Source organism: Lichenostomus cassidix, chromosome 19 (assembly GCF_008360975.1).
Source record: "Lichenostomus cassidix isolate B80296 chromosome 19, HeHo_3.0, whole genome shotgun sequence".
NCBI classification, from domain to species: Eukaryota; Metazoa; Chordata; class Aves; order Passeriformes; family Meliphagidae; genus Lichenostomus; species Lichenostomus cassidix.
This window is the reverse complement of record NC_139499.1, coordinates 6,216,555-6,459,822: the sequence shown is the minus strand read 5'-3', so window position 1 is coordinate 6,459,822 and position 243,268 is coordinate 6,216,555. Positions and strand designations below refer to the sequence as shown.

At 54.9% G+C, this 243,268-nt stretch overlaps 15 protein-coding genes, 2 long non-coding RNA genes and 2 other non-coding genes across 33 annotated transcripts; 11 read left to right on the top strand and 8 right to left on the bottom strand.

The window, feature by feature from the left end:
* Window positions 1-907: 907 nt before the first annotated feature.
* LOC146429127 (uncharacterized) lies at window positions 908-12,231 on the top strand. The gene is made up of 3 exons (XR_014855715.1): window positions 908-949; window positions 10,892-11,043; window positions 11,930-12,231. It is a non-coding gene; the product is annotated as an uncharacterized LOC146429127 (long non-coding RNA).
* On the bottom strand, window positions 6,466-18,656 carry SLC13A2 (solute carrier family 13 member 2). Its single transcript, XM_085078247.1, has 12 exons — window positions 18,519-18,656; window positions 15,394-15,522; window positions 14,948-15,084; window positions 13,672-13,892; window positions 12,596-12,776; window positions 12,293-12,415; window positions 11,117-11,335; window positions 10,921-11,018; window positions 10,259-10,380; window positions 8,977-9,138; window positions 7,982-8,119; window positions 6,466-7,266 (listed from the first exon to the last, which is right to left on the bottom strand). The coding sequence occupies exons 1-12, from the start codon at window positions 18,618-18,620 to the stop codon at window positions 7,135-7,137; spliced, it is 1,764 nt and encodes a 587-aa protein (XP_084934373.1). The 5' UTR covers window positions 18,621-18,656; the 3' UTR covers window positions 6,466-7,134.
* Window positions 18,657-21,193: 2,537 nt separating this feature from the next.
* Window positions 21,194-26,125, top strand: SLC46A1 (solute carrier family 46 member 1). The gene is made up of 5 exons (XM_085078248.1): window positions 21,194-21,523; window positions 21,865-22,717; window positions 23,051-23,134; window positions 24,077-24,233; window positions 24,770-26,125. Exons 1-5 carry the CDS (start codon window positions 21,281-21,283, stop codon window positions 24,843-24,845), a joined length of 1,413 nt encoding a protein of 470 aa, XP_084934374.1. The 5' UTR covers window positions 21,194-21,280; the 3' UTR covers window positions 24,846-26,125.
* An 842-nt stretch (window positions 26,126-26,967) lies between these two features.
* On the bottom strand, window positions 26,968-35,527 carry SARM1 (sterile alpha and TIR motif containing 1). Of its 3 annotated transcripts, XM_085078243.1 has the most exons (9): window positions 34,876-35,527; window positions 32,047-32,665; window positions 31,598-31,810; window positions 31,380-31,471; window positions 30,704-30,939; window positions 30,236-30,329; window positions 29,655-29,844; window positions 29,454-29,575; window positions 26,968-29,016 (listed from the first exon to the last, which is right to left on the bottom strand). In XM_085078243.1, exons 1-9 carry the CDS (start codon window positions 35,325-35,327, stop codon window positions 28,887-28,889), a joined length of 2,148 nt encoding a protein of 715 aa, XP_084934369.1. In that variant the 5' UTR covers window positions 35,328-35,527; the 3' UTR covers window positions 26,968-28,886. The 3 variants fall into 3 exon arrangements, with proteins under 3 accessions (XP_084934369.1, XP_084934368.1, XP_084934370.1); XM_085078242.1 differs by having other exon boundaries at window positions 31,380-31,810; XM_085078244.1 differs by lacking the exon at window positions 34,876-35,527 and adding an exon at window positions 34,285-34,854 and having other exon boundaries at window positions 31,380-31,810.
* A 1,038-nt stretch (window positions 35,528-36,565) lies between these two features.
* VTN (vitronectin) lies at window positions 36,566-41,868 on the top strand. Of its 2 annotated transcripts, XM_085078249.1 has the most exons (9): window positions 36,566-36,702; window positions 38,319-38,461; window positions 38,879-38,998; window positions 39,492-39,776; window positions 39,883-40,022; window positions 40,224-40,380; window positions 40,495-40,644; window positions 41,209-41,481; window positions 41,679-41,868. In XM_085078249.1, exons 2-9 carry the CDS (start codon window positions 38,335-38,337, stop codon window positions 41,795-41,797), a joined length of 1,371 nt encoding a protein of 456 aa, XP_084934375.1. In that variant the 5' UTR covers window positions 36,566-36,702; window positions 38,319-38,334; the 3' UTR covers window positions 41,798-41,868. The 2 variants fall into 2 exon arrangements, with proteins under 2 accessions (XP_084934375.1, XP_084934376.1); XM_085078250.1 differs by lacking the exon at window positions 36,566-36,702 and having other exon boundaries at window positions 38,300-38,461.
* Window positions 41,371-46,676, bottom strand: KIF12 (kinesin family member 12). 6 transcript variants are annotated; one of them, XM_085078239.1, is made up of 15 exons: window positions 46,143-46,671; window positions 45,766-45,831; window positions 45,559-45,637; window positions 45,363-45,484; window positions 45,136-45,211; window positions 44,882-45,016; window positions 44,661-44,796; window positions 44,327-44,418; window positions 43,763-44,098; window positions 43,548-43,652; window positions 42,834-43,460; window positions 42,662-42,745; window positions 42,438-42,574; window positions 42,217-42,353; window positions 41,371-42,078 (listed from the first exon to the last, which is right to left on the bottom strand). In XM_085078239.1, the coding sequence occupies exons 1-15, from the start codon at window positions 46,592-46,594 to the stop codon at window positions 42,014-42,016; spliced, it is 2,649 nt and encodes an 882-aa protein (XP_084934365.1). In that variant the 5' UTR covers window positions 46,595-46,671; the 3' UTR covers window positions 41,371-42,013. The 6 variants fall into 6 exon arrangements, 5 of the variants coding, with proteins under 5 accessions (XP_084934365.1, XP_084934366.1, XP_084934364.1 ...); XM_085078240.1 differs by having other exon boundaries at window positions 42,438-42,745; window positions 42,834-43,017; window positions 43,201-43,460; XM_085078238.1 differs by having other exon boundaries at window positions 42,438-42,745; window positions 43,763-43,881; window positions 43,966-44,098.
* Window positions 46,677-46,689: 13 nt separating this feature from the next.
* Window positions 46,690-47,752, top strand: SEBOX (SEBOX homeobox). Its single transcript, XM_085078257.1, has 2 exons — window positions 46,690-47,027; window positions 47,157-47,752. Exons 1-2 carry the CDS (start codon window positions 46,743-46,745, stop codon window positions 47,403-47,405), a joined length of 534 nt encoding a protein of 177 aa, XP_084934383.1. The 5' UTR covers window positions 46,690-46,742; the 3' UTR covers window positions 47,406-47,752.
* A 334-nt stretch (window positions 47,753-48,086) lies between these two features.
* Window positions 48,087-50,483, bottom strand: VMA12 (vacuolar ATPase assembly factor VMA12). 2 transcript variants are annotated; one of them, XM_085078256.1, is made up of 6 exons: window positions 50,248-50,473; window positions 50,102-50,175; window positions 49,935-50,024; window positions 48,998-49,034; window positions 48,568-48,680; window positions 48,087-48,483 (listed from the first exon to the last, which is right to left on the bottom strand). In XM_085078256.1, exons 1-6 carry the CDS (start codon window positions 50,417-50,419, stop codon window positions 48,388-48,390), a joined length of 582 nt encoding a protein of 193 aa, XP_084934382.1. In that variant the 5' UTR covers window positions 50,420-50,473; the 3' UTR covers window positions 48,087-48,387. The 2 variants fall into 2 exon arrangements, with proteins under 2 accessions (XP_084934382.1, XP_084934381.1); XM_085078255.1 differs by having other exon boundaries at window positions 48,087-48,680; window positions 50,248-50,483.
* Window positions 50,484-50,530: 47 nt separating this feature from the next.
* On the top strand, window positions 50,531-60,045 carry POLDIP2 (DNA polymerase delta interacting protein 2). The gene is made up of 11 exons (XM_085078251.1): window positions 50,531-50,739; window positions 51,230-51,311; window positions 51,881-51,978; window positions 52,766-52,862; window positions 53,334-53,409; window positions 53,990-54,097; window positions 54,335-54,471; window positions 55,407-55,433; window positions 55,616-55,741; window positions 56,144-56,223; window positions 57,712-60,045. The coding sequence occupies exons 1-11, from the start codon at window positions 50,561-50,563 to the stop codon at window positions 57,824-57,826; spliced, it is 1,125 nt and encodes a 374-aa protein (XP_084934377.1). The 5' UTR covers window positions 50,531-50,560; the 3' UTR covers window positions 57,827-60,045.
* Window positions 60,046-60,235: 190 nt separating this feature from the next.
* On the top strand, window positions 60,236-66,254 carry TSR1 (TSR1 ribosome maturation factor). Its single transcript, XM_085078241.1, has 15 exons — window positions 60,236-60,389; window positions 60,461-60,564; window positions 60,879-61,095; window positions 61,173-61,307; window positions 61,607-62,034; window positions 62,298-62,457; window positions 62,758-62,921; window positions 63,211-63,407; window positions 63,812-63,974; window positions 64,185-64,295; window positions 64,590-64,722; window positions 65,074-65,190; window positions 65,460-65,600; window positions 65,715-65,789; window positions 65,886-66,254. The coding sequence occupies exons 1-15, from the start codon at window positions 60,284-60,286 to the stop codon at window positions 66,062-66,064; spliced, it is 2,430 nt and encodes an 809-aa protein (XP_084934367.1). The 5' UTR covers window positions 60,236-60,283; the 3' UTR covers window positions 66,065-66,254.
* LOC146429118 (small nucleolar RNA SNORD91 family) lies at window positions 63,468-63,560 on the top strand. The gene has a single exon (XR_014855896.1). It is a non-coding gene; the product is annotated as a small nucleolar RNA SNORD91 family (small nucleolar RNA).
* Window positions 64,770-64,862, top strand: LOC146429117 (small nucleolar RNA SNORD91 family). The gene has a single exon (XR_014855895.1). It is a non-coding gene; the product is annotated as a small nucleolar RNA SNORD91 family (small nucleolar RNA).
* Window positions 66,255-66,581: 327 nt separating the features above from the next.
* Window positions 66,582-68,719, bottom strand: SRR (serine racemase). Of its 2 annotated transcripts, none has more exons than XM_085078252.1 (7): window positions 68,531-68,719; window positions 68,204-68,339; window positions 67,926-68,029; window positions 67,733-67,852; window positions 67,576-67,650; window positions 67,131-67,340; window positions 66,582-66,869 (listed from the first exon to the last, which is right to left on the bottom strand). In XM_085078252.1, exons 1-7 carry the CDS (start codon window positions 68,705-68,707, stop codon window positions 66,672-66,674), a joined length of 1,020 nt encoding a protein of 339 aa, XP_084934378.1. In that variant the 5' UTR covers window positions 68,708-68,719; the 3' UTR covers window positions 66,582-66,671. The 2 variants fall into 2 exon arrangements, with proteins under 2 accessions (XP_084934378.1, XP_084934379.1); XM_085078253.1 differs by having other exon boundaries at window positions 66,823-66,940.
* A 20-nt stretch (window positions 68,720-68,739) lies between these two features.
* Window positions 68,740-171,912, top strand: SMG6 (SMG6 nonsense mediated mRNA decay factor). Of its 5 annotated transcripts, none has more exons than XM_085078232.1 (19): window positions 68,740-68,891; window positions 69,792-71,535; window positions 73,394-73,586; window positions 74,281-74,391; window positions 75,090-75,196; window positions 75,765-75,843; window positions 76,561-76,671; window positions 77,193-77,405; window positions 92,206-92,267; window positions 95,980-96,125; window positions 119,814-119,930; window positions 120,422-120,590; window positions 128,727-128,928; window positions 156,656-156,832; window positions 159,518-159,664; window positions 166,306-166,459; window positions 169,657-169,868; window positions 170,040-170,121; window positions 171,645-171,912. In XM_085078232.1, exons 1-19 carry the CDS (start codon window positions 68,801-68,803, stop codon window positions 171,773-171,775), a joined length of 4,248 nt encoding a protein of 1,415 aa, XP_084934358.1. In that variant the 5' UTR covers window positions 68,740-68,800; the 3' UTR covers window positions 171,776-171,912. The 5 variants fall into 5 exon arrangements, 4 of the variants coding, with proteins under 4 accessions (XP_084934358.1, XP_084934357.1, XP_084934360.1 ...); XM_085078231.1 differs by having other exon boundaries at window positions 159,515-159,664; XM_085078233.1 differs by lacking the exon at window positions 68,740-68,891 and adding an exon at window positions 69,377-69,569 and having other exon boundaries at window positions 159,515-159,664.
* Window positions 171,913-173,977: 2,065 nt separating this feature from the next.
* On the bottom strand, window positions 173,978-178,508 carry HIC1 (HIC ZBTB transcriptional repressor 1). The gene is made up of 2 exons (XM_085078246.1): window positions 178,141-178,508; window positions 173,978-177,448 (listed from the first exon to the last, which is right to left on the bottom strand). Exons 1-2 carry the CDS (start codon window positions 178,190-178,192, stop codon window positions 175,503-175,505), a joined length of 1,998 nt encoding a protein of 665 aa, XP_084934372.1. The 5' UTR covers window positions 178,193-178,508; the 3' UTR covers window positions 173,978-175,502.
* Window positions 178,509-184,496: 5,988 nt separating this feature from the next.
* Window positions 184,497-187,497, top strand: LOC146429112 (uncharacterized). Its single transcript, XR_014855712.1, has 3 exons — window positions 184,497-184,656; window positions 185,566-185,615; window positions 187,434-187,497. It is a non-coding gene; the product is annotated as an uncharacterized LOC146429112 (long non-coding RNA).
* A 3,565-nt stretch (window positions 187,498-191,062) lies between these two features.
* OVCA2 (OVCA2 serine hydrolase domain containing) lies at window positions 191,063-191,800 on the bottom strand. The gene has a single exon (XM_085078227.1). It carries the CDS (start codon window positions 191,798-191,800, stop codon window positions 191,114-191,116), a length of 687 nt encoding a protein of 228 aa, XP_084934353.1. The 3' UTR covers window positions 191,063-191,113.
* A 363-nt stretch (window positions 191,801-192,163) lies between these two features.
* DPH1 (diphthamide biosynthesis 1) lies at window positions 192,164-210,033 on the bottom strand. The gene is made up of 12 exons (XM_085078226.1): window positions 209,893-210,033; window positions 209,023-209,175; window positions 206,672-206,735; window positions 199,093-199,214; window positions 197,180-197,334; window positions 196,482-196,603; window positions 195,273-195,341; window positions 194,406-194,562; window positions 193,434-193,534; window positions 193,112-193,190; window positions 192,679-192,810; window positions 192,164-192,303 (listed from the first exon to the last, which is right to left on the bottom strand). Exons 1-12 carry the CDS (start codon window positions 209,939-209,941, stop codon window positions 192,229-192,231), a joined length of 1,278 nt encoding a protein of 425 aa, XP_084934352.1. The 5' UTR covers window positions 209,942-210,033; the 3' UTR covers window positions 192,164-192,228.
* A 1,411-nt stretch (window positions 210,034-211,444) lies between these two features.
* Window positions 211,445-241,339, top strand: RTN4RL1 (reticulon 4 receptor like 1). Its single transcript, XM_085078225.1, has 2 exons — window positions 211,445-211,826; window positions 238,202-241,339. The coding sequence occupies exons 1-2, from the start codon at window positions 211,814-211,816 to the stop codon at window positions 239,563-239,565; spliced, it is 1,377 nt and encodes a 458-aa protein (XP_084934351.1). The 5' UTR covers window positions 211,445-211,813; the 3' UTR covers window positions 239,566-241,339.
* Window positions 241,340-243,268: the final 1,929 nt, after the last annotated feature.

The following is a 243,268-nucleotide window of genomic DNA, read 5'->3' as shown; positions in this document are numbered from 1 at the left end:
CTGGAGGCCAGGGAATGGTGGGGAATGGAGTCACAGCCAGCTGGGCAGCAGTGCTGCTCCCAAAGCTAAGGGCTGGGGCGAGTCCAGCTTCATATCTTCATCAATGGTCTGGGTGAGGTGAAGCCTCAGGAAGATTGGATCCCAGGAAAAATATTTGCACTGGAAGGGGCATCAGTGGTGGAGTCATCATCCCTGGGGGATTTAGCAGAGGTGGGGATGTGGCTTTTAGGGACATGGGTCAGTGGTGGCTTTGGCACTGCTGGGGTAACGGTTGGACTTGATGATCCTAAAGGTCTTTGCCAACCTAAACAATTTCATGATTTCCTGGTTGGTCCCACATAATCAGCACTGCAGTTGGAGTTACCTTGTTTTTGCTCACGTGGCTGCTGTCCTAACAAACAAGGAGCAACTTTTTTTGTCATTCTCGTTACACAAAGGAATTCATTCTGATGAAAAAAAAATTATCCTTTTCATATATACCCCTCTTCTCCATTTGCCCAGGAATATCAAACAATCATATTCAGTAAAACACACAAATTGTGATTCAGTACACACAAATTGTAATACAGTATTATTCAGTAATATTACTGATTCAGTAATATTCAGTAAGACACACAAATTTACTACAATTAATACAAATGGATTTTAGTGTATTGTACTTAAGTTTGAGGAGCTAAGGGGATGGGACACTCCTCATCTCTGTCCCCCACCTTGATGTTTTATTGTGACAACACAAGTCTCCTTAATGCCACATTTACATCCCATAAAAACATGACATAAACTGGCAGCACCAGAAAATTAGGTATGTTCTATAAGAAAAATGAATTGATACAAAAAATAAGTACAAGATTTAGTGTGTTTTGCCTTTCTGTGACTTGCAGGAGCTGCAGCTGAGCTGGGATGGGTTCAGGATTTGGCTGACTTGTGTCTGCACCCGCCAGGGCTCCAGGTAAGAGCGGATCCTGCTGGAGCAGGGAGCATGGGCATGTTTTGGAGTCATTCCCTGCAGGGGCTGTTCGGCAGGTACAGTAGGCCAACAGTGGCACTGAGTCAAAATAGTGGCTGCAAAGATATTACAGCCCTGGCTGCACCTGGTGCAGGGGAAAATAAAGATGTCAGTCCCCTCCCCTTTCCCCATCACTTGTCTCATATTTCTGAAGTACAGGTGTGTGGTTACTGTGTAAACAGAGCAAAGAGTTTTCTTCTAGGCTAATAAGCTGCATGTTTTGGTTTTTTGTTGTTTTTTTTTTTTTTTCCCTCCTTATAGTATCTCTGCCAAAATCCAGAAGCTTACAGTATGAACTCCTGCACTTCCACACCTCCTGTGCTCACTTGGGAGAGAGGCTGTGGTTTCTGGAGCCAGGATTCAGTCAGAACCTGCCCCTCTGGCAGCTCCACTTCGGTCTTTTCTGAATATATTTCAGAAATTTCTTTTGCCTTGTCCATGTAATCCACCACCAGTCAGAGCATCTTGAATTAACAGATAATGCCTGAGCATGAAATTGGTGTTTAACTACACCATTCACTGATCTGTTGTGATTATCCAGGTAGCTCTGGCTGTGGTCATTGGCTTTTGCCAATAATTAGGGGGGAAAACCTGCTCTGCCTTCATCCCCAAAGTCCTCAGAACTAATTCTGATGATGCTGGTCTCTGCCACAGAGCCTGGATGATAAAGACATAACTCAAAAGGAATGACAAAGATTATTTTGGATTATTTTCATCAAATCTTCTGCTATTCCTCTCAGTGCCAATTGCAGCTCTCAGTGCCGCACCACCACTCTCTGAGGTCTGAGGAGAAAAGCAACAGCACAGGTGTGAGGAAGATCCCATTGTACAACTGTGCTATCTGTGATGCAGACAAGTGATTTATGATTGCATGTTTCATGTGGCAGGAATGACATTGCCAGAGGTGAGAGCAAGGAGGAAAATTCAGACTCCCTTCGGGTGACAGACGAGTCGAAAATAAAGAGGATCCTTTTTCAGTTTTCTGGCAAGTCTCATCAGGAGAGTCCTAGAGCAAAAAAGGGAAATGTGGCTTTCCTTTTGCAGTCACCAAACTGCCCCAGACTATCAGTACTCACTGAGGTCCCCTTGAGAGATAACTGGGAAAACTGGTGCCATTCCAGCTCGTTGTGACAATTTATTCCCCCTTGCTCATCCCACACTGTGCAATCCCATATTGACATGGACATTATTTCCATGGGCACTTCTCCTTGTGCTTCATGGGAAGCAAGAAGAATCAGCAGAATTACTGAAATTGGGTGTCCTAGAACTTCCCACTCCCTCCCAAAGGATGGAAAGCCCTAGGTGCCAATGGGGCTGAAATCTGGGGAAGATTTCAAATTGCTCTGCTCCTCATGGACTGGGCAGGGATCAAGGGAAAAGAAGAAATTCCTGGAGTGCTGCTAGGTGGGCAGGACCTGAATGGTATAAATTGGAAGCCAAGTCAGTTTTTGATGCTAGTTAAACATTGACTCTAGTTAATATTTCAAGTGCAGTGGCAACCAAAAGCAGTTGTGATTAATTGTTATATCACAAATACCTCATAAAGGCATCCAACATGTGAGCCTTGAAGCAGTTGGATCTGGTCTGATTCATAACAATATAAAAGTGTTGAACCCTTGAATTAATCATTCTGTTCCTCCTCTATTTCCAAGTTAGTTTGTACCTTTTTGTTTTGGTCTTTTTGTTTGTTTGTTTTTCTTTTGGACAATTCTAACCCATTTTACTAATTTTTCAACTCTGCTGTCTTGTGTTGTTTTCGGAAAGTGTTCCCTTTTTCCATTTCTTAGCTGTTTAAAGGAGTTTTCCAAGGAAAATCAATGCCAGACTAGGGGCTTGGCCTGGATTTGGGGACCCTGGGCATGGCCTGGTGCAGTGTCTGCAGCCAGGAGTGACACGTGGGGAGGAAACCTGGATGGCACCTGGATGGTTTCAGTATGTTAATATGATTAAAGGATAAATAATACTAAATGTTTCCTTAATAGGAGAAAATACACAGCATTGACAGTAGTGATTAAGTTCTATTAAACAGTTGTTAGTTTGGACACCAGGTGATTAGTACATCCAAACCACTTCATTTCCAGACTTTGGCACCTTGGTCATTACTAACTCAAGCCATAAAGTTCAGTGAATCAAGTTGTAAATAGTTTTATTGGTCCCATGTTGGGGGAAAAAAAAAAAATTGAGGGTTGTGAAATTCCTGGATAATTTCAAGTTATGTGTTTCTTAAGTCCTCGTGTTTCTGCTTTCAGCTCTTTAGTTATTCATCATGGCAGAGGGTTTAAAACTCTGTTTCTGCCTTTGCAAACACTTCATCCAATGGGCTAATTGAGAGCAAGGAGTTGTATTCCTAGAATTAAATAATCCAAATGGAGAGAGGGTTGGAATTTTGCACTGAGATACACACACTGCTGCCAGTGTGCCATAGGTATCCCAGGGAGGGATTTTCTCCAAGGACATGAGTGGAATTGCTCTTACAGCTCCTGGAGAAAGGTCCAAAGTCACCTACATGCTGCTAATTATTATAAAACACACAACCTCATATTTCTGTTGGTTTGCCTTTGGCTTTCTGAAAATGATTTTCGCCTTTTTAAGAATTATTTTGCGTCCATTTGATAAGGTGTGCTTCCGAGCAGATTTTATTTTTTTATTTTCATTTTTAACACGAGCTTAGGAATTAAGTTGTAAGGCCTGCACCTACTTCAAGACGTCAGTGCCACACAACAAAGCACATTTTAATACCTCTTAAGTGACTGGGAGCAAATTTTTGGTTTCTCCAAACCGATTTGAGGATTAGAGAGATGTGCTGGCTTCACCCTGCTTGAGCTCCCAAATTGCCATGTGTCCTGTTAAGTCTGTTTATGATTCCAGTGACCCTTGCATCACTCCCATGCCACTTTACAAATTGCTGCTGAGGTGTTTATGGCGAAGTGCCTTTCCCAAATGTAAGCGATTTTTTTTTTTTTTTTTTTTTGCAGTGTGCCTGCCCAGAAACCAGCAGCTTTTATGGTGTGGCCACAGCAATGTGTGTGTTTAGCAGGGTAAATCCTCCCTGCTGCCTTTGGAGTGCATGTATGTGCTGGTGTGCTTGGCAAGGCAAGGCAGGACAGCTCCATAACTGCGGGGAGAATGGAGGAGGTGACTCCGAGTCACCCTTACTCACTGCCCTCCGCTGTGGGAAACCTGTAGTTTGTGGTTTTGCAGGGCACTTTTGAGGCCAAGGCAGGCAGAAAGGCAGAGGTGCCATCCTCATTCCCGAATTTATCCCTTAAAACCCCAATGGAAAGCAAATTCAGTGTCAGCTCCGAGGTGAGGAGCTGCACTGGGAATCACACCTGAGCACAGCAGGTGCTGAGCTGGCAGTTTCACGGCAGATTGTGAAATTTGATCACACAATGGGAAATAGAGCCACTCCTTGAGGGCAATATCTGGAAACATAATGGGGAACCACCCTTCAAAGGTGATCCGGGTAATAATGGGGCTTCGAAACACTTTCTACCTGCTTTGCTTAGAAAATTATGAAAATTTTTAATGGTGTTACTGGTTTTTGCACAAGCACACTATATTTAGACTGGTCCTGAGCTCAGACACACCCAAGGCAATAAACTGCCCAGTGCCACCATCACTGCAAGGTGGAAACTGGTAATGAAATTCTCAGTTCTCTTTGTGTCCTGGTGTTTGCTCTTCTCTTCTTTCTCTTCTTCTCTTCTCTTCTCTTCTCTTCTCTTCTCTTCTCTTCTCTTCTCTTCTCTTCTCTTCTCTTCTCTTCTCTTCTCTTCTCTTCTCTTCTCTTCTCTTCTCTTCTCTTCTCTTCTCTTCTCTTCTTCTCTTCTCTCCTCTCCTCTCCTCTCCTCTCCTCTCCTCTCCTCTCCTCTCCTCTCCTCTCCTCTCCTCTCCTCTCCTCTCCTCTCCTCTCCTCTCCTCTCCTCTCCTCTCCTCTCCTCTCCTCTCCTCTCCTCTCCTCTTTCCTACAGCTTTCCACCCTTATTTTTTCCTGCAATTTGGGCATTTTTACACCCTCTGAGTAGCTTCCACTGCAGATATCCCCTGGTAAATCTGGTTAATGAGCATGGAACACCCAGCATTAATGCATTGGCCCCATGACACTCTGTGCTACTTGATGTCTCCCTCCTTTCTTCTTCAGATTGGCATAAAGATTGCACCTGTGCTCCTGCAGGTACTTTATGCACACCACAGCCTCTGAATAATGTAGACTAATAGAAAAGACTTCAAAGAACCATAACACAGCTTTAAAAGGGCTGGAAGGAGAGGCCGACGGGAAATGTTATAAGAATTCCACCTTTCCTGCTTAGCTAAGCAGTAATTTAGGAGGACATGTAAAGTCTGTGCGAGGGTTTCAAAGAAAACAAAAAGAAAACAAAAAAGCAAACAAAAGCAGAGCACACTGCCCTGATGTTGGAGACAAAGGGAGGGAGGAGGGAGAGGCTCACAGCAAATCATCTGCTCCAGTTTGTCATTTTTAGGTCGTCAGACACGGGGTAATGAAAATATTTAGAGAGGTTTGGGTGTTGTTTGATAGAGGTAAACGTAAGGGGAAAGGAGAGTGGCTTAGCAGTGAGCTGAGCAAATTGTTATGTGATTGAAATCAGTTACCCAGGAGCTCATTAGCTACAGAGAATAAATACCTTTCTTTCTGGAACTGTGGGTATTCTGCTGGGTCTCTACCTCACATCAAGTTAAACACTCTCTGTCACTGAAGGGTTAATGCCAGGCTGCTCTTGTAATTTCCCAGAGCCAGGGGAACCATCAGTGCAGAGGGATCAATGACCAGCAGGCTCCAGAATTATCTGGATATTTGGAACTGGGGAGAAACTGCTGCAAGTCAGTGAATTCTGACGTTTTACAAGTCAAAATTACACTGCACGCTGTCCTTGTCTCCTAATAATTAGTGTGGAGAAAGCAAGAAGAAATATTTTGAAGAGCAGGTACTGTTTTAGAGTGAAATTCCCTCATTTTCACTCCTGTGGAACCAGTATGGACATCACACCAGAGTGGGATTTCACACGTGCAAAATTTAGGCAGAACAAAGATTCCAGTGCAAACTTCAGCATTTATTGAGCAACTGCTCTGTCTGATCCCAACCTCATTTATGGCACTGAGAGATAGTTTTGGCAAAGAGCCTTTGGATATTCCGCTGTCAGTTTGGTCAGGAGGAATTTATCTGCTGCTGGAAGTCAGCTCCAGCAGAATAGGGAATAGATATGTAACAGGATTACTTAACAGGCTTTTTAAAAGGAAAATCTTGGGTTGGACATTCCAAGGAAATTGGACTCAATAATAATAACAACATAATTACTACTTTAAAGATAAGAGAAAATCAGCTATGCTGATTTCTCTGATTATTTAAAGGTATAGTAAGTGAGCACACAGACAAGCAGTTGATAAATGGAAGACAGAGGCAGTGGTATAGAATAAAAATAAAAATTTCCAGAACACAGGGCTATGTTAAAAAAAGATCTTTAATTCAATCATACATGTTTTAGGACACAGGGATTCCCTCCTTCTCAAGGAGGCTGTAATTTGACATAAATAACAATGGGGCAGATGTTCTAGGAAAAAAATAATCTTTTACATTCCTGACAAGGGGACTGCAAATAAATATATTTTAAGGTAGCAGGATGGGCTGACAGTGATTTTTCTGTAATCACACAGCACACACCTTGCTGTCAGTGCCCACAAAGTCTATAAAATCATGTACACCTCCAGCACACACACATCTACAGGCGAAGAGTTGTGGCGACACAGGTCTGTGCACAAAATCAGGAACTCAGAGTCTCTTCTCCTTCCTTTTGTGTGTTCACACACCTCTCCTTGTCCTTGCTGCAGATTTCAGACTCACTGGAAAAGCACTAGGGGAAAAAACACCCCTGCAGAGGCAGAAAGTCGAGAGGTGGGAAGGCTGGAAAGCCAAAAGTCACCTCATTCTCCTGCTGGGGTGGCAAAACAGCCAACAGAACAACAGAGCAATTTCACTGCTGTCATCAACGGGGTGATTTGGCTTGTCCTTTCCCAGAGAACAGGCTTTTCTCCAAGCCTCTGCCTCTGTGGTGATGGTCCTGCTGTCACTGCAGCTCCAACAGGAGCAGTCCTGGCTCTGTCACCTCCCCACGTTAGGGACAGGAGCCTGTCCTGTTTGCCCACGATGGGAATGTTTGCAGCTGGAACAAGGAGGAAGCCCAGGTGTTGATGGCCAGAGTGATGGTCAGGACGCCCAGAATGTTGAGAACAAAGCCAGCTTTGGCCTAGAATTATAAAAGGGAAGGGTTGTTAGCAGCCATGAGCAATTTTGTCCTTTGTTGTTGGTCAGGATTGTTTGGCTTGATTTGCTCTTTAGACTTTTTTTGCACCTCCACCAAATTATATTTAAGCTGGTTTTCTTCATAAATATAATTCATATAAAGGGGATGACTTCCACTGGATAAAACTCAAACCTAGAAGTCCTGAAATCCTTTTAATCCACTTCTCCTCTGACCAAGTATTTCTCTCTAAAGTTACTTTGGGTTTCTTCTTGGATCAATTATAAGTTAGGAAAGTTATCAAGAGACATGGCATTGTTCTCCTTGCTTCTCTACTGATTTCTTGGGGTGTCAGGGCACCCAGTGAGATGTGCCAGGCTGTTCCCTGTCCCTGCAGAAGGACTGTCTAGGTGACAGGGCTCTTTGACACTCTTAGATTCTACATTTGGGCTCTTAAAGCAATTTAGACACTGACAACTCTTATTATAAAATCTTCAAGAGGCCCTGGCTGTTCTTTAAAGCTCCATAGCACCTTTATGAGATTCTCAGAGTGTGCTAGAGACAGTGTGACCCTTTATGAATGCCCACATGTCTTCTCTCCATTTCACACAAGCAGGGCACGCTGACTTTTCTAACACTCTGCCAAGAAGAACCAGCATTAGAAAAAGGAAAGATCAAACCTAGAGGTGAAAATTCTGGAAAGAAGATGTTTTTTCCTCACCATATCAATAACCCTGAGTTGTCCATAGGAGAACACAATGGCATTGGGAGGAGTTGCCACGGGGAGCATGAATGCCAGTGATGCAGAGAGGGTGCAGGGCAGCATGACATAGAGTGGGTTGAGGCAAATTGCTTCAGCCTGTGCATGAAAAGAGAGCAGAGATGATGGTTTTGACACTCAGAAATGCACAGAAACCTTTTGGCAGAAAACTGAATCCTCCTCCTTCCCCAAACACTGCAGCCCCTCATGGTTTGGTGCTGCTTTAGACACTTCCAGTGTCTTTATGCAGCAAATGCAAGAATTGATTTTGTGGTCAGCGCTTCGTGTTTCTGATGCTGCTGTATAAATGCATAAATAATGGTTATATTCTGCCTAAAGCCTGGCTTCAGACTGGTTAGGAGCAAAATTAAATGATCAGGGGAGGCAGGTGAAGCTCTGAAGGTGAGTGGTTTGGTTTAGGGGTTGGCTGGAGTCTGCAGCCTACTAAAAAAAATTTTTACAGCAGCTTAGTCCGGTTTCTATCTAAAGCCAGCTTTTCAATTTGCAGAACTCCATCTTCCCCAGCAACAGGAGCATCCACTGGAAATGCAAAAGTCTGAATTAGGTCATGCTATCACCTTCAGAGCCTTCAGGAAGGCCAGAGATGGGGGTGAAATACAGCAAAGGAATGTTGCAGGGGAGCAAACGCTGCTGCTGGTGCTGTCTCTGTGCAGAACAAATTGGAAAAAACAAGTACAGCTGGCAGTGACCTCATGGTTAGGCCAGAAGGCAAAGTCTAATATGCCAATGGATTTAATCCCTTTGCTTTTCACCAGCAGTGATTTCAGAAAGGTTGAACTAAGCACACTGTGTATTTATATATGCACACACATACTTATATTTTTGTATAAGTCTGGATACAGGAACCAGCTCTTGGCTTTGCCAGCCAGTTGGTTTTGCCAAGTGAGGAGCTGAAAACCGTCCTGAAAAGAGTATTTGGAAGTGGTGGGACTCACCATTGAAGCCAGGATGGGGAGGAAGAGGGTGGTGGTGGCCACGTTGCTGGTGCACTCGGTGAAGGTGGCAACGAGGAGGCACAGCAGCAGGGCAATGGCTGGGTGAGGGATGGTCTGCAGAGGGGTCAGTTTGCTACCCAGCCATGCAGACAGACCAGATTCCTGCAAAAAAAATGTCTATCAGGTTGGAGAGGAAAGAGCCACATCACTGCCCTGCTGCAGTTCTCATGGCAGTTCAGCCCTCCCTTCTCAGAGCAAACCTGCTGTCTGCAGAAAAACGGGATTGCTCAGTGGGTTAAATAAAAATAAACATGATTTCCCTTCCAAGGAATTGGAAAGAAGGAGAAACTGCATTTATAGTGCATTGCTGATAGCAAATAATTATTTCTCTGTTCTGTTCATTAGCTGTACATGATCAATGTTTGAGGAGCTTTTTTTTTTTTTTAATGTAAGCAAAGATATTTGAATTAATTTCCTAAAATTTTTTTAATATATATCTTGGCAGATGTTCTGGTGATTTAATGGCATTTCATCACATTGTCTGACATCTTGATAACTATCTGAAGGTTTTCACACCCTTCATCCTTGTCAGTCACTGGGAAATGGCAGCATCTCCCCTGACATTCTGGGCTTTTGATTATTTATTCTAGAATAAATTAATGCGATTTCTTAAATACATCCTTTTCCAAACATGTACTTTTGCATTTTAATTTTGATCTCTGATTTCTCAACTAGTATTTCCAGGGACTTCAAGCCTTTTAGAATTTCTTTATTGTCTACAGATTCAATAAATGTATTGTCTGTTCCATCACTTGAATCATTATTGAAAAAATAATGTGTAGCACTGGACTCCTGGCAGATCCCTGCAGATATTTTAACCTTCTCCTGTGGTTTCCCTGGCAAGCTCTGCATTTCTCTTCCAACAGTTTAATTTCAATCCTATTTCCATAACTCCTTGGTCTGAAATACTTTGGAGACCCCTCCTAGGTACATTATCTCCTCATGCTGGTCACATCAATTTTATTTTATTTTAATGTGTTGGGGTCGTTTTTTAATCTGCCACTTTTCTAGAAAAGCAGTTAATTGTGCTGCTCTGATTGGCAGGGGAAAATAAGGATTTCTTCTGATCCCAGAACTCCAAGGATGCTCCCACTGCCAGCAGCTGGGGAAAAGGAGCATTTGATGCTCCCATTGTGCCCTCTTGTGTCCTGGGCCAGCATGAAGAGCAGGCAAATAAACCACCCAGGCAGACAGCAATCCCAGGTGAGCCCAGGAATGTTACCTCACTGCCCTTGGCTAAGGCAAAGCCACCTCCCAGCAGGAACACGATGTTCCACGGCATCTTCTGGTGAACGACTTTCCAGTCCAGGAGGGGTGGAGGTGCCCGGAACTTTGCCCTGCCCTCTGGAACCCAAAGGAAATTTGGTAAAGCCACGTCACACCCTCCAGAGGAAGGAGAACTTCTGGGTGGGAGGTGAGTTTAGTCTGAATATCAGGAATTCCTTCTGTCAGCAGCATCAGGCAGGCTCTGGAGTTATCCCCCCGAGCAAATGCTGGGAGCATCAGCAGCAAAGGGGTTGAAACTTGACTTGCAACAGCTCTAATGAATGATTTCTCCATGCTCCAAGGAGCACAGGAGGAGGTTAGGGTGAGTTAAAGGTGTGGCAGCAGCTCGGTGTGTTTCTGTTAAGTCATGGATTCCCTGCTGAAGATTCCAACCTTGGAATTCCTTTCACGTCCCATGCAGAACACTGATGGGATAAGAGCTCCCTGCTTAGTGAAATGATGAGAAACACAGAATTTTATGGAATGTGTGCCTAACCTGCAGCTATGCAGGAAGAACAGTTTGAAGCCTTATTTAACATTTGAAATTTCCTTCGTAAACCTACAATTTCCCACTTATCCATCCTGACAGCTGATTTTTGATGGTTCAGTAATTCTCACCTGTTTGCTCTTTGTCTCTGTGTTGGTTGGAAGTGTCAGAAGGGAGGATGAAGAGCAAAACTGAAATGAAGATGGCAACTGTAGCATCAGTGACGTAGCTGCAATAAACCAGTCAGATATTTAGTGAGTATTTCATTTAGGTAAAATCCAGTAAAATTTCATTTTTATTCCAAGGGAGAAGGAGAAATGGCAGCACCTTTTATCTTTGTTGAAAAGAACTGTTGCCCAGCCTGGGATGAACCCAGGTTCTCTTGTAAACCACAGCAGCACCAGGAGGATGAAGAGGATCAGAACTTCTATTTCTGCAAATTTCATTTTGCCCAGTTTCTTGCTCTCTTCCTTGATGATGGCAAAGGCCTGTTTCTCCTTAGCCTTGGCAGCAGGGCTGGCAGCACAACCAAAATTCTTCTTAAAACTGGAAGAAAATGGATGAGAAATACCAGGGGAATTTACCAGATACCCTCAGAGTTAAGAATCCAAATTTCATACTTAATCATAATGTCTTTATATGTATTTATATCTGAATATTGAAATGAAATATAATCAGCAGCCATGGCGAGTAGTTACTGCATGCCTTAACGAGATGATCAGAAAAAAGCTTCCTGCCCCTAAAAGCTCATGATTTAAATATAAAGAAGTGAGTTTTCTGTGCACACGAGGAAAAAAAATTATAAAATTACAGAATGATTTGGGTTGGAAGTGACCTTAAATTCCATTTCATTCCAACACCTTCCACTAGACCAGGACAGTGTTAATGTGATTGGCAAGGCTCTTTGACCACTAGGAAGTAAAGAGTTGCCAAGCTTTTTAAAACAACAGAAAATGAGAGTTTTAAAGGTGGGATTTGAAGAGGAAATTACCATTACAGGTGTTACAGCACTCTTTCCATGTAAAATAAGGGAAATTTGGGTAATACAAACATGATAGTATGAGTATTAAGCAGGCAGGCAATGGAGGCTAGTTGTGTGGGGTGATCTGCACCAGAACTAACCCAGAACTAATCCTCTAGGTCTGAAGCAACTCTGGTCACAAAGTCATTTACCAGCTCTCTGCAGAAATCAATTTCCTGCTTCGAAGCACAGCAACCTCTTAGGGCATGACAGCAATGCTGCAGAACAGGCCATGAGCACTTAGAGCTTCCTATTTTCACCTACAGAGCTATTCAGCTGGGATTTCATCAGATTCCTTGAGGAAAAACTCACAGGATTTTAACAGACCCTGAGTGTGCTGCTCTGGTCTGTGTTGTGTGTCAGGACTTTGTCACCTGCTGTGTGATTTTCCTCATCAGTAAAGAAAAAGATCCCTTTTATTCAAGGAATCCCTTTTATTCAATCAATCCCTGATCACAGCTGGACTGCAGAGGGATACTCACTTGAAGCCCAAGTACAGGATCTGCAGCCAAATCCACGACAAAATCAGCAGCACCACCATGGTGGGGAAGGCGAAGGAGAACCAGGAGGCAAAGTTGATGATGCCACCATTGCCAGGAAAGAGCCTGGGAAATGCAGGTGGCTGTTAGCACCCAAAATTCCACATTCTCTTCCATCCTTCCTTAATGAACCAGAAAAGAGAAGGCTCTGTGGGGCTCATTAAGGAAGAGAAGCTCACTTGCCAGGAAAGGAACCAAATGGACATTTTCCTTTCCAGCTTCTTCCCCACATCCAGCCAGACTTACTCATCGACTTGTCCTTGCAGCACCAGGTTTGGTGTTGTCCCAGTCAGAGTGGCAATCCCTCCAATACTGGCTGAGTAACAAATGCAGAGGGACATCCCCTTGGAGAACTTCTGGTGTGTCTTCTCAATCTGTTCCTCGTTTCTCTTTCTCTCTTCCTCAACTGTCAGGATGTGTGAGTTACCTAGATCCCAAGGAATAAAAACCATGCAGGAGCTGTATTGGACAGGAAAAGACTTGTGCCTGCATAATTCAGTGTTTCAAGGCTAGGACACGATGGATTAAAAGCTGAAGGAGCCAAAATTCCTCGTTTTAAGCTTGGCATTGTTAATTCTTTGCTCTTCTACCTGTTTTCACTGGTAGCCTTGACACAGAGCAGTTTTTCAGAGGAGAATTGGAATGTGTGCTAAAGTTTGAACCAACTGCTGACACTTCCTGGTGAACGAGGGTGATGCCTGAACTGAACATGGAGGGGAGTAAGAGAGGCAGAATTTAGGGAATTGTAACAGAGCTGGGGGAGCTGAGCAGAAGGGAATTCATTCTGCACCAGCACCTGTCTGCTGGCACTGAGATTTCTGTTCAGAAACACTCAAATCACCTCAAAGATGGGGAGAGGGCAAGACAGCTGGTAAAGAGATATTGCTGCTTGATTGTGTACCTTTGGATTAGAAAGATCATTTTTAATCCCTAACCTGCCATCTGGAAATAGGCCAGAAATTTCCCTTTGGGAATCCCCTGTTATCTGATAAGTTACACAGTAGATAACAACTGAACTAACATAAATAAGCAGGGAAAGAGCAAGCCTGATGTAAAGGCATCCCCTAGTGGAGAATTTATATTTTTTTGTTGGTTTATTGATTAGATTGTGTTTTTGCATTTTTGATTTAACTTCAGCCAAGTCAGTAGATCATTGTGGTTTTGTCTGGCTTGTGGAAAAGCCTCATCAGTGCTGCATGATGCACTCAGGATGCTTTAGGGGCAATTTTCTTTTGGGATTTACTAGGAACTCTTACAACCGAAGAAAGCACCAGATCATCCTCCATCACCCTTGAAGAGAAAACCACCCACAACCCACTCACCTTTTTCCTCTGGCTCTTTGAAGCTGTCAGGTGGCTTTTCCTGCAGCTCAAAGGCTTTGTTGGTGTGTTCAGACACTTGTTCAGCAGTGCTGGACTCGAGTTCTGACCTGTGCAGCTGCTCCAGCACTGCCTGGGCTATGGGGACCATCATGGCAGTGGTGGCTGTGTTGCTGATCCACATGGACAGGAAGGCAGTCACAACCATGAATCCCATCAGGAGGCTGGAATGAGGAGGTTTGGAAAAGCTGGATCAAAATGCAGCACTGCAGTGCTCTTTATTTTTATTACAAACGGTGGGTTTGGAAAATTCAGCCATTCAGTTTGGAAAATCAGCAATTCCCACCCAGCACTTCCTCCCACCCTGGTCTGCTTTGTGGCTAAGATTTAACATTAATTTTTCTTTTTCAACCAATTTTTTACATTCTTAGGCTAGGAAGATGGAAGCTGGTAGCTTCCAGCAAGCAGTTTATCCAGTCAGATCCTGCTTATTCCACATTCTCCTGAGGAAGACATATCTCAATAACACTTGTTAATGCATTATAATATATTTTGAAGAGGAATTACAAGCTGAATTTGATCCCAAATGGCAACCAGTTTAAGCCATAAGGAAGATGATATCTTTTTTTTTCCCCCTCTTGTTATTTTATCCCACCTCTATTATTTAAGATTCTCCTCTCACTCATCTAAAATTCTAATCCTCGTTTCAGTATTACTCTGTTATTTGTCTCAAAATTATTCTTTGGATGAGATGTAGATTATACATCAGATGAAAAGGGGTTTATCTTGTATGCATTTTTATTCTATTGCTTTGTAATTTCCCTCGGTGTTCCCTCTTCTTATGGGCTGAGACAGATTAAACAGGGTGATGTAGCCTAAAGTTCTAGTCTGGAAAACATTTGTTGTTTTCAAAACAAGCACCCCCATATTTTCCCTCCTCTCTGCAATCAGCAGAGTGTCCATGTTTTTCTGTGTTCCAGCTGTGTTTTTTCCTGATTCCAAAGCTGTGCTCCTTGCCCAGCCTGGCAGCACCCTTGTCTTTCCAGCCCTGACTGTCTTGTTCATATTTTTCCACCTAAAGCCCTTTGGAATTCCCAAAAAAATATGCACCAGGTCTGTAACACCTCAAAGGATCCCCATTTGCAAGGCTTGCTCAGGCATTAACTCGCTTTGGCTGTAGGAAACCATTTGCAGGGAATGAACTGCAGATTCCCAAAGGAGATGGGAACTGCTGCCATCAAATCCTTCATCCCACAGCATTCCCCCCACAGTTACTCACAGGGCTGGTCTGACCCCAGTGATGAGCAGGACCCTCAGAGCCACTCGCTTGTGCAGGTTCCAGCTCTCGATGGCAATGGCCATCAGCAGGCCCCCAATAAACAGCATGTTGGTGTCCTTTAAATATTCCCTGCAGACCTGCAAGGTGGGACAGGAGACAGGGAATAATCACACCATTTTCTGAGGGAGGTAGCTCCAAAGGCATGAGCAGGGAGTGTGGGTTGTGTCTGAATGGGGAATTGGCTCTGATTTCAGATTAGCAGCTCCACCCAGAGCTCACTCTGGGCTTGGGCAAATTCTAATCCATGGAGGAAACAGAGAATAATAAAAATAATAATATTATTAATAATATAAATATAATGATGATGAGGAGGATGACAATTATAATTCTGGGGAACAGTCCCAGGATATGAGAAGCTGATCCATACACAGAGCAAGATCTCTTACTGTTGTTGAATCCATGATATTCATCAGTGGGAAGAGCAGGACAGGCAGGAGAGCTGTGACAGCCAAAGGCAAGGCTTCTGTGCACCAATAAAGTGCCATCACTATGATCACATAGCCACATTCTGCCTCCTGCCAGGGGAAGGAAGGGGACATGCAATTAGAACAGGCTGAACATCGAACCTGGGCTCCTCCACGAGCCAAGGACTCTTAATTGCATTCATTGCCTGATAAAGGGATTAGAGAAAAGGTTGTTTCCTGTGCTCCTCTCCCATCTATCCTCTGACCTATGCAGATCCTAATCAAATGACAAATCTGGTCAGGACTGGGAGGGAAGGATGGGACTTCCAGCAGGGGTAAAAATAGTACCTTAGGAAAGGAAACCAATGGATGACCTTGGACTTTTCATGATAAGGGATTGACAATTACTGGCACAGGCTTGTTGATTGTGCTGATGGTGCTATATTCTGTATTTATGTCCATGATTTGTAGAATTAATTATTGATCCAGTCAGGCTTCTCCACCTGTTCCCACACAGGATTCAGGTCATGGGCCAGGTGAGCCCCAGCTCATTTCAACAGCCTGGACTCCTTGTACTGTAAATACTTTTATAACTTTTCAACGGATTTTTAACTTAGTAGAAACTTTGGAAGGCTCACTGGCAGACTGGTCACAGATCATTTCAGCTCCCACTGACTTTGTCTTGTTTGAGGGAAAATCCTCTATTTCACATCACTCTTTTTCTGAAAAAAACATTGACTCAGTTCTGCTTTGGACAACCACTCCAAATTTTATGTAAAAGTGATTAAGTCAGTCCCTATACACTGAAAAGATTCAAAATCACTCGTCACAACAGTGGCATTGGTTGGGCTGAGGAAGAAAGCAAGAAAAAGCATTATTGGAGGTTTTGGTGTCTTCCTTATCTTGGAACTTGTGCAATAATGGGCAACAGCAAATCCAAGGGAGGAAAAACACGCTTGTGTGGTCTTGGATAAAGGATGTCCACTGAAATACACTGGATAGTATGAATGAAATTGCAGTGATGCTCATTGAGATTGGATTACAGAGGATTAAACTGAGGAGCTGGAATAATGGGGGGCAGGATTGAATTTGGGATGCTTTGGAACCTGCTCAGGAGTTCTGATCGTGGTGAGGAGGTTACAGAGCTGGTGAGGGGAAGGGTGAGCAGGGAGCTGAGCTGTCTGGAGGAAAGAAGGAAACAGCAATCTGGGTGTGAGTTACACAAGCAGCCAGGCTGGAGAGGTAAATCTGAAAGAGATTCCCGTGGATATGAAAATAAGCCTTTTTGAGCCTTGTTTTTGAGGGAGAGCAGTATGAACCTTAATTATCCATTCCACCGCTCACTGAGAGCAATTTGCCATTTTGATGGTCCTTTTTCTCCATTTTTCTTATGAAAAGACACAGATGGGTGCCTTTTGAGACACCCCAGCAGGGCTTTGGGATGGCACAGTGCCATTGTCTTCATCCTGCTGTCAGCATAAGCTGGAAAAAGGCTTTACCCAAAATCAGCCACCCTGCAAGGACATTCATCTGCCTTTAAGCAAGATTTTTAGCATTGTTTGCTCTCAATTATAATAGCTCAGTGTCCAGCGCTATGTCATTATAGGGCAGGTTAATAGATGAACAGAATAGAAAAAATGTGAAATTCCATCCTGTAGCTGCTGGCTCACACCAGTGAGTGCAGAGGCACCAGCTTTTCCTGCTCTGCAGTGCCCCAGTGCACAGTTTTAACCCCAAAAAACCATTCTGACAGATCGCGAAGGGAAAAATCTGGGACATTTTCGATTTTTGTCTCGTTGCTGAATGCACAGAAACCAGAGAGAGTAATTTTCAAAGGGGAACTGAACCAAGACTGCCTGATCATTCCACAGGTAACTCCAAGGACTCACTGTATGTAACAATGCCTCCAGCAAGTGAGCTTGAACTCGTGGCCTCAGGACAAAAAAAAAAAACAAATAATCTCTCTCTGTCTCCTTAGAACTTTCCTGATCCAGATCTCTTTTCACTTCAGTAACTCCTTTGCCTATGGAAAGGTATCTAGGAAAAAAAAGGTACTTTTTTCTTTTTTCTTTTTTTTCTTCCTAGCAAGCTTTTAAGTAATAATTTAAACTATTTTATTTACACAGTGAGGGAATGGGAGGCCACACCTGACCAGTTGGCACATCACAGCTTCAGCTTGTGCTCTCAATCCAAACTCTGACAGCACTCAGAAACAGAGTGTGAGGAACACAGAGCCTTGGGAAGAATTAGGGAAGTGGAGAATGGAGAAGGAGTCTTTAAACTGGGAGTCAGCAGGGTCAGGAGGAAGAGTTAGGACTTGGTGTCCAAAGAGAAGTGACAGGAGGGGCAGTTTGGGACGAGTTTGTCATGGTGCTGGGGCTGGAATAAGAGGCCAGAGATTAGATCTTTCTGCATGAAGGGGTTGGGAGTGCAAGAAACAGTGAAGAAGCAGCAGAAGGCCTGGCAGTCTGTCAGCTCACAGCTCTCCCTTGAAATGATGAATTCCCCACAAATATCTGCTACAGCTCCTTGGAGTCAGTTTTTCCCGATGGAAACCTGAGCCAGGTGTCTTCCAGAAGTGGTGTTTTAAATTTAAAATCCTTGTTTGGGAAGATTCTTATAGAAATTGGTGGAAACAAGACTGAAATGCATATTGTTTTCCCTCATGTATCAGAACGTCTTGTCCATCTAAAAATGCCTCTTCTAAGTGGCAGTGACAGCAAGGAACAAAATAAAAGAAGATGTGGACTGGACACTGTTAGGAAATGAAAAGAGGGGTAAAATTAAGCCTTAAATTGTAATTTAAGTTTACACCTATAATCTTCAGCATAGAAAGTCCTTTGCTATATCAGCCAGATGCAAAGCAGGAGTCACAAAACCTCATATCACTGAGTGTTCTTCTAGAAGATGCAATCATAGATGTTTCTGCTCGTCCATCTATACCTCATTGCTTTCATACTGCCCCAATATGCTCAGGAAAAAAGAGATCTCCAAGCAGCAGATGCAGAAAAAAATCTGAGAAAAAAATCTCTTCACCCTGTCCCTTGACAAGAGCAGCTCTGAGCCGTGGGGGTTTAGCTTTTAAATGGAATTTGAAAAGCTCTTACCTTGGTGGGCAGAACCAGAGGCAGAGGGAGGAACACGAGGGGCACCAAGATGATGATGAGGTATTTCCTGCAGGCCAGGAGAGCCTGGCAGGAGACAGCCATGGTGCTGGAGCTAGCCCAGTGCTGAAGGGAATCTGCTGCTTGGAGCCTATATAAACACCAGGGAATATTAACCATTGACCTCAGGAGGTTGGGTGTTGTTTTTGGAGCTGTAATCGGAGAAAGAAGGAAGAGAACAAAGAAGGGAGGAGACAGCAGAAGAGTGCTAGACCAGGAACTTTCTCCAGACAATCTTTCACAGAGGTGATAAATCCATTAGAAAATTAACCCCTTGTGGAGCAAGTGGGTTTTTGAAAGCATCCTGAAATGACCTACACTTAAAAAAACCCCAATATTAATTATTTGGTCTTTATTAATGCCCTCTTTGAATAGGTGCTATTATTCCTCCCATAAAAAAAGAGGAACTGCTCCATCCAAAAGGGGTTGAAAGTTTTTTAAAAAATATGTGGAAACACTGAAAACCACATCTACACACATAGGGATTAGGAACATTGATGCAAAGTGTTCTAAATATCATATTTATAATGTTATAAACATCATTGTGTTCACTGAAAAATTTGAAAAATTGCAAAATCCACTGGGCAGAGCTGCTGTCAGCTGGTGCCACATCAAGTCCCTGCACAGAAAGGGACTGACAGATCTTAGTGGGATTGGGAAAAATTTGGGAAAGACTTGACTACGAGGCATCACTCTGCACACTTTGGGCTATTTTTTCCCCACATTTTGGATCTTGCAGGTTTATAGGCACAGCTCTGGGAACTTGCAGGATGTATTGGGAGGGAAAAAAAGTGAAGAAGTAAAGGGGCTACAGGGAAATTCTTGACCCAGTTGTGGGAAAATTCCAAAATACAAGCTGTGAATCACTTGATTCTACAAATATGCAGGAATAGCAATAAACATTTTAAGTCCAAAGGGTATTTCTTGTTAATGCCACGTTGATGGCTTTATTTATCAGATCATGCAAGTACATCCCTCAGCTAAAGATGATAACATCTCCATTTTATTGGTATAAAAATCATCCTGGTGCTCTTTATAGCTTTCTCAAGGAGAGGAAGGGAAGCAAAGCCATTTAGGTCATCTGATGGCAGTTCCACAAAAAAAGCTTCTGCTATTTCTGCCTCTCATCCCTGTTCTGCCAGGGCTTGTTTCCCTTCAAGAATGTGCTAATGATGGAAAATCAGCAGGGCTTCAGCTGCCAGATTTGAAAGCTGGACTTGGGGTATTTTGCTGACAACAAACAGCACCACGTTACTTGGGGCCAACCCTGAGCTTCAGCATTTCACCCTTGGTACAAGAAGAATGAGAAAAAAGTTTTCAAATGAATTCTATTCCACCACATCTTGCACCATTGAATGTTTAATTAATGTCTGGCAAGGTGTAGTGACAAAATCAGCCAACAGCAAGGTCATTTTTCTGCTTTTTACTCTTATGCCCTGAGGTTGCAATGGATATCTGAAAGAACACATCGTTTTTGCATCTCTGCAACACAAACCTCCAGCTGCAGCCTTGACTAGGGAGTGCAAATAAAATCACGGAATTATCTCAGCTAAAGAATTGTGCCTGTTCTTCAGAAGTAGCATGTCCACAGAGATGGTTTCCACTGTCATGTGAGTCACAATACTTTCCAAGATGCTCAAAAAGAGCTCTCTCAGTGTGTTACTGTGAAAAAAAAATGGTTTATGTCTTGTCCAGGCTTTGCCTGTGGCCCAGGAACACTCCCTCAGTGGTGCCAGGGGAGCAGTGCCAATGTACATTAGCTTGGAACGACTGCAGTTTACATAAACGGGTTAATCTAACACTCTGAATTGTGTGCTTTGCATTTAAAGGACAACTTGGTCTTTGCTTACTGATCTGCTCTTCGAGGCAGACCCAAACCTCACAGGGAACCAAACAGCACAGCCAAAACCTCCTTTAGTGACTGAGTTTGTAAGTTATTTTGTCCTTTATAAAAAGAAGTATTTTCTAATGTGCTGTGAATTAATAGCAGTGATCGTATGCTGCTAAATACAATATTTTGCTAATCCTATTGCCGTTAAAATGTTGATTTTTGTTTTGCTTGGTTTGTTGAGCCTGGAGAAGACCAAAGGGAACTTTCATCACATTCTGCAGCTTCCTCATGAGGGGCATTGGAGAGGCAGAGGCTGTTCTCTGCTGCCTGGTGATCACTGACAGGAGCTGAGGGAATGGCATGAAACCATGTCAGGAGTGTTTAGGCTGGATGTTGGGAAAGGGTTCTTCACCCAGAGGGTGTCTGGGCAATGGCACAGGCTGCCCAGGCAAGTGGTGGAGTCCCCATCATCCCTGGAGGGATTTAAGTGTGTGGATGTGGCACTTGGGGACATGGTTTAGTGGTGGCTTTGGTCCTGCTGGGTTAACGTTGGAGTCGGTGATCTCAGAGAGCTTTTCTCACCTCGACAATGACATGGTTTTGTGAAACACCATCGCCAGAGGGCTGCACCTCTAGCACCTCCGGCACCTCTAGCACCACTAGCTGCAGCGCTAGCGCCGAGGGCTCTCGGGAACGTCCGCGGTTCTCCCGGGAGCCGCGGGGAGCGGAACCGGTCCCGTTCCGGGCGGAGCCATGTCAGTCCCATCCCGTTCCGGGCGGAGCGGAGCCGAGCCGTTCCCGTTCCCGGCCGAGCCGTGTCAGTCCATTCCGGGCTGAGCACAGACAGTCCCTCTCCGCTCCGCTCCGCCCCTCCATGGCCGCCATGGCCGCTCCGCCGCCCGCCGAGCCCCCGGTGTCCCCCGGCCGCCGCCGCCTGTCGCTGCCCGCCGTGGAGCCGCTGCTGTTCCTGGCCACCGTGTCCCTGGGGCTGCAGGGTCCCCTCGCCACGCAGTACCTGTGGGACCGGCTGGGAGCCGATCACGGCTACAACGACCGCAACAGCACCGACTCGTCCGGCTGCGGGGACAGCAACGCGACCGCCGACCCGCTGCGGCAGGTGCGGGGGAACGGGGGGAAACGGGGAGAGAGGCGAGAGGAGATGGATGGGGACCCTGCGGGGAGAGGGGAGCCCGGGAGAGTGGGGAGCTCCAGGGGAACAGGAGGTGTGATGGGAGAGGGAAGCCCTGGGGGAGCAGGGAGGAGCAGGGAGAGACGCGTCCCGGGGGAGTGGGGAGCCCCAAGGGGGACAGGGAGGAGCAGGGAGCCCCTGGGAGCAGAGAGTTCAGAGGGAGCGTGAAGCCTCAAAAGGGAACAGGGAGCCCGGAGGGGATGGAGACCATGATGGGAGTGCGGCTCTGGCTGCTGTTGGAGCTCCTCAGCTGCCTGTTTCCCTTGCAGGAGGTGGAAGCCCTGGTGTCTCACTGGAACCTCTACATCAACCTGGGCGGTTTCTTCGTCAGCCTGTTCTCCGTGACTCTCTTCGGCCCGTGGAGCGACAGCGTGGGCCGGCGCCCCGCGCTCATCCTGCCGGCCGCCGGCATGGCCCTGCAGACAGCCATCTACCTGCTGGTCATGTACCTGGAGCTGCACGTCGCCTTCTTCCTCCTGGGACGCATCCTCAGCGGCCTCACCGGCGACTACAACCTCATCCTGGCCAGCTGCTTCTCCTACGTGGCCGACACCAGCGAGCGGCGAGCGCGGACGTTCCGCGTGGCCATCCTCGAGGCCTGCCTGGGCACCGCGGGCATGGTGGCCAGCATTGGCGGTGGCCAGTGGCGCAAGGCTCAGGGCTACATCAACCCCTTCTGGCTGGCCTTCGCTGCCAGCCTCGCTGCCACCCTCTACGCCGCTTTCTTCCTGCGGGAGTCGGTGAAGCAGAAGAAAGCGGCCAAGCTGTTCACGCTCAGCCACTACAAGGCTGTGTACAGGCTGTACACGAGGCCAGAACAGCCCAGCTCGAGGTGGAAGCTGGCTCTGTACTCCCTGGCTTTCTTTCTGATTGTCACAGTGCATTTTGGAGCCAAGGACATCTATGTTTTGTACGAGCTCGGCTTCCCTCTCTGCTGGGCTTCCGATCTCATCGGGTACGGCTCTGCCGCCAGCTACCTGGCTTACCTGAGCAGCCTGGCTGGGCTGAGGCTGCTGCAGCTCTGCTTTGAGGACACCTGGGTGGCAGAGATGGGGTTGATCTCCAATATTGCTGGGCTGGTGGTGATGTCCCTCGCGACCACAGCACCGCTGATGTTTACAGGTGATGCTGGAGTGTTAAATTGATGCTTTTCAGGATTTTAGTGTATTGATGCTGTAGTGTGCTGTAAGGGGAGTTCAGGCATGTGAGGAAGTTCTGCCTTGTGCAACAAAACAACTGTGGCAGTGTTGGCCAAAGACTGAAGTTGAAAGTACATCCTGGAATATTAGGCTTCCCAGAGCTACAGACACAGACTAAAGTGTATTATGAAATCCAGGACGGTGAATTGGGAATATAGCAGGGAAGTACTGCCTGCAGATGCAGATTTCTGGGACTGACTTGGGAGACTTTATTTTTCAGCTGAGCTTTCCCTAATGAATTTTATCTTGCTCACAGGTTATGGGATTCTGTTCCTTTCCATGGCAGCCACTCCAGTCATCAGATCCAAGCTCTCCAAGCTGGTCAGTGAGTCAGAACAGGGTAAGGAATTAGCCAGTTTGCTTAAGCCAGGTCCTGAAGCATTGTCTTCTTGGAGCATTGAAACCAAACTCTGGGGAGGTTAGGAGTTCCCTGGCTCCTCTGGGCCTCCAGTGCCCCTGCATTCACCCTCAGGCTCAGCTTAACATTTTATTTTTTTTCAGAATAATTGTCATTCTTTGGTTTAGACTTGCTGCATTTCCAAGACGAGAACAAGAGGAGAAAAGCAGAAATAGTTAATTCATCAATCCATTAATCTCCTAATAGTTTACAATGAGCAAGGGTTAAAATGGATTATATAACAAGGAGAAAAAAGTCATTCTCCTGGCCATAACTTTTCTCTGTAGATCAGTAACAGTAGGAAGAACCAGGTGTTGTTGGAGGGTTGTATCATTGACCATGGTGAAAGATCATGGATAACCCATAGGAGGAGAATATTTACCTTTTGTCCAGTCATGTGTTCGGAGGGCTCACACTTGCTGTGAAACACAGCACAGGAATGTGTCTGAGGCAGGCAGAGGGAGGAGGGAATCCAGGTGGATTGAAAGGTGATTTTGCACAACTTAGTTTCTTATTTTAGAACGGCGATTGTGCATACGGCGCATTTATGGTGCTAAATCTTCTGCTGTACTTAATATTTAACAAGTGATAAGGGGTGCTTGGCAATGAACAGATCTATAGAGCCCTGGCCTGAAACATTTACAATCCAGCTGATAGATAATACCCCTGGGCAGCTCCTGGTGCAAGCCCTGCAGGTTGGTGAGGTGGTTCTGGTCACAAGTTGGACCTGCCACTGGCCACACTTAATCCTCACTCACCTTTCTGCTGGGAAGTGCAAACCCTTGGAAAGATTGGCAGAAAGCGCTGAGGGTGATGTGTTCCAGCTGTTTACAGGCAATAACCACCTGCCTATCTCACCATTAACCTCTTATCTCTCTTTTCCAGGTGCTCTCTTCGCTTCTGTTGCCTGCGTGGAAGGGCTGTGCTCCCTCGTGTCTACAGGAGTGTTCAACTCCCTCTACCCTGCCACCCTGCACTTCATGAGGGGATTCCCATTTCTCTTCGGGGCTATAATCCTCCTTATTCCAGCAGCTATCCTTGGGTAATACACTTCACATTTCTAAATTTTGCCATGCGATGTCATACGGAAAATACTATTTATTCTTAGTGTAGAAACTGGCAGTTTTTAAGGCATATTTTCAGTTATGGTTATGAGAGGAGGTTTGGTGCCCCACTAAGCAGAGGTGCAGGTGATTTCTCCTGGAATCTGAATCCTGAGGATTCAACCTGAAGCCTGAGTGATGTAGCTGCCAATACTCAAAATGCTTCAAAGCCTCACTCCACCCTCAATGGAATCCAAAATCTGGAATTGAATTTGAAAGCTTCTCATGGAAGAGATGTAGCTCTCTCAGCAGTCTCTCTTCCTGTAACTTCTTTAGTTATTAAAGCAGAAGTTTTGTTGTGACAGAAAACAAATCCCCTGGCAGGTTCTGGGAGAAGGAATGTGTTGGGATTTGCAGAAGTGCACCAGCTCCTGGCAGGAGCATTTTGTTTTGTTCCTCTGGATCTTTAAGACTCACTCAATTCAGCAAGATCCCTGTGTGCCTTTGCAAGCTGAAACTGTTTGTTCTTTCCTAGGGGGATACAAATCTGGGATTCCAAACATGACTACAATCACTTCCAAGATGCTTCCCTGTCCCCTACAAAAGACTGAATTTAACAACAAGGAATTGGCCAGCACGGCAGTGTCCACCTGAAGACTGCACTTTATTCTTCCCTCAAGGGACAGATCAATGTGACAGGGACACCCTGCTTGTCCTTCGTAACTTTTAAATGCCAAACAGTTGGAAATTGCAGTTGGAAATCACAGGAGGAACTTGATTTGGTGCTGTGAATGCCTCCTCAGTATTATGTTGGCTCATCTGTCAGAGAAAACCCAAGAGACCCAAAAGCCAATCAAGCTGCTGTTGGCCTTTTGCAAGGCTAGTTTAGGGTCTGGTGGGGCCAGAAGGTTCTGCCATGCTTTTAGTGGGGAGAGAGGACTGAGTTCTGGTTTAATTGCCGAGCATTTTCCCCTCTGAGTACTGCAGTGGGCAGTAGATGAACAATGTCCTGCTGGGGGGGAAGATCTGTGCTCCAGATCATCACATTGCCAGTAAAAACCCTACAAATGTGACATGCCAGACAACAAAAATCCTTATGGAGGATTAGTTTAGCACAGGAGTGCTACTGCTGTCCTTACTGACTGAACCAGCTTCAGTTTTGAAAGCCAGAGATGTCCTAGGGAGACACCTAAAAATTAGTAAAAATACTATTTTTTTTAGTAAAAATACTAACATTCCTAAAAATACTAATTCATTAAGTATTTGTAGGAATGCCAGGGACATGTCCTGCCTGTCTGCAGCTCAGCCCATGATCTCAGAGGTGTTTTTTGAGAATTAACATCATCTGAGAGTACTGCAGTGCCAGTAGAATTAATCCTGGGTTGGGAGGGACCCTTGAAGCCACTCCTGTAGGTGCCTTAATTGACAAACCTGATGAACTTAAGGCTGAAATGGTCAGAATTGTTCCCCCCTTACACTGCAAAACTGAGCCTCATTTTGATAGCTGTGCCCCAGTCCTGTGAAATCACTGCTGTGCTTATCCAGAGCCCTTCCTCAGCAAGCTGATGTGGGAAACAGGACTAATGTCATGAAGATTAATGGTTTTTTTTTTCATTGTATGTGTCATAATTTTGTGTTAATGACCTCAGTCCTGCTGCCTGGTTTGGGATCTGCTGATTCCAGCAAGCAAACCCCACGTTCATGGTGCTAATAATTGTTCTTTCCAATGTTTTACCTGTGTTGCTGCAATCCTTTTTTTTTTTTCAACGTGCCATAAACCAGCAATTCTGTGTACGCTGCACTGCACATGCAGTTCAGGTACATGCAGTAATGACTTTACTGTTATTTTCAGAATGAATAAAACCTCCATGCTCTTTTATGGTTCATAAAACTCTAGATTTCTTGTGCAGCTGTTGATATCATTTGTCCTTGACTCGTTTGGGGCTCCTCTCCAATATTTTTATTCTCTTTGAAGAACTGAAGACTCTGCAGTAAAGGAGGAGCAGCAGGAATTTTCCTGCCTGGTGGAGAATGAGTGTGTGAATCTGAAAAATCAGGGAAAATGCAGGTTTGGGACTTGCAAGCAGCCAAAACTTGCTTTTCCTGACCACCAGAGCAAAGCTTGTGGGAGAGCTTTGTCTGAAACCCGTGCAGTAAAAGTGAAATTCTTGTGCCCAGCTTTGTCCCTGTCCATTGGGAGTTTGGGGTAAAAGCAGGAGAACTGGGGAGTAGAAAAGCAGAAGGGGGAGAAGAAGTGAGGCTTTCAGAACTTGGTGTTATGCCACTTGCTCCAAGCAGTTATGCCAGGGAACATAGGAATTACAGGTCTGATTGCTGGGCTAAGCCTGGAATTTGTCTCCCTGAGGAACAGGGCATGCTGTGAATGTTGCAGGAGATGTTTGTGGCTGAACTGATTGTGAAGTAAAGTCTTCTCTTCAGTGCTGTGCAGTGAGGTGAAACCTGGCTCTGCTTCTGTGCCAGAGGAGAGATTCAATGGCAGCAATTATGCCTTATTAAAAAAATTAAAGTTTTTCCAGGCTGCCCTCCAAGGGTTGCAACACAGCTGGTGACAGCAGGCAGAGTCCCTGGGGATGCAGGACGTCAGTCCATGCAAAGGTGAGTGGGAAACAGGGAGATCCCACAGGGAATGGTGCTTGGGAATGTCAGTCCTGGCAAGGAAAAACAAGTTTGAAAAGCCTGCAGGGAGAGAAGCATGTGATACAGACAAAGAGGTGGGGATTTAGAGTAAAAACCAGATTTATTAATAATGCCTGATAGAATAACTCCAAACACTTCTGACATGGCAGAGCAAAGGAATGAGGGAGGGTGAGGGCAGAGGAGTTCATTTCCCTGGGACTGCTCCAGCTGGGTTTGGGATGTTTTGCCAGGAGCAGGGCAAGTTCATTAGGGTGAAGATAATGATGGGGAAACAGGAGGAGTCACAGTCTGGGTATCTGGAACAGGAGATGGGATCTTGTTTCAGGTGAGACACCTGAGCTGTAGAGAACAAGTAAATAAATCTCCACACTGAATGCTGGGTGAGGAGGTTAATTGCTACAGAGCTCCTGGGAAACAAGACACAATAATCTTAATTATTGCAGGGAGAAAAATCCTTAGGACTGTTTGTGTGGGGCTCCTTCAGTGGCCATGGAGGCTTCAACATTCAGTTACTGAAGGCTTTTCCCTGAAGCAGCTCACAAGAGGCTTTTATCCTTTGGCAGATTCACCTTTGGGCTCATCTGTTGGCTTCTTCTTGTTTAATCTGGAGATTAGATGGATTCTAATTCTGATGAGCACTGGGCAGATATGGCTATTAACCTTCCACTGGAGAGCAAAGATGCCATTAACTGTGAGCTGATAAGAATGATCCATAAAGCACCAGAATTAACTTACCTTTTTTATTTTTTTTTCTGAAATGTTCGTGGATCTAAGCCAAAAGAAAAAACTGTTTGTGTTCCTGGCAGTTAAAGCAGGGCTTCAGGGAGAGCCAGGAGGAGGACAAGGTGGCTGAGATGATGATGTTATCTCCTGAAAGGGTTGAGATTTTCTTGAGCAGGGATAGGAAGAGGAGCTTGCTGTTTCTGCAAGGTGATTCTCCAGCAGCCTGGAGTGTGGAATTCAGGGATTTTCAGGGTCAGGATGCCCATGGTTCCTCACCAGCAGTGAGGACTGACAGTCCTGCTCTCAGCTGGAGCATCCTTTGCCAGCCCCTTGCATCAAGTTTACTTTTTCTTGATATTTTAAGGTGAGGAGCTGCACAAAGCCCTGCTGGGTGTTGAGAAGAGGTCGATCCAGGATAAAATACAGCCACAGTGGGTAATAACTCCACAAGCACAGCAATTAGCATCTTCCCTGCATGGATCTGTTTTCCAGGGTCACAATCCAGCCTCAACGCCCTGGAAGCATAGACCTGACACAGTGGTGAAGCTGAGACATCAGGTGGAGGGAAGGAGGGTGTTTTAAAAGCACTTTTTGCAGAGATCCTGTGGAAACTCCACGTGGTCTAAGCCCAAACTTAGAGTTAAGAGCACACGGTGGTTTTGCAGCACTGGGAGGTGGAAGTCCCTCCAGGAGGGAACGAGCTCTTGTGATAAAGGGACATTGGTGGGAAAGATAGCACAGTTCAGAAGGCTTCTGGGGGTTATCTTTCCCAAACACCAGGATTTTGTTAGGGCTTAGCTTTTATTTGCCCTTTCCTGCTCTTGGTTTCTGACCACAAGGATATTCCTGCAGACACATTCCTCTCAGTTGCTATTCTCTCCCACATGTCCTCTTGCAATGGATTCTCACCAGTTCCCCAATTTTCAGTTTTTGGGAGATCTTTCCTCTTTGGATGAGTTTCTGGGGGAAGCTGCAGCTGTTTTTGAGGTCTGGATGGTGCCAGTCTCCCTCACACCCCATGCATGTCCTGCCACCCCACAGGAGGATGTGGAAGACAAAAAATCCATCCCAGAGTCCACCCTGGCTTGGCTCCCCAGATGCTGTGAGGGTGAATACTCAACTTTGGGGGCCAAGGGTTTGTATTTGGAGGGTGAGGAAGGAGCAAGGAGCCACAGGTTTTCTCTCAAAGATAGGGAAAAAGTCAGGAGGGATAAATTTGGACCCCCACAAAAAGGGGTCACCTGGGAGTCTCTGAGGCTGCTCTGCTGGTTCTAGCTCTGCCCCAGGGAGTGCAAACAGTCCAGCCCATTCTCTGACCCAGCTGAGGAGTCTCGGGAGGAGCGGCCCTGGAGAAAGCGGATGATTTTGTCAATTGTGGCCTCCTGGTACTCGTGGGACCACCTGTATTGGAGGGGAAAATGTGATGATTACTTTTTCTGCTCTGTGTGAGGTCCCACAAGATACCTCAGAGGCTCCTTTCCTCCACCCCAGCTCTCTAGGAGCGCCTTGTTTCCCCACAGATGCCCTGCCAGGCTGGAGAGCTACAAACAGGCTGGGATGCACTAAGGGAAAGCAGGAGGGGAGAGAAATCCATTGAGCTGTGAAACCTGCTAGCATCACTCCTGCCTGGGGACAGGTGTGCCCTGTCACCCAGAGGAGCCCCAGCTCAGCACCAGCAGCAGGGATGTGTTGGGAACTTTGCTCTGGAACACCTGGAGTGATCCAGTGTCCCTTTGACCTGTTCTGCCTCCAATGCCCTTGGGGTTTTTGCTACTCCTTGTGCAAGTTGTTCTCTCCAGGTGTCAAGGAACCCCATGGCACAGTTGGCTTTTACTTACATGATGCCATTGAATTTCAGGACAGCCCTCATGTCCTTGGGGAGCGTCTCTGGGTCCGGCCACTCAAAATGGTCTGTGACAGGGACAATGTTCTTCCCAGAGTTCAGGGCTGTCACAATCTCCTGCAGGAACGCAACGTGGAGGTGTTTGTGGTCTGTGTCATCCCACCACCAGCTCCACCTTATGAACCCAGTCTCTCACCTTATGAACCCAGTCCTTGCACTCGGGGTCCTCCATGCATTTATCCAGCGCGTTTGCCGAGAGGACCAGCACGAAATTCCGGGCGCTCAGGACACTCTGGATCAGCTTGTCCTCAAACTTGCCTGCCTCCAGCTTCTCCACGTCGATGAACACGCTGAAGCCGTGGAGCTGCAGGTGGACCTTCAGCAGGCTGGTGGGAAGAAGGGACAGCACCATGGGGAGAGGTATTGTGTGCTGTCTCACCACGCTGGCTGAGGTGTGGTGAGACAGAGGAGCAGGGAGTGAGATGCCAGCTCCAGCCCAGCTGTCTGGGCACATGCAGAGAACACAGGAGCTGACATGGACTCCCTGCTGTGATCCCATACAGCCCTACAAGCTTGGGGAAAGGGTCAGTCAGTGCCAAAGAGAGACAGGCAGTGACAGGACAGAGAATCGGCCTGTCCACCACGCAACTTATGCCACGTGCTATGCCCATTTTTTCTGCAGCTTTTGGCAGCCTCTCCCTCCTCCCCATCCCACACTTTTCCCACAACTAACCACCCACCTTCCCTCTGGGCTTCTTCATTTCCTTCAGCACTCACCTGGCCAGCTGCGAGCCGGTGCTCCTCCGGTAGCTGATGAACACATCAGTCCCGTTGGACGCGGTTTGCAGCGTGATGGGCGAGTGCAGCGTTTCTGGGCAGAGCAAAACAACCAAAACACACAAAAAAAATTAAAACCCACCCAGCAGCCCATCCCAAACACCCCTCAGCACCTCCAGCACTGCACCCCTGTGGTAAGCACAGACTCTTTCCCATGGGAATTTTTCTTTTCTTCTTCCTGTGTTCTATAAACAAAGATAAAGCTTAGATGTTATTGAAACGGTCTCTGGAAAGATAGGCAGTTCAAGCCTGGCCAATCGGCCTAGGGGGGAGGTTTTAAATTGATCCAATCAGGATGATCTGTGAAAGTCTACATAAGTTTTAGAAATTAGTTAATAAAATCAGAAATTTGCTACATTCAACACAGCCTGGTTCTTGCACTCTGCTAGCGGTTCAACAGCCACACACCCCTGGCGGCGGTGAGGATGCGGACGCGGTGGAAGCCGGTGTGGATGTGGCAGTCCTCCTGCAGCTGCTGCTCCGTCACGCGGTGCAGGAAGTTGCGGTCGATGCCACAGGTGAGCAGGTTGTAGGTGTACTGCCGGAATTTGGGGTCGATGCCCCCCAGCCAGTCGGCCAGGTTGCTGCGGTCGCAGGTGGAGTAGTTGGCGAAGGTCTTGAGCTCCGTCAGCTCCCGGAAAAACCTGGAGGAGCAAATGGAGCAGCGGGCAGAGCTTAGAGACACAGAGTGGCACATCTTTTGTCTGCTCAGCTCCTTGCCCTGGTGAAGGATGAGCTGCAGGAATGGGAAACAGGAACAGCTGCAGGGGAACACTGCTCCTCGGGACATGGAGGTGTGAAGAGCTCAGCTAAGGGTGAGTTCCCATATTTCTGGGTAACTTGCAGGATCCCCCCTGCCCTGGGCCATAGGTGGCCTCATCCCACACCTCTGCCATGCATTGGCCCCATTACAGAAATCTCTCTGGGACTGCAGAGTGCAGTGGGAAATCCCTGGCAGTCCAGGTTTTGCATCTGGAGGATCTTCGTTCTTGTTTTTGTAGGAAGGGAAAGGCAGAGACCTTGTCCCTGGCTCTGTCACTGTGGTGATGTGAGAGAGGCCAGTGTGGCCAGGTGGTGGTCCTACCTTTTCCGAGTGATGCTGGAGTCCATCCCCAAATCCTTCTGCAGCTCCTGCTCTGTCAGCCTCAGCAGAATGTCCCCATCAACCTGGTGATCCTGCCAAGAGAAATCCAGGCTGGAAAAGTCCCAGGAAAAGCTGCTGGGTGAGATGCTTACACCTCTGCTGCAAGATGGGGCAGAAGTGTCCACCCAGCTGTCCCTCCCCCAGGCACACAGCTTTACCAGAAATCTCTGGCAGTATTTGTTGAACCCGATCTGCTGCAGCCACGTCTGCACCTCGCAGGACTTCCAGTTGGGAACGGTGGGCAGGATGCGCCGAGGAACCTCCTCCCCTATCGTGCGCAGCACCTTTTTGGCCAGGGAGGAGGTGGTGCTGCTGGTGGAGTAGCACACAATCCTCTTCAGGCTCTGCGTCGCCCCGATCTCACTGAAAATCTGGGGACATGAAGGGAGGAGATTTCACTTTGCTTTCCCTCACCCCCCAGTCTCGCTGAAAATCTGGGGACATGAAGGGAGAAGATATCACTTTGCTTTCCCTCATCCTCTTCCCAACAAGCTGTGCCAGGTCAGGTGAGGACCATGAGCTCATAGGGGAATGAAAGACACCAAGATGCAGCCGTGACACCCCTTCCCCTTGGCATCCCCTTCCTCCAGGCCAACCTACCCTTTACCTGTGTTTTGTTCTGCCTGGCTTTGATGGCAGCCTCGGTGCAGAGGTAGAAGGCGGCGATGCACTGAGCTTCCAGCCGGGAGCTGTCCAGCAGGGGCACGAGGCGCTGCAGGTCCTGCGCTGTCCTGCCCTGGATGTTGTCACTGCTGCCCAGCATCTCCCGAGCAAACTGCTCCGGGTCCAGCGAGGCGATGAAGGGCTCCACCAGAGCCAGCGTCCCCGAGCGCTCCACCTCCTTCTCGATCTCCTTGTTGGTGGCCAGCACGGCGATGGCCAGGCAGGCGTGCAGCCGGATCAGCTCGTCATCCTTGGAGAACACCAGTGGGAAAAGCCACTCTGCTGCCTTCTTCTCGATCATGAGGCGCTGGTTGGCCTGGCCGCCGTACATGGCGCAGTTGGCCAAGGCCATGGCGCAGTGGCGCAGCACGGCAGGGTCTGTCCAGCGGCACCAGTACAGGATGGTGTCCAGGCCCCCGTCGGAGATGAGCTGGGAGCAGGTCTCCTCTGTGTGTTTGAACATGTGCTCCAGGATCCCCGAGACGCTCTGAGCCAGCTGGGGGACATCCCGCTCCTTGGCTAAGTTCAGGATCACGCCCAGCCCGATGCGAGCGATCCGATCCCTGTGGGAGGGAGAGGCAGGGGAGTGTTCTCATTCCACTCCAGGAGTGACAACAGTGACTGGTGTGTGAATTCCACCATGCTTTGGGGGCATTTGTCCCGGGACAGACTCCCTGTGGGACACAGCTGCCAGATCTGCAACAAGCTGAAGAACTGCTGTTAGAAGAACCAGTGTGTGTCTGATGAATGAGGTTGTGATGGGACAGGACATGGATGCACAGCCCAGGATCCCCTTGCTGGATACTCTCCTGCTGGAGGTAGGATATTCGCAGCAATTAACAGGCATGGCTGGAATGGATCTGCCCATTAATGCCAGGCTGGAAATGGATCTGACCTTAAAATGACACCTGGATGGGACTGTGCCTTGAAAACACAGCGAGGAAGGGGAAATCAGGATTATTGAATGATCTGGGTTGGAAAGGACCTAAAAACTCATCCAGTTCCACCCCCCTGCCACAGGCAGGGACAACTTCCACCACACCAGGTTGCTCCAAGCCCCATCCAACCTGGCCTTGAACACTTCCAGGGATGGGGCAGCCATAGCTTCTCTTGGCAACTTGTGCCAGGGCCTCACCACTGTCTGAGATGAGCTCTTGGCTGTGCTGCCATGAGCTTTCCTGGGCCAAGTGGCAGCTGCATTCCTGCCCTCAGCAGTGGCCATTTGGTGCCGTGATGGAGCTGTTCTGTTTCTGAGGCAGCAGAGGTGCCCTGGTGCTCATGGGGGCAGTGGCACGCTCGGTCGCCAGCCATGGTGGGGTGATGGCACGCCAGCCTCTGTGCTGGCAGGCAGGAAGGACATTTCTGGGAAGCCTGTGACCCACAGGGCTCTCAGTGACCTTGGGGTGGGTTTGACAGGAAATGTTGTGGAGCCCTGGGAGAAAAAAAAAAGCCCTGGGTCTGGCTCCAAGCCCGGACTCAGCCGTGGAGCTGGATGACAAACACAGCCCCAACAGGTCCCTCACTCCCTGCAGCTGCAGATGGAGACAGGACCTGCCCAGCTCCCAGCTAAACACCACTGCTGCTGTGCACAGACTGGGAGAGCTCTGTAGGGAAGAGGCTTGGACCCAAGGGGGAACCCCACACCTCCCTGCCATTGCTCAGAAGTTGTGGGAAGCTTCAAAACCCTGGCCTGTGAACTGCTCCTGGAGCAGAGACAGCAACTCCAGCAAATGCTTTCTCTTGCTAAGAAGCTGAGTGCTGGATGCAGACCGTGCCAGTGATTCTTCCTGGGATTAAATTCCACCCTAATGGGCTTTCCTGATTTAGCTGCCGCTTATTTTTGCCTGCCAGTGCATGCAGTGAGGCCCAGGCTGTGAGACCACAACCTCCCAGCAAGAGATTTCCCCCAGGAAGCCGGAACAACACTTTGGCCAGGCTCCCTCTGTGTGCTTTCCAGAGCCCTGGCTGGGGTGGGCTGGGCTGAGGAGGGAGAGTGGAGCTGGCAGAGAGTGTTTGGGGTGTTGGAAGGGTGAGCTGTGTGTGAGTGCTGCATCAGCAGTGCTGGGATGGGGATGTGTCAGGCTCCACGTGTGCACATGCACCTTTGTACACACACAGACAGGCACATGCTCCCAGTCCCACTGGTTCCATGCTCTGACAGACACATCCCAGCACCTCTCACCTGTCCTGGGCAGCAGCACACACGTCTGAGCTAGGGGCTGAGGGCTGCTGACCAGCTGACCCCTCCTTGTGGCTTCATTCCAGCCCTGGTGAGCTGCAGGAAGGCTCTGGGAAGTGGCTTTGTCCTCCTCCTCCTGCTGCAGTTATGGCTAAAGGGGAGTCGTGTCTTGTCCTTCGGGTCAGATGCTCTGAGCCAGCCAGACTGACTCAGCTCAACCAGGCTGAGGGGCACTCAGGAGGACACCCCAGTCCTTGTCATCATCCCTGAGCTGGGGCTGGTCCTCCTCCCTCCAGCTCATGGTCATTGCCTGGACATGAGTCAGGGACCCTCTGCACAAGTGTGGGGCAGATCTGAGGGGAATTGTGCACCAGGAGCACCCAGAGCAGGGAAATTTGGGGGATGTGGGTGGGATGGGTGGAGGCAGCTCAAGGCCAGGTTGGATGGAGCTTGGAACAACCTGGGCTGTGCAAGGTGTCCCTGCCCACGGCAGGGGCTGAGATGAAGTCTTTAAGGTTCCTTCCAACCCAAACCATTCTGGGAGCTGTGGGAAGGGCTGTGCCCGGCAGGGTGGGGGGTTCTTCTCACACTCACCTATTTTCTGCCACCAGGATCTGCTCCAGGAGTTTTCCTGCCTGGCACTTGATCTCCATCTCGGCGGTGTAGAGCAGGTTGAGCAGCAAGTCCAGGCCCCCCTCCAGGCGGATCACATCGCACAGCACCATGGCCACGTCCCTCCCCACGGCGGGCATCCCCCAGGCCTCCTCCACCAGCCGGAACACCTCGGAAAGGGCTGCCCGCAGCCCCTCGGGGGTGGCCGCCTGGGTGGCTTGGGCGATGGCCCTGCGGAGCACGGGCAGGACCCTCTCCAGCGCCTCCCGCACCTCGGTGCCCACCCCGGGGGAGACCCCGCCGTGCTCCCGGGAGCTCTCCCTGCCCGCCCAGCCGCCCGCCCGGCTCACACACTCGGGCACCGCCAGCCGCTCCGCGCTCGCCATGGCCAGCGACCGGCCCAGGGTGTGCAGCGAGAGCAGCAGGGCGAGCATCGGCGGCTGCTACCGCAGCATCCCCCGCCACCGCCCCCGCCGCCACCCCCGGGGACGCGGGGGGGACAGGAGGGACAGGGATGCGCCTTGCTGCCCGCTCTGCCCCGTCGGGATGCGGAGCTGGGAGCGGAGCGGGATCCGCCTTTCCCGAGCCCGGCTCAGCATCCCGGTCCCCGGGGCTGATGTCACCGGTAGCAGGCGCCGCCTCTGCGAGGAGGGGCTCGGTGCCGGAGCTGCAGCCCCCTCCCGCTGCAGATCCCCCCGGAGCCCACCCGCCTGCAGCCCCGGAAGGGTTTAGCGGAAGCGTGGGTGGGGGCATGGTTCAGCGGTGGGCTCGGCAGTGATGGGGTAGCGGCTGGAGTCGGTCTGGGAGGGCTTTTCCGACCTAAATTCTGTGGTTCTGTGATGGTGGCCTTTGGGTGCTTAAATAGGGCTTATTTAAAAAAAAAAAAAAAAAAAGGAAAATGAATTTTTACACGAGTAGATAGTGATAGGACAAGGGGAAATGGTTTTAAAATAAAAGAGGAGACATTTAGATGAGGTATTAGGAGAAAATCAGGCACGGGACAACTTGTGCAGGGAAGATGTGGATGTCCCAACCCTGAAAGTGTTCAAGGCAAGGTTGGACCAGGTTGGAGCAACCTGGGCTAGTGAAAAGTGTCCCTGTCCACATCGGGGGGGGTTGGAAATACACAACCCAAATAATTCCATGATTCCCCAGGGGTCCCTGTGCAGCCTGAGCTTGTCCTGCTGTCCCCACGGCCCACATCCCCCCACTGTGCCGAGGCAGTGATCCCCACACTGCTGCGGTGCCAGGCAGGGATCCCCACACTGATTTTGCAGCACATCTCTTCAGGACCCTCTGTGGCCAGTGAGGGGGCACACGGTGGAGGTAAAGAGGACCAGACACCGTGGTGGTCACGGTGAGGCTGTCACCACCCTGGCACAGCCTTTTGAACCCGTTTGGTATCAGCAGGGGGCAAAAACCCCCTGCTCGGTGGAAATTCAGAGCAGCTCTTCTGGGTGGGCTCGGGATTTGCATGATAAAAGAAAGAGCAGAGGCAGCCTGGGCCTCTTTTGTTTTCTTTTTTCCAGGCCAGACGTGCTCAGGGCAGAAATGCTTAAACGCTTTGGGCATTTCTCGGATGTGCTGGGAGGAGCAGCTTAAATCCTTGGCTCCAAAACCAGGTTGTTGCCAGGTCAGCCTGAGACTTAAATTCAAGCTGATGTTTGGATGTGACAGAGTCGCTCTTAATCCTCTCTGAATCCACTACGAAGGGACAGGCAGAGGAAAGGGACATCATCCCGCAGGAAGGGCGGCAAAGAAGGTATCCTGAGCAGCACAAAACTGCGGGAGAAGCTCGGCACAGAACCAGTAAGGGTTTTCCTGGTAAATTGTTATTAATCAGGGGTAAGGATATGGGCTGTTGCAGTGTAGAGCAGCAGAATTCAAACCCTGGGGCAGCAGAATTCAAACCATTCCCTTAGGCTTGTCCCGACTAGCCCAGAGAGCTGAGCTTTGCTTTGCTTTGCTTTTAGTTTTGCTTTGCTTTGCTTTTTGGGAGGGATTTCCAGACCCAGCAGCCTGGGCTGTGGAACAGCAGCACTTCCCAGCCTTTTCCTGGGGGATCAACCCCATCCCCTGGGTTTTCATCACTGGCTCTGCTCAGCCCTTGGCTGCAGGAGCTCCCCGGGGCCCCTTTATCCACCCAACCCCTCTCCCGGGATCTCCTCCTGGCAAGAAGGGCTCGCTGAGCTTCCGTGGGTCTGTGGCTGGTGGTTGGGAGCCTGGAGCAGCAGGAGGGAGCTTTGTCTTAGCTGATCAGCAAAAGCAGCTCAAACAATGCCCAGTCCTTCCTCCCCAGAGCCTCCCGCAAGCCTGAACCCACCCAGGGCTCTTGTCCCCCAGGATTGGTTCAACAGGGGTGGGATGAAACCCTAGTGCAGCACATGGCTGGTGCTGGCACTTGGGGACAATGCCAGGAGGCCAGGGGGCAGGGAGGGGGGTGAAGGCTGCAGGAGAAGCTGTCCCAAGGCTGCTGGCTGTCCTCAGCTCCCCATGGCTTCCAGGTGGAAATGCCTGTCTCAAAACCAAATAAAGCTCTTTTATCAAGGATGGGAGCAGATGATGCCAGGAGCTGCCTGTGTCTGAGCTGGCAGTGGAAAGACCCCTGGAGAAGTGGGGACCCTGCTTGGGTTCCTCTCCCCTCGAATCTTTCATCAGTTAAAGCCCAGAGCTGCACTGCTCCTGGCTGGGACAGATCCCGTGGATCTCCTGTCTCCAGAAGAGACAAGATTGCTGCAGCCTCGTGTGCATTTGCTCCTTGCCCCTGACTAAACAAACATCCCAGAGATATCAGGAGCTGCCAAAAGAGCTGAGTCGGCATTAATTAGTAACCGAAAAGATTGGTTGGGAAGGGAATGACGGGAGCAAAATACACAGGCTTTTGTTTGCCTTCTGCAGTGAAAGTGCAGAGGGCTTCTGCCCCCGGCTGCTCACCCCTGGCCTCAGTTCCTGCCCCATCCCAAGCCACCAGGTCTGTGGCTCCCCAGCTCTGATCCCATCCTTGACGTTGAGAAAGCTGAAATCCCAAGAATAAGCCCTCCAAAATGGTGGTATCTTGGGCAAGCATAAGCCTGGGTCTTTCCCCTTTGTCCTCGGAGCATTGCTCCCCCATCCCATCTCATTGGGGGTTTTGTCTCGCCAAGACCAGGCTGGGAAGCAGCTGGGAGCTTTAACACTGTGAGGGATGTTATGAAATCAGCGTGGCAGGACCTCAAAACTGGTTCCTGACTCGGCCCTGCTGTCCCTCCTTATTTTTTGAGCAGTGCTCAGCCTGCAGGGGGGCTGGGGAGGAGCTGCCTGTGAGTGTGGGGAGCTCTGTTCCCCCAAAACACCCTAGAACAGTGGGGAAAGCTTAGTGGGAGACCATCTCTGCCCCTTTCCCCCTGTCCCGACCTTGGGCTGTTTGCTTTCTCCCGCCGGGGCAGGCTGAGCAAACAGTGGATGCTGGGGCTCTGTTGCACTCCAGCCCGCACAGTCGCAGGAGGGCTGCGCTCCCGGACACCCAGGATGAGGCTGCTCTTCCCTGCCCTCGTGCTGGCCCTGCTTGCCACCAGCCAGGCTGCAGAAGGTGAGCCTCAGCTAGCCAGTCCCTTTCCGGGTGCTTTGGGGATGGAGGAAATGCGGCTCCTGGGCTGATGGAGGGGCTGGGTGGGGAGGGAGGGGGTGGTGGAAATGGTCAGCACTGGCTGCACCCTGCAGGATGGGGAGAGAGCAACACACAACATGGGTGTCATGGTGCTTTGGCAAATCCCTGGCCATCCCAGTTTGGAGCTGGGATGGTTCCACAGCCCAGTCTGTGGCTCCCATCCTGCAGGACCTGGGTGTGAACAGGGCAAGGAGCTACTGTAGCCCCCAGTGATGGAGTTGACCATGAAGATAGCCCCGGCCAGGACATCCCCAAGTTCATTTTCATCCCTGGGGGGAGGCATGAACCCCACTGCCCACCCCACATGTCCCCTGCTGAGCTGTGGGGTGGCTTTTGCAGACTCCTGTGAGGGCCGCTGTGAGGAAGGCTTCGATGCAGGGCGCAAGTGCCAGTGTGACACCCTCTGTGTGTACTACCAGAGCTGCTGCAGCGACTACTCCACCGTCTGCAAAGCCAAAGGTACTGTCCCCACGGCCACCCTCCTGGCCAGGACACAGGGGAACAGGGTGATTATGGGTGGCCTGAGACTGTGGAGCTTGGAGGGTCCTTGTTGGGTCAGCTCTGCACCCACCAGGGTGTGGCAGTGCCAGGAATTGCTGCAGCACATGGGGGTTTTTGGGAGCTGGCTCATTGCCATCTGCAGCATGAAATCAGTGATAATTGGATGGATTGGATGGTGGGGAAAATGTCTTCACTGAAAGGGTGGTTGGACATGGGAATGGGCTGCCCAGGGTAGCTGAGGAGTCACCATCCCTGGAAGTGCTCTCAAAAAGCATAGTTGTGGCACTTGGGGACATGGTTTAGTGTTAGCAGGACTGGGTTAAATAGGACTTGATGATCTTAGAGGGCTTTTCCAACCTTAACAATTCCACCATTCCATAAACCTGCATTACCTGGGAGGGAGCACCTCCTGCCCTCAAACCCAGCAGGACCCAACCTCTCCCTCCCACAGTGACCCGGGGAGATGTCTTTGCCCTGCCGGAGGATGACTACCTGGACTACAACCTCACTGTCGACTTCGTCACGGACGAGGCACCCGTGGCAGACCCCACAGAGCTGCCCACGGCCCCAGTGCTGGTGGAGACCACACCAGAGAGCAAGCCAAACCCTGAGGAGACCCTGCCAGAGCAGCCCAACACCACCCCTGACACGTCTGGGGAGCCTGAGGAGCTGTGCAGTGGGAAACCTTTTGATGCCTTCACTGATCTGAAGAACGGTTCCGTTTATGCTTTCCGAGGTACTTTGGGGACCTTCCCCAGGCATGTGGGACACACTGCCATGCTGTCACCCTGTGCTGGTGTCTGCAGCCCCTCCTGCTGCTCCTACCTCTCCTCTCTCCCCAGGGAAGTATTTCTATGAGCTGGACAAGACCAGCGTAAGGCCTGGCTACCCCAAGCTCATCAGCGATGTCTGGGGCATCGAGGGTCCCATCGACGCAGCCTTCACACGCATCAACTGCCAGGGCAAGACTTACCTCTTCAAGGTGGGCTGCAGGGCTGGGGGTACTCCCAGGGTGACCAGCACAGCCCCCAACCCACCCTATATCCCCTTCTATGCATCCATGCACACAGTGGTTGCCGGATAGCCCCAAATTCCTGTTTGGGGACTCTCCACTCGCTCCTCTTGGCAGAGCTGTGGCTGGGGGATTTTGCACTTCTAACCCCCCCTGTCCCTCACCCTGCAGGGCACCCAGTATTGGCGCTTTGATGACGGAGCCCTGGACCCTGGGTACCCACGGGAAATCTCCGAGGGCTTTGAGGGCATCCCGGACAACGTGGATGCAGCATTTGCCCTCCCTGCCCACAGCTACCACGGCAATGAGAGGGTCTACTTCTTCAAGGGTAAGGGGGGCAGCCACCCTGCTCCTGGCAGAGCTGGGACACAGGCAGGACACCCCTCTGCTGTTCCCCCTCCAGTGCTTGTCCCCCACTAATGGCCTGCTCATCCTCTCCTAGACAAGTACTACTGGTCCTACGACTTTGCCCAGCAGCCCACGCAGGCCGACTGTGAGAAGTCCTCTCCCTCCACGGTGTTCAAGCACTATGCCTTCATGAACCGGGACAGCTGGGAGGATGTTTTCCAGCTCCTCTTCGGCAGCAGGATGCGTAAGGGCTGGGCCAGGAAAGTGGGAAAGGGGTGGCAGGTGCCAATACTGACAGGGCATGAGGGATGCAGACACTCAGGCAGAGAGAGACATGCCTGGAAGCACAGGCAGGCAGGATGAGCCATTGTGTCCTGTCCATGCACAGGAACTCCCCAGGCCACACCTGCATCTCCCTCAGCATCCCAAATCCACCCTCAGAGCCCTTATGCCCCAGGTTACCAAGCCCATCACCAGCCACCTCACACCATGGTGTCACTGCTTGGGACTGTTTATTGTCACTGGAGATGGAGATGCCACAGGAAAACCCCAGCCCTGGGCAAGAGGAATGAAAGATGGAGAAGAGAAAGGGGCTCAGCAGCACAGGGCTGATCCCAGCCAAGGGTGGGGTGGGGGGCTGCTCCTGCCTCTGCCTGGTCCGTGTCACTGTCACACATCTTACCCAGGCTGGCATCCTTTGGAGCATCCTGAGGGTTTCAGAACAGGTTCTGGGGGCTATCTGTGGGGCTGAACCCAGCTCACCCCACACGCTGTTGCCCCTCTCAGTCGCCCCCTGCTCCTTTTCCAGCCGGGGCAAACGGCCCGTGGTACATCAGCCGGGACTGGCGGGGTGTCCCCAGCCGGCTGGACGCTGCCATGGCCGGCAGGCTCTACGTGGCTTCCCACCAGCCCCGCAGGAGGAAGTCTCGCCGCCAGCGCAAGAGGTACAACCACCACCGCTCACTGAATATGGGGTTCTGGAGCTGGCTGCAAAACGACCCTGACTCAGAAGGGGTTGAAAGCGATGGGCTGTCAGGCTCCACGTGCGAGATGCTCCAGAGTGTCTACTTCTTTGTGGGAGGTGAGTCTGGCGTGGCAGGGTCTGGGAATGGTGCGGGACTAGAGCTGCCGTGGCATGGGGAGGGCTGTTCTCCTTGTGACATCCCCACGCTCTGGGGATGTCCCAGCCCCCTGGGAAGGTGCCCATGGCTGGCAGTGAGGGCTGGCAGCTGCCCAGAGCTGGGGACAGTCCTGACAGCCATGTTCCCTTCCCCCCAGACAAATACTACCGTGTCAACCTGCGCACCAAGCGCGTGGACCTGGTGCAGCCGCGCTATCCCCGCTCCATCGCCCAGTACTGGCTGGACTGCCCCCAGCCCGGGGAGGAGAGCACCTGATGGCATCCCAGTGCCACCGGAGCACAGCCCCAGCTAGACAGAAATAAACTGTGAGAGCTGTGCAGGCTGGAGAGCTCTGTCTGTCCGTCCATTCAACCGTCTGTCCCATAGTTGCGCAGTCCTCGTAGTCCAAGATGTCCCCGCAGGCTGTGGGTGTCCCCGCAGTCTGTGCCAGGTCCCTGATGCTGGCACCATCCATGGCGTGGCTGTGGCTGCTCAGATCTGCTCTGCTAGCCAGTCCAGTGCCTCTTCCCACTGGAGGAGTGGGACGGTGCCAGCAGCTGCTGGCAGGGACAGCAGGGTCAGGTCTCCATCTCCCTCGGGGTCAGTCCACAGCCCCGTGTGTGAGTGGCTGTGCTGGGGAGGAGCTCCCATCCCTGATGGATCCCACCCTCATCTCCCACCGCTGCTCTGCTCACCTCTGGGCTCTGGCAGTCCTGGCCACGGCGGGGCTGAAGGGATGACCCTTCCCTCGGGGCTGGGAACACGCTCAGGGCATGGTGGCTCCCGGTGGAGCGGGTGCTGCTGAGACAAGCTCCTGCTCCTGCCGCGACTCCTGCCGTGAGGACACATGAGCAAACCCCGACCTGCTGTTCCCCCATCCCCCAAAGCTCCAGGGAATTCCTGGAGTGGCTCTCACCGTTTCCTCAGGTGTGGCTGGGGGTGGCCGTGGGGCTGAAGGGAGCCAGGTAGAGCCGTGTCCTCCTGTCCAGGTGGCAGAACACCAGCACTTCCCTCGGGGGGCACTGGCTGTGGCATGGGGGGCACTGGCAGCACCTGGGGATGAGCAGAGTGGTCAAGGTGGCTGTGCCACCCTGTGCCACGTGGTGCCACCCCCTTCCAAAGAGACCCCCAGGGCTGTACCTGGGACATGGTGGCAATAGCTGGCCCAGGGCAGCACTGCGGGCACCCTGGGCAGTGGGGGTGGCTGGAGGCAGCAGGGAGCTTCTGCAAGAGAGGGCAGCAGTGGGTGGGTGGTTGTGCATCCCCACCCTGCCACGGGCAGGACAGCAGACCCCAGACCCCCCACTCTCACCGGCAGCTGGGGGACAGAGGTGGGTGTGGTGTCCGGCCGCCGGTGCCTCACCGAGTGGCCAGGGGGGACATGGGGGGCGTGGGCACTCCGGAGCAGGGGCTGGCTGTCACAGGAGCTGCGGGTGGCTCTGCGGGATGGGCCAGCTGGGATGTCACCGCTGGGGTCTAGGGACAGACGGGGCTGCCTGGGGAGCAGTGAGGGAGCAGGGCAGGGCATTGGCAGCCTCCAGAAAATCTCGGAGCCCTGCCCGGCCCCACGGAGTTCCTGAGAGAGGCTGGTTCGTGCAGGGCGTTGCCCGGCCAGGGGCTCTGGCTGCCCTGCCAGCCCTCTGATCCCCTGTTCAGGGGTCCCACACAAGCCCCTGTACCTCATCTGCTCGTTCTCCACCACGAAGTCTCTCAGGAGGCCATAGAGGCTGGGCCAGGCTGGGGTTCCCTCTGCTGGGAGCTGCCCTGCAAGGCCACACCTGCCTCCCGAGCCTGACCATGCTTTTGGAGGCTTCCCTGGGACCTCCGTGCTCCTCACTGGCACCCTGGGCAGGCACAGCTGCTGGCGCAGGGAGAGGTTTTCCAGCTGCAGGGCATGGATTTCTTGCTCCAAGGTTTGCAGCAACTTCTCCCGGGACACCTGGGTGGGGTGGGTGGATAAAGGGTGGGTCAGGGGGGTCCCAGCAGCGGAGCAGAGGGGATCATAGTGGTTCCCTGTCCATGATACCCTGTTGGCCAGGGGTCTGGTGGTGACCCTCCGGGCACGGCTGGCGTAGTGCAGCGTGCTCAGCGTCTCTGAGAGGCAGCGTGAGGATGGAGAGATGCAGGCGACCTGTCAACAAGGAGGAGATGCAGGTGAGCTGCCATCCAGAGGGTCACCATCCTTTCCCAGCCCTCTCCTCCACGGGGTGACACCCCTGCCCAGCCTCCTCCATGCATTACCATCAGGGTGATGCCCGAGCCGCCCAGGGAGCGAGCCAGCAGCCGGGTGAGCTTGCTGTCCCGGAATGGGATGTGCGTTCTCTTCCCTCGGGGCTTGGCCAACAGGGAGATGCAGTGTCCTGCGGGAGGATGAGCCACAAAGGATGTGACAGGGCTCTGGTGGGGGCCAGCAAGGCTCCCATGGAGGGTCCCCCAGCTCTTACCCAGCGCCAGGAGGCTGCGGTTGATGCTGTTGGCCTCCATGGAGAGCTCCCCGCTCGAGCCGGTCTGCTTCACCCGCTCACTGCCAGCCAGGTCCACGAAGCACAGTGTGCCCTGCTTGGTGCAGGCGCTGGCCTGGAGAACCCAAGGTGGGGGGTGATGCTTTGGTCCCCCTGTCCCCTTCCCCATGGCCCACAGCAGGGTCCCGACCCCTGGGTCTTGGTTAGGATTCCCTGCTGCTCACCCCAACCCCACCGGTGATCCTTGAGGAGAGCATGACTCCTCCACAGCAGGGCTGTTTGCAGCCCCACGCTGAGCCCTGGGACACCCCCAGCCCTGCCCTGGAGTAGGGTGTTCACTCACGGCTCTGCTGCCCATGTGGATGGTCAGAAGGGCGTGGCTGCGGCTCGAGTGCCTGTTGAGGGCATGTGCTGATGTCCGGCGCCTCTGGGATCCTGCCGGGGGAGGAGTTGATTGCATGACACCCCACATCCCTGCCCCACACCCCACGGCAGCCACTGCCCACCACCCCCTGACAGACACAAGCCTGCCTTGGCTCTCTCTGCAGCAGAATGGGGAGCTTCTCCTCTTCCTCAGAGCCCCCCAGCCCTGGGGACAGTCTGTCGGAGGCTGAATCCCCCCATACCGGGTCTAGCACCCCCTGAACAGGTCCCATCCCTGTGCCTGTGGTCAGCACCTTGCAGGAGCAGGCTGACGATGTCCTCCAGGCTCTCGAATTCCACTCTGAGCTGGTTCTCCACGTAGAAGCCACGGGTTTTGCTCCACCGCAGGGACAGGGCACACGGTGGCCCCGGGCTCAGCAGGTCCCGGACCTGGGGATGTGACAGAGGAAAGGCACCAGGGGAGCAGCGCACAGGGTGGCAGCAGGGCCGGGCTGGGCAGCTGGGCAGCACTTACCTGTTCATTGTAGATCTCCAGGTAGGAAGCACTGAGAGCCAGGTCAGAGCCACGGCTCCGGCTCTGCTCCAGTAGGTAGGTGAAGGACCTCTGCATCAGCCCCAGCAGAGCCGGGGATGCCGGCTGGGTCTCACTCTGTGGAGATGCCAGAATGGCGAGCGGTCACATCGAGCACCCACCTGCTCCCAGAGCCCACGATCCGGTGGGAAGAGCCCATCCCAGGATCAGGTCAGGCTGGGGGGACAGCGTTGTACCTGGGTGAGGGGTCCCATCAGGGTGTAGGTCTTGCCCGAACCCGTCTGCCCGAAGGCGAACACGGTGCAGGAGAAGCTGGGGAAGATGCTGAGCGTCAGGCACAGCCCCAGGCGGTGGCACAGCGATGCCACCTCCCGACACAGTCCCGGCAGTGCAAACGCGCCTGAAAAACCCGGCGTGGGGCGGATGGTGGGTTGGGGTCCTCGGGGGGCTTGCCGGGACTCACCCGTCCATGGCCAGCTCCACCAGCTGCCTCATCCCGCTGCCTTCGAACACAGCCTCCTGCGAGGCGCCGGCGTCGAACACGGCGCTGAAGCCAAAGGTGGCATCGTGCCTGGCCGCGCTTACCTGGCCGTGGGGACAGCGGCAGCTCAGGGGGTGCCGCAGCCCCCCCGACAGCCCGGCGGGGTGGTGGCACTTACGTGGACGGCGCCGTCACCGAGGCTGTGCACAACTTGCCGGTCACCTCTCCGTGTCTCCGTGCAGGTCAGTGGCCGGACCCTAATGGTGGGGGGTGGACAGGGACACAGAGGTGTGGCTGCATGGGGACTCCGGGGAGCCCTGCTGTGCTCCTGCCCCAGGCAGAGAGGTTCGTGCCGCGTCTCTCAGCCCTTTGTGTCTTTCCTTACCTTAGCACCACTCTCAGGCGTGTCTCTCTGCCCTCCACGAGGCCCTCCCGCTCCTCTCCAGGGCTCCTTTGGGGAATAGACGGCAGCAGGGTGGTGGGTGTCCCTCAGCTGGGAGGGTCTGCCCGCAGGGACCCCGAGGGCTGGGGCAGAGGGACCCCTGGTCATGCTGTGCTCACACTGTCCTCCCACCTCCACTGTGCCCTGAGGCCTGGCAGGGGACAGAGCTCACTGTCCCTGCCGTGTCCCCGCAGAAGGATGGTCCTGTTCCCCCCAGCCTTTTTGGGGTGCTTCCCCCCGCCGCCTGCATCAGTCACTGCCCAGGCCTCCTGCTCTAGGACCGGGGGGCCTCTGTCCCCTTCATGTCCCCGACAACTTACGGTCTCTCCTGGCCCCGTGAGAGCGTTCTGGGCCGGGGGTCAGGCTGGGGGTCCCCGCCCCGCTCCCCGTCCGGTTCCATGCGGCCCCCAGCAATCCGCGCTCGGGGTGCCCGCAGCGCCCGGCCGGTCCCTGCAGGAGCCACCGCCAGCCGGCCCCGGCTGCCCAGCGCAACCGGTACCACCGCTCCGGTTAAACATTGACCCGTGCCAGCCCCGTGGGAGAGCGGCGGTCGCACGGCGGGGGGCGAGCTGCGGGAGGGCGGGGAGCCGGGGAGGGGGCGCAGGGGGAGGGTGGCAGGTGGGTCCCCGGGTCCTGGGAGCCTCATGGGCCCCACGGTGCCCCGACGGCAGCTCGGGGGACACCTGTACGAGCAGCTGGTAGGGGTGCTGGTCCTCGGGGATAGTAGAGGAGACCTTCCTCGAGTCAGTGGGGGCTGTCGGGGCGCTGCCATCGGGGGCGCGGAGCTGGGACCAGCCCCGGGAGCCCTTGGGAAGGGCTGGGGGGGACAGCACCGCCCGCTCGGGGCGGTCCCAGCCCGCCGGGGGGGACTCGGGGGGATAAAAGCCGGGGCTGCGGCGGGGCCGGGGGAGCCGGGCAGGATGAGCGCGGCCGCGGGCACCTCCCGCGCCCCCCAGCCGCTGCTCCGCTTCCCCGACGGGGCGGGCGGGCCGGGCGGCGGGCTGGCGGCGGGGGGAGGCGGCGCCCCGGGGCCGTGCCCCTGCCCTTGCCCCTGCCCGGGGGGGCCGCGGAAGCGGCGGCGGACCACGTTCAGCCGGGGACAGCTGTCGGAACTGGAGCGGGCCTTCGCCGCCGTGCCCTACCCGGACATCGCCACCCGGGAGCGCCTGGCCGAGCTCACCCAGCTGCCCGAGGCCAAGATCCAGGTGAGCGCAGGCGGGACCCTCCCCTCCATCCCTCCTTCCTTCCTTCCCGGGTTCCGGGCCCCTTCTCCTCCGGGGGGCCACCCTGTCGGGCCGCTGTCGGTGTCTCACAACTCCCCTCGCCGGTCCCAGGTCTGGTTCCAGAACCGTCGCGCCCGCAGGATCCGCAGCGCCAAACCGGAACCTCCACCGCTACCGCCGCTGCCGCCGCCCGGGGAGCGGGGTCCCCCCGCGGCACCCCCCGACAGCAGCATCCCGGGCCCGGCCCCTGCCCTGCCGCCGCCGGGATCCCACAGCCCCGCTCTGGGCCTCCCCACCTCGCTGGGCTCCATCTCCGACCTCATCTACAGCGCGGCCATCACCAACCTGGGCGAGCCATAGCCGCGACAAGGACCCCTGCGTCCCGGGGACCCTCCCGGTATCGCGGCCCCCCCCGGATTAGCACCACGATTTCATTAGGGTGTGGAATTACTGTCGGTGCCGAAGGCTCCGAGGATGTCATCCAATATCCTAAATGCTGGTGCGGCTGCAGCGGGGGCAGCTCCCCATCAGCCCCCTAATACCGACTAATCTTTTGGAAAAAATACCTTAATCTGAGGCCGTATCCACGGATGATTGTGGCGCGGCCGCCCCTAATCCGCAGCCACGTTCACAGGTGCCGGCAGATCTCCCTGGATCGGATATTAAACCGTGTTTCCAGAGGGGCTTAGCTGCCATCAGAGCATTAATCACTGTGTCCCGCCCTGGCAGAGCGCCCACCCGGCAGGTGTCCGGGTCCCCAGGGCCTGGTGTGGGTGTCCCCTCCCCACTGAGGGTGCACTGAGCTGGCTCTACTCTCTGCTCCATGGCACCTGAGAAACCCCCTGGCTCAGTGTTGAGGAATGTCCCCTCCCTATCTCTGGAACACACTTTGGCAGGGGTTTGGGAGCATCACAGATCCCTCACTGTGCAGGCAGAGGAAAGTTTGGACAGGAGATGGAGCAGGATACAGAGGCAGAGGGAAGATTCACATCTCTGCAGTGTCTTAGATCCCACATCAATAGACATCTCCCGACACGCAGGAAGGTTACAAACACACAGTGTTATTTATTTCCAGAATGAAAGGACACAGGAGAACAGGGATGGCAGGAGCTGGTGCCCCTCTCCCTGCTGAGGTGGTCAGAGTCCATAGCTGTTCCCTCTTCTGTTCTGCAGCTGCAGGATCTTCAAGCCATGATTCATTTCAGGAGCAGGAAGCAAAGGATGAACCTCAGAAGTACAGCAGTCTTCCCACAGCAGGAACAGGTACAGATAGAAGATCTGTCCCAAATTAGCAGCTCCTGGGGAGGACAAAAGCCTCCAGCACGAAGCCTGCACTCCATCATCATAGTTTGCCAAGGTCCCCTTCGAGGGTCCGCACCATCACATACAGCTCGGCCAAGCCCACCACCGAGGCCACAATGACAGCTGAGAGGACGCGCTGGGGACACAAAAGAGAGAGGGGTGACCCTGAGTGTCCGGCATGGCCACCACAGAGGGGCTGCCAGGGGTCAGGCTCGCTCACCGCTGCTGTCTCTGCAAAGACGTACTGGCTGCCCAGGTAGGTGCAGGCAAAGGCAGCCACCACGGTGACAATGAAGTTGAAGATGGTGATGACAAGGGCTTTCACGGAGCGAACTGGTGGAGAGAAGGGGGAAAGTGGTTGATTTTAGGTAAGGCTGGGGAGTAGGGCTGGAGACAAGGTGTGATCGTGCTACAGAGCTGGCCTGGGGCTGCCTCAGCTGGGATATGGAATCCTGGAGGAGTCACACGCTTGGTGTCTGCAGAAATATTGGTAAGAATGACCAATAGGCCTCTTTATTCAAGGAACACTTCAGTGCATGAAAACCTTCTGGTGAAATATTCTGAGAGAGAAGGGATGTTCACTGTCACCAGCTGGAGATGGAACAGTTCCCATGACTACCATGTGTCAACAGGACAGGAAAACTACTCACCTTGCCTCCCAAATTCAGCCAATGGCCCGTTCATCTCCTGAAAGAAGGAATTAAAACAACTTGTGATTGCTTGTACTTTAATGTTAATAAGAACATTATTACTGTGTGTGCAGAATAAAAGCAATGCCAATGTCCTGTTCTGTCCCCAAGACTGTGAGGTTCAGAGACATTTTGGGGGGGCCCTGGCACTGGGTGGGTGGGCTGTGGGGAGCAGCAGTTCTGCCTCACATGGGTTTCTTTGAGATTTTGCACAAGTGGTGCTAAAACCACCCTGGATCATAGATCACAGGATGGTTTTGCTTGGAAAGGACCTTAAAGACCATCTTGTTTCACCCCCTTCCACCAGACAAGGTCAAACCTGGAGTGGCCAAGCTTGGCAGAGAGCAAAGCAGATATTCCCATGAGAGTTGATGCAACAGGAGAAAATGTGCACATGGATGCCAGGTACAGTGTGGAGGGACAGCAGGATGGGATCACAAGGAATGCCAGCAGGAAGGGATGCTGACTTGTCTGAACAGTCACCCTGCCAGAAGATGTCAGCTCACTCAGGAAAGAATGAGTGCCAAAATATTATCTTGTATTTGCACCTTTTACCTTGACATGAATGAGCTGATTTTACAACTATGACAAAAATTTAGCCAGCACAGATGCTCCCAGTCAAACATTTACGGAATGTCCTCAGTCTCCCAGAGCAGAGCCTAAGATCTTTGGCACAGTGAGCAGTTCCCAAAACTCAGTATGTCCACTTCACCACCTGTTAACCCTGTCCTACCTCTGTCCTCAACACCGGATCTGTTGTCCCCGATGCATTTACAGTGTGCTCTCCTTCAGTCCCTGCCACATCCTCCCTGCACTGCACTCACTCTAAGGGGAAAATCTTTGCTGTCAGGTGTTTGAGGGATGAATCCCGGCAGCAGGCACTGCAGCAGCCCCTCACCTGGCCGGTGATGTTGCGGGTCATCCGCTGGTACTCCTCGTGTGCCAGCTTAGCCTTGATCCGCTCCAGCCGGGCCACCAGCTCGGGGTTCTGGGGGAGGCACAGACCCACCGTGAGGGCCGGGAGCCGCCGCCGCCTCCCGCAGCTCCTGCCCGGCCCTCACCTACCCGCGGCGGCACCGGCACCTCGGGCAGGTGGATCTCGCATCCTTCCAGCAGCTCGTGCAGGTGCAGCGGGGACCCTGCGGGCGGAGGACGGCGCGGTCACGGCGCGATCACGGCGTCCCGCGGCGCCCCGGCGCAGCGCGGCCTACCTGCCTCCCGCAGCGCGGCGTGCAGCCTCCGCAGCAGGCTGAAAGGCACCAGCGCTCCTTCCGCCGCCAGCGCCGCCTCCAGCTCATCCCGCAGCCCGGCGGGCAGCGCCGCCAGCTCATCACCCCGCACCGCCCGCCGCAGCCGCGGCCCGGCCCGCACCGACGACGCCATGTTGGACCCGGCGGGCGTTGCCGGGGCGACCGGGGGAGGTGGTGGGGGGGACCATAGAGACGGCGGGGCGGGGCGGAGCGGCGCGCGGGGGGCGGGCGGCGGCGCGGGCCGCGCGGGGCACTGTGGGCCGCGGGCGGTGGGATGTCGGGCGGCGCGGCGCGGCGGTACGTGGCGGCGGCGCTGGGCCGGGCCCGGGCCCGCGGGCCGCCCCCGCTCTGGGAGCCGCCCCCCGCCCGCCACCTGCGGGCCCTGGGCCCCGGGGGAGCCGCGGCGCTCCCGCTGCCTCTGCTGCTGCCGCCGCGGCGGCACCTCTCGTCGCGGTGAGGCCTGCGAGGTGTTGCGGGGGGCTGTGGGGGGTTCGGGGGGACGGGCGGTGAAGACGTGTTTGAGGGTCATTGGGGGGGGCTGAAGGCTCGCTGGGGGTGTTTGGGGTGCGGGGTGAGGGCTGTTGGGTCGTGGGGGAAGAATGGGAGCGAGTTGGGAGGCAGTGAGAGGGTATTTGGGGACGAGGGTGATTGGGAAGGGGTTAGGGTGTGGGCTGGGGGGTCACTTGGAGGAAGGAATTGGAGGGCTGTCAGGGCAGAGATATGGGAGAGGGGGATTGGGCTAAAGGGACAACTGGGTGAGGGTGCCTAGGGCAGTTGGGAAAGGGGAGACTGGCAAAAGGTGGAGGGCAGGGAAGAGAGTGGGATCGGGCAGCCCAGTGCATAGTGGGGCTCTTGTGGGGTGCCAAGGTGGGGAGCAGTGTCCCCCTGGCCTGGGGGCTCCTTCAGCCTCTGCAAACCCTCCAAGCTGCCTCTCTCCTCCAAGGAACCGTCCCGAGGGCAAAGTGCTGGAGACTGTGGGGGTGTTTGAGGCCCCGAAGCAGCATGGCAAATACGAGACAGGCCAGGTAAGAACCTCTGGAGGGCACAGCTGACCCTGCAGGCTTGTGCCAACAGGACTGGGCAGCTGAGGGATTTCCCACAAGGAGAATCTCGGCAGCAGAAGGCCAGGAGTTTCACAGTTCAGTGCTTCTTGTCTGTGCTGTGTCTGCAGTTTGTCAGTCATCTGACAATAGTAGGTTGATAAGAATCTGCAGGACAACACAACTGTTCTACAATAGCATTTGCTCCACTGGGCTTATTTTGGGGTTTTCTCCCTCAAGGATCCAAAGAGACAGTCACTGAATTTGAGAAATAAAAACGAAACTATTAATTCCTGACTCTCAGATCTGTTTCTGTGCAGTCTCTCCTTTCTGCTGCTCTACTACTGCATTACTGGTTTAGCCCTGTTATGCAATAGACATAACATGGATTTCTTCTCCCATCCCAAACTATTTGTGTTCCCTGTTTCTGCTCCAAATTGTCTCAGTGGTGATTCTCCCCATCCCACTCACTCAGCCCTTTGTAAATGTTTGTAGTTTTACCTTAGTTAACAGATTTTTAAAATAATTCAACTGCAAACATTTGTTCCTTCCAGCTCTTCCTTCACAGTGTGTTTGGCTATCGAGGAATAGTCCTGTTTCCCTGGCAAGCCAGGCTTTATGATCGGGATGTGGCTTCTCCTGTCACGGAAAAGTAAGGATTTGAGGATTTGTTCTGTTTGTGTTGTTATACTGTTATATTTACATTTTGTAGTGAGTTTCCTATTTGGGGAAAACAGGTATTTTAAGGAGACAATGGCATGAATGTGTTTGCATGAGTGTAAACTAGGAGAGGTGCTTAGAGAGGAGACATTCCATGAGTATTAATTTTCTCTTAATTAGAGACAAGATGGAAGTAGGAAGGGTGAAGGTGTGTGTGTGTACAAAGGAAACAAAAGTCAATAAAAATTATACTGCTGACATTTTGTATTATTTAAAAAAACACCTTTTTTGAGTTAAGTCCCAGTTCCTGTGTTACCAATTGCAGGCTGCTGTAGATTGCCAGTGAGTTGGATTTGTCAGCTTCTTCCTCAATTTCAACTCACTAGGCCAAGTTTATCCTTCTTGAGTTGCTGTTCAGTTCTTTCCCCTCCTGCATCCATTTCCCCCAGGTCTGGATGAGGTGTGCTGGGAAGGAGTGAGGATCAGGCAGAGAGAAAATCAGAGGGCAGTAAGAATATTCACCCCAGAGAGGAGTCTTGACTGAGCAGGAAGAACCTCTGAGCTGTTGTGCTTATGCCAAACACCACTGATGGTCATCTCAGCTCATCTGTCATTGTGTGGGTGGCTGATGGGCGTTTGGTTTGGGTGCAACCAGATGATTGCAGGCTGTGAAATGTGTTTTTTTAAAAAAAAAATCGTTGTTTATGAGTGCTTGGTCATGGTTACAAGAATTTGCTGCCATCCTGTGCTTGAGCTCAGAGCTCTGCTTTTCTCTTTAGGAGCGAGAATGTGGCAGGCCATGGTTCCAAAGAGGTCAAGGGCAAAACACACACTTACTACCAGGTGTTGATAGATGCCCGGGATTGTCCACATATAGTAAGTAATGAGTAATCTTGGTATTGAAATTCAAACATCTTTGCCTGTGTGACTGGTTCAGAGGGACAGGCACTAAAGGAAAATGGCTTTGAAGGCCAACTGGATTGGTTAGGATTTTTGGACAAATGTGTTCTTCAAGGTGTATTTGCCCTGAGAAAAATCATCTGGAATGTCATGTGACTGTTTTCTGGATCATGTTTCCCCTTTCCAACCTCCTTTCCTCATCCTGGTGCTTTTCCTACACTGTTGCATGCAGGTGATTAGGAATGTGGGCTGCAGCACTGAAAATGCTCCTCACTTGTTTGAGTGGAGAATTAGTTGAGGAATTAAAAGGAGAGAAGTTCTGAGATGAATTGGTTAAATGAAATAAACCTTACATGCTTCATAAACCACAAAAAGTGAACTGAAATATGACTGGAAGGTGTCCTGCAAGGATTGACACAGAAAGACATAAACTTCCCTGTTTCTTAGTCCCAGAGATCACAGACGGAAGCAGTGACATTCCTGGCAAATCATGATGACAGCAGAGCCCTCTATGCCATCCCAGGTGAGCAAACTCGTCCTGCAGCCTCTGGTTGTCATCAGGTGAGGTCAGAAGAGTCATCAATGGTCAACTTCTGCCAGTAAAGCAGCAATTCCTACAGGACGTTCCTGTAGTGGAACTGTCCCTAATTTAGGTCTGTGCTGGAAACAAGAGTGAATAAAGTACAGGAAGCCCTTTGGAGAGCTGGAAGTTCTGTGATCAGACACAGATGTCCCTGAGCTCTTGAGACATAGGTCCCCATACCAAGTTGCTCATGGGTTGTTCCACTTTGTCATCAGGACAGTGGGATTTATTCCTGTCCTGAACATTTCGTGCCCAAAGGGCTTTTGGGGCAGTGCAGGCACTTTGTGGGGCAGTGTGTGTTAATCAGAGGAGTCATTCCATGAAAAATCCCACAGGAGAACACTGCCAAGAGTTATTCCTGGCATGTCTCCTCCATTCTTCCTTGCAGTTGTGACGTTTGTCTTCTGCTGCCAAAGTCCTTCTCTTAGCTTCTCACTGATGTGATCCATTTTTCTGTCAGGAGACTTCTGAGCTGCTCTTTGCTGAGGAAGTTCAATGGCTTTTGGGGTTTCTATTTCAGGTTTAGACTATGTAAGCCATGAAGACATCCTTCCCTACAGCTCCACTGATCAAGTGCCCATCCAACATGAGCTCTTTGAGAGGTTCCTCATGTACGACCAAACAAAAGGTAATTTTTGGCTGCACAGGGATTACTTCAGAGCCAGATGCTTGTAGTGCTCTATGACTACCCAAACCTCATCATCTTGGATGTTGCATAAAAATCATGTCTAGCTTGGGGTTTGTTACAGTAAAGCAGCCTTTAAGTATTTTTTTTTAACTATGTGGAAAGAATTGTTTTGCTGGCAGAGCACTCCAGCTGCAGTGTTGTCTCTCCCCATGAACCCTCACCTTTCCCTCCCCACAGTCCCACCTTTTGTAGCAAGGGACACTCTGTGTGCGTGGCAGGAGAAGAACCACCCCTGGCTGGAGCTCTCAGATGTGCACCGAGAAACCACCGAGAACATCCGTGTCACAGTCATCCCTTTCTACATGGGCATGAGGGTAGGTCTGTGCTGCTCTGTTAATTTGTGTCACTGGTATGTTTTTGTAAGACCAGTTTGCTGGCTGAAGGTACCTTCTGCTTACTGAGGAAGTGACATTGAATCACAATTTTGATTTCATTCTCATGGGTATAAATGTGAAACTTCTGTCGTGCGTTTTTGGGGAACAGCTCCTGCATATTTGCTAGTTATCAGTAGGTTGAGCAATAACCTGTGATATCCTGCACAAGAGTGCTAGCAAGATATTTAGGAAGGCTTGTGAATTGGTGCTGTTCCTGCCTCAGTCATGTGAGGTGACACTGGGGCCATCTGCTGTGTAACAACAGACACGTCTGTTATCCTGCCCAGTGATGGGCTGTGGTTGCCTGCCTGTTTCCTGCCTCTAGTTTGGCTAAAACCCTCTGGATTTAGCTGATAACCATGTGCTCTTTATAGCACAAAACTTCACATGGATCATCCAAAATAATGCGGCTGCAGCAGGCTCCTGAGTGGGAGAGCTGGGAATTCCTGCAGCAGTTTGATTTCTGAGCACAGCACAGCCTCTGCCATGGCAGGTGGACATTTTGAGGTGGATTTGCAACTTCTGTGGAGCCCAGCTGACGTTTGTCCTAACCTTGTCAGAAAAACAGGTGCCTGAAGGCAAGGAAAGGGGTGTTTCTAGATCTGTAGAAAGTGCCTAATTAACATGGAGATGAACCCTGGGCTGTCACAGGATCCTTGCAAATCTCCCACCTCACGATTACTTTAGAGTAGAGCCAGTGCCAGGCTCTGCTGATGGAAGGCCTCAGAGAGCAGCTGTCAGTGCTCATGTGAGCTGTCTGCGTCACCCTGGCACGGAGTGAGAGCCCCTGTGTTGGTGCTGTGCTGACAGCTGAAGAGGTTTTTGGCACTGAGTGTCCAAGGGCAGCTGCTAAAGTCTTTTGTTTCTTTTGACAGGAAGCCCAGAATTCCCATGTCTACTGGGTAAGTGCCTTTTGTTTCACGGAGCAGCTAAAGGGAAGGAGTTTATTTGCTGTGGCATCACTGCCTTGTGATAAGCTCTGAGGGAGAGTAGCCCTTGCCTGGCAACTGTTTCCCAATATCAGCTGTGGGTTATCAGCTGATTGCAGCTGATTCCAGTTGTTAACAGTGTTTCTTCTGTCCAGTGGCGCTACTGTATTCGCTTGGAGAACCTGGACAGTGAAGTGGTGCAACTCCGAGAACGACACTGGAGGATATTCAGCTTGTCTGGCACCTTGGAAACAGTGCGGGGCCGTGGGGTTGTAGGAAGGGTAGGTACCATACAGCTCTTTTTTGGGAAGCACAGCCCTTCTGCTCCTTCCTTGGGAAGCACTCCTGCTGGAGTCCTCTTCCTTGGATTTGCCAGTAAATTGCTTAGCAGGCAATGGAAATAGATGGAGTGAGAATGAAAAACGTCACTTAAGCTTTTCATCTGTTGTTTGTCTACGTGAACTGAAACTTCACCCTGAGTATTAGAGAGTGATCCTAAATGACTGGTGATGGGAAAACTGGAATATTAACAGGATTCTGGCACTACTTGCTAGATAGTTTGCTGTGTAATTGGCAGAAGTGCTGGGGTGTAGGTCTCTGGGTTTTTTCATGCTATATAGATTTCCTGTTAATGCCTGTCTGTGGTAGAATTGCTGATGACCAATGGTCTGTTGTCTTTTCAGGAGCCAGTTTTGTCCAAAGAACAGCCAGCATTTCAGTACAGCAGCCATGTCTCCCTACAGGCATCCAGTGGTCACATGTGGTAAGAGCTCCTAATTGCTGCAGCAGTGTTTTGGGTGTAAGACCCCACAGCAGTGAGCTGGGGTGCAGTTTACAGCCTGGGGTTGTGGCTAAAAGCTGGGTGGAAGTGGCTTGGACAGGACATAGTTGCTAGTTAAAATGTGATGAGCTTCTCTCTGGCTGTATTGCAGTTAGTGATAAGATGATCTGTTGATTTTCTGCACCAGGAGAGATTCCAGGCTAATATATCCTCCTGCTGTGGTCTGTGCTAGACTGGATTTGAAGACATGAAGCAGTTCTCTATCATCTGCTGTACTCAGCTTCTGTCCCTTTCAGTCCTCAGTGCAAGAGCCAAGGCCTTGTGCTGGTGATTCCCTCAGCAGGGATGTGTGCTCTGGTGTCCCTCTCTTGAGAGGGGATTGGGCTTTAACTCTCTCCCTGTGCACTTCTGTGTCAGGAGTTGGCATGCAGGGGTTTTCCCAGTTTAGACCAGATAAGGCCTGCAGTATAACTGGTGTTAAGTCTCCTCTTCTGTAAGTGCAGGTAGGGAAGTGACCAGCTGAGTTGTTCTTTTCCTGTGCCTTGGGGTTAAAGCAGTTTCCCTTTATTTGCCTTTTGTCTGCATCAGCACGTTTAGTGTCACCTCTGTGTGGACAAAGATTGCACAGCCACCTCTTGCCTTCTGTATGATAGGTCTTTCTGCATTTTTTAAGGAACTCTGCTTTAGAGTTAAGCTGCCTTTGAGTTGGGAAAAGCAGGAGAGCAGCTCTTTGCTTATCAAGCATTTCAAATTGCCTGAATGCATGCCCTGGGGAATAAAACCAGATGGTCTAGTAGTTTCTCCCTCTCTGCATACATCCTGAAGAAAAAGAGACAAAAGTTCTGCAGCTCAGAAGCTGCTCAGCCTGACTTCTGGTATTCAATTGAGTCCTCTGTCCTGAGAACCTGTTAATTTATCTCCACAATCCTCTTGCCCATGTTGTGTTCTGCAGTACAGTCATCTGTAGTTGAGAGCAGTAAACAAATGGTTGTACCAGGACAGGCAGGTCCAGTTCTGAAATGCAAAGCAGAAGCTACTCCACATTACATCTGTGATGGGATTTCTTAATGTCATAGACAGGCAGTGGAGCTCCTGCCAAGAAATACAAATCGGAATTTACATGTAACCAGTTTGTAAAAATAGCTCAGATGGCTCTGATTCCTGGGGAGTGGGAGTTGGGTAAACATTGCTGCAGGTGTGTGGAGGGCACTTGACTCCTGTGGGCTGCAATCATCACAGCTTTGTGCAGGAAATGTAGTAGGGATGTGATGTAAAACTGCCCAGGAGTCCTCCATAAATGAGTCATCCTGGCAGCAGATGTTCCTGCTGCTGAGCCATGTCCTTACTGCTCGACCAGCCTTGCAGATAAACCCCCAGGATATGGAAGAGCTCGGGTCTTACCTTCTTGCTGCTGCTTCCTAGGTATGTTTGTCCCTGGCCTCAGCGTCATCTCTGCCATTACTTTTGCAGGGGCACTTTTCGGTTTGAGAGGCCTGATGGCTCCCACTTTGATGTCCGAATCCCACCCTTTTCCCTGGAAAGCAACAAAGATGAGAAGACCCCTCCCTCCGGCCTTCACTGGTAGATCAGAGTGCCCAGACCCACGGAGGCCTGTGTGTGTTGTAGACCTTTGCCTCCCCTTTATGCTGCAGCCAAGAACACGGAGCTTTTAAACATTTTAAACCATTTTTGTTTTAACTGTTGTCTCACCGGGAGGCTTCTTTGGAACTTTACTACTGGCTCTCTCAGGCTGCTTGTAAAACATAAGCTGTGTTACAGGTAACCCTTCCCTTTGTGGCACCTGCTGGGGTTGGGGGATGTAGATCTGTGCTGCTGCAGAAGACTGGCCCCCCTCAGCAGGCCTGGACCCTTTCCAATGTGTTGTGACTTCTCTGCAATGTGAGGTTTCTCTAATAAACTGGCCCTTCCAGTTGCAACCAGTCTTCCTTCCTAAACCAAGGCCATGGCTTTGCATCCAGCCTGTCCCAGCTTGTTGCTCCCCCTGTGTGGAGTCAGCCCAGAGTTCTTGCTGCTTCAGAAGCAGCTGTTCTACCATTAGGGAACAGGAATTTGAGCTGAGCTTTCCTGCAGTGCAGCTGTTTTTTTGGGATTCAGCCAGGGCTGGAGCAGCCTGTGAGCTCCACTCCTCATGGCACAGCTTGTCTGGGCTTTGTGCTGTGACACAAAGCCAATTTTTTTGGAGAAGAGGGTGCAGAGGGGACGAAGTGGGTGACAGGTGGTGCTGAGCAGGTGCTGTCACTGTGTCCTGTGTGTGCAGAGCAGCAGGCTGTGTGTTGTGATGGTACAGGAGAGCTGGTGGGAGCCCTCCCTCTGCCAGGACTTGCCTTGCTGCAGGGATTTACATCCCAGCTGGAGGGTTCTTCCCTGCACACACTGTGGCTGTATCTGTATTTCCTTGGTAGTTTGCTTTGACAGGAACGCTTGTTTTCACCTGGAATGCTGTCAGCCAGTGAGGTAGTGCTTGGCTTTCTGCTCCTGCTTGCTCAGCTGGGCAGGTTGTGATTTTTTGGTAGTGTGTGTGTGGAGGGTCCTGCAGGACTGTGCAGGTCAGTGAAATCCCTGTAAGCTGACAATGTATGGATGTGTGGGAAAGCCTGAGCAGCTCTGAGGATTGCAAAGGGCTGGAGGGACATCAGCTTCCATGGTGGCACCCTTCTGGCTGTCTCTGGGTTTCCAGACTTCTGGGTGACTCAGAGGCAGAAGTATTTGGCTTTGTGATAACCCTAGGAAGAAAGTTTCCAACTTTCCTCCTTTCCCCAGTCTTGCTTAAATGACAAGGTATAACTAACTCATGTTTTTCCTGATTTAGAAGTATTGTAGTTATTCCCTCTTCCCTTGAGCCCCCTCTGAGCAGCCTCTTTGCCTTTGGCTCAGCAAGGCAGAGCTGTGGTCTGTCTTGGCTAATGGACAAACAGCCTTTGGAAGTGACAGTGGGAGAGACTCTTGAGCTGTCCCACAGCCAGTGGATTCCTGTCTAGAGACTTAATCACTACAGTGTTTATCTGTCACCAGTCTCTTTAATTTTCTGTCTTCCTTCCTCTCAGGTAGTACATGCTCATATTTAGAGTTTCAAAGGTTTAAACAGCCAGTCTGCTTTTAGGGGTAGCAAAAGGATCCCTAAAGACCAGTTCACAGCTGACAACCCCACATTGCTGCTGTCATGCAGATTTCCTCACAGGAGGAAGACGTGGGAAGATGCCTCAAGTTCAGAGGCTGTAGGAACCTGCTTTTCCCTTTTCATGCAGTTGCTCAATCGGGATGGGAGTTGCAGCTGCCCTGCCTCTCCCTGGGGTTGCTTTAGCTTTACTGGCAATTGCAACAGCCCTGTGAATGTTTAACCTTGCTGCTCACCCACGTGTTTCTGGGGTGCTGTGGCCCTAATGCTTCCCATAACCAGCAGAGAGCTGTATCCCTAAGGGATGGAGTGATCCCGGGGCAGGGGCTCTGCTGTGTTGTTTGGGGTGATATCCCATCGGTGTTGGGTACGGCTGGGGCCTCTGCCTAGGAACAGACATTCCTGGCTGGGTAATGATTGGCAAGACCGAGGTCACCGCGCTGCCGGTGACAGACGGGCCGGGGCACGGCAGGAATGTTTCCACTCCATCAATCTTAGTGGGGGGAGCAGCGCCGTCCCGCCCTGGCGCCTGGGCGCCATGCCCGAGGCTCGGCAGGGCCTTTCCCCAACCGCTTCATCCCTCTGGCCCCTTCCCGGAGCGCGGCCCTGTGCCCCTCTCTGTGTAAATACCTGTACAAAGAACCAACCAATAAAGCGCTGAACGAACGCCTCTGGCTCCTGGCTCTCATTGCCCCGCGGTGCTACCACCACCAACCCCCGCGGCCTCTCCTCCCTCCTCTCCCCTCCCCGGGCCTCGCCGCTGTCCGTTCCCGGGATTCCTTTCCCGCGGTCGCTCCCCGGTCCGTCCCGTCCCTCCCTCCCGCTGCCACGTGTATCTCTCCGCGCGTGTCGCGCAGGAAGTGACGCCCAGCGGCCGCGCCGAGGTGGCGGCGGCGAGGCGGCAGCATGGTGATGGCGGCGCAGGGCGCGCACCGGCCCGGGCCGCTCAAGCAGCAGAACAAGGCGCACAAGGGCGGCAAGCACAGCGGCTCCTCGCAGCGCCGCGCTGGAGGTGAGGCGGGACGGGCTTCCCGCGGGTTCCCCGCCGCCCCTGGCCCGCCTGATCGTTCTCTTCCCTCCCAGGCCGCGTGCCCGTCAAGGCCCAGCCCCGCCGGCGGATCCGTGACCTGAACCGGGTGGACCGGCGGCATCAGGCGCTGCAGCTCCGCCGGCAGCGCAAGGAGGCGGTGAGGCCCTGGGGAAGCCGGGCGTGGCTGGGCTGGTTGTTGCGAGGGGAGCTCGGTCGGTTCGAGTCTCTACCGGAGGGGTTTGGAATGGGGTCGGGGTAGGTTTCGGTGTGGGCGATGCTAACCGAGCCTCTTTGGGTCTTTGCGGGGAGATCCGGAGCTGCGCGGGGGAGACGAGTGGGTGCCAGGGCTGGTTCGGTTGGGGTCAAGCGGAACAGGGTGGGTTCGGGTTGCGGTGTGGAGGACTCTGGTGTTAATCCGAGCGGCGGCAGAGGAGCCGGGCTGGGATTCACGCTCTGCCCTTGTGCCCGCAGGTGCTGGCGGAGAAGCGCAGCCTTGGCAGCAGGGACGGGCCCCCGCACCTCGTGGTTGTGGTGCTGCTGCACAGCAGGGCTGCAGCCCACGACACTGTGCGCCTGCTGCAGAGCCAGGACTCGGCCATTGTCCGTGCAGATGAGGGCAGAGCTGGTGGCTTTGCCCTCCTCTGTCCCCGGCTCAAGCAGCGCTGGTGCTTTGTCACAGCGCAGGCAGGTGAGGAGGCACTGTTGGTTGTGTTCTTGGTTCTGCTACCTATGGCAGCCCCACTAATGGAGGTGTTTTGGATGCAGGAGACCTTCATGCTGTCCTAGACCTTGCCAAAGTTGCCGACTCCCTCCTGTTCATCCTGGATTCTGTGGATGGCTGGGACAGTGCTGGGGAGCACTGCCTCTCCTGCCTCTTTGCACAGGGGCTCCCCAGTTATGGTGAGAAATGTTTTGGGCTTCTGGGGGGCCGTGGAGGTGGTTAATGGAGACTTACTGTTACAGTAATTAATTTTCAGGGCTCTGTTGCTTTCAGTGAAAAGAAATATTTCCTCATGTTGAGGTAGAAGTTCTTTGTTTCAGTTTATGGCCATTGCTCCTTGTCCTGTTGGGCACCACTGAAAAATTGGTGGTGCATATCTGGCCATTTGGGTTGCTGATACCCAAACATTTGTCTGTGTTTGGTAAAAGACATAAGAAGGTTTAAGATCTGATGCTGAGCTCTGTTCTCTGCTCGGCAGCTCTGGCTGTCCCAGGAGGCTCTGACCTGCCCCCTAAGAAGAGGATAGACGCCAGGAAGAAACTGTCCAAAGCCATTGAGAAGCGCTTTCCCGAGGCCAAGCTCTTCCCCCTGAACACAGAGCAGGAATCCTCGCTGCTCCTGAGGCACCTCAGCTCCCAGAAGCAGCGGCACCTTGCTTTTCGGGATCGCCGCGCTCACCTGCTTGCCCACGCTGCTGAGTTTGTGCCCAGTCAGGACAGCCAGCTGGTTGGGACCCTGAAGGTGTCTGGCTTTGTCCGGGGACAGACCCTCAATGTGAACAGCCTGGTGCACATTGTGGGCCATGGGGACTTCCAGGTCAGCCAAGTGGATGCACCCCCTGACCCCCTCTCTTTGAACCCACGGGTGGTTAAAGGACAGAAGAGGAGTCAGGACATGGAGGTTCAGGTGTGTTGGGGTGAGGGCTTTGCCAGTCCTTTTAGAACATAAGGTTTCTGAACTTTCATTGTGGAAAATACAACTGGGTGTGTGTGGGCAAGGAGAGGGAAAAGGGAGTTTTTTATCTCTGTTCTGCTACTGGGCTGAGGTTCCTTGCCTGCAGTGTGTAATGAACGTTATGGCATGACATAATTAAGGGAGTTTCAATTAAGATTGATTGCAAGCTTCAGTTAGGGGTGTTCAGAGCAGGGAACTCTGCTATTGCCCTTCAGGATGAGTCTGGAAATGGTGCTGATGAGATGGAGGAAGATGTTAAGGTCCTGATGAAGGCAGATCCAAGCAAGCAGGAATCTCTGCAGTCAGAAGTGGTTCCTGATCCCATGGAAGGAGAACAGACATGGCCTACTGAAGAAGAACTGCAGGAAGCAGAGGGTGAGTAGCAGCAATAATTCTGTACTTTTTCCTTGTCCATCTTAAGAGTTGCTAGAAACTTCTGTCACCAGGGTGGCTGTAAAGAAACATTGTAGATGGGTTGGTTTCCATCCCTACTCTCATCAGGTGACCAGCAGGCTGTGTGCTTTGCCTGGGAAGTGAGCAGATTTTGGCTGTCCTGACAAATTCTGTGCTGGAAAACATCAGTTCTGGTCTAGATCTGTTTTGGCTGTCGTGGGGTAAATATTGCTGAGGGGAAGGAGAATTGTTCTGTATTAACCACTGGTGGGAATCCTACAGATTCTCTGAAGGCAAACAGGAGGGTGGTGAAGGTCCCCAAAGGCACATCCAAGTACCAGGCTGCCTGGATTGTGGATGATGGAGAAGAAGGCAGTGAGAAAGATGATGATGATGATGAAGATGATGACATGGATGATGATCTGATGGAAGAGGCAGTTTCTCAGGTACCTCTAAGAGCTGATAGTACAGGTGTTCTCCAGGCATATTCTGGGATAATTCTGTCATTCCAACTTGCTCTGTCTATGCAAGGCCACAACACAAAGCCAGCACTTGCCTGGATTTCCCCTGTTAAATCCCCACATGTTTCATGTTGCTTCTCTGACCTGTTTGACCCCAAAATGACAGGCTGGGGTCTGTCTGGGGTCCCAAATCACACAATGTGAGCTCACCCAGAGTGTCAGTGCTGCATGCACAGCTCTGTGTGCTCACAGGCTCTGTGCTGCCCTGTGCCAGGAGGGGGAGAGCAGTGAGGAGGAACCTGGGGAGGAGGAGAGTGAGACCATGACCGTGTCCGAGTGCCTGCGGGATGACCAATATGACGAGAAGATGGAGGAGGATGAGCAGATGCTGGAGAGATACAAACAGGAGAGAATGGATGAGATGTTCCCAGATGAGGTGGACACGCCACGGGATGTACCTGCCAGAGTCAGGTAAGAAATGGGATGCTTTGCTGGGAGAGGAGCTGGGAGGCACCTGCCTGTTAAATTTGGTGAGGAAGCCTGTGATGTCTTAGCCGTGGTGTCTGAACCTGGCTGAAATACTCTTGTGAAGACTCATTCTTTGGCTCTGAGGCTTCCAGAGCAGGCACTAGTTGGCAGGGAGAGCTGGGTCCTGACCTGGGAGAGGGAGGAGGATAGCCCTGAGGCACAGTCTGGGGATTTGGCTGCTGGTTTTAGCTCTCTTTGCGCCAAGATCTTTCCTGAGGGCTAATGTTTGCTTTGCTCCCTTTGTTCTCCCTGAAGGTGTGAGACCCTGCAGACCACAGGTGGTGGTGAAGGATGGGATTCACCTCAATTGGTGAAGTAATTTGTCTTTCCTGCCCTCTGTTTTTCAGGTTCCAGAAGTACAGGGGGCTGAAAAGCTTCCGGACTTCTCCATGGGACCCCAAAGAGAATCTTCCAAGGGATTATGCCAGGATCTTCCAGTTCCAGGACTTCTCCCGAACCAGAAAGAACCTCTTCAAGCAAATAGAGAAGGAGGAGACTGAAGGAGCTTCGGTAACTCCCTTTTGCTCATCTCTTTCCCTGCTGTGCTCCTTTACTCCCAATAGGAACAATTTACCAAGGAGGTGGTAGGGTGGATATTTCAGCCAGCATGAAGCCTTAAATTCAGATGATTTTCTCCTGGATTCCCTCCCTAACCCTGGCACATCTTCTGACAGTTTTTTTTGTTGAGAGAAGTGTTCACAACAGCTCCTGTTTTGGCAGGTGGGCTGGTACGTTACGCTTCACGTCTGCAATGTCCCTGTCTCGGTGATGGAGAGCTTCAAGGAAGGGAAACCCCTGGTCCTGTTCTCACTGCTTCCCCACGAACAAAAGGTGAACAAAAGGGACCTTGCAGGGGTGTGCAGCTCCTTGTTCCTTCTGGCTTGGGGAGGGTCTGGCTGCAGAGGGTTTGGGCTAAAATCTCCCCACATTGCTCCTGTTTCAAAGTAGGTCAGAGTGTGCAGAATCTGCCAGGGGGGTTTAGGATAAAGTATCTAAGCCTGGCACTGGTGACCAGTGACCTTTTGGGATGCCATTCTCAAGGACATTCATCTTTTGCAATGTCCTATTGCTTTCTGCTGCCCACCATAACCTGCCAGCAGCCCCTCAGTGTGGTGCCTCTTCCAGATGTCTGTGTTGAACTTCCTGGTGCGTCGCCATCCAGGCAACAGCGAGCCAGTGAGGGCCAAGGAGGAGCTGATCTTCCACTGTGGGTTCAGACGCTTCCGAGCATCCCCCCTGTTCTCCCAGCACACCTCAGGTTTGTCAGGGACTGGGAATACCAGGAGTGGGGCTGGGGATTTGGGGGCAGGAAGCCTGTGATGTCTTAGCTGTGGTGTCTGAACCTGGCTGAAGGATTCTTGTGAAGATTCACTCCTAGGCTCTGAGGCTTCCAGGGCAGGCACTGAATCATGGGGAGTAGAAGGGCTTGGGCAAGGTGGCTCACTGATCCAGGCAAGGTCCAGGTTTCATGCCAGAGGATCACCTTCATTCCCAGATACTGTACCAGAGGAGGAGGGGTTTGTTGGACAGGGAAGAATGAGCTTTGGGCTTTCCCACAGCACTGAGGACTTCTGTTGGCCTGAACTTGATCATTGCTGTTCTGTCCTAGCTGATAAGCACAAGCTGGAGCGTTTCCTGCGCCCAGATGCTGCCCTGGTGGTGACTGTTTACGCTCCCATCACTTTCCCTCCTGCCTCAGTGCTGCTTTTCAAACAGAGAAGCAATGGTGAGTTGATAAATGCTGAGGAGGTGGTTTGTGGGAAACAAACTGTCCCCATTCCCTGCTTGCAAGTGCATCCCTCCAGAAAGTATTTCTTGAAAAAGCTGTCCCCCTCCTGCTGTTTGACAAGATGAGCCCTTCACCATCCCTGTTGTCATTTGTCTGTCCCTGCTGTGGGTTTGCTCTGGGCCTGGATCTCTTTGGGGAAGGGGTTTGTGGTGGGGAGGGAGTGATGGAGGCACCTGCCCTGGTGCATTGGTGACTCTGCCTGGCAGGAATGCACGACCTCATTGCCACGGGCTCCCTGCTCTCCGTGGATCCCGACAGGATCGTCATCAAGCGCCTGGTGCTCAGTGGCCACCCCTTCAAGATCTTCACCAAGACAGCTGTCGTGAGATACATGTTCTTTAACAGAGGTACAGCTCATTTCTGGTGGGAAGAGAGGTTCTGGAAGCAGAATCCCTGTCCCTGTGGTTATGTTGGTGCAGCACAGCCTGTTCCTTACATGCCTTTCGTGTTTTCATCTCTAGATGATGTGATGTGGTTCAAGCCCGTGGAGCTGAGGACAAAGTGGGGACGCAGAGGGCACATCAAGGAGCCATTAGGTAGGATTGATTTGGTGTTTATCTCTGTGTTGCTGGCATGGTGTGGTCTTCCTAGGCCAGAGAGACTGCTAATGGCCTCCTGTGCTTTCTGCCTAGGGACCCATGGCCACATGAAGTGCCACTTCGATGGGCAGCTGAAATCCCAGGACACGGTGCTGCTGAACCTCTACAAACGTGTTTTTCCCAAATGGACTTATGACCCACATGTCCCCGAGCCTGTGCCGTGGGTGAGGAGCGAGAGCGCGCTGCCAGAGCGGGAGGTGGAAATGGAATGAGTCTCCAGCATAGCTGGAGTTTGTGCCTTGGCTCCCTGGATGCTGTTCTTGGCCTGTGCACAGTGAGGACAGCACTGATGTCTTGGACGTGTTACTGCTGGGGTCTGTGCAGGGGCAGCTGCCTTGCCAGCTGCTGCTCAGGTACCAGCTATAGCTATTTATTTTAATGGAAAATGTCAAAAATGCCTAAGTGCCTCTGTCTTGGTGGTGGTCAGGAGGCTGTGTGCATCCCTTGTCCACTGAAACCCCTGGCCCACTGGGGTTGTTTCTGTCCCTCATGCCCTGCCACGTGGGGTGTGTGGGGATTATGCTGTGTGAAGGAGCTTGCTGGCAGTTCCTGCGATGCTGAGGAAGAAAAGCCAAGCAGCAGCTGGGGAGGGTGACTGAGTGCAGCTCTCTGGAGGCCTGGCCCAGAACAAGGCAGCTGGGGAGGGGAGAACAGGCAGTGCTTTGTTTCCAGGCCCCCCACAGAGACCAGTGCCAGCTTCCCATATCCCTCCACAAAAACTCCCAAACATTCGGACTTGATCTGTTTTTAGTAGCGCACAAACCACTGCACAAATTCACAGTGAGTGAGGTTTTCGTTCCTTGAAACACCACTCCATCCTCATTCCGCTTTCCCAGAGAGGTCTGTGAGCCAGGTCAGGGCTCTCAGGTCCACGTTTCCCCCACACAGCACGATGCAAACGTTCTGCATGTCCCGGGGGACTGCCTGGAACCGCTCCGAGAGCACGGCCGCCAGTCCCACGCCTGCTGTTGGCTCAATCAGCAGCTTCATCCTTTCCCACACCAGCCACGTGGCTCGCTGTCGGGACAGGGCAGCAGCTGTCAGCCCAGCAGCCAGCACAGGCTGCTCCAGGGCATCCCTGCAGTGCTCTGGGAATGGGAGAGCAGAGCTTCCAACAGCCCTTTCCAGCTGGAGACAGCGTGGGTGTCACAGCTGCACTGGTGCACAGGGGCTTGTGCTGCTCTGGGAGTGTGTTGGGGTGAGAGCAGAGGGGCAGGGCAGGGATGGAGGCAGCTGCCTGCTGGCAGCTAGCGTGAGAAGGGAGCTGGGAGCCTTTACCTTGATTTCCTCCTCTGAGACTGTGAGGACATCGTCCACCAAATCCCTGATGATGGGCCACGTGGTGGGTCCGATGCTGGTTTTTACTGCGTCTGCGATGGTGTCCCGCGGGTGGAGGTTGGGGGTCAGCTCCCCTCGGACCTTGGACTGGTAACAGTCATCCACGTTGCATGGCTCTGCAGCAAACACCTTCACATCTGGCCTCAAAGCCTGGGGAGAGCAGAAGGAGCCACTTGGGTAACACTAGTGTGTGCTTGTTCCTTGTTTATGTGTGTGCAGGGCGCTAAGCAGGCCTGCTGCTGCTGCCATGCAGACCCCAAGCACCCACAGACTTCTGCAGCAGGGTCTTTCTGTTCCTAAAGTTAAGAGCTGCTGCCTGCCTTGAGAGCCCTGCCCTTCCCACAGGGAGGTGCAGCCACCACTGCCTGGATGAGCTGTTGCCTACCTTGATGGCAATTGCTATTCCTGCAAGCATTCCTCCGCCTCCGACGGGAACCACCACTGCATTTACCTCGGGTGCCTGTGCAGAAAGGAAGCTTCTGGCACTGTGTCCCCCTTTTTGCTGTGCAGGGGTCAGGGGTCAGGCTGTGCATTTCCCTCACCTGCTCCAGCACCTCCAGGGCGATGGTGCCTTGCCCCGCAATCACTGCTGGCTCCTGGTTGGGGTGCACCAAGACTCCTCCTGTCTCCTGGACTACACGTAATGCTGTCTCAGCTCTGGACTAAGGGAAAGCACAAAGAGTCACCTCTCAATTCAGCTGGGCCGTGCTCCTGGCTGGTCTCCCTGTGCCTTACCTTGTCATTGGGCTCACAGGGCACCAATGTGGCACCGTAGGCACGGATGGCATCTTGTTTACACTGTGGTGCTGTCCGGGGCACCACGATGTAGGATGGAATGCCTGTGTGATGAGAGAAGGCAAATCCAAGCCACTTAGCACTGCAGGAATGAGCATGGCCTTGCCTATGCTAGTCTCTGCATGGGTTGAGTAGAGGGATTTCCATCCTTCTCTCCGAGGGCAGCAGAGCTGTCTGCCCAGGACCCAGCTCTGCATTCTGGTCGGAGTCCACCTTACCTTCTGCTTGGGCAGCACAGGCGAGTGCCTGCCCGTGATTCCCACTGCTGTGTGTCACCACAGCTCGGGGCAGCTCCCGTCCCGTCCTCTCGCTTTCCTCAACGAGGCTCCTCACCGCGTTCAGGGCACCGCGGATCTGGAAGGAGAGCGCAGGACTCTGTGCATCACCGCCCCAGAGCCCGTGTGCTGAGCCGAATGTCCTGCTTCCACCATTCCCTCAGTCCTGGGCAGCTTTTGGCGCCCCACGCAGGGTGGCAGGAGCTGGTGAGTTTCTTGCAAAGAGCGACCTTTGCCCCGTGGCTTTGCAGTGCCGCCATCGCCGCGCACCTTGAAGGACCCGGTCCTCTGGAAGAGCTCGCACTTGAAGAGCAGCCTCCTGCCGGCCAGGCGCTCCAGCCCGGCGCAGGTGAGCAGCGGGGTGCGGTGCACTCTGCCCCGCAGCCGCCGCTCCGCATCCCGCACCTCGCCCAGCGCCGGCGGCGGCGCGGCCCCGTGCGCGGCCATGTGCGCGGCCCCGAGCGCGCGTGCGCGCGGCCGCGGCGGCGGTTTGTCCCTGCGCGGCCGCCGTCCGCACCGCCCGCCCCCGGCCCTGCCAAGATGGCGGAGGGGCTGGAGCGCGTCCGCGTCTCGGCCGCCGAGCTGCGGGACATGGTGGCGGCGCAGGCCCGCGCGGCCGGCGGCGGGCGAGGTGAGGGGCGCCGGGGGCACCCGCGGCCCGCTGCCGGGCCTGCCCTTCCCTTCCCCGCGGCGGCACCTGCCCGCGGGCGCGCACGGCCGCGCTGCCCGGCTGCGCCTGCGGTGGGGCTTGGGGCTGAGGGGGTGGCCGGGATGGGAGAGCACGGCCCTACCGCGCCGGGAATGGGGAGGTTGCGGGCCTCGCGGCGGCAGCCGGGGCGGCTTTGGCCCGGGGTGGTCGGTCCCGGCCCCTCTGGGATCTCCGGGCCGAGCTCCCGGTACCGGCGGCGGTTCGGGGCTGCGGGCGGTGCGCGGTGCTGACGGGGGAAAGTTTAGGAGTGCAGCGGGGAACAGCCCGGCTTTGGTGGGTCGTTTAACCGTGCGTGGTCCGGGCTGCGTTCTGTAACGATTTTTTGTGTAAATACGGTTAAGGGAGGAGGAGAGGAACGTTACCGGATTGTGAGCAAGGGGGAAAGGAGTCTTTGGCTCAAACGGTCCGTTGGAGTCTCTCTCCTGTTGGGGAGCAGGGATTGCTGGGGATGGCAGCTCCTGCACCGACAGCAGGCAGGTGACTGCTGTTGAACCTGTAATGGGAAAACTAATCTTGTGGTGCTTGTGCTCGAGTCTTGTGTTGTGCTTTACCTGTCCCTTGTTGATGCTTTGAAGTAAAACCTGTTGCAGGATGGAATTTGTAAGTGGATCAGGCTAAAGATTTGGTCAGTTGTCTTAGACTCTCTCATTTTCTACTCTTATTCTGTGATTTCCTGTAAGTATTGACATAGGTTTTCAGATCTCTCCTGGACCTGCCCTGAGGGTGGCAGGCTCTTTGCCTTGACTTAATATTTCTCCTTGAATATTTATCATGGTATTTTTAGTCCATAGAAATAACTTTTTTCTGTCTGTCTTTCCCCAGAAAACATGAAGGAGGTGAAGGAGCCGAGGCATCGCAAAGACAACAGGCGCCCAGACCAGGAGATTTACAAGCCCGGCCTCTCGAGACTGAGGAACAAAATTGTGCCACCAAAGCAGGAGACCTCAGAGACAGAAAGGAGCAGAGCTGAGGAGGACAACGAGGAGAGTGCTGGGGACAAGGACTCTGTGGGAATGGGAGCTCCAGCCGTGGAGGACGGGGACAAAAGCAATGGCCCCAAGCAGAACGGTCCTTCACAGGAAAAGGAGGAAACAGAGACCAAAGGCGGCCTGCAAAGCCAGGAAAACTTATCCAAACAGCCCATTGTGGATGAGTGGTGTCCAAAGACCCCCAGGAGAACCAAGAAACCAGACCAGCAGATCTACCAGCCTGGGAAGCGCCTGCACTCAGCTGCTAAAGAATCCTCCCCACGGTCAGCAAGCGAGGAAATCACCGCGAGGATGGAGCAGCTGAAAGTTGAAGGAGATGAAGAGATGGAGAAAGGCCCTGGAAAAGACAACAACAGGAGAATTAAATCGAGCAGGGAGGATAGAGAGGGGAGCCAGGCCAGGGAAGCAGTGAAAGCCTCCAGGGGAGATAAAGGGAGACGAGCAGAGCGAAGCGACAGGATGAGGAGGACGGGGGATGAGGTGCTGCCAGGCAAGCTGGGCTCCACCAAGCGCTATTCCCGCACGGACAAGCGGCGGAGCCGATACCGCACCTGCAGCACGAGCTCAGCTGGGAGCAACAACAGCACAGATGGAGCCCTGCTCGTGGATGGGGTGGAGAGGCGGCAGGAGCGTGCCAGGGAAAGAATACGTCCCAGGAAGCAGCTCTCTGTGTCCTCCACCGACTCCTTGGACGATGACAGAATCGATGAGGCAGAAGCGTACGTCTCCGGCAGGAATTCGGACAGGAGGAGGCATTCGGAGCAGAGCCGAGCTTCCAGGAGTGAGAGCGAGTGGAGCAGCAATGGCAGGGAGGTCAAGGGACCCTTTCGAGTCACATTTGACAGCAGGACCATGAACAGGGATGTCAGCCTGGTAGATACTGATAAAAAAACATCCCTGAAGGCTTCAGAGGCGAGGAGCCAGAGCAGGGAGCCCCAAGGGAGGGGCCGTGGGATTCTGGTCCTGCCTGCCAACACGGACCTCTCTGCCAGCTCTGGGGGTGTCCCTGAAGCCACTCACTCTGGTCCTAGGCTCCTGCTAGGTGGGGCTGGCAGCAAAGGGTCCCGGAGCCGGGGCCGAGGTGGCACTGCCCGCCGGCTGTGGGACCCAAACAACCCGGACCAAAAACCCGCCCTGAAGAGCCAGACTGCTCAGCTTCACTTCCTAGACACGGATGATGAAGTGAGCCCCACCTCCTGGGGGGAAGCCCGCCAGGCCCAGCCCTCCTACTATAAATTCCAAAACTCTGACAACCCCTATTATTACCCTCGTGCCTCCGGGCAAGGCCCCCAATATCCCTATGGTGGATATTCCCTGCAGTATCCCATGGGTCCAACCAACGGGGTGTACCCAGGAGCCTATTACCCTGGGTACCCTGGCCAGGCAGGGCAGTACCTGTGTGGCCCTCTGCCCCCCACTCCTCTGAGCCCCGAGATGGAGCAGCAGATGAGGAATATGCAGCAGCAGGAGCTCAGCAAACTCCTGCGTGAGGCTGGGAACCAGGAGCAGCAGCTCAGCAACCTCCTGTCCAGAGACCGCATCAGCCCGGAGGGGCTGGAGAAGATGGCCCAGCTGAGGTTCGTGGGTGGGCTGGAGAGGGGGGAGTGAGTCATTTCCAGGGTGAAATATGGGAGAATGGTGTCTCCTTGGGGATCTGACGTATTGGGGATCTGTGTGTCTCAGAGGCTGGGAGATGGGGCACTGGGTTGCCAGTTTTTGATGTGCTGGGTCTGTTTGTTATGTGCCAGGGGTGTGTGGGTGGTGGAAGGAAGCTGTGGGTGAGGATGGATGTCATCTCCCTGGGCTGGAAGCAAAGCCATTGCTTCTTGTGCTTGGTGAATGCCTTGCAGGGACACAGAGGAGCAGGACAAGCACCTGCTGCAGCTTTTTGGTATTTCTGGCTCTTGCTGGAGTTGATCTCTCTCTGTTCCTGTGCTCTCACATGCTCTCAGTGTTTGCTGTCAGACTTCTGCTTTCTTACCTGCCCTCAGTTTTCTGCTGTTGGATTTGCACTGTGGGCTTTGAGGTGCTGACTGTCAGTGTGTGCTCAGGAAGCATTTGCTGTGTTCCTGATGCTGTGTAACAGTTTCAGTGTCTTTCCGGCGCTGTGTAGTTTTGCTCTTGATGCCACTCAACATGGTGACACACTGGTAAGAGTAGCCTGGTGATGCCAGGCTGGCAAGAGAGAAGTAACAATGATGCTCTGGAGGGTGGTTAAGATGGCTGTAACAAGTTTCTATTGGCATCGTGCAGGTTTCTTTGTGACCACTGTGCAGGGCTTCTCTGGAGACTGATTTTCAGAGGTGACTGGCAGCAAATGTAGCAACTGAGCTCATTTCAGGCCTTGTTCTGTGTTTTGGACATTTGCTCTATAGACCATGGGGTGGGATTTGTCTGTGATTGAAGCAGCACTAGAGGTTTCAGGTCTTCTTCAAGGTGCTCAGGTCACCCAGAGCTGTTGTGTGGAGGGAGAAGAAACACTGGGGTGCTGCTGTGGCCTGTGGAAATGTCTGCAGAAATGACCAGTTCCCTTGGTGTTTGTGCTGTCCAGGTGTGTGTGCAGCATTTGGGGACTGTGTGGGGTCAGGCAGCCCATCCTGGCTCTGTGCTTTGTGCAGGAACCTGCCAGCATCCTTCTCTTATCCTGTCACGCACTTTCAGGCATTGCCATCTGGCTTCACTCCAGGCTTTACCATCCACACTCTCATACTGTTTCTGTAGGACTTGAAAGATTATAAGGAATAAGGCTGCCAAGGCAGGAACAGCTGAGGATCCCCTTTACCATAAACTTACCCTCACATTTCAGAGCTGTTCCTAGCTTGCAGCTGTTTTATTGAAGTTGGGGGAGGATCTCTGCTCCAGCATCCAGGCAGGGCTGTAGGCATCTGACAAGGGGAGTGTGATTTCTCAGACTCTGAGGCTGTTTTTCCGTTGGGTGTGATGTTCCCAACTCATTCATTTTTGAAGAAGCAGAGTCTGTGTCTCTGCTGTGTGTTTTGGTTGGGTGGAAGGTAGGGTGGGGATCATTTTAATGCCAAGACCTCTGTTGCCCTGTGGTTCTTGGTGTGTTTGTTCCTAGCCCAGACCTTGTGCTCAGAAGGAGCAGAGCCTGGCAGTGCATTTGTTCTCTGTCTTAGCATCAGGAGACACTTGTGCCTCTCTGTTGGCAGAACTGTAGCCTTTCTCTTTGCTCTTTGGAAAGAGATCTTGATCCATTCTGATGCCCTGTACAAGGGAGGTGGTCCTTTTAGATTTGCCCTCTTGGAGCAGGCAGGGTGTTAGATTGCAGCAGCTCCCCTCTCTCTGGGGGATGTGTGTGGAAACACTGATTTGTAGAGTGCTGCTGACAGCTGGATGTGAGCAGCAGGTGGTTCAGCACGCGTTCCCTGGCAGTTGCTGTTGCATTGACCACTCCCTGACTGTGTTTTGCTGTAGGGTGGAGATGCTGCAGCTCTATGAACGGTGCATCCTGATGGATATTGAGTTCTCTGACACCCAGAACGTGGACCAGTTGCTGTGGAAGAATGCTTTTTACCAGGTGATTGAGAAATTCCGGCAGCTCCTCAAAGACCCTCAGGGGGAAAATGCCCAAGAAATTCGGAACAAACTGCTCCTGCTTCTGGATGAGGTAAGAGGAGAGAAACATCTCCAAATTTTACTAAACCTTTGGGTGGGATTGACTGGTTTTTAGAAAGGAATGGTGTAATGGGGCAGCTGGTCATCTTGATTCTGTTCATGCCTCCAGGTTCCTTAGGTTGTCCTTATGTGTCTGAGCATCCTCCTTCCATTATGGTTTGGTGTGGCAGGTGTAGGTCCAGGTAGATATCTGTTACAATTTAAACCAGGCTTGTTTTGGTGTGTTAATTAGAAATTTATTTAAACTGAAATGAAATAAATGCCCTGAAGTTACAGCTAAACAGAATCATTCCTGGAGGTTTGTGCCATCTTTACCAAATTTGCTTGGAAGTCATTCTGTAAAACTGCAGCTCGGTTTAGTGTTTGTACTGGGTGGGTTAACAGACCTGAGAGGATTTTACAGAATTAGGGTGGGAAAGGGACTGCTGGAGGCCTTTAGTCCAACCTCCTGCTCAGAGCAGGACTTGTTAAACACTAAATCAAGTTAGTCTTGATTTTGTGTAGCTCAGTCTTAAAAACCTCTGAGGCTGGAGATCCCCCAACCTCCTTGTGTTCTGAAGGGAAACAGCCCAAACCTCAGGGAGATGCACCTCCTTTCTTGCACATCACAGGGATGGTGTGGTGATTTTATGTTTGTCATCAGAAAGATCATAACATCCAAGTGTGTGTTTGTGTGTGTTTTGCAGGGATCTTCTTTTTTTGACAGCCTCCTCCAGAAGCTGCAGGTGTCCTACCAGTTCAAGCTTGAGGACTACATGGATGGGATGGCCATCCGGAGTAAACCTCTCAGGAAAATGGTAAGTTGGCTTCCTCTTTGAGCCTTCTCATCCTGGTAATCCTATGCAAGGTGCTGAATTCAGTGTGCTGCCCTTGCCAAGGCCACTCCAAACAGAGTCAGTTTGTTTGCAGGGAATCTTTCTCAGCTGCTGGATAACTCTGCACTCAGGTGCAGTAACATTTCTTAGCTTCCTTTGCAAAGAACTTGTTTTGTACCAGCTCTGTGATCAGAGCTAATCAAGGAAAGAAGTGTCCAAAGGCATCCTGACCTACCTTAGATATTGAGCATCTCATTTTTCTGCCTGTGGAACCCAGAATAATGAGGGAGAGCTGGCAGTTGTGCTGCCTCCCCGATGCGTTGCCCTGAGCTGTGAGTGCAGGTGCAAGGGACAGCTGGGAAAGGATATTTTAGTCCAGCTCCATTCCCAGAGAGATGTGTTTATCTAACAGCTGTCCTCAAATTGGTCACGGACTGAACAACTCCCTTCTGGAGAGAGGTGGGCTATTGTGTCAGAGAGGAGGTGTTTAGGGGGTTGGCTTTCCCTTCCAAATGCTGAACCAGTGCCATGGAGCCTTTTCATTTCATTCTGCTGCCCTTTTGTGAGACCTTCAGTGCATCACTGACCTCCCCTTGGCTCTGTACAACCCCTGTGGGCTCGCTGGGTGTGCAGGTGAGTCAGGGCTGTGTCCCAGGTGGTCCATGGCTGCTCCTTTGCAGGTGAAGTACGCGCTGATCAGTGCCCAGAGGTGCATGATCTGCCAGGGGGACATTTGCCGGTACAGGGAGCAGGCGAACGACACGGCGAACTACGGCAAGGCCCGCAGGTAGGCACACTGCTGCTGTGTCCTCCCAGCACAGCTCTGCCTCTGGATGCAAGGGATGGATCTCATTTCATCCCTGAACTTGCCTCTAGCCAAAGTCTTTCTCCTTTTTTTTGAAGTCTTTCCACTCCTCTGTTGTATGGAAGTCGTGTAAGGCTGAAAGATGAAGTGAATTTTGCTGTTCCAGTCATCCTCCATCTAGTGTGGAAGTTTTCCTGTGCTGATCCTCCAGCAGGGAGGGTTTAGACTGCTGAGAATTGCTCTTGTATTTTCTGGTGGCTTTTGCATCCATATGTTCTGACTCCATCAGAGCTTACTGGCACTTGTTGCTTCCTGCTCATCTATGGGGTGAGCCAGGGGTATTTCCTTTGCAGGGATATTTTCCTCTTCTGTCCCCCATCTCTCTCCAGGATGGGCACAGCTCGCTGTCTGTGCTCACTCCTGCAGGCAGAGGGCACTTGTGGGAAGGGCCTGTTCCCTGCAGAAATGCCAATTCCAAGGGCAGTTCTGCACTTTTAAAGACAGGGAAGGCAGCCTGATGTCCTTTATCTCTGGTTTTTTCCATCCCCAGCTGGTACCTGAAGGCTCAGCAAATTGCTCCCAAGAACGGCCGTCCCTACAACCAGCTGGCACTTCTGGCCATCTACACGGTGAGTTGCTCCTCGTGCAAGGATGTGCAGGCAGAGGGAGAGCCTCTGGGATGGCTGTGAGATTCCATCTGGTGGAGAAAGGCATTGTTTAGGGCAGTGCTCAGATGGTTTGGGTTTTTTCTTAAAGGAAGAGAAGCTGATGGCAGGATGTGCTGTGTGGATTCCAGCTGCTGTGGCTTCAGGCAGCTTTGTCAGATACACGCTACTCCCTCAGGGGTTTTGGGGACTGTGCTGTGGGCTGTTGAGAGTGTAATTATTGAAAGTTTAAAATACAGCCCACTTTTTGCATGAGATTTTTGTGCTCAGAGCCATCTGTTTGCTATCTTATCACTGAACCTGTGGGCATTTGTCTGAGAAACATCCACATGTGACTTCCTTGAGTTTCAGTTGTGCTGGCTACTCCAGCCATGCAGGAATACTGACTTCAGGCAAGATGTGACAGCAGATAATGGAAACATCATGCTGGGGCACAGAGGCTGGTAGGGATCTGCCTGTTCACAACACTGGAAGATGCTGGTTTAAAGTAGAGCAGTTCAGAACTGCTGGGTTCAGAAACACCTTTCCTTCATGGCTGGGAAGGACCTTTCTTTCTGTCCTGGGCAGTACTGAGAGAGAGGGCTCATGTATTGAGGAACAGGGAAGGGGGAGCACATGGGATCCTGGCTCTGGATGCCCCAGAAGGAGTGGCAGCTCTGAGCCTGGTTGGTTTTTTTGCAGAGGAGGAAGCTGGATGCTGTGTACTACTACATGCGCAGCCTGGCTGCCAGCAACCCCATCCTCACTGCCAAGGAGAGCCTCATGAGTCTGTTTGAGGAGACAAAACGCAAGGTGAGTCCTGGAGCTGCACCTACCCATGCTGACTGATGGTGGCTTTTAGACTTGGAGACATTTCTTACCTACTTTTAAGAAATTCTCTGAGAGGCAGCCTTCAGAATGATTGTTTTGGGTTGATTTGGGCAGCTGAATCTCATGTTCTGGGTCACAAACTAGTTCAGCTGAGCTCAGCAAGGTTGCTGTGGTTTGCAGCATGGCTTTAGCATGTGGCACAATCATTGCTTTGTTCCATATGTGCTTCACACCTATGGGGATGGATAAGGGAAGCTGCAGTGCCTTTGTGCCCCGGCAGTCACCCCAAATACCCCATTGGCTGTAACACACTCCTGGGATAATTAGAATTGAAAACCTCTCACCTGCACTGTCCTGTAGTGTCAGAACCAAACTCTAGACCTGTCCATGAATCACTGTGGTTGTGAAAAGAGGGAAAGGGCTAATTTTCCCATGTAAATAAAATGACACACTTCCCCTGACCTCTGCTCCCCGAGTGATCTCAATGTGTCCTGTGTGCCCAGTCCGAGCAGATGGAGCAGAGGAAACACCAGGTGCTGGATGTGAGCCCCAACCGCCGGGGGAAAGGCAAGAAATCCACCCTGAGACAAGTGGGAGATGATGCCACGAGGCTGGAGATCTGGATCCATCCCTCCCATCCCCGTTCCTCCCAGGGCCACGAATCTGGCAGGGATTCTGAGCAGGACAACGGGCTTGGGAACCTCAGCCCCAGCGACGTGAGTACCGCAGGAGGCAGCGGTTGGCTTTGGTGTCATGCGTTTGGAATGCGGTGGAATGACACTGGATCTGTTTTGCTTTCCTGTTGCTAAATTTTTCAGTGTTTTGGCTTTCCCTGTGGGAGCTGTGCCTGGGTCAGGCTGAGGAGCTGGTGACCTCGTGCCTCTCGTGTTTAAGGCATGTTGTTACCATCCGTTTTTTGGCAGAGCGCGCTGGCGTGGCTGATGTGGAGCAGGAGAGGCACAAACAGAAGATGCTGTAAAAATGCTTCTGCTCTAACTTGGGTGAGGTTCCCGGTGGGAAATGAGGTCAGGTGCTGGAGACCAGGGTTAACAGTGACCCTGGAAGTTCTGAGGCTTGTTCTGGAAGTGTCACTTGTCCCATTGCCAGATGATTGGAGGTTTGCACTGGGAATGTGAAAACAGTGGTTTCAATTTCCAGTGTAGGTGTTACATTTGCATAACTTGCTCTGCTGAGTGGCTGGATCAGCACCTTTCTTTTGCAAAAATTAAAAATCTAATTAAGTGGTGGTGTCTCCTGTGAGCCTGTCCAGCTGTACCTTGCAGGAGGAGCCTGGGTGAGCTCTGTTTGTCAAGCCCAGGAATGTGGGCGAAGGCAGTGGTGGTTGGGAGCTCATCCTCCAGGAATCTTTGCAGTGCTCTGGCACATTTGACTTGCAAGAGAACTTGCCAGGGAGCTCTGGGCTGCCTGTCCTAAAATGGCTGTTAAGGATGGGAGTTTAGGAGGACTGGGAAGACCTTCCCTGCACACTGTGGGGCCCAAAGCCTCTTGGATTTGCGCTTTTGTAACGAGTTTGTGACTTCAGCTGGGTGGAACTGGGGTGAAGTCTTGGAGCTTTGAAAGATAAGCTCTGGCACGTTGCTGCAGCATTTTTCAGATGTTCCTGCCCTTGGTTGTTTTCTCTCTCCTCAGCTTTTCTTCTGGGGACTTTTGCTTCCTCAGTGTCATTGAAAGCAACGTGCCAAGCTTTAGCTTCTCCATCAATCATTGATGAAGATGCTTGGCATAAGATGCTATGAGCGTTTTTGGGGCACTGGGGGTTTCTCTTTTACAGTGTTCTCACATGAGGCAGTGTAGCAGCTGGCAGAGTGGGAGGCAGTGATGTGTTTGTAGTGCAGCACTTTGTGCTGGAGCTTCCCCTTGGTCTGTTCAGTGGGGTCTGTGCTCTCTGAAGTGCAGCTTGCTGGCACTGTCTGTCCAGATTTGTCTGATATTTACCATAAGTCTTGATTTCTTTCTGTTTGAAACATTGGCTCGTGGATAGCATGAGCTTTCTGACTGTGAAGAAGCCACACCATCAGAAATAGAATGGCAGAAGAGTGGGGTGAGCTGAGGGCCTGGGTTTGGGCACTGTTGGTTTTGGCAGCCAAGATATTTATTCTCAGGCTGCCTGTGCCTGCTGTGGGGCAGCACTCGAGTTAGCACAACTGCTTATGGGGCCATGTCACCCAAAATAACCACGTGGAAAAAAACCCCTGAAATCTGTGTGGCTGCCAAAGCTCCAAAGCTGTGAAGCCGTGGGCTGGATAAAGACAGCAGCTCTTCGGGAAGCTCTGAACTCCTTCCTTCTTGAAGCTGTAGCCTCTTAAGCCTGTTCCTCGCAGCATCCCGGGGTGTTTTAGAGCTGCGTGGCTGGAGAGGAGCCGAGCAGCCCTGAGTTGCCACTGTGTGGCACTGTTTGGCCTCGGAAGGGACAGGAGAAGGAGCAGCCCTGGTCCTGGCAGCACCTCTGCCCCACATCCCCAGCCGGGCGGAAGGGAGCAGCTCAGCTCCCAGGGGACGTGTGCCAGCGTTTGTGTGTCATTTTGGGGAAATGAGGCTAAAAATGTCATTGCCTCCTCGGTCTCTTCCTTGCCAGCTTTAGTCCTTGGAAAGGCAGAGGCAGGCTGTGTTCTGTGTTGGTCCTGACAGCTGTGCTCTGCAGGTTGCAGAGGCATCAGTCTTGTGGCAGCTGTTTGTGGGCCAGAGGAGGGAATTTTTCAGGGTAGAATGGGTAATTTCAGATTCCAGCAGCAGATATAACACTGCAAGTAGAGATATAACAGCTCTGGATGCATCCTGGGCAGAAGTGTGGGAGAGAGGCTGCTTGCACCCTTCAGACAGAGGCTGTTGCTTCAAACCCTGCCACAGGTGGTTTGCCTGTGAGGATGCTGGCTGTTCTACAGGTGGCAAGAAATCGATTGGGGATGTTTTCTGTCCTCAGTAGTGGCTCCCTTCATTGTGCAGGTGGTGAGGTGCCAGTCCTGTGACGTGACACACTTGGCAGGGAGGTGCTGCACCATTGCTCTCCCAGGACCTGCTGGTGTGTGTGCTGTCCCTGTCAGCATGTGCTTACACATCTCTGCTCAGGACTGACTTCATTTTCCCTGATGCAGTTCTTTACAGAGGCCCAAAAATTGCTTTATTTCAGGGTCAGGAGCCCACAGGCTGGAGTTAGTAACATGGGATGGCAAGAGTGAGAAGGCCAGCTCATACTGCATCCATTTCTGGGATGAGGGAAGTGTGTGGGCCTGGCAGTTTGCCTTGTACTGTGTGTTTAGGTAGAGGCTTGGCAGAGCTGCCTCTTTCACAGTTTGCTCCACCACCTTTGCTAGGAAGATGCAGAACTGGAAGAATGCACCACCTGTGCACATTGAGGGGTCTAAATCTCTGTTTGACCCCTTCCCTGTCACAGGATTTGGCACTGCTGGCACACAGAGCATGGGACAGTTTCAAAGCAAGCTGAGGAAATGTTGGAGTTGCAGCCTGGCTGTTTTGTGCTCAGGGTTTTGGCTGTTTCGGCCACAGCCTTTTGGGGTTTCATTCTGTGAGCTGCTGTTCTCTGTGGTCTCTTGTCCGTTGCATGTTTCTGTGTGTGCAGGGGCAGGAGGGCCCAGGCTGACCTTTACCTGGTCACTTCATGTGCAATTCCAATACAAAATGCAAAAAATGAGGCTGAGAAAATGAGCAGTTGTGTCGGTGAGCTGAAGAGCTGAGCCTCTGCTATTTCTCCTCTGCCACTGGTTTCATTTGCCCTGGGTCTGTATTCATCTTAAATCTGCTAGTACCATAAAGCAGTTTGCTCTGCAGGCTGTGAATTGGTAAAGTAAACAGGGCAAACGGGCTGTCAGTCTCTTGAGAAAGTGCTAATATTACACTGAGTTTGAGATTTTAATCACTCCTGTCAGGAAATGCTGAGTTAAGGTTCTCACAATTGCTGCTGCCTGCTGCCTGTGCTCTGCAGTAGACACTTCCTTGTGTTACCACGCAGCATGCAGGCACTAATAAAGATTGCTGCAGCTAAGATTGGGGAAGAGAGGTTTTCCCTTGGCAGGCCAGTAATTGAATAATACTTCTCTCCAGATGTCTGAATACTTCATCATCATTAAAGAATTAAGTCTCTTAGCCTCTTTGTGCGAGGTCAGCCTTGTAGAGCCATCAAAAGTTTGGTAGGGCCACCCGAAAAGCTCTTGGGAAAGCAAAGGCCAGAGTCAAGATCTGCTGTCACAGCCTTGTGCATTAGCTGCAGGAACATTCCCATTTTCCTTCAGCTTGCTGGGCAGGGATGAAGGTTTTGGATTTGCTGGGTGCCCATGGAGCAACAGCTCCTTTGCAGTGGCAGAGAAATTGGGGTGGAATCATTAGCTCTGGAGTTCAGAGCAGGTTTTAACTTCCAGTTCTTTACCCAGACTTCCTTCTCAGCAGCAGGGAGTGTGGATAGTGCACCAGGGTTTCCACAAGTGAGCAGTAAATACCACCAGGAGGTCTACCAAAAAAAAAAAAAATGTTCCTCTGCAGCTGGATGAGGGCACTGTCCTCTCAAAGCAGCAGAGATTGTGAGAGCTGTCCCACCTTCTTCCCTCCAAGTCAGGATTTAGCTACCTGGAAACTTATCCTGGTTTGGGGCTGTCTGAAAAGGGTCACTGTCCCAGTCAGCTCCTGTATGTTTCACATCCATTTTTCCTTGGTGATGTTTGTTGTTCCTGCTCTATGCACTTGTTCCTCTTGGGCAGCAGCCACTTGGGTGACTGGGCTGGCTCCTTCTCCTGCCTGGTTTCAGCCCATGCACATTTTCATCTGGTGGAGCTTGGGCTTTGCATCTGAAGGGTTAAAACCTCATTTTAGTCTGGTAGCAGTTGTGGTGGGGGTTTCTTGGCCATTCTGCTCCTTTAGCCTGTCCTTTGCTTGGAGCAGTCACACACAGGAGCAGTAGTGACCCAAGCTCAGAGTTAGGGTCACCTTGATGTCACTGCCTCTGCTCCCTGGGAGTGTCTGCTGTGTTCAGAGGCTGTTGTGGTGTGAGCTGAGTGTCTCTGAGCATGGCCAAACTTTGCTCATGCAAATATACCCCAGAGACACCCCCGTTTGTTAGAGCTGCTCCCTCTGCTCTCAGCTCTTCCCCTCACCTTGTAACTCTGTTCCATTACACATGACTAGAGGTAAGTGACAGGCAGAAGTGGAAATGATGTATTGCTGTAATGATGGTTGTTCTTCCATATAGATGCACGGTGAAGAGGCTGCTTGGGGAACTCATTATTTTTGCTGCATCCCTGCCAGGCTGGTGGGAGCATTTCTCCTCACTGCCAGCATGGTTGGGTGGTTTTGCTCAGGACAGTGGAAGATTGATCTTTTCTTTGCAGACTTATGACTAATCTTTGCTGGATGAAGTACAAGGCTCCTCCAGGGCTCCCTCATTTGATACCTCTGTGGTGTCAGGTGGGCAAAGCCCTCCTAAAATGGTGCATTTTAGGAGCCTGTGATCTGGAAAATGAGCCCAGGCAGCTGGGGTGAAATGGGTGAAAGGTGGGCAGGGTGAAAGCACAGATTTGCTGCTTTGCTCCCACTGCTGGGGCATGGCTTCCCAAGGAGCTAGCCCTGCAGGCTGCACTTGATGTCCTGTGCTGACTCTTGCATGCTTTTGGGGTTTTTTAACCCTAAATTAGACGCTGGTGCAGAGGGTGGAGGAAATGGGACCCACTAGCCCAGCAGTGCCTGGACATGCCCTGTGTGCTGCTTGCTGCTGAAGTTGTTCCCACAGCAGTTAAACATCTGAGCCCCACCACAGCAGTGGTGTAGGTGTGTCCCCAAAGGGAGGGGACACACGAGGGAGTGTCCCCAGCGTCCCCTCAGGTTTTTCTCACCGAAGGAGGCATTAGTAGGACACACACAGGGTCTGAGAGTGTCAGCACCTTGTCACAGGAGGGTGGCTTGTGTCAGGTCAGGAAGTTTGTCCCTTCTATGGTTAGATGCTGTCTGGTGTTGGATGTAAGTGATCCTGTCTGTGGGCTATTATGGTCTGTCTTTGCTGTCAGGGGATGGCAGTGCTTCCCCCACAGCCTGCTCATGGCTGTGTTTGATCCACACCTCTGCAGAGCTGCCAGCCCCTGCTGAGCCTCCCCTGCAGCACAACAACAAGCAGAACTGCTCTCTGGGGTGGGAATGCCAGGCACCAGCAGACAGCTCAGGGCTGCCTTCCCTTATTTCTGGCCTTTATCCACCACCCACATGAGAGAACAGCAAGAGCTCTTGCATCCTTAATCTTTGTGCCCGAAGCAGTACTTGAGAGGGTGAAATTGTGGAGTTCCCTCTGTCCTGTCCTCATTTTTCTCACCCCCAAATGCTTGCAGGAAGCTGTTGGGTTTGGTTACTCATTCATGGAGGTCAGGACTAGGTCTGGGGTTTTTTTTTCCCTTTGTGTTTAGGAAACAGTTTACAAACTGTTTTGAGCACGGGGGAGCTGGTGGCGTGTGAATGAGGCTTCTCAGCCTCTTTACTGCTGGACTTGCATTAATTCTCTGCCCTGCCTCCTCTTCTGTAATCTCTTGGCTGGCAGAGTGAGTATTTCTGAATGCTTTCCCCTGCCTGCAACCCCTCTGCCTCCTGATATGACCTCGGCCACCAAACCACCTTGGGGCTTTATTTTTACTCGAGACATTTTGATTCACATGGTGAGGTTGGTTTCTTTCCCCCAACAGTGAGAAGACTTCTCTGCAGAGGAAGTAAAAGAGTGCCAGGCTGCAGTTGAAGCTGGTTAAACACCAAAACCACACTCCTGGCCTTGCTGGGTTTGAGACGTGACACTCAGCCATGCAGCTCAGCACTGGCTTTTTTCGCCTGCCAGTTGTGCACCATCCCTGTTTGCACTTAATTTTTTTTAATGAGTGGATTTTTCACTTTAAATTGCTGATAAAAACCTTCTCATCTGCAGCTCCTGCGTTAGCAATCCAACCAGAAATGCTGTGCCACTTTGCCTGGGTTTGTGATGTTCCGTGGATGCTCAGTGCTGCTCTGCCACAGCCCAATTCAGCCTGTTGCACTCATGTCATGTAGAACCCAAATGTTGCTTTCCAGCACAACCTGACCTTTTGTCACTACCCAGAAAGTGAAGGCTGAGCTATTTGTAACAGTTTCCAGAAGTTGGTGTTGATTTTTTTTCTTTTTTTCAACCCCCCCTTCTTCTTTTTAGACCACATTGGTGGTTTTATTTAACTGTAAAGAGCAAGGCAGGGGCTAATGTTGCCTGAATGGGAGAGACACTGGCATGTTCTCCTTCTGGCAGCAGGCATCTGGTGCTAATGTGTGTGGTGGATCAGAGGTGGGATCTCTACAAGGACATCAATGAGCTGTGCCTGTGTGAGAGGCTCTGCTCTATCCCAGTGCTCAGAGAGGCTGCGGTGAGGGGAGCGAGACTTCATGTTCCAACAAGTTTCTCATACCCTAAAACCAAGTACAATCATCCAGAAACCGCCTTTCCCTGTCAGTCACTCTTTCCTCATTTCCTCTCCTGCTGGTGCTGATCAGGCAGGGATTTGTGTGTAACCAAACCCCCTCCTGCTGCTGCACACGAGGCCTTTCTCTGAGCAGTGGGTTTGATGATCCTGGTGCTGCACAGTGGTGTTGGGAGGGAGAGTTTGCACTTGAGATGAGAATGCTGCCACAATTGGCAGTACTAGTAAAGGAAGTAAAATATCTTAATAGCGGGCTTGGGAGATTTCCCAGAGCAGGGTGAAGGCTGTAGACACTGATTTCTCTTGAGATCTCTTTTTTGTTGTTAGTCTAACCTTGATCTTTGTCTGAAGTTGGCCCAGGCCAACGTTTCCTGCTGTCTGTTGCCGACTTTTTGAGATTGGCACCTCGTATCCCACAGCCAAACCTCCTAATTCTGCCATGGGGAATGTTTATTCCTCTTCAGTGTTAAATGAGCCATTTCCAGACAGGCTTCATATCCACTGTGGAGGTGGGTACTAGGAAAGAAACTTCCTTCCGGAGGATCAGGGAGTGGAACCTGCTGGAGTCTGTGTCATTTCCTCTGTCCTTGGCTCTACTCTTCCTCCCCAGCAGGTCTCACTGCTGCATAATTCAAACTGGACAGGCAGGGAGATGCAGCAGGATGGACAACTACCTGTGGGCTGTGGGAGCCTGAGGCAGAGCTTGGCTGGGAGCAGCTGCTGTTATCCCGTGGCTGGAAGAGTGGGAATGGGAAGGTTGCGTGAGATAAATGCTGTCATCCTTCTGGAAGGCTCTGTCTCTGCTCAGCCTGTTGTCCAAATGTCTCCTCTCTTGGCCAAACTCCATCCTAAGCCTTTCAGGGTTTGATCTCTTCAGTCTTCACCCTTCTTAGTTTCTCACATTATCTCCCTCCTTTGAGCTTTAACCCCACAAATAATCTACTTTGGAGTAGTGAAGAAGGCTGACAACACCCTGAGCTGCCTTAACAGCTGATCTCTTGCAGCCAGAATTCATCACACATCTCTTAGGGTCAGTTTTCTGTCACAGGAAGGTGAACACTGTTTATTCCTGGCAGACAATGAGTGTTTGAGTATAAGCTGCTTTTGGTTGGGGCTGCTTCAGTGCACATGTGGCCTCCTCTTTACCTGCTGGACGCAGAGAGCTCTGCCTGGGCTTTCAGTGCTTTACCAGATGCAGCTTTGAAGAGTTGAACTTGTATCCTAAACAACCTGAGGCACCAGAGCCAATTTGTGAAAAGTTTTGTGTCGAAAGTGAACTTGATATCTCAGCTGAGGACTTTCTGGCGTGTTTGCATAGATTCAGAGAGTTTATGGTCAGCAGGGACCATTAGATCATCTAGTCTGATCTCCTGTATATCACAGGTCCTTAAATTTCACCCTGCTACTCCTATATGAAGCCAAATAATTCGTGTTTGGCTCAAGCAGTACTTCCAGAAAGACATCCAGCCTTGAGAATCCACCCTTTTCCTGGGGAGTTCGTTCCAGTGATAATTGCACCGGTTTTGAGATGCTTTTACCTTCCTTGCAGAGTGAATGTTCCCAGTTTGTTCCCATGCCTTGCTGTTCTGCAAGTGTGAAGAGCCCTTAAGTACCACGGAGGCACTTTGCATCCAGCAATCCAATCGCCTCCCAGCCTTATTTTGATAACACTGAACAGATTGAGCTGTTTAAATTTTTCACTGCAAGGCAACATTTCTAGCCTTTGAATCACTTTTATGGCTGTTTTTCGGGACTCTTTCCAATTTTTCAGCATCCTTTTAAAAATAAGGGCACTAGAGCTGGGTGCAATATTTCAGTGCTGTATTTAGATGTGAATGTGCTGTCCAGTGCCTGCTCTGCTTGCACATCCAAGGGATGTGTTTAATCCTTTTTTGCTGGACATTGCATTGGGAATTCAGCCATTGTGGTCCCTAAAGGCTTTTTGGAGAAGCTGCCTCGGGCACGATCTCCTGGAGGCTTAATTTTACATGTGATGCCAGATGAATAACATGACATTTGATGCTGGAAACCCCCAGATTTTGAAGCTGTTATAATAAACCCTGTGTGAATGTTCTGTAGCCATCGTTACTGGCTGCTCCAAACGGGCAGTTTGACAGCAGAATTTCCTTTTGTTGATTAAAAACGTTGCTAGTGAATCTCTACCATCCTCTTTCCATCCAGTTCTGTGAGGATCCCTGAAGACCTCTCTTTAAGAGGTTACTGAATCAGTTTATTCATTTAATGATAATATTTTTTCAAGAATGTTGCATATTACTAATTCATGGAAACCAAATTTAGATACAAGCTTGGTTGAAAAGGAAATAACACACATATAAATACTCTGTTTGACCTGCTTTCACTGAGTTGGAAGTTCTGCTAGTAAATTCGTTATTAAATTATGTTGAATTTATTGAGAAGTCAGACACTTGTTTTGAAGCCAGTGAAGTTACCATAGTTGGATCTTTACGTTACTAAAGCAGATAATTTTCTTGCTTAACATTTTTTCCTCTCACCTGATCCCTGCAGGGATGCAGGAAGAACTCAAAAGCTCACTGCTTTTGCCAAGGGGCTTCTTAAATGCCTCTTTTTCTGTTGCTGGGCTGCTGGCTTGTAACTCTTATAGCCGTGAGATGTGTCCTGGAGCTGCTGCACTGCGAAAGATGAGGAAGCTGCAGGAGTGTCTCAGTGTCTCTTTACCTGTAAATTAATTTTCTTATGCCTCAAGGCCATGATGCATCAGGGTTCCCTCTCTCTCCCATGTCGTAGCAAATTGGATTTTACGTTTGTGCAGTGTCTGATGTTAAGTAGCAGGATTTTCACTGGAATTGCTTCTGCTGCTACAGAAATGAAGCCATTTCAAGGCAGGACATTGTGACTGCTAAGCAGAAACCTGCACTAAACACGTGGCAAGAAGAAGCCAAGGCAAGCCCTGTATCCATTTGTGGTTGCAGGTGGTATATGAAGAGAAGTGATTACGTTAATTAGCCCAGCTGGAATTTGCCCACAGCTCTGTGGGTACCTTGTAAACACTGCAAAAATGCCAGACAACCTTAACAGCCCTTTTGTCTGCTCTCCTTTATGTAGGTAGCCATTTGCACAAAACCCTTTCCACCAGCACTTTGGCAGGATTACACCTGTAGCAGCAAAAACTCCTCCTGGTATCCTGCCAGTCGAGCCCACTGCAGCATTCTGGGCTTTTCAGGAGTCTCTGTATCAGTGTTGGGTGTTTCAGTGTGATAGTTCCATGAGCTGTGCCTTGCAAATTTGGGAGAGTGTGTGATAAAGGCTCAGGTTGGTATTTTTGTGGCCATCTCCAGGACAGGTAGCAGGCTCTCTGCTGCTCTTGGACTGGGTGGAGTGAAGCTCTGAAAGAGCTGCCTGTGGAAAGAGAGGAATAATCTCAATGTGGTTTATCTAACCCTTGAGCTGGGAGTGAGAATACGGCACGTTTCGGGTGCCTGGATGTTATTGCACACAGTTCTCAGCAAGGAAGCTGTGCCTGGAAAAGCCTGACTGCCCAAGAAACCCTGAAAATATTTGAGCTGAGCGTGGTACGTGTTTTGGAGCAGAGCTGTGTGGCTCTGTGGTCTGTATCCCAACCCCTTGTCACTGAGGAGACCCTTAGACTCAGGAGAACATCCTGCTGTGCTCCAGGCCCTTCCACTCCAGTGGAGACAGCGCATTTGTTACAGGCACTTTTGCATCTGGTCTCTTGATTAATGGACTTGTCTTTTGCAGCCTATTTTGACTCTGACACCGCTTTCTGCTCCACAGATGCTTTGCTGATGTTGAAGAAAGTTTGCCTCGCTTGATAAAGACCAGATCCTGGAATTTACTTCCAAACCTGAAGTAACAATTTTTAACTTGAAACGCTTTTTCCCCAGGAGTCGCTTCTCCAGAATCTTTCCCTTATTTGGTGCCTCCTTCACAGCTGGGGCTTGATGCTCAGGTGCCAAAGCTCTGTGCAATCCAAATGGGTCCATGCTGGGTTCAAGTGAAGTTGGCAGCACTGCTTGCTAGCCTGGATCATGGCACTGCTTTTCCTGTGCTCTGTGGTGGCATTTCCAGCATTGCTGTGCTGGGGAATACCATTTTCAGTGTGGTCAGTGCAGTCTCTGCAGATTGAGTCTTGCTTTCTTCTCTCCTGGCTGGAGACAGGACTTCCCTTTCCCAAAGCTGCCCGAGTGATTCCGTGTTGCTGTCAGGCTGTGCTCCCCGTGGCCTCCAGGAGATTTGAGCTGGCTGTTCAGCCCCGTTGCTATCTCTGCTCTTTTAGCTGCTCCACGAGAAGTTGTTAGTCACTGTTGATTCCTTCCATGGCAACAAATCCAGTTGGGTTGGCGGCGAGGTGTGCGAATGCTCCCCAAGCAGCACTGGGCTGCTTCCTCTGGTGAGGTTGCCTCTTCCCAGGTGGATTTAGTCTGTCTGCACATGCTGACTCATGACAGCAGAAACAGCTGTTTTCAGCTTCAGGCACTACTGTGTGCAGGGACCCCTTCTTCTTCTTGACAGCTGGTTTGTTTTTATAACTAATGCCTTCACTATATGCTCATAACTTCCATATCGGTGATGCCCGCTTTTCAGCTGGAAGGGCCAAAATCCAGTTTTTGACATAGTTTCATTGTTGTATAAGCTTTTCTTGATGGGCTTTTCCCAAGCGAGCAGCTGGGACTATCCAAATTTGGTTCCTTGTCCTAAGGAGAAAAGCTGCCCATGAAGGGCAGCAATGTCAGTGTACAGGGAGTCCTGGTCTGGCATCCTGGTGCCAGCACAAGGGCCATTTTTTGGGAAATCTTTGTGGGGAACCACTTTTGGGCTGCACAGTGAGTGAGGTGAAGGCAGTGAGTTGTTGTTGTAGGTCTCGTGGTAGCACTGTCAGGGTAGGGAGAATGCTGGCAGTGCTTTTGGGAAGTGTTCATCACCACCATGGTGAATGAACAGCAGGTGACAGAACTTCCTCCTCTGTGCCAGGCCACTCACTGAGGTCCCTGTTTCCCTCTCCCCGTGAGAAGCTGAGGTTGATGGGAGGAGCTGGGAGGGCTCCCAGAGGCTGAGGGACAGGTGAGTCAGTGGGGAAACAGTCATCCAGAGAAAAGCCCAGTCAAAGCAGCCCCATGGCCTCAGCGTGACCTCGAAGATGAAAGGTCCAAAGTTGAGTGATGAGCTCATCAAAACCTCGAGGCTGTGAGAAAAAGTGGTGAAAAGAGGTGTGAGGTGCCTGCTTGAGATGCCACAGAGCTGGGGCACACAGGGCTGCCTGCCTGGGCTTGCTGGGGTTGTGATTAAGTTGGCAAGAGGCATGAAACATGCTTCATTCCTAGAGGCAGGTATCACATTTCCTTAAAAACAATTATAGGTAAGCACATATCTCTGTCCCAGTTCTGTACTGGTTCCTGGGGAGTGTGATTTGTTAGTCCTTGGCATTGTGAGTGAAAAGGCTGAGTGTGAAACTTGCTCTGAGAAAATTGAGGTGAAGCCAATGTCCTGACAAGCTCTCCTGGAGCTGGGTGTCTGTGGAAACACTCTGGGCATGTCCCTGCTGGGTGTCACTTTCCATTTGAGGTGGGGAATGTTGGTTTTCCCCTGCTGCTGGTAAAGTGTGGGCATTGCAGAACCCTCCTGGGACTGTGGGTGAATGTGGGCCTTGAAGGAAAACTTCTGCCCCGATTTCTGCTTTTCCCCACCTGCAGCCTGCCCACAAGTGTTGTTTTCTGGTAGAGATGGGTCAGGCCACAAACTCCTTCTCTTTTCCATATTCCCCCTCAAAGGGTGGAGAGCATGGATTTTCTCTTCCAGCTCTTGCATAGCATCTTGCTGTGGGGCAGAGCACTGCCCACTGCCCCACCAAGGCTCTCACACTGAGCTGGGGGCTGTGATTCCTTAGATTTCTTAGGCTGTGTCTGTGTCAGGGGCTGTGATTGCAGCCAGAGCCACAGAGCTGCTCACAAACCAGCTTTCTGCCTCCACAAGGTGTTGCCTGAAAAAAAACCAGTACCTGTTAAAGGCTTCAAGCTCTCAATTACCAATGTGTCCTAAGGTGAAGAATCAGCTATATCCAAACTTCACTGGCAGAGTGAATAAGGGTTTTGCTGTGCTGTCCCAGTATTCCCCAGTCTCTTCTGGGTTCCATCTGCAGAGTTAATAAAATGGTGGCAAATCAAGTTGAGTTCTAGTGGAAAGGGCTCTTTAGGGCAGCAGTAAAATAGTGAGTAAGCAAGAACCCCTTGCTGCGGGGGCCAGTTTAATTGGTCTGGCTTGTTTTATGAGACAGGTTTTATGTTCAAACTCGCACATGGCCCAGGAGCAGCTCTGCAGCAGGGCATCATTCTCCTGCATGGATCCTCCGGGAGCGCAGCCGGGTTAATTACACCTCACTGAAGGTGCAGAGCAGCTGGCATCAGTCGTGGCATGAGCCCAGGGGCTCAGCAAGGAGCTGGGAGGTGGCACCAGAGCTAGGATGCCAATGACAACTGTCCCCTACAGCCAGGCTTGGCAGGGAGCTTGGGAGGCACTGACTGATGCCCTCCCTGCACCCTCTGGCATGTGCCCAGCTCTTGGCTGGGCACTGCCACGGCCCTGCCAGGTAATTTTATCCTCTCCCCATGCTGCTGTGAGTGGAAGTGGAGGAGTTGAAGCTGTAAAAGCCCTGGGTGGATTGGAGCAGCGTGGGGGTGCTCTGGGTTGCTCCTGGTCAGCGTCTCCCTCGCAGCGCTGGGAGCCTGGCTTTTCTCAGCGTGCTGAGGCTGTGCAGGCACAGGAGAGAGAGGAAAACCTCCTGCTCTGGGGAAGGTAAAAGTGAGGCCAGGCCACTCCTGCTGTGACACAGCCACCTCCAGGGCCAGGCTGAGTGAGTGCTGACCCACCCACAGCTGTCCTCAGAGCCGGGTGGATAAGGACTGGGAAAGCCCAGAGCTGTGCTAAGCGAGCAGAGGTGGCCTGGAGCAGTAGTAGGTAATTATTCAAGTCAGGGTTTGGAGTCAGGGGACCAAAGCAGGGCAGGAAGCTGCCCTCACACCGTGTGCTACAGCCAGCTCCCCTGTGTCCCCTTAGTTCCATGTCCACAGAATTGTGGAGTGGTTTGGATAGGCAGGGACCTTAAAGACTATCCAGTTCCAGCCCCCCTGCCCCATCCAGCCTGGCCTTCAACACTTCCAGGAATGGGGCAGCCACAGCTTCTCTGGGCAGTTCAAGAGCTGTTCAATAGCAGCACTGCCACTGCAGGGTCTCAGAGGCTCTGCTGGTACATCTGAACACTTTCTCTAACACCAGATAAATGATGGGGTGCAGCATCACCCCAAACCACCCTTGCTTCAGAAAGCTGCTCCTGACAGGGCACAAACAATTGCCTCAAGTGCTGCTGCTGAGCTCTCTGTGCTGCCTGCTCTGCACAAGAGCACTGGAGAGAACATCCTGCTCCCTCTCTGCCTTGTCCAGCTGCTGCTCTGCCTCTGACACAGTCAGGAGCACAGAACAGGCTGCTGCTGGTTGTGGGGTTGTTTTTTCCATTGGTGGGAATGCTAGTGGGGAAGGCAGCCTTTGGGGACTCCTGCAGAATCCCTTAGGCTGTGCAAAGCTTTGAGTTGGTGGAACAGGGGGAAAGAGACCTTTGGGGGTTTCCAGGGTGTGTTTTTGAGTTTGGGGTGCCCGGGCTGTAGGTATCAGATTTGGGTTCTGGGGTGCAGGTATCGGGTTTGAGGTGCCCAGGGCACAGATATCAGGTTTTGGGGTGCAGGTATTGGGTTTGGGGTGCCCAGGCTGTGGGGTTTGGGGCTCACAGGGCACAGCAGCCCTGTGCAGGATCTCAGGACCCGGCAGAGGGTGCTGTGTCTCCACCGCCTCTCCCAGCTCCGCTTCCAGCTCCAGCTGTTTGGCACTTGCCTCTGCCTCTGTGCATGATGTTTGTAAGAGTTTGGGCATGTCCATTTGGTTCCCATCTCCAGTGCCACCCCCAGCATCCAGGCCAGGTTCTTCTGTCACTGGGGACATTCTTAATTCACAGGAAATAGGAGAGAGTTTAATTGTTTTCTCCTCTCTCTCTTTTTTTTTCCTTTTTTTTTTTTTTCCCATGCAGCTGAACAAAAGGTTCATCCTCAGTTTTCTCCATGCCCATGGGAAGCTGTTTACCAGGATTGGGTAAGTGTGCAGGATGTTTATTTTATTTTCCTACATTACAAGTCTTTTTGGAATTTAATATTGTTAGCAACTAAGCTGTGTTTGGAGCTGAGGGCACAGGGTGTGAATTCTTGCAGGCCTAGCCTCCTGGTTCTTATTCTCCTTACCCGCCCTGCAATCCACACTGCTTGGAGCTTGGGCTTTTCCTTCCCCCCACCTCAAAGCCCATTCCTGCCCATGCACCAGGACCCTCTGGCAGGAGCTGAGCTCTGATGGTTCACACACCCAGGAGGGACTAGAGGCTGTTTGCTCTCTCCCATCACCTAGCTGTGCTCCTTCCCCTTCAATTTCTGGGTTTAACCCCCTCTCTTCTGTTGCCCTCACCCAGTACAAAGGTGGCTCCTGTGGGGCTCTTGGTGGCTGTTGCCTGCCAGGAGCACAAAACCATCGAGGCAGATTCATGTGGTGGCTGAAAGCTGCCATCTAGATCATGTCAAAACAAGCCTTGCTCTTCACCTCCTCACTGCCATTTCGGTGAAAGCCCCATAGCTGAGAGCTGCCCTGGCTGTGGGAACTGTGTTTGTACAAAGTGCCCTTGGCAGTGGCTGTCAGAAATGGGTTTCAAGTAATTGAACAGCTACCCTTGAAGCAAAGCAAGCCTGATCCCGGGCTGGGCTGAGATCCCAGCCTGGGGGACATCCTTGTGACCCCGAGGGCAGAGCTCAGCCTCACAGCTGATGGGCTTCCCATGGAGCTGCCTCTGCTCCAGGCCCAGACTGGCCCTCACTGTCAGCGTGGAGAAGCTGTGTGGGAGCAGCTGTTGAGGAGAGACCTCATGTGGGTCTCTGGCAGTGGTGGTCTCTGCTCAAGCCTGCCAGTGCTTTGGAAGCAACTGGAGTCTCATGAGCTCTGTTGGCTCCTTCATTCTGCTGCTGGCTCCAAGTCACAGGGCTGAGAGGCCTTTTCCAGGCCATGGAGGTAAAGGGAGTGTGGATGCAAAGTGACAGCTTGTCCATGCTGTTGGTGTTTTTGTCTCAGATCTATAATTCTTTGTCCCCTTTCCCTCCCAGAGCACAGTAGTGATGGGAACAGCACAAATCCTGCCACACAGCAGCACCTCAGCACTTGCTCTATCACAGGGATGACCACTCAGGAAAGGCACTTTGGACCCTTCATAAAAAACAGGGAAACAAGGACTGGTGATTTTTTGGAGATCCAAGTGCCTGAGGGCAAGGGGGAGAGCCACCAGCTCACTGCTGATCTCTCCCTGAGTCACAAGGCACTGATTATCCACTCATGGACACCAGGCTGGCCTGCAGCAAGGAGGCAGAGCTGGGTGTCCTCCTGCCTGCAGGAAAAGAGGAGGAGAACTTCCAGAGCCCACAGAAAATTTGGGAAGTGCAGGGTCTGTGCTGGAGGGCAGAGCATCCGGGGAGCTGCTGGTCCCTGCCGCTGTGGGGCTGCAGTCAAGCTCTGGTTGAACGAATGCCAGCAGGGGATTAATGAGGATGTAGCAGAGATCAGTTGCACATTTGGCTCCTGAGACTTTGTGAAATTAAGATGCAGCGTTTGAGGCAGTTGCTTCCCAGGACAGTCATTTAGAAAACCCAAGTATGTTTAATGGTACAGTATGCCCTGAAGTACTTAGGAGGGAAGTAGAAAGTAATACCATGACACAGGAAGAGAAAATCGTCCAACCCTGCTAAACAGCTTCCGTGCTTAAAATAGGTAAAAGGTGAGGGATAGCCAAGTCCTCTTTGGGCAGGATCTTTGGTGATTTATCTGAAAAAAATATGGAAAAGATGATGTTGTCCTAATTGGACTCTTGCTCCTCAAACCACAGGTAAGCAATTTATTAAAAGCTTCCGCTCGGCTCCTGACCTGCTGGTTCTGAGCTCAGTGGGGTTACTGCATGCTGTTCCAGATGTGCTGTGGTATCAAAGCACAGCTGGCTGAGCTGAGGAACACTCCTTCTCGTTGTTATTCCATGGCAATAACGTTCATCTCCTCAGTAACAACCCATCCTGCAAAGGGCTCCCCATCCCCTGAGTGCTGTCCGCCCTAGGAGGATGTTGCTGGATACACTGGATGTGGTCTGAGATTTCTCAAAATTAGGAAGTCTTTAGAAGCAATCAGTTTGCTCTAGTTCTCTGGCTGTGCCCCAAACTTAGGGAAGTTGCCTTTTGCAGGGAAATCAATGCATTTGTACCGACAGAGATGCTCCATTTTGCACAGCTACAAAGTACAAGGGGTCTGTTTGTTCCAGCCCATATTTTTGGGAATGTAACAGAGACTTTGAACTGCTCCAGCAAACAGTGCCCGGGAAGAGGGTACCCTGCTGGTACAGGCAGACCCGGGTGTTGAAAAGCACCCATGAAATATGGCTAAAAATAAAGCCATTTCTGTCTTTAAAAATAAAGCTGTCACTGTCCTGTAGTCTGTTGGGGAAGCCCAGCAGAATTGCCCATGTGGGTTACCAGAAGTGGCTCATTAATCCAGCCCGTGGTGATATCACAAGATCTGAATCTCTTGGGGGAAGATAGAGGAAATTGCTATGGAGGCCCCTGAGGTCGCCTGCCCCAGCTCCAGATGCCTCACCCACTGTGGATTTTGGCTCCCTCATTCCCATTTGGGCACTTGATAATGTCACTGATAAGTGGCGTGGACTCTTGCTGGGAGATATTCAGTCTGCTGGGTCTGGCTGTGGCTTTTTCTAGTGTAGGAACAAGAATCAATACAGCAAACACAGCAGAAGAGGCAGTGGGACAGGAGCACCTCCCCCCTCAGTAGCTCCCAAGGTTTGGGGCAGCTTCTTGCTTATAAAATTGCCTTCATGGGATGCCAGGTGAGAACTATCCTGGGCAACCACATCTCGGTAGTTTTTGGGGTTTGACTGCGCTCTTCTCAATCACTTCAATTTTTCACCCCACTTCAGCCGGGAAGTTGCTGAGCATCCAATAAGCTTTGATAAGTGACCTCAGCTAATTCCCTCAGCGATGAAGAGCAGGATAAAGGTGTCAGATTTCCGTGGGCGCTTGTGAGAGGTGTTGAAAGCTCACCCCATCCCCAGCCGTGGCCCCGCAGCCGCCGGCTGCTGTGTCCTGACGCGCGACAGCGGCGCTGCGGCTGTGAGGACCCGCTCCAGCTTTGACACTGTCAGCAGCTCCACCAGTCACAGAGTCCCTGTCCTGTGGGGCTCGAAGTGATGAAGTTTCGGGGCTCAATCACAGTGCTGGGGAGTGTGTAGCCTGGGGGAGACAGGGCTCGGTGCCATGGGATCCGATCTTGCAGCGAGGAGTTCTGGAGGAAGCTCGCTCTGGCCGGCGTTCAATGCACTGGAATTGCCACATCCGCAATGTGGCACCAGCGTGTGCATTTTGCTGCAGCCTTGGGAGTCCCATGGGCTGCTCCTGGTCCAAGTGAGCTGCTGGCCCCTTGGCACCTCTCCCAGATTGGTAGAAGTCAGTAGAAAAAAATGGTTGGTCAGAAATGACTCATAAAGGCCGTGTTTTCCTGCCAAAAGAATGCTGCCTGTCGGTCACAGAGCAATCCCTCACTGCCCTCTCTAAGGAAGCAGCCTATACCTTCTCTCCCCACAGCTCCTGGATGGCAGACAGCACCTCAGGGATTCCCCTTTCCCCAGGAGATGTACACAGACTGAGCCATGCCTATCTCCCACCCCACGTCCCAGGGCACAGCCTGCTTTCTACAGCCTCTCTCTCCCTGTCTGCAGGATGGAGACTTTCCCTGCTGTGGCCGAGGAGGTCCTGAGGGAGTTCCAGGTGCTGCTGCAGCACAGCCCCCCTCCCATCGGAAGCACCCGAATGCTCCAGCTCGTGGCCATCAACATGTTTGCAGTGTACAACTCCCAGCCCAAAGGTACCACGTGCTGCTGGAGGGGGAATGGGATGGAGATCAGCCACTCTCCATGTGGAGAAGGGTGTGGGGACACCAGCTGGGGAGGTGGGAGTGGTGGTTGGATGCCTGTGGGTGTCAACACAAAGGGACCTTGGCTGGGCCTTGGAGCTGGCTGAGGTGTCTGAGGAGTGAGGAGGCATCGCATCTCCCTGGAGTCTGAGTCATCAGCACAGAAGGAAGATGCTGCTTTGTGTTTCTGCCTTCCCAGTGTTTGACCTGGGCCCTGCTCAGTGCCTCTGCTGGCACCAGAAGGGCTGGGAGGGTCTCAGAGGCCTCAGCTGTTGGCTGTGGCTGCCTGTGTCCCTGCAGGTGGCTGGGGGATGTGATGCCACTCTGAAAAACCAGCCTGGAGCCTGCACCCCATATTAAGGCAGAGAACAGCACAGATCTAGTGCTACTTAACCCTCCTCCTCTCACTTCTTACCCTCCTCCTCTCACTTCCTCCATCCACCCAACAGCCTGGATGGTCTCTACCATTGACAAGTTTAATGTGCTGAGTAGCAGAGATGCCACCAAACCAAAGCCTCTTCACTGAGTTTGAAATTATGCTTCCAGGGAATGTGTTTTATCCTGTGTCCCCCACAACACGCACTCAGCAGCAGATACCTAGCTCTGCCTGAGCTGTGTGTTTGGGATGAGGCTGCTCTCCCTGGGTGGGAGGAAGCAGGATATCGCATGCCGATGGCTTGGGATTTAGATCCCAAAGATGAAGGCCTCCAGCTGATGGATTTCAGCTAAAGCCAGCATGTGGGCGATCAGGCTGAGCCCCAGAGAGCTGCTGCTGGAAGATCTCTCCCTCGTGAGCCAGTTGGCCACTTGTCAGGCTGGTTGGTGGTCAGCGGCCAAGGTCAGCTGATGGAGCAAACCGGCACCAGCTGGAGGGCTGGGCAGTGGCTCCCGTGTGCTTCTGCCTTGCAGGCACTCTCCTGTCCTGGAGGGAGCTGTCAATCCCACTGGTGAGGCAGCTGTGCCCTCCTGCCTGCCAGATGCCAGCCAACGACGGCGTGTTTATCTTTGAGCTGCAAAGTACTTTGTGATTATAAGCAAATGCCTCTGCGTGACGGTAATTATTGTATTCATAATATTAATAATACCCCTGGTAGGTGAATTAATAGTGGTGTCTGTGCCACAGCCAGGAGCGGGTGGGAAGGAGAGGATGAGATCTGTCTGGGATGGATGGCAAACCCCTGTGGCAGAGCTGGAAACAATCCCAGCTCTCAAACCGCCGGGCCGTGCTCGTCCATCCATAGCCGAGTTGTGGATGTGTGTGAGTGACAGAGGGAGTGCTTTTTATCTCATGAAAAGTAAGTATTCTCAGAGTTTTCTGCCTCCTGTGTGGGTAGCTGCCAGCTGCTCCCAGCTTTCGGCTCTCTGGAGAAAGCAAACCTGTTCCTGCCGGGACCTGCGGAGCAGGTGGCAATGCTCACGGAATGCCTGCAGGTCGGATGGCACCACGGCTGCCATCTGATGCCAAGGGCCCTTCAGGGATTTCCCTGAGGGCTCTTTGCTCTGGTGACCCTGCAATATCTCCGAGAACGTTGCTGGCAAAGCAATTCCTGCTGTCAGCGCGAATGCCCCGGTGGTCTCGGAGCGCTCGTACGCCAAGTGCTGGCACAGCACAGCTTGGGCTCACTGCCCACGCTGCGATACTGGGAAGAGCTGGGTGCAGATGGAAATCAAAAGCAGAACAGCAAAGGGCCTGGAGTGTAGAAGGAAGGCAGGAATGTTGGAAGGATTACCGAGTGCCCTGCACGGAGCAAGGGTGCTGGCTCCCTCCCCAGCATGTGGGCTGCTGTGGGCAGAGGGCTGGCGGGAGCAGGCGGCAGGAACGCTGTCGGGAAGGTGCGGGTTTCCATTTCCCAGCACATGAGTCACCTCCCTGTGCTGCAGCAGCGGGAGCCAGGGGGCCGAGCCGCCCCTGTGGGCCTGTGGGAGGCTGGCGGGACACAGGGAGCAGTCCAGTCCCACCCTGCCTGCATCCCAAATTGCCAGGAAGCGTTGCTGGGGAGCCGGCTGTAGTCAGAGCTTGGCTGTGTCCACTCCGCAGAGCTGGATCTAACTTTGCAGTTGGACCAAACAGCCTCTGGAGATCTCCTCCTACTGAAATCCTGCAAATCTGGGAGCAGAGCGTGTCTGTGTCCTTCCCATCACACGGGCCTGACGTTCAGCTTGCAGTAGCAGGAGGAGATCCGTGGGTTTGGGCCTGGGAGTGAGGTCTGAGCCTCTCTTCCCTGCTGTCTGGGGGTGTTCCCTTCAGGGATAGCTGCTCCCTCCCTCCTCTGCCGTGTATTTCCACGTCTCTAGAGCCCCAGCTACTCCTGAGAAACTTGTAAATGTGCTTGTTGCTCCATGTCTGGTGTCTAACAAATCCCTGGTGCTGAGATCCAGTGGCTCTGGCAGTCATGGTGTGGTATTACTGGCATAATGGTCACAACGTGGGGAACTTCTATGAAATTTTAAACCCTTGAGTACAAACTTCTAATCACAGATTGGGGTATTAAGAAAAAGGAAACTTGAGCAACTAAATGCTTTATTAGGCATCTGTCCTCCCTCTTCCTCAGGCTTAAACCAAACACAATCCTGCCCCATCTCAGCCTCAGTTTCTCCCATTTTTTGGGGTGGATTGTGCTCTGTCTGTCCCAGACCTTCAGTGAGGCAGCAGGCAGCAGAGGAGGTTGGGACTCGTGTGTGATGGTTTATGTCTGCTGCTCTTTGCTTTTTACTCCTATTCTCTTGCTGTGGTGTGGGTTGGCTGTGGTTCCTCAGGGTTGCCCCTGTCCTGGCATGTGTCCCCAGTATGGCACTTGTGACATGTCCTCTGTGTCTCTGCTCCCAGCTGCTGCCACTCTTTCATAAACCAACCAACTGCAAGGTCACCGTGTGCTCTTCTGACAGGTTGGATTTTTTTGAGCTGTGTTTAAACTGGTTTCAAAACCAACCAGCTGTGAGCAGCACGTGGCATTTCACATCCTCCTCCCACGCAGGTTGCTGCTGTGGTTACCTGAACCCTGCCAGGGCACAGGTGAGCCCAGGCAGGGCCTTGTGGCCCATGTCCAGTGCAGCTGAGCTGTGCTGATCCCCAGGGAGAGCACCAGGCACGCTGGAGCTGGTCTCAGCTGCCTGTGCAGCCAGGCAGCACTGGGAAGATCCTGGGAGATGAATTGGTTCTGTTGTTTTCTCTGACAGAGGAAGCCAAAGAATTCCCACATGAAGTGCATCCCCTGCTGCTCAGCATCAAACAGTGTGTTCCTGCTTTGTCCAGGGAGGAGTGCAGCCAGCGAGGGTCCCACTGACCCAGCTGCCCCCTGTCAGGAGCACTCCAGGTGTGAAAAAGCTTCTTGTAGACCTCAAACCCATGGGGCAAGGAGTGCCTGTCCAGGGAAGGGAGGCAGAGAGGTGACCACTCTACAGGGCAGAGACTTGCAGTTGCTGGAACTTTCCAGGATGGGACATAGGTGACTACCAATGTTCTGTGCCACCCTGGGCTCTGGCTGCAGTGGGACCATAGTGGGGTGGCCCGTTTAACAGTTTGGTAGCCATCTGCACCACCGACTCACAGAAAAGCTTGGATCCCTTTATCCCGACCACAAACACTCCAAGAATTTTAATTTTTTTTTAATTCTGTAATTTGGGGAAATAAAACTCTGGTTTCTGAAAAGACTAATTGAAGCCGTGCTTGCGGCAGGGGCATCTCGGTGAGTGGAGAGAGAGAAACCCCCTCCCAGCCCATCTGTGCCCAATTTACTCCGATCTGGCCTCTCTGAGGCTTTTTTTTCTTTCTCTCTCTCTTTAATAATTTGTTTTATAATTCCTGGAATCAAACCCGTCTCAGACACACTGTTTTATTTTACTGTATTATTGGATTATACTTCCTATAAATCACTGGATGTTATTCATAGGCCACCACCAGAATAACTTCCCCTCTCCCCCCACACCCCCCCGATGGCCCTGCATTCCAAACAAGCGCTCACCAAAGTGGGGGTGCAAGCAGCACGGGGCACCCTAGAGACACTTCCCGGAAATCCCAGCAAATTTGCCTGGCTGCGGGTGTGAAGCATCAGGCTGCAGCACCTGGATGCCTTCTGGCACTCCGGGCCGGTCGAGTTGTGCCGTGTGGAGGTTGTTAGGAGGTCGGGCTTAGGTGGAAGTGGAGAGGGGAGGGGGCTGCCATATGTGCATCCTCAGCACATGTAGGGAATGAAGTTGCATCCCCCAGGGCCGAGCAGAGTCAGGGCACGGAGGCACAGGGAGGGTCTGGCCGAGTGTGGTGTTTTAGCTGAGGATTGGGGAAGTGGAAAAGCAGAGGGAAGGGATGGTTTGGGTAGGGTGAGGGGTGTGTAGGGTGCATGCTCTGCCAAGGTCGATGGGCAAGGAGGAAAACCTCCAACTTGTCCTCTGGCAGTGGGATTGTGCTCACGTGGGATGTGAGGAGGGCTCAGAGGGTCCCCAGTGTGGCAGGGGCAGGCTGGGCTTTGCTCTGCAGACCCTGGGTCTGTCTTCTCCAGTGGAACATGGCTGGGTTCTCTGCAAGGTGGTGTCAGCTGGGAAACCTCAAATGCTCGTGCAGAAAGGGAGGTTTCACAGCAGCAGCTTCAGAGCACTATCTGTGGCTTTTGCCACACTGGTGTGCTCAGGGCAGTGATGAGCAGGTCAGTGCTGCAGGGGCTGGAGAGACTCTACCTGCCTCAAGGAGCTGCTGTCACACAAGGGTTTGCTAAAGCACATGGCCCTGCTTGCTCCTTGAACACCAACACTAGCCTGAGGTTCTGATCTTGCCCAAGTTTTGATACACACAATGAAAGATCTGTAGGTTAGTGCAAATCCCCTGCAGCACCTAAGCAGGTACAGGACTTCCCCTTTTCCTTGGAGAGGACAGATCAGAGGCCTGAGATGAGGCTGTGCTGGGTAACCAGCAGCCACCTCCTCTGCCATCCCACCCTGCTCACAGCCCTGTGCCAGACATAGCGGGACTCGCTTTGTTGACCACAGCTGCTCAGGCTTGCAGCCTGAACCCTTAAAATATCCCCAGAGATGGTGCAGAGGCTGGTGGTGTCTTCCCTCAGCAGCCTCAGCTCTGACCATTGCCACAGGCTCGTTTCTGCTGCTCGGACCCAGCTCTGCTCAAAGAGCTGTCTGCAGCATCAGAAAAGGCTCAGAGGAAGCATCTCTTCTGATCACCTGTGGCAGCCTCACCTCAGTGTCTTCTCATGAAGCTCTAACCACATCTTGCATGGGGGAGCTAACAAAAGGTGCAGGGGGTCGAATGCAAGAGAGTCCAGTGCTTTTGCCCGAGTTTAAAAATAAAGCAGTGTTGCGGGTAGCTGCCTTGGTTTGGTGGAGTTTTAAAATTAGGCACAGAAGAAAGCTTAATAAACCTCAGGCTGTAGATAGCAACAGAAGCAACTTGATCTTTCCCTGTCTGGGGAGCAGAACTGAGTCCTTTTCTCTTAATTTCCCTCCTTGTGTGGTAAATACACACTTCAGCTGTGGGCTGTGACACCTCTGGGCTAAACAACCAGGAGGCTGATGAAGATGTCAGGGCTGTTTTGGGGATGCTGAGCATCTGCAGCCCTGTGCTCTGTTGAGAGCAGAGCCTGAGGTCCCTCCACCTGCCTGGGGGACTCAGTTCGTAGTGCAAAGCCCACTTGATGCAGGGAGGCTGGAGTTGAGCAGTTTGACATCTGGCTTTCCCTGGGTGCTGGGATTGTTGTACAGCAATCGTGGGCTGAGGTGTCTGTGCTGAGATCTCCAGCTGCACCTGGCAGTCGCTGTGTGACTTTCCCTGTGGGACTGGGCAGTGCTGTCTTTAGCGAGGTGGTGTTAAGACATAACACTTCCCAAGGCCTTAAGCTTGGAGGAACTGGATGTTTAATTTATCCTTCCCCTCCTTTCACATTGCTGCTTTATATTTGTTTTGTGCTTGAGTGGTGATCAGGAGAGGAAACCCAGAGGAGAGCTGGGTGTCCATCCTTCCCCTTGCTGCCTGCCTTGCACAGAGGCTCTTGAGTGAGCTGGTTCTGTGATGTCACTGCCTTGGCAAAAAGGCTTTCACACTTAACCTGTTGTTTAGTGATATCTGCCACTCCCTGTGTCCAGACACAGCCCAGACCTTGGATGTTGAAGTGGTGCAGGGAGTGATACCTGCATTGCTCATCTCAGGAGCCACACAGCTTCCTGTGCTGAGCCTCCTGAGGGACACACACATGTCCAGAGCTGGCAGCTGACCCTCCAGGGTTTCTCCTCTGAGCCACTGGGAGTGCTGGAGGTTGGCACAGTTGCTGGGAACTGTCGGCGCCTTTCCCTTCAGGGAAGGAAGCTGTCTCGGACTTGAGACACATCAGTAAAGTTCAGGTAAAATAATTCTGGCCCAGACGTGTCTTCAGAGTCTTGCTCTCGGGCTCTTGAGGCTGGTGGCAGCAATGTTTAGACCAAAGTCTTCCTTTGCTTATTCCCCTCTGTTTCCTGTTTAAAAGGCAGATTGTCACATATTTGGGGATTTATTTACCGTAATTGGAGTTATTTTCCTGGCTGCTGGCTTCTGCCCTCTGATGCAAGACTCCTTAGTGAAATGTGTGTCCAGAAAGCCATGTGACTTTTTTTCCCCTTGCCACAAGTGCCAGCAGGAGATGCAATAATGAACGCGCTGCAGGGAATTTCCACTGGCAGTTCAGGTTTCTGAAATCTAGACGTTGGCTTGGGAGGCAAAAGATTGAGCAGGGCTTTGTGGCAGGGAAGGGAAAGGTTTCCAGCAAAATTGAGTGTTTGCTGGTATGTCAGACTCTCCACTCCTGCCCTCCAGGCTCAAGTGCAGCAAAGTCCCCATGGTGCAGCAGGGCTGGATGAGCTTGCTGGGGGCTTCTGCCTGGTCTGCCTGTCACACAAGCACACCCTTCCATCTGCCCTTGAAGCTGTTCCACGGGGTGATACTGAGATCTCATTTCAGGGCAACAAATAGAGGGGAAATGAGTTGTAATCACAAAGCCTGAGTCTGCTTTAGAGCCAAGCTTCAGCAGCCCAAGCAGCAAATCAGGACAGAGGCGGTGACAGGTGAGGTGAGGTTGGAAAGGCTTTGCTGTGGTTCCAAGGCATGGCCAGCCCTGCAAACCCTGAATCCAACCCACTGTTTGGACAGAGAAGCAGTGTCTCTGTGTAAAATGAAAGGCAGGAAATGGAGCAGTGGCACACTGTGTCCGTCTGTCCTGCTGTAAAATGAGAAAGGAGGTGCTGAGGCAGCTGTCTCTGCATCACCCCTGGTGAGTGGTGGAAAAAAGGGGTGCCAGGGAGTCAGTGAGGTGCACCAGGTGCAGCAGCTTTGGTGAGGCTTTAGATGTTTGCAGCGTGACAGGAAATCCTCTCGCTTTTGAAGAGATATTTCTGATTCTTTAATGTGCCTTGCACCTTTGATTTCCTCATGCTTTTAAGCAGCACCAAGTCAATTACTGTATTTCTGTTTAATTCTCTGAGAGAACACTGTATAATTAGGCTAATTATGCTGCTTTGTGAAGTTGTAAAACTCCTGATTGAGCTTGCGGGGCTGTTTTATAACCTGCCAGGTGTAGGCAGGGAGGGCTGCCCGCCCCGTGCCCTGTGCAGGTTTGGGTGCAGCCTGCCAGCTCGGTGAGGGTAGTTCCTTCCCAGGGGCTGCCCCAGGGGCTCATCCCCTGCCAGCTCCATCCTGCCTTCCTCTTTTCACAGGCTGCAATCCCTCTGGGAATCTCTGCTCAGTGCTGGGGGGGGATAGTTGAGATTTCTTCTTGCCTTAATGTTGAGATCAGGAATGGCAGCAGGGCCAAAGCTGTGTTTCTACTCTTGAGTGTATCTGAGGAGGTGACCCCACACAGGTTCAGGTGTGGAGATCTTTTATTTTCCCTAATTAGGCTGAGTGTGCTATGCAGCAGGTTCTTGGCAGCACAGAGCTGGCTCTGCCTGTGCTAAGTGACAGTCAGGAGGAAGGTGTGACCTTCAGGTGTCACCCTGGCTGTGTGATGCTCACTCCACCTTCACGAACCAGGACAGTTTAACCCCGGCTGAGTAACAGCCCTGAAGGCACATGGCCCTTTTCTGATGGATGGGTCATTTTTAATGCTGGTCAGTGTGGCTGGTGATGGCTGTAGTGGCATTAGGGCTGGCTTGAAGGTGACACACAGAGGACATAAGCGATTTGTCTGCCCCTGAGGCTCTCAGGTCCTCCTGCCTGTGGGGTGGGATGAGAGGCAGACAGGACCATGTCGCTGTGGGATGGGAAGGAGATGCCCTGTGGGGATGGGTTTGGCTGTGGGGTTTCTCCATTCCCTCTTCTCCTGTCCCTCCTGGGATCATCTGGTCCCCTGACCCTGTCTCGGTGACCTCCCAGCGCTTTTCCACCAGCCCCGGGAGCGGAGCAGGGGCGTCTTGCGTAAGCAGCGCCTGCTCTCCGGGTAATGGCACAGCGATGGAGAAGGAGGCTCCGGCTGCCAAAAGCGGGTTGGGAACAGCATAAACCCTTCAGCCCGAGGAGCCAAGGGCTGACAACCCTCGTGCCTGGTGCTGGGAGCTCAGCTCGTCCCGCCCGGGGGGCCCCAAGCCCGCGGCGGAGAGCGGCCAAAGGCGGCCACATGGGTCCGGGTGGCTTTAGAAGCAGGCGCAGCGGAAGTGATGCTCCCAAGCCCATCTGCACGGGGAGCGGGAGACGCACCCCAGCTGGTGCGAGGCCCTGGCAGCCCCGGGAGCTGCCGTCTGCTGGGGTTTACTGCTGTCTACGTTGAAACACGGCTTGGGAAGGATGGGAGGGGGGTCGGTGGCACGGTGCCAGTCCCGGTTCTCCTGGCCTTCTCGTTCCTCTCTCCTCCTCCTCCTCCCCGCTCCCTCCAATGCTTTAAAGTCACATTTCCAGGCCAGACATAGAATTAATCTCTGGGCACTTCACATTGCTGGCAGCGCAAAGCAGGATGTGGGATCTTTTTTTCTCTCTCTCTGCGTCTTGGCTGACTTTTTTACCTCTCGAAGAATTTGGAAGGGCCGTGAGATTCCCCCCACCCCCCCTTGCCTCAGTGCCGTGCAGTTTTTCAGCACGCTGATCACCCTGCTGTGGCTTCACCCTAATAGATTTCATATGCTGACACAGTTGACATCAGTACCAAACTATTTTACATGTGATCTGGTGTATTTCCTGAGGAAATCTGCAAGATATTTATTAAGAACTAATAAAATAAACCTCTCCATGAGCTTTTAGGTAGTTTTCAATTTTTCATGTCTCTCTCGTTTCCTCTTATCAATGAGTTTCTATTTTCTCCCTACTCTCTGACCATTGCAAAAGGAAACAAAAATAAATGTTTTAAACCGTTCCTGAATGGACACTGGGAATATTTCTGTAGTGATGTATTAGCAAAGTCGTATTTTTAGGGCTGTATTGTCAAGACTAAAAATATCCCGCTGCAGTGCATCCTTTTTATAGGGCTTTGTGCGTGTGTGTGTGTGTGCTGAGGGTTGTACAAGTTTGCACCGATGTGTAAAGGTCTTTGTACTACTGCGCCGTTGCCTCCCCATCACAGCTGGACTCCATTAGACCTTGGAAATTAGTGTAATCCTGGTTAAGAAAGGGAAAAAAAAAAATTAATCAATCTCGCAGAGCAGCTGAGCCGGGATACCTGCGTGGCAGCCGCGCTCCGAAGGGCTCCAGCAGCTGGTGGTTTTGCCACGGCGTTCCTGCCACGGAGGGTGTTCCCTGACGGAGAGCAGCGGCTCTGCTCTCCCTGCACTGCCCAGAGCAGCGGGGCTCAGGCAGGACAGGCTCTGGGGTCACCCCGTGGGCTCTGCTCGTTTGTCACGCTCGGGAAGCCCTCGGTGGCCGCGCTGTGCTGGCGGGCAGCAGCGTGCGTGTGTGCATAGCTGGGAGCAGCCTGGATGCTTGGCGTTCTCAGAGGGATTTTCTACCTTTCCGCTATTTCTGTCTCCTTCAATTAACTGCGATGGGAACAGAGAGAACCAAAGGTGGGCGCCGGGCTGAGCAGCATCCTCCCCTCCGCGCCGGTTGCAGGGAGACCCCTCTGCGCGGCGGCTCTGCCTCTCCGTCACGTGTGATTGATGCAGCCCTTTCCAAACACAATTTCCCCTCCGGCTCGCGTCCGCGGATCCCGGCGTGGTGCTGCGGCCGTCACTCTTGTCCCCAGCAGCAGCCTTGCGTCACAGGTGGTGGGTGCAGCGGCTGACGGGGGACCTGACGGCCAGGACAGCGCCGTGCGCATGGCACACGCGGCGTGCCGGGATCCGCCGCCTCTCCAGCCCCCCCTGCATCTCCTCCGAGCCACTCTGCCTTTACTCTGGGTTCCTCGCCGTAGTTTTCCTGTCTGCTGCCGTCTGGAGAGCCACAGCCTCTCTGCTTCCTGTAGAGCAGTTCAGCGAAAGCAGTAATTAGGGCCCGTAAAAATTTATTTTATAAGCGTGAAGTGTTGGTGGGTAATTGGCCATAATTTGAACCCAGCCAGTTTGGAGATTAATAAAAAAAAATTATATATATGTATTTAAAAAAATTTTAATAAAAGTCACAGAGATCTTTTTACCAGAAACACCAGGGCTGTGAGCTGGAAACCCTTCCCGAGGCGGGTGGGACGGGACGGGATGGCGGCTGCAGAGAGGGCGGCCGGCAGCGAGCGCCTGTGCTGTACCCGTCCTTGAGGGTGTTTGACACTGGCATGGGAAGAAAGGAAACCTTGTTTTCCAAGAACTCTGCTCTTTCTCAGCTTGATAAGCATTTAAAATAAAAGCTGCACAATTGGAATTGGCAGAGCATCCTCATTCTTTTGTCTGTCTGTTTATTTTTTTCCCCTCATCCCTCGACATGTGTGCTACAGCCCAGGGTTACTACACCCCGTGGAACCACAGGCCTGGAGCTCTGCAGGCTCTGCACGCCGAGCTCTGCCCAGCCCCGGCCTGGCTCTTTGAAGCCTGGCAGAGCAACAGAGATCCAGCCCCGACCCTGGCAGCCTCCTCACGGCCAGGGCACTGAAGTCTTTGACAAAACGCACGTTCTCAGTCCCTTTCGGCTCCCCCTTCGCTCGCAGGGCAGCAAACCCAGGGCTGTGCCTGGAGCCCGAGCGGTGGTTTTGGAATCAGGCTGTGACTGAGCTATATGGACCCGATGGCTTTGGTATTTATAGGCTTGGTTGGAGCAGCTTGAGCGTGGCCAGCGGAGCGGGAGCGGCCTGAGGACCGACGCTCATCCCGAAGGAGGGTGATTGGAGAACTCCCCGCTCCGGGAGGACGGGAGAGCCAAGCCCCTCTGCACTCATGTCACGCGCGGTTCCTGCCGGTTGAATCACACCAGGGAGTTACTTCAGGCTACTAGCCCTGGTTGTTGCTCTGGTGTAAGTTACTCGGGGCGTTCCTTCAGGTCTGTAGTGCTTGTTTTTCGCTTGGCAGCCCTGGGGCTGGGACCTGGTGTAACCGTTTCCCAAGGAATATTTTTGGTTTGAAAACTGAAGGTCAGCAGTTCGCAAGGGCTGCGCCTGCAGCCAACTCTGTGGTTCGCCTTGTGCCACCGGGCCAGCAGCACTTGAGATGCTGATCAATTGATCTGCAACAATATGAAACCACGAAGGGCGACTGCCAGTTAAAACTCCCCGTCTCGCCCCATTTTCCCCACCCAAAGTGTCTTTCTGCCCATATCCCCTTTCTTGCCGCCTGTCTCCCTCCCTCCCTTTCGGCTGTGTATTGGAGTTTTTGTCTATCTTTTTCCATCTCTCTGTCTCTTTTCATAACAGTTTTTAATAATGTTTTAGTTAGTTCCAGCCTTTTCCCTCAATGGATCCCATTGGAAAATGCATTTGAAAGGAAACAGTTATACACTTCCCTTCCTTTGAAACTCTGTTGGCACCTTTTCCAGTGCAGTAAACCATACAACATGGATTTTCAAAGTTTCCAAACACAGACATGCTGGCGTTAAATTTATGAAAAAATATTTTATTCGGCTGTATAGTAACTATGAGTCTCTGAGCTGCTGGTCACAGTGAAATCGAAGCTCGCTTTGGAACTGCAACAGGTTTTCAAATCTCTGCAGGAAACAGTGCTGGAGCCCATAGCTCCCTCGTGTCCTCCTGCCAGGAGACACAGCAGCAAACAAAAGGGGTGCTGGGGCACCCCAGGGTTAGCCCACCACCCCCCAGCACAGCCTCTCCCTCTGTATGGCCATGCTGGGAATGCTGCAGCAACAGTAGCTGCAGGGAATGTGTTGGTCGTGCCAATCCTATCTCAAATCACAGGGGAAAAGAGGAATTTGGCATAAAAGCGTGATGTCTTGTGCTTGTTAAGGAATGTGGAGGGTTCAGGCTCTTTAGCTCCTGAGTGCCGTGGCGGGGGCTCCATCGCCAGTGTGAGATCTCACGTGCGTTGGGACCCGAGGCTCCGGCTCCGTGTGAGTTGTTGGAGCACTGAGATCGTATTTTTCTAGCAGGGGGGCTCGGATGTTAAACTTCCTGGAGTGGTTTCTCTGCGTGCTGTGGGTTTGTGCCTGTGGTCGTGGCCTTTCCCGCAGGGAATCGCTCGCTCGACACCTGAGAATTCCCTTTGCTTGGAGCTGAATTTTTTTCCAAATTTGCCGCAAAAGACCACAGCCCCCGTTCACCACGAGAGGTCTGGTGGGTGAATCTGGTTGCATCCTCATGAGGAGCATTTTGAGGGGTTGTTTCCAAACAGAGCAAGCCTTGAAGGCACTTGAGGTGTGGTGTAAGGCAGATAAAGCCTACTGTGATTGACGAGATGATGACATAGCAAAGAGATGCCAGGCTCAATTTTCCTGTTGTCCTTTTGCTTGTAAGATTTCTTTCCCTTTTCATGGGAGTTTTCCAGAGAAGTCACTGATTAGGTGTTACTGTCATGCTCAGTGCCACTGGAGTGTAGGAAGAGCTACAAGATTCAGGTCCAAATAATTGGAGAGTGTAAACTCACTGGTTTGTGCTCAAAGATTGGATTTGGATACCTTTCTTCACCTAACAGGTACCAATGGGGAACTGAGCTTAAGGAAGATACCAGGTTTTCTAGTCACTTGACTGCCCACAGTGAGATGCAGGAGGATGGAGTTTTCCTAAAAACGTGATTCTTCAGGATCTGCCTTTGATCCTACTCAAAGCAGAGTTGCCTAGTGTCTACAATTTCCACCCTCTCTGTGTCACCATGGCCAGCCAACAATTGAGGGACACAAAAATAAGTGACCACATGCATTGGGAGCACTTCTGGATCCCCCTTAGAAGTTCAGGACCAAGGCAAAGAATGGAATCAAGTTCTCCATTTTAATCCCCCAAACAATGACCTTGTCATGCAGCCCTCAGCCTTGCTGAACACGTGCACATTTCAGCACATCAGAACACTCTGCAGGAGGGTCTCTGCTGCCTGTTAATTTTCTCTGTTGACTGAAAATGGTACCTTGAGGGGAGAAAAAAAGTGATGTGTCGTTAGGACGGCTTTATGGTGAGTAAGTGTGATGGAGTTGACTTGAAGCTGCATAGATGCCTCCAAGTCTGGTGTTCTGGGAGTTTTTTTGCCTGTGTAATTTCCATAGTTTTCAGAAAAGCGAGCTCCCCCATGGAACCAGGCTGACCTCATCTGGGATCCTCGGCTGGCACGTAAATCTGGATGCACCACACAAGGCAGGAATGCCTGATGTGTGGGGCTGGGATCCTCTGGGAAGAGCAGCCCCAGATGGTGCCAGCAGAGCAGTGAGGGGCTGAAAGAGGGGCTGCTTCATCCCCCTTTTCCACCTGCCTTTCCCTCTGCAGTGTCTCACCTGGCTTGGTTTATTCTGTCCAAGCAGATAAACCAGCTGCTGCTTCGGGTGGAGTGGCTTGAGAGAGCTGTCTGAAAATGAGCACCCAGATTTCCACAGGGCCCCACCTTGGCAGAGCAGGATGGAGGTGGCAGAAGGCACACCCAGACCCCCTCCACTGTCCCCTGCCAAACTTCTGGTTCCTGCTCCAAGTGTGAAGGTGCTAGGGATTTTGCTGAAATGGTCGAAGAATTTTGAACTTGAGAAGAACAATATATTTTCCCTAACCTCATTCTGGCAAATGGCTGAACCTTTGTAGTTGAATTTTTCCCAATAAATTTAGCTCGAAGAAAGCTTTTGGCATGAAGGATTGCAGCCTAAATGGTTAAAGTTTGGCAAAGTTCTTAGGAACTGAAACCAAGGTCTTATAATGGAAAGTGTTAGGTAAGCATGGCTACAGGCAGAGTGGCTGGGCTGTGCCCTTCCTGGTGGGGTGTCCTGGGGCTGGGGGTGCCACTGCCATCAGCCAGGGAGGCTGGAGGGACCAAGCAGGGCTGGAGGGGGAGGTGAGGAGGCAGTTCAGGCTTGCAAGCATTTGATGAAGACCCTGGGATTTCCTGCTTCCGAAGAGCTGGAAGGAGGGCATGGATTTCACTTCATGTCTTGGCATTTGCTTTGCAAACCACCCCACCGGACCCTCAGGAAGCTGTAAGAGGACGAGCAGCAAAGGAGGGAATGTGCTGAAATGGGAGCTCCACACTGTGCTGCTCCTGCCCCATCAGAGGCTCCTTTCTCTGAATTCTCCTGTCTACAGGCACTTGCTCTCATGGGCTTTAACTCCAGGCTCCAAGTACTCACCCAGGTTCCTTCACACCCAAGGAAGCAAATTCCAGGCTGTCTGCTCACATTTTGCTGCCAAGGACATGCCCACCCCCAGCAAGGGCTCATCAGGGGTGCAAAACGCTGCCTGTTATTTGCTGCTGTTATTTGTCCTGAGAAAGCTTCCCTCGGGGCTAGAGGAAATCCCTGGGGAAGCCCTGTTCACACCTCCTCCCCGTTGTAAATAACATCTGACATGGTTATGGCTGGGCCCACGCAGCTCCTGGGGGGATGCTGGGAACTCTTGCCATGCTGCTGTGTAACCCAGACAGGCTCTCCAGCTCCTCACTGGTGAGGTTCATAGCTCTGGCATCTTCAAAAAGGGCTGACAGATCTGTGCAGACAGAGAAAAGGCCATCAGGGGTTATCTTTTATCATTCTGCATCATTGCAGTGCCCCTAAAACCCTTTTTCATTTCTATCATCCATAATTTTTCTTCTTTCATGCAGCGTTCCCTGTTTCATCTGGATGCCCTGCTCGCCTTTGGGCCTTTCTGCCTTTGCAGCATCTTCAATGCCATCCTGCTTGTGCATTTTACAGCAAATATTCCCTCCACAGGAGGAGACAGCTGGTGCCAGGCTGGTCTGGAGCTATAGATATGCTGATGAGATGGAATGCCAGCTTGAAGGGACACGCTTCCTCCTGAGCCAGCCAGGAGTTGCATACATTTGGATTTGCCAGCCTTTTAGCTGCCAGACGGGTCAAATGCACGTTGCTGTTAGTTGTTGGCAGCACAAACCTGTGGCTCTGGGGATCTGTGAAGCCTTGAGGCAAGTGAGGATTTTGTTGTGCCTGTGTCACAAGTGCCAATGTCAGCTCCTGCGCTTGGAGCAGCTCTGGTGAGGGCAGTGCTGAGAAATGAGAGTTTCTCTGGCAATTCTCCAGATTTGGGTGAGCCTGGAGGTGCATTTGTCCCAGCTGTGATGGTCAGAGGCTGGTGTGTCTCGGTGCAAATGTGACTAGGGACAACTGGGGTGGGATATATGAGCCTCCCCAGGCAGGGGGAGTGTTTGTGACTCTGGATGGGCTGTCCCACATCCCAAACTGACTCCCACAGCCTCGCTGGGGTCAGGGGGGCAGAGCAGCATCCTGGCCTTGCTGGCTGGGTCAAGCACCCCAAGCGTGGAGGGAGAGCTCCAAAGTGCTGCTTAGTGCAAGTGGAAATGGCTTCAATCTGTGTTTTGACTGATGGGTCTTTTCAGGAAATTTCTGAGAATAACATTTCTAAAAATGGCTGCTTCTTTCCACTGATATTTCCTGGAAAAGGCTGTAGTTAATTTTAAACCACTATCCTTTTCCCTTTTCGAGTGGAAATGGCTTTGTGCTTGTCCTCAAGGCTAATGTCATTCTTTCTGACCTGGCCCAGGTTGCGTGGTGGGGAGGGACATTGTGCCACCGCCATTGCCTCCTCTTGCAGGTCCTGCAGGTCTTCCAGAGCTGCAGAAGTTGGGGTGTTGGGGACACTCTGTGCACGTGTCTGCTTTCCCTGTGGAAACTAATAACTTCTTCTTAAGTTATTATTGTTAATAGTCACTTCACAATGCTGTTTTTTGTCGTTGACTCCTGGCCAGCCCCGAGTACACAAGAAAGCTGTCACTAAAGTCATTCCTTAAAGATTGTTCATCAGGGTCAGGAAGGATATACTGAACTGGTTATCGCACCCCAGGTGCAAGGATCCAGCCCTGCCTGGGCTTAGGGACAATTAGAGGCAGGGACAAGCTCCTGGATCAGCCAAAGGCAGCTGGCAGCACAGAGCTGTCTGGGGCAGGCAGCCCCTCGTGTTGGGCAGAGCCTGGCTTCCCCTGTGGCTCCTGGGCAGGCTCGCTGCTTCGGGTGGGAATATGTCATTAATTTTTATACCTTCCCCTGTAAACCATCGACCCTTTTTATGATGTCATGAGGGATTCCTTAATTTTGCAGCTGCTTCCTGGTTACGTCAGAGAAGAGCCTCCCGTCCTAGAGCCCAGCGCTGCAGTCCAGGACGGCTGGAAACAAATGAAGTGTTGAATATCTAATGGCTTCCACAGGGAGAGCTGCTCCATCCTCCCCAGGCCCCCGGCATTCCTCACCTCCTAGGCCTCCCTCCTTCCCTCCCTCGGACAAGTCAGGGTTGCAGAGGGAGCTGCTGGCTCCTGGGCGGCCCCAGCTGCTCTGGGAACACGTGCAGCGAGTTCCCCGGTGCTGCTGCTGCCACTGAGACCCTCCCAGGACCTTCCTGCCTCCCCCCCCAGTACAGGGAGGTGGACTGGGGGCATCCAGGTTATTACTAAAATCCAAATTGTGCTCTGGGAGGGGTTCAGCCCTGCCTGCTGCAGGTGGTGATGTTCAGCTCAGCGAGTGAGCAGCACTGGGAGGGCTGGGGCTGCCATCCTGTTTGCTCAGAGTCAGGGAACATCCTTCCAGGAAAGCTGCCCATCGTTCCCAGGGCTGAGCAGTGCCTCCAGGTTCCCAGGCTCTCTCTCTGGGGGCAGATGAGTGCGTGTGTGACTCGCCAGTTCCCAGAGCTGGGAGTGCCAGTGACTCACAGCTCCCCTGCCACGGGGGTGTCGGGGAAATGCCCCACAGCTGTGAGCATCCCCCTCGCTTTGCAGCTTTCTATTCCATATATTCCCGTGGTTGTGTGTGCTCTCCACCAGCAGGACCAGCCTGAGCCAGCAGCAGGGCTCTCCTCACCCATTTCCTCCCCTGTAGCCCAGCCAGGGCTGTGTCTGGCAGGCAGTGACTCACGGGGAAAGCTGTGTCTGAGCGGTGAGGGAGCGAAGGAATTGCCTTCAGGTGGTGTCAGCTCCGAGGTGACCAACCCGGGTCCTTTCCCCGCAGGGCAGCAGCCAGCTGGTGAATCAGTTGTCTGTGCCTCCACTCTCGATGTGCTGACACATCAGCCGGGTGCCTTCGCCCCCAGCCCTGCACTCAGAGCTCCTGCAGCTCCTGTGTCCCCTGGCCAGCCCGTTATGTCATCCTTGGGACTGTGTCCATGGAACTGTTCGTTCTTTTGAGTGCCTTCCCATGCAGTCCTTCACCCTGTCACCAGGAAAGGTGGGTTCAGCTGTTGTTCCCCGCGAGCAAAGCACATCCCTGCTGCGCTGGCTGGGCTGGGATCACCTGCTGCCAGCACTGCTCTGTGCCTCCCAGCCTGGAGCCACAGCTCAGGTGAGGACAGAGAGGCCAGCATGGAAACTGTCCCACTGTAGCCCCCTTGACCCTTGGCTAGTTGCTTGAGTCAAAGGAATCTGGTCTCCTTTGAGACTTGCTGGCTTGTGGAAGGTTCAGCATTTCTTGTGGAATGGGATGGATGGAGGAGCATGTCTGCTGCTTGTTGTGAGCTCAGGGATTGCTGTGGCTCCTTTCCACCCTTCCTGGGGGCATGTTTGGAGCAGAGCAGCTGGGAGCCCTCACCCTCACCCCCTGCCCCATCCCTGTGAGCACCCCACGTGTCCTGCACTCGCTGTGCCCCGATTGTCCCTCGCAGGATTTCCTTCAGCACATGGCACTCGAGCAGCCACGAGAAACTTCCTCCAGCAAATCCCCGTCCTCGGAGGCGGCTGCTCCTTGCTCTTTTCCCATTGCCATTTCCTGTGGCTGGTTGTGCTGCCCTAATAAAGCTTTGGCACTGCTGTTTTGCACACCCTAGTGGGAGAGGGGATGTGTTTATCACTTTTCCTGGAGATTATCTGTTTAAGCACTCTCTGACAGTTACAATAACAAGGGCAGCGCGTTGTGTTTCCCAGCAAAAGGACACTCGCTGCTGAAAGATGTATAGCACTAATTAGAAATACATAACATCCGGCCACATGGCAGCCTTCTCCCGGCCGCTCCATTTCCTGAGCTCAGACGACTTTGACGACAGTTGGTTTATGTTTTCCATGAATATAACGTTCTCAGAGAAACACAAATTTCTCCCTGGTACAAAAGTCCCCTTTCTCTCTGTCTCTCAGCCTCTCCCCCTGTGGAACAGGTAGATTTATGGCTGCAGGAGTCCTGGCTCGGGCTCTGCTGTGAGCTGGGTGGGAGCAGAGCCCGCAGAGCCTGGGAGAGCCCAGGTAGGTGCTTGCAGAGGGCGCTGCAGCTGCTGATCCATCCAGCTCCCTGCAATCCCTGCAGGAAACTGCCTCGTTGTAGGAAAACAGCACTCTGTGCAGCCCAGTCCTCAGCTGGAAAAAAACCCCTCTTTTCTACACGCAAAGAAACAGAAGGACTCTTCTGCAGCTCAGCCGGTTTTCTTGATCTTCAGAGAAACCACCCGCCCCTGATTCCCAGTTGCTTTCACTCTGTTCTTGCAGCCTGATGCTCATCAGCTCCCATTTTTTCCATCCCATCCCTCTCCCTCTCTCTCCTTTGGGCTCTGCTTCAGAGCAGATAGCCTGGGCGCCAGTTGGAGGAGTCTGGGTCCAATCTCCAGCTCGCTGCAAGCAGCAGTCACTCGTGCAAGGACATTTTTTCAGAGGACCCATGTGCTGGGTGGGAGCAGGGCAGTTGCTCTGTAACACAGGTTAGATGAAGGTAGGTAGGAAGATGGAGCATGCTCAGGGAGGTGAAAATCTTAGCAGGTTTTAACTGTTGAAATGAATTCCTATTGAATATGGAAAAACTGCTGTCTTTCAGATGTTTATAGCTTGGCCAAGTGCGGACAGATTTCTAGTAGGACAGGAAAACTCTCTGTTAAAAAGGTTATTCCGCAGTAAAATCTCAGATCCCCGTTCCAGGATTTGCAGTTGCTAGATTAGCACGAGGAAAAGGTTGTAAGTGTTTTTTTTACAAACAGGAGTAAGCCACTATCTTGTTTCCTAGCCTCATTCTCACAAGTGGCCAAGCTGTTTTGGCTGAAGATTTTCAGGAGAGTTTGGGCTGAGACAGGCACCTAGCATGGAAACTTCAGCAAAGCTTGAGCCAACTGGAAAAAGGGGCTGACAAGTGGCAAGTGTCGGGCAGGGTGCTCAGAACTGTCAGAACTCATGTCCTGCTGGCTGTCCAGCCTCTGACCTTCACAGGGGGTTGCAGGTTTCTGCAGGGCTCTCACTTATTTTTCTGGTGCAGAACGACATCTCTTTGAGGCACATTCAGCCTATGAAATGTGGGGCAGTACAAATCACTGTCATTTCAAAGTGTTCGATGACACTCCTTCTTTAAAATGCTCCGCCTGCTCCTTCCTAGCCCTGTGCAACGTCCCACGGATCTGAGTTTGGTGGTGTTGATGTGGGGCTACAAGTGGTCAAGAAAGCTCCCAAAATGAGGATTTTCAGGCCAGCTCAGCTCCCTGCCATGGCTGCAGGTACAGAACACAGACAAGGGTGTGAATTTACCCTGAGTCAGTCTTGGCTGCGAGTGCTGGAGGTCTGACCTTAGGTTGTGGTTTAACAAGCAGCTCTTGAGGCAGCAGTGCCAGCTTTGCCCACCTGCCTCACCACCCCCGCTGCACCTCCAAAGGCAGTGGCACAGCTGAGAGGTGACATTTCAGAGCCCGCTGAGCTGAGTGATTGTGTTCACAGGGTGGCTGCGCAGGCGAGAGCTGAGAGCTGACGTGACAGGAGCTGTTTATCCAGGGCTGGCATTAGCAGGGACGTTTGCTGGGTTACAAGGGGAGAAAGGTGGAGGGGGAACGCGTTGTGGTTGGTGGTGCTGGATGATTTCCTGTGGAGTGGCACTGCTGTGGCTGCTGGTGGCACGGAGGAGCCACAGCTCCAGCTACCTCAGAGCTTGTGACCTCGTGGCACCTTCTTTTGTGTGTGATTTCTTTCCACAGTTGCCTGACATCTCCACAGTGTGCCCCAGCTGTGCAGCCTGGCTGGGTGTGAATTGGGAGGGTTATCTGATTATGGCCCCATTTGGGGTTTCAGGGGAGGAAGTGGAGTGGATTTGTGGCAGCTTTAGCTGTTGGGGTGCCATTGATGCCACTTGAAGGCTGTGTCACCAGGCTTTTGGTGACAGCCTGCAGGGTTGCCTGTGGACCTGAAACTCATTGTGCTTCTCCTGCACCCACTGTGGATATGGGGATACAGATCTGCGAATTACAGGGTTTGCCCTGGTTGGGGCAGTCAGGATCTCTGCCTGCTCTATGGCAGCTGGCATCCCCATTTTTACTAGTGCTGTGCAACTGCAGGGACAGAAATGACCTGAGTGTCACTCCAGCCTCCAAAAACATCTCCTTCCGTTAAGTCTGTGTCTTAGTGTGCATTACCAGCAGCACAGACCATTGCTCAGCTCAGAAGTAATGATGCCCTGTGGGCTCCAGAGCAGATTTGTTGCTCCAACCCTCATTTCAACATATTCTCTTCGAAGTATTTTCCTCTTAGTGCCAGGGTAGGCTCAGGCACTGCATGCTGTGGGTGCAGAGAGTTGGTTTCCTTATTGCCCATCCCTCAAAGCATCCCACAAGTTTCTATTTAAACACCCTCACCTTGTCTGTCTCCTGGGCCAGGGGTAGCCTGGGGTTTGTTTGCCATCCCACAGCCTCTGCTAGCTCTGGCCATTGGCTCCCAGCTCAGGGAAAGCTAAAGCTCCCAGCCTCCCGAGGAAAGTGATGAAAAGGCACAGAGAGAAAGTTTCTCTGATTTATGGTGCTTTCCTCTTTTGTCCTACAATTAAGCTCTTAAGGGCCTTTGCTGGTGCATGTTCAGGGGTCTCCAACAAGCACCCACCTGGATGTTTGTCCTTCCCTGCTGGGGGAGCCTCCTGGGAATGAGGCTGATGAGCTCATCCGGTGAATGAACTTTCAGGACTGGGGGAGTTTTGTGCATTTTATGAGTTTAATGATGAGCTGACAACACCCATGGTAGCTGAGCTGGAGCTGTGTGACAACAGCCCTTAAATGTGGGTGTCCTATTGCTTTTACCTGCAGCTTTGCAGGCAGTACCAGGGCTGAGCATCACTGGGGTACATCAGAGCACCGTAGCTTTATGAGCTGCCAGGCACATGGTTCGTGTCTGCAGCAGCACAGGAGGTTTGATGGACAGCTGTACCTGCCATCAAGAAACCTACCCACGTGCAAGAAACTTTTTACCATATTTTGGTTGTTAAATGTTGTCTGAGGATCTTGTAGCCTGCAGCAAGAGCTGCCGGTGACAGTGGGAAGGGCTGGGACCAAGCCTGGCCACAGCCACCTCAGAGCATTGGTCCAGCCCTTGGAGCCAGTTGCTGAAATACACCCTGAAATAGGAGTGCTCACCCACCTCACCTTCACAAACACCTTTAGCTTTGCCTGTTCTGGATGTAGCTTTTGCACCAGCTAAGTTTGGGGGTCACCATGAGTCTGGCTTGAGCACAGGGCTTGGAGTCTCAGGGGCTGCCCACTCAGAATGTGGGGGTCCTGGCTGAAATGCCCAGGGATTTTCACCTCCCAGGGGCTTTGCAGACTCAGGTGTGGCAGCTGGACCACCGTGGTCTTGTTGATTGTCCATTTAAGACAAGACGTGAAGACAGTCCAGCATCTCACGCGAGTGCAGGAGGAGGGAGCGCAGGGAAGACGACTGTAATTTCTTGGACTGGACTGTGGCCAGAGCACTGGGACTAACACTCTTAATTGTGGGAAAGGCTTCATGAAAGAGATTTACTGTCCCAGAGTGGTCACATCTTTAGTTTTATGTTTCCTCCAAAAGCTGACAGCCCCTGCAGTACAGCACTTCCTACCGTTGCTCTGCGGCACCAGCTCAGCCCTGGCTCTGGGAGCAGAGCACCCTCATTCAGCTGCCAGGTGCCTTTGGTGCCACCCTGGATTACCCTCAGTGGTCTCCACCTGGGTGCTGAACTCATTGACAACTGTAATAACTGTCAATCAAGCCTACAGATGTTCCTCCTTCTTTTTTTCCTGTGTTTTCTTGGTGTGTTTTAATCTCTTTCTGGTTGTTTTTAACCTCCCACCCCACTGCTCTGAAATGATTTGTCCTTAAAACCCCCACTGGTTGTTCTCTGCACCTCAGGTGTTTTGCTAGCTCTGGCTTGAACAGGATCTCAGTGTCTTGCTCTAATCCTCTTGCCCTTTGCTCAAAATCCCTGCTCTACCACATCTGGGCAGTTCAGCTCCCAACACCTTCTCTGTGCTGATGTGCAGCTGGTGCTGATGTCTGGGGCAGAGGTGCCTGGGGGCCTCTGGGGGCTCTGCCTTCCCATCCCAGCACTGGGGCTTCAGTCAGAGTCAGTAAAAATCCCCTGCATGGCTTGGGGCAGCTGTTCTCAGGGTGGAATCCCTGATCCTGCAGCAAGCCAGTGAGGAGCATCCTGCATAGAGCAAACAGCACCGACGGATAGGAATCCCCACAGTGTGTGGGTGTATCTCATGCTGCTGGTTCTCCCCAGCCAGCCACTCGCCCCCCATCCTGGGAGGATGTGAATGGGGAGTAGAAGGGATGGGAGGGCAGAGGCTGCCTTTAGGGGAGCTCTGGGGCAGGCTGGCATGTCCTGCAGCACTCCTGCCTCCCCAGCCTAACCCACGCCCGGCTCCAGGCAGTTCCCTCGAGCCAGCTCCCCGCTGCTCTCAGCAGCCTCAGAAGTGGTTTCTGGCTGGGTGTAGATGTGCTGGGGGTTTTGCTCTCACTCTGAGCCGGCTCTGTTTGGAAGAGCTGTGGTCGTGTGGCATCTCCTTGAGTAACAGTTCCAATTAAGCTCTCTTGACAGGCTGTTGTGTGACTGCTGAACTAATGGGAGGAGCCCCCTCCTCAGCTGCTGAGGTTAAAACTCCAGCAGGGACAGAGATCAAACATGCAGCTAATTACCCTTTTAACACTTAAACATACCCTCCTCCTCAGGGGAAGGCATCAGCCCCGAGCAGCAGCTTCTGTGCTGGGAGCCCTGAGTGCCAGCATGGTGCCAGCTGGCTCAGCACATGCCGTGGGGCTGGGCATGGTGTTGGCAGGGTGGTTGCAGCCTCTTCCCTCTCCAGAGCAGCTACTCACCACCTTTTCCACCCCTACATGGTGCAATTAGGTCCAGGACAGGTGTGAATTAGGGAATTGTTCACCCCTGCCCCTCGTGGGATGCAGAAAGGGAGGCTGTGAAGGTGAAACCAGACTGACCATCTTACCCAAACCCTCTCTGTCTCCTAGAGTGCATCTCTGAGGATTGCCGCTCCGTCATCCAGGAACAGGCCACAGCCCTGGGGCTCTCCATGTTTGCACTCCTGGTGAGGAGGTGCACCAACCTGCTGAGGGAATGTGTGCCAGGTAAGGGCTAACCAGCAGGATCTATGCAGGGCCCACATGGCAGCCTCGTGGGGGTCAGGCCTTCATTCCCTGCTGTTTTGTTCCTCTCTGTTGGGACTTTAGGATTCTCCCCCAGCATCCCAAGCTCTGCCCAGGTTACAGCTGGATCAGCTGCAGAAAAGCCACTGATGAGTGCAGACAGAAATGTTTGGAAGAAAGGGATGGACTCAAGCCATGCTTTCTGGGAAACTTCCTAAAACTGGGACCTGGGAATCCTATCTCTGTGATTGGTGCAGTGGCTGCCCTCAATAAAAGGGATCACAAACACCCTGGCTTGCTCTCCAGGCCAGTCTGTTTAGGGAGAACAGATCTATCTTTGTGCTTGCTGTGGGTTGTGGCTGTTCCCTCGTGCGTCCAAGGCTGGGATGTTGGGATCTGTGTCATACTTTCCCAGTCCCTGCCTGAGCCTGGCTGTGGTGAGCTGCCTCAGCTCTCACATCTTGTGTTTGCAGTTCAGCCACAAGAGATGGAGCAGGAGGATGAGGAGGACGACATCAAGGTCTCTGCCTTGCCCCAGGACCTGAAGGAGCTGCTGCCCAGTGTGAAGGTCTGGTCGGACTGGATGCTTGGCCACCCGGACACCTGGAATCCTCCTCCAACATCTCTTGAGCTCCCCAAACAGTACGTGCACCCTCTGGTTTCTGCTCCCTGCCTGATCTCCTCGTGCCACTCTCCCCGCTTGCTCATGCTTTACTGCTGGCTGTGACCTGAGCACGGCCCACTGACCAGGGAATGTTGGGAAGTGTCACCCCTGGTGACACAGTCTGAGTGGGGCTGGAGGGTCTCTGTGGGGGCCTGGTGGATGCCCTTTGTTTCCATGTGTTAGAAGATGGCTTATGAAGTGGATTTTTTCTTTCTGCTTAGGATGTGCATCTGGTTTTGTTGGGATACCCCTCCTCTAGGTGTTCCACTGGCTCAGCCAGCTGGACAGGCAGGGCCTTCCTCTGGACCAGAGGGAACTCCATTTCAAGCATAAACATTTTGTTACCTTTTTTTGGCTGAGTCAGGCCAACCTTGATTGGGCTGGGCTAGCCTGGAGTAGCTTGCCTGTTCCTGGAGCTCCAAAAGTCACCTCCCCTCTGCCTCCAAAACCTCTTGTCCCTACTCTGCAACATGCAAAAGGGTTAATTTTCCAAACTGGCCGATTTCAGCCCATTAGTCCATAATGCGGACTAGGCAATTTGCATATTTTTGGACAGAAAATTGAGTGAAGGGGCCAAGTATGGAGTATGCGAAGCAGCGTCTGAGCATGCTCCGTAGCTGCTTTCCCGCAGGATTTTCCATCTGCCTCCGGTACTCCGGATCCAGAGCCTGAAATCACGTCTTATTGTTAATCCAAAGGAGCCAGAACCCAGGGTGATGGGAAGGCGCATTAAGAGTAATCCAGCAAAGTGGCTTAACCATTAATGGGTCCCCGCTCCGTGCGTCAGGTCCAGTCCTGCTCTCCTGGTTTATTGCCTCTTACTCCAGTTCTTTTTCATTTGGCTGAGGAAATGGAAATCTCACACAGGAAGTTCTGGGCCTCATTTTGTGGAGATGGAGTCTGTTTTCTGTTTGTCGGCTGCTCGGTGTGGGACCGCTGCCTGCTCATGTGAACTGCTGCCCATCTTTGGGCAGGAACTCAAACTGGGATCCGTCACGTGAAGCTGGCTGCACCAATCCCCCCTTCTCCTCGCGCTGCCTGCGCAGGGAGCCGCCGAGCCCTTGGCCACGGGCAGCCTGGAGATGGAATTTCTGATTGGGTTCATGCAGCCAGCGCTCGGCGCCTGCCCCGGGATGAGCTGCTGCTGCTCCTGCAGGGTGCAGGACTGTATCCCCCCCCGGGTGACAGAGCAGGTGTGGGGTCCTGCTCGCCCCTTGGGGTGGGAGAAGGTGGTGGTGGTGGTGGCAGCCCACCCCAGGGCTCTTTGGGGTGTGGTGGGCATAGGTTGGGAGCTCTACTCCACAAGGTCCTCATGTGCTCAGTGGAGGAATGAGGGTCTCTGTCTTGTAGCAGAGATCTCTCCATGCCCATCCTGTCCCACCATGCCCATCGTGTCCCACCTGGCCCATGTTGGCTCCCAGCTCCTCAATCCTGGTGATCTTTGGCTCACATAGAGAATTCGCCTTAGCCAGGCTGGTCTTCCAGCCCAGACCTCTTGTATGGGTAGGTGTTGGTGGTCCAGGACTCTGGGACAGTGTCCTGATTGAGCTTCCATGGAGATGCAGGTCGTGATGATCAGCAGAAAATCAGCTCTGCTCTTGGGCATGACCTGGGATTTACAGCATTTGCCCTGGGGATAGGAAAGGAAAAGGAGAGCACTGGGTTAGTGTTTCAGCTCTCTATTGACACAAGCCTGCTGGCTGCCCTGCAGCTCTTCAGGAACCAGGTAGAACCACCAAGTCCAGGGGTTTAGATAGGAGCAGCTTCAAAGGAGTTTAGAAGGAAAACATGGGTCAGAGCAGCAGGCGTGGTGGAGTAAGCCAAGGTTTATGGGCAGGGTGAGCTCGGGAGTGGGGAGAGCATGTGAAGAGTGAGTGCAGATGCCAAGTTGCAGGGCTGAGTGAGGGGCTGTGCCGTGTCACACATGCTCCCACCACTGGGATGTGCTCTGAGGTCCCACCACTGCCAACAGAGAAGCTGGTTGGATACTCTTAAACCACTTTCCTTGCCCCTTGTGATGGCGTGGGCACAGAAAAGGGACAGTAGAAATCCCCTGAAGCACAGCAACGCTCTGCAGGATGCCATGAACGTGCTAAAGCTTCTGGAAAAAACAAGCCTCGTACCCACCTGGCAGCCCACTCGGAGCCCAGAGCTCACATCAAAGTGCAGCTCATGTGGGGGCAGAATGCCAGGCTGGGCTCGTGGCCAGCAGGGCAGCTTGGCAGGGCTCAGCCAGGGCTGTGTGTCCCAAGGCCTCGCTCGCCATGTTCACAATCTCTCCCTCTTCATACAGGAGAGAGCTGGGGGACTTTGAGAACGTCTAAACTCAGCCCAGCTGTGGCAGTTGGTTTATTGCTTTCAGCTGGTACTTGAACCCGGGTCCTGGTCTTGGAGTCTTTCCCAGGTTTAATCCCCGGAGCTTTCTCTGCAGCTGTATGACACTGCGCTGACCCCGAATGAGGATAGGAAAATAGAAACGGTGCCAAGCCAGAGTCTCTTTTTCATTTGGAGTCTGGCTGTCTGCCCATGACCAGGGTTACATAATGGGAAACATAGCTGGGGCTCTGGAGAGCCCGCGTTTCACCACGCTGCCCAGACCTTCGCGTTCTGATGCTATATATCTTCCTAATTGTAGCTCGGATGCATTTATCACACTGCTGGATTTGAGTCCTTACAATAAAAAAAAAAAAACACCACGAAACCAACCCCACACCAAATTCCTCAGCTCGCTGCTTTCCCCCTTGGACAGAGGCGGAGGGAAAGGTGTGAGGGGTGAGCGCTGCCGAAAGCCGGCAGATGGATGTGAGCCATGTGGAGTGGGCTCCGTGGAGTGGGATGAGAGGCTCAGGAGGCTGTGTCTTCGGGGTTCTTTTCTTGGTGGGAGCTTGGGAATGAACCTTGGTTCCTGGCAGTAATTCTCTTCCTACCTGGGGTCTCAGCAGGCTTGAATTCAACCCAAGCGAGAAGCTCCATCTTTCCCCAAATCCACCCTCCTTGGTCTAGTGCACTCATCCAGCTCTTGGCCACACTGCGTGGTCACCGTGGCTCAGGGGATGCCCTGGAACAGGTTTTCAGCTGATGGACTTCCTAAATACCTCTCTGTGTGTATTGGAAAGGTGAAGGGTGTCCTTCCTATTTTGGAAGAGGAGCTCAGCACTCTTTCCATGACTCTTTCCTTATGCCTTTCCAGAATAGGAGCTAAACTTAACCTTGGACATCTCTGCTTCAGTGCTGTGGGAATTCTGTGTCTGAACCAGGTGTTGCCAAGTCTTCTAGCAGCAAGCAGCTGTCACTTTTGTATCTTAAAATTAATTGCTATCTGCATGTTTCATGGCAAACCTTGTGCTGAGGTCTCTGCAGGTGGTTGTTTAAGGCGGTTGGAGAAGCATCTTCTGGACCAAATGTCCCCACGAATAATTTGCAGAGATTGGGGTATAAAAGCAGGGATCCTGGGGAGAAGGGAGCGGGATGGATCCCCTAAGGCAGAGGTACTGGCAGCAGATGGGGTAAAAGGTGGATCTCCAAGGAGGCTGCTGTACAAGTGAATCCATCCCCTTTTGGGACATATGGCTGGACAGAGGGAGCAAAGCTGCTCCTTGCTCTGCTCTGTTGCCACAATTAATCCATTGCTAAATGAGGCACAAGGACTGATGGGGAAGCCACTGGCTAGACAGACACTGCTGCAGGGCTGACCCTGGCAAATCTGTGCTCCTTCCACGCAGGGCCAAGGGCCTCTCAGTTTGTGGAGACTGTCTGCAAGCATTTAAAAATGGTTAATTTAAACCAAGTATTAAATTAAATCCAAAAGCTGTGAGCACATTCTAGAGCTTACCTTCCCAGAGAGATGTGCCAGATCGCTCTCATCACATCGCTCTCGCGGAGAAGTGTCACTGAGATGGCAGCTCCCACTGGGAGGGATGGACAGAGTCTTGCACAGGGGTGCCAAGACTTTGCTGGAGACTAAATGGAAAATCCGTTTTGCAGATCCCAGCCTCAGTAACGCTGGCCACCAGAGTTTCCCTATCGAGACTTCAAAGCCAGGGTTCAGAGGTGTCTCAGTAGTGTAAACCTGGCTGAGAATAGAGGTAAAGTCAAGCAAAGGAGAAGCCAAAAGTTTCTGTGGAGAAAGGGGCTGTGGCAAAGCAAAGGGTGGGTGGGAGGAGACTGCACCTCTCCTGGGAAGAGTATCCCTCCAACTCCACAGGCAGGTTCCTGGGAGAGGACTGGGTGCCTGGATGGTCAAAGGGACTGTGTGCAGGGCAGAGTGGGGGAAATACCTGGTGTAGAAGGGCTGTGATCACCTCATGCTGCTCTGTCTGAGCCCACAAGGTTGGTGAACACCTTTTGGGAACAGCTCCCATGGCCAACCCTTTTTGCTCCACACAAAGGAGCTGCTTTTAAAAGTTCAACTTCCCGTGGTCCAGGAGAGAGAAAAGCCTGGAGGAGGATGCAGATCACCTCATCCTGGGGGCACAGGGAGCCAGTGGGTGCTGCTGCCTGGCCCCTGGGCTCGCATGGCCCGAGGCGTTTGCCATCTGCACACAGCGCGGCTCGGCAGCGGCTGGGAACACAATGCAGGGCTTCTTCTGCGCCGCGCTTTCCGGGTTTGTTCTGCAGCTGTGGAGTTTGGATGTTAGTGTTTAAACAAGCTGGTATTACACAGGAAATGGCCACCTCCACAGGCTCCCGCAGGCTTGTAACATGGGGTCATTGTGCTTGATATTAATCACCAGGCAGCCCGCGCCCCCGGTGAGGATGGTGGCTCACGCCGGAGTGCCGCGCAGGGATTCGGTGAGCATCAGGCTCCCCCTGGCATCCTCTGCTCTCCCCACACTTTGCTCTGTGCCTCTTGCCTTGTGGTGATGCCGCCATCTCTGCCAGGAGCCATTCCCAGCCTCTCAGCCCCGGGGCCACGGTCCAGCTCTCTGCTCTCTCGCCGCTGCCTGGCCGGGTTGTGTCCGTCGGCGTTGCAGCTGGGCTGCGCTCACACTGACAGCTACATTAAACCTGGAATCCTGAGGCAATAAAAAAGAAATTAACTCTTATTTTTTTTTCCTGTCCTAGTGGAATAAGCAAATGTAAATGTGTCTGTGGGGAAGTGAATGAACCCCCGTTCCGAGGAAAGACCTCGCGCTAACCCCCTTCTCGCTTCCTCGGTTAAAAGCTCTGGGAGCCTCGTCCCTCTACCTGGGAGCTGCGTGCCTGGGCTCAGTGTCAGTAATTCGGGGCCTCCCTCCACAGAGGGACGTCGAAGCCGTGGCACTGTGCATGCACAGAGCTTCCAGGCACCTGGAAACGCCTGGGCTCTGCTCAGAGGCTGCAGCACCGCCGTGCCGTGGGGTGACATAAGCCAGAAATGCCTGGGGGTGGCTGTGAGGTGGTCCTGGGCAGGGGCAGTGGAGAGAAGGAGCCTGACAGGGCTCATGAGTGTTGTGTGACCTTCCAGGGTGAGTGCATGTCCCAGCAGGAGATCCACAGGGCCGTTTGATCCATGTGAGCCGTTTGTCCTCGCTGGCTTTGCCAGCGGCAGCAGCTGGTGAATGATCTTGGTGGTGGCAGTGGTGGGAGTTGGGCTGCAGAGGAGGAGCTGCACCCGAGGGGGTGGCAGGAAATGATCAGAACTGATGTTTGCAGTGCTGCTTGTGCCATCACAGGAGAAAACCAGGGGAAAATGCCAGCACTGCTTCTTTCTTGGCTTTTTGAAGGTTCTGCAGGGCACTGCTGGGGTAGCATTGCAGTGAGATCTGGCAGCCCGGGGAGCAGCAGGGTCTGAGGTTTGACTGAAGTGAGCCCAGGGTGGGAACCTGTCACATGCAGGGCAAATGGCTGATGTGGCAAGGCACTGTGAAGCTGTAGATGAAGGATGAGGTGACAGGGACTGCTGTCACACTCAGGGGTGGTGAGGGGTGCCCTGCCAGGGGGAAGAGGAGACTGCTGGGCTGGGTGCCTGCCAAGGGCATTAGCAGTGCCAGCTCAGTGACTGTTCCTGTGGCATTTTTCTGACTTTGGATGCCAAGCGCTGTGGAAGGAGACGTTCCCTGTGCTTTATCTGTGCTGGTCCTTCACCCTCCCTCAACCCCTGCCCTGCTGTGGATCCCAGTCCAGCCCGGATTCCAGCCTCTGCCCTCTGCTTCCCTCCCGCCCTCACTGTCATCACCATCCCCTGCCTGCAGCTCTGTTTTTTGGGAATACAGGCAGGCTCTCTACAATGTGTTTCTTCCCCTCTCCTCCACTGTGGCCCCATGCACCTGGCTGTCCCAGCTCCCGGGAATGTCCCCTGCATCCATGCCTGTCCCCAACACCCTAGCACTCCCATTCCCTGGCAGTTGCAGGCACTTTTCCCATTCCTCTCCCTGCTGATGCCTCTGCACCTCCTTCATCCCAGCGAGCCCTCGTGGCCGTGGGGCCCCACCAGTGCTATGTGAGAGGCCTCAGGCAGCCAAGCCCAGTTGCCAGCAGGGCACTGGGGGAGGCTGAGCCTCCCAAGCCCTGTGCATCTCCCATGGGCAGAGCTCGCCTTGGAGGTGGCCCAGAGCAGCCCTATCACATCCGGTGCTTGTCTCTGCAGCCTGGGCCGGAGGATAAACTATCAGGGCTGTGGGGCAGTGGATCATTCCTCTTATTATTTTCTTCTTTTGCAGATAGGGGTCGTGGAAAGTTCAGTTCCTTTTAACCCTCGCAGCTCTGTTTATTTTCCAGCTGGTAGCACAAACGCAGCGTTTCCCATTACATCACAAAGGGCCTCGGACAGATCCCTCCGAAAAACGTGTTGCAACTGTTTATTTTTTTCCATATTTAAACATTTCTGACAGCCAGACCTGGCTGAGCCAAGCGATGGAGCTTTGTGAATGAACCCAGCTCCTGGTGTCTGTGACCAGAGGGTTTTGAAGGACCTCTTCTCTCCTCTGCAGGACGTGGGCTAGGGCTGGCTCAGGGACGTGGGCGACTCTGCGTTACATGTGTGCTGATTACGTGCCGGGCTTTGATTAATGGCTCCTCATTCTGCCTGGCTCCCAGGACGCTCTTGAAAACAAGATGTTTCATTTCAGTGCGCTTTCCTGGTACATTGATTCCCGTAAATAACCGAGTGCAGACTCTGTCCACCTGGAGCAGTTCAAAGAGCAGGGGGCCTCCCTCCAGCCCTGGGCTGCCTCGGCCCGCACCGGTCACTGCTGCACCCCTGGGGATGCTGGATTCCCTGTGCTTTTCTCCAGAGGTGTGGGGTGGAGGAGCAGCACACCAGAAGCAGATCAAGCCCAGTTTCCCCTGTTTCCTACTTACATCCCAAAAAACCCCTAATCTGAGTGTTTGTGGAAACAGGAGGGAGAAATACAGTGCAAGGCAGCCTGGTTATCTGTAGTACCCCCATGCTTGTTGCCTGTTTCTCTGCTTTCTCCACGCTGGCTCTCTCTGGGGTGTTGGGTCCTCCCTGGAGTGTGTTCAGCCATGGGGATGTGTGATGGGGATGTGTGGAAAGTGGTCCAGGGCTACCAGTGGCCTTCTGTTTGCACCCTGCATATCACTGCCACTCTGGGAAGGTGAGAAATGCAGAGGCAGCTTTGCAGGTCACTCATGAGCATTGAAACCCATGAAGCCAGAAGCAAAGCACAGCTTTTACCCCCCATGACTGGGGTCTAACTGAGACAATCTCCGTGCTGCAGAGCGTGGCTGCAGCACGTGGTCGCAGCAGATAAGAGCTGCACGAAGGAGAGGATGCTTTGGGCTGGGCTGGAGCCCCCCAGGGTGGATTGGAGCCCCCCTAGAGCCCCTTCAGCAATGTGGGTGTTCAGTCTGTCCTCCCAGCAGGCTTTAAAATTGAGTCATGAGCATCTGCAAGGAGCACGGGGCTGGGGGATTGGGCAGAGGTGGGCAGAGCGGCAGGAAGGGCGAGATCCTGGGAGCTGTCCCCATCCAGGGGGGTGACACCAGGGCCAGGGTCACGGTCCCTGCCGGGGTCAGTGCCAGCACAGCTGCACCAGAGCCATCCCTCGGGGCAGGGCAGCAGCAGTGCCTGCCTCGCCTCGCCTCACCTCTCTGGTATTCGCTGCAGCATTGCAGGCAACTCCCAACGCATTCCAGCCCTGAATTGCTCACGTCTCTCCTCGTTCTCCCAGGGTCTCAGTAGATGTGTGGGCGACGCTGGCTGACTTCTGTAACATACTGACCACAGTGAATCAGTCGGAGGTGCCCTTGTACAAGGACCCAGATGACGACCTTGCCCTGCTTAGCCTGGAAGAGGATCGGCTGCTCTCGGGCTTCGTTCCCCTGCTGGTCGCCCCCCAGGAGCCCTGCTACGTGGAGAGGACCTCGGACAAGGTCAGCAGTAGGCCAAACATCCCCCCTCGATTCCTCCAGACTTTTATTCTTGGGAAGTTTTCTGTGCAAACGGAACACGATTAAGTCATTGAGAAGGGTGTTAAGGGAAAATATCGACCTTTCAGCCGCTGACATCCAGCTCTGTGTCATGAAAACCCCTCTCGACTTCCTCTGGTGTGTGTGTGCTCGCTGGCATGTTGTATATACGATCATTTCCTCACTTGTTTAAATAGTGCAGCTTGTGTTGGCAGAGCTCTCGGTGCACTCCAAATGGTTTGCATCATGCTTAAAGCACCCTCCCCCTCCCCCCGGCCACAAAACTCTGCCTTAGGAAGGCAGCCAGGACTTTTTTCCTTCTCTAAAGAGGAGAGTGATAAATAGGTGACTAGAGAGAAGCAGACACCATGTGTTAACGTACAAAAGGCTTTTAGGAATATGAAGCATTCCCCACTGCCCGCTCTCTATTTTCCTTTCTTTGCTCTAGCAGCCCATTCTAGGCTGAACTTTCCTTTGGCTGTTTGTTTTTAGAATAATGAAATCAGTTCCCTTGTTGATGTGGGGTTTTGGGTCTGCTCTCTGCCACCACCTGGCCAGGAGGGATCTGGGGGCTGCACTTGGAGAACGTGTCTGAGCCTGGTGGGGGATGGAGGAGGCACAATGGCATTTGTTTTGCACGCCCTCGGAGGCACGGCAGGATGAGAGTGGCTCTCAACAGTTTCCTGCTCGGAGGCAGAGCTGCAGCTCCAAAAACGTGGCTCATCTGGGAAGCTGCAGTGTCCCCTCCCTAAAGGAATTGGTGCTCCAGGAGGAGAAGTGGAGATGCAAAGCCAGGTTTCTGTGGAGAACCTCTGTGTGACAGTGGCAAGGTGCCTTTCCCTGTGCCACTTCTTCTTCATGACATTTCCCTGAAATGACAGTGAGAAATTCAGGACCTTTCTCACAGAGGGACCCAAAGGTGCGAATTTCTGTTTCACTTCTCCGTCTGTCCCAACCTGTGCTCGCAGCACTGCCTGCAGCACAGGAGCACAGAGCTGCCAGTAAAACCAAGAGTCCTTCCAGTTTAGGGAAGCACCTTAGTCCAGGAAGTCTCTGTGGAAACATGAATTTTCAAGGCTCGATTTGACAGGGTTAAAATGAGAAGCATGCAGTTACCACTGCCCTAAGGTTTGCCCAGTGTGTGTGGTGGCCTCTGCTAGGGACAATCCCAGTGCCCCACTCCCTGTACAGACATTCTTTTCCCAGCAGCCACAAATCAGAGCCCACCAGGTGAGGTGGCTGAGCATCTCTGGTGCCCTGTCAGTGGGAGGGAGGTCAGTATTCCCTGAACTCTGCCTCTCTAACCACACACCCGTTTATTTGGAGTGCCATCTACCTGCCCTGCCAAGCACTTGCACTCATCTTTGTGTCTCTGTCCTGTAGCTACACCTGAGCTTCTGATCTGAGCTCTCCCTCTCCCAGCTCCCTTTGATTCTGGTGCTTTATAAAGAAACTGCACAACTCCCCAGGTGGGAGTTGGTGCCTTCACAGCTCAGCACCAGCCTCCCAGGAATCCAGGAATACTGGACGTTGTGTTAGCTCTGCCTGAAAGGCAGCACCAATCCCAGAGGGAAGTAGCCAGGCCTGGCTGTGCCTGTAGCCCTTTATTTCTTTCTGACCAGTGTTTTTATTAATGGTCAGACAGGTAAAACAGCAGGTTTGTGTGTTCACTGTGCAGAGGACACCTGAGAGCATGAAGACGAGACCAGTGAGTTAGAAAAGAGAGCTCAAAAGCCTGCCTTCCAAGAAGAGCCTGGGAGAGCTGGGACTTTTTAGTCTAGAGGAAATTCGGGGAAAAGGTAGAGAGGAGCAGAGCAAGCTGTCCTCCAGCTCCATGCTGAAAAGCACAGGAGGGAACAAGCAGAAATTGCGGCAAAATAGATTAAGATGAGACTTAAGGAAAGGTGTCATACTTTTGGGTAGTTCAGCACTTGAGAGCAGCCTGCTTAGTGAGTCTTCAGGAGCTCTTTAGCCTTGGAGATTTTCCTAGCAGGCTGGGTACAGCCTCTCAGGTACAACTTGTGTTGAGGTAAACACCTTAGAATAGGAGGCAAAGTGACCTTTTTGGATGTTCCTACCCCGTTTTCTGTGATTTGGAAACGTTCTAGAAAGGGACTGGAGTGGCAGCTGCGTCATCACAGTCGAGTGACTACCCTCTTGCACAAATCTTATCCCTCTGCAGTATTAACAAAGGAATTACTTGACTCTGCAGAAGTGGGGTGTTGCAGAAGGCTCTGCAGAGCCAGGCAGGACTGAGAGGCACAAACCCAACGTGCCTTTCCAGAGAGTGACTGTGATACAAAAAGGCACTTCCTAGCAAAGAATCCCCCAACCCAGCTTAAACTGAGAGCCCTCTGTGCCATCTCCAGTCCAGCATTGCTCCCTTCCCTCCCTGTAGTGTGCAGAGCCCAGATGAACTCCTCACCAGCTGATCAGTTCCAGGCCATGTTGGACAGGGCTTGGAGCACTCTGGTCTAGTGGAAGGTGTCCCTGCCCATGGCACTGGATGGTCTTCAAGATCCCTTCCAGCCCAAACCATTCTGACCCTGTGGGATCCATCTCTGGGCTGTTTGCAGTGGGAGGGTTCGTGTCTGTGCTGAGCATGGTGGCATATTGGGATTTGTGTCCCTGAGCCTCCAGCAGGAAATGGCAGCAAAGCAGCTCTCTCTGGCACTGATTTTTTCCCATACTGATTTTTCATTGCTTTTTAGCAGGAGTTATTTTTTGCACCCAATTTCTTACTGTTCTGTTCCCAGTCTTGGCCCAGTTTTCAGCCCAAATTCTTTGCTGGAGAGGCAATGAGAATGTACTGCTCTTTATATGGCACAATGAGAGTGTCTTGTGGCCTGGGAGGAGGGTTCTGGTGTGCCAGAGTGACTCTGGGTCCCTTTTCCATCACTTGCATAGCTAGGAAAAGACAGTTGGCATTTACTGCAAGGATATCTCACCTTGCTTGCTGATGCTCCAAATCTCTACTCCATTCTTTACTCCATCCTACCTCCTAGTTTATTAATTAATTTGTAACATTTCAGAGGAAAAGAATCTGTTGAAAGGCAGAACTGGAGGGAATTGGGCTTAAAATGGTGTTGGCTTCTTGGCTCTACCAAGAGGGTGGTTGTTTTGTAAGCTGTATAGGACAAACACTTCTTCCCACTCCTTTTTGTTCTCCACGTCCCATTTAGCAGATGGAGTGCAGGATTCAGCCAGAGTTTCTCAGCAAGTTTTTGAGCATTTGGCGTGGCTCTTATTTTGAGTGAAAACGTTCTGACTCCGTTCGCTGCCACGGAGCCGCGCGTTCGGATTCCTGCTGGAGCCAGTGGGACACTTAGAGCTTCCCCATAGTCTCTTGCACTGTCATTGGAGCTGTAACCAACAAAAGCTGGCTCTGGGGTGAGCAGAACTCGGTGTTGTTTTCCTGGGTGTGTGTGTTGGGCACATCTCCACTGCAGCTTGTGTGATGGAACACCACCGACCTTACCAGTCAGCAGCAAACTATGCAGCCTGGTGCCTGAGCTGTCAGCTGTGTCTGCAGCCTTTGCAGCCCAAGGAGACTCTGCCAGGACCTCCCTCACCCAGCCTTGCACCCCAGGCAAGAGCAGGGAGCAGCAGCATGGCTGAGTTAAGGTTGGAAAGGTGGCAGCTATGGATTCATGGTGCTGCTGCTGTAATGGAAGACACTTGGGTCGTGTTGAGGTTAAAGAGAGTCCTAGGGATGGTGCGTGGGTGCAGCCCTGGGAACCTGGGGCATGTCCTGGATTCCTCAGCTCTCACTGGATCCTGTTGTCTCGGGAGCATCCTGCTCTGCAGTGACCCCTTGGAGCTCATGGCAGAGCTGGGAGAGGGCTGCAGATACCCCTGGCATGGAGCAGAGGAGGGAGGTTTTCCTCTCTGCAGGCATGGATTGGGCTCAGCATGTGCATCTCCCAGGCCTGGGCCTGCAGCACACCCTCTGCCACATGCCCCAGCCGTGGGCAGATGTGGAGGAGAAAGTGTTAATGTCCCTTCCCACAATAAACCTCTCTGCATGGGGGGTCCTGAAACCTGAGCCTGTCTCTCCTCCCCCAGCCCTGACACACGTTAATAAAAGGTTTTTAAACGCCAATAAAAAGGCAGCAGCCCCAGCTCACCAGGTCCGGGGCCCAGGGTCCTTGGGAAGGCACTTCACAAATGTGTTTTTTGCATTTTCAGGCTTTTGGCTGGTGAATAAGATTGAGGAGAAATACTCCTTCCCCTGATAACAATACAGTGAGACGCAGGATCAGCAGTGTGTGGATTAAAACCAGACGGTGCATGATTAATACATGTGCTTATAGGGCCAGTCACTGTGGTTCCCTCCTCTCAAACAGAAAGGCACTTTTTTTCCTTTCCCTCATGTGCATGCTCATGTGTGGAGTGGACTGTCTCAGATACTCACCACTCAACTGGTCTCAACCCTGTCTCACCTCACCAGGCAAATGAAAGCCCTAAAATGCGAGGCTCTGAAAATTAATTAGCAGTATTTTACTGCCAGACCCGCAAGCTGGATGTTGCGTGACTCCTCCAGCTCTGGGGTGGCCACTGAGCTTCCCACACTTGGTGCTGTTCCTTGTTTCACTCACCTGTCAGTGCAGATAGACTAAACCCCAAGCTTTATTCTCCTTAGAAATCCCAAATCTCTTTCCTCTGCACTGTCCAGCCCAGGTGGATAGTTCAAATGTGACCCTCTCCCTAGTTGCCCCAACATGCTCTAGATTGGCAGTGGCCTGTGGATTAGCTGTTTAGGAGCTAATTATTATTTAGGCTTGGGCTAAAATTAGTCCTGTCTTGTTATTCACTTCACTTATTTATGGTATTTCAGTCTTCCTAAGACTCTCAGAGATCTCTTGGCAGCATGTAGTCATGTCTGATGCTTCTTGGAAAGGGAGCCCCAGGTTTAAAAGCCCAGGAGGAGTAGCTGTTGGAGTGACTGGGCTCTGTCATGCCTCTAAACCCCAGACTTTCTGTCCTTTCTGACACCTAATGACTCCTGGAATGCCAGGGATTAAATCCACGTTGGAGTGGCCACACTACAGTGATTTTGGGAGGATTTTTTGCAAGACATCAGAGAAAAGGTAGCAAGACCAGGGCTCTGAGAGCACAAACTCGTTGTAAGCAGAGAGAAAACCCCAGTGAGCAAATGTAACTGTTTTCTCAGCATCCTTTCCATATTCCCATTCCATAGCCTTGGAGCATCTCCCTCCAGCTGGCAGGCAAATGCTCACAGCCCATGAGAGCGAGAGCTTCCAGCTTGGAGTTTGGTCCAGAGAGGAAAAGGGAAACTGTGAGCAGAGATCGGAGCCCCAAGTAGGAGAGTCCAAGGAGGAGTCATCCTTGAAAAACTCCTTCCATTCCTCCCTGCCTCGGTTTCCAAACAAGCCGTGAAAGATCCCTGCCACGGGCAGCTCTGCTCAGAGCAGGGACTTGGCAGGAGCTGGCAGCCCCGAGGCGGCAGAGTAAGAGGTGTTTACATTTTCTGACCAGTATCTGAACTCCATCCCAGCCTCGACCTTCCCTTTCATGTGGTGCCTTTGGATCGTAAAAGGCAATTAAACTAAATTATGGGCCATGTTGGAAGATGATGTCATGGGGTGATGGAGGAGAGGCTGGGTTTTGTGCCACCACAGAGGTAGCGGGGAGAGCATCACCTGCTTTGAACTCCTCAGCTGTCCTTGGCATCACCTTGAACCATGATGATGCCACACCAGGGGCTGTGTGGGCATTGTGGGAGCCTCTCTCTGCCTTTAGCACAGTGGGAAGTGCCAGGCTCAGTCCATGTCCCCACGTCTGGGTGGCAGAGGAGGCAGCACTGGTTTAAATGCATAAATGTTTAACTGCTGTTTAAAATGCAGCATTGTAGCAATGGGTACAAGTCCTGTCCAGTGACTGCTGCAATATCTCCTCGGGCTGTGCAGAGCATCTTCCAGAGAGGAATCCTGTTCAGTTATCATTTGGTCTCAGTTTTTAATCACTTTTTAAGCTAAGAGAGTTCTGAGGATACTCTTAAAATTGCGTTTGTGCAGCTGAGGGTGAAGGGAACCGATGGCAAACAAGCACTAGCACAGCACAAGGATGCTGAATCCAACCCTGGAGAAATCTGCAATGTGGAATAATAGTTCAGCCTCTTGAAGGAGGGGGGGGGGGAGTGGGTTAAAAAAAAAGAAGAAAAAAAAAAACTGCAATAAATCTAGCGAGTGGAATCTGCGGAAAATGATCCCATCTGGAAAACTCCAGTGCTGGTGCTGCTGAAGGCTTAAGGAGCGATGCAGATCGCAAAAAGCAAAGCCTGCAGTCTGAGGATGACAGGCTGCTTAATTGATGTCCATTGCAACTGGTACTCTGCCAGTTGATGTTGGCCACCTGCCAGCGTGCTGTAATTTTGGGGCCAGGTGTGAAGCGTTTCTGTTCCATCTTGTTCCCAAGCACCTACAGAAGCCTCACACATCTCACTTGAGGCTGCAGCCCTGTAGGAAACAGCTGTACAGGTATAGGTGAGAGGAAATGTCACAGCTGGGCTGGGAGTCCTCCCCCGTGCCTTGCCCAGGGCTGTGTTTGGGGGGCTGCTCCCCCTCCTCCGCCCCCACAATGGCTTTGGGGAGGTGGTCACTGTCACAGGCACACCTGCCTGTCTGTCAGCAAGGTGCTTTGAACGTCAGGGAGCTTCTGGGAAGAATGTACAGGTCAGGAACCCCATCTTCAAAGAGGAGCCCACGGTGGTGTGTGTCAGTTCTGGGAGCGGGGAATCCAGCCTGGGAGAGCCCCGGATGCTGGCAGGCTGGGGAAGCTGTGGCCATCTCCACTGGTTTTTTTATCCCTCATGAAACCACAGGGAAATTTCCAACAGCAGGTCTTGTAGAAAGCACAAACCCTTGATTCTGGAAGGCTGAGAACCCTTCAGGATCCTCAGCGAATTGTCGCCAGACCCAGTTTCAGTCACTGTTAAAAACATGCATTATTTCCTGGCTAAATTTGCTTTGTCTCAGTTTCCAATAACTGAATTTTGCTGTAGGTTGGGAACTCCTGGGTTGCTGCTCTAACTCTGATATGTAAATATGTCCCCTGTCCCCCCAGTTCCCATCCTTTTTCTGTAAGCTGAATAGATGGAATGAGGGGCAGGACTGTCTCAGGCACTGTTTGGATCCCTTGAGCTGCTCTCGTGGTGTGTCTGAGCTGTGGCTGTGCAGACTCCACATGTTGCTCCTCAGGAGGAGGTGACACTGTGCTCTCCTCTCTTTACCCACTGGACACTCCCAGTGTCCTGCAGCCTTTGCTCCTTCCTGGAGGCACAACTTGGCATTAACTGTGTTAAATATTGTGTGTTTGTTCATGATTAGGTGACTGAGAAATTCCAAGTTTTTGCCTGTTAGAGAAAAAAACTCTTGCCTTTCCAGAGTTGCTCTCCTGAAAGCTAGGGAGGGTTTGAGATGGTGTCTAATCTGCTGGCTTTATCAGGAGAGCTTTTCTTTGTCCAGGTCACTGAACCTATTGTTAAGCAGCAGAAGCCTGAGCAAGCTTCCCTGCGGCCCTGCCAGCACTGCCCTCCTGTTTACACTGACATTTTAAGACCTCTGCTGACCAGATTTTAATCCAGGCCGTATCCTGTGCACTGCAGTCTCTGGGGCATAGGAGCTTTTCACGTCCTCTCGCCCCGGCCGCGCCGAGTGCTCGGGGCTGCTGACGCACAGCCGTGGCATGGAGCTGTGAAACGGCGCTGGAGGCAGCAGGACTTCAAAGCCCTGCAGCCCCTTGGCCACAGCCGAGCGTGAACAGGTCCCTGGGCAGGCAGGATGGCGAGGAGGAGCTGATCTAACAGCAGCCTCCCCTGCAGAGCTGGGGTCCTGCTGCTCTGCCCGGTGCCGGAGCTGAGAGCTGTGTGTGGGAACTGCGAGGTGAGGAACCACCTGCCAACGTGTTAAGATCCAGTTACACGTGTTCTTTTAATCCCCCCCTGTCAGTCAGAGGCAGAGTGGCTTTGTGGTCTGGGCACAGCTTGCAGGGAAGTACAAGGTGCTGCTTTCCAGTATGGGGGGAAGCAGGGAGGGAAGAACCAGCAGTTGGTGGAAACAACCTTCCCTGTCCCTGAAATGCCTCTTTCCTGGCACGTGGAGGGAAAAAGCACTACCACAGTGCGTGGGGAGTTCTCTCAAGCGGCTCGTGATGTTTCCATCCCTTCCTCCCCAGCCTTGGATGCACCTCTGCCTCTCCTCCAGGCTCATCTTGGACAGGGAGCTTCAACCACAGCGTCAGCTCCAAGTGAATCAGGGTGTGAGCTGTGCACGTGCCCCAGCACGTGTTGGATCCTCAGCCAGCCCTGCTCAGCTTGGCTCTGCTGTCAGCTGAAGGCTCTTTTAAAGTGTTTTCTGGAAGTGAGATGGGATGGGATCATCAGCTCCTGTCAGGCAGGGGCTGACAGGATAAATCAGCCTCGTCCCATGGCTGGTGTTGGATCTTTCCGTGTGGATCAGATGATGCTCTCTGTCCAACGTCCTTGCTTCTGTCATGGTCAGGCTAGGTTTATGTAATGAGGTGGGAAACTTCCTTGGGTTTAGTCCTTTTGTCCTCAAAGCTGCTTCCAGAGGTTCGGCACAGATTCTTGGGAAACGGGAAATGTCTTATTCAAGAAACTTGCTGACCGTGTGTTCCCGGAGCTGGGAATAGTGGAGTGACCTAGGAAAAGAGAGTCAGACCATGTGCAGCACCTCCCTGGAGCACACTGGGTGCACCCTTCACTTCCCTGGGGATTTTCCACTGGGAAATGGCCTTACTTCTGCTGCCCCAACACCCAAACCTGCCACGTCTTGGCAGGACATCAGGCCCAGAGAGTGCACAGCTCTGGCTGTGAAGAGGTATTGAGTGTACTTGGAATGACATATTAGAGCCCAGACCTCATGGAATTTGCTGATTGGTCTATAAGTGCATTGAAAGGCCTCATTAAAACACCATTAATGCTGGATCCCCTCCCAATGAGCCATCTCTTATTGCTACCCAGAGAAACTCTGAGGAAATGGAAAGGCTGCTCTGGCTGGCTGAGCTATCCCTGGGCATGAAGCATGGCCTGAGACAATCTTTGTGCTGCTCAAGTGTTAATAGGATGCTTTGGATCACATGAGGGCTCCCTGGGACTCAGGGTTGCATCTTTGCCTCACTCTTTGCCAGCTGGATACGCTGCCACTGCTCAGCCTCTTCTTTCTGGTACTAAATTCAGAAAGAAGAATTGGTCTTCTTGGTCTCTACCCGTGGCTCTGCTTTGGAGGGACCCTCCTTTATGGCACTGTTTGGTCCTTGCCCAACTGAAATGCTTAAAACATCCCACCTGAAGGCGACAACGCCGTGGTATCCACCAACGCAGCTCTGGGAAGGACCTCAGGAAAGCCTAAAAAAGACCCAATTAATAACTCCTCATTGTTATCCTGAATAAGAAAGATCCACGTCCTGCAAAGCTTGCCAAAGAAGTGGACGGGGTGGAATGCAGGGAGTGGTCAGCCCAAATAACAGATGGGGATCTACTCTGTCTCTACGGGAGACGGAAGGTGACCTCTGTCATTGAGCTTGGAGTCTGCTCCCCACGTTTCTGCTCCCAGCTGGAGCTTGTGTTGTTTTTGTGGATGCCAAATCCGTTTGCCAGCTCTGGGCTGGGTCTGGGTGAGGATGGAGAGCCCAGCTCCCATGGCAGGACAGAGCTGTCACCCTCAGTGCCCTCCTGCTGTCACATCCCAAACCTGAGAGAGACGAAGATACCACCATGATCTTATTTATTGGTTTGGTTTTTTTTTTTTGCAAAGTCATTGAAGTCAAAGCACTTCCCAGGCATTAATGAACATATCTCCACAACACGTTGTGACAGAAGGAAAAGCAATTTCCTTGTTAGGGATTGGCAACAGAGGTACACAGGGCTGAGGGACCGAGCTGGTCCCACAGGAAGCCTTAGCTCCAGGATGAGAACAAACCCCTGATACCCAGGATTTCAGGCCAGTGCCTCAGCCCCAGGCCACCCGTGTCCCTTAGGAAGACAAGGGGGTACTAAGGGAAGGTTCATTGGGAAGCATTAAAATTCCTCCCAAACATGGACCCCACATGAGCAGCTTTACTGCTGCTGGCCTGGCTGTATCTGTGGTGGGACGTGAAAAATGCTGGATATTTAATCCAGCAGATAATTTAATCACATTTTTCTCCATAACATATTTGCATATATTTCCTTAAACATAAGGTAAACCCCGTAATTTATTTAAATTAACAAAATTTGCTTTAACATTTCACATACCAGCATTTTACATAAAGTATTTTCTCCACCATATGTAACAAATATTTTCTATATGTTTATCTATTATGAATAGTGACAACTGCATTTCTTATTTGTAGTCATTTCGTTGATTTATTTTTTTAAACTTTCCCAAAACTTCATTGCACTTGGAATAGGTAGATGCACATATAAACACAAGCTCTCAGTATGAAGACAAATGTGTTTTCTGAGGACTTACTGCCTGCCTGGTCTGTGAACAACAGAACAGATTTACATTCTGGTTCCGTATTTATCTTAAGCATAAACGATGTGATGTTTATTATAAGCAGCCATTATTAGGGAAGGAAGGAGATTTATATCCATAGACAGAAAAAGATGGGAGTTTGCACATCCTTCCAGAACTTTCACTTCACCTGATACCTGTTCCATGTGTGTTTCCCATGGAAAAGCAGCCCTGGAGCAATGCCTCAGGGTGTGTCAGGGACGTGCTTGTTGCCGTGCATTTCTGCAGCTGATGCAGTGACCTCCCAGCTGTGGGTGACGTGCCACATTTCTGGTGCTGAGGTCACTTCTGAGGATCATTTTTGCGCTCTGAAGTCACCCAGATTCTTCTCGAACTTGCACCCGTTGCCAGTGTGTATTATTAGCTCCCTCTAGTACCAGTAACTTTTTATAGTTCTAATGAGCAACGATTTAATCAGCAGTGATCTGAGCTTTGCAGAAGCCTCGTGGATGAAATGCTCCCGTCAGTCCAGGCCGTGGGAGCTGGATTTGCTCAGCAATTCCCTGATTTCACACTCATAGCTGCAAACTCCATTTAGACATGAGCATCCTCACCAGTTTCCCTGTGACTTGAGTTAGTGACTGTCTCCATGGGGGAAAGGAGAGATCCTCCAGGTATCCTCATTTGAGAAGTATGGAATACCTGCTAAATGTGCTTTTCTTCCTGGGAGTCTCTGGGAGCATCTCCAATGCAGGACCTGTGGAGCTAGCAGAGCTCTCACCATGGCCACACTTTGCTCCACAACATCCTCCCCTTTCCAGGATAAAATCCACCACTTTGGCGAATGCTTTGTTGAAATGAGTCTATTTTTCATGTGGTTTTTTGGTCTAAAGTGAAACCTCTTGGCATGGTGAAGTGTGAAGACAGGAGAGAATTTGCTGGAAATTCTGAGAGACTTAGCATGCATGTGCTAATGGGATATAATTTCCACCCTGCCATGCCTCTCATCATGAAAACTGAAGGGCATGAGCCTCCTTGTGATGAAATCCTGGCAGCCTGATGAGGAAGAGGAAGCCTGGCAGCCTCTTACCCCTCAGAGATGCCCCACATGCTCCCATCCTGTCCTGGGCAGTGCCACCCCTTCCTGCAAGCACCTCACTCCTCCTGGAGCTTGTGTGTCTCCCATTCCCTTGGGCAGCATTCCCACTTTTCAGCTCTTCCCAGATTTCACCTCGGTTTCCCCCTTTTTAATAGGAATGTTTGGCCTCTTGCACTCGGGCTTGGGGAGGAGCAGCTTGTTTCTGTAGCTGGCCTGGTGCCAGATGTCATCACTTCAGGCAGTGCCACGCTGCACATCTTCAGCAGTTTGAAATGGAGAGACAGAGAGAGACAGATAAGATCAGCAGCTTTAGGTGATGGCATTGTTTCAAATAAACCATGCATGACCCAAAGCTTCCACTTCAAATGGGGAATGAAATTGCTTCATCCTTTGACAGCTTGCTCCATGAAAGAAATTTATCTTCACTTAATTGCTTTAGATCCCAAGAGGCTGTGTACAGTAATTTCTGGGAGATAATTATATCAAATTAAAAAAAATATCTGACTATCCAACTGCTGAGCATGAATGCAGTGGCCAGAGAGCAGGGAGAAAAGAGGCACCACAGCTGAGCTCTGCTCACAGGATGTTATTCCCTCTCCTCATGGTCCACAGGCAGTTGGAGAGCACAGGAGAGGACTGTGTGCTTCGTGCTGAGCAACATGGTTGGAGCTGGGAATTCTGCTCTCCCAGAGCATCCTCAGGATTAGGGAAACCTTTGCTTCCCTGCTGGGGCATGGTAGGGATGTCTGTCCTGTCCCATGCCTTGTCCCAGGTGGACAGAGCACCTCTCCAGGACAGCTTGGCAGTTCCTCCATCCGGTTCGTTCTCCCGTGTGGATGTACAGTAGAGCTGAGGAACAAGAAAGCTTGTTGATTTAAAAACATGTATATTTAGAAGCAGAGTGTAAACTTCCTGCCCAGGCTGGGATTGGATTCTTGACTATGTTTGAGTTTCCAGTTTTCATTTCCTTTGCCCTCATACTTAACATTGTGTATCTCCCAGAGTGTGCCCCAGACTAATCTCTCTCTAACCCTCCCTTGCCCCACATTTTTCTGCCATTATTTGCACATCAGTTCCAACTCTTCCAGGAAGCAGCATATCTCCTGGTTGTCACTCCATGCCACGGCTCAGCCTGGGCTCCTGCAGGTCTCCTGTGTCCCTCTGGAAGTGACCTCAGACCCCAGCCAGCAGCAGATCCGAGCTGGGGACTGCAGCAGGGACAGAACTGCTGGCAGTTGCCATCCCTCAGATGGACTCTTGGCACGGCTTTGAAATCCTGAAGGGACATTCATTCCTCTTGTTAGCTCATGGGAAACAATCACTGACCAGTCCCAGCAGGGGTAAATCCATCCTCTAAGTCTTCTCTTCCCTCCTTCACATCAGACTTCACGCCCTCCCTGACTGCTCCCTGTGACAGCTCCTGCCCTGCCATTGCCTTTACAGCCCATCTCCTGGGGACAAAGAGAAAGTTGTTCCCCCCAGGGCTGTGACAATTTTCGTGTGTGATCCTGCGTGGGCTTTGAAAGGGTTGACAACAACCCTGAGCCAGAACTGAGCTCCTCCCCAGCCCTGTGATGTGCAGGCTGGTTTTTGAAGTGCGGTGCTGCTTCAGCTGTTCCCAGGAAGTCTGCAGGGGAACCGTGTTTGTGCTAACGAGGTAAAGTCCCCGTGTGTTTCTGGAGGGGATCTGCTCAATGGGCTCTTTGATGTCATCTCAGTTTTTGGACTTACATCAAGCAAATCTGACAAAAAATAGAAAAGAAATGTTTTGGCTTAGCCCAGAACATTTGCACCTGAGCAAGATGACCTGTGGCTGTCGTGATGTCTAAGGAAGAAGTCTATGACCACCAGTAGAGCTGTGGCCTGGAGCAGGGAGATGGAGGCTTCTGGTCCCAAAAGCTGCCTAGGTTGCCTGAAGTGGTGGGAGAGCTATCACATGTGAAATATCTCTTCAAGGCAGTCCTCCAGCATAGTGCTGTCCCCCTGTGCTGATCATGGTCAGTTTTATACCACTCTGGATGCAGACAAAACTGGGTAGTGCCACACTGAGCAGCATCTCCCTGTGGCTCTAGAACCTGAGAAATGTTATGTTGGGATGACTGTCCCTAAATATCCTCACATTTCATGTATTGGCTCCTAGTTCAGACCTCACAGTGCTGCCACAAGGCTTACAATTAATTATGGGAATGTTTATTTGCAGGGAGGTTTGAGCTAGGTGATCTTTAAGGTCCCTTCCTGGAGTTAAGATACAGCACTTTCTGCTACTGTGCCATTTTCCTGTGGTTTCCCATAAAACCTGTCAGCTGCTGTCCCTCTGTCCCTCTCCTCTTGTCCTTTTCCCCCTTTCTTACTTACCCCTATTTATTTCTGTTAGTAAAGAACATTTCACCTAAAGCCACCTGAAATACAGTTCCTGCTCTGAATAATTTCAAGGACTGGCTGTCCTGAGGGAACAAAGCCTTGGGGGACAGGCAAGGGGGCTGCCAGGGATGAGCACCCTATGGCAGAAACTGGCAGAAGAGCATTTAAGGAATGGAGGATCCAAGAAGCTCATCTGGCTGGAAGCTGCTGGTTTTTTGTTTCAGAGGCCACGAGTGAATGAGTTAATGAAGATCCCAGATGGCTTCAGACTTTGCCTCTTGCCACCCCTTCCTGTTTCCCCCAGGATCTCAGATGGTGGCGGGAGATGAAGTAAAATTCTAGAGTTTATTGTAAAGTTCATCCCTCTCCCTGAATCGTGCTGGAACTTGCGTGTGCTGTGTTGGCAGCTTCAAGGGGATGCTACCTGGTAATTAATTAGTTGTCAAGAGACAGCCCAGAGCTTCCAAGTCTTTATATTCTTGCTAATAGGAATTGCTCTGATTACATTTTCCCCCTTGGCTGGAGGGATGAGGAGAGGGAGTGATGGTCCATGGGCAGCTGGAGCACGCCTGCCTGGCCTTTGTTGGGACTCCTCTGAGCATGCTAGCACATGTTTCCATGAGCACAAACTCTCAGGAAGCCCAATCCAGAGCCGAGGCTTTGCCAGCCTGTTCTGCTCATGTTTCTCATCACACACTTCCTCTGCCTTTCCAGGTGAGCCCTGCCATGATTTCCCTTCAGTTCCGCATCAGGGTCTTCTGTTGGCATCACTGTTCCCTTCCCCTGTCCAGACAGAGGTGCTTTACATGTACTTTTAGAGCCCTTTTTCTGGGCTAAGCTTAGAGAAACATTTAGTGTCTGCAGAGGTTCCTGGTGTTTTCCCTCAGCCTCACTTCTGTTTCCTTCATTTCACTTTTATCTCCATGCTTCTGCAGTTACTTGGCAGCAGATTTAGGTTTTTACCTGCAGAGTGTGGTCAGGGAGAGAGAGGTGTCTGGACTTTGGACTCAGCCAGGCAAAAGTGATCTGAAGCTGGCTTACCTTACCCCTTGGTTTGTTAAAGAACTGTTTCCATTTTTATGCACTGGTTTATGTTTTTCCCATCTTTTTTGTTGAGATTCTCTGCTAGCAGCAGTTCCCTCTCTCCTCTTCTCTGGCCAGTGTGTCCCCCAGCAGCCTGGTTGTGTCTGACACCTTGAGCAGCCTCAAAATTAGCATTTTAGGAGCTGAACTCCATTATCCTTCTCTGGAAGGTGGTGGTGCTACCTTGGTGGCATCAATATATGACACCCCAACTCTTTGTGAGATGTCATTCCTCCCTTTGCAGCAGCTCACAGTCATTTCTATTTCAGTGCTGTGCTTAAAATCAAACCTTCCCGTGGCTCCAGTGAGCAGTGAGCTGCTGGCCTTGGAGAGCAACATCAGCCCTGAGCAAAGAGCCCAACCCATGGGCAGGGATGCTGCAGCTCCTTGAAGCCCATCTGCCACCCTAGGGAGCAGCTCTGCCCCGGCTGATCCCAGGAAGCATCCCGGCCAGCATCCCTCTGGATGCAGCGTGGCTCTGCCGGATGCTCTCACGCCTGCCGGGGCTGTGCCTTCCCTTCCCACCCCCGGGGAGCTCCGACCCACCTGACACGGCCGCCTTTGCAGACATATGGTGCCTTCTCTTTGTGTTTGGTTTAGTGTGGGAGGGCTCCACGCTGAACTCCTGGAGCTTTTCAAGCTATTGTTAGTGCCGACCCGGCCTCGCAGCAGCCGTGGCAATTTTATTTACAGGCATGGCCCCATCCCTAACAAAGGCAATTAGGATGCTATTCTGTTGGAGCTTTGGGGATGAGAGATTTCTAGTGTCTGGAAGGAGCAGTCTGGAAAGGGCATAATCTAATGCAGAAGATGAAGACAAAGGCATTTTGGAGGCAGGATGTGGGGAAAACAGGGGCATGAGATGCTCAGAGGGCAGAGCTGATGCAGGACTGGGGGTGCAGGAGCCCAGCAGCTCGGGGTGCATGGGTGGAGTGAGCAGGAGAGCAGCAGAGATGCTGCTCTGGCCAGGTACAGGGAGGTGTTTCTGTTGGGGAAGGGGAAGAGTTGGGTGCTCTGTCCTTGGGCAGGAAATGGTGGTTCTGGTGAGAAAAGTGCAGGGTGGAAAAAGCCCCAAGGTGTGACAACCACTAGAGTGTGACCCTGCAGAGTAGTGAGCAAAGGAGATGGAGGTGACAGTTGGGGCAGGAGTGTCACAGGGCTGTCAGGTGACCTCGGAGGTGGCACAGGAGGGCTCAGGGAGCAGGAGAGGGTCGCAAGGGCCACCAGCACCATGTGGTTTGGTGCGATTTGCTCAGGGCGAGTCAGGAGGCCGTTCCCAGTCACAGGGCTCGAGTTGCATTTCATGCTGCTGGCTCCCTCCTCGCTTGGCTTTTCCAGCATCTGATCTGAGTGTTTGTTTGCTTCCAGTGATTTCAGTTGTTTTCTATTTTAGCTCCTGACCCCGAGTGCCTGGGCTGGGGCAGGCAGGCACCGTTTGAAAGCCGCCACTTGGCGGCAATAACTGTTCGAGCCGCGGAGCAGCACCCATCTAACCCCTCTTTTCACACACTCGGAGCTTCCCAAACATTAACCTTTGGATTAAAATTTTCCATGCTTGGTCTCTCCCCAGATGTGATGTCTGAGCTTTGGTTTGGGTTCATGTTTTTCGTGTTTGCTGGATTCGTATTATGGGAGAATGAAAGAAATACTTTTCCCATTTACAAAAAAAAAAAATTATAGTCTTCATTTATTTGGCTTTTTTTTTTTTTTCATTCGGGGATTCACCAAAAATGGTTGAAGTTTGAAGCTGAAAATAATGAGCTTGGCTGCAGCAGGGTGTTGTCACAGCACTCGGGGAAGTGCCAGAGCTCCAGGTGTGCAGCACCATGGGTACCACCAGCACAGCCTGCACAGCCCACTCCAGGTACATCCAGGCACTGCCAGCAGAGCCAGGAGAGCCTTGCTGTGAGTCAGCCTGAGTAACTCCAGATCTGGAAGAGGGCGTCTGGCTTTTTTGTTTTTTAGAAAAGAGGGAAAAAAAAAAAGTTGTTTTTCAGGCTCCTCATGCAGGCTCCTGATGCGCCGTGGCCGCGCAGGCTGTCAGGCTGGGGTGAGTCAGGCGCAGGGCTCGTCACCGCGCTGTTCCCAATCCCCTGCTCCCGCTGCAGGTCGTGGCATCGGTGGGAGGTGACGTGTTGGGGACACGGCTGTGTGGTGGGAGCGCTGTGGCTCAGATCCTGCCCCGAGTCCCCCCTGCAGCGTGGCTGTCACTCCCCTCCTTTGTGGGACAACCTCATTTCATCCGATATCCCCCAGTGGCTGCACCTTTCCGTTAGTCCTGAAGCCACTCAGATCCCTCTTGACACTTTTTTGTCCACCTTGGACAATGCATTTCCCTACGCTGATTTTATTATTATTTTTTGCTGGCTGCTGCACCCCTCCTTTGTGCTCCAAGTCTGCGCGCTGCTCATCGGGTGGGGACCTGTGCTGCTCACACCAGCACTTGTAATGTCTGGCCTGCAGCTCTGCCAGAGGCCAGAATTGGCTCTCTGTGCACGGCTGGATCGCGAGGACGCTGTTAGATGGAGGGTGGAGTGAGCGAATACCCCTCTCTTCCTACTGTGCTTTCAGGAAATGTCTCTAATGCAGCTGTAAGTGTGAATGAAGTCAAAAGGATGGATCGGTGCCCCTGCTCCAGCCCACCCCACTTGTCGGGGCTCATCCAGAGTCCCCACCCTATTGTTCTGCTTCAGCTCCTCCGTTTCGGGGCAGGGGCCCTGCTCTGCACTCAGCATCCCACTCCCGAGAGGAGGAGCTCTCCCGAAAACAAAGACACAGCGAATAGTTTTCCTTTCCCCACCAAGCCAACGTTCCAATTCCTCCTTCCTTTCCCTTCCCTAGGTGTGTTTGCAGCTCTTGGCCCAGCTGGAAGCAAGCAACTGCAAGGCTTGGGCCATTAATCATTTGCCAAAAGAGCTGAGTATTGGGTATAAGTAGCAGTGCTGTGCTCGCTGCTTCCTTAAAGCGAAGCAGAATCCTCGTGGGCCAAAGCTCACGGCCAGTGCTGAAAGTTACCTCTCTGGCAGGCTAACGGAGCATGTCCTGCTTGGAGCAGCCCCTCCTGGAAGAGGACATGGGCTCTCAGGCACAAGAACGTCATCGGGAGTCCCCTAAGTGGCAGCATTTCACTGTAAAGCAAAATAAGAGCGTTTGTCCCTCCCTGAAGTGGCTGCTGGAAATGGTGTGAGCCTCTTCCCGCCCTGCCCCGAGCCGGGAGCACGCTGCCAGCGCGGTTCTTGCGGCAGGGGGGGAAATGCCAGCGTTGGTCACATCTCTGGGGCTGCGGTGTCGCAGCCAGCCGAGCCGCGGTGGCATTTTTCTGGTGTTATTCCATTGCCTGCTGTATCCCCACCCTCTGTTTTCAAGGGAATTCAGCGCTGGCCCCGGCAGAGCCGCCAGAGGAGCTCCTCCCTGCATGCAGAGCTGCCCTTTCACGAGGGCTTTGTTAGTTCAAAGTGAAGCTTCTTCTCTTTCCGCTTCCAAAGATAAGGAGAGCCAGAGTGCCCTGAGCTTCCCAGCAGCATCCAGGGCTGGTGAGGCAGCACCAGGGCAGCTCAGCACTGACGTTGCTCTGTCTGGTTTCTGGTTTGTGGAGCAGAGGTTTCTCATCCCATGGCTCTGACTCAGGTATCTGTTTGCTCTGATGTGGGCAGCCATCACTGGAGCTATTGCCCTGGGCACGCTGTTGCTCTGTGTCTCCCAAGGGGTGGTGGGAGCTGTGGGAGAGCTCCCCGAGTGCTGTGGATCCCTGGGATGGGAAGAGCAGTGTTGCAGGAGCAGCATCTACCACGCTGCTCTGTGTTCTGAAGTTGCCCTAAAATTGGTGGAATGAGCGTCTTGCTTTAGTCCTAGACTAAAAAGCCTGAAGGAAACAAAACACACACAGCTTAACTGAAGCCAGTGTGTGTTTTAACTCAGATTTTGGGCTGCTGCTCCCCATAAGTCACCCAGCCAGCTGGGTATCAGCTCAGAGACCCTCAGCTCTCTGCTCCCCATCCAGCTCCACATACCAGCAACACCAAATTCCTTTGGCTGTAGGTGCTTAGGAAGGATCTTTTATGATGTTTATTCGGTTGCATTCTCCTGGCCAAACGGCCTTGCCTGAATTCAATACCGCTGTGCCACTGGCACTAACCACTCTGACCAGTTTACCTAGAGCAGGATCCCAGTTCAGCAGGTTGGGATTATCACCCGCTGAGAGTTGCTGGTGTTTGAGGAAGTGAAAACCCCCGTGGGGAGGCTGCGAGCAGCGGCCAGGTGGGAGCTGTGCTGCTTTAGGAGGTTTTAGCGGTTCTCATTAAAACAGTCTCCTGTAGACTCAGTTTCCTAAGAGAAGAGGAGAAAATTCCAAGTGCTTTCATCCCAGTTCAAGTATCCACCAGGGCAGGGAACTGTGGAAGTTACGGTGGGATCTCAGATGACATTCTCTGGAAAGAAAACTTAATAGAGTGCAAGTATGAAAGGCTCAGCCCAGAGCAGCTGTGCCCTCTGCAAGGGCTTGGCCAGTGCCTGCACCTCTCCCTTGCCTTTGCTGGGTAAGGAAGGGCAGAGAGGGAGAATCGGGGGTCTGCTGGAGGAGCCTCTCCACTTTATAAGCCTTTGGCACCTCCGTGAGATATTTAAATGACAGACAGACATATAGGGATCTGTAAATACTCATATGGTGCCAACTAAACCACAAAGAAGATACAGCATTTGTGGTCCAAGGAAGTTTAAATATTTGTGGTCAAACTTAAAATTCGACATAAAACTCTCATCTGCGATGGAAGGCAGCCAGGAACTGCATGGAGAACGTATAAGCTGTGTAAACTCACAGAAATGGCTTCCCAGCCAGCTCTGCCAGGACCAGGCAGAATATTCCAGCTTTTCCCTCTCCTCTCCCTCTCGCTGCTGAGGTCAGGAGTCAGGGATGGTCAGCCCTTTAACACCTCCAGGGTGGAAGTCCACCATGCCATGGTTTCCTCTCTGCCTGAAGCAGAGGTGACACTGGAAGGGCAAGAGGTGGATGGTGCAGGCAGGGCAGGTGGGGGCTGTCAGGGTGAGCTCTGGTTTTTGCACCTTTTTTTTGCTATTTTTGTATCGTAGATTCCCATCCCTGCTCCTCTGTTCCTGTGCTGTCAGGCTTTTCCTTCCACCACCCAACTTCCCACCCTCTCAGCACTCTGTGACACTGGTGCCTTATCTGTGGGACAGGAGTCACTGAGTTACTCTGTGGGTTAAATCATGGGGCAGTTTCTAGTTGTCTCTATGGGGAAGTCCTTGGGAAAGAGCTTGTGCTGTCGGTGAATCTTCAGGATTTCCTCCTTGTGAACCCCCAGCTCCCTCCTGCCACCGCTGCAGAGACACATTCTGGAACAGGGAGGGTGCCAGATAACCACAGCATGGGCAGCCTGGACTTGGCTCCTGCCCTTTTTTTTCCCCCCTATATATTCTGCAGAAAGGGCTCTTTCTGTTGCAAGAGCGCCCTGAGATTTGCAATCGAGATGTTGGATTGAACATTCATCAGCCGCATTTCCCAGATTCCAGGAGAGACAGATCCCAGTCCTGGCACAGGAACACAGCCTCTGGTCACCAGCGTGGCCCCACAAGCAGATATACCCAAAAAAAACCCGGAGTGGAGAGGTTTTGGGGTGGCCCTGCTTTGTCCCCCACGCCAGTGTCCCCTGGAGCAGTGGCCTCAGAGGAAGGGCAGCGTGTGGCTGCTGAGAGCAGAGTGGTCCCCTTTCCCTTACTAAGCAATCCTCCCTTCCTCCACCGAAGAGCCTGCTAACCACTTTCTTATCTGTCTGAACTCTGCAAAACAATCTCTGGCAAGGCAGGCATCCTCCGAAATGGCAGAGGAAATAAATTCCCCCAGTCCCCGAAAAGGAAAAGACTGGAGGCTCCTGCGGCAGGGAGAGCAGCCCATGCCCTGTGAAAGCTGTCAGTGGTGCCCTGTTGGCTTTGCTGAGGATAAGGATCTTGCCTTCCTCTTTCCCCAGCCTGGGACCACGGGCTCGGGGCAGGATTTCAGGGATTTGTCTTCCGCAGTTTGTGTTCCGGTAGGATTTGCAAGGGAGGAGCAGAGCAGGCTTTTTCAGACTTGGCTTTATTCTGTGGCCTGACTTTTTCTCTTTCTTTCCTTAGGAAATTTGGGCATATGCTGGGAGCTAGGGTGGGAGAGGGGGGGGCATTGAGTTGGCTGTAACAGGGAGTCCCTGTGTGTGACTCACTGTTTCTCCAGGAATCATCTACGTCTATCCCAGGTATGATTTTTCAGCCCCTCGTTCACATGAAAGGCAATTAAAATGTGTGCTCCTGTGCTCAAGGCTTCACCTTGGAGAGCACAAATGCCCTGATGTGTCAGTGCTGGGGGGATCAGCACATGTGGCCGTGGTGGGTGGAAGCAAATGCTTTCACCAGTGAAAATTCCTACAAAAATTCCTGCAGTGTCTTACTGGAGGCACCATTTTGCACTGTGGAGGAGCCCATAACCCTTGAGCTGTTGGCAGCAATGCCTGAGGAGGATCAGACACTCACAAACCAGATGAAACATCCCCATCACTCAGTGGAAACCTCCTGTACCCTATCATCTTCTCTGGGTCTGCTCTGGTGGGGGTAAAACTAAACAAGCTGAAGAGCCTACGAGGTGCAGCCTGGAGCAAACTGCTCAGTGCTGCAAATTCTGCTGCTCCTTGGATCTGACAGTGAGGTTCTTTAGCACATTTAACAGGTGAATAAGGCATTAGGGCAAGTCTTTCCAAGCATCAGCGAAAGCCAAAAGCTTGGTTTGGAATCCATCAGGAACTTTCCTCTTCAGGCTGTGTAACTCCAGGGAAGCAGTTGGTCCTGGGCTGGGCTGTGTCAGGAACTTGAAATGGATCTGGAGGATGGTTTTCCATGTGGAGCATCTGCTTTAGGTGGCTTTGGTGTTGACTCTTCTACAAAAGGAGCTAAAGGTTCCTGCAGCACGCTCCAGGAGTATTTTGGCTCCAAGCCCTGGAGCTGCTCACTGCTTCCCCTGTGTCACCCTGAAAAACCCAAAGCCACAACACTGGGTCTCACCCTGATGTCTTACAGCTGCCAGCAGTTCCTTGGTAGGAATCTGTGCAAGCTACTCAGAGCTTTTTCTGGTTTCTGATCCCAAAAATGGAGTGACTCAGCTCAGATCTATCACTTTGCACCTTTATGTCACCCATGTGTCTTCTGTGCATCACTGCACTGGATGAGGCAAGCCCAGCAATCCCTGGTGATGGTGGGCAGCTGGCTCCCTTTCCGTGCTGCTTTCCAGCTTTAAAGGCCAGTCCTGGCTGAGCTGTGTGGCCTTTAAAGCTGGAAAGACGGAGGTGTTTGCCAGGCCAAAAGCACATCTGCTGCGATGACTCGTCTGAGACCGTGTGCCTCAGAGCAGAGGCTGGAGCTGTGCCTCACTGAGGCTCAGGATGCTGGGAGAGAGGTTTGGATGAGACATGGCCACATTTTCTCTTTGGAGAGTGGCTCTCCAGCAGTGGCCATGTGGAAGAGCAACTGGAGTGGTTCTTCTGGACTTCTTTGTCTTCCCTAGGTGTTTTCTCATGGTGCTCTCTGTGATGCAGCATCCAGCAGGGATGTGGTGGATCCTTTCCCCAGATGTGCTCTCTGGTTGGTGCACAATGTGCAGCAGTGAGGTGGACTCTGGGCACTGGTGGACTCCACCACTCGAGCCAGAGGTACCTTGGTTAGGTCCCTGCTGCAGCCACAGTTGCTCTCCCAAGTCACACACGGCATTGCAGGCATGTGGGAACCATGTCCACCGAGCCTGCTTGTGGGATTAGTCGAAATTAAAAGTTTCTCTGAGAGATCTGTGGCTGCAGGCAGCTCCCAGCTGCCGAAACTGGGGTTACATCCAGCTGTGAGCGCCTCTGCCAGCCGTGACAGACACCTTGGTCCTCCTCACCCAGGTGGCCAAACCCCTCCAAGCAGTATTTGGGGCTGGGCAGAGCAAGGGGCTCCTTGGGCCACATCCTGCCTGGGGAAGGAGCCCAGAGGAGTCAGGCTGTGATGAGTCCAGGGTTAAACCCAGCCCAGCTTCTGTTCGAGATTAAAACCCAGCAGGGATGAGACCAAACCAGGCGTTTTCCTCGGTGCTCCTCCTCCGAGCTGGCTCCCCGGGGATGGGAGGAGGCAGCCCAGGGCACAGGGAGGCATTGAGCCATGGCCTGCCTGGATGTTTTAGCAGGGTCAGTGCAAACATTTCAGCTGGGCCGTGCAGTCACTGCGTGGTTCAGATTGTTTGGGGCTCGCTTGGTTTCAGCATCGTTCAGCTACTTCAGCTAAGACATGTTTAAAACGATGTGGCAAAAACAGCGTTATCCCCACGCTGGATCGTGCTGGAGCTTGGCTCTGAGTCCTGGTCCTATCCCATTCCCATCTCCGAATCTGGGATGGGATCTCTCCACGCTATGACTCAAACTTCTCATGTCCTTTTCCCCTTCTGAATCCAGCTGTCAGGATGTGCTGGTGTCTCCCCCTCGCACACAGGAATGCAGAGCCGGCAATGGCAGCCTGTCCTCTGAGCAATCCCTTCTCCGGAGCCTCTGCCTCCTGTTTCCTGCTGGAGCCTCAGGTTTTGCCGAGGGATAAGCTGCCAAGATCCCTCCACACACCTCCAGCAGCAGCGTGGCATTGCCAGAGGCTGCCGTGGGCTTGGGGCAGCCCCTCCAGACCATGTCCCCCCCGGGATGTGGCAGGTCCCTGCGGCTGAGCAGGGCTCCCCTGGCCAGCTGGCTTGGCTGCCGGAGGTTCTTTGGACTAGCTGAAGGAATCTGCATTCCTGCCTCCCAGTTGTTTGCTCTTTAGGACGCTGCATAAAATTAACAAGTTGTAAAAGTTGATTGAAGGCGGCGGAGGGTGTGACAGCGATTTTCGGAGCTGCGGGAGAGCCGCGTGCGGAGCAGTGGGGCCAGCCTGGGGGCAGAGGCACAACCCCCCCGGCTCCAGGCGCTCCTCTGACCCAAAGTGAGACCGGGGCTGGTTTCTGGTGGTGTCACCCTGCCAGCATCAGGTGCAGGTGTCCCCTCAGGCACAGCGCTCACAGCTCTCGGAGTGAAGCCCTTCCCTCCCCTTAAATCTCCTGGAGGACACGTGGTGATGTGCTGTGGGAGTCCTCTGCCCTCCACAGCGCTCAGGGAAGCTTTTCCCTTCTGCCTGTTTTATCAGTGGTGGGAGATAGAGGGGATCAGCTTCATTAGGTCTGGGAAGCCCTGGATAACTGGGGAACTCGGCTCACTGCTGGCAGGAGGTGACACTCGTGAGATCCTGGTGGCACTGGCACTGCAGAGCGGCTTTGAAAACACAACAGCTGGTACAGCTAATGCGCAGCCCAGTGGGTCTCTACAGGCAGTTAGCGTGTGTTAATGTGCATCCCGCTGTGTCTTACTCAATGATCAGTATGTTAATGTGTGACCCATGAATTAGCAGTTGGCTAATGAGCCTCGGCAGTGTGGCCAAGCGGCTGCCAGCCCCCAGTGGGTGGCTGGTGCTGGAGCTGGTGGTGAGCCTGGCTGATAGAGCATGAGGTTGGAAACCTCTCCAATCTCCTCCAGCTCTGATGAGAACAGCCTGGCGATCGGGGCTGCTGCAGCCTAAGCCACCTCTGTCCCACGCCTGGTCCCCAGCCACGTGTCCCCGAGAGGCACCGCGGTGGCTCGGGGCTCGGCGGTGGCTCTGCGGAACTGAACCCGGGTCACGGACGGGGGCACCAGACCACTTCAGCAATTCTCGGTTTCGGTTTTCCTTTGAGAGCGGCTGCGTTCGTGTCAGGCCTATTTTCATACCCAGCAGTGACTCGAAGCCAGGCTTTCGGTTCCTGCTGTCGCCCTGCACAGTCAGAGAGGGAAGGGTGCTGGGGACGGGGTGTCTGCTGCCACATCACCAGATCCATCACCACCATGGAATTTCATACTCCCATTCCTTCAGGAAGGTTGGGCACAGCTCCTGGTGTGCTCACTGAGATCACCATGTGCACCAGCGAGTGCCCTTGCTGCCATCCCAGTTATCCCACTCTCATTTCCACCCCGAAACGGGAAGTTCCTGACCCAGGCGGGTTGCTCAGCCGCACACAAGGTCCCACTCTGCTGTTTGACAGAGACCTGGGTGCCAGTCACGGGTCACTTCTTTCCCAGCCTGGCTGCCGGCAGCCCGGGGCTCTGCTGTGTCCTCCCCAAGCAGGGCTGCACGTGACGGGGATGTGCGGAGCATTTGCTCCTTCCCTGTTTTTCATTCATGTGGGCTGGAAAAATGTGTTCATGAGATGAGTTGCTGTGGCATTATGTCATGGGCCTTTGGTTGGGCTCTTTCTCCCCAGCAGATGAGCTGGATTTAAGCATGTGCTGTGCTGGCTTGGCAGGAAATCTGGTGTTTCCTACTGGTTTCTTCTTCAGGGAGGGAGGAAGGAGTGATCCCACCTGCCCTTGTCCCCAGTCCCAGCCAGAGGTGAAGGGAGCTCTTCTGCATTTTGCCTGATCATTCCCCATCTAAGAGGCTCACACTGAAGGCTGTGTGCAGCGATGGCTGCACTGCAGCTGTGTCAGCACCCAGCCCCTCCTGCAGACCTCATGGATGTGGCTTTTATTTCTAGAGGTGTCATGAGAAATCCCTCAGGAATGGTGTCAGGATGGGGCACCCATCTCTGCCCCACCCTTACAGGCAGTTCTGCATCCCCTTCCCCACTGCTGCTGCTCTTGGCTACATCCTGGCATCCCCTGGTATGTGGCTGGTGGTGGCAAGCAGTCTGCTTGCCCAGCAGCCTGGGCACAATGGAACTGCAGATACCCAGACTGGAAAATCCCTGAGCAGAAGTTACCCTGTGTGAGTCAGGCTGGGCCTCTGTGGCATTAGCCCACGGAGCTGGGGGTGAAGCCAGCAGTGAGGTTTCCACCACTTCCTTCAGCTGCAGCCCAGAGCTCTCAGGAACTCTCAGGAGGGATGTTTCCCATGACAGCCATTCCCACTTTGCTCGTGTTCTCTTTCCTTTGGACTTTCCCCTGCACACAATCGTTCCTAAAGGAGAGCCAGGAAGATGGGAATGTTCCTGTGGTGACACTGGCAGGGATTGCTCCTGGCTGGATGTCACAAGCAGCAAACAGCTGTCCTGGGAAAGAGGGTCCCCAGCAGCTCCTGGAACTGCTGAGCTGGTGCCACCTTGTCCTTCGCTCACCTCTGTCCCACAGGACACATTTCCTAGGTGCAGAATCAGAGGTTATGAGTCTGTCACTCCTCAAAATACTAATTCCTGTGATCACCCTGCTCACACCCCCTCCCTGCAGCAGCAGCTGCCTCCGTGGGGTGGGCTGAGGAGGACAGGGCTTCTCCTCCCACTCCATGGAGGCCCAGGGCAACACAGGATTCCAGGGGAGCACCTCCAAACAGAGGCAACCCCGGCTGCTGGTGCACGAGGGTGCCTCGCTCCGGCAGCAGCCAGGGTGGGAGGTTGGAGGTCAGAGGAGGGTCAGGTTTTTGACACGCACTGCAGCGACACGGTGGTTAAAATTAGCCCGCAGAGAGGAAACTGGCAGCGCTGTGGAAGAGCAGAAGTTTCCTCTCACGGCAGCCCGGTGCAGCAGGGCCAGTGCTGCTGCCAGCCCTCACTCACCAGGGCACAGCCCCAGCCAGGGCACAGCCCAAGCCATGGTATTGGCATCACACTGTGGGTGTCCCTGCTTGAGTCTGGCCCTCTCCCCAGCTTCAGAATCCCAGTCCTGGGAGCCTGCAAGGACCCTTTTGGGATTGGGATCTCAGCCTGCTTTGGTCTACAAGCACACCAAACTCAGGGTGGTTTGGGGGAGCAGGAGGAACTTGGATGTCAATACGGATTTTGTGTCCTTAGCATGTAGCACTTCTAGTCTCATTTGCTGACTTTCTCCCTATAAATCTGCAGCTCCCTGGGGGTGACAGCGGTCAGCAGGAAGCACCAGGGGAGAGCTGTGCAGGTGCAGAGCCCTGCTGCAAGGGGATGAGGGCTGAGCCAAGGCCAGTCGTGGCGGAGGTGCCGGCAGAGGCTGTGCCGCACGGGACAGGGCTGTGGAGGCACCAGGCTCCTGTGCTCTGGAAACTCCATTTGAGAGCCTCATAAATTGGATAATTACCCAAGCTATTGAGTTTCCTTCAGGCCAGATCCGTCCCAGGCTCCCCAATGGGGCTCCCCAGTTGGTCTGTGAGGTGGGCCCGTGGGATGGGGTCGGGCTGGAGGTGAGGAGGGGCTCAGTTTTCTCAAATGCCCCCACCTTCTCACTCTCACACCTGCATCCCTCCACAGCTTTTGGGGGGGAAATCTGGCAGCAAAGCCAAAATGAAATAGAGGGATAGGCCACATCATTGATCTCTCATGGTTCAGCAGGACTTTCCCCCATTTGGTGGGGCTGGGGCAGGGGGCTGGCTATGTCGTGCCAGTCCTTCATCCAGGACAGGGCATGGATCAGAGCTGAGTGTCCTGACTTTGCTTGCCTCCTTTTCCCTGAGGACTACAAAGCAAGGCAAACCCCTTCCACCCGTGTTTAGAGCAGGGGCACCCTGCACATCCCTACAGTGCTGCCTGCATCCCGCTGGGCCTTCCATCCCAAACATTTCCCCCTGGTCGTTACTCATCCGCTCCCCTTTGCACTGACTTTGTTTTCCTTTCCCTCTCCCCAACCCCCTCGTCCTCACCCCGTAGGTTATTGCAGCCGACTGCAAGAGGGTCACAGTTCTGAAGTATTTCCTGGAAGCCCTTTGTGGACAAGAAGAGCCTTTGCTGGCATTCAAGGGTGGAAAATATGTGTCAGTGGCACCCGTCCCAGACGCCATGGGAAAGGAAATGGGAAGCCAAGAGGGAAAACAACTGGAAGATCAGGTACCGTGCGGGAAGAGCGCGCCTCGGTGAAGGAAGAATCACCCCTGTGGGGCCCAGCCTCTGCCTGCCCTGCAGCTCCCGCTATTTATAGCTGCCCTAGCTGCGTGTGCATTTTATGGGGGGAGGCGGGGGGGGGCAAATGGTGCGCAGCCCTCGTCTCCCGAGTGTGCTTCTCTCGTGCCCTTTCCTGCCAGCCCGGCCCGCCTGCCTCTATCTCGCGCGCCGCTATGAGTTCCAGATGCTGCTTTCTCCGTACCCAGAGCAGGGGGAGCTTTAATAACGCGCAGCGCCGCGGCCCCGGGAGAGGAGGTGGGCGAGGGGGTGTCAGGGTTCAGCTTGGGGATCAAGTTTATAGCCGTGGAGCTCGTTGTGGTGGAGGACTGAGCTGCAGCCTCCAGCACACGTACAGGAAGAGCTGACATTGGCGCCCCGTCCCTCCCCTGCCTCTCACATCCTGATGTGATTAAGGAATTCAACTCTTGTTTTTCTGCCCTTGCTTGTTCCTGTAGGCCTTGCTTCTCTCCAGGCTCCGTGTGTGTGTTTAAGGGCCCTGCCAGCCGCTCTGCAGGTTGACTCCTTTCTTCTGTTTAATCTTGCAGTTGGAAAGGCCACGGAAACAGGAGAGAGGAGCAGAGGCGTTGGGAACGGGAAGCTGGGTGGCCTGGTGCTGCCCAGGCTCACTCTGGCTCTCCTTCCTGTGCTGGGGCTGGGCACTCAGAGCCAGAGGGGTGTCACCCTGTGCAGGGACAGCTCCTTGTCTCTGTCCCATGGCTCCCTGTGCCCCAGGGAACTGAAAGTCAGAGGAGCCCAGAGCAATGCTGGAGTCAGCATTCTCCTTGTCCCAGCTGAGCAAATCCCCAGGCAGAAAGAGTTGTCTCTCTATAAGGTGGGAGACCTGGATCTTTGTCCTGTCCTGGAGAAGGTGCTGAAGATTTTCAAACTGAGATATGGGGGATCTTTGGGTTCTACCCAGGCTCATGACAGGGATGGTCCTGTTCTCCAGAAGACTCCTTTTGTTGGTTTACTGCCTCCTATTCCTGCTACGAACAAGCACTGTGAGAGGATAGCTCCCTCCTGCCCCATCCCCAGAGTCTCTGCTCAGCTGTGGAAATTTCTCCATGAGCTCATTGTGCAAGCCTGGAGCTTCCTTCTTGGGCGCTAATCTCAAGGAGTAGAGATTGCCATTGTGACCACCAGCACTCTGGACAAGCAGGTCCTGACCCACCAAGCAGATCTGCATCAGACAGAGGCTTTTCCCTGAGCCCTGCTGTGACATTCACCCTCTGGCAGGATCCCCCCATCCGCTGTGGTCCAGGCTGTCCCAGCAGAGGGAAGTGAGCCTGAGGGCTCCCATCTTCCTCGTTCCCATGGCCAGAAGTCACAAGGAGAGAAGGGAAGGTGGTTATGTGGCCAGGCGGGCGTGCAGTCGGGGTGAAATGATTGAGTGCACGACTGTGCAGCGCTGGGGTTGTTCTAAATTAAGACCCACGAGTCCCTTCTGCTGACACGTGTGGTGGCAGCCTGCACAGGGCAGGGAGTAGAGCCCTGCTCTTACCCTCTGTCTCCTGCAGCCCTCCAGGGGCTCAGAGCAGGTCTTTCTGGCCAGGTGCCATCTGGGAACTCTTCCCAGCCCCATCACAACCCTTGGATTTTGTGCAGAGAGGGGAGGATGGGTGATGGCATGGCTTGAGAAGGCCACCCATGATCACTAGGGCAGCTGGGTGAGGAAGGAACATCATGGCTTCTTCTGGGGTCTCCAGTTTAGGCAGTGCAGGTATATTGGGAAGGGTCTGCAGAACTGGTGGGGAGGAAGAAGATGGAGTATGGTTCACATGTGCTTGTGTGGGCAGGAGGTTGGAGAACCAGGGGCCCTTAAATTCAGCAAAAACAAGGTTCTGGACAGCAGGAGCATGGCAAAGGCTGACTAGAAGTAGGGTGGAAATGTTAACAGAGGAAGTCATTAACTGTTGAAATGAGTGACCTTGAGACACAGTGGATGCTCTGTCACGTGGAGCTTTAAAATCAAGATTTTGAGCATCTCCTTCTGAAACATCTGTTCCAGACCAGCTGGAAGTTTTGGGGTGGGTGCAGAAATCTCTCTGGCCTGCTCAGAGATCAGAATGGAGAAGGGCATCTGAGTTCATGGATCTGGGGTTCCTGTCAGGATGAGCAGCCTGTGTGCCCTGTGGGGTAAGGCAGCAGGGTTAGAGGAGCTTTGTACAGCCCTGGTGCAGGGAGGGAGGAAGAAGCAGCCTGAACAGGGATGTGCAGCCTAAACAGCCAGGCAAAGCAGAGAGACAGGGAAATACCATGATTTCACAGAACTGGAGGCTATAAAACATCAGTGACTCACCCAAGGCTGTGGGAAGAGTTTTCCAAGGTGAGGAAGAGGGTGTGATTTTAGAACAGAGCGTTAAGCTGGGCTGCCCCTGCCCTGCCTGGTCGCTGCCTTTCCTGCCCTCTTACCTCGTGTGTCACCTTGTCATTTCCTGAATGTTTACTATTTGGTTTCTTTTGGATCTTTAGAAATAGTCAGTCACCCATCAGAAAGGGATGATGGACCATGCCTGACAGGGATTTGTCTGCTGGAAAAATGAGAGCAGAATGAAAACAATCCCTGCCACCAGCATCCCTTACAATGACTGCCCTCCTGTTTTTCTCTCTTTCTGCATTTCCTGGGAGAAGGAGGATGATGTGAGGATCGAGGCTTATGAAGATGATTCTGAGACTGAAGGCAGTGGAGGAGAGATGGACATCAAGGAGCTCAGAGCCAAAAAGCAAGCCCTGGCCAGGAAAGTCGCTGAGCAGCAGCGCCGTCAAGACAAGATTCAGGTAGGATGGGCTGATCCCACCTCGCTGTGCCAGTGGTGCACAGCTGTTTTCCTACCATGTTTCCATGGCCTCTTGGGACATCCTGTAGCACCTTGACCTTCCTGGGTGTAATGCCATGTGCTGCCTCTGTGAAATCCAGCAGCAACTTAGCTTTGGCCCTTTGGAGGTCCAAATCCGTGTTGCTGTCCCCACCCTGGGTAAGATCTGCCTTCCCAGGCTTTGAAATGAATATTTTGGGAACTCCTGGGACCCTCCTGAAGGCAGACACAGCTTCCCTATGGAGCTGCCAGCACACCCAGGGGTGGCAGGGCAGTGCTTTAGCTGCTGGCTTTTGTGCCAGGCAGTGAGCTGTGCCCCAGGGCAGAGGCTCCTGTGCGTGTGCCAGTGAGCTGTGCCCCCACCCAGGGCAGAGGCTCCGTGACAGCGAGATTTGGTGAGAAATCAGCCTTCCTGTGCAGCAGGGCAGACAGGGAGAGGGTGGGACGTGAACGGCAGAGTTCATGCAGGAGCCAGCGGCGGAAAAATAGTCTGCGAACGGCTGCTGCAGCCAGAACGTTGCCATCGTTATGGGGACAAACAGACGGGATGCAGGTGATCCTGGCCTGGCCCTGCCCTGATGTGAGTGTGTTTCCCAGTGGGAGCTGGTGAAGTAAACTGGTTGGACTGGGAGCAGATGCCTGGCCATGCACCCTGTTGCTTTAAGAGCAATCTCACATGCATGGATGGCTGTTGGCTGCCTCCTCGCTCACAACCCCTCTTCCTCCAGCCCCGCAGCCCAGATGAGGATTTCTCAGCAGAGGAAAAATTCTCCCTGGCTCCCCTCCCCCTCACCTCCGCCCTCTCTAATGCCCAGGGCCCTTCACTTCCATAATTCTTCATTTTCCAGCCTTGAACGTAAGCCAGACACATCTGTCTGGCCATATGCGTGAACTCTGCAGTGTGTGCCGAGGTGGTTGTAAAACAGGGCTGCTGAAGGCCCTACTGGGAGAGCCTGCACATGTGTACCCTCGGGCTACTGGCGCCGGGCCCAGAACCACTGTGCTTCGCTTTTCCAAACCCACCCCAACCTTTGCAGATTTCGCCTTTTTTCTCTTTTTTTTTTTTTAACTTTTTTCTTTTGAATTCGGAGCAATTGGTATCGAGGCGAAGGTAGAAGTTAGTTGTGCCGGGAGGGAGGGGCCGCCCCCGCAAGCCGAGTCCATTATTGTTGGCAGGTACCTGGGTCACGTTAATTCGAGGAGGAAGAAAGCAGCAACCAAACGAGCGAGAGATTGGAGAGATGGGCTGTAAATTAAAGCGGCCTGAAGCCTTCCAGCCTCCCATGGCTGTTAAGCGGGAGGTGTAAGTAAATTCCCCACTTCCCACCGCCTTGTACAGACACAGCAAACAGGAACTGCACATGTTCGGGGAGGGCAGCGCGCGGCAGATCCCGGCGACCGGCGCAGCTGCAGCAGGGCCCCCCGGGATGGCCGCTGCCCATTCTGCAGGGAGAGTGGGGGCTGCCTGATGTTGTCAGGGGCTTTCTCCCCCCGGCCTGCTCCTCCCTTCCTCCCCGGCCGTGCTGGGGCCGATGCTTGCAGGCAGAGAGAGGTCAAAATGAGGGTGTGGGCAGCTTCAGGAGCTGCACAGCTGAGAGCTGAGGTGCAGTTGGAGTCTGAAGGCACGGGGTGGAGGAGTAGTCCTTGGGGTTTCGGGAAAGTCATCCAGGCCTGTAGCTGGCTGGGAATGGCCTGGAGCAGAGCATGTGTGCTTGCCCCAGTGCTCTCCCTGCCTGGGTACTGACCACGCAGCTGGAGGCGCAGAGGAGCTCGGGTGGAAAATGCTGCTGGGGGAGGCCAGGTTGGAGCCAGCTCAGCATCCACCCCCTCCACTTTCCCTCTTAACCTTGGCCTTTCTGCTCTTCTCAAGAGATTTAGTGTTTCATGGGATCTGGCGACCTTCTCCCTTCCCTGTTAGAGCCTCTCATTCACTGCCCACCTAGGGAGCATCACCTGCTCTCCAAGTCACCCTTGCGTTTTCCTGGGGACAAGCCACAGCTCCATCTGAGTCCAGCAGATGTGGTTCCTGTCCCAGCACACAGGATCTTCACACAGCAGTGGGGACTCCAGGTGCTGTGGCTGCCTCCCACAGACTTTGTGCTGGTGTGTGCAGGGACTCAGGGTGCAGGGCAGAGCCTTCATCTCTTGGCTGTGTGGTTTCTTTCTGTGCCCAAGTGTCACAGCCTCACCTGGGACTCACAGAGTTGTGCTTCTCAAGGGTGAAGTCACTGCCTTCCCCCAAGGAGGTTTTCCTGCCACTTCACTGCTCTCCTTCAGGCCCTGTCCTGGCTGGGTGTGTGCAGGATTGTGTCTTGAGCTGCTGAGGGAGCACAAGTCCTGGCAGGATAAATGGCCAACAGGGTGACCACCAGCTTTAGAGGGAGCTCAGCTCAGCTTCATTCCCCTACGCAAACACAGACCCCAAAACCATTACTCTGAAAGACAGACCAGAGCAGGGTGAGGTCTCCTGTGTCCCTGGGCAGCTCTAGATGTGAGGCAGCCCTTTGCTCCCTGGCTCCATTGCCAGCCTGCCACTTGCCCACCCTGGCACAGAGCTGGTGACAGCAGCAATGCATCAGGACAAGGTGAAAGACCAGGCACATCTCCGCATGCTGCTCAGGTATTTGTAGGGAGCAGAAGCCAGGCAGGAAGGTGGACAAGAAGAGGTGGCAGCGACGCTGCTGGGACAGGCAGCACTTTCAGCCAGGGCTGTCCCCAGCCCACAGCGTGTCCTGCTGCTTGGCCAGCCCTCGGTCCATGCTGTTCAGCGTCCCCTGTCCTTTGTGCCGCCGCTGCGCGCTGGGAGCGGTCGAGTTTCCTGACCGGTTGAAAACATCCCACCTGAAACATAACAGGCTCTTCCTCTGGATGCTGCTATTGTTTTGCTCAGCATTACAGAAGCAGCTCAACCGGGGCGGCCAATTATGACATGTCTTCCCAAAATAGCCTCTCTCCTGTCCCTTCTGAGCCCACGGAACGGCCGCCCCCTTTAAGATGCAGCCGCTCCTTTGTGGCGGCAGCGTGAGTAAGTGGCTAAATTTAGCCGTGTCCCATTCACGCTCTCCCTCCCCGCAGGAACAATGCACACGCGCCGCCTCAGCACCTGCCTGGCCTGGGAGAGGGTGCCTGCAGCCTGCGGAAGGCGCACACCCACCCACGGCGGCTCCACCACGGCGGCGGCCCCGGTGTGCTACCAGGCACGGGGCACGTTTACTCCCGAGGAAGACGAGCCTTGGGAGGAGGAAGCCCTCGAGCAGAGAGGCTTGGAGGAGGCATTGTTCTCGGCCCTGGAAAATCCGATCCCCGCGGAGCTCGCGGGGATGGAAGGGGCAGCGGCGCCGGCTTTCGCCGCGGTTGGGGAGCGGGTGGTGGCGGGAGAGAGGTGGTGGCAGGATGGTGGTGGCCCTTCCGCCCTGGCTGAGCGGCGTGACCCCGTGTGACCTGTCCCAAAGGCAGGCGGGCAGTTTTCTCTTCAGCCTCTCTGGCATCCTGGCACCACGGGCGGAGGAGCTCTGGGGTCTGTGTGCAGAGATCCAGGGTCTATGTGGAGCCCTGTTCTATTCTGTGCAGGTGGTGGAGACCCTCAGTTGGCTCCCCTGTCGCTCTGCACAAAGTCCTGACTTTTGGGGGACCTGTCCCCTGCCCACGCTGGAAGCCTTCCCCCGTGCATCGGCTTCCGGGGAATTCCCCAGGTGATCCCAGCTGATGGATGAGCTGGGAATTTGGGACTGTGTGCGCAGGAGTGTCTGATCTCAGTGCTGCCACCAGCTGGGGCAGCCTGGGGAGCCACCTCCGGCTCCAGCCTAGCTCCTGGGAGAAGCCCCCGTGGCCGGAGCAGCGGGATGGGCAGGGGGCTGCGGGTGGGAGCAGTGCTGACCCACAGTGTGTGGGTCCTGGAGGCGAGGAGGGTGGAGCTGGCAGCCCAGGAGAGGGCAGGGAGCCTCCGGCCTCAGAGGTTCCCTGCCACGTCCAGCACTGTAGGGTCACCCTGCCACTGAGTTGAGCCGAGCCGAGCCTATTTGTTTAACCCAAAGCCAAAATCCGGCTGTCCCAAAACACTCGGGCCAGGGCGAGGCTGTACCTCCGCTGTTCTGTCCACCCCGTGCTCCCCAGGGTCATTCCCAGACCCCACCTCCCAGCAGGACACACAGGCCACCATCTCCCTGTCCTCGTATCAGGGAAATTGAGGCACGGTGGGACCAGTAGCTCATTTCTGGCAGCACAGAAACCAGGTCCCCAACTTGGGCATCCCGATCCACACACCCCCACTCCCCTTCCTCCCCACAGGACCGTGCCCCGCGGACCGGCAGAAGGGTTAAGGCAGAACTGGCCTCCCCGGTTCTGCCGCACATGGGCTCCCTTTCATCTCTGGCGTGTGGCCATCCAGCGTCCGCATGAATCACAGGCCACTCCTCTCTCCCCCAAACCCCTTGGCCGGAGGCTTCTGCAGCCTTTTACTCACACAAACAAAAATAAATCTCGCTGCCGGCCTCTGAACTCTGCAAAGGCGAGTTTCCCTCTGGCTCCCCGAGCGGCCCGGAGCTGTGCGCGGGGACTTGGCACGCTCCCCGCCGACCTCGCTCTTTCACTCCCGGCGCATCCTGTGTCCTTCTCTCACCGGGCGGCCCGGCGAGCGGAATGGGACGTGACGGCCGGCACAGGCCTTGCTGGAGGCTGCCAGGAATCGGCTGGGTACGGCCAGCCCGGGCCGCAGGGGCAAATGCCACACACGAGGGTACTGCCCTCGCTGCTGTCACCCCTGTCACCCCGGCCAGAGGGGTAGGTGAGCATCCTGCTTGCGTTCCTGAGGTCACCTGCATGAGCCACAGGGCTGGGGTGCAGCCAGGGGTCTCCTCCTGCCACCAGCTCTTGGTCACAGAGGATTGTCACTGTTCAGTGGAGACTGCGTGGTTTCACCCCCACTTCCTGCAGCTTCAGGGCCATTGACCTCTTCGGCCACCACACAAGGGACTTGCTGCTCTCTGAGTCTCTGGGTTGGTTGGTGGGGCTCTTCTTCATCCCCTCATGGCAGGTGGAGAAGGGTCAGGTGCCTCCCAGGTCTGAGCATCTCCTACCACACCCCAAAACCTTGTGGAGACGCCCCACCTGCTGTTCTCCTCGTGGCAGGGTTGATTCTGGTTTGTTCCTGACTGTAGCTGTCACACAGCTGGTGCAGAGCACTGGCATGGGGACACTGGTGTGTCCCCTTTGTGATGGGGAGGACATGTCCTCACGCTGGCATGCAGCAGGCAGGACCTGGCACACTCCTTGCTCTGCCCATCATCCCTCAGGGTTTGTGGGAGCCACATCCCCAGAACCAGCACTGCCAGAAGGAGGGTGGGAGGCACGTGGTGAGGTTCTGGTTGCTGCCTTGCCTGGAGACACTTGTGGGAGGTGGCAGCATCAAGCCGCCTTGATTTAAAGCCAGATGACAACACTTGGAAATGAATTAAAAACCACTTCTTTCCATGGCCACTGCTGGCCCATGCAGCATGTTGTTCCAGGGCGCCTCCGAGGGTTTGGCATGACTGAGGGAGGGTTGGGATCCTCACCGTGGGTAGGGGGAGCTCCCCAAAACATTTCAGGACAGGGTCGGTGGTGACCATGTGTCCCCAGGGCACATCTGGTGGGTCCCAGCCTGCTCTCAGAAGGGTTTGCAGGGTGGATGTGTTCCACAGCAGCTCTGCTGTGCTCCATGGGTGACCGGTTCCTATTAGAGGCAACAAACATCAGCGAGTCCAGGGAAGCTATTTTTAAGCAGAGGAAGCACTAGAATAGCATCCTGAGTTTTTTAAGCCTGTGACTTACTAAAGAGCCCAAGTCCTTCGAGAGCCTCGAAAGTCATACGTGAGCTCTGGGGTCCCGTTTTGGCAACTGGTGTTGGCCTGAGGTCCAGGTGCAGCCCAGAGGGCAGACAGTGAGTCTCAGCAGACCCTCCCCCTGTGGGTGTGAGCACCTCTGGTCTCTGTGGATGTGAAGGGCTCAACCAAGGACAGTACTGTGAGTTTTCAGGGCTGGAACCCACCTGGTTTCCCAGCTGGATGGAGTGGGAAAAGGCAAGGCATGTGCAGGAGGTGGTAGGACAGTGAGGGAGCTACTCAGCCAAGGATCCCTACCCCACAGACCTCTGGCTGCCTGCTTGGGGTCTCTGTGTTAGGAGGCTGTTGGCAGGACTTCTGTGTCCCAAACTGGTTTGTTTTGTCTGTTGTCACCTTGCCCTGTTTCCATGTGAAGCCCCAGAACCCCTGTCCTCCCTGCCCCTTGGCACTGGTGCAGATGGTCCTGGCAACTGCCAGTCCCACAAATAGGACATTTCCCAAAATACTTCCATTTTCAAGGCTGGTCCCAGTTCTCCCAGAGCCTGGACAGGGCTGTGTTCCTAGGAGAGTGCTTTTTTAGAGGCTTTTGCCATCCTGCTCACGTGTCCTGTGGATCTGCAAGAGCTGGTGTTCAGGGTATGCAGGTGGGATGGATGCAGCCTCATCCCAGACTCCTTCACATGGATTTGTACATGCCAGCCAGGCTTATCTTCTGCTCTCAGGGTCCACAGGTCACAGGACTGACATCCTCCTTACTCACCATGTGTCCTTCCTTCTCCTCCAGGCTGTGCTGAAAGACCAGAGCCAAATGAGGCAGATGGAGCTGGAGATCAGACCTGTCTTTCTGGTCCCGGACACCAATGGTTTCATCGACCACCTCGGCAGTTTGGTCACGCTGCTGGACTGCAGGAAGTTCATCCTGGTGGTGCCCCTGATCGGTGAGTAGGGCTGTGGTGGGGGCTTCCCCTCTCCCCTAGTGTGGTCTGTCCCTGCAGTCTGGCTCCCTCTCTCCATGCCCCACGTGCCCACAGTGCCTGTGTGGTCTGGAGCTGGTCAGCTCATGCCGTGGGACTGGACTTCATCCTGCCCTGTCTCATCCCAGCCGTTGTTGGCATTCCTTCAGCCCCTGTCACTCTGCTCCCTTCCTGCCAGCCTTCTGCCCACAGCACTCAGCAAACCTCTCCCGGTGTATTTGGGTGTGCCAGGGGCCAGGAGAAAGCAGATGGGTGTTTAACAGGATTTGGAGGGAATCTCCAAGGGAGCGAGGAGGAGGAATTGTTAAACAATCAGAGCAGATAGCTTATCCCAGCTGAGCTGGGGCTTAGGCAGGCTGAGCAAATGGCCGGCCTGTGTCCCAGTGTCTTGGAGCTGCTCAAGCCCAGCCCTTCTTTTTATCCTTATAAAGCTCGCAGTAAAACAGCAAGCTGGTTCCCGTTATTGGTAAACACTCACCCTGGCAGATAACGGCTGTGCTGCTGGGTGGTCTCCCAGGGTGGCGGCAGTGTTTGGTCAGATGCCTTTGCTCTGTTTGATCCCTCTCCGGGCTGGAGGTGCTGTTCCACTGGCCAGTGGCACACCGGTGCTTGGCATGTCCCTGTGCCAGCCTGGCACTTGCAGGATCCCCGAGGGCAGCAGGAGAGGCTGGGGCAGGAGTGGGGCTGAGCCTTGCAGAGCCCACATGCCATCCACAGCCCCGGGAGGACAGGGAACAGCCGTGTCCCCTGGGCATCGCCGGTGTCCAGGCAGGGAGGTGGCACAGGTGCACCCCGTGTCATGCAAGGGGGCTGTTCTCCAAGCCACTGTGGGGGTTCCTTCCCAGCTCCTGGTGTCCAGCAGACAGCTCTGCCTGTCCCAGAGCCAACATCCAGCTGCTGCCCTTCCCCTCAGGGGGAGCGGTGTAGCTCAGGAGGGATTCCTGAGGCTGGGGATGGCACCCCTGGGTGGGGAGAGCAGGGCTGGATGCCTGCCCAGCTCAGCACGGGAGCTGCCAAGTTGCTCCATGGCTTGGCACTGCGGAAGCCGAGGGAAGGCAGTGAGCAGCACCAGCAGAGCCTGGGAAGCCCTGAGGGCTGTGGAGCATGTTAACACCTGGGAGAGCTGGGACCTGCCCTAGGGCCATGGCTTTGCCTCCTGGTGCACTCCAGTGGTTGCTGTGAGGCTTCTCCATCAAAACCCAGCCAGGGACAGCAGGAGAGCTGAAAACTCTGGTCCTGCCCCTGTCTGAGATGCTGCTGCCTTCAACCTGCAAAAGGAGCCTGGCCTGCCCTGCCACAGGCAGGATTGAGCACCTTCAGTGCCCTGCTGTCCTGCTGCCTTGTCATAAGGGGACAAAGTAACTCATCTCCCACGAGCCTCCCAAAAGCACCCCAAAGCCAAAGACTCCCTGTCCACACCACGTGTTGGTCACATTCCCCCTCATCCCCCAGAATAGCCATCAGTGTGGGCAGGAGGAAGCCATCCATCTCCTGGGCCTGTGGCTGCTGGGGACAGAGGCCTTGGTGCCATGGCCAGCCTGGAGGGAGGCACAGTGCCCTTCCCCCGGCACTGCTCCCTGCTCTTCCCGGGGATGCAGCAAGGGGTTAAGCGCTTGGCTTCTCGTTGGGTTTGTTTCTCTTGCTCTTTAACCTGCTCCGTGCTCCTTGAGCCTGACCCCACCATGGAGAAGCCAGGCCTGGTGCAGAAGCACAAACAAGCCTCCCCTTTGAAGCCTGTTTAGCTTGGAAGCAGGAAGGCGGATTTCGGGAGGGAATACCAGCTTTTCCTGTTTGATGTTCCGTTCTTGCACGGCTCCCCCCACCCCGGGCCCAGCCGTGCATTGTGTGGAAATGGCAGCATCAGGTCGGTAGCAAGAAGAGTCTCCAGCCAGGGAAGAGCAAAGCAACTCCATGCAGATTTAATTGGAATACCCAGACAGTGAGTGCCAGTCTCACCATGGAACAGAGCGATCACGCAGGCTCCCCGGGCAGTGATTCACAGCACTGGGGAGAGGCCTCAGACCCCGAGCTCTCTCCCCGAACCCCCCAAGGAATGCATAGTTCCCACTTGAACTCAGGACTTGGCTCCAAGCTCGGAAACAATCTTCAGAAATGAAGCCATGGCTAAAACACACACACACACACACACAGAGTGCGCGGAGGCTCCCTCATGCACACGTGCACACCAGCTCTGCCGCGCGCACGGCTCTGTGCACACGCAGCCCCGCCAGGGGACACTTGTTTGCACATCTGGATGCACACTGGTGTGCCCAGCCCCGCTGCCAGCTGTGAGGCTGGGCCTGCAAGGGTGTGGCCAGATGTGCACAGGAGCGTCGTCGCTCACACATGCAGAGTGGCTTTTCCAGCACCCCCAGCCACCCGAGGGTTGGTCCCTCCTGGAGCTCTGGGGTCCCTTGGGCTCGTGGGGCTGAAGCAGCTGGAGTTCCCAACCACTTGGCAGCAGTACAAGAGGTTCCAGTCAAGGTGAACAGGCTGGGAATCCACCTGGATTCCAAGCTCATCTTGAGGCGGGACAGATGTGCAGAGCCAGATGGGTGAGGTGTTGAAAGGAGTGTGTTCCCTGCCAGGAGCACGGGGCGGTGGCTTCAGGTGGGAAAACAGGCCAGGGATTTGTGTGGGGGGAAGTAGTGCCAGGGTGGGAACTGCCTGCTTCCTGTTCCCATGTGCAGCCCTGCAGTCAGACAGCACAGAGCCAGGCAGTGCCACACGGGCAGGAGGCACAGTGCCACCGCTGTGCTGGGAGATAGAGGAGCAGGATGCAGGAGTTCAGGGTTTCCTGACCCCCCCCGGGCACGGACGTGCTGTTGGTCACGATGCAGGAATGCAGGGTGGGGGGCACAGAGATGCTCCCCAGTGTTTGGCAGAGCAGAACCAGTTGCCCTCACCAGTTAGGCTGTGGGGGTGAGGTGCCTGAGCTCTCGGGGCCGAGCCAGGTGACCCACGGAGGTGGAAGGCAGCAAAGCTTTTCCAGAGCTGCAGCCAAGTCCAGGAGCACAGGGACACTGCGGCAGCTGAACCCAGATTTCCTGAGCCAGCTCCCAGTGCCCCGGCCCTGAGGCCTTGGCAACTTGTGTGCTCCAGCAGCAGGTCACGGGAGCACCTTGTCCCATAGTAACTGTACCTCCTCTTCCTGTTTGAAGTGATAAACGAGCTGGATGGCCTGGCCAAGGGCCCAGAGATGGAGCACCGGGCTGCAGGCTATGCCCGCCAAGTGCAGGAGAGAGCCAGGAAGTCCATCGAGTTCCTGGAGGAGAGATTCGAGAGCCGGGACAACTGTTTGAGGGCTCTGACCAGCCGAGGCAACGAGCTGGAGTCCATCTCCTTCCGCAGTGAAGACACCACTGGCCAGCAGGTAAGAGCATCCTGGACACTGAGGGTTTGGAGCATTTTGCCACCACCTCCTTGGGGAAAACCAGGGACCCTGAGGTGCATGAGCTCTGGGAAGTGGGTGGCTCTGTCCCCCCACGTGGAGCAGGGTGCAAAGTTCTCCCTGCCAAGGGTAACCTTGCTCTTTCTTTTTCAGGGAAACAATGACGACCTGATTCTGTCCTGCTGCCTCCACTATTGCAATGACAAGGCCAAGGATTTCATGCCCTCCAACAAAGGTGGGACATCCTCACATCCTCTTTGTCCCTTCTCTGTTGCATTCCACAGGCTCCTCCCGTTTCTCTTTCATGGCCCTTGGATCTGTTCCCTCCCGCATTTTTCCTCTTTCAACACCAAGGTGCCACCTCCTGCCTCCGGTCTGCCCCAGGCTGTGACCCAGGTGACATTGCCAAATGTCACCTCACAGCACCTTGGGGATGCCCCAGCCTCTGACAAACCCACCATAAACACCCACAGAGCCATTTTTGTGGTGACAAAGGGCCAGAAAATGCCTCCTCCCCACAACCCCTGATGCCTTCTGTCCAGGATTCTTTTTCCACTGGATTCCTGGTTGGCATCAGCCGTGTGTTCTGGGACCAGACAGCCCCCAGGCTGTTGCCAGGGCGGCAGGGATGGGAATCGCATCAGCAGCTGCCCAAGAAATCAACCCGCATTTGTCAGCACGAATTCTTAGCAGCTTAACTTGTCAGATTCACAGAGAAACCGTCACCAAATGTTTATGTGCAAATGATGCTGAATTTTGAAATCATGTGGATTATGGGGAATGGGGCCTGACAAGCTGACAGCCTCTGGTTTGTAACAAGGAGGCACGTCACCAGCGCGGAGCAGAGGATGTTTATTGTTACACATTTCTTAAAGTGTCCGCGCAAAACCTCCCTGTCCCACTTGAGGCAGCTCTCAATCCCTGTCCTGTCTTCCTACTGAGCCCCAAATCCCCTTCCTTCCAGCACAGGCCAGCCAGGCTCTCGCCCTCCATCCCCAGCCTCAACACCATGACCGTAGCCCGCGTTCCTGGCCACCCTCCCCTTCCCCTCGTCCTGCCGCTCCCTGCGCAGCCAATCTGGGCCCATGTTGGGCTCCCATAAACTCTGTTTTTTCCATTCCCGTCCTGGCTCGGAGGCACTGTGTTTCCTGTGCTCATAGGAACAGTACTCTGGTCACAGGACCCAGCTGCTTACACATACCCCATATGCTTCCCCTGCCTCTCACACACGTAAGCGTGGCTCCCACATCCCAGCCCGGCGCGTTGCGTGCGGGGCAGCTCATCCATCTGGGGGCAAGATCCCTTCGGTTGTTCCTCAGGCATCAACTCTGTGTCTCTCTGAGCCACAGCCAGAAACGCCTCAGTGTCAGTGGCGACTCCAAAAAAGCTCTACGAAAAATGAGGGGTGGCTTTAGATCTTATAATGAGATCAACAGAATAATAGCACCAGCTTCCTGCTGGAGCCAGGGTCGCGGGCTGTCTTCCTGGCCTGGGTCAGGCAGGGACCTCCTCTTCCCAGCCTGTGGCCAGTCCACCACCCCATGTGGGCAGTGGGCAGGGATCACAAATCATCCCTGGGCAGCAAAGAATGGAGAGCAGCCAGCCTTTGGGATGCAGGGCTATCTGTAAGACCCACCAGGAAGCCTCAGCAAGGAGCTGGGAGCAAGGAGGGTGGGGGAAACACACCGTGGGAATGGTTGCAAGGCCTGGGGCAGCTCTGAGCCTCGCTGTGCTCACTCTGTGTGTGTCTCATTGCAGACGATCCCATCCGTTTGCTCAGGGAAGTGGTTTTGCTGACGGACGACCGGAACCTGCGAGTCAAAGCGCTGACCCGCAACGTGCCGGTGCGGGACATCCCCACCTTCCTCAAGTGGGCCCAGGAGGGCTGAGGGGGCCCAGCGGGGCCCAGAGCCCCTGAGCGAGTCACGCAGCCCCTTACGGTGGGAGTTGGGCTCCAGCGGCCGCCTCGCCGCGCCGCCACCGCCGCCAGCCCACCACGAACAATAAACGCCACGTCTTCAACCCACCCCAGAATGGCCGTGCTGCGAAGGGCCCCCCGAGGGCAGACCAGCTGGGAAGGTCATTGCTGTGGATGGTTCACGTGGAGGCTGGGCCGTTGAGGGTCCCGCCAGCCTTTGGGCAGTGCCAGCGCGGAGCTGGAGAGTCCCGCTGGCAAGGGAAGCTTTGGGTGAGCCCTGTGGTGGATCACCAGCCTTTTGCTTGGTTTGCTTGGGTGCAGAGAGCTCGAGTCACACGTTGGTGGCTCTTTGGGTTTGTAGGCTGCGTAGGGCAGAGACTGGGGACACGCCGGCACAGACTTTGGGATTGCTTAGTCCAGCCTGTACCCCCTGGAGAGGCCATGGACTTCAAGGGCAGGTTTCCCCCTGCCCCAACCTGTTTGTCCTGTGTGGCCAGACAGCCCCAGGTCCCTGTCCCCTTCCCCACCGTGTGCTGCCCCAAGCAGGGGTGCTGCTTGTCCTTTCCCTGGTGAGGGATTTGCTTGTTTTGTTTTTTCAGCGTAGGTTAGTTTTCAGGTGTGTGCCCTGCCTGCTTTGCTGGGGGAGGCTTTGAACACCCCCACAGCTGCTTTGTCCTGATCCCCTGCCCATCCCAGCCATTACTTGCCCCTTGCCTTCTCCTCCAAACCCTTTAGTGCCATCCTGCTACCTTTAGGCACACTTTTGACCTAAGACTCAGTGTGAGGCTAACAAAATTCTCCAAGGACCCCAGGACCAGCTGTCCCATGGGTACTGTGTGTCCCCACATTGCCACAGGCCCCTCTTCCATGTGGGATCTGGCTCATGCCTATGGCTGCAGAGTCAGAGAGAGCCACAGCTCAGCCCCCCTATTTACCTAGCTGAGAGGGTCCCCTCCCAAGCTGCTCCATGGATGAAGCCATCGGCTCATCCCTGGGTCATTCCATGCTGGGATTTGGGGTTGGGGTGCTGTTAAGCCTTCCACACCCCACATTGTCCCATCACCAAGTGTCCCATCCCCAGTGACACACCAGATACAGAAGCTAAGAGGGAGCATTAACCCCTGAACTGGAGCCCCTGGAGCTCTGTCAAGTCCCAGTCCCCTGAGCCGAGGGTGGGAGCAACCCCGAGGCCACCCCTGGTCCCCGCTGGGGCGCCGCGGCCGTGGGAGGGAAGTGTCAGAGGTGGCGGAGGAAGCAGCAGGACAGAGCCCAGCGTTGGCCTTTCCTGTGTGGGTGGCTTGGTGTCTGCACCAGGAAGCACAGTTACCCCTGTGCCAGCTGCCCAGCCCCACGGCCAGGGCCAGCAGCAGGGTCAGAGCCTGGGCAGCACGATGGACACAGAAGGTTGTGCTGGATGACCTGTGCCAGAGCAGTGCCCAGCCTGGCATCGGGCACAGGGTCTGTGCTGCAGGGCACAGCCTGGCCCACAGAGACTTTGGGGTGCCCAGGGCTGCTGTGGGGCACACAGAGCCATCAGCACCCACACCCCAGTTCGTTTCCCACAGCCCTGCTGGCTGCCAGCTTTGCAGAGACTTTGCCTTCTCCTCCACACCGGGTGTGCTTCAATGTTTGTTTTCTAACGGCGCTGCCCCAGAACTGCTTTCGGAGGCTCTTCCCGAGGTACCACCAGCCCAGAGGGCCCTGCAGCTCTGCCAGGGGACAGTTTTGGTGCCACCAGACCAGCTGGCACAACCACGAGCAGAGCTTGAGTGCCTGGAGCCATTGCTGCCAGGCTGCTGGGATGTCATATCTTGGGGCAGCGCCCACCTTCGGGCTGTTTTGTTAAGTTGGTTTTAATGATTTTTAGTATTAAACATGTGTCAGTGCAGTGTGGTGTGTCATTTGCTGTCAGCGGGCGAGTTGCTGCTGAGGTTGGGGTTGGGGACACCAGGGAGGGACACCAGTGGGACACCTTGCAAAAATGACAGCGGCTCTGTCCCACCTGCAGCTGCTGCTGCCCCCGAGCTCAGGGGGTCTGGGCAAACCAAATGCACTACAAAGCCACTTGTGTCCCCTCCCTGCAGCTCTGACCCCCCCGGGGTCACCTCCCAGCCCTGCTCAGCACCAGCCCTGCACCAGCCAAGCCCCTCCCCACAGAAGAACGCGAGGCCACGCGTGTTAATGTCACTTTATTGCTCATTCCGTTTCGACTATAGAAAAAAAAAGGGCGAGAAGCCCGTGTACAAATTGGACGTGATACAGGGGGGGCCGGAGCCCCGCTGGGCGCTGCCAGCTGTGCTTTGGGTGCTGCCGCTGCCACCAGACACCCCGCGGCAGCTCCGGGGGACACCGCCGGCCCTGGGGGACCGCGACAGCCCCAGGAGGCTCGGGGGGCAGCTGGGCAGGAGCGGCCAGCTCAGGCTAAGGCACAGTGGCTGCGAGGCTGGGGACAGTCGCTGCTGGCGGCCGCCCGGAGCCTCGTGTGCAAAGGAGAGGAGGGGGCTCGGGAGGGGGGAGAAGCTTCACATTAGCCCCAACGGAGGGGTCAGGGCACGGGCCGGGGGGGTCCAGGCTGGGGGGACTTTGCCCACACCGAGCAGAAGGTGGGAGAGGGGGTGCGGTGGTGGCAGGAGGTGCCCGGGGGGGGACTCGGCCCCAGGTCACATGCAGCCCCTGGGCTCTGCCCCACGGCCCCCTCTCGCAGCCCCTGCCCGCCTCCCGTAGCTGACAAACCAGAGACCGCTTTGTCTTTGTCGTGGACCCCCCGGCCCGGCCCGGCCGCGCTGGAGACGGGCGTCTTTGGCAAAAAATAAAAAAATAAAAAAATAATCGAGGCTAGTGGCCGCCCGAGGGCGAAGCCGCCGGGACCCGGGGCTCCCCCGGGTGCCCCGGGCATCCCTGATGGCGAGGCAGGGCCCAGGGGCTCAGTCTGGGACAGGCCCTGCCCCACCTCCCAGAAGCACGGGGAGCAGCCGGCTGAGCCCCTGGGCTCGGGACGGGAGGTCAGTGCTTGCTCCGGGGCGAGCAGCATCGCGATTCCCCCGCCTCCCCAGCATGGACCCCATCCCGCGCCCGCCGCTCACACCCCACCGTCCCCTCCGTCAGTCTGTCCCCGAGCCCCCGGAGTAGCCCGGGGGGTGGTCGGGCACACCTTCCCCCAGCCCGGCGCTCAGGACGGAGGCGTCGCTCCGGCCGCGACGGACGAACTACTCACGGCCCGCGGCGGTCGGGGCGGCACAGTCCGGGTCCCGTCGCGGCCGAGCCGAGCGCCGGCGGCTCCCACCGTGGGGCCGGAGCGACGCGGCGGCTGCCGAGGGCTTCCCCTGGCCCGGGGGCAGCCCTGAGGTAAGGAGCGGGCTCATGTCCTCCAAAGCCTCGGGGCGCCGCCCGGCCTCACAGCTTGTGCGTCGCTCCCGCCCGGTGCCGAGGTCCGGCACCCCCCACGGCAAGGGGCGGATGTGCCGCGGGGTCAGTCCCTGATTTATCGGCTTCTCCCGGGCAAGCCGGGGCGCTGGTCGAGGGACACGCCGTCCATCCATCCCGGAGCAGCTTTCACGGGACCTTCGCTCCGAGCGAGTTCTCCGGGACCGTCGGCAGCGCCAGGGGACGAGCGCCCACCGCCTCTCGCCCCCCCCCAGCTCCACACGGGGCAGCGAGGGGAGCCCAGCGGCCCCCCCAGCCCCCCGGCCAGGCCGGCGCTAGGGGGGCGAGTATCGCTCTATGGTCCTGGCGGCCTCGGCGTGGAGGTGCGGAGCCTGCGCCAGCACCTCGGCCGCCTTGTCCTGGCTCAGCCCCAGGTGCTCAGCCGTGAACTTGGCCAGGGGGTAGAGGCTCTCCATGGCCTTGGGGTCGCTGAGGAAGTGCGAGGTGTGGGTCAGCAGCTCGGCCGCCTTCTCCTGCTTGAGCCCCAGCTGGTCGGCGGTGAGCCGGGCCATGGCATAGACGCTGTCGGGGAAGTCCAGCTTGGCTTTGCCGTCGGGGCCGGCCGCGTGCATCTTCATGTGGCTGATGAGGTTGCGCTGCTGGGCGAACTTCCCGCCGCACACCTGGCACTCGTAGGGCTTCTCGCCCGAGTGGATGCGCATGTGCTCCGTCAGGCGGTACTGGCGGGTGAAGCGCATCCCGCAGGCGTCGCAGGCGAAGGGCTTCAGGCCGAGGTGGCTGCGCATGTGGCGGGTCATGGTGCCGCGCTGCGTGAACTTCTTGCCGCAGATGGTGCAGGGGTAGGGGCGCGTCAGCCAGTGCGTCTTCTCGTGCTGCCGCAGCGTGGCCGGGTCCTTGTAGGACTTGTCGCAGGAGGAGCAGCGGTAAGGCCGCAAGATGTCACCCAGCCCCGAGCCACCTTTGTCCAGGAAGGGCACGGCCTGCTCGGCCGCAGCCTTGTGATAGAGCTCCTCTTCGTTGTGGGCCTCCACGTGGGCGTTGAGCTGCTCGGAGCTGGGGAAGCCCTTGCCGCAGGGGATGCAGACGTACAGGTTGTCACCCAGGCTCTCCGGCTCGTAGCCCAGGTGGTTGCAGTAGCGGTCCAGCGCGTCGCCGGGCGAGGGGCCCTCGCTGCTGCCCGTCTCCTCGCTCGTGCTGTTATCGGGCTCCAGGTCGTTGCTTTCCACGCTGGGGTAGCGGGGCTGCGGTGCCGCAGGCGGCGATTCGGCCTTCTCCTCCCGCTCCAGCTCCTTCTCCGCCTCCCCCTCGTCCAGGTAGGGGCCCAGGGGCTCGTGCTTCATCCAGCGGTACATCAGCTCTCGCCCGTCAGCACGGGGCAGCGGGGGCTCGGTGCAGGGCGGCGTGCTGCGGAAGGGGTCGGGGGCGTGGGGGAGTCCCCCCGGCTCACCGCCCGGCGGGGAGTCCTTGTAGGCAGCGGCGTGGCTGGCCAGGAGGCCGGCGCTGACGGGGGGGCTGTCGTGCCGTGGGGGCAACGAGGGCTCGCGGGGCTCGCTGGGCAGCAGGCGGTCGGTGGGCAGGAGCTGGGCGGAGGGGCCGGTGGGGCTCTTCTTGGAGAGGTCGAGGCCGCAGGGCGGCGAGCAGTGGCGCTCGGGCGGGCACAGCCCGTGGGGGTGCAGCGGGGCGCCCTGGGCGGCCGAGGCGTACAGCTCCCCGCACTGCGTGTTGAGCGGCGCCGCCGGCTCCACGGGCGGCAGGTCCACGGGCCGTGGCGTCCCCGAGTAGCAAGCCTGGATGACCGGCGTGGCGGCCCGCAGCCCACGGCCCAGCTTGTAGGGCGCGTAGCCCCCGCGCAGGTGGCAGTACTTGCCGCTGCGCTTCAGCTTCTTCTTGCAAAGGGCCACCAAGCCGGGGATCTGGAGGTAGCTGGCAGCGGCCAGCACGGCACCCAGGCTCTGCTCGCTGCCCGGCTCGCACTCGGCCAGGCGGCCGGTGTAGATGAAGTCGAGGATGAGGCGGAAGATGCCGGGGCTCACCATCTCATGGTCCAGGTTGAGCAGGTTGTCGTGGACCACCAGCGACTTGAGGTAGGCGCTGCTGGCGGCCAGGATGTTCTTGTGCGCGCGGAAAAGCGCGTTCTGCACCACGATGATCACGTCGCACAGGAAGCCCTTGGTGCGCTGCGTGTTCAGCTGCAGCAGCAGCTGCCGCGAGTGGCTCGGCACCTCCATGGCGTCCAGCATCCCGCTCCTCGCCCGCCGCCCTGCAACACACCGGCCGCCCCGTCAGCGCCGTGCCCGGCCCCGCATCCCCGCCGCAACGCGCGGGGGCTCGACGTGCGCGTCCGGGGCTTCACCCACGCGTGGGGTGGGCGGCGTGGGGGCGGTCGGCTCTCAGCCCCACGCACCGCTGCGTCCCGGCCGCTCTGCGCGGCCGCCCGGCCGGTGCCACCGCTTATATGGGGGCTTGTTTCTCGGCGGGTCGGGGAGGCGGGAGGGGGGCGAAAACCCCCGGAGGGTTTTGGAGAAAGTGACATCACCCGCAGCCGCCGCCAGTGCCGCGCCCCGGCCCCGCCAGCCCCGGGACCCCGCGACCCCGCGCCCACCTGCCGGGGGAGAGCAGGGGGGGACACCCCGAGCCGGTGCTCGCCACTCGCCCGCCGTTCCCCGCGCCCCGCCGCTGCCCCGCTCCCCGCCGCGCCTTCCCGCTTCTTATGCGCCCCGGTCCCGGGAGGCGGCCGGCCGGACCCCCCGGGCGCCCCCCGCCCCCGTTTCCTCTCCCCCCCTCGAGGTGAGCGGGGGGACGGTTGGGGGTGTGGGGGGGAGCGGGACCTCCCCTCCCCGCCTCCGTTCCGGTGCCGGTGCCCCCCGCCCAGGTGCGTAAAGCCAAGCGCCCGCGGAGCGACTTTTTCGGCTGATTCCCCCATATTCCGGGGTGTTCCCCCCCTGCTTTTACCTGGGCGTCCGGTGGCCTCCGCCAACCAGCTGAGGTCTCGGTGAACTCTCATGGCTCAGCCCCGGGGGGGCCGCCGCCGGTTGCTGCTCCCCTCCACCCTCCTCTTCCTCTGCTGCTTCTCTTCCTCCATACCCCGCTCTCCCGGCCGGTCCTACGGAACGGGAGGAGGAGGAAGAGGAGGAGGAGGTGGCTGTGGAAGAAGCAGCAGCGGTTCCTCGGGGTTCCCGACGCCGCCAGCTCGGAGGTGAAACCCGGGCTGCGAACTCCCCCTGACCCCGGCCTGAACTCCGAGCAGCGCCGCTGGCTGTTAAAGGGACGGCGGGAGGTTTTCCTCCTCCCATCCCCGGGCGGGGCACCGACAAGCCGGGCCCCCCCCTTTACACACCCCTCCCTCCCCATCCCGGTCTCCTCCTCCTCCTCCCAGCCCGGTTTTTACCCCCTCCCGCTCTTCTCCCGCCGCGCCCCGGCCGCCCCCTCGGGGGTCTCTGTCCTTAGGACATCGCTCTTTGCCCGGGGACACCCCGGGTGGGGCGGGGAGCCCCGAAGGAGGGGGGGACCGGGGTGTCCCCGGGCAGAGGGCGATGTGTCCCCCCCGTCGGTACCGCTCGTAGGGCGCCATCTAGCGGCTCCCGGTGCGCTCCACCCCTGCCCGTTACCGGCGGCGGCTCCTCCCCGCGCAGGTGGGACCCGACGGGGCGAACGATGAACGAGAGGGGTCTTGTTTGCCGCTCCACCCGAGGGATGGGTGCTGACACACAAAGCAGGGTGGCACCCTTCGGCTGGGAAGGCCGGAGTGGGTGGCATCGTTTTGGGGTTCATAGGGTGGAACATCGTGTCCGATGATGATGTGGGGAAGGGTTCTGGGGAGCGGGGGGGAAGGCAGCCGGCCCTAATTTGCTGGTGAGGGGGGAGAGCAGAGAGCGGGAGGGGCGTGCAGCGCTGGCGCCCAGATGTGCGGTGGCGGTGGCTCGGGATGGGCTGGGGGCTTGCGGTGGTTTGGGATGAGGAGGAGGAGGAGGAGGAGGTAGAGCCACGTCTTCCCCGGCTTCATCCCTCCAGCCGCCCCTGAAAAGGCTGCTGGGCTGGGGGTGCAGCATGGGGTGCCCCACTTGGCGCGGGGGGAGCCGCCTCTCGCTTCGCACTTTCACTTCTCCTTTCTCACAGCCGCAGCCTCTTGCACAACCTCCTGGTAAAGCAAAGTACGTGATGGGCTTCCCCGGGCCGGCCGCTAATCCTGGGTGTCCAGCTGGCACCCCCTGACCTGGGCAGGGCACCCCAAGCAGTGGCCATCCCTCCCAGATTGGGCTACTGGGATGCTCTTGGGGTTTCACCTCGTAACTCTGGTCCCTCGGTGAATGGGAGTCAGCACCCCTGGTGCCTGGGACAGGGTTTGTCCCTGAATTTGGGACAAAAAAGGATGGGCGCTGGCAGGGAGGGTGCAGGGTGGTGGTAGTCGTTGCCCTCACAGCTCAGCATCACTCACCTGCAACTCATCCTCAGATTCCCTTCAGATCCGGGGTGTCCCATCTCACTACGGAGACATCACCCTGGGGACCGGGACGGAGTGTCCCTGCCCATGGGGACCCTGCAGTGGGCTCATCCCAGGCACCGGCTCAGAAATCCCCCTCCCTGCTCCCCATCCTGGGCTCTTGCCCACAGGAAGCGCTGGGATCCTGGGAGCGGGACGTGGGCGACCCTCGTTAGAGCCGTGGTTTAATCCCAACTCCCCGGGCACTAATTTCTCTCTCCCTCTCCCCTTTTTTTTTTTTTTTTTCTTTCCCTCTTCAATTAACGGCTGGAAGTGTTTCAGGTTCTGGCAGCGAGCTCTGGACGTCGCTGTGAGCGATGGCTCCCGCGGGCTCCGTCCCGGTAATTTATGGGGCTGAGCTGCATAAATCACGGCAGCGAGCGGCTCCCAGACAGCTGCATCCCCCGGGGCCGGCCGGGACCCCGGGCTGCCCCAGCTACCTGCTGAGTGACGCCGAGCCCTGGGGGTAGCGGCCGAGGGAGGGGATGGAAAAACCCTTCACCTTTTCCACCCTCTCTTGCAGCTTGTCTCCCATTCCCGGCCTCTCCCAGGAGCGGAGGGGCGGATCGGTGCCCGCAGGGGTTTGGGGCAGGTGGAGGGGGGTTTCTTGCTCTGATATCTCCCGTCCTGTCCTGCTCAGCTTTCTGGAGGGATCCTAACCCAGCAGCTTGACACAGCGTTCTGCATCCAGAGCTCTCAAAAACTGCCGGGGCTCCCAAGGGAGCTGCAGCCGATGTCCAGCCCCAGGGACAGTGACGGCCGGGCTGCAGGACAGCAAGGAGAGCCAGCGCCGGCGCCCGGGACGGCGCAGGGAAAGGGGCATTTTCGCCTCAATGTGCTGAGCAGATTGGAACCAGCTCTGGTTAAGTCATTGGCTCTGTTGGGAGGTCTGAGCTGGAGCGTCTCCCGCCTGTGCCCCCTCCCCACGATCAATCAAAGTTGCAGCAAATTAGCCCAGATGCTGGGAGATTCGGTTCAAATCCAGCTGTGGTTTGGATCGCGTTCGCATGCCTGGCTTCATGTGGGACCTGGGCTTTTGGACAGGATACAGCCCCCCGGTCTCTGCAGGGCCCTGTTTCCCAGCGCAGCCTCTCCCCAAAGCCCACACACATGTCTTCGATTACGGCGCGTTGGCCAGCGGGGCTGCATCCGGCAGCGCCAGGAGCCTGCAGCCCCCGCTGGCAGCTCGCACTTCATTTTCCCGGCGGTGCTGGGGTACAGCAGCCCCAAAACTGCGGCCCCGGGGTGTGTGTGTGTGCGAGGGGATGTGTGTCCCCTCCACCTGGGCTGGGCTGAGGCTGGGAAACTCGTGACAGCGCTGAGTTGTTCCTGGCTGAGCGTGGATCACCACTGCCCATCATCTCCTGCGCTGTTCCGGTGCCAAGCCCTGCCTGCTGCACAACAAGGCTGGGGGCAGCCACAGGGCTCTGCCAAGCTCTCCCAGGGTGCCCCTCCATCATGAGAGGATCCCTGAAAGGCAGTGGGAAGGGAAGAGCTTCCCTGGCACACCACAGACCCAGCCAGGGTGGCTGTTCTCTGCTGTGCTGTCTGGGTGGCATTGCTGGGGTGGACAATGGGAGTCATTCCCTGTGGGGTGATGCTTAAGCTGCTGGGGGACTCTTCCCTGTGTAGCAATGCTTGATGGGGCAATGGGACCCTTTCCTTGTGGGGTGACACTGAGGGGACCCTTTTTGCAAGGTGACAGTTGGTCAGACAAGGGCACCTATCGCTGCCAGGGGATATTTCATGGAGCAGAGTGACCCTTCCTCGCGGAAGGATATTCAGGTGCACAAGAGACAGAATCAAACAGGAGGAGTTGAGATTGGGAAGGGACCTTGGGAAGTCATCACCCAACCCTCTGCTCCAGCAGTGCTACGCAGGGCTGGCTGGCCAGGACCTTGCCCAGGTGGCTTTTGGATATCTCGAAGGACAGTGACTCCAGCCCCTGTCTGGACAGCCCATGCCAGCACTCCGCTCCCAAAGTGCTCCCTGATGGTCAGAGGGAGCTGTGGGACTCAATCTGTGCCTCATGCCCCTGGTCCTGGCGCTGGGCGCCACGGAGCTGAGCCTGCCTCCGTCTTCCCTGCACCCTCCCTCCAGGGGTGTGTCCCCTGAGCACAAAGCTTTCTCTTCTCCAGCCAGTCTCAGCTCTCTGCCTCTCCTCATCAGAGAGATGCTCCAGTCCTTTAATCTTCTTGATGGGCCTTCACTGGGATCTCTCCAGTATTTCCACGTCTCTTGGGCTCCCTGGACTCAGCATTCCTGGAGTGGCCCCACCAGCACTGAGAAGAGGGGAAGGATCCCCTTGCTGCTGTCAACCAATGCTCCTCTAACACAGACCAGGACACCATTCACCTGCCTCATCCCAAGGACACGAGGTCGATTTGGTGTCCCCCAGGACCCCCAGGGTCTTTTCCAGTGAACTGCTGTCCAGCTGGACAGTCCCTGGGATAGCCCAGAGCTCAGAGACATCCCTCCCTGGAGCACAGCATTGCAATTCTCCTTGTTGAATTTCCTGAGGTCCCTGACAGCTGGAGGGGGGCAGTGGGATTCCTTCCTTGTGGAAAGACAAGGGCACCCGTCCCTGCGAGGTGATGTTTTGTGGAGCAGTGGGATGATGCATGATGGGGTGACAAGACCCTTCCTCTGCAGGTAGATGAGGATCGTGTCCCTGTGATCCGAAATTTGGTGAGATGATGGGTTCCCTTTCCTTATGGGTGATGCTTCTTGGGGGCAGTAGGACCTCTTGTGGGGGCAATTCTCAACCCATCCCTGCCAGGTGTTGTTTCCTGGGGCAGTGGGACCTTGTGGGACAATGTTCAGACTGGGTAAGGAGCACTTCCAGAGGGGTGATATTTGGGGGCTGAGGTGATGAGACCCCTTTAATTGAAGTGATGTACCACAGGGCAATAGGATCCCTTCCTTGGGGGTGATGTTCAAGCAGGTGAAGACCCCACCCCTGTGGAGTCATGATGACACACTGAGGCGCCCTTCCCTCTCAGCTGGGGCCATCCCACCCCTTCCTCCTTCAATCTCCCTCATCGACCACCCCCTTCCCAAGCTCCACAGGTGACCTCCCCCTCCCCACCCACATCACCGGGCCCCCTCTCCCCCCCCTCCCGCGACAGGGACACGGCTGTAGTCACTGGTGGGAAGCCCACGAGATGGCAGCAACGGGCCACGCTCCGGGATGCGACACCCCCTCCTCGGGGGCCGCGACCCCCCCTCTCCCCGCGCCGGTCCCGCAAAGTGCGCGTCGGGGGACCGGGACGCGGAGCGGGAGGGTCGTGGCCCCCGGAGGAACGGCGGAGCTGCGCAGCCGGTTGCGGGTGGGCCGGCCCCAGCTGCTGACTAATCCCGGGGCTGAGTCACGGTTGCGGCGGGGAGCGCTGCGGCAGCGATTCCCCCCCTCCCGTTCCCGAACCGGAGAGCCCCGACGGGGCGAGCGCCGGTGCTGCGTGGGGAAAAAAATAAAGGGGAGCGGAGGGAGACATCCCCATCTAGCAGGGGGTGGGTAAGGCGTTTTGGGGAGTTCTGAGGGGGGCGGCAGCACCTCGAGCGGGGTGGTTGGCGGAGGATGGGGAGGTGCTGGCGGGGTTGGGAGTTCTCTGAGCCGCTCTGCAGGTATTTGGGGGTGTGAGGGATAAGGGGGTGGCGGGGTCGTGGCTCGAGGCCCCCGTAGCAGCGTGTGGCCTTGCAGCAGCGTGCGGCCTTGCGCAGCGGCGGATGCTGGCAGGCGCGGATGCTGCTGTCAATGACAACGCCGCTGTTGCTGTGGTTACCGGTGTGATGCTTCGCCAGAGCAGAGTGAGGTCAGACGGCTCCAGCAGGAATGGGGGGGATGCATGGATGGATGGATGGATGGATGGACAGATGCATAAAGGGGGAAAGGTTCCCCCCACAGCCCTCCTGGATATGACTCTAGGCTCATCTTGGGGGGCGCTGGCACTTGGAATGGAGCAAGGGGCCAAAACTAATTCAACCATGAAGCCGCAAACCATTTTACAGCACCAATGATTTTTGGGGGACCCGGCTCTGGTGGGAATGAGGGCTAGGCCCCGTTGTGGGGCTGGAGGGGTCAAGGCAGCAAGGTGCTGCATGGATTGCTCACCCCACGTATTCTAAACTCACCTCCCACACCATTTTGTGCTGTCCCATCATCCTGCAGCGCATTGGAGTGGCACCCATGGGTGCTTGTGACACTGGAAGGACAGAGATTCTTATGAGGGGCACATTGGAGGTGCTGCTCAGGACATCCTTGTGGGTGAGGGGTGCAGGTGGGCAGTGGGTACCCCCAGGCTGCTTCCACCATGTGGGGACCCCTGTGCAACCCCTTCCCGTGACGGGGGCTCAGGCAGCCCCAAATCGCCAGCCCCGCGGTGATGTCACGAGGCCAGGATGGGGTCACACTCCGGCCTAGCTGGACAGGGGCGATGGGTGCCCTGGGTTCCCGTGAGTGCCTGAATGGACACCCCGTGTGAGGGGCAGGGGGTGCCCCGCGCCGCCCCTTCAGCGTGATGGGACCCTCAGTTTGTGTCTCAGTGGCTGCACGGCCCCTGGGTCTGGCAGCAGGTGGAGAAGGATGTGGGGTGCTGAGTGCTGCTCCACTGAGCTCCTCGAGCAGCCAGGGAACGGGGGGGCTCTGGAGGGGCCGGGTTGGGGGGGGGGCCGGAGTCCTGTTGCAGCCCGGACCCCCTGCCCGGCTCCGGGCCGCTGTCCTCCCCCCGCGCCGATATAAATAGTAGCGTCTTCCCGTTCCCTAAATTTCCTCGCTGACGTAGCGCTCACGTCATTGTGTAGGTTGATGCTTTTCTATGAATGAGCCGAGATCCCCGTTACTACGAGCCCGATCCTATAAAAGCCCCGCGCGCTGCGGACAGCGCAGCACCGACACCGGCGCCGGCCCCGCCGGGAGCCGCGGGGCCCCTGCCCGTCCCGGCAGCCGCGGGGCCCGCAGGAGGTAAGGCACCGGCTGCGTTGGCCCCCAGGTAAGCGGGGACGGAGCCCGGTGCGGGGGCGGGAGGGGGCAGCGGAACCCCGCGGTACCGGGCGCTGCACCTGCCGGCCGCGGGGCGGGGGCGAGGCGGAGCGGAGGGCACCGGGGGCCGGTGCGGGGGGGAGCTCTGCGGCGGGCGGGGGCGGCGCGGTGCCGCCTGGCGCAGCCCCACGTGCGGGCCGGGCGGCGGGGGCGGCGGGGCCGGGCGCGGCGGCGGCGGGGGCGGTGCGCGGGGGCGGGCGCTGAGCGCGGGGCCGCCCCGGGGGGGCGCACGGCGGGGACCGGCCGCCCGCACCTTGCAGGGGTTGGGAGGGGGCGGGGAGAGGTGCGGAAGCGCATCCGCGTGTGGGGTCGTGCGTGTGTGTCCCGCGCTGCGGTGACACCGGCGCCCGCTGTCCCCCCTCTCCGAGCCTCCCCGCAGCCACCCCCGACGGGACACCCCCCGGCCCCGTCCCGCGGTGCCGCCGTGCCAGGCACTCTCCACCGCCACCTCCCTCGGGTTCCCCCGCACCCCCGTGTCCCCAGCCCGGGTGCTGCCGGCTCCGCAGCCCGGGGGAGGGGGGTCGGTCGCCTTCACCCTGCTGCGTCTAAAAGAGCGCGGAGACCCCGTCGAGGAGAGCCCGAGTCAGCGCGTCGGCACCTTGGCTCTAGACTGCTTACTGCTGCGTAGGGACAGGACAGTAACAGTCTACAGTCATGGCTACTGAAGCATGACCCACCGCCGGCACCGGCCCCGGCCCCGCACCGGCCCCGCCGCAGCGCTGGGGGGGCGGGCGCTGTCCGTGGTGCTGAGCCGTCGGGGAGCGCGCCCCGACGGGGGCGGGGGGAAGGCGGGAAGGGGCGGGGATGGGGGGGTGTCCCGGTGCCCGCCTGACCCCGCTCTCTCTTTCCCCCCCCGCAGACACCGACCCCCCCACGGCGGACGCCCCCCCGCCTTCCCGCTGCAGCCAGGTAGGGGGGGACCCCCGGGGGGACGGACACGCGTGGGAGGGCGGGGGGCGGGGAGGGGGGTGGGCGGATGATACCGATGCTGCCGATGCTGCCGACACTCCCCCCTCCCAAGCACCGGGAGCCCCCCCGAGCCGCCGGTGGGGGTCGGGCGCGCTCGCTGCGGTGGCGGGGACGCCTCCTCGCCGTCGCCAAGGCACCGGCTTGCCCCCTCCCAACCCGCCCTCCCGGCCCCCCCACTCCGACGCCGCCCGGGCGACCGTGGCTTTAGATTGTTACTGTGCCGCTGGGGGGGTAACAGTCTACAGCCATGGTCGCCGGGACAGGCGGACTCGCACCGCGGGCAGCACCGGCTCCCCCCGCTCGCCCACCCCCGGGGGTCCCCGAGGCGGCGGAGGCGGGGCGGCGGGGGTCCCGTCGGGGGCGGCCCGCCTCCCGGGGCAGTAGGAGCTCACATGCAGGATGCAGCTCGCCGCACATCAACTCTTACTGTTCGGGGGGGCGGGCGCCGAGCGGCTCCTCCTCGGGCAGCGGAACGGTGGGGACCCCCTCCTCGGATCCCCCATCCTGCCCCCGGCCTCGCACCCCTCACCTGCCCTCCCGGCGGGGCCCCGCAGCCCCTCGGGGACCTTCCCCGCCGGGCTCGTCCCGCCTCATCTCTCCGCGCGGCGGTCGGGGTCCCGCGCCCCCGTCCCGTGCCCCCCGCCCCGCCGCCGGTGTGCTGGGGCACCGCGGGCCGTTCGCGGAGCGGAGCGGGGCTGGCGGCGGGGCCGGCGCGGCGGGGACTGAGCGCGGCCCGCGGGGCCGGGGCGGGGGCGGCCGGGGGCGGTCGCAGGTTGCACAACCCGCCCGGCGCGGCCAGGAGATTCCTGAGCGGCGAAGTCAGAGCGGCCCGGCCTGCCCCGGCACCGGGCACCGGGCCCTCGGCAGCCGGCAGCGACTGGTGCCGGCCGGGCAGGGCCCCTCGCGGGGGACACGGGGGACCCAGAGCCCGGAGAGGGGAAGCTGGAAGGGGTGCAGTGACCACACAGATCCCGGAGGGGAGGGAGGTACCTAATCCTGTGGGGACACAGGGGATGTGGGGTCAGGCCCTGTTAGGTGAGGGTGGCAGCAGGAAGAGGACAGGGAGAGACCCTGAAGAAGAGCCTCCAGTGCTGGGGTGCTGCAGCACAGGGCTCTTGTGGGTGTCCCACCTAAGCTGAGTAGGGGTCACACAGGGTCCCCTGCCCACACTCTGCCTCTCCAAAGCAGCCCCATTAGGAGCCCTCACCAATCCATGGGGTCATGCACCAGGCAGCTCTGTGCTCACCCAGACAGGCATGGCCACCACCAGGTCCCCAGGGGCCAGCAGGGCCACACTGGGACATAGGAGCCACAGGCAGGCAGGGGAGTATTGGAGGTACCAAGTCCCCACTGTGCACTGCCACGTCTCTTGCCTGTTCCCTTTGACTCCCACTTTTCCCATCACTGCCGTTGGTGATGGGCCAAGCACCTCACACCTCCACGATGGGAATTTTCAGGCAGTCCCACCAGTGCTCAGGTAAAACCACAGCTGCGTCCAGCACATCCATGCTGCAAAGTTGCCATTGCCCCAAAACCCACCCTCCATCCCCTGGGAAACACCTCTTTGTTTGTGCCCTGCCAACAGCATCACAGAGAGGTCCAGGCCATGGTGGCATCCATGGGTATCCCTGGGTGAGGGGACATGTCCTGTGGGCAGCACTGTGGCCCCTTGGACCCCACGCTCCAGCCCGGGAACACTCCAGCCACACTGTTGTTGTTTTGAAGGCCAAGTCTCTCCTGCTGACACCCTGGAATTAGTTTTTCTTCCAGAGTCCTTAAAAATATCCTGGATTCCTGACACCGGGACTTGTCTTCCAACGGCACTTCCAAGCTGCTGGGCCTGGGGCCAGCCGTCAGCGCCAGGGGACAGAGGCCGTCCAGCTCCCGTGCTCCTCCTCAGCACGGAGATCACAGCGGTGCTGGGAAGGAATGTGGTGCCAAGGAGGATCACAGCCCCTGCCACGGCCTCCTCCATGGTGGAATGGTGCTCAGCAGGGCACAGGCACGGCACAAACGCTGCCTTACCTCAGCAATGCACCCAGCGGCTTTGGAGAGTGTTCCTGTGCACGGCCAGGAGGGTGGGAAGGGTCTTTCTGGGACCTCTGAGCCATGACCCTACAGAGCCAGATGGATGAGGACTGGGGCCTGCAGCGAAGGTCCCAAGGGATTCTCCAAGATGGGATTTCCCTGTGCATCCCCGGGAAAGCACATGGCCCGAGAAAACTTCTAGACAAAGCCTGTCACCCACTCCGGGCTTTGCCAAGTGGCATGCTGGCACTATAGGAATTTAGGGTGGGCCGGGGGGGCTGAGCCAGCGAGGCTGGTGGGGGATGCAGGGAGAGGTGCTGCTGTTGCCCCCCAGATGCCAGGCGGGTGCCCACCGACCCCACACACTGTTGTTGCCTCCTGACAGCTCTTGGCAAAACGGCCTTTTGTGATTCAGCCGTGTTTATCCCAGCCCGCAGCCCGGCCCAGCGTGGGTTTCCATGGAAAACTTCCATCCAAAACAAGGAGAGAGAAGGAGCTACAGCAGGAGTGACTCAGCCACAACTGGAAGCTTCTGCGAGTGAAGCAGGGAAGGAGGGGCTGTTCCCAACGGCTTGGTCCTGCTCCAGCAGCGGTGCCCAGGGATGGTCCCAGCTGTCCCCTTCCCGTGCCACTGCCACCTCACAGGCAGGAGCCTGGCATGTTCGGGGGGAGTCTGGTTGTAAAACCATCTGGAAAACACGTCACCCTCCTGGAGCGCCCCCTCCCCACGCCTGTGCCAGGTCCTGCTGGCGGGGACAGAGGAGGAAGAGCGTGAGATGAATAAGGCTCAAACCCTGGCATGAGCCGCACCCGATGCCAGGCACGGCGGGATGTGGCTTTTCCCAGCGCTGCCCACAGGATCCTGTACTCATGCCTGGTGTGCCCCAAGTGGGTGGCTGGCAGGGTGGGCAGTGACAGTGACCTCGAGGCAGCAGCGGCACAGGGGGAAGGTGTGGGGGAAGGTGAGGAGAGGTGGGAAAACAGCTGGGAGTTTGCAGAGAACTGCAGCACTGGCAGTGTCTCTGCTCATGCTGGGATACTCCCACCCACTCTGGGACTCTGGGAGAGGGCTGGGGGCTCTGCTCACCCAGGAAAGGCGGAGAAAAACCTGCCTGGCTGAGCCCTGGACTCTGACTACAGCAGGCTCCTTGCAAGCAGGGCCACAGGCAGGGTCCTTCCTGTCCCTGGGGTCACACAGGTGGCTCCGATGGCTGCCCTGGGGTATGGAAAGGCCCATCTGGGGAGAGGGGTGACATCCCTCCTGCCAAAACACCCAGGCTCCTGGTGCTGCTGCTAACACTGGTGATTGTCCCCATGCCACTCTTGTCCCAGGCAGGTGGCACAGCTGCCACCTGGAGCCCGGGCTCACTCCATCATCTTGCCGCTCAGCAACAGCAACTGGCCCACGCTGTTTTGGGGGAAAAACCAACTCCCCTGGGCCACGCAGGGTGGGGGAAAAGGAAATCCCCCAGCACCACGCTGAGTGAAGGGTACGAGGTCATCAGGCTCACTTCTGCAGGCAGCCAAGGAGTGTGGCTGCATCCCAAAACCAGACCTGGATTTGTGAGAGAGGCTGGAGCCAGCCCGAGGGCATCTCCCAGCGGAAAAGGAGGGAGCGGGCTCAGGATTCCCATGGCAAACCCCTCCGTCCAGTGTGGACACACTGTGACAGCCGCGGGAGCCACTTCCCTCCTCCCACCACAGCGGGGCCAAGCAGGACCTCCCTCCGCTGCTCACACAGGCACCTCCTGCGGACAAAGGTCGCGTTTATCTGTTTTTATTAATTCATTTAAAGCGCTACAGGAGATACTCGGCAGGAGCCATCTTCATGCGGACCCTGAGAAAGGGGTTGGTACTGCCGCGCCCCAGCTCAGGTCACCCATCCCTAAAGCCACCCGAAGGAGCTGCCTGCAAAACTGGGTCTGTGCTGCTCACTCACCGCATCCTGGGCTTCTTCCCCTTCCTTCCCTCGCTGCCGGGGCTGCGGGGCCGCAGTGCGGGCGGGCGGCCATGGCTGCGGTGCCTCCCCCGCGCCGGGAAACCTCCGCGGAGCGGGAGCTCGGCGATAATCGAGCAGCTACCGGCGGCTGGAGAGCGCGGCTGCTGCTGTCCCTGCCCGGCGGCCACGGGCTCAGCGTGTGGAGAACAGAGATAAAGGCTCCGGTCGCCGTGTTCGGTCAGAGCTGCCGCTGCAGCCGGGCGTGCAGCCCCGAGCTGCAGCATTCGTCCGAAAAATAGCTTCTGGTGTCCCCGCTGTGGTCACCAAAGGGGGCAGACACCTCACATTTTCGCAGATGTGACACGGCCCACCTGAAGTGGCACAGCCGGCCAGCACTGCCTGAGCCCCCCCGAGCCCCCAGGGCAACTCCAGCACGGCGCTGGGCTGCAGGGAAACAGCCACATCCTCCTGCCACCAGCACCATCGTGCTGCTGCGAGAACAGCAGCAAACCAGAGGGGAAAAACCCGCCAGGTCTGAGCAGTGCTCACTTCTGCTGGGCTGGTTTAACCCACGGCAGCTCCCAGGCCTGTTCCCAGCTGGGTGAACACAGCAAGGGCTTCAGCAGCACAGTGTCCCTCCAGCCCTTGTAGAGCTGGCATTGCGCTGCCCTGCTGCTCAAGCAGGAGGAAAATTCACATTTTTCACCCAATTTCCCTCTCTTACCAACTCTACATCCCCAAGGAAAGCTGTGGTTAGAGAAGCCCTGCAAGCATGACCCTCTCCTGAGACTGGTGCCCAGCGCTGAACTGGGCAGAAGCTGAGCAGGACACCTGCAACTCTAACAGCAATAAAGATTTTCATGTGCTCCCGGATATTACTGAGCCAGAAACAGTGACAAGTTTTTCATTGCACGTGGAGGCACTTTGCACACGGAAGATGCAGCACAGGCAGGCCAATCCAACAGGCATTTCATTCCTGAAACAAACACCAGCCCTGGCACTGCCAAGGATGAGATGATTTTCCAGGCCCACACCAGCTGAAAGCTTGGCTTAACAGATTCTTTGTTAGGAGTCTTTGGGGTGTAAAACTGCAGGAACTCTGTGCTCTGCACACACGTGCTGTGGCTGAGCTGAGGAACCCTGATTTTGAGGTGTCTGAGTCTCTGAAAGTACCTTGCACCCTCCTGCCCTCACACACCTTACTGTCACATCCCTGCACTCATGTGTTACATGTTATACACATAACAGCATCTAATTATATATCTGTACCTATATATTATACACTCTTGTATACACCAAAGCTGAAAAAAAAGGAAGGTGAAGAGCCATTTAGCCTGGCCAGGGTGTACACTGAAGAGCAGAGTGCAGTGAGCTGCTCTGGTCCCTCTGGAGGCATGCAAACAGTGATGTGTCACCAGGATGGGTGGCTGCACGTGGCTCACCAGAGCCCTTTTTATTACACAGCCCCTTCTCAACCCTCCCCAGCCCCTGGGCGCTCTGCCTGGCCCTGCCCGGGGCAGAACCGTTCCAAGAATTCCAGGTAGGCTTTCTTCTGCGCCGCAGCGGCGGGGATGAAGTGCCCGCCGGGATGCGTGAGGAGAACGGGCTCCACGAAGCACCGGGCCAGCTCCCTGCTGAGCGGGGCGGCGATCACCGCGTCCGTGTCGCCCACGACGTGCAGCGTGGGCAGGGCGATGGGCTCCCGGTAGAAGTGTCCGTGTGCCGGGGCGCGGCTGGCGAAGCCGGCCACCAGCACGGCGAAGGCCACTGGGAAGCGCGTGTCGCCGCGGGCCCGCAGGGCGCACACCATGGCGGCCAGCGCCGCGCCCTGGCTGAAGCCCAGCAGCCCGTCGAACGGCCCGTGATCCGCCAGCGCCGCCGCCACGGTGGAGAGCGATTCCTCCAAGCCCGCCGGAGCCGCCGGCGCTTCCCCCGCCTCGAACGTGCCGGGCCCGGAGAACCACCAGCCACGGGGCGGGTCCTCCCCGTCGGAGTCGTCCTCGGTGCCGGCGGGCAAGGGGTGCGGCGCGTCGATGGCCACCAGCTCGGCGCGGCCGCGCAGGGCCTTGCGGAGGGCGCCGGTGCGCTGGTGGAGGCGGCGGGCGCTCTGCCGGTAGCCGTGCAGCGCCAGCAGCCGCAGCGGCCGTGCCTCCGCCATGGCCGCGCCTCCGGGAGCGCCACTTCCGCTTTCCGCCTTCCCGCCGAAACGCTGCGCGCTGATTGGTTAGATAGGGCAGAGAGAGCGGCGCGCCTTGGTGGCGGTGACACGCGCCCCCTGGCGGTGGGAGGTCGCGAGGCGGGGTGAGGACGGGGCAGCCCCGAGCGGGCGGGACGCGACCCCCGGTGCGATCGATGTCGCCACGGGCAGGGCCGCAGCACGGCCTGGTCTTGCAAGGCGCAACTCCCCGCGGGCAGCCGGAGACGGTTCTTGAGGGCAGCGGCGTCGTTGAGTTACAGGGTGCGACCCCATCCATTCCGGCGACAGTATAGAGGGGTTCCGGTGGTGCTTACCCTCGTGGGAGGCATCGGCTGTGCCCCCCACCTCTGCCATGCCAGGTGTCAGAGCGCGGCAGATGCGGGCGACACTCACGAGGCTGCGGGATCCCCGGTGCTTGGCTGCTCCCCACCCTCGGGCAGGGCGGGGGGCGCGGGCGGCTTCCCCTGCAGGGAAAGGGGGGGTCAGGGATGTCCCAGCGCCAGCCGGAGCTGCGATGAGCCACTCCGTGCCCAGCCCACAGCACCTCGCGGGGCACTTCGGGGGGAGCCCCCCTCTGCCGGGGTGCCGCGGGGCTCGGCAGGCGCTCACCCCGGCAAGGGTGCGGGGATCGCGTGTCCCCCGGGCCGGGCTGGCAGTGTCCCCGTCACTGTTCGATGGGAACGACACCACGGGGTGGCGCTTTTGGTACGCGGCACCAGGCACCGAGCAGCACCGAGCGGCACCGATCTGCACCGAGCGGCACCGGGAGCTCAGCCCATCCCGATGCTCTCACCGGCCCGAGGGATGGAGCGGGGACCTGGTGACACCCCGCTGCCCACCTGTGCCGGCCGCCCGCGGCGCGGGGGCTGTGTGCCACCGTGGTTCACTGTCCACGGCCCCAGCGACTGGCTGGCGTAGAAGTCCATGGGGTAAGGCTGCTGCCACTCGATGTCCTGGAGAGCCACTGCAGCCTGTGAAGAGGACTGGGGATGAGTTCCCTGAGCGGTGCCCGCAGGGGGAGAGCTGGTGGTGCTGGGAGAGCACCACCTCAGCTTGGTGTGGCTAGGAGGGCACTGCCAGAGCAAAGCTGGAGGCACTGGGAATCCCCCTGGTTTCACAGAAATTGGATATCCCAGCAGCATTCCTGGATCGTGTACAGAGAACAGATGGAGAGAGGAGGGGATGCTGCCCAGCTGTAGGGAGTTCCCCAAATCTTCTCTGGTGCATCACCCCAAGCCAGGACTGACCCCCCAAAACAGAGGGGGTGCTCACCTCATAGGGTGTCAGCAGAGGCTTGCTGAAGGCTTCTCCCCAGTCGATGGAGAGCCGGGGACAGGCCACCTGCACCCACCTGGAAGGGAAATGTCACAACGGGGATGAGCATTTTGGGAAGAACAAGCCACAGTGAAGCCCCTCAGATGGTCCTCACTGTGCCAGCACCACCCCGGTAAGGACAGCCATGTCCCTTCCCTGCCCCGTGGGCACGGCATGTGCACAGTGACAGCAGGACAGATGTGTCAGGGACAGCTTCAAGCAGGAATTGGACAGGGATGAGGCACCCTGGGGCTGGAGGGGGGGGGTCAGCAGCACTCACACATCCACCTCTGGGAAGAGCTTTAACTTGCTGGGGAAGATCTCAGACAGCAGCACCCGCACATAGGGCCGGCCCAGGGCACGGAGACGTGACTCCAGGTGCTGTGGGGAAAAAAGGCAGAATCAGGGTGCCTCAGCAAGCCCCCCAAGCTTCTTTCTGGCCATCAGACTCTCTCCGTGTGCCAGCTCTGCCCCATGGCTGTGTCCCCTTGGCAGTCATAGGCCAGGCACAGTGTCAGGGACTCTGGCCACAGCTCCAGCTTGCGCCCAGCTCTCCCCAGCACGTGCCTCAGCCTAATGAAGTAATTACTGCTCAATGACAACAATCTGTTCTCGTTAGCGGCTGCCTGCCCTGGGACACCCGCCTGTCGTGGGCTGGCTGCAGCCAGAGCTTTCAGGAGAAGGAGAGGGGCCAGAGATGTCCTTGTCCTCCAGAACTGGCACTAATCGCCCCCTGCCCAGCCAGCCCTTGCCATGCCCATGTCCTGCCCGCTGTGGAACAGCAGCTGATGGGACTTTGCTGCCCTGCTGTGCCCACTGCTCCCTGCACTGCCTCAAATCTCACCCAGAATTTTTGGGTGTGAGCAGGGCCACCATGCTCTGTTGTCCTGCTCCCCTTGCCCAGCCGCGGTGCAGCAAGCGGCAGCACGGCAGCTGAGCAGGGACGCTGAACCTGATCGGAAGTTCATCCAATTAAAACAAACCCAGCCAATTAATTGCCGAGCTGTCTGGGCAGGGGGGGTTCTCCAAGACTGGCCAGCTCTCCCCAGGAACAGGTTTAATGAGCCCTTGTCCAGCCTCCCTCATCTGCTGCTAATTGCCCACGCAGACCGGGGCCAGTGGCCACTGATGGGTTACCAGCGGTGCCACGTCCAGTCTCGCCCTGGCAGCGAGGACACCGATGATGACATCGTTCACCAATCCTTCCCCCCACCCAGTGCTGCAGAGGGGACACTGGGGAGGGGGTTGGTACCTGCAGGATGCTGGGGGAGCCCTGCCGCCCCAGCGTGCCCAGGATGAGTCCCCAGCAGCGGGCACTGGTGGCAGTGTGGATGGCGTCCTGCCGGGCGCGGTGCATGCGCTCGTGGCTGTAGTGCTCCTGGGAGAACACTTTGCTGTAGGGATCATACCTGCAAACACAGCCAGGCTCACACGTGCCCCATCACCTGCCCCTCTCCAAATGATGGCCGTCCCTCATTAGCACTAATTGCCTCCCATAGCATCTGTCCTCCTGGCTGATGTAGGACCCAGCCGGCTCGTTAGGGGACAAGGACAGGGATAGGGACAAGTGTCCCACCACAGCACCCCAACACTCAGCACAGCCTCGGCTCCGTGCTCGGCTTCACACTCAGCTCCCCCCATCCCTGCTCATCAATTATGAAGAATTCTTTGATTTGTTGCTTTGTTTGACGAGGAGAATTTTAATCAAATCCCACTCGGGTTTCGGCAGCTTCACCAGCGCCATAAACCTGACGTGCGCCTCCCGTTCGTAACAAACGACCTACTAGGAAATTCAGATTCCGCCAAATGGGCCCAGCCTTTCACTCCTGATATTTCATCTGCTTTCAGCGGCCTCATCATCGCGCTTTATGGCCTCTGCCTGCAGCAGCCGGGCTTTAATGGCTGCACCTCCACGAGCTTTCACAGGTACTTGTCAAAATGTTTATATTCAGCCGGAGTAAATGGCTGGTGTTCATCTCCCCCGAAGCACCTCCTCACCCACCCCGTGGCCTCTCACCTGCCCATGCCAGCTGCCTGCCCAGCCCCGGGGTGCTCCTAGGGGGCACAGCTGGGGGAACTGGGGTGCTCCCCACCATGGGATTGGAGTGGATGCCTGTACCTGTATGCAGGTATCCCGGGGTTGGCAATCATGATGGACTCCAGGTGGAAGCGCCCATCGCCCAAATACCTGCCGAGAGGGGAGGGAGAGCTATGGCACATGGGAAACAGCAGCACCCATCTGTGTGCCCACTGGCTTCCCAAGCTGCAGCACAGCAGAGATGCCAGGGATCCAAGTTCCTGTGCTGGGATCCAGGGGCAGAGGGCACAGCCACAGCTCCCTGTGGGAGATGCAGCCATGCTCAGAGCAAGGAGGGGTGCTCACGCTGGCACGGGGTGGCTGAGAGCTGCTCCATCTCAATGGCTGGTTCTAGACGTTGCTGCTTCCATTTCTAATCGGATTTCCAGTCAGCAATTACATTTCAAAGCCTTTCATTCAGCTGCCCTAATGGAGTGAGGGCTTGGAAAATGAATTCAGACGTAAAACTTGACTAGATTTTGCCCTTAATTGGAGAATGACATTTTGGGAGATCAAAGCTAATTTGTCTGCAAAAGTTAGCCCCAGAGACGGTGCAAAGAAGAAAATAATAAGGCAGGGAGGACGCAGGTAAGAGGCCGAGTGCACCTGCGCAGGTTGGTACTGCACCACCACTCCTCTGCCAGCCAAAACGACCCACTCTCACCAATGCAGTGCCAGCCTGGCCACCCCTGCCTGCTCCTGATGTCCTCGGAGGGATGGAAAGTGGCTCAGGTTGAAGCCAGAGCTCGCATAGACCCCGTGCCCAGCAATTCCAAGCCCAGCTCCCTGCACGGCCATGCCTGGAAAGGCACTGGAGCTGTTGGCTCCTGGCAGGCTGGGCAAGAAGGAGCTCGGCAGAGCCCAAACTCACACCTGGGCTCCTCGGCTCCCCCAAAGGGTGGGGTCCTTGTATTTATTTATTCTGCAGCACACTGTATTCACAGTACATTAAGCATTTCCATTACCTAAAATAATTAGGTGATAGGAAGCGAAGTGCTCCCTCTAATTTGCTGTCCTTAAATAAAATTAATGTTGCTGTGATGTTGGGCCCCGGCCATTTGTCTTTTCCAATTATCCACCCGCCCTTCCATCTATTATCTATTCTGATATACGACTCAATTATTTCCTCTGTGCTACAAGCACACGCCACTTAAAGCCGCGTGAGGAGCTGGAAGGGGCCTGTGGATATCCCTCACCACCCCCTAAAATTGCTCAAAAGCAGGAGGGTGCTGAAGGACCCTTGGTACTTACACAATGGCATCTGTGTCCTGAGCAAGCCGGGGTGACGTACAGCCCAGGATCTCTCCCGGGGACAGCGGTTTACACTGGGGCACACACACCTTGTACTGGGAGCGCAGCTCCTGTGACACTGCCTGTGGAGACATGGGGTCAGCGGGGACATCATGGCACAGAGGATGGCTTGGGGACACCCCAGCCCTGGCAGTCCCAGCTGCTGTGTCCCAGTGGAGAGGAACCAGCCCGCCCATGGCAGCCCCAGGAACAGCCCAGCACAGCCGGGATGCTCAGTGAGGCTCAACCAACGTATCAATTAAAAGAAAAGGGAAAAGGCTTAACGCTTGGATACCCCCATGTTTAGATAGACATGGCTCAAGAGGCTCATTCATCTCCTCCCGTCCTGCCCAGCCGGCCGTTCAGGGGCAGACACACAGACCCGCCGGAGCTTCCCTGGCCGCTGCCGGCACTGCATCAAAATGCCAAGTGCTCCACCGCCTGCCCTGACATTTCCAGAGCAGCTCCCGGGGGAGCTGGGGAGGGGTGCCGCCATGAAACATTGATCAGAGTTATTATAAAGTACTTGATCAACGTTATGGCAGCGGCACGTTATTGCGGAGACTTGTCAGAGGGGAACCAGCTCCACCGGCACCCCGGGGCTGGGATGGGGAAGGGCTGAGCCAGGGAGAGACAAAAGCCAGGGATCTCCATCTCACCTGCAGCGTGGAGACGAACTGGATGGTGCTGACAAGGGCCAGGGAGGTGTCCGCTGCGAAGTTGAAGCGAATGGTCTCGAGGAAATGGGATGCATCGATCTTTATGTCCACAAACACATAGAGCATCTTCAGCCCCTGCGTGGAGTCGATGGGAACTGGTGACAAGAAGAGAGAGGGTCTGAATGTGGGGTACACTTGGGGCTCCAGAGCCACAGGTTGTTGCTGCCTGCAGCTGGGGGGTAAAGCATGTTGGTGGGGCTCTCTGTGCCCCAACTGCCCTGGTGTGGGCAGGGTGGGCTGTGCCACCCCTCTGCCTGCTCTGGCACCCATGGCAGGGGTGCAGATGGGAGCCATGGAGAGCACCCGTTAGTTTCTTTCCAGATAATGGCAGCCTGGGGAATCAATGAACACAAATCTAATTACCCCCGGTGCTAAGAAGCCTTTGTCACCACGATTAAGTGAATAATTAAAGTACACAGAGTCCACATCGATCCGCAGCTCCGCGTTCACTTCCCATTTTGGTGCTCTTCTCCTGATCACAATTAAGTGCAAATTACTCCCTCCTGCGGGGCACGTGGGGCCGGCAGGGAGCGGGAAGCATCTGTGTGCCTCACCATTGGCCACCCTGGTGACAGGGCCACCGTGGGCAGCTCAAAAGCAGCCCAGCATCCTCACAGCAGCCTGTGGGTAATGCAGGGTGCCCTGTGACCCACCCAACCCAGTGCAGGCCACAAGGCCACAGGCAGCTCAAAAGCAGCCCAGCATCCTCACAACAGCCTGTGGGTAACCCAGGGTGCCCTGTGACCCACCCAACCCAGTGCAGGCCACAAGGCCACAGGCAGCAGATGGCAGCTGGGCTGGTGACAGCCAGCCTGGCAGTGCCTGGCTGTCCCTGCAGGGAGCAGCTCCAGCTGATGTGACGCCCATTCCCTGGAGCAGCCCACTGGGTACAACCCCTTCCTCCCCTTCCTGCTGTTCATTCATGAGCAGCAGGCTACAAACCAGGAGTTTTATACTCCCTGTTCCAGTGGTGCCCATAACCCTCCTTCCATAACAAAGCACCTAGCACACGTATTTATCACCACGAACGCTCACACTGACATGGCTTTCAGGACAGAGTTCTCAACTGGGGAGTCAGTATTTCATACAGAGCCTGATGCAATTCTTCAAACCTGTTTATAGGGCCCCATAAATGTCCAGGAGGGCTGCCAGGTGCTGGGAGCGTGGCGGTAGCAGGGATGCACACGTCTGCCACTCTCTACAGCAATTCTGCAGATCCACCTTAAAACCCAGAGCGTCTTATTGTTATTTTTGGGCTGATTCCATCCTGGGTGGACTTCAAAGTTAGCAGCATCTGGGACAGCAGCGCAGTTTCCATGGCAACTGGATCCAGAGTACTGTCCGCCTGGGGAGCACACAGCCTCCTCCTCCCTTCCCCGCCCAGCCTGCACTGTACCCGCAAAGCTGCCTTTCCCAGCCCCGGGGAGAGCAGGACCCCCAGGCCTTCGGTCTCCTCTGCCATCATTCCCTTCCTCACCATTCCACAGAGGCCACGTGGGGGCAAGAGCAGCCTCATCCCCGTTGGCAGCTCTGGGGACAGCAGGGTCCTGCCAAGCTGTGGCCTTGCTGCTCTGCTCTTGGGCACAGGGCTGGATCTGAGCACTGCTGCAGCAGCCGAGCAGGATAAGCACACCCTGCTGCACCCAAAACACTGCCGTGGGCAACCACCCAGCCTGCCTGGCCCATTCCAAATCCAGCAGCTGAAGCTGCAGAACAGAATCCCTTTGGGAAGGGATTAGCCTTTGGCACTAAGTCTCCGTGCTGGTGTTGAGAGGGGTGTGGAGTCGCTCGGTGTGGCACGGTGGCAGTACCACAGCCTCCGCAGTGCCACCCTGGGACTGAGTGTCACCTACTGAGGCAGCTGTGTCCATAGTGCACCAGGAAGTCAGCGCCCAGGGCCCGGGCCGTGTAGTCGTCCACGCAGCAGGCGCCGTAGGTCACGTCGCCCATCACCACCGCCTCTGCTTCTGTGAATCTGTGGGAAGGCACAGCACCGAGGGTCACAGCTGTGTCACCACAGCCCAGGTTCTGCCCCCCAGCCCCGTGGCATGTCACTACTGGGGGACCCCATGCTACCACTGAGCCACGCGCCGAAGAGGACAAGCACTGGCTAGTCTCCGAGATGTCAACATGATTAAGCTGGAGAGCGGTAATCCGCCTCTTCAATTGGGTAAAGCTGTTTGCAATTCAGCGGATTATCCACTCATCAAACAATACGCTGCCAGATTCCTAATGCTCCAGCGGGGAGAGCAGCAGAGGGAGACCCGGCACAGCGTGGTGCCACCGCTTCCACCAGCCAGCTCTGGGGACTGGAGCCACCAGGATGGGCAGAACAGCTGTCCTGGCATCCCTTGCTGTGCCAGCCAAGCCACCATCACCCCATGCCTGGGCACTGCGTGAGTCAGTGAAACCTAATCTGCACCTGGCTGTGTCACCCCTGGGTCCTAGTTTGGCCAAGCTGTGTGACCTGCAGAAGAGCTGGTGCTTAAGTGGCACTTGGCAAAGAAAAGCACCAAACCACCACTGCTGCTATCCCCTTACCCACAGTGCTCCAGTCCATGCTCACCTGGCACCTGCCAGCCTGTGGGTGAACGGGCACACACAGGCACCGAGCAGCAAATCCAGGGCTCTGGCACGATTCAGAGGCGCCACCTTTGTGGGTATTTTATTGCACCATTTTGGGGGATTATTAGCTTGGCTGCCTTCCCGGGGAGCTGCTGCCGTCAGGATGAGAGCAGGTATTGGGATGACAAAGCCCCGCGCCTGGAGGGGCTGCTTAAGCCAGATGCTAATTCCTTATTTACTCGAGGCCACACCAGCAGCTGCAGCTCAGTGCCAGCGGGGTCTCCCCTGCTGCTGGCATGGGGTTGGCATGAGGGGACTGGGGAAGGAGGGGACCCTGGCATGGTGTCACCCCCTCCAGCACTGGCTGGGGGCCAGGGTCCTGCGCTCCCCCCAAGCGCCAGGCAGGGAGCGTTACGTCGGCGGCAAGAATAGAAATGGTGGGCAGAGCTGGGCAGATGGCAGAAGGTGGAGAAATGGCGGAGCGTGCTGAATATTAACAGCTCTGGCCTCTCTGTCAGCGCCCAGGGAGGGGGACAGGGGAGTAGATCTGCTGGAGCATCCCTGGAGAGGGGGCACAGCCATCCTCACCTCCCGCGTCCAGTCTGGGCAGCTCCCACTCCACATGGTTTTCCAAGGGTTGGGGATGCAGCTGGGGAGTGTCAGAAGATGGGATGGATCCTGCCAGCACCCAAATCCCGCGATTCCTCACTGCTGGCGTGGCCTGGATGGGAGGATGGCTCCTCACTGCCCACATGGCCACACCGTAGGGCTGGGGGCTGCCAGGGAAGGTTCGAGAAGGCTCTTTCCACCCTTCTGAGCCCCCAGCCCCCTTCTCTAATGAGAGGTGATGAGATGAACATGAATCAGACTCCACACATCTCAGCAAAAGTGGAAAATTATTCAGCTCCTTAAGATTCAGGATGGGGAGGTCTGACTCAGAGCGGCAGCCAGCGCCGCTTAATTTTTTATAGATTAAAATGTATGCAAATTGGCCCAAACCCCAGAGAAAGTCCCTGGGGGTGAAGAGCAAGAAAGTGAAATAGCAACGGTGGAAGGAGGAGGGCAGAGGTGCCCGTGGCCCTGCCCGATGTGCGGGGCTGTAGCTGGGCAGGGAGAGACAATGGGGTTGAGCCCTGCCCTGGCCACAGGGAAGATTCCTCCTCTGGCTGCAGGGAGTGGAGGAATGAACAAAGAGGCCATGGGATGATGCCTGGCGAGGAGGGAACCCAAAGGTGCTGCCACTGCAGGTGGCAAGGCCAGTGGTGCTGCAGGAGAGGCTCCAGGACAGCACACACCGGGATCAGCCGCTCTGGCTGGGCTGGACAATCGAGCGGAGCCGTAATCATCTCCCAAGACAAATCAAAGGCAAGCGCCAGGGCCTCCCCTTGATGTTTTAATCAGTTCGGTGTCGCCAGAGTCTTTCATCAAACTACAGAGGAAGGAAATGTCAATTAGCAGCCACCTGCCTCCAACGCGGGCTGAGGGGCTGCTGGCCAACCAGCCCGGACCAGGACGTGGGCAAGGGGAAGCCATGGGAGCGTCCTTGCAGGAGTTTTGTGTCCCTGGAAGTCCTCACAGCCGTGGATGGGTCCCAGCAGCGTGCTGGCAGTGGTGACAGGGATGTCCCCACCCAGCGCCGAGCTGCTCATTACAGCTGGGAGCTCATGAATATTGAACACGTGGGGAGGTTATTCATCTTTTACGTCCCGCAAACCCCGGCTCATTCTGAAAAACCGCCTGGCCTTAGCATTTTTCTCATCTCCCCCTAATTCATTATCTGCTCCTTTAAACAGATGGCTCCCAAAATCCCATTTACAAAGCGCCATGCTCTGCACCGGCAGGATGTGCTCCAGGGTGGACCAGGTCCCCCAGTCCCAGCTGGGACCCCCAGGCCCTCCCAGCCCTGCTCCCCAGCACAGGATGGAGGCAGCAGCAATCCAGGGACAAGTCTGGGGGCTGAAAACACTGGGTCAGAGACAGGCAGACATGGTGCCTGCATGTCCCCAAGCATGCGGTAGCCAGTCCCTGTCACCTGAGCAGAGGCACTTGGCTGGAGCAGCCCTGATTTATCCCAGCCCCTCGAAAAATGAATGAGAGCATTTGCTGCTGGCAGGAGCGCGAGGTCCCTTGGCAGCGTGTGAATGATACAGTGCTGGTCCTCAAGCCATGAGGCAGAGCTGCTCTCCCCAGCAGGGAGGATTCCTCGGCCCCTGTGTGTCCATCAGCCCTTGGTGGGGAGGGGATGGAGGGGACTGGGCTGAGAGAGGCCAGTTCTGACACCACGGGGCTATGGGAGGATGAAGCCAGCACTGAGATGTTGTGCTGGGAACAGGGACACAGAGCAGACTGCTCCTTGCTTCACAGCCACCTGCCTCACCCACATGTGGCCTTTCAAACAGCCCACAGTCACCCCACAATAACCCCACTAACCCCACACCCACTGCCTGCCCTGTGCCCAAGCCCAGTGTGTCCCAGGACACCTATGGGTGCTGCTGTCCTGGGCTGTGGGGGCTGAGCCCAGCTCTGGCCGAGAACAGAGTACTTAATTAGCAGAGAAGCCCATCACCAAGCCCCATTATCAGACTCCCAACTTCATTAGCACAGGAAGGCTGCACATAATTAAAATAATGAGTTTGCGATTTTTATTGCAATCGGTGCTGGAAGAGCCTGGCTGCAGCTGGGCAATGATGGAGCCCCACAGGGCTTCTGCAAGCGGGGCAGGATGGGGAGAGGTTGGTGTCCCCACAGCTCCCAGGAGCAACCATCTCCAGCTGGGTCCCCTCCCCTGAGGGGACTTCCCACTCTGTCCTCTGGACCCCTCCAGGGCCATCAACACCAACCCAAGGGGAATGTCCCAGGACACCCCTTGCTAGTCCTGTAGCAGTAAAAAAACCCAAAATAAGGCAAACCGAGGGCCAGTGCATGCTCCTTGTAAAGCCACCATGATCATCCTGTGCCTGGACAGTGCCTGTCTCCTCTTCATAATGGCCAGGCCACAGAACTCTGTGGGATACAAGGAGGCTGAGTGGGACATGTGGTGGTGGGCACACTTGTGTTGGCAGCCCTATAGACTCTACACTCCCCCCCGCCTGGTCCCTCTGGCACAGCCACCACCCGGGTAGAAGGTTTTGAACATCTCCACTGAAGTGAGAACTTCATTCTTCCTAATGATGCTGTTGTGTGGTTAATGACAGTGATTAAATTCCCCTGCACAGCGTGCACCCGCTGCCAGCGCCTCCAGGTTGTGCTTAAAGGACGAGGGGAGAAGGGAAGGCAACGCTGGCCGGCAGAGCCATGGCACTGCGCAGCTGAGGCCAGACACTGACCTGTGTTAGTGTCCCAGGGTGGCCTTTTGGGACCTCCTGGTGATGCTGCCAACTTCGTCACAGCATTCAGTGCCACATGGCAGACCTGCCTGGCCAAGGGATGTGGTGCCTGCTGGCACTGGGAACCTGCTGGGCACTCCATCCATGGCACACCGGCCATCAGGGGCCGTTTTGTCCTGGCCATAGTGGGGCATTTCACGCTCTGCCACAGCTGTTGGGCTGTGCACACAGATGTTTAACTCCTTATTGCTCAACCAGTGATGATTCAGGACCCTCTGTCACTCTGGAAAGTCACTGTACGCTCCTGGGTGCATCACGGCACAGTCACCAGGATGGTGTGTATACATCCAGCACTGCTTCATGTGGATGTTCAAAAGCCATTGGGGAGTTGGGAGGTGTTTAAGGCTGGGCAGGGCATCCCGTGCAGGCATCAGGACACCCCTGGGCCCCCCTGCCATCACCCATCTCCTCCACCAAGACACAACTGATTAGCAGGAGCCTCTCACCCCATCGTGGCACAGGAAGACAGAGGGATTAGCAGCTGTGAAGCCTGACAGCCGACTTTATTAACACGGAATCAAAAGCCCAGCTGAGAGCCCAGCTGATCCGTCTGCTCCAGCCCTGGCAGGGAGGGGACCAGGGGTCTGCTCCTGGCTGCACAGCCCCCAGCTGCAAGCTGGTGTTGCAGAGGGACACGACTGCCACCTCCCTGGCATGACAGCGGGTGGGCTGGGGGGCTGCCCCCTCCCCAAGCCGTGGTCCGAGCTCCCCCCACGCTGCTCTCCACGCTGCCGCCCCCCAGCACGAGCTCCCCTCTGCCGAATTACATCAGCCGTGACAAATGGAGCCAATTTGGAAGGTGCCGCGGGAGCGTCGTGATGCGGCGCCGGCAGCTCGCAGACCCCAGCCCTGCCACCCCCCCCGCAGCCGGGCCGCTCGCCCCGGCACAGCTTTGACAATGACAAACCTATTAACGGTAATTAACTGGCCTCACACCGGTCAATGCTCTGAGTGTGCTCTCGATTTCAAAGGCTCCAGGCTGAGAACCCCACCGGCCTTTCCGGCGGCGGCGGCTCTGATGCTTTGGCTACATCTTCATCCCCGCAGCCCCTCGGGGCTGGGCAAGCGCCAGTGCAATGCTGGGAAGCTCAGACAGGCCCTACCTGGCTGCCCATTCCCCTCCTTACCCCACGGGAGCCTGCTCACTCCCAGATGGCGGTGAGGGACGCGGTGACACTGCCATCCCACTGGCACGGGGACAGAGAGATGCACAGCGAGCACCGTGTCCTCCCCGAGCCGCCTGTGATGCGGGGGAGTGAGCCACATCCCCGCGCATGGCTCTCCCCAGAACCACCAGGCCAAATATTCTATTAGAAATATTCTATTAGAAGGCAGCTCCAGCAGAAGGGATAAATATTCTGTCTGAGTGGCAGCTGACACGGCTCCAGTTCAAGCGGAACACACAGGGATGGGCAGTGTCACCCCAGGGGCACCCCGGGCATGGCTCTGCAGCCATCAGCAGAGAATGAATGCAGAGGAGGGGAAACTCACTCCCCAAACTCCCACCAGCAAGGACAGGGCAGGAGGCTGTGGGGATGGGCAGGGGAAAGGGGCTGCTCACTGAGCCATGCCCCTCGTGGTGGCACAGGTATCTCTGTCACGCTCAGCTCTCACATCCTCCCTGTCCCAGGAGGAAGGGGACATGCCAGCCCAAGGCTGGCCCCTGTCCCCAGCTTGGCCACAGCAGCCACCACCAAAGCACGCGGCTGCAGCAATTCTTGTCACGTCGGAGGCTCATCCGGCCCCAGCGCTGGGTGAGGAGGGCCAGCAGGAGCGGCGGCCGAGCTGCGATTCCACATTAATGCTGGCGATGAATATTAATAGCAGGAAGAGGCAGGAACTAACGAGGCCACCTGCCGATTCACACCTCACCTCCGGCAGCGTAACCCGGTCCCAAGTATGTCCCTGAGAGAGAGCGGACAGAGGGCTGGGCTCACTCCTGCCCACAGCCACAATCATCTGGCTGGCAGTGCTGGTACACAGCCACATCCCCAGCCAGGATCAGGGTGGCACCCAGTGCTCCCAGGATGGGAGTGGCAGTGGGGTGTCTCTGGGTGCTGCATGGTGGCACCAAGAGAAGGATATGGCCCTCCTGCTCAGCCTTGAAGCCATCCCATCATCAGTGCCCCCACATCCTCTCCCTTGCCTGGGCACTGCCACCTACACAGCACCCATCTCATCTCCCACCTCCTCAGCCCTGTGGGGCACCCCCAACAAAGAGGGAGAGTCCAGCAAGGACGCCAGCACCCTAAAATCCACCAGCACCCTGGCATTCAGCACCCTGGAATCCACCATCCACCGGGAAGTGGGGCTTAAGGTTTCATTCAGATAAAAGAGTCCCTTAATCCGCTGCCTTTGAAGTCGGAGACATGAAAGCGGCTGGGTGCCAAAGCCGGAGAGGAGGCAGCTCCACTTAAAGGGACAAACCCACGCAGAGCTGCCCACACTCGTACCCATCCCCTGCCCCCCGCGCCCGTCCCCTGCCTGTGCCCACCTTCCCACTGGCTGTGGGGCTGCAGCAATCCCCGCGGGGGAGGCGATGGCAAAGCGGGGACCAAGCCCACGGGCACGGCTGCCTTCCCACCCGGCACGGCAGCGGCGGCTCGGCTCGGCTCCCGGCAGGGAGGCGAGGCCGCTGGCCCCGGGAAGGCAGCTGCTAATGAGTGCCACGACCCGATGGCAGACGAGGCACAAAGTGCTATTAGCACTAATTCATTGTGCTAAAACAGAGAGGGGCTGCGGCGGGGGCTGTGGTGGGTGGGAGGAAGGGAGACGCGCTCGGCAGGAAAGAGATCACGGCCAATTTCTGCAAGGTGCCTGCATCCACTGCCACTGCCCAGCCCAGCTCCTCTCCGGTGCCTCAGCCTCGCCTCTCAAGCGGCACAGAAAAATCAGGAGATGAGCCGTGGCAAAGGGGTCACCCAGCAGGAGGGACCCTTTCCGTGCCATCACCGCGGCCTCAAGCCTCCCCAGCCGCAGCAAGGCTGTCCCTGAGCATCTCCGTGCTGGGCAGCGTGGCTGCAGAGACAGGACGAGGCCATGGGGGAGGAGGACGGGTCCGTGCCGCAGCGGTGGCTCTGCTGCCAGCCCTCCCCTGGCTGCACTGCCGTGGCGGGTGTGCGGGCACTGGGCTGGCGTCAGCCGGTTGTTAACACGGCTGCTCCCTGGCTCCAGCACCCCCGCAGGGGCCCCGGAACGCTGAGCCTGTCAGCAACTCCCAGCACAGTGGAGAGGGGAGGAGAAGCCAAGCAGAGAGGGCTGGGCTGGCATTGTGACGGTCCTTGTCCCCAGGACTGACTGCAGGTTCCTGTGGCCTGCCACGGGGCTGCCCAGCTGTGCCCAGCCAGGCTGCAGCCTCATGAGAGCCCCAACAGCACCTCTTCATCCATAGCCCTGGGCCTCATCCTACCCCATTCCCAGCAAAATCCCCTCACCAGCCCCCAGAGCCGAGCAGGGAAACAGGGAAAAGCCGAGGTCTTACCGCTCAATGATGTCAGCGATGGTGCAGGCAAACATGAGGAGCCCCTCTGGCATCTGCAGGGCCACTGGGAAGAGAAACAGCCGCGGGGTTAGGAGGGGCTGGAAGGGATATCCTGAAGTTACCAGCTAAAAGTGCAGCCATAAACCACCCTCCCCAAACCAGCCAGATGTTGGCCAAAAATCTGGGTGGCTGTGGCAGCTGGGGTGCATGTTATCCTGTTTTGGGCTGCATCCACTCTCCCTGTGCACACACCTCATCCCTCTCTGAACCCGCTGACACTGCTGGTCTCTCCTGCTTGCCGCAGTAATGACTTCCAGATTTTAATTATGTGCTGCACAGGAAAAGGTACTTTCTTCTGTTTATTTTAAACCTGCTCCTAATAATGTAAACGCGTGCCCCTGGCTCTCCTGGTACAAGAAGGAGTGAATAATCATCCCCTGTTCAGCCTCTCCACATCATTCACAAATCTACCTCCCTATCATATCCCCCTTCGTTCACCTCTTTTCCAGCTAAAGGATCTAAATCTATTTAATCTCTCCTTATACAGAAGCTGCTCCAAACCTTTGATCATCACTGCCCTTCTCCACACCCTCCTCCCTGCTTCTCTCCCCATTTCAGGAGGGTGGCCAGCAACAGCCGCAGCATTGTGCCTTGCAGGAATTTATTCAACAACAAATTATGTTTCCTGATTTGCTCCCTCCTTGCAGCTCAGAACAATCCCTCTTCCTCCAAAGGCCAGCTGGACTGCCTAGTGTCTGGTGTCCAGCCAGGAGCCCCTCACAGGGCAGTGGGGAGGAGCAGGGACCATGATGGAGGGGATGAATGAAGGAGGCCTCATAAATCCTGTTGTTGTTTCACCTCCCAATCCTACTAAGATAACCCAGCTTCCATGCTATCTATTCAAACACTTTCTCCAGATTCCCCTCCAACAAAATCCCCGTGCTGCCAGGCCCCAGCCTGCTGGCCAGCATGGAGCTGTGTAAAGGCCTGGCTCAAACTGGGCTGATCCCACCCTGTTCCAACCTGCAGGGCCCAAGGAAAGCTGCACATGCTCTGCCATCCCTGCCTGACCTGGCAGGGCTGGGGGCTCTGTACCCCAGTGTCCCCCAGCCCACCTGAGACCACTGTGACCCATTTGGCACTACCCTCCCCCGCAGACCTGCAAACAGAGGGTTGGCAAGAGGCAGCTGGGTCACCCTCCACCATCACAGCACAATGGGGGTAGGGGGTGCCCCTCAGCCCCCCCAAACCCCACAGCAGGCAGGGCACAGGCAGGGCTGGCTGCAGCCCGGTGGGAGGCTGCGTTCCCCCAGCAACGAGCCCCTGGCTGGTCTCTGCACACGCGGATTTTTAAATCCCAGCACGGCTGGCTGGCTGATGGGCTCCGCTCCCAGCTCGGAAGCCTAAATCCCAGCCGCATATTTACATTTAATTAGGAGGTGCCAAGCAGCAAAACACAGCAAGGAAAGCCAGAGCAGCACGGCTGGGCGGCCTCACCGTGTCCTGGTGGGATACATCCAGCCCTGACTCCCACACCACAGCCAGGATGGACAGGATAACCCCACACCCTCCGGCCCTTTGGCATCACAGCCGGGAGCAGCTCAGCTTCCAGAACATCCCCCGTGATGCCTGCCAGCCCTGCCAGCTCGGTGGCAGCAGGCAGAGACATTCCCAGGTGGATACAAAGCATTTCAAATCTGGCTCTGCCACACAGCCCCACGAGCAGCCCCTGGCTGCGTGTGAAGTGAGGCTGGGGACGCTGGTGACATCCGGGGATGGAGGGGGAGGCTCCGTGCCCTGCTCCCTGTAGCTGAGCACATATTGCTCAGTGGGATGCACAGGCTGTGGAGGGAAAGCCCTGGCAGCACTCCTGAAGCCTCCACAATTATTCCCCACTCCTCCAGGGCTACACAATCCTCTGAGGAAGGTTCAGACCCCCGAGGACAGTTCAGACCAGAGCGTGGCATGGCCCAGCTCCCTGCCAGCCCCCGCTGGTGCCCAACGTTGTGGGGCTCCCCCTTCCCAGGCCCAGCAGCGTGTCAGGAAAGCACAGAGAGAGAGGAGGGAGGCGAGAGGAGCACAGCAGGGACCTGGCCAGCATCCCAGACACATCTCCTGAGCTGACAGGTCCGCGCAGCTCAACCTGTCCTGTCCAATGTGATTATAATCCAGAGATACAGATCTATTAGCCCCCCTCGAGAGGAGGAGAGCTCGCCAAGGCAGAGCCTAAACACGCCGGGGCACAGCAGCAGCTCAGCCCCAACCTCACCTGCCCCACGGGGGTCCCACCACGGGGGGCTCAGCAGCACCAACCGGCCCCAAAACCGCTCATCCCCCGGGTCAGCGCTCACCCTTCCTGGCCTGAGCCTGCCGGATCCGCCAGATGGTCTTGGGGATCTCGAAGTTGTAGTTTTGGGGCAGAGCCTCCGCCGCCTCCCGCAGCGCCGCGTTCCCGAGGATCTCCTCGGGGATCTGCTGTGCCACGTGTCGCGCAGGGGCTCGGGCTGTGGGACAAACGGGGGCACCTGAAGGAGGGATCAGGAGGGCAGAGCACGTCCTCGCGGTCCTCAGGCCAATCCTTGGGTCAAGCGGGAGAAGGCGTCGCTGCGCTCAAACCCCTTGGCACAAACGGGAAAAAGGGGTGGGGTCCTGCCCTTCACGCTGGGGGCAGATTGCTGGAGCTTTTTTTGGGGGAAAAAGGGGTTTTTTTAGCCCAGAAAGCACCGCTGTAATCATGTGAAACCCTATGAGTGCAGCTGGCTGTCCCCAAACCGAGGGGACACCACGCACAGCCTCTCACGCCAGCACCCCGGCGACACCTTAACGCATCCCTGTTTCCCCAACAGGGGGATCCCGTTATCCCACCGGGAAAAAGCCACCCAGCGCCGGGTGATCCATTCCCGGGAGCCTCATCCTGAAGCCGCCCCCCGACAGCAGCCGCCCCCCTACATCTCGGCGATGCCAGAGTGCGGCGGGGGAGTGACAGCAGGGGGATTATTCACTATTTCCAGCCCAACACCGGCACTCACGAGCCACCAAACCCTCCCCGCACGGCCCACGGGACAACCGACAAAGGGCCAGCTGGGCCGGGACGGCGGCGGGGGTGGCCGGGATGGTGGTGGAGCCACCTCCCGCCACCGGCCCGGCCTCCCCCGTCGAGGCAACCAGAACAGCGCCCGGCAGGGCAGCGGGAGGCCCGCGCTGACCCGGTCCCAGCCCACCTTTGGCGGGCACCGGGGCCGCGCTCCCGACCCGCACGGGGGCCGCCATGGCTGTGGCGCACGTGGAGGCGGGAAGGCAGCGCTAAGCGATCCCCGCGCAAGGCGGGAGCAGTCGCCGGCCGAGAGATCGAGCGCAGGAGCGCACCTGCTGGCCCCGACGGGACGGGCGGTGCGGCGGGACCGAGCGGTGTCGCCGCGGTGCCGGGGGGACGCTGCGTGTGCGGCGGGGTGTGGCAAGCGCTGCGACGGCTGGGCTGCCCGCCAGTCACGTCGGGGACGTGGTCCCGCCGCGTCCCTGCCGGTGCTGACAGCTCCAGGGTTAACGGTCCTAACGTTGACACAGGGATGGGGCGGTGGCACCGGGGACGTTGTCATGGTGACTGGTCTGTGTGGCTCTCCCCACACCCGTCGTGGGGCAGGAGCCACGTCCCTGCGAGGCGTGGGGCAAGAGGGACCCGAAGGTATCGGGGGGACCCTAGAGACAGCGAGGATCCCGAGGTTGCAATGAGGACAGTAGTGGCCCCGGTGGGATAACTGGGGACAGCAGCGTTCCCGTTGGGATAACGGGACCGCCAGTGGGACAGAGGGAACGAGGCAAGAGGGACCCTCGAGAGGCAGGAGCGACAGTCTGAGGTCAGCGGGGACCTCCAGGGGACGATAGAAGACCGAGGAGGCAGCAGGGATCCCCCGAGGAAAGCGGGGATCCCCGCGGGGCGGTGGGGACAGCTGCGTTCCCAGCGGGATAACGAGAGCCCCTGTGGTGCAAAGGGGAGGAGACCCCTGGAGGCAGGAGGGACAGTCTGGGGACAGTGGGGACAGCCCGGGGGTAGCGGGGCCCCGGTGGAGTGTCGGGATCGCGGGGGAGAGTGAGGGGACAGCAAGAATCGGGAGACAAAGGGGACAGCAGCGACCGGGAGGCAGAGGAGACAGCAGAGCCCCCGGTGGGATATCAGTGACCCCGGTGGGACAGCAGGGACGCGGTGGGGCGGAGGGGACGAGAAGGGGCGGAGGGCACCGGTAGGGAGCGGCAAGGACCGTGCCGCGGCTGCGGGGCAGCGCGGACAGCAGAGACCCGGATCGGACGGCGGCATCTCGGCAGGACACGGGGACACGGCGGGCAGAGGGGACGATAAGGCGCGGAGGGGACGGCGGGTCCCCGGGGAGCGGCAGGGACGGTGCTGGGCAGGCGGGACAGCGGGGACAGCCGTGACCGCGGCAGGCGCGGGGCGGCGCGGCGGAGCCTCGGTGCGATATCGGGGCACCGTGTGGACGACGACAGCACAGGGGACAACGATGGGGCGGGGGTGACAATCGGTCCCGAGGGGACCGCAGAGCCCCGGGGAGGCGGCGCTGGGCCATACCCGGCGGTGGGGCGGAGGGAGGGCGGCGGCGCGGGGAACGGGAGCAGCGGCACTTTCACGAACTGTCCACGGGAGGCGGGAGAGGCGGCGGCGGCGGTGGAAGGGGGGGCCCGGGGGGGGCTCGCCCAGCCCAGCCCAGCCCAGCCCGGCCCAGCCCTGCCCGCCCCGTCGCTGCCCCGCCCCGCCCTGCCCAGCCCTGCCCGCCGCTGCAGGCAGCGCGGCACCGGCACCGGGCACCCCTTTATAGGCTCTGCCCGAGGGGGTGGGGGGCGGCGGCGGCCCCAGCCCCGAGGGGGCGGCTCCCCCCTAAAAGCCGGCGGCGGGACGCGCGGCGGGCAGAGGCGCGGCCGGCGCTCCCCGGTGCTCCGGGGCCGGCGCTCCCCGGTGCCGCTGCGGCTCGGCCCGCCATGCCCCCGCGGGGGCCGCTCGCCCGGGCTCCGGCTCCGCGTTCCCGGTACAGCAGCAGCCGCCGCCGCCGCTACCGCTCGCCGCCGCCGCGCCCGAGGCTCTGAGCGCCGCCGCCGCCGCCGCCGGGAGACCGCGCCCGCCCCGGCTCCAAGATGCTCCGCCAAGGTGAGCGCCGCACCGGGAGGGCACCGGGTGCCGCGGGCACCGGGGGCAGCGGGGCCGGCCCCGAAGTTTGTCTCCCCGCCGAAGTTGGGGCCGTGCCGCCGGGCGCCCCCCGCCGCCACCGCGTTACCGGCGCCGCCACCGAGGCTCGGGCACCCCCCGGGGAGCGGCACCGGCGGGAGCGCAGCGCGGCGGGGAGGCGGGAGAACGGGAGGAGCGGAGGGAGGCAGGGCAGGCGCCTGGTCCCGCAGGACCGGGGACACGGCGGGTCCCGCGGGCACCGGGGTACGGCTGGTTCCGCGGGCACCGGGGTACGGCGGGCGCGGGGGGGTGGCGCTCGTCCCTCAGGGCGAGGGAACGGGAAACGGGGCTCACCGGAGAGCGCGGGGGGTTCGGCGGGGAAGTTGGGGCGAGCCGTCCCGTTCCGCCCCCCCCGAGGAGAATCGCTCCGCTGTGACATCACGCGATTTCCATGGCAACCGCCTGGGACATCATCGGGGAGCTTTGTGACATCACAGCGAGGGGAGCAGCCGGCCCTCCCGGGGGGTCCGGGACGGTGGGGTGGCGGGGGTAGGACCCCTAGCCCAGCTGTACCCGAGGCCAGTCCCGGGGGGACACTGGGGACAGTGGTGCCATGCGGGGGGACCCCGGCTGGACCCCCCACTCCTGTCCCATGCCCAGGGAGGGGGTGGCTGCACGGCCCCAGGCCCAGCCCTCGCCACCACCAGCACATGCCCCTCTCCGACGAGGCTCCGGCAGTGGGAGAAGGTGCCAACGCTGTGCTCGCAGCCCCTGGCATTGGGGTGCAAAACCCCAGGCAGGGCAGATCCCCCACTGTCACCCCAGGGATGCTTTTCCCACTGGGGAAAATGTCACCTTGCGGCTGTGGGGCCTCACACTCGGATGCTCCTTTCTCTGGCTCCTGCCTCAGCTTTGTTTGGCGTATTAACCCAACCGGGCTGGATGACTTGAGGATAAACCCCAAGCTTTCGGAACAGTCCTGGTTTCCATCCTTGATTCCCAGTCCTGGTGCTGCTGGCTGGAGAAAAATCATCATCCAGGCTGGGAAACTGGGAGCCTGAGGTGGAGGCAGGCAGCGAGGCTGCCGACAGGGTTGGATCCCACCAGGGGTAGCCTGTTAAGGTCAAGATCTACAGCTTTCATTTGTGGAGCTAGAAAAACAAAATGCAAATTGAAGAGCCTGTGGGCTAAAGCAAAACCTATTCTTAAAGTTTTTGTCTTGTTAAGCAAGGAAATAGAGTGCCAAATAGGCTTTGTTAAGTGGCAGTCTAATTAATAATTTAAAATCTTGTAGCTGTCTTTCATTAGAATTTATCTGTACATCAACCACAAAATCAGTCAAACACACTCATTTATAAGTTAATACCGTTCCTGAATAATTCAACAGGCAGTTAGAGGAGGCCTCCATCCTGCCGACAGGTTCTCCCCTCTCTGCCTCACCGTGGCCAGGTGTCCCCGGGCAGGGGGTCCTGGTCCCCAGCATTTGCCCCAGGCGGGGTGTGGTGGGGACACCCCACATATGAGGCAAGGGGACAAGGGGACAGCTGCTGCTGCGGTGCTGGGCTGGGGGCAAACCCCTCCGCGGGGCTCGGGGGTGGCTGGCTTTGTCGAGGATGGTGGCAACGCAAGGCTGTGCTGGTGGGTGGCAGCGCGGGCTGATGGTGGCACTGCCACTGCCTTCCACATCCCACTGCCGGGGACTGGGGTTGAGGCTGCGGCCACAGCAGGGTTTGGGGCAGCAGGAGCTGAGCCGTGGTTGACATCTCCAAGGCAGGCAGCTCCGAGGGGATGGCTTCACACACGGTGCCACACGGGCAAAGTCGTTTGCAGCAGGATGGCGGCAGTGTGGCCAGGGAAGTGCTGAGATTCCTGGGGGCATTTTGGGCCTCCTGCGCCCTGTGAGCTTCATCCGTGGAGTCAGTGGTGGGATTCAGGGTGGATACTGTGCGCTGGGATGTCGTCGGTGGCGTGGCAGTGGGTGACAGTGTGGGGTGCAGCTCCATCCCGGGTGAGGGTGTCACAGCCCTGCCAGAGGTGGCCGCAGCCGGCCGCAGGCAGGAGTGCAATACTGGCGATGCAGGAGAAGGAGATTTCCAGGTCAAGGATGACACCAAGGTCATGGGCAGCCACATCCCTGTCCCTTCCATTGCTCATCCCATCGAAGGGGCGTCCAGCCTCCATCCTCCCTGCCAGGGCAGCAGCCAGCAGGCAGGGTGCAGGCGCAGGCTGGACTGCGGTTCTTGCGCCGGGGAGCCAAGAGCCCAGAAACCTTTCTGCTTATAAAAGTTTAATTTCCTAAAGAGCTGATAGGAAGCCACAAGCTCTCTGTGCCCGGTGAAGCAAGGGGGGGGTCAGGATGCGGCCCAGGCTGTCCCTGCGGTGGTGCTGGGGGGAGCAAGGAGGCCTGGGCAGACGAGACCTGCCTAGACCTGGAATCAGAGCCGGGATGTGAAGGAGCCGTCGCTGCTCAGTGACCTGCACTGATGGAGCCCGGCAGGGTCAGAGCCGTGGCCATGCTTGGCTGGATGTTATTCCCACATTTTCCCTAAAATGCTGCACCCGACATTGCGATGCGGTCCCATCTGGGTGCTAGAGGTTGTGGGTGACACTCCAGGTGGCCTCGAAGCGCTGCCCTAAAAACATCAGTGAACCTGCTGGGGAGACGTAAAAATATGCATTTTCCGGGGTGATTTCACACCCAGCTTTCCCTGAAGCACCTGGCGGTGCTGGAGCTGGTGGCACAATCCAGCACCAGGGGCAGTGGGGCTCCGTGGTTTGCAGGATGAGTGGGATGTCATTGCCTTGGGGCCGGGCAGGAACTTGGGCTGCTGGAAACTGCTGGAGCGCTGATGGGTTTTGACAGCGAGAGCCAAAATCTTGTTTGAAGGCAAAAACCAGGCAGGGAAGTGTGGGAGCCTGGAGGGACATGGTGATGGCCAGGTGTGACCAGGGCTGTCTCCCGTTGGGGTGTCCCTTGCTCCTGGCAGTGCCACAGCAGGAGTGTGGAGGCAAACCCCCCCTAGCAGAGGAGTGACCCTGGAGGTGGTCACTTCAGCCCCAGATCACTGGGACAGCAGCCTGCCCTGCTCTGCCCCACACTGTGGCACCCCTGGGTGACACTGCTGCCCATCCCCACCCCAGGGAGCTGCTCCAGTCTGCCCCAAGCAGCCAAAAACTTGGGCTTTGTTTGCAAAGTGCAATTCCGGGGTTTAGCCACGATCAGTAGAGACTCAGGTTATTAAGAGCAGATTATGTTTGCAGAGCGCTTTGGTGGAGCAGCAGCAGCACAGCACCCACACTCCAGCCATGGTGGCTGCTGTTTGGGTTCCCAGCAAGCTGGGGTGGGAGAGGTGTTGCCCTCATTCAGAACCCACTGGAAGGAGGCTGGAGTCTGGTTTAAGAGCAGAGGCAACAAGTGGGAGGCTGTGGGGACAGCTGTGAGGCTGGGAGCAAGCAGGATCCTGGTGGGATTCAGTGAGGAGAAGCCAGGGGTCCATGGCAGGGGTGCAGAGCATGGCCCCAGGAGCACCAGTGGGATGCAGGAGCATCCATGTCCTTTCCAGCGAGGGTTCTCTCTCCCTGCTATTTTGGGTGAAGCTGCACAAGCCCAAGGTGGAACGAGCTGGCTCAGCCTCAGGATCCTCTGCCAGCAGCAGGGCTGGTGCTGTCCTCACTCCGGATGTCAACACCACCACGTCCCATCTCCCAAACCGAGGAAGCACCAATCCCACCGATCCCCCTGCACCATCCCTGCGGAACGGCATCACCATGGAAACCCACAGCCCTGCGCCTGCCACCCGGCAATCAGAGGGGGGACACTTTTAGGAATATTATTTTTACTGATGACAAATGGTGGAGGCTAGCTGCTGACAAAGGAGATGAGCCCAGTGCTGGGCATCGCCTGTTTTCCCGGTGGCTGATCTTCCTCCTGCTTTTCCTGCCGAGGGCACATGCCGATGGGGCAGCCGTGGCTCTGCCCGGGCGTTAAGCTCGGGCAAGGCGAGCGGCAGATGCCGGACGGGGAGATGCGGGGGGCAATCTTCTTTGCGCAGATTAGGATTGGGGGTTATTAAGCGGAAAATGCTCCATTTGGTGTAGAAAGCTCCTTTTCCTTTTTAACAGCATATGTGCCCGCTGGCTGCTTGCTTCCCGGTGGTGTTGGCACAGCGGCTCGGAGCCGGCACGGCAGCTTGGAGCCGGCCCAGCTTTGGTGAGCAGCTTTTATAGCGATGCTCCTGCCTGGGCTGGGAGAGCCGTGGCAGCTCTGGTGGCTCACGGTGCCAAAAGCTGGTTCCACTCTCATGGCCAGTGGGATGGGGTGGCAGCGGGTTTTGGCCGTGGAGAGGTGATGGCACAGTAGGCTGCGGGTCCGCGGTGCTCTAGCTCATCCAGACAGATCCCATCTGTGGGGAGAACGCGCTGCTGGAGCTGGAGAGTGCCAGAGGTGCTCCACGCGCTCCCCAAGTCTCGGCATCACCATCACACAGGCAGGATGCAGCCGTTGTTTACCGGGGAGCAGCGGCGGGAGGGAATTTGGCTGCTGCTGCTCTGGCAGGGCTCCTCACGGAGCAGCCCTGCAAGCGGAGGGGAGGTGCCAGCGGCTCCGCCAGCCCCGTGTGCCGCACTTGGGAACCGCTTTCTATTTTTTCCAGCTGCATTTGCACCAGCGCTCGCGTCGGTTTGCTTGGGGGAAACCCCATCCCCGTGACCGCGGGGTCCCCACGGTGCCACCCGAGGGGCGCAGTGCCCATCCTCAGGCACGGGGAATGTCATAGGGCTTTTCAGCCCCTGGGTGAGATCTTGCCCATAAGACCTTCGCCCAGCCGGCTATCCACGTGCATTTGGGATGTGCCCGCCCAGGGCAGAGCCATTCTGATCCCCCTGGAGTGAAGGCAGAGAGGGACAAAAGCTGCCGGCTGTATCCTCTGCCAGCTCCTGCCTCCCCGAGCCGCCCTCCCTCCCTCCCTGCTGCCTGAAAATTCGGCATCCCATCGGGTGCTGGATACAGCCACCCTGCGGGGAGCACACCAGAGCCAGCAGAGGGGTTGGGATGATCCCCCCTCGGCGGGGATATGCCGGGGTGTTTGTGCTAACAAGCCCGGCGTATTATAATTTCAATGGAATTTAAAAAACAAAATAGTCCTCAGACAAACGACTCTGCAGTGCCTCTGCCAGGGCCTAAGATCTGCTGCTATCTATTTTTTAATAATTGAGGGTAATAAATATGTATTTCTTTCTCCTTTCTCTCCGTACGCCGCAGCTTGTCAGCTCCCTGCGTCTCTCCTCTGATCAGACCCCATCTTTGCCGCGCGGAAGGGAAAAGAAAGGGAAAAAAAGAAAGAGAGGGGAGAAAAAAAAAAGATTCTTTAAGCAAAAAAGGATTAAAGCCTTGAAAGTAGGTCTGCCCGAGCCACTCGTCTCTTCCTGCTCCCTGCCAGCCGCAGACAGGGCTGGGGACAAGACGAGCATCCCCAGGTGGTGGAATCGGTCTCCGGGGGTTGTTTTTGGGTGCAGAGCTCGGCTGGGCAGCGGCAAATCCCCCGAGGAACGGGGCTGTGGCTGGGCAGAGCCGCCGGGTAACTTGGCAAACCGGTGCTCGGAGCCAGTTCTGCTTCGGCGGCAGATATTCCCCGGCTGATTATTCCCTCTGGTTTTGAGATGGAGATGTTGGCTCCAAGACGCGGAGGGGGTTTGTTGGTGGGGCAGAGCTCGGGCCGCGCTGCGGGACCCCCCGGCCGCGGGATGCTGGGGCGGAGGAGGCGCTGGTGTGAAGGAGGTGGCTATTTATAGCTTCCCTCGGCTTTTGTTCCTTTTCCAGTAGAGCTCCTCTCGAAATAGAAACAGTGCCGGCTGAGCGGCCGCTCCCGGGGCCCAGCCTGGATGCGGGGGGCACCTCCCAGCCCGGGGCGGGGGGATACCCCGAGTTTTGAGGTGTTTTCGAGTTGGGCATCCCCCCATCCTGCATCCCTTGAACGGGGGCTGGTGTGGGATGGGGAGTGGGAGCCACCCCACTGCACCCCCCGTGTCCTGGTGATGCTTGTCCCAACCCTGAGGGGGACAAATGGCTCTGAGGAGAGCAGCTTTCCAGGGTGACAGCCCTAGGGGACAGCAGGTGAATCCCTGGGGAATGCCCTGACAGGGTCTGTCCCCGTTTTTCAGCTCAGCCGTTGCCTCTGCTTTTCCCTCCCGGCATCCAACAGCACCCCCTTGCTCCCCCCCCAGCTCCATCTCTGATCAATATAGCTGGGAAAAACAAAACAAAACAAAGTAAATATTTAATACGATCCAGGGAGCCACAGCGAGCGCTCCCCCCGTCTGTCTCCTCCAGCAGCCGCTCGCAGCAGCTCCCCAGCCCTAATGAGCCTGAGTGCAACAGGGATCGATGGCAAAGGCAACCTCCGCAGAGGGGTCAGGTCTGCCACATCCCCCCCGTGCTGCACTGGAGCCCAGGTTTGCCCCCCTGCACCCCCCAGGGCTGCCTGCTCTCCTCATCCTCTTGCTCTTGCCCCGTTTTTCCTCTCCTGTGTCCCCTTTGTCCTTCCCAGCTCCTGGGAGGGATGGAGGTTCTGCTGCTCCATCACAGCCATGCAGGACATGAGCTCTGTCAGGCATCAGCTCTGGGTTGGGGGCTTCCTGGGGGGTGTGGGATGGGGTGTGTGTAGGGCTGGATCCAACATGGGATGAGTGTGTCTGTCCCCACCCTCCTGGAACAGATCCCTTATGGATGGACCTGGGAGCCTCTGGGGGACCCCAAATACCTTTGGAACTGGCCCTGGATTCCTAACCAGAGCCAATACATGTTTGTGGTGTGGCCATGTGTGCCTCCTCCTTATCCTCCTCTTCATCACCCCCTCACCTTCATCCCCTGGTGTCCTCCAGAGACCCCAAATGCTGAGATTGTTTGGGAAGTGCCAGTGCCAGGTAACTGGAAATGCCAGCACAGGATCTGCCTCACTACACTCTAACTCCACATGTTTTCCGAGTTTGGAGTTTGGATGATTCCTGTCACTCCAACACCAAAGGATTTCTTGTCACCCTGACCTTATGGCTGCACTATGCTGAACAGACCCCATTGTGCCCCCCAGCCTGTGCCATAGGTGTAGGTGAGGGACCAAGCCCTGTCCCCTGGCAGGCACTCCACCAGATGGATCCTCATCCTGCCCCAGTGTCCCAGCAGGATGCAGAGGTGACACACAGGAGGCAAAACCCAAGAGGAGCCCCAGGCTGTGCTCTTTTGCCACCGCAGCGCTTTGCAAATCGATTTTCCGTGGAAAAGTCACTTGTCCTTGGTGGTGCCTGGGATGAACCCACGGCCAAATTCCATCCCTGGGACATGGTGAGAGGGATGCCCACCCTGCCTGATACCCCTCATCTGGCACTGCCACACCTCCAGCACCGTGCAGCCTCAGCCAGGCTGTCCCTGGGGATGGGGACTGGATTTACAGCTGGAAAACAATGGAAAAAGTGCCTCCAAGGTGATGCTGCCAAGCATCTTCCCACAGCTCAGGCTCTCCCAGCAGGCAGAGGGTTGCAGAGGTGCCAGGGCAGGACTGCCCATGGGAAGTGCAGCAGCAGGAGTGTGAGCTGGGACAGCGGCGCAGGCCCTGCGTCACAGACGCAGCTCATGGCAAGGTGCCGAGGAAGTTTTGCAGCAGCATTAGAAAATGTTGACATGTTTTTTGAAACAATTTCAGATCTGATATCTGCGCCAGATTGAGTTTGTAACCAGCTTTATTGTTTAAGCCTGCTGGGATTTCATCAAAGGCGTCTGCTGTTTACCCAGAACCATTTCATTGGAGAAAACAGCAAACAGACCTGCATTTCTATCTGATTTCACTTTTTCCTTTTCCTCCTGAATTTAAGTGCTTGTGAAAAGCATGGCTGATAAGGCAGAGCGGTGTGGATAAATCCCGAGGACTGGCTGTGGATGCTCCACCAGCTGCTCCAGCTTTATTAATAGACTGAAGGCAGTTGCTGGACCAGCTGCTGGGTGCCAGCCTGGAGCAAGGCACCCGCCTCGGGGGCAGCTGGATGTCCCCAGATGGTTTTGGGATCTCCATCCCAGCAGGCTGAGCCGAGTCATGACTCCTCAGGATGCCCAAGGCAGGGAAAAGGATCCGTGTGGAGCTTTTTCAGTGCTTTCAGCGTGAATTCAGATTTAAACTGTGAGGGAACCAATGGCTGTCCCTCCCCAGGGAGTGACCCCGGCAGGCAATGTGCTCTGTCACTCCATGACAAGCCGGGCCAAGGCGATGTAGCCACGGGAAGCAGAGAAGGATGAAGGAGAAACCAAACTAGAAAGGGGCTTGGTGTAAACTGCATCAATCCTTCTCTTACATCCCTGGGGAATCCAGTGGCTGCCAGCCTGGCTCTGTCTTTTCCCCTTTGCTGACCTTGGAAAAATGCTGGAGAGGAGGACTGGGGGCTTGAGACAGAGCCCAAGAGGGTTTTAAAGGAGCTGACCTGAGGGCTGCAGCCCCTCTGCCACTGATTGCTTTGCTCCGGGCATCTTCCCACTGTTGCATCCTGGGTGCTCCTCATGGTCACCCATCACCAGCATGTTTTTCATCTTCCTCATTTGGGAATGGCCTTGGTGGCTGTCCCCACTTTCCCTGGCTTTTGGGACAGTGACACAACAGGCTGGGGTCGGTTGAGTACATCCCACTGCCTTTCCCAGAGTCCCTTTGGCATCTCCCAGCTGTCCCAGGGGTGGTTGCTCCCTGGGCAGGTTGTGCCAGTGGCACCTCGCTGGCACTCCGAGGGCTTGTCTCGTCCATCGATCACACCTGCACGGTGACAATGTAATTTTTATCTCCAGTTGTTTATTTCTCAGACAGAACTACTTGTAAATTCCAAGAAGAATATATATCCCTGCGCGTGACAGATCCAGCACATGGCGATTAATCTGCCCTCTTAAGACCTGAATACAAAAGTGTCCCAATGTCACTCCTAGATGGGGTGTCAAGCCCTGGGGCAGCACTTTGGGGATATGCAGGGACCTGGTGGCAGAACGTGCCCAGGTCTGGGTGATGCTTCCCAAATACTTATTGCACTTCCTACCAGCTCCAGTGGTCCCCGACTGATATTCCAGCTCTGCAGACTCAGGCTCCAGCTCCTCTTTTTGGGAGGTTTATGCAAATAGGCCTTTTTTTTTTTTTGCCTTTTTTTTTTTTTAATTCCTCGCCGCTGCTGCTCTGCTGTGCCCCAGATAGCAGAAGTGCTGAGGACAGGTGTTTGCGTCAGGTCCTGCGGCACCCGGCGTCCTGCCCGGCCGAGGGGAGGAGGGATGTGCCAAGGGGATATCCCGAGGGGAAAAGGGGCAGGGAGCAGCCGGCAGAGGTTGGAGAGGATGGAGAGGGGAAGATCCTTTAATGGCTGCACTGCGCTGGTGAGGATGGGCATTGATGCCAGAGTGGGTTTGTTCCAAGCCCGAGCACAGCCCTGTCCCCAGCGAGGGGCATGACATGGATTGGGGTGACAATTTAGGCTCTGCAGCATCCCACAGCCCCATCGGCAACACCCCCTGTGCCATAAAGCCTCTTATTTACAACCTCCTACTCGGGAGCATCTGGGAAGCGAAGCGCGTCATTTCCAGAGAGAGCAAAAATGCTGCATATTTCAGTGTCTTTTGAATTTTTTAGGTTTCCCTGAACTGTGCTAATGGGTTGGTGGTGGCGGGGGGGAGGTGAGGGCCCAGCCCAGCTCCCGGCCTGCCTTGCTGCTCCGCCGCGCGGCCATCACTGCATTGCTGCTCTTAAAATATTCAGTGCTGTTGGCCACAATTTCACAGCGGGTCAAAGCGCGCCGAGCCAGCAAGAAGGAGGGAAAGTGTGACAACGAGATTAACCCCGGCCCGGCAGGCCCCGGCCGTGCTCGGCACGCTGAGCACGATGTGCTGCAGCCACCTCGTCCCAGGGGACCAGCAGCCAGTCCAGGAGGGCCACGACACCCAAAATCCCTCTGGTTGCCCAGTCTTGCTGAGTCGGTGGTGTTGCATCCAAAATGGTGAAGGGACAATGGGAACATCCAGAGTTCTTCTGGGAACATCAGAGTTCTGAGCATCATCTCCTTCTCAGAGCTGCTGCAAAGCAGGAGCCATTCCATGCAGTGGGATGAAGAGCTGAGGATTCCCCCAGTTCTTGGGGACGTTGCTGAGAGCCCTCGGTGCTGTTCACCCCAAGAGGCTGTGGTTCCCAGGCCTTGCACAACCATCAGTTGGTGCTAAGAGTGGAGCAGCAGATTTGCAATGCAAAAGAGCAGCTGCTTGAGCCCTGTTTGCTGACAGGGATTTAGTAATCCTGTCGTCAGCCCGGAGTTTGCTCTTGGAATCGCTGGCTTGGGCTGCCAAGCTTTTCTAAGAAAACGTCCCAGGCTGGGGGAAAGAAAGGAAGTGAAGCACATGGTTTGTGCCCACTGTGCAAGGGGGATGGTGGGAGGTGACTGTGATCCCATGTGGAGCCCGGGGTGGGTGAGGGATGCTGCTATGGGGAGAAGGTGCATGTCAGGCTCAGTTTCCAGGAGCTGGAGACCCCCAGGGACTGCCTGTTGCATGGGCTGGGATGTGCTGCAAGGCCAGGTTGGCTGAGGCTTGGTCTTGTGTCTCCTGCACTTTCCTTGGATTCTTGGTGGTGTGCCATGGCTTCAGAGCTCACCCCCAGCAGCATGGATGGTTGAGCATTGCAGGCGTGGTGTCATCTGCAGGAAGTGCTGCAGCTGATGGGGGCTCTCCTGGGGTTTTAAGGACACTGGGGATTATTTATCAGGGTGTCTTTGCAGGTCAGGGTCACCCCTCCGGTCTCCATGGACAAGAGGTGGCTGCTGGGCTGGCAAGGGGTTGACAGCACCGTGACCATCCCGCTGTCCCAGGTGGCCAGCTCCAACAAGAAGGCAACCAGAGCCCTGTGGTGACAGCTCTGTCCCCTCCTCATCCTCAGGCACATCCGCTCATTCCCAAAATCACACTTCCCAAGGGTGCAGGGGCACGTTGGTGTCCCTGCCGTGGTTGGGGCTGGACCAGCAGTGTCCTCCTCAAGCTGGCCCCGTGGTTGCCCTCCCTCACCCTGTGCCGGCAGCAAGCCAAGCTCTTCTCCCTAATTCTCCTTCATCCCTGTTAATGTACCACCAGATGTTCTCATTATCCATTTAAACATATAATCCTCCCCCGAATCCTGCTAAGCTCCTGGCCTCCCCGATACCTCATGGCAGTGCGTTCCACAGGTTAATTATGCATTTTTAATTAATCACCAAGCAGAGAATGACCCATGAATAAGGGATATGAAGATCCTTCAACTGGGAATAGTTGGCAAATTGTCCCCAGGCGGAGCCATGCCGGTGTCATGGTCTCCTTGAATAACAAGACTAGCTCTAAAAATTCCTGGTTTGTGGATCTGGCGTGACTGGAGGTTGTGACAGAGCTGTGCCCTGTGTGGCTGGGACTCCCCTGCTCCTCATGTCCCCTGTTAAATGGGGAGGAACCACATCCCCACCAGAGCTGTCTGTGTCCCACCTGGAAGTGATGGAACAAGTGCTGGAGGAAGGAGCAAGGCAGGGAGGGAATAAAAAAAAATCACATGTTCTTTTAAAAAGGCATTTTTGAGTGAATGCTGAATAGAGTTTGGGAAAATTGCCTTAAAGGCCTGTTCTCTGCAGGGATGGAGCTTTTCATGGAGCAGGAGTATTCTGAAACTTAATTGCACATTTGCACGGGCTAGTGTTTTTATTTCTCTCAGGTCTCCGAGGTGGTCTTTGAAGATTGCTGTCTCTCTGTAATAGTTTTCTTTATCTCAAATAAATTCCACACACCTGCGAGGTGGAGCTGCTTGAAAGAAATTATGTCGGAATTGGCTCTCGATTTAATAAATCTGCAAATGGAACTGGGATGTGGAGCGGCGAGGTGGTTGGTGGGGCTGGCTGCACCTCCTCCCTACTTCCCATCTCTCCTCTCCCTTTCCTTCTCCACCAGCCTGCTCTCAGCCTCTCCATGGGCCAGGAGCAGTGTGGGGCTGAGCAAAGCGAGTCCAGATCTTGCCTTTCCCCCTGTCAGTCACTGCTGGCATATCTGAGGGGGATCCAGATGAGCTGCTGGTGGTGCAGACCCCTCTAATGCCCTCCTGGCTGCCTCCTCCAGCAGCATCACCCTGGCACAAACCCATCTGTGCCTCCAAAAGCTGCTGTCAAGATCCCCGAGGTGATCCTAAAAGCTGAATACCCAAGGGATATTCCCAAGGAATGTCCTAAGGACCCTTCCTCAAAGAACTCCCATGCCAATTTCTTTCCTGTCCCCAGTTTGGGAGGTTTGGAGCTGCGGTTTGCCCCGGCAGCTCCTCCTGCGGCTGCCACCATTTCTCCTTCTCCAGGAATCATTTCCGCGTCTCCCCAGCTCACCAGGGGACGTTTAGCCAGCGCTCCATTTTGGAAGCAGCGCGAAGCACCGGAGAAAAGCCTGCGGCACAGTTGTGTGCGGCTGCAGCAGGCAGACACAAATCCCCGGGCAGCCGGGGCAGTGTGTGCCGGGCAGCCCCGGCTGTCAGGCGGAGAGGGATGGGCAGCCGCGGGAGTACACAGACAGGTTAATGGCAGCCGTGGATGCTGCACAATTGGATTTCACCTCCCCGCTTCTTAAGGAATCAGCAGCTCTCCCTTGCTCAGAAATCCGGCTGTCCGCTCCCCGCCTTAGCCCGCGTGGCAGCGGGATGAGCTGACACCCGTTGAGAGCTCACCGAGGGCCATTTCAAACCCTCCCTGCCCTCTCTGGGCTCCCCAGACACGAGGCTGCCCGCAGAGGCCGTGCCACCTCCTGTGCGAGCCCCGGCTGCTGGGCTTCAGGTGAACAAGGCGCCGGGAGATTTTATTGCATTGCTGGATTTTGTTCCACTCTGTTATTCGCCGCGATTGAATTTGCTGCCGTGGAGGCAGGAGCTGGAGCAGCCGGAGCTCCCTCGCTGCCCGCGCCGCTCCGGTGGGACTGTGACCTTGTCTGGGTGTCTCACTTAGCCCTCAGCTGGGTAATTCGGTGCTGGTGTGGGAGCTGGGCGTTTATCTGCCTCCCACTGAGCATCCCGGCGTGGTCCCACTCCCTTGCCTGAGCCAAATCCTCGCTCTGCTCCACTTTTTTAAGCGTTGACCTTGGAAATGCTTTCAGGGAAAGCATCCGCCTTCCCAGCTCTCTCCTCTCTTTCCTACCAGATTATGTCCCTCTGTCCTCGTCTCCCTGCTGAGGTTTTAATGCCGTGGGCATCACCACAGTGCCTGAACCCCTGTGCAAACCCAGCCCAAGTTTTAGTCATAATTGCTGGTTCATGGTGTCAGTTGGGCAACAGCGTCTCACCTTCATCCTGCCCTGCTCTCAAATTGATGTAAAAAACACCTCAGTTTCCTGAAAATATAGTTTCTTGGCTCATTTCTTCATTGGACAGAAAGCTGTGTGGCAGCAGAGCTGGGAACATCCCACCTTTCAGTGAGGTGGTCTTGGATCAGCGCAATCCCATGCTGTGGCACCAATTCCCTGCTCCCCACACTGGTGCTGGGCCAGACCCCAGCCCTTAACAGCACCATGGAGCCATTCCCAGCAAACTGGGAAATGCAGCTGTGAGGGTCAGCAGGGCAGAGCCACACTGTGGAAGCCTCGTTCTGTCTGTGTTGACAGTGACAGCTCTTCCCCACCAGCTGCACCATCGCCTGTGCCCCGTGATTGAATTAGGGGGCTCTAACCCACCCCCCTCCCGGCCGGTCCCCGGCGCGCCGGGCTCAGATGCTGAACTCGAGAGCCATAATTTAATAAGTCTCAGGCAGCCAGTGCTCCGATAGCCATCGGGATCTCTCGCCTCCTCCCTGCCCAGCCATGCTCTGATTTATGCTCCCAGGTGACGGCTGGGATTCTGCCTGGGATTTTTGGTCTTCCGGGATGCTCTTTTCCCAAAGCGGGAAGCTTGTGGGGTGAGCTGGGAGCCAGAGTGGGGCCATACAGGCTGTGGTCAGTGTGGTGTTCATCCTTCACCAGGCTGACCCTTTTTTTGGGGAGCAGTGATGGGAGGCAGAGGGACCTTCCAGCAGCAGCTGCTGTTGGGCTGCCTGGGCACAACGAGTTAAAAGTTGCAATTAGTAAAGTGCTGACGATGGGAAGGTGGGGTGGAAGCAAGCGGCACTAAATGAATCCTGAAAGGTTATTCCAATAAGCAGCAGCGCAGTTTCCAGCTGCGCTCGCTTTCCTGGGAGCTGGGGGACGCGGGATGGGATCCAGGGTGAGAGATACCAGGTGGGATGAGGGATGTTGCTGGAGGATGCTCAGGTGCCAGCCATGCCTGCTGGAGTGGAAAATACGGCAGGGGAATTAGAGCGGGAGGGGGACAGGCCACCTCATCCCAAGGATGCTCATCCAGGAGTGAGTGGGTGAGTGGGTCCTGCCCGTTCTGTGCCCCCAGTGGCTTTTCCACAGGGTCCAATTCTTGTCCCCAGCATGGAGCCCTGTGCCCCTGGCATGTTTGTGGAGTGGTGTGAGCCATGCTGCTGTGGCAGGGAATCCTTGAGGTGTGCAGAGTGGTCCTCGAGCCGCAGCAGGGGCTGCAGGGGGAGCAGAGCTGGGAGACAGGGAGGAGGATCCCGGGAAAGGCGTTGCTCTTCCAGCTGAGCAGGCAGCAGCCCGGGCAGGCGCAGGCAGCCAGCGGTGGCCTCTCCCTGCCAGACGAGGCTGTTCCAGCTCTCTGCTGGTGCGACACCACGGAGCTATTATTAGACTCCAATTTTCTGTGGGTAGCTCTGAACTCCCCGGTGCCTCCAGCAGCTCGGCAGATGCCAGGGCAGAGCAGGATCTGCTGGTGCTGGTGGGGATGAGGGTTCCTGGCAAGCTCAGAGGGGTGTGGGTGGCAGTGAGGGTGGAAGAGCCCCCCAGCACAGGGATGTGGAGAACTGAGCACCACAGCCTGGGCTGGAGCTGCAGAGTGAAAGGCAATTAGTTGTCTAATGAAAGGTTTGGCTGATGAGGAGGGCACAGAACCCCTGAAAACATTCCTTGGGTTGGTGGTAGAGATGCTGCCCCAACAGAGATGTGGGATTCACGACTCTGCATGAAGCTGCACCTCCAAAGCACATCTGGATTTTGCAGCATCACTCCAATATGGAGCCACGGCATCCCCATCACTGCCATCCTTGGCAGGAGGCACTTGGGAGCACAACAGGGCTGTGGCACACTGAGAGAACCCATCCCGTGCCAGAGGAGGGCTAGCAGTGGGGAGATGTGGCATCTCCCTGCTCCCATCCTCTCCCAGCCTGGTTTCCAAGCAGGAGTGTTTAAACGCCTTTTATGTTGTGACTCAAATGATGAAAGGCCCGAAAATGGGACTAACAAAGACGAGTTGTACTTCAGAATAAAAAACCCATGAAAGCAGCAGATGCTGTCATAGGAATAAATTGTATCAACAGCGATCAGATGGGAAGTGAAAAGTCAGAATGGAGTTGCTCCCTCTTTCCGGCTTCCAGTGAAAATTTCTGGGTCCATGAATTTAGCCAGAATCAGGTAGGATGAAAGGCTTTGTCTGACAAGGCATTTCAAAGCATCTGGGAGCCTCCAGAGATGTGGCCACTTGGACAGGGAATCGGAGCCCCTCAGTTTTAATGAGCATTTCAGTTGCCTTCCTTTATCCTTCTGCCAAGATCTTATTTTTGTTTTCTTTCCTTTTCCTTTAAAACTCCCGATTTCTGCTCTTCGCGATTCGTTTCAACTTCGCAAAACGTGCATTTGAGCAACACGAGGAGGAGGAGGAGGAGGGTAGAACATCCCTGTCACTCCATACAGCCCAACCTGTTGCTTCTCACCATAAAACCCTTCCTTGCTGTGGCCAGCCTGGGTGTTTTGGAAGTCAACACCACCAACCTTCAGCATCTCCCATTCCCTTCCCAGCCCTTCAACGATTTCCCATCTCCCCATCTCCCCTTTCCACACTGACAGGATCCTACACGGCCTGTAATTAATAGAAATTAGATTGTCAAGACCTTGCAGCCCCCATCCCGTAATTACTTGGCCTTCCTGTGTTGGAGGCACAGGGATCAGCCGCGAGCTCAGGAGCCGCCGGTGATGGGAACACATCCCGTTATCAAGCTATTTTTATTAAGCTTTTAATGCAGGCACTTGCGTGGTGCTGGGGGATGTGCAGCATCTCCACAAAGTCCACTCCCGGAGGGATGTTCTGGGGGATATTTTGGGATGGAATACCGGCATCAGAGCTGGACAAAGCAGGATATTAGCAGAGTTCCGTGTCCTGACCGCGTCCATCGCTTGCGCATTAATTCCCGGCGCCCAGCTGCTCCAAACACACGGATTTCAGGGGCTTGGCAGAGCACTGCTGCTCAGCCCTCAGGTCCCCCACGTCCCCACACACCCCAAGAGCTGTGTGGGAGAGTGACAATGCCCAACATCCAGCAGGGCACATGGCATTTCCCACCGGCTCATTAAACCTCGGAGCGGCCCCAGATGCCGGGCACAGCTCAGCTATTCACACCGCTCTGCTTTTATCACTGCCTTTTTCATGAGCTGGTAAAAAGTTCAGTGCAAAGCACAGGAGAGGTCTCTGAAAGGCAGCCGTGCTCATGACCCAGCATGCTGGCTCACGTCTCCGGTGGGGATGGGGTTTTGCTGGAATCTGCAGCACTCACTTGGCTGGTGACCCGCAGGGATGTTCACTTGGAGGCCTCGTGGCATCGCCCTGAGAGGAGACCAAGGGCACGGGGAAAGGTGCTGCTGCCCTTTTTGGGTGTGGGAGAGAGGCCTGAGGATGTGGGCTGGGCTCCAAATGACGCCAACACTTCTTTTTTGGTCGGGGGGGAAGAAAATGTGACAGAGCCGGCAGCTTTGATGCCTGCCCGTCCGTCTCCTTCCCCCCTGCTGCAGGCAGAATGATGTGCGGCTGAATGAGGAAGAAGGTACATGACAGGCTCCAATTTGCCCTCTTCTCCACTAAACACAAGGACATCCAGTAAATCTGAAACGCAGGAAGGCTGAAAAGGGATGATGAAAGGGAGCCCACGCGGCACGGTACAGAATTGCCTTGTGGATCTCGGTGGCACAGGACACTGCTGGGGTCGGGACCTCAGCAGGATTACAAGTTTTTAGAACTAATGCCCTCCCTATTAGCCATGCTTGCAGAAAAACTTCTTTGCCTCCCTGCGTCAGGTCGCTGTCCGTTCCTGGCTCCAGCCAGGTTAAGATCCATCCAGCGCATCCCTGGTTTTCCGCAGCCTCCAGTTTTTCCATCTCCCATGGATGTGGGCTGGATGGGGCAGCCGAGCATGCACTGAGAGCCCAGGCAGCTGTCACTTTGCTCTTTCATCTCATATTTGCTCTGTTTTGGCTGTATTTCTGATCCTAAAGAAACCCTCCGTAGCTCCTGGCCAGCTGCTGGCAGGGAAACGAGCTGGTGAATCTGCTTTCTCTACACATGAGCTTGTTCAGCGTTTGATACCGATCTGGCTGGTGCTCAGCTGGGGTGGGTTTTGTCATTTCATCTGCGATTGTTTTGCTGTAAAGCACCTCGAAGGGTTCACTCCCCGGCTGTTTCACAAAGGACATCGGTCTTATTGCCGCTGTGAATGAACTGCTTTGCATTTCTGTGAATGGGAAGGAAAACTTGTCACCTCAGGACAAAAAGGGAGTGGAACTATCTGATGATCCCCTGAGACGACTCAGACAATCCACTAAGCTCAAGTCATCCTCCTGTATGTCTCTTTCCTCGGGGGCAATTGGAATTATTAGTCCCTTCTCAAGGACCTCAAGATCTCCCTGTCCTTTGCCAAATTCTAGCCCGGCTTCACTGCAGGCTGCTGGCATATCCTGGGGACCTGCTGGGGGTCAGGACAGCAGTGCCAGGAGCTGCTGAAACCCCTATCCATGCCTGGAATCCTGCAGTCTCCATGCTCAGGGTGTTCCCTGGTCCATGCCATCCTCTCCTGGAGGAGTGGGAGCATCCTGGTGTCCACTGACACCTCCAGCTACAGCAGGACCCAAGGAAAGAGATGTGTCTTCCCCTGTGGCATTCCTGCACTCCAAAAAGGTCCGAAAATGGTTTTTGCGAGGCACAGTAGGGTGAGACACAGGGGTAAACCCTCCAGCAGTAGGGAAAGGAGACTCAGGGAAAGAAGGTGTTCTCCCTGATACCCCGGGGCAGGACATGTGGGAATGGTTGCACCAGGGGAGGTTTGGACTGGACATCAGGAAGCATTTCTTCACTGAGGGGTTGGTCAAACCCTGGAACAGGATTCCTGGAGAGGTGGCTGATGCCCCAAACCTGTCAGTGTTCCAGAGGCATTTGGGCAGTGCCCTTAATAAGAAACTTTTAACTTTTGGGCACGTGGACCAGATGGTCATTGCAGGTCCCTTCTGACAGAAATATCCTATTCCATTCCATTTTATTCTATCCCATTCCACCCCCCTGACCTGTTTCCAAATGCTGCAGGCAGCAGCCCTGCCTCTGATCTAGACAGCCTGCTCCCAAATCTGCACTGAGGTACTGGGATTGTACCCTGTGCCTGCATCCCACTGCAGTTTTCCTCCAAGGGCATCCCTGCCATGGAAGGTGTGCTCAGAGCTGGGGTTAAGCAGAGCAGATTATACTGGGAAAACACACTCTACACTCCCTCTGCTTCTGCGTGTGTTAGTCCTGAAAGAGGCATTTAAATTAAACAAGTTTCTATAGCCGAGTTTCAATCCCACAGCCACTTCCACCATTGACCTCCTTTTTCCCCCCTTTTTCTTTAGCTTGAGAGCAGGAGGAGGAGATGCAGACAGAGAGGAGTGCTAATTAAACAGGGAGTTCCACATTAGGGTACAAATCCTCTGGACTAGCACAAACCCTGCCAATTTCTGCATTTATTTATTATTTTTTCAGCACAATTGTAATTTCCAGTGGTGCCTCCAGCACCAGGAGAGAGTTCAGGGGCTGCTCTTGGAGAGGATTAGCACGCTGGAAGCATTATTACTTTCCTTCGCTGTGAATTCAGGAGTGATTCCCTGACGGCTGCACTCTATATAGAAGTGAATCGGTGCTAATTTGTTTTTGAGGATCACACTTCCACCAACATGTGAAAGACAACCCTGCTTCTCGATGTATATTTCGAGCCAGTGCTACAGCAAACAACGGAAAATAAGCAAGCAAAGGAAGCCAGACCTCCCTCGCCCAGAAAGCCAGAGCTCGAAAAGAGCGGACTTTCATGGGTTTTTCTGCCTGTGTGCATTGGTTCTGCATCATTCCAAAAGTATTTTGGGTTTTGGCCCTGCTGCCCATGGCTTGGGCAGCTCTCACATGGAAAGCCTCAGGGACGCTGTGTTGGACGGGATGTTGGAGAGACTGAGCATAAAAGGCTCCTTATTTTTTTCCTGTTAAATCATCCTCGAGTTTAACTGCGAGAGAGGAATAAATGAACTAATTGAATCTGTAACGATGGAGGGGCTGGGCACCTGGCAGGGGAGCAGCAGCCCAGCCACCCATCGCTCCTCTCTCTTTATTTGTGTGATTCAGAGGGACGTGGTCCGTGGGGAGATATCAGAGCCGGCTGAAATGGAAGACAAAGCTATTGTTTCAAACAGAGTTATTGATTTTTACATTATTACACTATGAAATTTATGGTCTGGTTTCAAACTGCAATAGGAGTTAATGACCACCATCCAGAAACTTCCAGGTGACCTTGGCCTTGACTTTGGTGGAGGAAGGTAAATAGCTCCAGTTAGCAGGTCAGCAAATGTAAATTGAGCTTGTAGCACCCTTATGGACTTGAATTTGGGGTGCTGCTGGCCGTAGGTGTGCACCCTGAGCTTGAGCTCACAGCAAACTCCAAGCTGGTTGACAGCCATGATGGAGTGGGGAAATTGGACCTTCTCGGCTCCAAATGAAAGCTGTTCCTGCTGTTAAGCCACATTTTGCCCCCAGACAGAAACACTGTGATGTCTCCAAAGCTCCTGAGCACGATTCTCCATCCTTAGCTGACCTCCCAGCACAGCTTGGCTGCCCATGGGTTTCCTCCTGGAGAAATGCAAGCTGAGGGGCTCTGGAATGGGTGAGGAGCACCCGGGAGAGGAGGCAACACAGCCCAGAGCAGGAGAAACCTTGTCACAGGGGAGAGCAAAGGGCAGTGCCCACAGAGCAGGCAGCTGCCTGCAAAGGCTGTGGCCCATTCCTGATTCCAGCCAGCTCTCCCTTCTCAGCCACAGGAGGAAGATTTGCTTTCAGAGTGACCAGGAGGAGGTTTGTAGCACTTAACACATGAGATCCTGGTGACACAGAAGGGTTTGCAAAGCCTACAGCACTCCCCAGTCCACAGCCTTTTCCTGGCTATTCTTTAAAAGGTACCTCCCAATGCATCTTTTGGCACCAGCCTCTTCCCAAAGCTTTCCCTAGCACTCTTCCTTCCAAATTTCCTTTTCTGCTTCTTCCTGTGGGAACTGTCTTTCCACTTGCCAGCCAAGGAAGGCAATTTCCAGCTGCTGGAGAAGGTTTCTTTTCTTGTAGTGCTGTCTCCCTGGAACATCCCTGATGCTGCACCCCGAGCTAAAGTCGTGTGAAGCCAGTAGCCTCCAAGCTCATCTTCTGCCTCGGAGGTCATAATTGCCATTAAATCACAGCTTGCCTAACCAAATTATGCAAAACCGAAATTATCTCCAATGATTTTTATGTTGCTGAAATGTTCCAGAACTGCCGGGGTGATGACTGGGGGATTGGGAGCAGCTGTCACTCCATCAGAAACCATAACTCCAAACAGCTGGGATCTGTCAGTTATTTATGACACCGGTGGCAAAAAAAAAAAAATAATAAAATGATGAAGGTGGATGGGTGGCTGCCACTCTCTGGCTGAAAGGCAGCTCGTGCAGGAAGCAGAGCCTCGTGCTGTCCCTGGTGCTGGGAGCTGCAGCTGATGTTTTGGGAGCAATCCCAGTGAGGATGCTCCTGCTGCAGGACCACGGGGCAGCACCTAAGGGGCTTTGCACAGAGGCTGAAAGGGAGCTGCTGCTGGCTGGGGAATTTAGGCTTTGTGACAGTCAGCATGGGCTTGTTTATTTTATCCTCTGTGTTGCAAAAAAAAAAAAAGAAAAGGAGAATAAGAGGAAATAAACCCTGCAGTTGCTAAGCACAGGTCTGACACCGCTTTGTCGAACCGTCCCAGATCCAGGGGTTGGCTCTTGGCTCATGCCCAGTTGCTTTTGCTGCTCTGTCCTTGCCTTTTATCATCCTCCACTTGGCTGATGAAATGGTGAGCACTTGAGGCTTCTTTTTCTCCCTAAACAACAGTTTCCCTCTATGTGAACATCCAATTCTGAGGTCACCCCCAAGTTTCAAAGTGTACTATCCCCCTGGGGGTTGTAGCCATGTCTTTGTGCACCAGCTCGCTTGGGATGGATTTTGAAAAAAATCCTTTGATAGATCCAGGGTGGGAACAGGGCAGGAAAATCTCTCTCTAGAGCTCAGGGGCAGTGAGGTGCTGGTGTTCCAGCAGGTGTGAGCTTGGCCTCAGTGGAGGGTGAGTGATGAGGAAGCTTCTCTCTTTTTGATAATCCCGCCCTCGAGGAGATGCTTTGTCCCCACTTGTAGCGCACTCCAGTTAAGTATTATTATTTATATTATGTAGTAGCTATACATAGTGTTTTATGGCAGTAAAGATACATAAATCAGCAACCAGAAGACGAGGGCTTTGCTCTAAAGAGCTTATAAATCTAACAGCTTGAGCAGCCCCGGTAATGGACACAGTAAGCAGGCAGTCAAGTTGCATGTAGACATGAGCTAAGATGGGTCTCCCAAAGCAGATGGCGGTTTAGGGGAGATTTGGAAGAGAAGCAACCTGCTCCATCCTCGAGAGCGGATTCTCCTGCTGGAGAATTAGACAGGCTCTGACCCATATAAGCTTGGCCGGGTGGAGAGGTGAAAACATCCATCTGAGAGAAGCAGCTCGCCAAGAGGGAACGGGCAGGGGGTGCAGGGGTTTTTGGCAGAGCTGTTTTTTGGGGATGTTCTGCAGGTGAAACCCTGCCAGGGACAAAATATCTATGCTTGTCCTAAGGGATTTCTTGGCCTTGAGTCTGAGGCTCCTAATGAAAGTAAGTGGCATCATGTTCTAAAGAAACCGAGTCCCTGCCTTGCTCAGAGGTACAGCAAAGTGCTATAAACCTCAAAAAGCTAGAAAACTGCCAGGGCAGGTACAACTGGCTCTCTGGAGCAAGTGGCACTGCAGAGTCAAGAGTCCCTGCCGTGGTGGCAGAGAAGTGCTCCAACCCTTCAAACCATCCCTCTTTGATCCTGGGTATCAAACCAGGGTTGTTTTTTTTTTAAATTTCTTCCTGTGCTGGCACCGGCCTGAGAGGAACCTGGTCTGGGCTGGAGAGGGATGTTCAGTGTCTGGCCGATCACGCTGGCTCCGGGCGTCTGCATTCTTCTGGCTGCTTTCAGCCCTTGCACAAATTGAGGCTTCACGCTAAATGCATTACACTGTATAACAATTAATCCTGTGCTACGTATAGAAAGTCCTTACTCATCAATAATGCATGTGGGAGGAGTGATTTTCACTCTCAGTAATAAGGCTAAGACAATGGAAACAAGCAGGTAATGGAGAACATTTATAACGATGTTAATCTAATAATGAGTCTAATGCTGTTAAAAGTAAGACTGCAAACTGGACGCATCCAAAGATAAATTATTTCAAGCATTCATTAACTGATGCCTAATTAATGCCCAATTAGAGGGATGTTACATGGGAAATGGTTTGGACAGTCAGACGAATTCATTCCAATCACTGAGACCTCAGTCAGAAGCAGGAGGCTGCAGAAGGACACGGCGAGCAGAGGCTGGGGTGACACAGCACGTCAGTGGGAGAAAGGCAGGAGATAAACACCCCTTTGCTGGGTTTTATCCATGTCAGCGGGGATTTGGTTTTACTCATTTCACCAGCAGGTTTCTGGAGGATTTTTCCATGCTGCTTTTGAAGCTCTCCCTCCCCGGTGAGCTCTGACACATGGGCTGGTGACCCTCTGTCTGCCTCACAACCTTTACAAGATGAAGTTGAAAGGGCTGAGTCAGGAATAACAAGTTAGACAGGGTCAAACTCCTGAGAGAGCTGGGCTGGGGCCTCTCAGGAAGCTCCCATGGTGTTTTCCAGTCTGGGAAGCCCAGTGAGACCCAAGTGCTCCTGCCTGTCTCGTCCCGGTGGGATTTGGCTGCTGGATATCACAGTGCTGGTGTTTCCAGCCTCAGGAGCTTCATGGCTCCATGAGCACAGCCTCTTTGCTTCTTGGGGGTCTCATTCCCCGATCTAAACTGGGACCAGTCCCAGGGCATGCCAAGAGCAGCTTCTCACAAATCAGCAGGTTCTACAGGCTTGGAAGGAAAGCCTCCTTAAGGAGACCACAGGCCTTGTGTGCATCCACTGGGGAGTCCAGACCTTCAGAGAATCACAGAATGGTTTGGGTTGGCTTGAAGACCATCTAATTCCATCCCCCCTGCCATGGGTAGGAACACATTCCACTAGTCCAGGTTGCTCCAAGCCCTGTCCAACCTGGCCTTGAACTTTTCCAGGGATGGGACAGCCACAGTTTCTCTGGGCAGCCTGTGCCATGGCCTCACCACCCTCACAGGGCAGAATTCCTTCATTATATTTAATCCAAACCTACTCTCTTTCCAATTCCTGCTCCCCTGCTTTTTTTTCTAAGCATTCATCCTTCTATTTCCCCATTCTCCTTACGCCTGAATTGCAACAGGGGGAAAGCCATCCTGAAAGACATCCCTGTTTTTCCTTCCTACCATCCTGTTCTGAGGAAGCTGAGAACCAGTAACAACCCAGCCCATGCTCACTGCCATCCCTGGCTGCAGGAATCACATCTCTCTCTCCATAGGAGCTCCAGCCATTAACTCACAGCCGCCTGTTAATTAAAGAGATGGACTCAGTTCCCTCTGACCTTTACCTCCGGAGTTATCCCTGCAGGCAGTGAGCTGTTAAACACTGCGTTCCCTTTCGGCAGGAGCCTCCACCTTGGCCATGCTCCAGGGAGGCCTGGGCTGCCTTGGTCCATCATCACACATTGCTAACAGCCGCCTGTCATCACCATCCCTATAACGTGAAATCCTGGATGCTCCCAGATCCCTGCCCGGCTCCACCTCCTGTCAGTAATCCCGTTAGCCTGGCAACTGTCGTGTCACGGAAGAGCGCATAAAACTGTTGTTTGGAAGCAATATGTAATCTTCCAACCTGCTGCGTGTAGCTGGGAGATGGTTTATTGATTCAGACCCTTGTGATTTGGTATTTGCAATAACAGACTCTGCATGTGGGAGATCGTCACAGCACTTGTGCCTGGCAGGGTTTTGCTAATAAACATCAGACCTACAGAAGGCGCCGTGCTCCGGTGTCACCGAGGTAAGGCGGGGGACGTGAAGCCGTCCCACCTGGGTGAAGCACATCCCAGGCTGAAAAAAAATAAAACCAGCAGAATATATCTGCAAACATTGCTTTATCTCTCCCATCGTTACCCGGCGCTCGGGTAATCCCAATATCCTCACGATACCACAGTTTCCCAGGCTCGGTGAGCAGCTGCCAGGGCTCCCGTTTTGGCACAGAGCTCTGGGTAGTCAGCACGATGCTCCCACCAGCACAGCCCCTCGCTCATCATCGTGCAAAGGCACGACAGCAAAGCCAAAATGCTACGGCGGTGACTGGGAGAACATTCCTTTTCCTACACAGCCGTAGGAGTTGTCGCGAATTAAGCGTTCCCGACTCACCACCCCTTTTTGGCAGTGGTGCAGGGATGAGACATCCCTCCTGGTAGCCCTGCTTCGTTTCTGAAGGGCAGCGCCTGGAAGTCATCCCCCTCATTCCCATTCCCATTCCCATTCCCAGACAAGGCTCGATCCGATGCTTTGGGCAGTAGTGCTATTTTTTTCCCTATTAACCACCCAGTCAGCGATGACTGCCTCTTACTGGTGATTTATGGAGAGTCTGAATAACCCAGTTTATCTAAAATATGTGGCAACTTTGCCTTGAAAGGATGGGTCCAGATGGACGGGTCACCTGCTGTTAACTAAACGGCAATAGATCTCCATACCAGGCAAAAGGCAACAGCAACAACGCGGTTATATTTCAAACACGATTAATAAGAAAACAGTGAGGTTTTTGTGCCTCCAACTTGTATCAGGCTGTAGGCACTGAAATGAAGGACTGTAAAAGCCCAAGGGGTCCAGGCTCTTGGACTAGCTGGTGATAACGACGTGGAGTAATTAGAGATGAACTTCACTTCCACTCTGGTTTTTCAGATTATTACAAGCTGAGTAGGACTCGTGGGCAGGATGGCACCGGCAGCTGTGCTCTGCTCCGCTGTTACTCCTTTTCCCTGTAAAGTCCAGAGGCAGAATTCATTAGACGTGAGCAAATTTTGCGTGTAAGAGGGAAAAAGCCAAATCTAGGAGGAAAATCTGAATGAGAAATGACAAGTCTGGTGCAATGAGTCTGAAAAGCCACTCGGCGCAGAAGGAATAGCCTGAAAGCAAGCCTGGTGTGAGGAGTGGGAGCGAGACGGGAGCGGGGCGGCAAAACCAGAGCTCTGAGAGCTGAGCAGAGGGAGGGGATGATTCCTGCCTCGCTCTCTGCTTCTCTGCTGCGAGAAAGCCCCAGTCACAGGCACATACTGTAGCATTAGAGGATGCAATATGCTTTGCCACAGGACATCCATTTAAAAATATGTCTGAGCATCCCACTTCCAAACGGAGTTTTCGGCTCAGCCTTTTCCACCAACTGCTGACAACATATTTCCCTGCAAATCACTCGGGTTTCGAGGTGGATGGTGGTGTCTAACAACTGTAGTGAAAGGAGACGGTGGGGATGGGTCTGTGCCTCTGGGGGAGTGGGATGTGCCGCACACGTGTAATTTTAGGTGGCTCGCTGGGAACTGCTGAATCTCCACAGCTTTTCCTCTCCGGTATGTGCAGCTTATTCAACAGATGCATTGCAGGGAGGGGTGGTGGGCACCTGCGAGGGTTTGAATTTCCTCTGTTTGCTCTCACACCGCGGAGCTTCCTCGCCTGCAGGCAAGGGGCTCTGCTGCCTGCACTGCCAGCGTGAATTCTCGCCGAGAAAAGTTTCTCCTGCGTGTTCGGGGCTGGGAGCACAACCAGCTGCCTGTTGCAGGCAGGGCGAGGAGGCAGCGAGTACTCCATGCATCACGTTTTCACTGCCGTGGGTGATGAGCCTACTCATCACAGCCGCGTGGGTAATTCATGAGCGGAGAGGAGGGCTGAGCTAATTGGGGGCGTTTTTCACCCGGAATAGTCTCCGCAGCAGCGATGGGTGGGCGGGAGGTGCCCCGGTTCGCTCTGACGCCGCTCTCCCCTCTCTCCGCACAGGGGGGTTTGCGGAGCTGCTGCTGGTGCTGCTGGGGCTGAAGGTGCCCGGTGCCCTGGGCTGCCCCACCGACTGCGTGTGCTACCCCTCCCCGATGACCGTCAGCTGCCAGGCCCACAACTTCGTCACCATCCCCGAGGGCATCCCCGAGGACAGCGAGAGGATCTTCCTGCAGAACAACCAGATCACCTTGCTGCTGCGGGGCCACTTCAGCCCTTCCATGGTCACCCTCTGGATCTACTCCAACAACATCACCTTCATCGACCCCAATACCTTCGACGGGTTTGTCAACCTGGAAGAGCTGGACCTGGGGGACAACCGCTACTTAAGGGCTTTGGCGGCAGACACTTTCCAAGGGCTGGTGAAACTCCACGCCTTGTATCTGTACAAGTGTGGGCTGAGCTCCCTCCCCAGTGGGATATTTGGTGGCCTCCACAACCTGCAATACCTTTACCTGCAAGACAACCACATCGAGTTCCTTCAGGATGATATTTTTGTTGACTTGGTTAACCTCAGCCATCTTTTTCTCCATGGAAACAAGCTCTGGAGCCTCCATCAGAACACGTTCAGGGGACTAATAAACCTGGATCGGCTGCTCATCCATCAAAATCAGCTGCAGTGGATACATAGGCGGGCTTTTCATGACCTCCGAAGATTGACCACCCTTTTCCTGTTCAATAACAGCCTCTCGGAGCTGCAGGGGGACTGCCTGGCCCACCTGGGAGCCCTGGAGTTTCTCAGGCTGAATGGGAACCCGTGGAGCTGCGACTGCAAAGCCCGTTCCCTCTGGGAATGGCTGCACAGGTTCAGAGGCTCCAGCTCCAGCGTCATCTGCGAGTCCCCCGAGCACATGCACGGCAAGGACCTCAAGGTGCTAAGAGCAGAAGACTTTAGGAACTGTTCAGGCTCCGAGTCGCTCCATCAGATGAAAACACACACTTTCTCCACAGCGGACAGAGGAGCCTCCAAATCCCACCACCCTCACCACTCCTCCAAGGAGAAGGGGAAGGAGCGAGGGGCTGAGAACAGTTTGCACAGCAACCAGCCCGCCGGCCCCCCCGGCTCCCGGCCGGGCTACCGCAAACCCGGCAAGAACTGCACCAGCCACAAAAGCCGTAACCGAACCTCCAAGCCAGTGTCCTTGGGGCCGCGGAAAAACGGGCAGGAGGTCCCAGACTATGTGCCTGATTATCAGCACAAATACAGCTTCGGGGCCATGCCCACGCTGTCCCCCAAACGCAAGGGTAAGTGCACCCGGCGGACGCCCATCCGTCCCCCCAGTGGGGTCCAGCAAGCCGCCGGCTGCCCGGGGCTCAGGGCGTCGCTCCTGGTTTTTATGGTGGTGTTGGCGGCCGTGATCCGCTGAGCCCCGCCGGCCGCGGACGGAGCGGAGCTGTACTGCCACCAATCTACAAAGGACCAGAGTTTCTTTTCTTCTTCTTTTTTTGTACGTGGCTCAGCGTTGGCCTGGCGAAGGGAAGAACGTTGTCTCGGCTTCTGACGGTTGTCTCCGTGCCCGGCCGGACTGTGCCGAGCGCAGCGGGAGCGGATTAAAAGGCATTATCACACCTTGTCACAAACAGCCTAACCGAGCACCTACAACAATAAAAAAAAAAAAAAAAAGCCAACCTTACAAAAAGCAGATAACAGGGACGGTAACCAATTCGTCGGTGACAACTGGACAAATGGACTGTATCCATGCTCTTGTGAAATCCCGTTCGTTTGAGAGCGCTCTGAGCGACCCCTCCAATTACCGAAAGGAACATAATTGCTGTAAAAAACATCACCAATTAAGCCTACACTGTTTCTCTCTGAAAGCGAGTGCAAGGACGCTGATACTGATGTGATAAGGACATTTGGTTCTCCCACGTTTTAGCCCTTTTGGCTCCAAACCCAGAGGCCAAAGTTGGCTGGGAATCTCTTAGAAGACAATCTCAAACCCCTGAATATCTCAGGCATTACAGCAGAACAGGGCTTGCCTGCTGGGCTTGGAGTAGCCAACAACCAAAGGAAAGACTGATTAGAGGTGGAATTAAATGAAAAATAAACCAACCCCAACAAACCCAACACTTAAAGAAATGAGGTACCCGCAGGAGGTGTGTTTTTTGTAACCATGTTCACACATCTGAGAAAAAACCCCAACAAATGCACAGGCTCCCCCTCTTCCCCTCAATTATCCATATGTATGTCTTACAATGTTTATAAACTATATGGAAACTGTATCTTCGGAACTAAGGATTGTATTATTGAATTTATAGCAGACCAGTATATGATTTTTTTTTTTTCCTTGAGAAAACAAACCGGCAGCAGTGCCTACAGATGCTGAAAGCCATCGGGCGGGCTCAGTACACGCGGGGAAACCACAGCGGACCAATGTTCTCAGCAATTCAGAGCACTAAACTTTGGGAGGGGTCGGGGGGTGGTTGTGTGCAATGCAGCAAAGTCCATACCCAGAGAGTCCAAATTCACCCTTACATCCTAATTTGTAGCCGGCGGGGGAGAGAGAGAGAGAGAGAGAGAGAGAGAGAGAGAGATTAATTAGCCCAAATAAATGGAGACATAGAGCTCTGTCTCCAGAGAGCACTACGAGGCCCCGGGGAGGGAAGGGGCTGTTTTGGGGCTGGAGGCAGAGAAAGGCTTCCCAGCCATGGTGGTGGTGTGAGGACCTTTATAGCTGGACTAAGGTTTTCACTGAGGCAGCGAGGAGCAGCTCCCATGCTGCAGAGAGTCCTGACAGCGTCAGGAGGGGTTTTGTTTCTTAAAAGGAACAGATTCTGGAAGAGTCAGAGAAGGGGAAACTACAGCTTGTAGAGGACCGGCGAGAAGCGCGGTGCCCGAGGTTTGTGGTCCATTGCAGGAGGGAGAAATCCATGGTCCAAGAGAGCCATACAAAGAGGGTTGTGGGGAGGTGGAGGAGAGGGAAAAGGGCATCCTGTTCCCCTCTTCCTGGGTTAAACCACGTGCTGAGGGGATGTGTTTGCTGGTCGGGGGCACGGCAGAGCCGGCAGCCCACGGGCTCGGGGAGGTGCTGCCCAGATTCTGCAGTTGGTGTGAATTCCCTGTCAGCGTGGACATGTGAGACCAAACAGACACTGAAGCTAATGAAACAAGGGAAATAAAAGTGATCTTGGACAAGAAAAGGCTGTTGTTCTTTTCGTAACCATATCTCAGGGGTGGTGTGTTTTGAGCTCATGGCTGTGGTATGGGGTGGGAAATCCCAAAGGAAACAACTGGTGTTTTCCATCAGACACACAACTAGCTCCAGGAAGAACAGGCCAGCTGGGGAAATCTGCTCTCCCACCCACTTCGGGGAAGGGGAGAGGATATTTACACAGTGGCAGATCCCTTGGAGGTATCAGGAAATGAAAAGGGAAACTCCCAGTGAAAAGAGAAGCAGAAAATTCCCCAATGCCCTTGTGTTTACGAGCAGTTGGATGGTGGGAGTGGGAACCTGGAGGGGCATGGCCTCCTCTGTCCTTCTTGGAAGCGAGGAAGGCCAGAGGCTTGGATTCTTCTCTTTTAAACGCCCTTCCTGGGGAATAGCAAGAGTAATTCTGGGAGGAGAAAGGAAGAGGTTACTTCATCAAGCCCTCTGCCTTCCAGCTCCTACCCAAACTTTTCTGTCTACAGGGCTCTAAAGCTCCACTAAAGGGATGTCCAATGCAGCCAGAACAAATAATCCGTGATCTGAAATAGCTCCCTCATGTCCTACTCTCTATAACCAATAGCAACTGAATGAGTCTGGCACTGTCCCTCAGAAGTGGAGAATGTTGTTATGTTGGTTATTTCGTTTCATACTCTGGAAATCAAAGCTCTCAGTGGGAGAATGAAGAAGAGAAGCACTTTATTAATTTTTTTTTAAGTCTGCGTGTAACTCCTGTAATATAGGAGTGAAATGTCAGCACAGGAGATGCTAATGTTTTATAAATGATTTGGGTGCAGCAGGCACGGTGGATAGTCTTTGAGATGAATTATATTAGAACAGACTACGCCTGGCTCAAAACCATAATTGTATTTTTAGTATCTTTTCCTTTAACATGTAGGAAAAATAAAGGCAACTCCATGGTGTATTACAAGGCTTGTCAATCAAGTACTCTAACTCCTAGTGATAAAGGCAACTGTTTAAAAACCAGAAGGGAGACATGATACACTGCTAAATAGGAGATGTCGCCTGACACGGCGGTGTGGTTTAACCTGGCAGGCAGCTGAACACCACACAGCCATGCTGGGATGGGGGAGAGGATTGGGAAAAATACAAGTGACATTCATGGCTTGAGATAAAGCTGGTTTAACAGGACAGAAGTGGGAGGAATGCTAATAGCAACAATAGAATTAGAAAATGCAGACCAAGCGACGCACAATGCAGTTGCTCACCACCTGGTGATGCCCTGCCAGTCCCTCGGCAGTGGCCCCCACTTTTTATACTGACCAGGATTCCATTTGGTCAAGGATATCCCTTTGGCCAGTTGGGATCAGCTGTCCCTTCCCAGCTTCTTGTGCCCCACAGCTTCTCAGTAGTGCAGTGGGGTGAGGAGCAGAAAAGTCCTTGACTCAGCGCAAACCACTGAGCAACAACAAAAACCCCTGTGCTGTCAACACCATTCTCATCCCAAACCCAAACCACAGCTCCTAGAAAGAAAATCAACCAACCCAGCCCAAACCAGGACACACAGGTCTCTGATATTCCTTCTGCCTCCTCCTCAGCTGCCACCCTTCCCTGCACCCATCCTTCCTCCACGAGCACAGCTCTTTGAGAATAAACTAAATTTTTATGGCATGCTCTGACACTCAGCCTCGATAACGAACTTCCCAGCTGCGTGGTTCAGCTCACCATGGCCCCGAGTTCACGCTCGTGTGTCTTTTCCCCTGCTCCTTCCTACAGCATGTCTTCATGCATTTTGAATGCTGCTCTGAGGCCCCGGCAGAAATCCCCTCTCCTCTGAAGCAGCAGCTCTCCAGTCGAGCGGATGGAGGGATAACCCTGACTTGCCAGAGATTGTCTGGCTCAGGCTGGAGAGAAGTTGGAGAAATTTGGGGTTTTGTTAGGGTTGTTCCCAACGTGTCTGAGA

What these genes read in the sequence shown, in the direction of transcription:
- VTN (XM_085078249.1), top strand. Translation starts at nt 38,335, where the DNA reads ATGCTGGGGCTCTGTTGCACTCCAGCCCGCACAGTCGCAGGAGGGCTG. An exon ending in CACCGTCTGCAAAGCCAAAG is followed by an intron (nt 38,999 to 39,491) that starts GTACTGTCCCCA and finishes TCCCTCCCACAG; the next exon opens with TGACCCGGGGAGATGTCTTT. An exon ending in TGTCTACTTCTTTGTGGGAG is followed by an intron (nt 41,482 to 41,678) that starts GTGAGTCTGGCG and finishes CCTTCCCCCCAG; the next exon opens with ACAAATACTACCGTGTCAAC.
- DPH1 (XM_085078226.1), bottom strand. Translation starts at nt 209,941, where the DNA reads ATGGCGGCCCCCGTGCGGGTCGGGAGCGCGGCCCCGGTGCCCGCCAAA. An exon ending in CAGGACACAGATGCCATTGT is followed by an intron (nt 195,342 to 196,481) that starts GTAAGTACCAAG and finishes CCCTCTCGGCAG; the next exon opens with GTATTTGGGCGATGGGCGCT. An exon ending in CTCTGCTGACACCCTATGAG is followed by an intron (nt 192,811 to 193,111) that starts GTGAGCACCCCC and finishes TCCTCTTCACAG; the next exon opens with GCTGCAGTGGCTCTCCAGGA.
- POLDIP2 (XM_085078251.1), top strand. Translation starts at nt 50,561, where the DNA reads ATGTCGGGCGGCGCGGCGCGGCGGTACGTGGCGGCGGCGCTGGGCCGG. An exon ending in CCCGGGATTGTCCACATATA is followed by an intron (nt 52,863 to 53,333) that starts GTAAGTAATGAG and finishes CCTGTTTCTTAG; the next exon opens with TCCCAGAGATCACAGACGGA. An exon ending in AGCCCTCTATGCCATCCCAG is followed by an intron (nt 53,410 to 53,989) that starts GTGAGCAAACTC and finishes TTTCTATTTCAG; the next exon opens with GTTTAGACTATGTAAGCCAT.
- VMA12 (XM_085078255.1), bottom strand. Translation starts at nt 50,419, where the DNA reads ATGGCGTCGTCGGTGCGGGCCGGGCCGCGGCTGCGGCGGGCGGTGCGG. An exon ending in CCCGCAACATCACCGGCCAG is followed by an intron (nt 49,035 to 49,934) that starts GTGAGGGGCTGC and finishes TCCTTCTTTCAG; the next exon opens with GAGATGAACGGGCCATTGGC. An exon ending in GGCTGAATTTGGGAGGCAAG is followed by an intron (nt 48,681 to 48,997) that starts GTGAGTAGTTTT and finishes TCTCTCCACCAG; the next exon opens with TTCGCTCCGTGAAAGCCCTT.
- SARM1 (XM_085078242.1), bottom strand. Translation starts at nt 35,327, where the DNA reads ATGCTCGCCCTGCTGCTCTCGCTGCACACCCTGGGCCGGTCGCTGGCC. An exon ending in TCCAGCATCACTCGGAAAAG is followed by an intron (nt 30,940 to 31,379) that starts GTAGGACCACCA and finishes TTGCTCCTCCAG; the next exon opens with GTTTTTCCGGGAGCTGACGG. An exon ending in CTGAAATTCAATGGCATCAT is followed by an intron (nt 29,017 to 29,453) that starts GTAAGTAAAAGC and finishes CCTCCAATACAG; the next exon opens with GTGGTCCCACGAGTACCAGG.
- HIC1 (XM_085078246.1), bottom strand. Translation starts at nt 178,192, where the DNA reads ATGAGAGTTCACCGAGACCTCAGCTGGTTGGCGGAGGCCACCGGACGC. An exon ending in GGAGGCCACCGGACGCCCAG is followed by an intron (nt 177,449 to 178,140) that starts GTAAAAGCAGGG and finishes GGTGTGTTGCAG; the next exon opens with GGCGGCGGGCGAGGAGCGGG.
- SLC13A2 (XM_085078247.1), bottom strand. Translation starts at nt 18,620, where the DNA reads ATGGCTGTCTCCTGCCAGGCTCTCCTGGCCTGCAGGAAATACCTCATC. An exon ending in CAGAGACAAAGAGCAAACAG is followed by an intron (nt 10,381 to 10,920) that starts GTGAGAATTACT and finishes TTTGGGTTCCAG; the next exon opens with AGGGCAGGGCAAAGTTCCGG. An exon ending in AACTCAGGGTTATTGATATG is followed by an intron (nt 7,267 to 7,981) that starts GTGAGGAAAAAA and finishes TTATAATTCTAG; the next exon opens with GCCAAAGCTGGCTTTGTTCT.
- OVCA2 (XM_085078227.1), bottom strand. Translation starts at nt 191,800, where the DNA reads ATGGCGGAGGCACGGCCGCTGCGGCTGCTGGCGCTGCACGGCTACCGG.
- SMG6 (XM_085078231.1), top strand. Translation starts at nt 68,801, where the DNA reads ATGGCGGAGGGGCTGGAGCGCGTCCGCGTCTCGGCCGCCGAGCTGCGG. An exon ending in CCTGGTGGTGCCCCTGATCG is followed by an intron (nt 166,460 to 169,656) that starts GTGAGTAGGGCT and finishes TCCTGTTTGAAG; the next exon opens with TGATAAACGAGCTGGATGGC. An exon ending in TTTCATGCCCTCCAACAAAG is followed by an intron (nt 170,122 to 171,644) that starts GTGGGACATCCT and finishes GTCTCATTGCAG; the next exon opens with ACGATCCCATCCGTTTGCTC.
- SRR (XM_085078252.1), bottom strand. Translation starts at nt 68,707, where the DNA reads ATGGCCGCGCACGGGGCCGCGCCGCCGCCGGCGCTGGGCGAGGTGCGG. An exon ending in CTGTGCTGCCCAAGCAGAAG is followed by an intron (nt 68,030 to 68,203) that starts GTAAGGTGGACT and finishes CTCATCACACAG; the next exon opens with GCATTCCATCCTACATCGTG. An exon ending in CCCTGGAGGTGCTGGAGCAG is followed by an intron (nt 67,651 to 67,732) that starts GTGAGGGAAATG and finishes CTTTCTGCACAG; the next exon opens with GCACCCGAGGTAAATGCAGT.
- KIF12 (XM_085078235.1), bottom strand. Translation starts at nt 46,594, where the DNA reads ATGGCAGCGCCCCGACAGCCCCCACTGACTCGAGGAAGGTCTCCTCTA. An exon ending in GTGGAGCTGGCCATGGACGG is followed by an intron (nt 45,212 to 45,362) that starts GTGAGTCCCGGC and finishes CATCTTCCCCAG; the next exon opens with CTTCTCCTGCACCGTGTTCG. An exon ending in CCAGACCCCTGGCCAACAGG is followed by an intron (nt 43,461 to 43,547) that starts GTATCATGGACA and finishes CACCCCACCCAG; the next exon opens with GTGTCCCGGGAGAAGTTGCT.
- TSR1 (XM_085078241.1), top strand. Translation starts at nt 60,284, where the DNA reads ATGGTGATGGCGGCGCAGGGCGCGCACCGGCCCGGGCCGCTCAAGCAG. An exon ending in GCCGGCAGCGCAAGGAGGCG is followed by an intron (nt 60,565 to 60,878) that starts GTGAGGCCCTGG and finishes TTGTGCCCGCAG; the next exon opens with GTGCTGGCGGAGAAGCGCAG. An exon ending in ATACATGTTCTTTAACAGAG is followed by an intron (nt 65,601 to 65,714) that starts GTACAGCTCATT and finishes TTTCATCTCTAG; the next exon opens with ATGATGTGATGTGGTTCAAG.
- SEBOX (XM_085078257.1), top strand. Translation starts at nt 46,743, where the DNA reads ATGAGCGCGGCCGCGGGCACCTCCCGCGCCCCCCAGCCGCTGCTCCGC. An exon ending in TGCCCGAGGCCAAGATCCAG is followed by an intron (nt 47,028 to 47,156) that starts GTGAGCGCAGGC and finishes CGCCGGTCCCAG; the next exon opens with GTCTGGTTCCAGAACCGTCG.
- SLC46A1 (XM_085078248.1), top strand. Translation starts at nt 21,281, where the DNA reads ATGGCCGCCATGGCCGCTCCGCCGCCCGCCGAGCCCCCGGTGTCCCCC. An exon ending in GGTCAGTGAGTCAGAACAGG is followed by an intron (nt 23,135 to 24,076) that starts GTAAGGAATTAG and finishes TCTCTTTTCCAG; the next exon opens with GTGCTCTCTTCGCTTCTGTT. An exon ending in ATTCCAGCAGCTATCCTTGG is followed by an intron (nt 24,234 to 24,769) that starts GTAATACACTTC and finishes GTTCTTTCCTAG; the next exon opens with GGGGATACAAATCTGGGATT.